Raw genomic sequence first — 269,680 nt, forward strand, 5'->3', positions numbered from 1 at the left:
CTAGGAACACAGAGGTCTCAGAACCTTCCCCAGGGAGGGGATGTACAGCTCTAGAGATAGACGGGTCTCGGACCTCTGTTTTCTTGTCTGCAAAACAAGGATCATGATGGTCTGCCCTCATGCAATTGTGAGGGTTTGTTGGGTTTATCCACATAAGACCCTAGAAGAATGCTTGTCTGACCGGGCCCGGTGGCTCATGCCTGTAATCCCAGCATTTTGGGAGGCTGAGGCGGGTGGATCACCTGAGGTCAGGAGTTCGAGACCAGCCTGGCCAATATGGTGAAACCCCGTTTCTACTAAAAATACAAAAATTAGCTGGGCGCGGTGGCGGGCGCCTGTAATCCCAGCTACTCAAGAGGCTAAGGCCGGAGAATCGCTTGAATCCAGGAAGTGGAGGTTGCAGTGAGTCAAGATTGTGCCACTACACTCCAGCCCGGACGACAAGAGCGAAACTCCATCTCAAAAAAAAGAAAGAAAGAAAAGAAATGCAAGAGATTGACTGGGGATGAGGTTGCTGAAGGATAAAGGAGGAGAAAGGCCAGGCGCAGTGGCTTAAGCCTGTAATCCCAGCACTTTGGGAGGCCGAGGCGGGTGGATCACGAGGTCAGGAGTTCAAGACCAGCCTGGCCAATATGGTGAAACCCCGTCTCTACTAAAAATACAAAAAAAAAAAAAAAAAAAAAAAAAGGAGGAGAAAAACCAGGAGTGACTGGGAGAGACTTCAGACTGCGACGTGAGTGGGTCTGGGTCTGACACTGGAGAAAGGAGATGGGGAGAGTGGAAGAATCACAGACCATGTGCAGTTCTGAGAACCCTGGTCAGGTCAGCTGGGAAATGTGGTGCAAAGATCACCCATACGCAAGTCCACGGAGACCGAAATCAAGTCAGTGGTTGCAAGGGATGGAAAGAGGGGAGGATGGGAAATGATTGCTTAATTGGAGTTTCCTTATGGGGGTTATGAAACTGTTTTGGAACTAAATAGAGACGGAGGTTGCGCAACATTGGGACTGTGCTAGACGACACCGATATTATACTTTAAAATGCTTAGAGTGGGCCGGGCGCGGTGGCTCACGCCTGTCATCCCAGCACTTTGGGAGGCCGAGGCGGGCGGATCACGAGGTCAGGAGATCAACACCATCCTGGCTAACATGGTGAAACCCCGTCTCTACTAAAAATACAAAAAAATTAGCCGGGCGTGGTGGCGGGCGCCTGTGGTCCCAGCTACCCGGGAGGTTGAGGCAGGAGAACGGCGGGAACCCGGGAGGCGGAGCTTGCAGTGAGCCGAGATCGCGTCGCCGCACTCCAGCCTGGGCGACAGAGCGAGACTCCGTCTCAAAAAAAAAAATAAATAAATAAATAAATAATTTAAAAATTAAATTTAACTTTTTTTTTTTTTGAGACGGAGTCTCGCTCTTTGGCCCAGGCTGGAGTGCAGTGACGCGATCTCGGCTCACTGCAAGCTCCACCTCCCGGGTTCAAATGATTCTCCTGCCTCAGCCTCCCGAGTAGCTGGGACTAAAGGCGCCCACCACCACGCCCGGCTAATTTTTTTTTTTTTTGTATGTTTAGTAGAGATGAGGTTCCACTGTGTTAGTCAGGATGGTCTTGATCTCCTGACCTCGTGATCCGCCCGCCTCGGCCTCCCAAAGTGTTGGGATTACAGGTGAGAGCCACCGCGCCTGGCCAAAAAGTTAAATTTAATAAATAAATAAATAAACACTTTAGCACATTGACTTTAGAGGTGTCCACATTGGGCAGAAATGGCCAGGCTCTGCTCCCCACCCCATGCTTAGTCATCGGTCAAGGCTGCATAAAAAGAATGTAATATCAATCCAAATCAAACACTGCTGAAGGTGCTACTGCTGGAGGCTGGAGACCAGCTGAAGTCCTCCCTGCTAACCAAGTTCTTTCAGGAAGGGAGAGCCACCTGGCTACCGTACTTGCCCAATGTCACTCAGCTGCTGAGTGGAGCAGCTTGGGTCTGTCTGGCTGTAAAGTTTGGTTCCTTCCTATGTGCCATGCAATGCCCTTGAATATCCCTCCCTGTCTTCACCCATCCAACCTTCTCCTGAAACATCCATTTATCTGTGCATATGTTCATGCCTTTGTGCATTCCTCCACCTAGATATTTCTCCACTCATCCACCCACCTGCCTATCCGGCCAGCCATTTGCTCATATGTTCTTTTTTTTTTTTTTTTTTGAGATGGACTTTTGCTCTTGTTGCCCAGGCTGGAGTGCAGTGGTGCGATCTCGGCTCACTACAACCTCTGCCTCCCGGGTTCTAGCAATTCTCCTGCCTCAGCCTCCCGAGTAGCTGGGGTTACAGGCACCTGCCACCATTCTACCTAGAAGTAGTATTACTGGGTCGTATAGTAACATTTTTAGGAACTGCTAAACTACTTTCCGCAATGTGTACACGATTTACACCATTTTACATTCCTGACAGCAGTGCATGAGGGTTTCAATCTCTCCACACCGGCAACAGTGCCTGCTATTATCGGTCTTTTTAAAATTACATTACAATCTTTTTTAGGGATGAGATCTGGCTTTGTTGCTGAGGCCAGAGTTCAGTGGCTATTCACAGGTAGCATCATAGCACACTACAGCCTCGAAATCCCGGCCTCAAGAGATCCCTTTGCCTGGCCGGGAGTCACGCCTGTAATCCCAGCACTTTGGGAGGCTGAGGCAGGCAGATCACTTGAGGTCAGGAGTTGGAGACTAGCCTGACCAACATGGCGAAACCCTGTCTGTACTAAAAAAAAAAAAAATTAGCTGGGCATGGTGGCACACACCTGTAATCCAAGCTACTCGGGAGGCTGAGGCAGGAGAATGGCTTGAACCCGTGAGGCGGAAGTTGCAGTGAGCCGAGACTGCGCCATTGCACTCCAGCCTGGGTGACAGAGCAACACTTCATCTCAAAAAAAAAAAAAGAGAGATCCTCTTGCCTCAGCCTCCTGGCCTCAAGAGATCCTCCTGCCTCAGCCTCCTGGCCTCAAGAGATCCTCCTGCCTCAGCCTCCTGGCCTCAAGAGATCCTCCTGCCTCAGCCTCCCAGGTAGCTGGAATTACAGGCCTGTGCCACCATCCCCCACTTGATGTGTCTTTCTGATGGTAATCATTCTGGAGGGTGTGAAGTGGTGTCTCCTTGTGGGTTGAATTTGTATTGCCCTACTGACTAATGATGTTGGACATTTTTCCATGCATTCATTGGCTATTTGCATATTTCTTTGGAGAAATGTCAGATCCTTTGTTCATTTTTGAAATTCGGTTGTCTGTCTTTTTATTATTGAGTCGTAAGAATTTTTTTTTTTTTTGAGGTGGAGTCTCACTGTGTCACACAGGCTGGAGTGCAGTGGCATGATCTCGGTTCACTGCCATCTCCACCTACCAGGTTCAAGTGATTCTCCTGCCTCAGCCTCCGGAGTAGCTGGGATTACAGGCGCCTGCCACCATACCAGGCTAATTTTTTTTTTTTTTTGTATTTTTAGTAGAGACAGGGTTTCACCATGTTGGCCAGGCTGATCTCGAACTCCTAACCCCAGGTGATCCACCCGCCTCAGCCTCCCAAAGTGCTGGGATTACAGGTGTGAGCCACCGTGCCCGGCTTAGGGATTCTTTGTGTTTTTTTTTAGATGGAGTCTTGCTCTGTCGCCCAGGCTGGAGTGCAGTGGCGCGATCTCGGCTCACTGCAAGCTCCACCTCCTGGGTTCACACCATTGTCCTGCCTCAGCCTCCCGAGTAGCTGGGACTACAGGCGCCTGCCACCATGCCCGGCTAATTTTTTTTTTGTTTGTTTAGTAGAGACAGGGTTTCACCATGTTAGCCAGGATGGTTTCGATCTCCTGACCGCGTGATCCGCCCGCCTCGGCCTCCCAAAGTGCTGGGATTGCAGACGTGAGCCACCATGCCTGGCCAAGGATTCTTTATATATTCTGGATTATAAGGCGATCATTATCAGATATAATGATTTCCAAATATTTTCTCCCATTCAATGGATAACAATCCTCTTTTGACCTAATATTCCCTCTTTTCTTCAGGATCTGACTTCTTGCATTGTTGTGGTTAGTCATTGACTCATTCAGCAATTTTTTTTTTTTTTTTTTTTTTTTGAGGCTGAGTCTTGCTCTGTCACCCAGGCTAGAATGCAGTGGCTCAATCTTGGCTCACTGCAACATCTGCCTCCTGGTTTCAAGCGATTCTCCTGCCTCAGCCTCCCTAGTAGCTGGGATTACAGGTGCCTGCCATCACACCTCGCTAATTTTTGTATTTTCAGTAGAGACAGGGTTTCACCATCTTGGCCAGGCTGGTCTCGAACTCCTGACCTCGTAATCCACCCGCCTCAGCCTCCCAAAGTGCTGGGATTACAGGCGTGAGCCACCGCGCCCAGCCTCATTCAGCAAATCTTTATCTCATGCCAGTGATATGCCAGGCACTGCTTTTTGATATTGAGACTCAACTCTGAACAGGACAAGGGTCCTGCCCTCCTGGCACTTATGTTCCAGCAATAAACGAATAAATAAAGAGATATGTAGTGGTAGCCAGGGGGAGGTAACCTGTGTAGCCACCAGGGGCCCCATTCTCAGAAGCGACTTGTGCTGACTTAAAGCTCTGCTACTGGCTGGGTGCAGTGGATCACACCTGTAATCCCAGCACTTTGGGAGGCCGAGGCGAGTGGATCACAAGGTCAGAAGATTGAGACCATCCTGGCCAACATGGTGAAACTCCATCTCTACTAAAATACAAAAAATTAGCCAGGCATGGTGGGACCTTACCAGGGTGAGTGGTGGGAAGAATAGTTCCAATCAGGTGAGAGAGGTAATGAGGCGACAAACTGGGCGGGGCCCGGGGGCCATTGTAAGAAAGTTAGATTTTTTTTTTTGAGAGGGAGTCTGGCTCTGTCATCCAGGCTGGAGCACAGTGGTGCGTTCTCGGCTTACTGCAACCTCTGTGTCCCGGGTTCAAGTGATTCTCCTGCCTTAGCCTCCCAACTAGCTGGGATTACAGGCACCCGCCACCATACCCGGCTAATTTTTGTATTTTTAGTAGAGACGGGGTTTCACCATGTTGGCCAGGCTGGTTTCGAACTCCTGACCTTGTGATCCGCCTGCCTTGGCCTCCCAAAGTGCTGGGATTACAGGCGTGAGCCACCGCGCCCGGCCTAGAAAGTTAGATTTTAATCTAGGCGTGTGCTAATTCAGCACAGCAACTCCAGAAAACGATAAACATTTACTTCACCTGGTTTTTATGGGTCATACATTTCAGAACGGCTTAGCTGAGCGATCCTGGTTTTGGGGTGCTTGGAAGGTTGCAGTAAGACATGGACCAGGGCTGCACAGCCACCTGAAGACTTGATGGACACCGGAGGATTATTGCCGGGGTGGCCCAAGCACGTGGCTGACGAGCTATCGGGAGGCCTCAGCTCCTCTCTGGCTGCTGGCTTGAGGCTTCAGTTCCTCGAAACATGGACCTCTCTGCAGGGCAGCTCCAATGTCCTCTCTCTCTCTCTCTCTCTCTCTCTCTCTCTCTCTCTCTATATATATATATATATATATATATTTTTTTTTTTTTTTTTGAGACAGGGTTTCGCTCTTTGGCCCAGGCTGGAGTGCAGTGGCGCAATCTTGGCTCACTGCAACCTCCGCCCACCGGGTTCAATGATTCTCCTGGCTCAGCCTCCCAAGTAGCTGGGATTACAGGCACCCGCCACCATGCCCGGCAATTTTTTTTTTTTTTTTTTTTTGTACTTTTAGTAGAGACAGGGTTTTGCCATGCTGGCCAGGCTGGTCTTGAACTCCTGACCTCAGGTGATCCACCCACCTCAGCCTCCCAAAGTGTTAGGATTACAGGTGTGAGCTACCGTGCCCGGCCTGCAACGTCCTCTTGACATGGGCATCCCAGAGAGAGCAAAGTGAAAGCCACAGAGTTTTTTTAGGATCTAACTTTTGACACACCATCATTTTTGCAATATCCTGTTGGTTACACAGCTCAGCACTGTTGGAGGTGGAAAGAGCCACACAAGGATATGAGTCCCAGAAGTGGAGGATGGGGGGCCGGGCGTGGTGGCTCACGCCTGTAATCCTAGCACTTCGGGAGGCTGAGGTGGGCGGATCACAAGGTCAGGAGTTCGAGACCAGCCTGACCAACATGGTGAAACCCTGTCTCTACCAAAAATTCAAGAATTAGCCGGGCTTGGTGGTGCGCGCCTGTAATCCCAGCTACTCAGGAGGCTGAAAGAGAGAAGAATCCTTTCAACCCAGGAGGCAGAGGTGGCAGTGAGCTGAGATCACACCATTGCACTCCAGCCTGGGCAACAGAGCGAGACTGTCTCAAGAAAAAAAAAAAAAAAGAAGTGGAGAATGGGGGGTCACTGAGGGCCGTTTTGGGAGCTGGCTACCACAAAATATCAATTCATTGCAAAATTTGAACAGGAGAATGATGAGGTGTGTGTGTGTTTATGCAATCATATATGTATATAGATATAGCTATATAGGTCCGTGTGTGTATATAAATTAATATATAGTATACAATAAGTATACTTATAGGGCCAGATACAGTAGCTCATGCCTGTAATCCCAGCACTTTGGGAGCCTGAGGCAGTAGGATTGCTTGAGCCCGGGAGTTCAAGACCAGCCTGGGCAACATGGCAAGACCTAATCTCTACAAAAAATAAGAAAGCCAGATGTGGTGGTGCATGTCTGTGGTCCCAGCCACTCAGAAGGCTGAGGCAGGAGGATGGCTTGAGCTCAGGAGGTCAAGGCTGCAGTGAGCTAGGATCACACCACTGTACTCGAGCCTGGGCGACAGCGTGAGACCCTATTTAAAACAAACAAGCAAAAATTATTGAATATTTGACCAGGTCCCCGCTGAGGCTGAGCCTTGGAATCTGTATTTTAATCACATTCCCAAGGTGACTTTGACTCCCCACACCCCACCTTTTTTTCTTTTTGTGTATGTAGTTCAACACAAAAAACATCAAATTCACCATTTTACAGCCAGATGCCGTGGCTCACATCTGTAATCCCCGTGTGTGGGAGGCTGAAACTGGAGGATTGCTTGAAGCCAGGAGTTCTGGACCAGCCTGGGCAGAATAGGGAAATCCCATCTCTACAAAAAATTTAAAAATTAGCCGGGTGTGGTGGCATGTGCTGGCAATCCCAGCTACTTGGGAGGCTGAGGTGGGAGAATTGCTTGAGCCCAGGAGAGCAAGGCTGCAGTGAGCTATGATTGTGTCACTCCAGCCTGGGTGACAGAGTGAAACGCTGTCTCAAAAATTAATTAATTGGTTAAAATTTTCATTTTAATTATTTTAAAGTGCAAAACTCGGTGGTAGGTATGTGAGCAATGTCGTGAGGCCATGCCATGAGTTATGATCACACCACTGCACTTCCACCTGGGTGACAGAGAGACACTTATATGTGTCTCTAAATATATATATACCATTTTAACTATCTTATTTTATTTACCATTTTATTATTTTTTGAGGCGGAGTCTCTTTCTGTCACCCAGGCTGGAGTGCAATGGTGCTATCTCGGCTCACTGCAACCTCCGCCTCTTGGGTTCAAGTGATTCTCCTGCCTCAGCCTCCCGAGTAGCTGAGATTACAGGTGCCTGCCACAGTGCCTGGCAAATTTTTTGTATTTTTAGTAGAGACAGGGTTTTGTCACGTTGGCCAGGCTGGTCTCAAACTCCTGACCCCAGGTGATCCAATCACCTCAGCCTCCCAAAGTGCTGGGATTACGGGCATGAGCCACCATGCCCGGCCCCATTTTAACTGTTTTAAAGTTCAGAGGTATTAGTTACAACCATCACCACTATCTACTTCCAGAACTTCTTCATCATCCCAAAAGGAAAGCCCATACCTGTTAGCAGTCACTTGCCCCAGCCTCTGCAACCGCGAATTTGCTTTGTGTCTCTATGGATTTACCTACTCTGGATATTTCATAGAAATGGCGTCGTACCGAATGTGGCCTTTCATCTCTGGCTCCCTTCACCTAGCATGATGTTTTCAGGGGCCATCCGTGTCCCAGCATGAGTCATTCCTTCTTTTTATTATGCCACCTGAAGTCTGAGACCCACCCCCCCAGCTTTCAGCAGCTGGTTTCTTTCTGGGCAGTGCGGCCAGGAGCTTGAGAGTGCAAAAGTGCACCAGACTCTGGAGTCCCATGACTTGGATGTTAATTCCGGGCCAGTTACATCATCTCTGTAAGCCTCACTTTGCTTATCCGTGAAATGAGCATTATAACAGCCCCTCCCTCACAGGGCTATTTGCAAAGTGGCTGCTGTGTGGTAAGAGTTCAGTAACAGCTTTCATGTTATTCCATGTTGTGAGAGATTGAGAGATGCTAGAATTGGTCCAACTATGTCCTATTGTTGGACATTCTTTTCTGTTGTTTTTTTTTTTTTTTTTTTTTTTTCCTGACATTTTGCTCTGTCTCCCAGGCTGGAGTGCAATGGTGTGATCTCGCCTCACTGCAAACTCCGCCTCCTGGGTTCAAATGATTCTCCTGCCTCAGCCTCCTGAGTAGGTGGGATTACAGGCGCCCACGACCACGCCCGGCTAATTTTTGTATTTTTAGTAGAGACAGCATTTCGTCATGTTGGCCAGGCTGGTCTTGAACTCCTGACCTCAGGTGATCTGCCCGCCTCGGCCTCCCAAAGTGTTGGGATTACAGGCGTGAGCCACCACGCCCGACCTACTTTTCTGTTTTTTAAACAATGCTGAGTGATATGATTTGGCTCTGTGTCCCTACCCAAATCTCACCTTGAATTTTAATCCCCATAACCCCTACTTGTCAAAGGGGGGACCAGGTGGAGGAAATTGAATCATGGTGAACCCCCATGCTGTTCTCATGATAATGAGTGAGTTCTCAGGAGGTCTGAAGGTTTTATTTTATTTATTTATTTATTTATTTATTTAAAGATGGAGTCTTGCTTGTTGTCACCCAGGCTGGAGTGCAATGGCACCATCTTGGCTTACCGGGACAACAGAATGAGACTCTGTCTCAAGAAAAAAAAAAAAAAAGAATAAAACCCTGGAAGTGGAATTGGTGGGTCAAAATTTTATTTGTATTATGAAATATTTCTGACTTACAGAAAAGAACAGACAGTAGCCAGGCGCGGTGGCTCATGCCTGTAATCCCAGCACTTTGGGAGGCCGAGGTGGGTAGATCATGAGGTCAGGAGTTCAAGACCAGCCTGGCCAAGATGGTGAAACCCCATCTCTACTAAAAATACAAAAAAAATGAGCCAGGCGTGGTGGTAGGCACCTATAATCCCTGCTACTTGGGAGGCTGAGGCAGAGAATTGGTTGAACCCGGGAGGCGGAGGTTGCAGTGAGCCGAGATCACGCCACTGCACTCTAGTCTGGGCGACAGAGTGAGACTCCGTCTCTAAGAAAACAAAAACAAACAAACACACAAACAAACAAAAACAGAAAAGAACAGACAGTAGGCTGGTTGCAGTGGCTCACACCTGTAATCCCAGCACTTTGGGAGGCCTAGGCAGGCGGATCACCAGGTCAGGAGATCGAGACCATCCTGGCCAACATGGTAAAACCCCGTCTCTACTGAAAAAAAAAAATACAAAAAAATTAGCCGGGCATGGTGGCGGGCGCCTGTAATCCCAGCTACTCGGGAGGCTGAGGCAGGAGAATGGCGTGAACCCGGGAGGCGGAGCTTGCAGTGAGCGGAGATTGCGCCACTGCACTCCAGCCCGGGCGACAGAGCGAGGCTCCATCTCAAAAAAAAAAAAAAAAAGAAAAAAGAAAAAAAAAGAACAGACAGTAAATGTAATGAACTGATGAACTCATGTCAGTGGGATTGAAAATCAAATAACTAAAAAAGAAAGAAAAGAGGCCGGGCGCGATGGCTCACGCCTGTAATCCCAGCACTTTGGGAGGCCAAGGTGGGTGGATCACAAGGTCAGGAGATCGAGACCATCCTGGCTGACAGAGTGAAACCCCGTTTCTACTAAAAATACAAAAAATTAGCCGGGCGTGGTGGTGGGCACCTGTAGTCCCAGCTACACGGGAGGCTGAGGCAGGAGAATGGCGGGAACCCGGGAGGCGGAGCTTGCAGTGAGCTGAGATCGCACTACTGCACTCCAGCCTGGGCGACAGAGCGAGATTTTGTCTCAAGATAAAAAAAAGAAAGAAAAAAGAAAGAAAAGAAAAAGAAAGAAGGAAGGAAGGAAAGAAAGGGAAAGAAATGGAAAGAAAGAAAGAAAAGAAAGAAAGAAATGCAGTTTTGTTACAGGTGTAGTTAAAAAAAAATAGAGATAAAAATGAACTCATGGATTCCACCGCAGGGCTTAAACAAAATTTCCAAATACCAATGTCCCGTGTAGCTTTCCCGATTGCATTCTTCCCTCCCCACCCTCAGGGGCGGCCGCTTCCCTCCCCATGCTGTGTTAGTCATGCCCTTCACTGTGTATCCTTTTGCCACATGTATCCACATGCAACCATTGTTTTGTTTTGCTTTGTTTTTTGAGATGGAATTTCGCTCTTGTCGTCCAAGCTGGAGTGTAGTGGTGCAATCTCGGCTCACTGCAACCTCTGCCTCCTGGGTTCAAGCAATTCTCCTGCCTCAGCCTCCTAAGTAGCTGGGATTACAGGTGCCCGCCACCATGTGCGGGTAAATTTTTGTATTTTTAGTAGAGACGGGGTTTCATCATGTTGGCCAGGCTGGTCTCGAACTTCCGACCTCAGGTGATCCACCGGCCTCGGCCTCCCAAGTGCTGGGATTACAGGCGTGAGCCGCTGTGCGCGGCCATTGTATGTGTTTTAAAACTTCGTGTCAATGGCATTGTAGACTTCTGCAACTACGGGTTGTCCCGGGTGATATATGGGACACTGGTGCATCTACTTTCACTGACATATGGTGTTCCCCTGTATCAATATACCAGGATCCATGTTTCCATTCTTCGGGTGATGGAAACCGTTTCCAGTTCCTCACCGTTACAAACACGATAGCGAGCATTCTTGCATTTATCTCTTTATTCCAAGTCGGAGAGTTTCTCTAGAGTGTACACCCATCCACTAGTAGAAGGACTGTACTTCATACAGACTGATACGACTTTTCCAGTTAGCTGAGTTTCTATGAAGTCCTTTATGCTTGCCATTTCCCCCTCCCTGGGTAAGGCTGCTTTTCTCTTCTGGAGCTGGTCACCTGTCCCTCCCCACTGATGACCAGGAGTTACAGTTGGCATCACCTTGCTCTGGTATGGCCACCTCTGTCCACCTCTGTCTCCTCTAGCTGCTCCATGACAAGTCCCCAGCCCCAGTTCCCTTCTGCCGGCATGGTCCTGGTCAAAGTGATGGTCCCGAGAAAGGTTTGGTCGACTTTAGCTGTAGTGGTGCCTGCCTGAGTTAGGGGGTATTTCAGAGCTCATGAAAGATTAGGGAGGTAAAGCATGGGGCTAGGGGATAGTCCCTGTTGGAGAAGAAATAGCATGAACAAAGGGTGGAAAGCTGGAAGCCAAACAAGTGTATGGTCTATGTTTTATAGATGGGAACCCAAAGCCCAGAGATGGCAAGTCACTTCCTCAAAGTCACAGAGCAATGCAGAGACTGTCAGCTTCATCCTTATTGGTTGGTCATTCATACATTCATTCAGTACATATTAACAAAGTGCCTAGGCCAGCCACGGTGGCTCATACCTGTAATCCCAGCACTTTAGGAGGCTGAGGTGGGTGGATCACCTGAGGTCAGGAGTTCAAGACCAGCTTGGCCAACATGGCAAAACCCCACCTCTACTAAAAATACAGAAACTAGCTGGGCGTGGTGGTGGGCACCTGTAATCCCAGCTACTCAGGAGGCTGAGGCAGGAGAATCACTTGAATTCGGGAGGCAGAGAGCCGAGATCGCACCACTGCACTCCAGCCTGGGCGACACAGCAAGACACTCTCTCGGAAAAAAAAAAAAAAAAAAGAGAGAGAGAAGGGAGCATCACTTGAATGAGCCCCTAGAGAGACCCTGTCTCTACAAAAATTAAAGGATTAGCTGAGCGTGGTGGCATGCGTCTGTGGTCCCAGCTACTCAGGAGGCTGAGGCTGGAGGATCGCTTGAACCCAGGAGGTCGAGGCTGCAGTGATCCATCCTTGCACCACTGCACTCCAGCCTGGGCAACAGAGGAAGACCCTGTCTCAAAACACAATACAGGCCAGGCACAGTGGCTCATGCCTGTAATCCCAGCACTTTGGGAGGCTGAGGTGGGCGGATCATCTGAGGTCAGGAGTTCGAGACCAGCCTGACCAACATGGTGAAACCCCGTATCTACTAAAAAAAAAAAAAAAAAAAAAAAAAAAATTAGCCGGGCATGGTAGTGCATGCCTGTAATCCCAAGTATTTGGGAGGTGAGGCAGGAAAATCGCTTGAACCTGGGCGGCGGAGGTTGCAGTGAGCCAAGATCGCACCATTCCACTCCAGCCTGGGCAACAAGAGGGAACTCTGTCTAAAAAAAAATTAGCCAGGGGTGGTAGTGCATGCCTGTAATCCCAGCTACTTGGGAGGCTGAGGCAGGAGAATCGTTTGAACCTGGGAAGCGGAGGCTGCAGTGAGCCGAGATCACTCCACTGCACTCTAGCCTGGGCGAGAGAGCGATACTCTTTCTCTCTCTCTCTCTCTCTCTCACACACACACACACAGACACCAAAACACCAGAAACAGCACACCAAAACAGCACCTACTCTGTGCCATGCATTGTTTTAAGTGCCCACGATCTATAGCTGTACAGTGGAGCACATGTCTGACAGTGATCCTATAAAATTATAATACCGAATTTTTACGGTACCTTTTCTATGTGTAGACACACAAGCGCCTACATTGTGTTACCGGACAGTAACATGCTGCACAGCTGTGTGGCCCAGGAGCCGCCGGCCACCTTACAGCCCAGGTGCCAGCAGCCCTGCCACGTAGGTGTGAGTGATGTTGCTCTAGGATGTTGGCAGGATGACGACATCGCCTGAGCACGCACTGCCCAGATGGTATCAGTGTCGTTAAGGGAAGAATGGCTGTGGCGAAACAAACAAACAAGCAAACAAAGACCGCCTGTTCTGAGTGTGGAGCTTATTATTCTCGGCGTAATTATGATGAATTGTTAGTTACGTTTGCCTCTAGGATTGAGGTAGGGGGGGTGATCCCAATTAGGGGGTGCCCCAGGGGAGCGCCCCAGGAGTCAGGGCTTGTCTCAAAAGTCCCCACTCCTCCCTCAGCCTCCCCTCCCTCCATCCGACCCCGTTCATATCGCGGGAAGGTCCCACAGAGTGCGTGTGGATACTCCCAAAACGCAACGGTGTAAACGGGGAGGGAGGGAGAGATACGGTGGTCTGGGAGGGAGAGAGACTGAGGAGCCCTTTGTAGCCAGGCAGAGCTGTCAATAAAGTTTCGTCGCCTCGGTAACCGCAGGCCTCGCGGGTCGGGAGGGGAGAAGGATGGCGGTGCGCGCGCATTCACCGCCTCCCTCCCGCCGGGTCTGGCTTTCTCCCTCCCGCCGGGTCTGGCTTTCTCCCTCCTGTGGCTGAAGCTTTCCTCGGAGAAATAGAATAGGGAGGCCGCGACTCTATGGTGATGGACGGAGGCCTTACCCAATGGAAAGAGGAGCTGTCCCAAGGCCAGGCAATCATATACGACTACTGGAGCTGGCAGAGCCCGCCCTCTTTCCACTTGGACCTGAATAACCCGACCCAAACCGAGTTTCGCCCGGAGAGACTGCGCTTTCGGCCAATGAGTGCGTCGATTTCGAGCCCCAGTGTGAGCGAAGGCGGGACAAGTCTCCATGGCAGCGACTAAAGGACAGCGATGTGAACCACTGACAACAGTTCGCGGCGTTTGACGGCGGCGGGGGCGTGGCGGGGTTTTATCTGTGTATTGACGAGAGCCGGGCGCGGAGGGAAAGAGTGGGGCTTGGCCAATGGGAGCGCCGAGAGCTTCGTAGCAACGGAGGAGTGGCGGTGGCTGTGGCCAATAGAAAGCCTCAGTGGCCTTGGCGGGGCTGGCCCGGAGAGCAGATGGGAGGTGCGGCGACAGTGTTTGACGAGAGCCGAAGGAGGCTGTGGGAGGTGTTGGCGGCGGCGGCGCGGGCGCCTGAGGAGGAGGAGGAGGAGGAGAAGCGGGTGAGGGGCGGCGCGGGGCCCGATCTCTGAGCCCCTTCACGGCCCCAGCCCCGCGCCGCCTTGGCTCCCCAGTCGCCCCCTGCCCCGACTGCCCCCCACCCCGCCCGGCCCCTCCTCGTGTCCAGGCGCCCACGTCTCCCGGCCCCTCGCCGGGCCTCGGGCTCCGCGGCACTGCAGCCTCCTTCCTGTGCTTCCTCACCCGGGCCCTGACCCCCTTCTTATGTCCACGGCCCTCCCTGCATCCTCAGGGCCTCTCCCTGACCTCTTGTCACTCTCCAGGCCTCTCCCTGCACCCCCAGGCCTCCTCCTGCACCCCCCAGGGCCTTTCCCTGACCTCACCCTCCAGGCCTCTCCCTGCACCCCCAGGTCTCTCCCTGCACCCTCAGGGCCTCTCCCTGACCCCTCTCTCACCCCCGGGACCTCCCTGCACTCCCAGGGCCAATCCCCGACCTCCTCTCACCCTCCAGGCCTCCTTCTGGACCCTCTAGGTCTTTCTGTGCCCTAGAACCTCTCCCTGACCCCTCTGTCCCTCTCCTGGCACTCCCTGGACCCTGAGGTCGGCCTCTGACCCTCCAGGTCCCTTGCCCTGGGCTCTCACCGCCTACCCAGGCGCCTCCCTGGGTCCCCAGGCCCTTCCCTAGGGTCTCCCTTTCCTGGATCCCCCAGGACCCCACCAAGCCCCGTCTGGATCCCTGGGCCCCTGTCCGCCCTCTCAGGCCTTTCACTCACTGGACACCCAGGATCTTCTCCGCCATCCCTGGACCGCCCCCCGACCCAGGTCTCCCGTCTGGCTCCTCCCTGAGTCCCTAGGCCTTTCCCCGCTCTCTGTCCTCCCTGGCACCCCCATCCCTTCCTCACACCCCTCTGAGCGCCCCCAGGCCCGGCTGCAGCCTTCTCCCTCCCACAGCCCCCTGCCGTGCCCACCGCTGTGCGTTTCTCTCCTTGCCCCCAGCCCCCTCTCCAGCTTCCCCGCTGTCCCTGGCGCCCTCCTGCAGCGCCCTCTCTTTCTCTCCCGCAGCCTCGCAGTCTGTCCCCGACCCCTGCACAGCTGCACAGCCGTCTCTGCAGCTCCCGCTCCTTGCCCTGCCCCATCTCCTCCTCTCCCGGGCGCAGATGAGCCTCGAGCGCCCTGGTGCGGGGACGAGGCTGGCCCTCCGTCCGGGTTAGGGGTTTGGGTGGTTTTCTTCATCTCTCCGTTCCCTCCTGGCTCCGCTTTAAAAAAATGTTTTTGTAAATATTGACCTGTGCTGCCTCCCCATAGTCTTACTTTGCTCCCCTCCCCACCCCCCGCTTTTGTCCTCTGAGCCCCCCTCCCCTGGAATCCTTGGAGAGGGAGCAGGTGCTGGGATCCCTCCCCTGCCCTCCCTCCCGTCACCCGCCTCCAGGCTGCCTGGGGCTTCACCCGGAGCCTCCAGACCACTCCCGAAGGCTGCCGGGGAGGCAGGGGGCGGAGACCGAGGCTGGGTCGAGGTGGGGGTGGAGGGCGGGACCTCGGGCTGGCGGGAAGCTTTGACTTTTCCTCCTTGAGGGCTAGAGGTGAAGCGGCGCCCCACGGTGCTAAGCCTTTAGGGTGATCCCGGCTGCCAATCAGTCAGCCTTCTCTGGGCCCACAGAGATGTGTGTGTGTAGGGGGTCTCTGTGCACATGGGCAGGGGCATCTGCGTGTGTCTGAGTGTGCATGGGTGTGCATGTGGGGGTTGTGTGTTTAGGGGGGGTCTGTGTCTGCGCTGCGGAGCAAGAGCAAGAGCTAAGGCGATGGCTGACATGGCTCTGGGCTTTCCCTACTCTCAGAAGTACTTGTTGCATTCCATCTTCGCCAGCGGCCTGGTGAAGTCAGCACTGCTTTTCTCCCCATTTTGCAGATGAGATCGTGGGGCTCACCAGCGTCCCCCATGGCTTCTGAGTAGCGTGGGAGTGGAGTCAGCACCAAGCCAGGCTCCCCGCGCCTGCCTTGGCCTCACCTGCTCCTGCTCTCTGCCAGAGGCAGCATGGTCCGCAGGGCACCATGGGGCCCGACAGAGTGACAGCACGAGAACTGTGCGAGAACGACGACCTGGCCACCAGCCTCGTCCTGGACCCCTACCTCGGTTTCCGCACCCATAAGATGAACGTCAGGTGAGGTGGCCTGGGGGCGAGGGTGGGCCTGAGGGGTCAGGACCCCTCCCCTTGCACCGCTGCCGCCCCTCGGCCCTCTCCTCAGCCTGGTCCTCCCCTCAGCTCCAAGTGGGGGTTGGGGCCGGGGCCCGGGAAGGCCCTGGGACCCAGGCATGCCCTCTCCCCCAGCCCTGTGCCCCCCCTGCGGCGACAGCAGCACCTGCGCTCAGCGCTGGAAACTTTCCTGAGGCAGCGGGACCTGGAGGCTGCGTACCGGGCCCTGACGCTGGGAGGCTGGACGGCCCGCTACTTCCAGAGCCGGGGCCCGCGGCAGGAGGCTGCCCTCAAGACCCACGTGAGGGCACCCTCCCCTCCCCCGCCCTCACCGCGTGTCCTCCCCGCTCACCGGGCCTGGTCCCGCCTGGCAGACGCTCTAGAGTCCCTCAGCGCAGCCCCTGGGGCCCCCTGACTTCCTAGCCCTTGGGACCATCTGAGGCAAGGCTCAGAGAATCCTAGGAGAGGAGAGTTGGGGGGCCCTCTGAGATGTAGTGCAACCTCTTCATTTGACGGATGAGGAAACTGAGGCCCCGAGAGGGAACATGAGGCCCCCAAGACCACACAGTGAGTCAGTGGCATGGCAGGCCTAGAGTCCTGGAGAGAGAGGGCCAAAGATGCCCCTGCCCCGCCTCCTCACCCCCACCCTCACCCTCACCAGGTCTATCGCTACCTCCGTGCCTTCCTGCCGGAAAGTGGCTTTACCATCCTGCCCTGCACGCGCTACTCCATGGAGACCAACGGGGCCAAGATCGTGTCCACTCGTGCTTGGTAAGAGGGCAGGACTCCCTGCGGGTATCCTTAGAGGAGACAGAGCTCAGAGGGGACAAGAGAGACCCTCTGTTCATGGACTGGCCAACCGGGGAAAAGCGAGGGGCCTGGTCCTCCGGGCATCCTAGGAAGGTGGTGGGGCTAATCCCGGAAGACCTTTGTGGCTACCGTGGTGCCGCTGGAGCAGGAGACCCCGGATGTGACCCCAGGGTTCCTGGGGCTTCCAGGAAAGAACTAGGCTTCTGCTCAGGGCTGTGCTGTCCTTACCTCCTTGTGACCTGAGCCCCCACCACATGTTAAACACCCCTGAGTGCAGTGAGGAGCCCCTGCCCCTGCCCCTGTCCCTGTCCCTGCCCCTGTCCCTGCCCCTGCCCCTGCCCCTGCCCCTGCCCCTGCCCCTGTCCCTGTCCCTGCCCCTGCCCCTGCGGGGTTCACAGTCTGGTGAGGAGGTGGGGGGCAGACAAGTCAACATGCAGTTACTGGTCCCAGCTGGTACATGCTGCAGGGGAGCTGTGAGGAATGAGCAAGTGCTCCCAGGGCGAGGCTCACACTGACAGGGGAAGCACCCGCCTGAGGGTCTGGTGGGGCGAGTAGGGGGTAGTCCAGGCAGGAGGGAACTGGGGGCAGGAGGTGCTATGAGAGCGAGGGGAGAGAATGGGGGCTGTATCTGCTGTGTGCGTGCTGTCCTGAAGGCTTTCAGTAGAAGGGTCCTGTGGGGCTGTGGGCTGGAGCAGGGAAGCCCACCCAGGCGGGAGGGGAAGAGGGAGATCTGGAAGATGGATCGCCAATAGCCAGCACCAGCGCCCAGGAGTCCCTCCTTCCTGGGTGCCTCTGTGCCGGAGGTCCGAGTCCCCTGAACACCTGCAGGAGGCCAGGCATCGCCCACAGCCCCGCCCCCTGGCCTCTTGGCAGGAAAAAGAATGAGAAGCTGGAGCTGCTGGTGGGCTGCATTGCAGAGCTGCGGGAGGCAGATGAGGGGCTGCTGAGGGCCGGTGAGAATGACTTCAGCATCATGTACTCAACCCGCAAGCGGAGTGCTCAGCTGTGGCTGGGCCCAGCCGCCTTCATCAACCATGGTGAGGGTCAGGCAGGTGGATGGGCAGGACGGGATAGAGCCAGGCAGGGCTGGAGGGGTGTAGTGGGAGGGTTCTGCGACTGAGCTGCCGAGCTCATCTACCTCTCTTCTCTCTCCTGCCCCAACTGGCTCCAGACTGCAAACCCAACTGCAAGGTAAGGCCTTGGGACTCGGGAGGAGAGGGCACGCAGGAAGAAAGGGTGCCTGTGGCCTGGGGAAAGGGTTTTTGGTCAGTAAAGAGCCAAACACTGGCCGGGCGCGGTGGCTCATGCCTGTAATCCCAGCACTTTGGGAGGCCGAGGTGGGCAGATCACGAGGTCAGGAGATGGAGACCACGGTGAAACCCCATCTCTACTAAAAACACAAAAAATTAGTCGGGCGCGGTGGCGGGTGCCTGTAGTCTCAGCTACTCGGGAGGCTGAGGCAAGAGAATGGTGTGAACCTGGGAGGCGGAGCTTGCAGTGAGCCGAGATCACGCCACTGCTCTCCAGCCTGGGCCACAGAGCGAGACTCCATCTCAAAAAAAAAAAAAAAAAAGAGCCAAATGCTGCCCCATGTCTCCATGGCTTCCCACGGGTCCTGGAAGGAGCAGAGTGGGTATTTGCTCACAAGGCTACCAGAAAGGAGGAAGGGGTTCCAGTTTGGCCAGCGTTGCCCGGCTGTTTGTGCAGTTGCACTGGAACCCTGGTTGCCAGCTGCTGGCCATCTTTCTTCTCTGAAAACCGAGCTGGGAGCTGTGCCAATTTGGGCAGGGAGTGTGGCAGGGAGGCAGGGCCCTGTGCTGGGAGCCCCCGGCCTTGCAGGGAACAACGCAGGCAGCTGTGGTGGCAGGAGCAGGGAGGCCAGAGAGCCCCAGGGGCCAGGACTCAGGACACTGTCCAGACATGCCCAGGAGAGGCCGCTGGTTGTCCTGTAGCCCGGAAGCAGAAGGAATCAGGAGGGTTGGCTCCAGGGCGGCATTGAGGGTGCACCCTCTGGAGCACAGACCTCGATGGGGCACCCCAGGAGGCATGACAAAGGGATCCAGATTTTTGGCTCCAGAGTCAGAACTGAGTTGGGTTCCTGGCGATGCCACCCCTGGCCTTTGGTTTTTCATCTCAGATGGGGTTGGTGAGGATCTCTGGAACTCTGCAGGCTGGTCAAGTGTGCCGGAGGGTTTTGGACAGCGAATGCGTGGCCCTGGTCTGACACCACACACAGACACTGGGGGGGATGGAAACAAAAGGCGGCATTCGGAGAGGCTCTGCAGGATGAGTGTGCTCCAGCCACCTTGAGCACACGAGAGGGCGGCCAGCTCTCCAGCGATCTAGAACCATCTGGCTTCACAGAAGCCATGCTGGGCATCGACGGAGGAGTAGAATTTCCCTAGGTGTTAAAGGAAATCAGGGGCAAAGGGGGGCGTCTAGCAGGACACGGCACACCAGAGGGCTGGGGGTGCCCAGCGATGGCTTTGATCGGGCAGCAAGGCCTTGGGGTCCGGGCCAGGGAGCCATGGAAGCTCCCCCCAGGGTGTATAATGGGAAGCTTGGTTTTTAGGTCACCCTGGAGGCCCATGTGCAGGAGGCTTGGCAGGAAGGGGAGAGGCTGTAGGCAGGGTGGCCACAAAGAGGTAATGAGGGGCTGACTCTAGTAGGGGTCTCAGGGAGGCGAGGAGGATGAGGATACGGGAGGTGGCACACTCAGAAGGCAGTGGCCAGTTGGTCTGGGGGCCGTCAGGCAGGCAGGTGGCGAGGGCTACTCCCAGGCAAATGTCAGGCTTGAGTGGATGGGTAGATGGACAGATGGGTGGACAGTGGTCATGCCCCCTCCTAGACGGGGAACAGGGAGGAAGGCGCAGCAGTGTGGGGCTTAGGAGGAGCCTGTGGGGCAGCTCCTGGGTGAATGATCCCAAAGGCAGGGCCAGAGCACACAGGGATTGGGCTGTGGAGTGAGGCAGGCCTCAGAGAAGCGGGCGCGGCCCGCAGCAGGCAGAGCTCGGACCTCAGCTGCCAAGGCACAGTCTGGCGGGGGGCAGGCAGCTCAGGAGGGGATGGGCTTGGGTGTGGCAGAGGAGGTGGGGCTTGGCACTGGGCCACAGAGGCTGGAGGGAGTGGTCACCACTGCTGGCACTACACGCTGCCAGAAGGTCAGGTTAGATCATCGTCCTGCAGGGAGGGGTGGAAACCAGCCAGTGGGTGGATTGTCCAGGGGCTACAGGCAAAGGACAGGCCCTCGGCAAGGCAGCCGCCTCGGAATGCCACTTTTAGGGGCTCAGCTGTTGCCCCATTCCAGGAGAGGACGCTCCGGGCCAGGGTGCCCGGCCAGGTGTGGGGAATGGGTGAGCCCTCCCCTGTGCCCTGGGCCAGGGCGCTGAGTGGGCTTGGCCCTCAGTTTGTGCCTGCAGATGGGAACGCAGCCTGCGTGAAGGTGCTCCGGGACATTGAGCCTGGGGACGAGGTGACATGCTTCTACGGCGAGGGCTTCTTCGGCGAGAAGAATGAGCACTGTGAATGCCACACCTGTGAGAGGTGGGACCGGGCGAGAGGCGGCTGGGTTCGGGGCGTCTGGGCTTCTTGAGCCCAGAAACGCACCCTCAGGACCCATCCCTGAGTGTGTCCAACCCCAGCCTCTCATCTCCCTTCCACCCGGCCTCATCTCCCCTTCACCCGGTCTCCCAGGAAAGGTGAAGGAGCTTTCCGAACCAGGCCTAGGGAGCCCACGTTGCCACCACGGCCCCTGGACAAGTACCAGCTGCGTGAGACCAAGCGGCGGCTGCAGCAAGGCCTGGACAGTGGCAGCCGACAGGGCCTGCTGGGCCCTCGGGCCTGCGTGCACCCATCCCCGCTGCGCCGGGACCCATTCTGCGGTGAGCCCTCCTCCCTGCCATCCCGGCAGCCCCTCCCCTGTCTGCTCCTGGTCATCTGTCTCCTTTCTTCTGAGCTCTCTGCCTAGCCTGGAACCCTCCCTCCCACCCTCAGTCGCTGGCAGGCCTCGCTGTTGAGCAGTTCTGCCGCATCATTCCTCTGGGGAGCGCAGGGCAGGGCTGCCTCCTTGTCCAGAGGAGGACCGGCCCAGCTTGCACTGACTTCACCTCTCCTTTGTTCCTCCTCTCCCTGCCACCTGGGCCTTCACAGCCGCCTGCCAGCCCCTGCGCCTGCCAGCCTGCAGCGCCCGCCCAGACACCTCACCCCTCTGGCTCCAGTGGCTGCCTCAGCCCCAGCCCCGAGTGCGGCCCCGGAAGCGCCGACGCCCCCGGCCCCGGAGGGCCCCAGTGCTCTCCACCCACCACGCTGCCCGCGTCTCCCTGCACCGATGGGGAGGCTGTGGCCCCCACTGCCGCCTGCAAGGAGAGGCCCTGGTGGCCCTGGGCCAGCCCCCCCACGCCCGCTGGGCCCCTCAGCAGGACTGGCACTGGGCCCGGCGCTATGGGCTGCCTTACGTGGTGCGTGTGGACCTTCGTCGCCTGGCCCCAGCCCCACCAGCCACCCCAGCCCCTGCTGGGACCCCAGGCCCCATCCTGATCCCGAAGCAGGCCCTCGCCTTTGCCCCCTTCTCCCCACCCAAGCGCCTACGGCTGGTGGTCAGCCACGGCTCCATCGACCTGGATGTCGGCGGTGGAGAGCTGTGACAGGCCGGACGGGGAGGCCCAGCAGGGAGAGAGGGTCTCTCTCCTAGCTGCTACCCAGGACCTCCAGAAGGAGCCCTTGGACCTCTGGAAGGGAGCTGACCCTTGACTCCAGCATAGCTCTGACCCTGGAATGGGGTTGGTTTGGACACCCCCAGGGATCTGAGCCCTGACCCTTTGTGACTGCTGACCCCTGAGCCACCCCCACTCCCACAGGGAGCCCCGGCCATTTGCTGCCCTCCCCACCCCTGCCCCAGCCTCAGGACTGCAGGAGCCATCCGCCCCCCTCAGCCCCTTCCTCCCCAGGGAGCAAAGCCATAAGGGGCAGGGGCCACCCCACGGCATCTCCCCAGAAGTACAGGCCTCAGGAGGAGGTGGAACTGATGTAGGGGGTGGCACTCCCCAGAGACTGCCCTCACGAGGGGACTGGGTTCGCTCTCAGCTCTGCAGCTGTCTGCGGTGGGGGGAAGGTTGGGGGGTGTCTGGAGGCATGTTCCCCTCACCACCCCCCGTGGGTCTCAGGGAGGCCGGGTGTGACCTCATCTTTCTCATGGTGCTATCCTGGTGCTATTGGGGTGGGGAGCTCCCTCCCCTCCCCCACACCAGAAAGGGGTATGTTGGGGGATTGGAAGCACTTGAACTTTTTATTTTATTAAAACCTTGTTATAAGCAGCACCCTTGGCGGTTTTTGGTTTTGGCTTATGTTTTGAAGGGATGTGAGGAGGGTGAGACCCTCAGCTGTGCTGGTGAGAGGGAGAGGAGGCAACCCAGGCCTTCGGCCCTGAGAGCTGTCGGGAGAGGGATTTGGGAGCGTGATGGACTAGGGGACTGAGGCTGGAGCCCCGTCCCCACTCAGGCTGTGCTTGTAAAAATGCCTTGAGACCCATACTCTCCTAGGAGTGGGTCCTCCCATTTTCCAGGCGAGGTCAACATCGTTTAGCAAGCAGAGTGACTTGCCAAGGCCACGTGGGGACTTGAGGGCCCTTCTCCCTTCTCGCGCTTCTCAATGAGATGCCCCTCCCACGTCTCACTCCAAACGGAGAGAGACTGCTGGGGGCCTGGCTGAGTGAGGGTGTGGGGGCTGCCCAGGACACCAGAGCCGGGCCTGGGGGAGGCGGCGCTGACAGGACCTTCCTCAGCTGTGGCATCTCGGGCTTTGCCGTGTGTGAGACCAGGAAGATGAATCTTGTTTCTTCAGGTCCGCTCCAGGATCTGGATTTTGCCAGGGCGTCTTAGCTCTGCCTGCTGCCTCGTTTTGCAAAAGGAAAAACAGCGGCTGACTGTGAGCAATCCCTGATCCCAGGTACCTCCAGCTTCTCCCAGACACTTTTCTCACTGGGCCACCTAGCCCGTCTCACTTGGGCAGCTACAGGTCACCTGCTGGCTCCAGGCCCCCCATGTGCGCCTCCGCATCTGCCAGCCTTGAACAAGCTTACTGTGGAGGTGGACGAGGCCAGGCTGCAGGTATCAGGAAGCTCTCCTTGGCCCTGGTGGAGAGGGAGCAACGGGAGCAGTGGCCACAGCGAGACCCATGTGAGCACCTCAGCGGTGGCCCTGGGAGGCGGGGACAAGGGGGCAGTTGAGAACGGGTCAAACCTTGTTTACTTTAAAACTCATTAGATACGTTGGATAATATGGCCTGTTCTATTTCTTTTGCAAGGAGAAAATTACTCTTATAATGCAAATCCTGCTAAGCCCTGTTTGTTTTCTTTCTCATGTTAAAAATAAGGACAGAGAGAGCTCCAGGCCATCAAACGGCAGAGAGATGGCTCCACTGCTAGTCCCCAAGGATTTGTCTCTGAGTGAACTGAAGCCATGCTGTTCGTTTCTTTCCTTTTTTTTTTTTTTTTTCTTTTTTGAGACAGGGTCTCGCTCTGTGGCCCAGGCTGGAGTGCAGTGGCGCCATCTCGGCTCACTGCAACCTCCACCTCCTGGATTGAAGCAATTCTCCTGCCTCAGCCTCCCGAGTAGCTGGGACCATAGGCACACGCCACCCCGTCAAACTAATTTTAAAATCTTTTTGTAGCAATTGTGTCTCACTGTGTTGCTAAGGCTAGTCTCGAACTCCTGAGCTCAAGCGATCCTCCTGCCTCCGCCTCCCAAAGTGCTAGGATGACAGGTGTGAGCCACCGCGCCCAGCCTTTTGTTTCTGAAATTCAGGTGCTGTTGCCACAGCTCTTAGACAAAGAGGGCAGCGGAGCAGGGAGTCTCAGCTGAGGACTCATGGGTGGACATTGGAATTTCCAGGAACCTTCTGAAATCTTTTAAATGTTGAGAGTATATATTTACATGCACATTTTTTATAGGGGGTTCAGAGCGTTCATCACATTCTCACAAGTTTCTGTATCCGCCTCTCCTCCGCCCCCACCCCACCCCCAACAAAAAGGGCTAAAAACTAGTGGCGAGCCGGGTGCAGTGGCTCATGCCTGTAATCCCAGCACTTTGGGAGGCTGAGGTGGGCAGATTGCCTGAGGTCAGGAGTTTGAGACTAGCCTGACCAACACGGAGAAACCCCGTCTCTACTAAAAATACAAAATCAGCTGGGTGTGGCGGCGCATGCCTGTAATCCCAGCTACTCGGGAGGCTGAGGCAGGAGAATCACTTGAACCCGGGAGGCAGAGGTTGCAGTGAGCTGAGATCGCATCATTGTACTCCAGCCTGGGTGACAGGAGCGAAACTCTGTCTCAAAAAAAAATAAAAATAAAAATAAAAATGGTGAGGGCGTTAGAAACTGGCGATCAGGGTTTCCTGGCCTCCGCACTGCTGCCATGCTGAGCTGGTGTTTCTAGGCAGGGCCTGTCCCATGCATTGCAGGATGTTGAGTGGCTTCCCTGGTCTCCACCCACTCGATGCCAGGAGCATGCCTCTGCCCCAACCAAAAATGTCTCCAGACCTTGCCTGATGTCCCCATGGGGGCCAAAGTCAGCTTCTGGCTTGAGCTGGGCAGCACTGGGTGGTGGGGGAGGGGAGACGCCAGGCCCATAGTGACCATTCCCTGTCCTTGTCGCAGCATGGAGGGTCAGGACAGCCTTAGGGACGTGGGCGCTCTCAGTCATCTTGCCCATACAGACAGGAGCTGGCTGGGGAGGGCAGGTGTGTCTGCTTGGCGTCCCTCAGCTGCAGGGGACCCTGGCTTCCACGAAGTTGGAGGCGTTCATGCTGGCACTTCCCAGCTGGCAGGACCTGGGGGACATCCTGGTGGAGCAGGGGCCTGGGGTCATGAGTTCACCAAGGTAGCTCAAGGACAGGAAGAAACGGTGGTGGCAGAGGGTCCTCTGGTCGAAGCCTGGGCCTGAGAACCCCATCATACACGTGGAGACCAGAGCAAGGGAAACAAGGAACTCGAAGGCTGGTGGCTGTAGGTGAAGGTGGAAAGAAGTTTAGTGAAACAGGAAATACAACCAGCGCTGACCTGGGTGTGTGGCACTAGAACTGCTCTCAGCCTTTGGCAGGCAGGCAGGGCCCTGGCCAAGGACTCCCCACCCTGACCCCGTGTCTCCCTGTGGGGGCACTCTGGCCCTTTATGCTGCAAGCTAGTAACCAGATGCCTCCAAGAGCTCCAGGACTGGTTTATGGGGTCATCCCTGGGCTGTCTGTCCGGTCAATCAGTCTCACTGTCCAGCACAATATGGGGCACCAGAACTGGGCCGACATGCTGATTCGAGTGACTCAGATTGTCTCTATGGCTAGAGACCCCACACACTGTGAAGAGCAGGGCCAGACACTGTTCTAACTGCTTTGTATGTTTTCACATCACCATACTCCCCACAACCCTAGGAAGTGAGGTGTCATTATTATGTCATTGTTACCATATTTCAGATGAAAAGGCCACAGCGCGGAGGGGCTAGGGAACTTGTCCCAGGCCACATGGTTAGTAGCTTCAGGGCCTAGACTGAACTCATTCTCAGAACCATTCGGGCTCTGCCACCTTCAGGATGGGAAAGGGGGAAACCCAGAGAGAGGAGGCGAAGGTGCGGTCCCTAGGAGCCGGGGGACAGTGAGCAGGGGAGGCGGCGCAGGTGGCCTTCAGGATCCGTGGTCTGGAGGCCGGGAGGACGGAGCAGGTTCTGAGGGAAGAACCGCAGAGGGAGGGGAAAGTGGATGATGGAAGGATTGAAGAGATGGGGCTGGAGGAAGAGAAAGAAGAGGAAAAGGAGTAGAGAAAGAAGGCAGGAGGAGGAGGTTGAGCGAACAAGGATGCAGGTGTTCTGGGTGGGGGCGGGAATAAGTAGAGTGGCCTTGGTTTTCTCTGACCTGGGAGGTTGCTGAGACTGTGAGGCTGGCATTAGGGGTCTCAGGAGGCGGCTACTGGACACCAGGGAAAGCCAGCCGGAGCACCTGGAGGAGGTGTTCGGAGTTTGCACAGGTGATGGTCCACCAGGCTGGAGGCCAGGCCGGGCAGGTCTGCCCCTGCCCCTGGCTCAGGCATCAGTGGGGCAGTGGCGGCTGCAGAGGGGGTCGGGAGTGTGAGAATGTGCTGAGATGAGGTCTGGAGGCAGTGAAGATAGGATGATGGGAGGAGGAGGAAGGAGGAAGCCTGGCCAACAGGGCAAAAATGGGTTCTAGACACGGCTCTGGGGAGGTCAGGAGGCTGCTGTAGCTGCACAGGTGTGGCACCCTGTGCTTGGGATGTTACCTGGGTGACCTCACCAACTTAGCTCCATTCTGTGACTCAGAGAGGGGTCCTGCCCCCGTGGTTCTGCCAGCGCCTCTGTGCATTCGTCAAGGCTCTGGGGACGTTGCATGAACAGGAAGCCCTCCTGTAGCTGAGTCCACACCCTGTGCCCTCACCCCATTCTTGGGTTGTGGTCAGAGACGGAGCCAGGAGGCCAAGATCTCAGAGGTGGCGTCATCCTGGGGGATGGCTCATCTAGGGTGTGTCCTGGGCAGCATGGAGGGCAGGTGATGGACAGGTCATCATGGGGCAGGGAGCAGGATGGAGTCAGCCCCCTGAGCTCACCCAGCCCCACCTCCTCTGATAATGGGGCCCTGAGCCATCTTGGTTTGCCTTGGGGAACCTCGGGCTCACACAGGTCAAGAAGCTTGTCTAGGGTCACCCTGCAAGTTGTCATGATTAGTTGTAGTCACCTTTGAACCCTGGGGTTGAACAGGGCCTCATAGGACCGCTTCAGTCAGAGGATGGGGCTTCCCCCTCCTAGGAGCCCCTCTGGGAGGCTGATAGCTCAGGGAGTACCCGTTGGGAAAACCAGCACCCCAGGCTGACTGGTCTCACGGCTCCCTCAGCAGGACCAGGCTGGAACCCTAGGGCTTTGTCAAGCGGCACTCCTTGGCCTGGGGAGACGCAAGACTTCAAAGGGCGTCTGGAACCAGAATGCGGTTCCGTGTTACTGCCGGGATGGGGAAGGAGTAAAGAATGATTCCGAGGGAGCTCTGAGCGTCCTCTGGGTGCTGGCAGTCTGGCGGGGGTCACAGGAGAAATTGCGGCGATGTGTGTGGTGGGAGAGACTGACAGCGGCCTCTGCGGGGTGGGGGTGCGGGGTGAACCTGATGCATTGGAGAACTGAGCAGGCTGCTACGCCTGGCTGTGGGTGCAGGTGCCGAAAGGGTGGACACCAGGGGATTCTGTTGGGAATAAGCTGGCTCACATGATGGGGATCTCGATGTTCTGGGAGGGGAAATGAGCCAGGTGGGACCGGGGTCATGATGGAGAGTGGTGGAGAGCCCAGAGAGTGGGGGAGGAAGGGATGGAGTCAGCGCTGGGTGGTAAAAAGAAGACCCGTCAGGACCCGAGATGGGATGGATCAGGGGTGGGATGGGGAAGGAGCCTGGGGAGATGGTCCAGGCAGGAGGGGAGTAGGGAAAGGACTGAGGTGAGAGGTAGGTGTGGTGATTGGAGGCAGGAGCACCTTGGAGCCATCTGGGTGGGACAGTGTTGAGAACTGGGGACCCTGGGCTGGCTCGTAGCTGTCAACGCGAGGCATCTACCTGCTGGAATGGAGAGGGAAAAGGGGGACGGGAGGCATTCGGCTTCCTGTCTTAGGGCCTTGACTGCCTGCTGCTACCTGATGGAGCAGCAGTCCCCCACCTGCCCCTTATCGGAAAAAGCAGCGTTAGCCCGGACACAGGCACACGGAGGATCCCCACCACCACCACGACGCATCGCTGGCTGGGCATTAAGAAGAAACATCAGTAACAGCATACCATTATTCGTGGCTCAGACACTGGGAGGTAGGGGTGGATAACCGAGACCCGGGGCTCCGCGAGACAAAAAGATGCAAGGTCACTGCATCTTCAGAGGAAGCCGCGCTGGGGCAGTCAGATTTTGCCGGCGAAAATCCCGTTCTTGATCTGCTCGTTCCAGCTCTCCACCTGGGAAGCAGAAAGGCAGGGAGCGGGACGCCGGCTCAGCCTCGGCCGAGCCCTGCGCACGCCTGGCCCGGCGCCCCCTCTGCCGACTCACCCAGCTGATGGGGCACAGCGAGTGGTACACGCGGAAATAGTACTCGCAGGGCTGCGTGCTCTTCCCGCGGCGGGTCCTGGTCTTGAGGCAGCGGTGGTAGTCTGTGGCGGGCGGGGGTCACGCGGCAAGCCACGCCCATTCCAGGACAGGACCCGCCCCTCCACTGCTCGGTCCCTCCCAGTTCTTCGCTGCTTCGTCCCGCCTCCCTCTCCCCTGGAGGCCTCCGTCCCGCCCCTCCCAGCCAGGCCCCGACCCCTACCTCCCTCACACTGCTCCTCCTACCCAGACCCTGCCCCTACCTACCTCGCCCCGCACCTTCACGACTCGGCCCCGCACCTTCCAGATCAGGCCTCGCCCCTACCAACCTCGCCCCGCCCCTCCAGGCTCAGCCCCGCCTTTTCTCGACCAGGCCCCGCCCCCACCAACCCGGCCCCGCCCCCACCAACCCAGACCCGCCCTGCCTCCCACCCTAACGGTCTCCGCGGGACTTAGGGTGGGAGTGCCCCTCCCTGCCTTCCCTTGTCACACCCTGCTCCTCCCATAACCTGGCTGAGCAGGTCTCACTCAGGAAGTTCTGGTAGCAGTTACGGATCTGGTTCTGGCTGGGGAAGCGCGGGTCGAAGGGCGGCGTCGACCATTTCCCCTTGGGGGGCTCCTGGGCTTCCACATCCAACATCCACGAAGGAGGCAACTCCTGCGAGACGGGACGGGACGGGTACTCCGTGGGGCCGAGGGGGCGCCCTCGCTCCGACCCTTCTCCCCATCCTGACCCCCGCCCCTGAACCCCACCCGTCGTGCCCTCACCAGCCTGACGTTGGCGGCCACTGGATCTGCTGTGGGATGGTCCCGGGGTGCCGCTCGCTTCTGAGTCCGCGGGGTGCGGTCCCACCCGGATCAGGAGAAACGCACCCCGCGGCCGGATTGGCTAGGACGCCCGAGCCCCAGCCAATGGGAGCCGTCGTGCACCGCGGGGCTGGCAGGGGCGCCCCCACCCCACCCCTTGCTCCCCCGACGCCCCCTCGGGGGCCTGCGCGTGCACACAGGCACCGAGGTGCGACTCGCTGAGTCTCAGGCTCAAGCTTTAATCTCTGCGAAGTTGGGCGGCTCCACGGGCTCGCCCCCGCCCCCCCGCCCCCCAATATATAAAGGCATATCCATAGTTCTGGTATCTACCAGAGGGGGCAAATCCCCCCAAGCGGCTTTCAACATTCCGCTTCCTACAGTCGGTGCGCACAGAACCCTCGGGGCCTGTGGGGTTAAGAGGAAAGAGCAGCGGTGGGGTCCGGGCTCCTGGGAACCCCCCCGCCCCCCTCGTCCTCCCCCCTCCGTTACCCGCCCCCCCCACCCTCCTCCCTCGCCCCCCTCCCCCCGCCCCCAGGTCTAAGGCAGATCTCCAGGGTCTTAAAGGGTACCTGGCAGCGCTGGGCTCCTCTGGACAGTTTCCAACTGAGGTTAAGCCCCCGCATCCGGCCACTCGGAGTGCTGGGAGTGCTGCAGGCTGCAGGGAGAAAGCAAGCCAGAGAGAGCTTTGGGGGACAGGGTAGGGAGAGAGGGGTACCCAGGGCTTTAAGAGCTGCAGATGCCTGGCTTAGGAGAGCGTCCCCCAGGGCGGGTCTTGCTGTGTGTTTGGCTCACTGTTGTATCTGCCTGGGGCAGAGTCTGGCAGTAGTAAATGCACAATAAATCCGAGGCGGAATCAATGAGTCTTGGCTCTAGGGGCAGACAAGTAACTGGAATCTGGGCAGGTGGTTTCACCTCTAGATCCCTGCTAAGCTTCTCTCCCTCCTGCCTGGTTAATATCAGGCCTGACTCAGGATTGTTCACACTGACAGCCAAATGTACGAATTAAGAATCCCGGCCAGGTGCGGTGGCTCATGCCTGTAATCCTAGCATTTTGTGGGGCAGAGGCGGGAGGATTGCTTGAGTCCAGGAGTCTGAGACTAGCCTGGACAACATGGTGAAACCCCATCTCTACAAAAAATACCAAAATTATCCAGGCGTGTTGGTGCGTGCCTGTGATTCCAGCTACTGAGGAGGCTGAGGCAGGAGAATCACCTGAGCCTGGGTAGCTTGAGGCTGCAGTGAGCTGTGATGGCATCACTGCACTTCAGTCTGGGCAACATGTGAGACCTCTTTTCTACAAAAAAAATCAAAAACTTGGCTGGGCTTTTGGAGGCTGAGGCAGGAGGATCACTTGAGCCCAGGAAGATAAAGGCTGCCATGAGCCACGATCACACCACTGCACTCTAGCCTGGCAATAGAGCTCACCCCTGTAATCCCAGCACTTTGGGAGGCCGGATGCATCACCTGAGGTCAGGAGTTTGAGACTAGCCTGGCCAACATGGCGAAACCCCATCTCTGAAAAAAAAAAAAAAAGAAAAGAAACAGGGTGTCACTCTATTGCCCAGGCTGCAGTGCAGTGGCATGATGGTGGGTCACTGCAGCCTCGACTTCCCAGCTCAACCAGTCCTCACACCTCAGCCTCCAGAGTAGCTGGGACCACAGGCACATGGCACCATGCCTAGTTAACTTTTTTTTTTTTTTTTTGAGACGGAGTCTCGCTCTGTTGCCCAGGCTGGAGTGCAGTGGCACGATCTCAGCTCACTGCAACCCGTCGCCATGCCCGGCTAATTTTTGTATATTTACTAGAGATGGGGTTTCACCATCTTGGCCAGGCTGGTCTTGAAATCCTGACCTCGTGATCCACCCTCCTCGGCCTCCCAAAGTGCTGGGATTACAGGCGTGAGCCACCAACTTTTTTTGTTTTCATATTTTGTAGAGATGAGGTCTCACTCTTTTGCCCAAACGTGTTACCATTTTTTAATGTACCCCTTAAAGTGGCATTTGGCACATTCACAATGTCATGCAACCACCTCTACCTAGTTCCAGGGCATTTGTATCACCCACAAAGAAACCTCCAACCTGGCTGGGCACGGTGGCTCACATCTGTAATCCCAACACTTTTGGGAGGCCGAGGTGGGCAGATCACCTGAGATCAGGAGTTTGAGACCAGCCTGGTCAACACGGTGAAACTCCATCTCCACTAAAAATACAAAAATCAGCTGGGCGTGGTGGTGCGTGCCTATAATCCCAGCTACTCGGCTCCTCAAGAGGCTGACAGGAGAATTGCTTGAACCCAGGAGGCAGAGGTTGCAGTGAGCTGAGATCGCACCACTGCACTCTAGCCTGGGCGACAGAGTAAGACTCTGTCAGAAAAGAGAAGAGGAGGGGAGGGGAGGGGACCTCCAACCCGTGAGTAGTCACTCCCGCTTCCTCCACACTAGACCCCTGGCCTACAACGATTCACTTTCTGTCTCTACGGGTCAGCCTGTTATGGACATTTCATGGAAATGGGGTCTTTGTGGCCTTTTCTGTCCTCCAGGTGCCCACTCTTGCCCCCCTACGTCCTCCATGCCCCAGCCAGAGGCAGCCTCTTCACACATAAATCAGTCTCCATCATTCTTCTGCTCCAAACCCTCCAGCTCGCTCAGAGTCAAAGCCAAAGTCCCTAAAATTGTCTGCAAAGTCCTCCATGATGGGCGCCCCCCTGCTGCACCTCTGACATCATTTCCCACCCCGGGATCCCCGTGGTCCAGCACATTACAAACACTCCTGCCTCAGGGACTGCAGTGGCTGTTCCTTCCGCTGGGATGCTTTCCCCCCAGATATCCTCATGGCTTCCTCCGTCCTCTCCTCCAGGTCTTCACACAAACAACCCCAGCTCAGTGAGGGCTCCCTAGAGCACCTGGGCTGTGGTGGGGGCTGTCCTGTGCACTGTGGGTTGCTGAGCAGCATCCCTGGTCTCTACCTGCTAGAAGCCAGGAGCACATCCCACCACCACCAGCCCCATGGTCGGACACTGTATCCCCACTGCCTAGAACAATGCCTGGCACAGAGTCGGCACTCACTATATATCAGAGTGAAAGGGGGCCAGGCGTGGTGGCTCACGCCTGTAATCCCAGCACTTTGGGAGGCCGAGGCGGGTGGATCACTTGAGGTCAGGAGTTCAAGACCAGCCTGGCCAACATGGTGAAACCCCATCTCTACTAAAAATACAAAAATTAGCTGGGCGTGGTGGCGCACGCCTGTAATCCCAGCTACTCAGGATGCTGAGGCAGGAGAATTGCTTGAACCCAGGAGGCGGAGGTTGCGGTGAGCCAAGATCATACCACCGCACTCCAGCCTGGGTGACAGAGTGAGACCCTGTCAAAAAAAAAAAAGTGAAAGGAAGGAGTGATCATCTCTGTCTCATAAACAGCAGAGCTCACAGTAAATGCTAGCTGCTAACCCCTGCTACCTGGGCAGAAGGTTCAAGACGCCCGATTCCTCCTGTATCTCCTCTGCCTTGGTGGCCGTGTTCCTCACAGTTTCAAGTTCTAAGAGTATGGGCAAAAGAATTTCTGAAGACGACCCCACAGTGGCCAGGGGGTGCTGGGCTGGCATCCTCACGGGCTCCTGCGACACCCTCTTGGGCTGCTGGGACGCCCTGGCTGTGGCCTCCATCTTTGAGATGGGGGTCTCCGAGAGGGGCGATGGCCGTAAGTCCTCCCACGGTGATGCGGTCAGGGGGATAGGCGCCTGGGAGATTCCTTCCCTCTTCAGACTGGCAGAGGTGGGCTTGGAGCGAAAGGGCACCTTGGGTGGCCCCTCGGGGTCCCAGGGTGGCTCCTTCATCTCGCCCCATGGCCGCTTGCCCTCCTTCACCCAGGTGTGCGACTCTGGCTGCTCTCTGACCACCACTGGCTTCCCCTCCAGTGAGGACAGCTGGCCGGGGCGGGAGGGCACGGAAGCCATCATGGACGTGGCCGACGCCTGCGGAGTCGCCAAGAGCCAGGAGGGAAGTGAGACCACAGCGGGTTTCGAGCGCTGCTCTTTGGAGTTGGCCGTGATCATGAGCTTGGCGAGGGTGAGCGCTTCCACAGAGAAGGGCCTGCTGTGCTCCTGGGAGGGGCCCTCGACGGCCAGCTCCTTCGCCTTGACCCATCTCTTCCGCTGCTCCATCTCCTTGGATCTCACGCCAGGCAGGTCCCGGGACCTCTCTTCAAGCTTCACCCAGTGGGCCCGGTCCTCCAACTTCCCCTGGCCCCTGAAGGCCTCCGGGGTCACCTCCTCGGTTTGGCTAATCAGGATGTCCTTGGACTCCTTCTGGGTCACGGTGAAGGGCGACTCCGGGGACTTGGCCTGAGTCGTCATCTCCACCACGTCTGTCTCCTGGGTGCGCACCGTCACCGCCGGCTCCGGTTTCCCTCCAGACTGGCTTCTCTCCAGCACGGCTCTTCCAGGAATTCCTGTTGGCAACACGTCAAAATCGCCAGGGAGCTTCCCCCGTGAGGCAGGCGGGCCCAGCGCCATCTGGTATTGGGTAGGTGAGGTTGGCAGAGCCTTCTGGGATGGGGCAGGGAGGAGCAGAGATTTCTTCTTTGGAGCAGTGGGGGACACAGCCTTCTGGGGAATGGTAGGTACAGATGGGGCCTTCTGAGATGGGGGTGGGGTCTTCTGGGGTGGGGCAGGTAGGGCTGAGGCCTTTCGGGGAGAAGCTGACGCAGCTGAGGCCTTCCAGGTTGGAGCAGGTATGGCTGGGGCCTTCTGGGATGGAGCAGGTACAGCTGGGGCCTTCCGGGGAGGAGCTGACGCAGCTGGGGCCTTCTGGGGAGGAGCCAATCCAGGTGGGGGTTTCCACGATGAAGCAGGTACAGCTGGGAGCTTCTGGGACTGGTCAACGAGGAATGGTGCCTTACAAGATGTGACAGGGCCAGATGGGGCCTTCTGGCAGGGTGGTGGCCCCGGCCCCTGGTGGGAGCCCATAGGCCTGGCCTTTTCCCTGCCCCTGGGGATGGAAGAGTAGGGTGTGGAGAGGCAGGCAGCCGGGGGATAGGGAGCCAGGCCGGAGGCAGCCGACGACAAAGTGCTGCCCTCAGAGTCCATGAGGTCTTCCGTGTCCTGATGCCACAGGCACGGGTCCAGGGAGCTGCAGGAGCCCAGAAAGAAGCCATCAGGGCGGTCAGCTGAGACACAGTGTGAAGGGCTCTCAACCACATGTCCCTGGCCTGTGGCCTCATCACATGCAGATGTGCAGGCCTGTAGGTGGACAGAGGGGAGAGGATACATGGTCAGGATGCATGGAGACCCCAGACCCGGGAGGGCAGACCCCTGCTCCCTCCTCCCTCAGACTCAGGAGTCCAGGCCCCAGCTCCTCCTCCCTCAGACTCAGGAGTCCAGGCCCCCAGTCCCTCCTCCCTCAGACCCAGGAGTCCAGGCCCCCAGCCCCTCCTCCCTCAGACTCAGGAGTCCAGGCCCCAGCTCCTCCTCCCTCAGACTCAGGAGTCCAGGCCCCAGTCTCTCCTCCCTCAGACTCAGGAGTCCAGGCCCCCAGCCTCTCCTCCCTCAGATCTAGGAGCCCAGGCCCCCCACCCCTCCTCCCTCAGACCCAGGAGTCCAGGTCCCAGCTTCTCCTCCCTCAGACCCAGGAGTCCAGGCATCCAGCCCCTCCTCCCTCAGCTCTGGGGCCTGGGCCCTGCCCCAGGTATAAGGCTGGCCTTTGGAGAGGACTGTGTCTGGTTGGCAGTGCTGGAAATGATGCTGAAGATGGTCCAGGTGGTGATGCTGGTCTTCTCTGGATGGGGGAGCCGTCTGAGCCCTTTGGGGCAGGAACCAGAGCCACACAGGGTGGCAGGGGGTGGGGTGGGTTGGTCTTACCAGGCAAGCGGATTTGGGTGTGAGTTCTGTCGGGGCGGGGGTCTGAGTGGGACCTGCAGGAGCAATACCGTGGGACTTTGGTGGCACCTGGGCTGGGGTCTCCCACCTTCTCCCACCCACCCACCGGCAACAAGACCCCACGCCCACTTCTTTTCTGCAGGTTTCTTCCTGACGTCGGCATGCTCCAGCTGCGACCAGATGAGGGGCACAGAGTCGCCCACGGCCTGAGACTTGAAACTGCGCTTGAGCGCCTGGAGTGGGTGAGGAAGGGATGGTTAGACGGGGCAGCCCTTCGGGCCCACACCGCCCCGCCGGCTCACCTTGGCCTTCCTCTGTCTCTGAGCGGCCACCGTCTTACGGGGAAAGTTGTGCTCAGCAACCCTGACTGGGAAGAGAGGAGACATCCTGGGTCAGGGACCCCAGGGGAGGGCACGAGGACCTACCCCAGGAGCTTGTGGAGGGCCCCACCAAGGAAGGGGGAAGAGCCAAAGGGTGCAGCTCTGTCCCTGCGAGGGGGAGAACCCAGAGGTCCTGATGAACAGCAGGGCCTGCTCACCTGCATGTCTGCTGATTGGCTGGTCCTGCAGAGATAGAGGGAGGCAGGAGGGGCCCGGGCTTCCACATCTCCATAACCTACCCAGCCAGAGGCCTAGGCCCCCTCCTGCTCCCAGGACCTGATGATCCAGCTCCTCCTGCCTCAGACCCAGGAATCCAGGCCCCCAGCCCCTCCTCCCTCAGACCCAGGAGTCCAGGGCCCCAGCCTCTCCTCCCTTGACTCAGGGGTCCAGGCCTCAGTTCCTCCTCCCTCAGACCCAGGAGTCCCCCAGCCCCTCCTCCCTCAGACCCAGGAGTTCAGACTGCCAGCCCTCCACCCTCAGACCCAGGAGTCCAGGGCCCCTAGCTCCTTCTCCCTCAGACCCAGGAGTCCAGACCCCACAGCCCCTCCTCCCTCAGACCCAGGAGTCCCCCAGCCCCTCCTCCCTCAGACCCAGGAGTCCAGACCCCCCCAGCCCCTCTTCCCTCAGACCCAGGAGTCCAAGGCCCCAGGCCCTCCCCCCTGACTCAGGGGTCCAGGCCTCCAGCCCCTCATCCCTCGACTCAGGAGTCCAGACCCCCAGGCCTTCCTCCCTCAGACCCAGGAGTCCACGCCTCCAGCCCCTCCTCCCCTGACTCAGGAGTCCAGGACCCCAGGCCCTTCTTCCCTCGACTCAGGGGTCCAGGCCCCCAGCTCCTCCTCCCTCAGACCCAGGAGTCCAGGCCCCCAGCATCTCCTCCCTCGACTCAGGGATCCAGGCCCCCAGCCCCTCCTCCCTCTACTGAGGGGTCCAGGCCCCCGGCCTAGACTTTGGGCTCTTGGTCCCAGTCCCCTCTGGATCTGGCCGGAGGGTTCCTGGGGCCTGCCATGCCCTGGTCTGTGGAGCTGGGATCCCACCTGCAGGTGCCAGGTGGAGGCAGGCGCTTCGGCCAGCGGCATATCCAGGGGGGCCGTGCGCGTGGCCCTGGGGGTGCAGGTGGGAGCCGGCTCCTGAAGCAGGTTGATGAGGCGGACCCAGCAGTGGAAGAGGAAGCCCACCTCGTTGTCGGGGGCGTCCAGGGCCAGGTAGTACTGGCGGCCCGAGACCAGGCGCAGCTTCAGGCGCCAGGCAGAGAGGTCATGGACGCAGAGGTGGACGAGATCCAGGGGGATCATCCTGGGAGAGGGAGAGGGGAGCGTCTAGAGCAGGAGGGGTGGAGGGGGCGGCCGAGGGGTTGGGGGATGCGGCACCTGGTCAGCACGAGGCCCGAGCAGTCCCTGTCCTCGGCGGGCTGGCCGATCAGCAAGATGTCAGGCAACACCAGGCCTGGCAGGGAGGCGGCCACGCCCATGGCCAGCCGGTTGGTTCTGTGATTCACGAACACCGGGCCCCCTTGATGGGTCACCTGGGGCAGCCAGGGAGAGGGGGCTGGGACCACTCCTTCCTCCAGCAGCCACAGCCTGAGCCTCCCTCCTGATCGTCCCCCACACAGGGACTGCTAAATCCCATTCCCTCTCAAGATCCCCCAGCACGGGGGGCCTTGCTTCCCCTCTGTCCCTCTCAGCCCCGGGGCACTGGGAACTGGAGACCTGAACAAAGTTACTCTCGAACATGGGCAGCGGACGGAGGGGCAGGTACTCGCCCTTCTGGAGGGTCTTTTGCAGCTCCCCCAGAACGGGGACCCACTTCGGGGTGCCCTGGAGCGGCTCAAGGCACCTCCTGTTTCTAAGCCAGATCATGGTGGCTGTGGTGGTTGGGTACTGGTTTAGGGACCCAGAACCCAGGCGTGCAGGCCTCCCAGCCCCGGCCCACCAGCCTTGACCCCTGGGGCTTCACGGGTGCCTGGAGCTCAGCGTTACAGAGCGTGGAGATGCCCCAGGCTGGGAGACTCGGGCCTCCGCCATGGCCCTGCCAGGGTGGACAGCAGGGGTCTGGGGGAGGAGCCTCTGGTGGAGGGGCTTTGTGACCTCATCGGACACACAGGGGCCTCTTCCAGGAACTCTCCGGGGACTGTGGGCTCCCTTCTCCTCCAGGGATACAGCCTGGAGTTTTTTGTTTGTTTGTTTGTTTTTTGTTTTTTGAGATGGAATTTCACTCTTGTTGCCCAGGCAGTGAGCTTAGATTGCCACACTGCACTCCAGCCTAGGCAACAGAGCGAGACTCCATCTCAGAAACAAACAAACAGCCCTATGCAGTGTGGGGCTCCAGGCAAGGCTCAGACCCTGCCTCCACGGAGGCACGATCACCCAGACAGCTCTGTGGAGGCAGGGTCTGAGCCTCGCCTGGTGCCCCGCACTGCACAGGGCTGTTTGTGGCGTGATCTCGGCTCACCGCAACCCCCGTCTCCTGGGTTCGAGCGATTCTCCTGCCTCAGCCTTCCGAGTAGCTGGATTGTATTTTTAGTAGAGACAGGGTTTCTCCATGTTGGTCAGGCTGGCCTTGAACTCCTGACCTCAAGTGATCCACCCGCTTCGGCCTCCCAAAGTGCTGGGATTACAGGCGTGAGCCACCGCGCCCGGCCAGCCTGGAGTCTTGAGGGCTATGATGGGTGAATCAAAACTCCGGGCCCAGGATGGGCACCTCCAACCCCAGACTCAAACTAGTGACAACATGGGGCCCCTGGAAGTCTGTCTGGGTTATGGTAAAGGGAAAAGTAACTAAAGCATTTGAATTATCGTCCCTACTCTGCCATTGACCCTTCTCTAGGCCCTGGGTAAGACCCAAATCCTTACTGAACCTGTTTCTCCATATCTCATGTGTGTGCCTGTGGCGAGGATTCCTCAACACCGACTTGCAAAGAGAGCTTTGGGAAAGAGCCAGACGCGGCGCAGAATCCCACTTCCACCTCTCCCTAGCTGTGTGACTTTGTGCAACAGAGTCCCCACTCCTTGTCTGAGACTCAGTTTCCCTCGCCTGTAAAACAGGGCGTATTCAAGAGTCCAGGAGGATTGTGTAAGTAAAATGCCCACACTTAGTGCACAGCCCTGAGAGGCTCAATCAGCGGTCAACTTTGTCCCCTCCTGAGGGCTTATTTTTGGAGGGGAGGAGGCTGATATTCTGTTATTCTAAAAATAGTGTTTATTATTTTTAAAATGTGTCATGCAAAATACACAGTCATGGCAGAAATTCTGTAAAATACAGACAATCATACACATTAAAAGTCACCCACAATCCCACCTCTCTCCTTTGACCTGGAGACAGTCATTGTCAACATTTTGGCGTATTTCCCTTTAGGATTTTTGTTTTAATCCATATATAGAAAGAAAAACACAAAATTGGGATCACAGCATGCAGTGGTTTTGTAGCCTGCTGTTTCATGTCAGGACATCATTCTTTCTTTTTTGAGACAGGGTTTTGCCATGTCTCCCAGGCTGGTCTCGAACTCTTGGACTTCAGTGATCCACTCGCTTCGTCCTCCCAAAGTGCCAGGATTACAGGTGTGAGCCACCATGCCTGGCCAATGTCAGGATATCTTTCTATATCCAAAGCAAGCCTCTCTCCTTAGCCTCCCTGAATGACAGTCCATGCTCTGGGCGGCTGGGTGGCGTTCTATCCACAGATGCACCATGTTGCTTAACCCTCACTGTTGGATATCTAGATTGTTTCCAGTTTGCTATGGTGAACACAGCCATAATGAACCATCTTGACCTTGCAGCTTTGTCCCATATGGGTACTGTTGATCACAGGGTGACTTCTGGAACCTTCCATTAAATATTTATTGAAGACCTATGGGTCAGGTGTGGTGGCTCACACCTGTAATCCCAGCACTTTGGGAGGCCGAGGCAGGAGGATCACCTGAGGTCAGGAGTTCGAAACCAGCCTGACCAACATGGTGAAACCCTGTCTCTACTAAAAATACAAAAGAAATAAATAATTAGCTGGGCATGGTGGTGCACACCTGTGATCCCAGCTAATCGGGAGGCTGAGGCAGGAGAATTGCTTGAACCCGGGAGGTGGAGGTTGCAGTGAGCTTAGATTGCCGCACTGCACTCCAGCCTACGCAACAGAGCGAGACTCCATCTCAAAAAACAAACGGCCCTATGCAGTGCGGGGCCCCAGGCAAGGCTCAGACCCTGCCTCCACAGAGCTGTCTGGGTGACCGACCCGTCTCCCAGTCACTGCCCTGCCCACTCGGGACTTCCACCTGAATGGAGGTCTCCCCTCCACCTGCCCTGCCCCAGTTACCCGAGCATCCAGCCCCAGCTCTCAGACAAATCGCCCTCAAGTGGATATGTATGACACATTTAATTCCCTGTTCTCTGTCTCACAAAGGTTTCTCACATTTTTGTACAAAAACCCAGGCTTCCCTTTCCCCTCCCTCCCCACCCCAACATGAAAAGTAATTGCTTAAATAAATAATATATGTTCCTGCCCAGGCCTAGATGGGGAGGAGCCAGGGCAGAAGTCTGTGGACAGACTTCTTGGAGACAAGAATCCGGGACCCCAGTCCCCTCCTCCTCGGGGACCTAGGAGTCCACCTGCCTCCCACCCCTGCTCCTGAAATAAATAAGTATAAATAAGGCACAGATGCCCCCCAGGCCTCACGGAAGGACTGTCTCTAACTAGGGGGAGATAATGGCGGGGGGATCACCTGGCTGTTTCGCCCCCAGTACTGAAATAAATAAATAAATAAGATCTGGCTTTGGAAGGACGGTGGTGGCTTTGGGCCCCAGGTCACAGCCGAGTCTTCAGCAGCAGCAGTCCCCTCACGGCCCAGTCAAGTGTCAGGTGCAGCCCCCCCAGGATGGCGTGGGCGGCCCTGATGCCCCCCCAGGCTGAGGAGGGGGGCGCCAGCGGGGGCGCCGGCGGGTCCGGGGGTGGCTGGGGCAGGGCCAGGCGGGACATCTGTGGGGAGAGGAGAGAGGTGAGTCACAGGTAGGGGGTGCAGCGGGGGTGCAGGGCAGGGGTGATGTGGAGCTGCGGCTGAATCGGGGCTGCATATTCACAGGAGGACTGTGGCACGTGGGGTGAAGTGTTTAGGCCGGGAGCTCTTCAGGCTGTGGGGTTCCGAAAATGGAGGCTGGAGTCAGGACGGGCTTCCAGAGCTGAGTGTGGGGGTTGGGGGTGAAGTCTGTGGAGTCAGGGCTGGCATCTCGGTTCTAGGTGAGGGTTCGGGCCTGGGACTGTTAGAGTCGCCGGGGCTAGAATCTCAGAGCTGGGTTTTTGTTGTTGTTGCTGCTGTTAGAACAATTAAGAAGCCGGGCGTGGGGGCTCACGCCTGTAATCCCAGCGCTTTGGGAGGCTGAGGCGGGTGGATGGCCTGAGCTCAGGAGCTTGTGACCAGCCTGGGCAACACGGTGAAACCCCTTCTCTACTAAAATACAAAAAAATTATCCGGGTGTGGCAGTGTGCGCCTGAAGTCCCAGCTACTCAGGAGGCTGAGGCAGGAGAATCGCTTGAGCCCAGGAGGCGGAGGTTCCAGCAAGCCGAAATGGCACCATTGCACTCCAGCCTGGGCAACAGAGCGCGAGACTCTGTCTCCAAAAAATAATAATAATAATTAAGAGACAGAGTCTTGCTATGCTGCCCAGGCTGTCTCAAACTCATGGCCTCAAGAGGTCCTTCTGCCTTGGCCTCCCCTGCCTTGGGATTACAGGAATGAGCCACTGCGCCCCACCAGAGCTGGGGTTTTACAGACAGTATCTGAGGTCTGTGGGCTCGAGTCTGGGGTCAGGCCCTGGATCTCAAGGCTGAAGTCTTAGAGGTGGGGTCTCTGGGTTCAAGTTCAGGAACTCTTGGGTGAGGGCTGGAGTCTCAGAGCTAGAAGTTGGAATTTGAGATCCAGGGTCTTTGGACTTAGGCCCAGGAACCAGGGTTTGAAGTCTTCTGGTCTCAGGGCTTTGGGCCTGGCTTTGGAAGTGAGGGTCTTGGAGTCGTACAGGCGCAGGCTCAGGATCTGAGGTGTCAGGGTTTTCGATGTTGGGAGTGAGACATAGGGCCTCAGGGCTCGGGGTCTAGGTCCTGGAGGTCTTGGGTTTGTACAGCCAGGGTCCCAAGACTGGCTTTGGGTCAAGGTCTTGTATCTTAGGGCCTGGGATCTTTAAGATGTCAGGATCTCAGGGCTGGGGCCTGGGGTCTCAGGGTCTGGAGGTCCATGGTTTTCTTTTCCTTCTTTTTTGTTTTTTTTTTTTTTTTGAGAGAGGGAGTTTTGCTCTTGTTGCCCAGGCTGGAGTGTAATGGTGCGATCTCGGCTCACTGCAACCTCCGCCTCCCAGGTTCAAGCGATTCTCCTGCCTCAGCCTCCCAAGTAGCTGGGATTACAGGCATTCACCACCACGCCTGGCTAATTTTGTATTTTTAGTAGAGACGGGGTTTCACCATGTTGGTCTGGCTGGTCTTGAACTCCCGACCTCAGGTGATCCACTTGCCTCGGCCTCCCAAAGTGCTGGGATTACAGGCGTGAGCCACCACGCCTGGCCAGGTCCATGGTTTTCAATGTCATGGGGCCAGGGTCTCCAAGTCTTGAGGTGAGGATTTGAATTCTCAAGGCTTTGGGCTTCAGGATGGGGTCTTGGGTCTTAGGGGCTGGGATCTGGGGACTTTGAGGCCATGGATGATGGAGTCTCAGGGTCTTGGGTGAGAATTTGAAGTTTCTGGGCAGGATTTGGGGGTCTAGGGCCTCAGGGTTTCAGGGCCACAGGATCTTGGGACTGCAGGGTCAGGGTCTCAGAGCGGGGCTGTTAGGGTGTCAGGGTCTCAGAGCGGGACTGTTAGGGTGTCAGGGTCTCAGAGCGGAGCTGTTAGGGTGTCAGGGTCTCAGAGCGGGGCTGTTAGGGTGTCAGGGTCTCAGAGTGGGGCTGTTGCACTCGGGTCTGGGGTCTCAGGCTTCAAGGACTCAGGCCACAGGATTTTGGGGCCAGGGGTGGGGGTCTGGGGTGTCAGGTCTTGGGGCCAGGACATACCAGGAGCTGCAGCCGGCGCAGCAGCCGGTCCAGCCGGGCCTGCAGGGTGCCCAGCTCGGGCTCCAGGGTCTTCAGGGAAGAGCCACCTGCCCGGCGCAGCCACTGCACGTGCCGCAGGTAGGACAGTAGGTCCGCTCGCAGCCTTGTCAGCACACCCGGGAGCTGGGGATAGAGCCGGGACATCAGAGAACACCCTGCCAGTGCTCCTCATCCTCCTCGCCCCCTTCACTGCCTGCCTCCCACCTTGTCCCCAGCCCACTCCCTTGCCCTTACCTGTAGAGCTCCCAGTGCCCCCGCACTCATGGCCAGGGTGGGCAGGGAATCCAGGTTGTGGTCCCCGTCAGCTGGGAATTTGTCCCTCTGGCAGGGAAAAAAGGCTGTGAGGTGGCCCCTGCCCAGCCTCGGGGCTCCCTCCATCCCCCACGCCAGGCCCCCAACTCTTCCCCTCCCTCACTCTGCCACCTGAGAGCCCAGAACCCCTCCAAGTGGCTGCCCGCAGACTCCTCTCAGTTCCTCTCTGCCTCTCACTCCTGTGCTGGCCCCAGCCCAGTCTCTCCTACCAGCTGTGCAGCCAGCTGCCGCGTGTCCGCCAGGAGGGAGCGGGTCAGGAGCACGGTGCTGTCCAGCTCGGCCCGAGGGTCTGGGGAAACTCGAGGGGGGCCAGGTGGTGGCCCAGGGGCGACAGCTGTATCTGGCCACAGGCTCAGCACGACCAGGACCAGGCGGCAAACACCTGGGGGCAGGATAAGGCAGAGAGCTCAGGCTGGACTCCGGGTCTGAGAGAGGAGGGCCTGGGCCTGGACTCCCGGGTCTGAGGGAGGAGGAACTGGGGCCTGGACTCCTCCTGGGTCTGAGGGAGGAGAGGCTGGAGGCCTGGACTCCTAGGTCTGAGGGAGGAAGGACTGGGGTCTGGACTCCTGGGTCTCGGGGAGGAGGGTCTGGGGCCTGGACTCCCGGCCTTAGGGAGGATGGAGCTGGAGGTCTTAAGTCCCAGGGTGGAACGCCCGCGGGCAGGTCGCAGGGCCAGGCGGGCTTCCCTCTCCCTCCCTGGCTCTGGGTGCCCCGCCCGTCGGAGCAGACGCGGCCCGGGGCGGGTAGACGGGCCGGGCGTCTCCCGTCCGCCCCCGGACGCCGGAATCTGGGCCCCGGGGCGGGGCATGGTGGGGGAGGCACAGGCCAGAACCTGCCCCCTCCCCGGGCCGCGGGAGCCCGAGCTGGCTGGGAGCAGGGGAAGGAGCCAGAAGCCAGGACGGAGCCCCGGAGACACGGACCTCTCCCACGGGAGACCCCTTAGACGCCCTCCCAGGAGCCCCGCCGGGTGGGCGGCAGAAGCCCGGGCCGCAGCGCACCTGGGCGGAGAGGGGCAGAGCCACGGGCCCGGCCGGGCCGCGGGAGCGGGAGAGCTGGCGGCGGGGGGCGTGGGGGGCGCGGGGGTCCGGAGCTCGCTCCCCGCAGCCCACCCCGGCCGCCCCGCCCACCCGGCCACCCGCCAGCCAATCAGCGCTCCCCGGCCGCCCGCGCCTCGCACACCCCCAGCCCGCCCCCCGGCCCCGCCAGCCGTCGGTCTGTCCGCGCGTCCGTCGGCCGCATCTGCCCGGCTCTCCCCGCTTTCCTCCCGCGCCCAGTCTCTCTCCTCCCCCCGGCTGGGGTCGCTACTCCCTGGCTTGCTCCGCTCTCCGCGGACCCTGCCTCAGTTTCCCTCCGGAGCCTCTCTGCCGGAATCCCAGGGAGTCTCCCGGTCCCCGCGGGCTCCCTGGGGCCTGGGCCGATGGGGGTCACCTCCCTCCCGGCACCAGACCCTGCGTCCCTGCCCCTGCTCGGTCTCCGCGTCTCGCTCCCTCTCGGGGCCCTGTCTGGCCCGTCCCTCCTGCGGCGCCTCTGATTGGCTGCCTCCATCCGCTCCTGTCTGTGTCTCTCTCTGCCCATCTCCTCCGCCGCCTCCTGTCTCCGAAGCTGCTCTCCTCCCCGGCTGCCTGTCTCCGGGTCCCTCTCTGTGCGACTCAGCGGGGTCTGCTCCCACCCCCGCCGTGGGTCCCTCTCCTCCCTGCCTCCCTGTCCCCTCCACCCTCCCCATGAACCAACTTACAGTTCATGTCCCCACAGGGCCAGGGGTTCCCCAGGGCAGGGGGCAGGGAGCCGGGGGCCTTTAACCCTTCCCTGTCCGCTGCCGGGGGAGCCCCGAGGGTCAGCTGGGCCGCGGCCTGGGGAGGGGAGGCATGTGCCCTGAGCAGCAGGGCCGCGGCAGTGAGGGAGTGTGGACGCCTGGGGGGTTATATAGGGGGCTGGGGCGGGCGGGCGGGGGGCAGGCGGCAGGGGAGGGCGGCCTGACACATCCTGACTCACCCTCCCTGCCTGCCTTTTCCATTCAGACGGAGCGGCTGCCTTGCAGGGCTCACGCCGCCGCGCTCGGAGGAGGGCACGGAAGGAAAAGTTGGAAAAGTTGAAAAGGGAAAGGGGGGGGTGGTCGGAGAGGGGCTGGTGAGGTCATTGGCGTCCCCTCCCTCCACCTCCACGGGCCGGAGCAGACACTCAGGCTCAAGCGCTGGGGCCCGACTGTGGGTGGGGGTCCGGCTGGACCAGGACTAGCAGAGAGAGATGGGGAGGCAGGAGGACGGAAAGGCAGAGAAAGGCCGGACGGAGGGACAAGACAGGGGCCTGGAGAGGTGGAGGCAGGAGGAAGAGGGAGTGGAAGGGAAGGAGAGAGAGACACACACACACACACACACACACACACAGAGTGAAGGAGAGACTGAGACAGAGACGGAGACGGAGATCCACAGAGATGGAGGCAGCCAGAGAGACACACCAGAGAAGCAGAGAGGATCAGAGGGGCAGCCCTGGAGACAGAGGGAGAGGTTCTGGGAGTCAGAGATCAGAGAGCGGGAGGAAGACAGCAGGAGGGACTTGGGGAGACCCAGGGAGACCCCGAGGGGAAAGGAACAGAGACACCAAGACTCTGAGACAGAGGACGCAGCAGCTGAAGAAAGGCACCAGGCAAACAGAGACACGGGGCAGAGTGACAGGGACGGAGAGGCCCCAGGGACAGAAATGGGGAGACAGAGATATTAGAAAGACAGAGACGCTGAGATGTTGGGGACTCAGCAATGGGGGCAGAGAGTAAAAGCCTTTCTCATTTTTTGTTTGTTTGTTTTTTGGTACTGAGTCTCACTCTGTCACCCAGGCTGGAGTGCAATGGCGCGATCAATGGCACAATCTCGGCTCACTGCAACCTCCACCTCCCGGGTTCAAGCGATTCTCCTGCCTCAGCCTCCCAAGTAGCTGGGATTACAGGTGTGCGCCACCACACCCGGCTAATTTTGTATTTTTAGTAGAGACGGGGTCTTACCATGTTGGCCAGGCTGGTCTCGAACTCCTGACTTCGTGATCCACCTGCCTCGGCCTCCCAAAGTGCTGGGATGACAGGTGTGAGCTACCGTGCCTGGCCTCGTTTTTGGTTTTTTTGAGACAGAGTCTCGCTGTGTCACCCAGGCTGGGGTGCAGTGGTGTGATCTCAGCTCACTGTAACCTCCGCCTCCCAGGTTCAAGTGATTCTCATGCCTCAGCCTCCTGAGTAGCTGGGATTACAGGCACCCGCCACCATGCCTGGCTATTTTTTGTATTTTTAGTAGACATAGGGTTTTGCCATGTTGCCCAGGCTGGTCTCAAACTCCTGAGCTCAGGTCATCCTCCCGCCTCAGCCTCCCAAAGTGGTGGGCATACAGGTGTGAACCACCACGCCTGGCCTTTTGAAAAGCCTTTCTCAAAGAGGCAGGTGGAGACAGGAAGGAGGAGGAGAGACGGAGACTGAGGACCAAGAGGCGCTGAGACACTCCATAGAGGCAAGACCTCCATGTGCGACTCTCCCCCTCTGTGCCTCAGTTTCCTCATCTGTGAAGGGGGGTTAATGATGCACCCTCATCCGCCTAAATGCCACGATGAGGATAAAGCGAGCTCATTCACGTGAAGCACAAAGTCAGTGCTGACCATCCTTATTCCCCTCGTTAACTTTTCTGAACACATCAGGGACACAGAGAAAAAGATGTTGCCTTCGAGAGAGATGGGGCAGGAGCAAGATGGGGTGAAGACGGGACAGTGGGGACACGGAGACAGTGGCCAGAACCGGGGCCAGAGCCCTGGACGTCACCGCACAGAGGTGGAGGCAGGAGAGGAGTGCAGGGGGGAGGGGACCCGCAGGCCAGGGTGGAGGCAGCGACGCCTACCCAGGCGCACAGTGGACCAGTCCCAGGCAAGGGGGCAGAGGAGACCCGGGATTCACCACAGAGCAAGCGAGGGGCAGAGGTACCAAGCCATGTCCCCGAGAGCTCCCAGACCTAGACGGCAGGGAAGGACAGGATGGGACTGAGAGCGCGGAGGTGGTGGGGGCTCTGAGGCTCTGTGCAGACCCCCTTGTGTCAGCCTCCGAGACTGCCGGGCTGGTTGGAGGCTTCCCCTTCCCAATCCAGCACCACTAGAAGGGCAACTGCTCAGGTCCCCAAGGAGGTGAGGTCACAGCCCCCCCACGGTGGGACATGACCTCATCGCCTCAGGTAAGAGCTCTCTCTCCCTCTCTCTGGTCTGTCACAGCCACCCCTTTCAGGGCCCCCCAGGGGCCCTCCCCAGCACCGGCTCCTGCTGGGACCCAGGCCTCTGACCACTGGGTCTCCGCCCCTCAGGGGGCCTGCTTCCGGCTGAGTCAGTGTGGGGGGCCCAAGGCTGCGTCAGTGAGGGGAGAGCTGACGTAGCCCCCCCCCAGACCGGCGGGACCAGCCAAGGTGACTCAGGCCACCAGCTTGGGGGATGGACTAGCCCGAGGGTATGGGGGACTGGCCTGGGGCCAGCTGGGGAGCAAGAAAAGGGTTCTGGTAATGCCAGCCCCGTCCACCTACAGGGACCAGAGCCCAATCCCCCTGCCCCTCCTCCCTCAGACCCGGGAGTCCAGGCCCCCAACCCCTCCCCCTTCAGACCTAGGAGTCCAGGTCTCCAGCTCCTCCTCCCTCAGACCCAGGAGTCCAGGCCCCAGCCCTTCCTCCCTCAGATTCAGGAGTCCAGGCCCCCAGGCCCTCCTCCTTCAGACCCAGGAGTCTAGACCCCCAGCTCCTCCTCCCTCAGACCCAAGAGTCTAGGCCCAGCCCCTCCTCCCTCAGACCCAGGAGTCCAGGCCCCCAGCCCCTCCTCCCGCAGACCCAGGAGTCCAGGCCCCCAGCCCCTCCTCCCTCAGACCTGGGAGTCCAGGCCCCCAGCCCCTCCTCCCTCAGACCCAGCACTCCAGACCCCCAGCCCCTCCTCCCTCAGACCCGGGAGTCTAGGCCCAGCCCCTCCTCCCTCAGACCCGGGAGTCCAGGTCCCCAACCCCTCCTCCCTCACACCCAGGAGTCCAGGCCCAGCCCCTCCTCCTTCAGACACAAGAGTTCAGGCCCAGCCCCTCCTCCCTCACACCCAGGAGTCCAGGCCCGCAACCCCTCCTCCCTCAGACCCAGGAGTCCAGGCCCCCAGGCCTTCCTCCCTCAGACCCAGGAGTCCAGGCCCTAAATTCTAGTTCAAGAAAGGTGGAGGAGGATCTTGGGGCCCTTCTGCACTTTGGGGAGCATGTGTGGGGAAGGTCATGGGTCTGGGACAAATCTGGGGTCCCAGCCGCTGCCAGTTTCCTGTCTCGTCTGGGTCCCCAGCCCTGGGTTGTGGGCTCAGACTCCGTCCCCGCAGTGTGGCTGCAGGAGGTACAGGTAGATGGGGCGGGTGCAGAGTGACGGGGCTGGGAGTGACTGGCAACTCCTGGGTCTGCCCAGGCCAGGGTGGGACACATTGGGCTACTTCTGTGCAAACAAGAGAAAGAGAAAGAGAGAGACAGAGCAAGAGATGAAGATCAGAAAAGAGACCCAGAGGCAGGACTGGGGAGTCCCAAGAAAATGACAGATGACAGAGACAAACAGAGCTGGAGAGACAGGGGCAGCAAAGGCCCCAGGAGGCAGCCAGCGCCACGGAACCCAGTGGAAGCTAGAGACCAGCTTGGAGGCTCGGAAACAGACTGGGCAGCCGGGGCCCAGGCCCTGGGGTGGTCACAGACACTGGGGAGAAGCCACGGGGACATGGGGGATGGCCAGGGAGTCCTGGCTCCCGTGCGGCCCCGGGGGGAAGCCGAGCCGGCAGGGTGTGAGGTCAGCAGGTCCCAGGCTGTGTGTGTGTCCGTCTGTCAGTCCCTGGGGGGTCCTGTCTGGCCTCTGGGGGGTGACGGGGCAGGCCGGCCACAGAGGCAGCCCAAACCTGTCATTAGCGGTGAGGGCCGTGACGGCGGGGCCCCCCCAGTCCCAAGCCGCGGTCCAAGGCCAGGCGGCCCCGCCCCCCACCCCCTCCTTGATCCCTAAGGAATCCCGGGAATTGGGAAGTGGGTCCAGATGATGTTGACACAGGAAACGGTCAGCAGCTGCCCGGCCTCAGCCCCACAACCCCTCTGACCCCCACCCCCGGCCCCCTGCAGAGCCCCCTCTAACCTGTGTCATCTCTGACGAAGGCAGCCCGGGGCCCACTCAGTACCCACCAGGATGTTTACAGGAGAGATGGGTAACACGGGGAGTCACCCCACGGGGCTTCCTGAGAAATGGGGTCTGGCTCCTAGACCATCCTCCCAGACTCACAAGTTCAGGCCCCCAGCCCCTCCTCCCTCAGACCCAGGAGTCCGGGACCCCCCAGCCCCATCCTTCAGACCTGGGAGTCCAGCCCTCAGCCCCTCCTCCCTCAGACCTAGGAGTCCGGGACCCCCCAGCCCCTCCTCCCTCAGACCCAGGAGTCCAGGCCCCCAGCCCCTCCTCCCTCAGACCCAGGAGTCCAGGCCCCAGCCCCTCCTCCCTCAGACCCAGGAGTCCAGGCCCCCAGCCCCTCCTCCCTCAGACCCAGGAGTCCGGGACCCCCCAGCCCCTCCTCCCTCAGACCTAGGAGTCCGGGACCCCCCAGCCCCTCCTCCCTCAGACCCAGGAGTCCAGGCCCCCAGCCCCTCCTCCCTCAGACCCAGGAGTCCAGGCCCCAGCCCCTCCTCCCTCAGACCCAGGAGTCCAGGCCCCCAGCCCCTCCTCCCTCAGACCCAGGAGTCCGGGACCCCCCAGCTCCTCTTCCCTCAGACCCAGGAGTCCGGGACCCCCCAGCCCCTCCTCCCTCAGACCCAGGAGTCCGGGACCCCCCAGCCCCTCCTCCCTCAGACCCAGGAGTCCGGGACCCCCCAGCCCCTCCTCCCTCAGACCCAGGAGTCCGGGACCCCCCAGCCCCTCCTCCCTCAGACCCAGGAGTCCGGGACCCCCCAGCCCCTCCTCCCTCAGACCCAGGAGTCCGGGACCCCCCAGCCCCTCCTCCCTCAGACCCAGGAGTCCGGGACCCCCCAGCCCCTCCTCCCTCAGACCCAGGAGTCCGGGACCCCCCAGCCCCTCCTCCCTCAGACCCAGGAGTCCGGGACCCCCCAGCCCCTCCTCCCTCAGACCCAGGAGTCCGGGACCCCCCAGCCCCTCCTCCCTCAGACCCAGGAGTCCGGGACCCCCCAGCCCCTCCTCCCTCAGACCCAGGAGTCCGGGACCCCCCAGCCCCTCCTCCCTCAGACCCAGGAGTCCGGGACCCCCCAGCCCCTCCTCCCTCAGACCCAGGAGTCCGGGACCCCCCAGCCCCTCCTCCCTCAGACCCAGGAGTCCGGGACCCCCCAGCCCCTCCTCCCTCAGACCCAGGAGTCCGGGACCCCCCAGCCCCTCCTCCCTCAGACCCAGGAGTCCAGGCTCCAGCCCCTTCTCCCTCTAATGCAGGTGTCTGAGTTTACAACCCCCTTTTCCTTCAGATGCAGGATTTCTAGCCCAGAGACTGTCCCAGGGAGCTGAGACTCCCTCCTCACTGTGCTGCAAAGCTGAATGGATGAGTTGGGGTGCACTAGGGATTATGGTTCCAACCCAGCCCCCCATTCCGGTTTCCTCTTCTTGGAAGCCAAGTTTTCTCTCAGTCACTGGGGAGTGGTGGGGGGAATCAATGTGGAAGCTTCAGGATCTCCGTTTGGCCGACTCCCTCCCACCACTCTCTAACCTCTGTTCACAGATGGGGAAACAAATCCAGGAGGGAAATGTGGGCTCCCTGTCCAGGAGCCACCATTACAGTCTCCGAGCAGCTCTGGCCCACCAGGCCCTCAAACTCAGCAGGGGCCCACATGGCTTGTCCCCTTCCCGGTTTGTTTTTTTTTTTCTTTTTTCTTTTTTTTTTTTTGACACAGAGTCTCACTCCTTCACCCAGGCTGGAGTGCAGTGGCACGATCTCGACTCACTGTAACCTCCACCTTCTGGGTTCAAGCAACCTCCACCTCCTGGGTTCAAGCAATTCTCCTGCCTCAGCCTCCCGAGTAGCTGGGATTACAGGCAAGTAATCACCACGCCCAGCTGCTTTTTGTATTTTTAGTAGGGACGGGGCTTCCCCATGTTGGCCAGGCTGGTCTCGAACTCCTGACCTCAAGTGATCCGCCTGCCTTGGCTTCCCAAAGTGCTGGGGTTATAGGCGTGAGCCACCGCGCCCAGCCCTATCACCTTCCCTGCTCAACATTCCCTAGACAGCAGGCCTGGCAGGGCTGAGATGAAAAGCCTTTCTCAAGACCCCTGGACCAGGAGACCCCCGGACTTAGGCTCCGGCCCCTTGTCTCATCCCCCTCCCAGGTCTTCTCATTGCGGGGGGGACCTTCCCTAACAATGGGGCTCAGTGAGGCCTCTGTGTCTCACAGCTCCCCTTCCCCTGGTTGTTAAGGCAAAAAACTCCCTAGCAACGGGGTTTCCTGAACCTTCGGGCCACCCAAATCCACCTTCTCAGGTATCAGTTTCCTTAGGAAAGAAACTCCCTAGCAAAGCCTCCCAGTTCCCCACCCCTCAGGGCGCCCCGGGTGATATGGAGACACGCCCCAGACTCCCACGCCCTTCCAGACTTCTCTTTCCCGCCATAAGTGGCCAAAGAGGCTCTTCTAAACCTGAGACGCCCCCACTCTTCTACCAGGTCCCTAAAGAATCAACACCCTAGACCAGGCATGGCCAGGCTGGTGTGAAGCCCTTCCACCTCCCTAGCACAACCCTGACTCCCTAGCAACAGAACTCACAATCCTGGGGCCTGGCGGGCAGGCGGGCGGGGCCGGTTGCTGGGGTGATGTCCTGTAAGGCCTCTTCCCACAGTGGCCCCAGGGGTCTGGGGAGGTGACATGTTGGGCTGTGGGATCCCAGCGCTGGGCCTGCTCCTGCTGCTGCAGGGCTCGGCAGGTGAGGGGCTGGTGAGGCGGGGGAGCTGAGGAGGGACGCCCGGCTCCACACAGCCCTAACACTGCCCTTTCTCTCGCAGACGGAAATGGAATCCAGGGATTCTTCTACCCATGGAGTGAGCAGCCGCTGAAATACTGGGTCACCCAGGGAGGGGAGCCCAGATCAGACCCCTGAATCTGAGGGAGGAGGAGCTGGGGCCTGGACTCCTGGATCTGAGGGAGGACGGGGGGGTCTGGACTCCTGGGTCTGAGGGAGGAGGGCTGGGCCTGGACCCCTGGGTCTGAGGGAGGAGGGGCTGGGGCCTGGACTCCTGGGTCTGAGGGAGGAGGGCTGGGCCTGGACACCTGGGTCTGAGGGAGGAGGGGCTGGGGCCTGGATTCCTCGGTCTGAGGGAGGAGGGGCTGGGCCTGGACTCCTGGGTCTGAAGGAGGGGGCTGGGGCCTGGACTCCTGGGTCTGAGGGAGGAGGGGCTGGGGCCTGGACCCCTGGGTCTGAGGGAGGAGGGCTGGGCCTGGAGCCCTGGGTCTGAGGGAGGAGGGGCTGGGGCCTGGATTCCTGGGTCTGAGGGAGGAGGGGCTGGGGCCTGGACTCCTGGGTCTGAGGGAGGAGGGGCTGGGGTCCTGGACTCCTGGGTCTGAGGGAGGAGGGGCTGGGGCCTGGACTCCTGGGTCTGAGGGAGGAGGGGCTGGGGTCCTGGACTCCTGGGTCTGAGGGAGGAGGGGCTGGGGTCCTGGACTCCTGGGTCTGAGGGAGGAGGGCTGGGCCTGGACATCTGGGTCTGAGGGAGGAGGGGCTGGGGGCCTGGATCCCTGGATCTGAGGGAGGAGGGGCTGGGGTCCTGGATTCTTCGGTCTGAGGGAGGAGGGGCTGGGCCTGGACTCCTGGGTCTGAAGGAGGGGGCTGGGGCCTGGACTCCTGGGTCTGAGGGAGGAGGGGATGGAGTCTGGACCCCTGGGGCCCTGCACAGAGTAAGCACCAGGAAGGCAGCCTGGGAGCATGGCCTTGGAATCCCGTGTATGAGGCCTTCGGAGCGGGGCGCTGTGATGAAGCAAGCCACTGGTGGTTGGTCCCCAGGCTGTGAGGGTGACATATGGGACCGGGAGAGCTGTGGGGGCCAGGCGGCCATCGATAGCCCCAACCTCTGCCTGCGTCTCCGGTGCTGCTACCGCAATGGGGTCTGCTACCACCAGCGTCCAGACGGTGAGGGCTCCTGGCCCCAGGTCCCTGGGGCATGGGTCTGGCGGTCGGGAGCCCCGGGTCTTAACCCTGCCTCCCTTGTCCAGAAAACGTGCGGAGGAAGCACATGTGGGCGCTGGTCTGGACGTGCAGCGGCCTCCTCCTCCTGAGCTGCAGCATCTGCTTGTTCTGGCGAGTGGGCCTGGGATAGGGCGGGCGCCTGCACCCCCAGGGGGAGGGTCCGGCGGAGGGCGGGGGCTGAGCCGTCCGCTCCCTGCAGGTGGGCCAAGCGCCGGGACGTGCTGCATATGCCTGGTTTCCTGGCGGGTCCGTGTGACATGTCCAAGTCCGTCTCGCTGCTCTCCAAGCACCGAGGGACCAAGAAGACGCCGTCCACGGGCAGCGTGCCAGTCGCCCTGTCCAAAGAGTCCAGGGATGTGGAGGGGGGCACCGAGGGGGAAGGGATGGAGGAGGGTGAGGAGACAGAGGGCGAGGAAGAGGAGGATTAGGGGAGTCCCTGGGAGACTGCTCAATACAGATACGGTGGACGGACGTGTGTTCTCTTCTCTGAAAGCCGTGGGGAGCAGGGGGCATGGTGCACACAGAGGCTGGGGTAACAGGTGGGGGCTGGAGGGGGCTTAGGGATGGAGGCTTAGGGGGCCCCAGGCTGTGGCCGTGGGGGTGTGAGCTGAGGGGGACCCTGGAATAAGAGAGATCTGGGAGGTAAGTGGGGAGGATCTGAGCTGAGGGGAATCTGCGCTCATGGGGGTGTCCTGGGCTGTGATCATGGGGGCCCTGGACTGAGGGGATAGAGGTGTACGAGTGCTGGAGTGCGGGTCTGAAATGAGGGAGTTGGGGGTATGTGGGGGTGGCAGGGTCTGAGGGGTGCCTGGACTGGGCGGGGAGAGGGGCACGCCACAGCTGTGGAAACGTGCCCCTCAGTCTCCTACATGGAGTGCCAGTGACTGACAGTGCCCCTCGCCCCCACCCCAGATGCACCTAGATTACCATGGGTTGCTCTCCACCAATAACTGAGCATGGCGAGGCAAGGGGTGGGGGTTCCGGGTACAGGTGCCTTCTCGAAGGGCAGGGGCCTCTCTCATGGACGGTGACTTCAGCTCCCAGCTCCCCAGGGGCCAGTGGCAATTTTCTTGGAGGTGCGGTACAGTCTAAGACTAGTCCTACCCATCCCTCCCTCCCTCTCCCTGCACCAAGCTACCCTACAAAAGTGTTTCCCCCAAGACATATCTTGCAAGTCCAGTTTGTCTCCGTGTCTGCTTCTCAGTGAACCCAAACTCACACAGGGATGTTGGGGCTTAGAGTGGACGGTCTGGGCTAAGATCCTTATCCCCCGCCCCCTCTCTGGTCCCCTCTGAGAAGGGGCCAGCATAAGGCTAGGCTCCTATATCCCCAGGGCTCCTGGTCTCCCCAGGGCAGGGGCAGCCTCACCTCAGGTGTGGCCAGGCCCACCTGGGTGCTAGAAGGAAGCAAGCCACCTCGTCTCCATTCCCACCCCAGCAGGGTCCCTCTCCCAGACAGACATGCAGCACTAAGGCAAATCTGCTTTTTATCCAAGTGAGGAGGGAGGGGGTACAGGGAGCGTCCGTCTGGCCACGGATGTAGGGGCAGCTGCACATCTCAGTCCGGTCCTGACAGCTGGAGCCGAGGGGTTGTCTGCAGGAGGGAGGGTGGAGTGAGCAACTGCTCAGGAACCCCTCCCATCCCTGTTCCGGGCTCTCTGCCTGGGGGGGCAGAGGCAGGGAGCCCCATCCACCCGCCCTTGCCGCTCACATGGACTCACACACTTGCTCCTTCATCCCTGCATGCCCCCATTTGCTGAGTGTGTGCATGCGTGTGTACCTTTAACGCCCTGAAATCCAAGGGTAGAAGACAGGGAATGCGAGCCAGGGAGAGGCAGAAAGGGGGAGATGAAGACATGCAGAAGGGGAAAGGCAGAAGCACAGGGACAAAGAAAGAGACCTGGGAGACAGAGACACAGAGACAAAGAGTGAGAGAGAGGGAGACAGGCAGACACAGAGAAGACAGAAGGAGGCCGGGCATGGTGATCCTCATCTCAGACCCTCACCCCAGCATTTTGGCTGCAGGCAGGAGGATCACTTGAGCCCAGGAGTTTGACACCAGCCTGGGTAACATAGGAAGACCCCGTCTCTGGTATCTGTAGTCCCAGTTCCTTGGGAGGCTGAGGTGGGAGGATTGCTTGAGCCCAGGAGGTGGAGGCTGCAGTGAGCTGTGATTGCACCCCTGCACCCCAGCCTGAACAACAGAGTGATGGGGGTGGCTCTGCCCGGCTACTCATGGTGGTCTCGGAGGTTGTGGGGGCTACCAGAGCCAGAACCTGTGGGTCCCTCTGCTAAAATTCAGGTTCTCTGTCTTTCATGTGCTGGAAGCTGCTCACTCTCCCCAGTAAACAAGAGTCCTGGGTTTGAACAGGCCCATTTTCCTCGTAAGTGGGGCCTACGTTCGAGTCAGTGTGGTCTGAGTCGTTGGTGGAGGCTCCAAGAGTGGAGGCCTGTGCAGCTGTGTTAGACGTTTAAGCTACATAAAGGATTCTCCTCTCCTCCCCTCCCCTCCCCTCCCCCCTCCCCTTCCCTCTCCTCCTCCCCTCCCCTCTCCCCCTTCCCCCCTCCCCTCTCCCTCTTCCCCCTCCCCCCTTGCCCCTCCCCTCCCCCTTGCCCCTCCCCTCCCCCTTCCCCTCCTCTCCCCCTGCCCCTCCCCCTGCCCCTCCCCTCCCCTTGCCCCTCCCCTCCCCCTGCCCCTCCCCTTCCCTCCCCCTGCCCCCCTCTCCTCCCCCTGCCCCCTCCCCTCCCCTTCCCCCTCCCCTCCCCCTCCCCCTCCCCTCCCCCTTCCCTCCCTGCTTCCCCCTCCCCTCCCCCTTCCCCCCTCCTCCCCTCCCCTCCCCTCCTCTCCTCTCCTCTCCTTTTCTTTTTTTGAGATGGAGTCTTGCTCTGTTGCCCAAGCTGGAGTGCAGTGGCACGATCTTGGTTCACTGCAACCTCCGCCTCCCAGAATCAAGTGATACTCCTGCCTCAGCCTCCCTAGTAGCTGGGATTACAGGCGTCCGCCACCATGCCTGGCTAATTTTTGTATTTTTAGTAGAGACAGGGTTTCACCATGGTTGCCAGGTTGGTCTCGAACTCCTGACCTCAGGTGATCCACCCACCTCGGCCTCCCAAAGTGCTGGGATTACAGGCATGAGCCACCATGCCCAACCTCATAAAGGATGTTCTTTTCTTTCTTTTTTTGAGACGGGGTCTCACTCTGTCACTCAGGCTGGAGTGCAGTGGCGTGATCTTGGCTCACTGCAGCCTTTGCCTCCCAGGTTCAAGCAAGCAATTCTCCCACCTCGGCCTCCCAAAGTGCTGGGATTACAGGCGTGGGCCACTGGGCTCAGCCAGGGTTTCCAAAGGTAACAGTAACTACAGGTGCTTATGTTTGCATTCTATGCCAAGCTTCATGTTAGCTTACGCTTCACCCGTGCAAGCAGATGTTCATGCTTTCTTACCCCAGTTCCTTCACTGAATCACGGCACGTAGCACATGATTGGGGTGACTATTTCCCCAAATCTCACAAAGAATAATATATAACTGGTAGCATTCTGGATGCATAGGAGAAAAGTTAATTCCAGCCGGGCATGGTGGTTCACGCCTGTAATCCCAGCACTTTGGGTGGCCGAGGTGGGCGGATCACCTGAGATTGGGAGTTTGAGACCAGCCTGACCAACATGGAGAAACCCCGTCTCTACTAAAAATACAAAATTAGCCAGGTGTGGGGGTGCATGCCTGTAATCCCAGCTACTCGGGAGGCTGAGGCAAGATAATTGCTTGAACGTGGGAGGCAGAGGTTGCAGTGAGCCGAGATTGTGCCACTGCACTCCAGCCTGGACAACAAGAGTGAAACTCCGTCTCAAAAAAAAAAAAAAAAAAAAGTTAATTATTTACCTACATAGAATGTCCTAGGATAATAGGATTTAATTCTTTTACCAAAACCCTATTTGAGAGATGAATTCAGTCACCCAACCATCCATGTGCCATTAAATGCATTCATCCACTCATCTGTGTACTTATCATTCAGCCCCAACCATCTATTCAACTACCCATTCACCCATCTACCTATCTATCCAGAGAGCACACAGAGGCTGGGCAAACCCTGACTGTCCTATGGATAGTCCTATGGACCAGCCGAGGCCCCTGCCCCAAGGAGTTCCCAGGTGTAACTGCAAGTTAAGGTGCCCTGGGGAGGTGACACAGGCACCCTCATTTCTTTTGTTCAGTAGGAGTCTCTGAGGCCTCCCCAGTACCATGCTGCATGGGTGAGGCCGAGGACACAGAGAAGTATCAGGAAAAGCTCTTGCCCCTTTATCAGGCAGGGCTCCCTCTCCAACCATATCCATTCATGGTTCATTCCCCAATTCACCACCTACCCATATCTACCCATTAAACAACCCATCCATCCATCAATCCAACCACATCCCTGCATCAACCAACCCATGCATTCACCCATCCACCCACCCACCCATCTGTCCATTCACCCATCCATCCACCCATCCATCTACCCATCCACCTATCCAACCACCCACCCATCTATGCATTCACCCATCCATCCATCAAAAAACTCATCCATCCACCCACCCATCGATCTACCCATCCACCCACCCACCCATCTATCATCCATTCACCCATGCATCCATCAACCAACTCATCCATCCAACCACCCATCCATCTACCCATCCACCCATCCAGCCATCCGTTCTTCCATCCATCCTTCCACTTCCCTACCCAACCATCAACCTTTCCTGATTTCACACTTTTTGCTGGGCAATGCTAGGAACAAGGATGCTAGGGACCTAGGTCTTACCCTCAAGGCACTCCCTGTCAGGTGGGAGAGACAGTAACAACATAGACACAGCACATGGCCATATAAGCAGCAAGAGGGGTCGCTCAGACAATATGAAGACCCAGAGAAGACCCAGAGAAATTAAGTTAAATCTTAAACATGTGAGAAGTTTTCTGGGTGGAGTGGAGACAGCCAAGGGCACTCCTGGTATAGAGAAGAGCAGGAACAGGGACCAACTGGCTATCTGTGGACTGAGAGACACCATTAGTGCAGAGAGGCAGGAGAAATGGGGCCAAAATATGGGGGGTCCACAGGCCAGTGAGTGCTTCAGTTTAACCAAAGGTGAAGAGGGAGCCACAGCAGGTCTTTGAGCAGAGGCAGGCTAGCTGGAAAGGTGTGTTTAGGAAAGAGATAGAAGGTAGAGGGGAAAGGGGAGTGAATGTGTGGTGGCTTCATTTCTCCTGCTGTTGGTCCTTCTTACTCCTCCTTTCCTAGGCCTACAGGTCAGGAAAATCCCAGCTCCTCCTTTCCTAGGCCTACAGGTCAGGAGAATCCCAGCTCCTCTTTTCCTAGGCCTACAGGTCAGGAGAATCCCAGCTCCTCCACCTACGTGTTGTGTGGCCTTGGGCAAATGTGGCGCCTTTCTGCGCTTCAGTTTCCTCCACTGCAGAATGGGGATGGTAATAGTAGTGACCTCGGAGACCAGTTACATGGAGAGGATTAAATGGGGCCTGGTCTGGGCTCAGTGGCTCACGCCTGTAATCCCAGCACTTTGGGAGGCTGAGGAGAGCAAATCGCATGAGCTCAGGAGGTGGGGACCAACCTGGCCCACATGGCAAAACCCCGTCTCTACTAAATATACAAAAATTAGCCTGGCAAGGTGGGGCGCACCTGTATTCTCAGCTACTTGGGAGGCTCAGGTGGGAGGACTGCTTGAGCCTAGGAGGTCGAGGCTGCTGTGAGCTGAGATCACGCCACTGCACTCCAGCCTGGGTGACAGTGAGAGATCCTGTCTCAAAACAACCCCAAACGACAACAAAACAAAACAAAACAAAAAATGGGGCCTGGTGTACCTGGAGGCTGGGGCTCTCCCCGTGCGGGGGGCCTAACTGTGTGACTCGACCCCCACACTTCCCATCGCCAGGGGCAGGGTCTCACAGCCTCCCCCACGTATGCACCTGTGCTTGCTGTGTCTGCGGTTCTCCGCCAGAGTCTTCCCGTCCCTGTCTCCACCCCTCCCTGGGACTCTACCTCCCCATGGCCGCTCTCTGTCTCCATCTGTCCATCGCTCCCCCGTCTGTCTCCATTCCCGTCCCTCCCTCGGTCCCTCCGTCTCCCCGCCCTGCCCCGCCCGCCCCTCACCTGGGCCTCACTCGCTGCCCGCGCCCGCCGCCCCGGGCCCGGCCTCGAGCGTGGCGAGCTGCAGGCGCACGCGGCGGGAGCCGGCGGCGGGCGGCGGGGGCGCGCGGGCGGCTCGGCGCGCTCTCCGGGAGCCGGGCGCGGGGCGCTGGCCCGCGGCGGCGGGCGCCGACCAGCGGCGGGAGAGCTTGCGCGCCAGGCGGGCGAGCGCCGAGGGCCGCAGGCCGTAGTCGCGCTCCAGCTCCTGGCGCGAGATCTCGATGTTGCCGGTGTACCAGAGGATCCAGCCCAGCAGGCTCAGGAACACCAGCAGCGCGCCCGAGTAGATGAGCAGGTCCCCGAAGTCGCGGCCGCGCACCTGCAGCTGCGCGAACACGCCAGTCAGCAGCGCCGCCATGCCCGCCACATCCAGCGCCACGGCCAGCAGCAGCGCCATCCGGCAGCGGCCCAGGCCTGCCGCGGGTGCTGGCGAGGCCGCCGGCGCGGACGGTGCACCCGGCGGGGTCCCCTGCGAGGTGCACACCGCTGGCGCCGCCGCCATGGCCCTGCACCGCCGCCGCTGGCGCCCAGAGAGAGCGTTCCGGGGTGCGGCCCGGTCCGGGGCGGGGTCAGGGGACGGCGCCAGGTGTGCCAAGCTCCCGCCTGGTCACCTGAACCGGGCTGGGCGCGAACCGGCCCGGCCGGGGTTACCCTGGCCGTGGTTTCCGTGCAGGGCCTATTGCTCAGAGGCCTGGGCTGGTGGTAGCCAGGCGCACAGCCACGGGTGCCTAGGGCCCGTGCCACCCAGGGAGGTCACATATGGCCAAAAATCAGGGCATTTTAGTGGTGGCAGCATGGGACACTCGGAGCCGGGCGTGGCGTTGTTTCTGCTCAGTGTCCGCCTCCCGAAGCCTGTGCAGATCAGACAGTGCAGATCAGACAAGGCCTTTAGACACCAAGGAGCTCTGGGACGCGAGAACCAGTAGTCGGGGTGATCTAAGAGGGGAAGCTCCGGGCTCCGCGGAAGCTGAGTTTCCTTCACTCAGCGCGTGTCTTCTGGGGTCTCCTGTGTTCAGCGAATGAAGCCACGGGCACAAGGACGGACGAGACCCATCAGGTCCAGAGCGCACCCGTGGAGGAAGCTGGGCGAACCCCGACTGTCCTATGGAGGATAGTCCTATGGACCAGACGAAGCCCCTGCCCCAAGGAGTGCCCAGGTGTAACCGCAAGTTAAGGAGCCCTGGGGAGGTGACACAGGCACCCTCATTCCTTTTGTTCAGTAGGAGTCTCTGAGGCCTCCCCAGCACCATGCCGCGTGGGTGAGGCCGAGGACACAGAGAAATATCAGGCAAGGCTCCTGCCCCTTTAGGGTGGCCCTGACAACGGATCATAACCTCCCAGGGAGCTGATGGGGTGTGACAGGCACACCATAGGCTGGAGGCACAGGTGGAGGGCAGGGAAGAGGACCGGCAAATCTATAGAATCCTAAAGGGAGCCAAGAGAAGCCACATGCAAATCTCCCTCCCTCCAAACAACTCTCCCTTAGAGGGCATCCGCGCTCCCCTGGGGTGTCAGTCAGCGAGAAGTTTCCGTGTAGGTTCTCCCCAGGCTTAAACAGTTAAAGAGTTTTATTTCAAGAAAACCCTGGGGAGGGCGAACTGCAAGAGGGCTGCCGGGATTAGCCGAGGGATTCCGAATGAAGACGGAGTATTTCCGAACATACACACCTCTCCCAAGAGCGTTTCCGGAGGGTTCCGAAAATACCCGAGCGGGCCTCGGCGCCCTCATTGGCCATCACCGCGAGGGCTTACGAAGACCGGAAATATCCAAAGGTGCCGGGGCTAGGCTTATATAGTTCACGCATTCACCAGTTCATTCATAAAACAAATGTCTGTTGAGCGCCCATCATATGCCAATCACAGTGACAAGTGCTGGGTGAGCAATACCGGAGAGACAACGCTGAGGTATGGGTCCCAGGACCTCTCGAATTGGAGCCACTCGGAAATCCAGCGGTAGAGTTCCGAAAACTTCCGAACGGTTCCCGGAATACGCTCTCGGCCCTCTAACCGAAGAGTTCCGAATATTCCCGAGCGTTGAGCGATTGGTCGGCGGAAGTAGCCGAACATCATCGAGCCGCCTCGGAGGTGGGGACCGACAACTCCCGTCACGCCCGCCCGGAGAGGAAGCGGAAATGCGTGTACGGTATTAAAGGCGTCGCCCCGCCCCCCGCCTTCCTCTTTCCGTTTCAGGTCGCAGCTGCGAAAGGAGGTGAGTGTCCGTCCTCCTCGCGTGGTCGCCATCTCGTGCCCGCCGCGCACTCCCTCTCAGTCCTCTGCCTGCCTTCTCCCCTTGCGCCTCAAGGGTCATTGGCGGACTCCAACCCCTCCCCGTGAAGTCGTTGTGAATTTTCAAGTTATTTTCCCCTCACTCTCATTCGCCGCAGTTAGTCTCGGCTGCCTGAATTCGGTCCCGCCGCCTTAGGTCACTCAGTCCCGCCTGACAAGAGTTCTAGGTCGCTCTCTGCCCTCAGGGGTCTCCCATTCACCCACGTTCCCAGTCGCTCTCTTCCTCTGCTGTCCGAGCGTGGCCCGTGGCCTAACGCTGCTTTAGTTCTCTGTGTCTGACGTTTTCCATGTGCCCGTTTCCCCGCAGCCGCCGCCATGTCTGCGCATCTGCAATGGATGGTCGTGCGGAACTGCTCCAGTTTCCTGATCAAGAGGAATAAGCAGACCTACAGCACTGTAAGTGGGGCCCGGATGCGTGGCTCCTGCGGGAGGAGGGTCCTGAGTCTCTTGACTCTGGGTCAGAGGGCGGGACCTTCGCATGTCTCCGGGTCCCTTCTTCACGATGCCTTGTGCCGCCTCCTTCCCAGGAGCCCAATAACTTGAAGGCCCGCAATTCCTTCCGCTACAACGGACTGATTCACCGCAAGACTGTGGGCGTGGAGCCGGCAGCCGACGGCAAAGGTGTCGTGGTGGTCATTAAGCGGAGATCCGGTGAGTTTTGTCTGGTTTGGGCCAAAGAGCGGCCCCTTTCCCGGGTCAGGGAGCTGTGATTTTTTACTCTCAGGCAGGAAGAGCGGTAACTGCCATCGCGGCGGGCATCCCTGGCGCCAGGGTGTTGGTCTGGGAACCGGCTTCCCTCTCGGCCGACTTGTCAGCTCTGTGAGCCGCGCGCGTCTGAGCCCGTGTCCTCACCTGTAAAGTGGAGAAACGAAAAAGGACCTGAACTTCCTCGGTGGTGGTTGAGAGTTACGGCACGGGGTTGATGTTTTCAGATGAAATTCTCAAAGCAAGTCAGGGTGGGGATGGATGGTTTCATCCCACAGGTGGGAAAATTGAGGCACAACAGGGGAGGGGCCCTCGCTACCACACTTAGGAGGGGACAGGCTGGGTTGGTTGCAGCCATTTGATTCCCATTTTGCCTGTGTAGGTTGGAGAAGAGGTCTTGAGGACCCCACTCCATACATTGTGCTGTCAGGTGCAGGCCTTTTTGGGGATTCCCTGAATGTTCGTGTGAGTCGGGGGTCTCTAATGAAGGAGTCCAGCTTCACATGTGTTCTTGACAGGGCTGTATTTTCTTTTTAGAGTGAGTTTTTCGCAGGTCCTTGATTGGAACTGCCTCAGAGCCAAGGGTCCTTTTATTCAGTGGCAGCAACAAACGCAGTCTGTTGGCTAGTGATCCTCCTGTCTCAGGGACACGTAGTCCAGGGAGCAGCCAATTGCTTGGCACTTGGGGACCCCGTTCTGGGGAGTCCTGAAAGCTTTCCCCTCTTGGATTGCCGAATACTTGGGTGGCCCTTCCTAGACTAAGGGACTGGCCTGAGTGAGGCTGGGCCTCTCAGCCAAGCTGATGTTGAACCACTGCTGTGGGGATGGGCCTGGGGTTCCTGGGAAGCTGTTCATACCCATTGCCAGGAGCGTGGGCTCTGGCCGGACCTGGATCAGATCCTAACTGAAGCAGCAGCTTTCTGGCATGAGAAAGGAGTGTTTTCATGGTGGACAGAATTGGGCTATGAGTGTGGTAGAAGCTGTGTCCTCAGTACTCCGTGATGACGAGTGAGCCTCTGTGAAACGGACAGGTGTGAAAACAGCCACCTGCTGGCCTGCCCAGGCACCCGCCACGGGCCCGGGGTGCTCAGCTTCTCAGTGTGAGACTGTCCACACCTGCGAGGTGCGCTAAAGGTGCAGGTTAGGTGGACTGACCCCAGGACCTCCCTGACGCCCAACCAGGCCAGCGGAAGCCTGCCACCTCCTATGTGCGGACCACCATCAACAAGAATGCTCGCGCCACACTCAGCAGCATCAGACACATGATCCGCAAGAACAAGTACCGCCCCGACCTGCGCATGGTGAGCTGGGGTTTGGGGATCAGGCTTGGGGAGACTGGCCAGTGCTGTGGGGAAGGGCCTCCCACTACTGGTTGCAATATGGGCTGGAGAGGGATGGATTCTTGCTTTCAGCCTACTCCCCACACCCAGCATGGGCCTAGGGGGCGGCTTGTGGAGTGTATGGGCTGAGCCTTGCTCTGCTCCCCCGCCCCCAGGCAGCCATCCGCAGGGCCAGCGCCATCCTGCGCAGCCAGAAGCCTGTGATGGTGAAGAGGAAGCGGACCCGCCCCACCAAGAGCTCCTGAGCCCCCTGCCCCCAGAGCAATAAAGTCAGCTGGCTTTCTCACCTGCCTCGACTGGGCCTCCCTTTTTGAAACGCTCTGGGGAGCTCTGGCCCTGTGTGTTGTCATTCAGGCCATGTCATCAAAACTCTGCATGTCACCTTGTCCATCTGGAGGTGATGTCAGTGGCTGGCCATGCAGGAGGGGTGGGGTAGCTGCCTTGGCCCTGGTGAGGGCAAGGGTCACTGTCTTCACAGAAAAAGCTTGCTGACTTGTGATCGAGACCTACTGTCCCATTGTGAGGTGGCCTGAAGAATCCCAGCTGGGGCAGTGGCTTCCATTCAGAAGAAAGGCCTTTTCTAGCCCAGAAGGGTGCAGGCTGAGGGCTGGGCCCTGGGCCCTGGTGCTGTAGCACGGTTTGGGGACTTGGGGTGTTCCCAAGACCTGGGGGATGACAGACATCACGGTCAAGATGAGATGACTTTGCATCCAGGGAGTGGGTGCAGCCACATTTGGAGGGGATGGGCTTTACTTGATGCAACCTCGTCTCTGAGATGGGCAACTTGGTGGGTGGTGGCTTATACCCGTAAGGGAGATGGCGGCCCCAGGGTACAGCCAGCAGGCATTGAGCGGCCTTAGCATTGTCCCCCTACTCCCGTCCTCCAGGTGTCCCCATCCCTCCCCTGTCCCTTTGAGCTGGCTCTTGTCACTCAGGTCTCATCTCAATGGCCGCTCCTGGGCCACCCTGTCACCCAAGCTTTCCTGATTGCCTAGCCCTCTTGTTTCCTTTGGCCTGTTTGGTCCCTAGTGTTTATTACAGCTTGTGAGGCCAGGAGTTTGAGACCATCCTAGGCAACATAATGAGACACCGTCTCTAAAATAAAATTAGCTGGGTGTGGTGGTGCACCGCCTGTGGTCCCAGCTCCTCAGAGGTTGAGTAGAGGCTGAGGTGAGCGGGGCACTTGAGCCAAGAGTATGAGGCTGCAGTGAGCCCATGAGCCCCACCACTGCACTCCAGCCTGGAAGACATCTTGACATGCAGTGAGGCCTGGATGGGGAAAGAGTCCTGCTGTTGATCCTCACGTGTTTCCTGGGCACCTCTGTCAGCCACTGCCAGGGACCAAGGATCCAGCATCCATGGCACCCCTAGTTCCTGCCATCCTGGGATACCCGATTCAAAGAAGGACTCTGCTCCCTGTCTGAGACCACCCACGGCTCTGACTGAGGGTAAGGGGACTGTCAGGGCCTTGATCTGCCATTGGTTGGGGTCATACAGGGCTGGGAGCCCTGCGTTTTGAGGCAGACCTACTGCCCTTCCGACCTCAGTCCTGTCTGCTCCAGTCTTGCCCAGCTTGAAGGAAAGCAAATCTGACCACTTGCCAGCCCGTCTGCTGTGAATTACCATTTCCTTTGTCCTTCCCTTAGTTGGGTCTGTTAGCTCAGATTGAGAGGTGTTGCCTTAAAACTGAGTTGGGTGACTTGGTACCTGCTCAGGACCCCTCGCACTGTCCCAGTCCCACTCAGGCCCATCTCTGGCTGGCCTCACTCCGCTGGGACTCCGCCTTCATAAGGAGAGCTCACTGCTCACGTTAGTAGATGGCCCCTTCTCGTGAGGCCTCTCCCCTGGCACCTGCTTCAGTTGTCCTCCACAGCACTGATTTGCAGCCAACAAGCTGGCAGGTTTATCTGTGTCATGTTTGTCTTGTGCTGGTGGGCAAGGGGTTTGTCTAGCACACCAGCATATAATAAGATGCTTAATGAATGGTGCATATTGAATGTATAAAGCCCACCGGTCCTGAGAGTTTGCTCACTGGAGACTTTCTGGAGATGGAGTCTCGCTCTGTTGCCCAGGCTGGCGAGTGCAATGGTGTGATCTTGGCTCACTGCAACCTCCACCTCCTGGGTTCAAGCGATTCTCCTGCCTCAGCCTCCTGAGTAGCTGGGATTACAGGTGGGTGTCACCACACCCAGCTCAGTATTGTGTTTTTAGCAGAGATGGGGTTTCACCATTTTGCCCAGGCTGGTTTGGAACTCCTGACTTCAAATTACCCACCTGCCTCAGCCTCCCAAAGTGCTGGCATTACAGGCGCTCGAGGCTTTCTGATGTGGCTGCTGCTGCTCAGAAGGCCTTGTCCTTAACCGCCTCCTTGCCTGCCCTGGAGGCTTGCGCGTCTAGGCCCCACCCCCTGTGGAGTCCTGCTGGCTTCCTCCATCCCTATCTGAATCCTCCCTGCTGTGTGGCCTCCCCTGGTCTCATCCGTAACACAGCCCAGCTTAGTGGGCCTCTGTTCCTGCGGGTGGCCAGCCTGTCTGTGTGGCTGGGCTGGGGAGGCCACGTCAGGTATCTGAATGCTATCGGTGGGTTGGGGTGGAGGAACCAGGAGAGGGCTGGAGGGAGGGAGATGGTCTCAGCCCCAGAGAGTTTGGAGTCCCCAGTGTGCTGAGCAAATGTGGATACACCATTTCCCTCCTCTAGACCTCATCTTGGAGAGGGAGATGTTGGATGGGGCCATCTATGCCAGCTTTATTCACACAAGTCATGTCTGTTGGCCTGGAAATTGGAAAACCAGTTAAACCAAAAACATGATATTAAAAAAACAGGCAGGCTCACCATAGTAAAAATGCTGAAAGCCAAAGACAAAATTCGGAGAACAAAAGAAAAGCGTCTTGTCACATACAGAAGGTCCCTGATAAAGTTAGTAGCTGCCCTCATCAGAAACCAGGCCCAGGCAGTGGGGACACATCCAGAGTGCTGAAAGAACCTCCCCCAGGTCATCCTATCCCCAAGAGTGATGCCCGGCAGCATTCCCAGCTCAGGGCTAATGGTTCACAGAAGCCAGGAATCAAACTGCCTGGGTTCTAGTCCCAGCTCTGCCAGTTATGCCGAGCTGTGGGGACTTGGGCAGCTCATTTAGTAGCACCGTGCCTCAGTTTCCCATATGTAAAAGGCCATTTTGAGTGCCTTTCACAGCCCTGCATAAGGCAGGTGTCTCAGTGTTCACTGCTGTCTCTCCAGCTCTTAGTCCAGTAGCTGCATGGTGAGTGAGCGTAGGGCGCACCCTGGAAGGCTGCCAAGCCCAAAGTTGTGCAGAGCCCTGGGGACTCCAGACTCCCCACAGCAGCAGAGACTCGGGACTGAGGCATGCTCTGTTCACAGGACATGCTGGCATCTACTGGGTCAGGGCTCTGCTGCTCTGTGGCTGTGCAACCTTGGGCAAGTTCCTCAACCTCTCTGTGTCTTCGTACCCTCATCTGTAACATGCGTGTCAATAGACCCTACTACTCAGGGTTGATGAGAAGATTAAATGTGCAAAACCTGCTTGACTGTGCCCACAAATCCTGATTGTAGGAATAAATTAATGACTTTTTATAAATATTTTGATCAGATGGACTCAGATGATCACAGATGTCTTCACATGCCTATGACTAATTTGTACACAAACTAATGCTCATGTTTCCCAAGCACCTGGAAGACATGCCAGATCCATGTGCAGTAATGCCTGGTGGCTCCAGGTCTGCCCCGCCGTCCTGTGGGGCTGTGAGCTTTCCCAGCCTCCTGCCCGTGTTTGTGAATATCATTCTGTCCTCAGCTGCATTTCCAGCCCAGGCTGTTTGGCGCTGCCCAGGAATGGTATCGATTCCCCTGTTTCTCTTGTAGCCAGTTACTGGAATAAAATCGTCTACTCTAAAATCTTTCATCATGAAATATGCATGTGGTCTTGAAAAACTGCAAATGAAAGAAGAGTATGCAGGGGAAGAAAATCTCAGAATCCCAGTCCCTAAGTTAGCCACCTGTGCTTCTCCTTTTTGGAAACTTCACACATATGCATGCAAATCTCCTCTTTTTGTTTGTTTAAGAGACGGGGTCTCACTGTTGCCTGGGTTGGAGTGCAGTGGCGCAATCACGGCTCACTGCAGCCTCTAACTCCTGGGCTCTCTCAGTTGTCCCGCCTTAGCCCCTTGTGTAGCTGGGACTAAGGTGTGCAGCACCACGCCTGGCTAATTTAAAAAGGTATTTTGTAGAGACGGTCTCACTGTGTTGCCCAGGCTGGTCTTGAAGTCCTGGGCACAAGCAGTCCTCCTGCCTTCGTCCCCCAAAGTGTGGGGATTACAAGCGTGAGCCACTGCACCCAGCCTCATCTTTTTTTTTTTTTTTTTTTTTGAGGCAGAGTCACGCTTTGTTACCCAGGCTGGAGTGCAGTGGCGCGACCTCGGCTCACTGCAAGCTCCGCCTCCCAGGTTCACACAATTCTCCTGCCCCAGCCTCCCCAGGAGCTGGGACTACAGGCACCCACCACCGCGCCCAGCTAAATGTTTTTTGTATTTTTAGTAGAGACGGGGTTTCACCGTGTTAGCCAGGATGGTCTCGATCTCCTGACCTCGTGATCCGTCCGCCTCGGTCCCCCAAAGTGCTGGGATTACAGGCGTGAGCCACCGCGTCCGGCCCCAGCCTCATCTTTTAATGTCTTACACAGATTGGATCATGGCAACAGGAACCTCCCCCTTGCTCCTTTTCCCTAATGCACTGGGCTGTCTCTCCATCAGCACACACAGGCTGCGGGCCCCTTTCGATGGCCATCAGTGCTGCATTGATGAAGCCACTCATTTAAACACACCCCTCAATGGCTAATCCCCCAGAGGCTCCCCAGCACCCCTCTCCTCTGTTCCTCTTGAACACCTGGCCCTCCCCCAGGCCCAGCCATCCCTAGCATGTCTGAATCACACCTCCAGCGGCCCCAGCTCCCAAGGGCTTCCCACACCCGCCCGCTCCCCTGCTGTCCCTCCAGGCTGTTCTCTACACAGTAGCAAATTGATCTTTACAAATGATAAATGAGACCTGTCATCCTCCCTTGGCCGACGCACCCCCCACCGACCCCCATGAGGAATAAAAGCCCAAACTTTTCTCTAGGGCCAGCAAGGCCCGGGATCTGGCCCTGTCCAGTCTCCCCAGCCTCCTTAGGCTGTAATCTCTGAGGCCTCTCTCCTCCCTGAAGCTCCTAGCTGGTCCCTAGGCTCAGATGAAGACTGTCTCCAAAAAAAGAAAAAGGTATAATTCACATAACATAAAGTCCACGCTTTTAGAGTGCACAATTCAGTGATTTTTAGTCTTCACAAAGCTTTGCAACCACAACCCCTATCTTATTCCAGAACATTTCATCATCCCGAATGGACACCCAGTATCCATGAAGCAGCCACTCCCACTCATGTCCCCTCTAGCCCCTGCCCTGCCAATCACCAGTTTGTTTGTTTGTTTTTTTGTTTTTTTGAGATGGAGTCTTGCTCTGTCGCCCAGGCTGGAGTGCAATGGCATGACCTTGGCTCACTGCGACCTCAGCTCACTGCAACCTCCACCTCCTGGGTTCAAGCGATTCTCCTGCCTCAGCCCCTCAAGTAGCTGGGATTACAGGGGCCCGCCACCACGCCTGGCTAATTTTTGTATTTTTAGTAGAGACGGGGTGTCACCATGTTGGCCAGGCTGGTCTCGAACTCCTGACCTCAGGTGATCTGCCTGTGTTGGCCTCCCAAAGTGCTGGGATTACAGGTGTGAGCCACTGCACCCAGCTACAAGTCTTTTTTTAAAAGGGACAGGGTCTCAGCTGGGTGCGGTGGCTCACTCCTGTAATCCCAGCACTTTGGGAGGCCCAGGCAGGCGGATCACAAGGTCAGGAGATCAAGACCATCTAGGCTAACACAGTGAAACCCCATCTATACTAAAAATACTAAAAACTGGCCAGGTGTGGTGGTGTGCGCCTGTAGTCCCAGCTACTTGGGAGGCTGAGGCAGGAGAATCACTTGAATCCAGGAGGCAGAGGTAGCAGTGAGCCAAGATCACGCCACTGCACTCCAGCCTGTGTGACAGAGCGAGACTCCGTCTCAAAAACAAACAAACAAAAAGATAAAGGTCTGTTGCTCAGGCTGGAGTGCTGTGGCACAATCTCGGCTCACTGCAGCCTCGAACTCCTGGGCTCAAACAATCCTCCCACCTCAGTCTCCGAAGTAGCTGGCACCACCGGTGTGCTCCACCACACCCAGCTAAGTTTTAAATATTTTTGTAGAGACAAGGTCTCACTGTGTTACCCAGGTTGGGCTTGAATTCCTAACCTCAAGTGATCCTCCTGCCTTGGCCTCTAAAAGTGCTGGGATTATAGGTGTGAGCCACTGCACCTAGCCCAGAATTTCATTTATTTATATATATTTTTAAAAAGAATCTCACTCTGTCTCCCAGTCTGGAGTGCAGTGGCGCCATCTCGGCTCACTGCAAGCTCCGCCTCCTGGGTTCACGCCATTCTCCTGCCTCAGCCTCCTGAGTAGCTGGGACTACAGGCACCCACCACCACACCCGGCTAATTTTTTGTATTTTTAGTAGACATGGGGTTTCACTGTGTTAGCCAGGATGGTCTCGATCTCCTGACCTTGTGAGCTGCCCGCCTTGGCCTCCCAAAGTGCTGGGATTACAGGCATGAGCCACCGCACCCAGCCTCTTTTTCTCATTTTAAAGATAAAAATTTCTATAATGAAATGGCTCCCTTTCATTCTTGTATCTGGGACAACCAGTTCCCTTGATCAGGGACAACCAATGTTACCAGGTTCTCGTGTATTTTTCTGGAGAAATTCTATGCAAATGCAAGGAAATTTATATATGTATTCTTTTGCCCCCCGCTTCCTTACATGACTGGTAGTGTCCCATACAAGGCATATTGCACCTTGCTTTTTTGACTTAACAGTAACCTTTGTCTGAGCGCGGTGGCACACGCCTGTTATCCTTGCACTTTGGGAGGCTGAGATGCGAGGATCCCTTGAGCCCAGGAGTTTGAGACCAGCCTGGTCAACACAGTGAGATTCCATCTGTACAAAAAAATTAGCTGGGCGTGGTAGTGTGTACCCGTAGTTCCAGTTCCTTGGGAGGCTGAGATTGGAGGATCACTTGAGCCCAGGAGTTTGAAGTTGCAGTGAGCTATGTTGGCACCACTGCACTCCAGCCTGAGCAACAAGAATGTAAACTTGTAAAAAAAAAAAAAAAAAAAAAAAACTTTAAAATTAAAAATTCTGAAATACAGCATACACGCAGAAAAGTGCATAAAATGTATTTATACACTTAAAAAATCATAAAACACCTATGTAACCAATACCTAGGTCAGGAAATGGAAGACTACCAGACCCTCAAAACCACCCAAGTATTCAACCCTGGCTGGAGGTAAACAGTATTCTCACTTTTAGGAAAGTTCTCCCCTCCCCTCCCCTCCTCCCCCCCCCCTTTTTTTTTTGAGACGAGTCTCACTCTGTCACCCAGGCTGGAGTGCAGTGGCCCACTGCAAGTTCCGCCTCCCAGGTTCACGCCATTCTCCTGCCTCAGCCTCCCAAGTAGCTGGGACTACAGGCGCCCACCACCACGCCCGGCCAATTATTTTGATTTTTAGTAGAGACAGGGTTTCACCGTGTTAGCCAGGATGGTCTCGATCTCCTGACCTTGTGATCCCCCCGCCTCGGCCTCCCAAAGTGCTGGGATTACAGGTGTGAGCCACGGCGCCTGGCCTCCCTTCCCTTTCTTTCTGAGGCAAGGTTTGGCTCTGTCGTCCAGGCTAGAGTGCAGTGGCACAATCTTGGCTCACTGCAACCTCTGCCTGCCAGGCTCAAGCCATCTTCCCACCTCAGCCTCCTGAGTAGCTGGGACTACAGGTGCAGACCACAGCGTCCAGAAAATTTTTGTGTTTTTTGTACAGACAGGGTTTCGCCATGTTGCCCAGTCTGGTCTCAAACTTGTGAGCTCAAGCCATCTGCCTGCCTCAGCCTCCCAAAGTGTTAGGATTACAGGCGTGAGCCACTACATCCGGCCTCCTTGTTTTCTTTTATAGTTTACCACCACCATATGTATGTTTAGCAGGAGAATTTATTTTTGCCTATTTTTGAATTGTGTATGAAGGCATTCAAGCTGTAGTATCTTTTGTGACTTGCTTAGTTTTGATTATGTTTGTGTTGTATGGTATTGTTTCTTGAATATACAAGCATGTTTATACTGTTTGTAATCGGGACAAATGTTTTTGTTTTTGTTTTGAGATGGAGTCTCGCTCTGTCTCCCAGGCTGGAGTGCAGTGGCGCGATTTTGGCTCACTGCAAGCTCCGCCTCCCGGGTTCACGCCATTCTCCTGCCTCAGCCTCCTGAGTAGCTGGGACTACAGGCGCCCGCCACCATGCCCAGCTAATTTTTTTGTATTTTTAGTAGAGACAGGGTTTCACCGTGTTAGCCAGGATAGTCTCGATCTCCTGATCTTGTGATCCACCCGCCTTGACCTCCCAAAGTGCTGGGATTATAGGTGAGCCACCGCGCCCGGCCAGGACAAATGTTTTAAACCTGTTGTGTATGTCCAAGTACATGAGAGCTGGGCATGGTGGTGCGTGCTTATAGTCCCAGCTACTAGGGAGGCTGAGGTGGGAGGTGGGAGGTGGGAGGATCAGTTGAGCCCGGGAGTTTGAGTCCATCTTGGACAACATAGTGATACCGCATCTTCTTAAAGAAAACAACCTGTGTCCTATAGAGTCAGAAACGGGAATGTGAGGTTGGGCGTGGTGGCTCATGCCTGTAATCCCAGCACTTTGGGAGGCTGAGGCAGGCGGATCACTTGAGGCCAGGAGTTCAAGACCAGCCTGGCCAACATGGTGAAACCCTGTCTGTACTAAAAATACAAAAATTAGCCCAGCTTGGTGGCACACGCCTGTAATCCCAGCTACTCGGGAGTCTGAGGCATGAAATCGCTTGAAACCTGTGAGGCAGAGGTTGCAATGAGCTGAGATTGTGCCACTGCACCCCAGGCTGGGTGACACAGCGAAACTCTGTCTCAAAAAAACAAAAAGAAAGAAATGGGAATGTGAATTTCTAGAGTGGGATTTGGGCTTGAGATGCAGGAAGGAGTTACCCCGGCATGGATGGTTGTGAAGAAATAGAAACAAAGGGAACCTCCATGTAAATGAAAACCAAACCGAAACAAAAAAGGTTGTTGAGTAATAAGTTGAGTTCTTTTGACTTTACTACAAAGTTTCAAAACGGGCTTTACCATCTCACTGTTCCAACTGGAGTCTATAGGAGTTCCTAGTGCTCCGCCACCTTGCCAACACTTGCTATTCTTAGATTTGTTGTTTTTCTAGGAGTATAATGGCATCAATCTTGGTTTACATTTGCATTTTTCCAGTTACTAATGATGTTGAGTACCTTTACATGTGTTGAGTAACCATTTGGATTTCCTGTGTTGTGAAGTGCTTGTTCAAGTGTTTTTTGCCAATTTTTCATGTTTTTTTCTTATTCGTTTGTAGGAACTCTTTATACATTTTGTTGCGTGTGTTGGGGGGAGTGGTGGGGGTGTTGAGACAGTCTCTCACTCTGTTGCCCAGACTGGAGTGCGGTGGTGCAATCTCGGCTCACTGCAATCTCTGCCTCCTGGGTTGAAGCAATTCTCCTGCCTCAGCCTCCTGAATAGCTGAGGCTACGGGCATGCACCACAATGCCTGGCTGATTTTTATATTTTTAGTTGAGATGAGGTTTCGCCACGTTGGGCAGGCTGCTCTTGAACTCCCAACGTGAAGTGGTCCACCAGCCTCGGCCTCCCAAAATGCTGGGATTACAGGTGAACCACCGTGCCCGGTTTGTTTTGAGGAAGGGTCTCCCTCTGTCACCCAGGCTGGAGTGCAGTGGTACGATCATAGCTCACTGCAGCGTCAACCTGCCCATCTCAAGTGACCCTCACACTTCCGCCTCCGAAGAGCTGAGATTACAGGCGCACACTACCATGCCTGGCTAATTTTTTTTTCTTTTCTTTTCTTTTCTTTTCTTTGAGACGGAGTCTCGCTCTGTCACCCAGGCTGGAGTGCAGTGGCACGATCTCAGCTCACTGAAACCTCTGTGCCCCAGGTTCAAGAGATTCTCCTGCCTCAGCCTTCCAAGTAGCTGGGATTACAGACATGCACCACCACGTCCAGCTAATTTTTGTATTTTTAGTAGAGACAGGGTTTCACCATGTTGGCCAGGCTGGTCTTGAACTCCTGACCCCAGGTGACCTGCCCACCTTGGCCTCCCAAAGTGCTAGGCTTACAGGCGTGAGCCACCGCACCCAACCTTGTTTAGTGTTTTAATGGAGGTTTCATTACATGGGCATATTAGACAAATCATTGACCATTGGTCATTGACCTCAACCTTCAGCCCCTCTCTTCCCAGAGGTTGGTAGGTATGGGTGGGGCTGAAATTCCCAACTGTCTGTCTTGGTATTTCTAGTGACCAACCCCCTTCCTGAAGCTACGCAGGGGCCCATCACAGATGACTTCATTAGGACAAAGACTGCTCCTATTAATACCCAGGAGATTCCAAGGGATTTAGGAACTCTGTCAGGGCTAAGGGCAAATATTATTTTTATTATGCACTTCGCTAAATTATTTCAGTGGGTTCCGAGGCCCAGGATGCAGGCACCTTCCTTCAGCAAGGACTGTTTGCTTCTCTCATGCAGAAATGGTTGACGATAAATGCAGAGCTTAAGATTTCTTGGATGGCCAGTGATGTGAATTTGATCTGAAAATCTGAAGGGTTTCTTCCCTTGTCTTTCCTTCGCTCCCTGCACTGCTAGAGGTAGAGAGGAGTGCAGACTTTTGGTTCCTTTTCTCCCTTAGCTTGGGAGACTGTCACTGGAGGCAAGGGCTCAAGGAAGGGTCAGACCCCTTTCAGAGGCTGAGCCGTTTCAACCTCAGCTGTTTTATTAGAATAGGCAAATTCTTTCAGGACAAAAGCAGCCTTTGAGTTTTCCACTCTCCTATGGGTCAGAACTTTTAGATTTTTATTGTAAACGTATTTTACTTTTTGTAGAGATGGGATCTCACTGTGTTGCCCACGCTCGTCTTTAACTCCTGGCCTCAAGTGATCCTTTCACCTCCTAAAGTTGGGATTACAGGCGTGAGCCATTGCGCCTGGCCTATTTTTAATTTTTTTTAAATTAATGAGACATTGGTCTAAATAACCTAAACGCATTAATAGAATGGGAAGTTTCCCCACCCCCTGGTGTGCACACCCAGGTTAATCCCTTCCCCTTGAGGGCAGAAACTAAGACTAAGCTGGGATCTTACCCCTGTGATTTAGTCATTATCACTTAAGTATCTGGATGGGCCTGACCTAATCGGGTGAGCACTTCAAAGGGAATGGGCCCTTAAATCAGACCTGCCAGGGCCCAAGGAGGGGCAGCTTCTTGGAGCTAAGACCCTAGTTCTACGAGGACTGAAATCAGCCAACAACCATGAGCATGGAAGAGGACCCAGACTAAGGAACACCAACAACCAATACCTCAATTTTAGCCTGCAAAGCACTGAGCAGAGACTAGCTCAGCCGTGTCCAGACTTCCAACACAAAGTCTGAAGTGGGTGTTGTTTTAAGCCACTGGCTTTGTGATCTGTTGTGCAGAAATACATGTGGGAACAGGCTTTGCTGCCCACAAGGGAAAAACCAATCTTTAGCACAAAGCGGGATCAGATGATTCAAGGGGACCGAACCTTGGCCCAGTCCAGAACCAGACAGACGAGGCGAGCCTCATGCCAGACTGCTGGCACCTGGCCGTCCTGAGCAGGAATACCACTGCCACACCAACGTGGCCATTATTCTAGAGGGAGAAGTGTAGGGCAGTGCTGCTCAGGCCACCAGGAGCAGCTCCAGGTCCTCGCCCCATTTTAGATTGGAAATCTGACTCCAAAGAGGGGTTGTGACTGCTCTACCCCCACAGAACAAAGAGGTGGACCCAAACCTCAAACAGCAAGGCTGGTGAGCTAGATGGACCCACTGCTGCAGTCCATGAGGCTTTACAAGGACCCAGGGCCTGTGCAGGGGAGCCAAACTCCCAGAGCCACATGGCACCATGCAGCGGTCCTGGGGCATCTGTGAGACACAGAAGCTGCTTTTCCAACTTTATTTAGAAAAACAAATCCAGGTCCCAGTGCCCCCTGTACCCTCCCCGACCCCAGCCATAATTTAAATAACTTAGAGACAGAGTTGGAGGGAGGGGACAGGAGAGGTTGGGGGTCACGGTGGAAGGAGGAAGAGAGCCCACTACAGCCGCCGCAGCGCCCGCTTCTTGTCCGTCTTTTTCTTGGCCGCCAGCTTCTTATCGCGCTCGCCAGCATGCTTCTTGGCCATGGGACCCTCAGCCCCTCCCGGGCCCCCTGGGGCCCCAGGGTCGGTGGAGGAAGCTGCAGTGCCACTGGCCAGGGCCCGACCGGCTTCGGCCCTGCCGCTGGGCCCGCCGGCGCCCCCGTGGATCTCTGTGAGCAGACGGGCCCGAGCCGCATACTCCTCGTAGTTCTCCAAGAGCAGGCGGCCCGCCTCCTCGTTGAGTGCAGACTCGGGGTTAGGGTGGATCAGCAGGCACTTGATGGTCTGTGGGAAGAGGCTCAGGGTCACAGTGGGTCGGGCAACCTACAGGGACCCCCAGGCCTCCACAAGAGGGTGGCCTCCGCAATGGCTGTTCCTTCTGCTCCCAACTCAGCTGCAGATCCAGGCCCCACCTATGCTGCATCCTCCCTCATCTTTGCTCCCTGTCTCCCTCAGAGGCCACCTTCATGTGACCTGCCTCACAGCAGATGTTCCCAAAAGGACACGATGCCATAGGCCCAACGGTTTAAAATGTCCCTGGTCCTCCGTGGAACTTGCTGGGTGACGGGGGAAACGCCAAGGCCCCCTCTCAGGAGTCCATTACTTGCCTGAGCCCCAGACTTGAGTCCTATTATGGTTTTGAATTTGCCTCCATGCAGTTCAGCATGACCTTAGAGGCCCTCCGGTTCAATGAGTGAGGCCTGCAGCCTGGACAGAGAGAAGAGACTTCCCCAGGGCCTCAGGATTTGAGGAAATCACACCTGCGTGTTGGACTCTAAAGCTCCCCATCTTTCCAGATACAGCATAAATCCTGACCTCTGTCTTTTATCAGAAATCCGAAGTTCACAGCCTAAGACTCTAGCTGGGTTGGACCACACACAAGAGGGCAAGACACCAGGACTGCTGGCTGAGGTGCACTTCGAGGGTGGTCCAGAGATTCCTCTCAACCCCCTTCACAGCCTGTCCTGAGGGGTAAATTGGAGTGCAGAGGTGTGACCTGCAGCCAGGCCTCCAGCAGCCCCAGCTGGATCCTCTGAAGTGGGTCTGGGCAAACTGGCCACAGCAGTTTGCTCCCTGGGGCCACTATGACACACACACAGTACCTGGCTCAGCAGATGCTCAGCAGATATCACTGATGGTGACCAGGACGCAGGTTCCCACCCTAATTCTCATCACGGCACCCAAACTGCAGGTCTGGCTGCTCTTCTTGCTGGCTGAGCCCCTGACAGGCCCAGATGCTGACCTAGCAGCAAGTAGGCCTGGAGCTCGGTGCCAATGTCCCCAGCAGCCTCCAATGACACCCCAGGGGAAGGGAGGCGGTACATGTGGGAGGGAAGGGTTTGGGGTCTGTTTACCTCGGAGCTCAATCCTCTCCCTCCCCATGGCAGGAAACCCCAATTCCCCACCCTCTCTGCCACGTGCCCCAGGGACTCATTAGAAATTTGGTTAACTTTTTTTTTTTCAGCTTGTGGGAAGGGTGGGGAGGCAGCAGGCTGTAAGCAGCCTGGAGCACCAGCCTAGACCAGGACACCTCCACCTCGGCAACACCGCAGCCAGGTCATTCTGTGTCATGGAGCCATCTCCTACACTGCAGGATTTGGGCAGCACCCTTGGCCTCCACCCACTAGATGCTAGTGGCACCCCCGAGTTGTGACAACCCTTTTTGGTCTCCTGACAATGCATAATACCCCTTGGGGGGCAAAATCACCTCTGGCTGAGAAACACTGGTTTATGAACCCTATCGCTATTAAAAAACCACTGAACTGTATACTTTGGAACTGAGTTTTACGGCATGTAAGCTCAGCTTTAGCAAAAAAGCCTCTAATGAGACCCCATCTCTGCAAACCATAAAAATATAAAAACTAGCTGGGTATGGTGGTGCACGTGTGTAATACCAGCCATTCAGGAAGCTGAGGCAGGAAGATCACCTGAGCCCAGGAGTTCAAGGCTACAGTGAGCTATGACTGCGCCACTGCACTCCAGCCTGGGCAACAAAGAGCCAGTATCTTTAAAACAAAAAGAAAGAAAGGAAAGAAAGGGAAGAAAGAAAAAGGAAAGAAAGAAGAAAGAAAAGAGCTTCTAACTAGACCCTTGACCTCCACCTGTCAGAAAACTGTCCTACAGGGCAGGCGCAGTGGCTGGCTCCTATAAGCCCAGCACTTTGGGAGGCCGAGGTGGGAGGATCACTTGAGTTCAGGAGTTCGACACCAGCCTGGGCAACAAATGAGACCCCATTCCTGTTTTATTTTTTATCTTATTTTATTTTTTTTGAGATAGAGTCTCACTCTGTCACCCAGGCTGGAGTGCAGTGGCGCGATCTCGGCTCACTGCAACCTCCGCCTCCCAGGCTCAAGCGATTCTCCTGCCTCAGCCTCCCAAGTAGCTGGGATTACAGGCATGTGCCACCATGCCCGGCTAATTTTTGCATTTTTAGTAGAGACAGGGTTTCACCATGTTGGCCAGGCTGGTCTCGAACTCCTGAGCTCAAGTGATCCACCACACCTGGCCTACCCTATCCTTGTTTTTTAAAAAAAAGGGAGAAGAGAAAAACCATCCTACAATACAAACTCACCACTCGTTACATAGTAAGGTGCTCCTGGGCACTTCTCAACAGTACTTGGGTGTCCTGGGTCTGGCACTGTTTGTCTTTCCAGGAAAGCTAGCAACATGGATTTTTATGTGGAAACCTTCAACCACTTCAGAGTTGATTCAGAAAAACTAAACAAAGCGCTATGGCTCAGACACCAGCAGACCTCCAGAGGCAGGAGGCAGGAGGCCCAGCCCCAGCCCAGAACTCACCAGCAGTACGTGTCGGATGCCCAGCTCAGCCGTCCAGTCCCTCTTGAGCACGTTGACGCAGATCTCGCCATTGGCGCCCACGTTCGGGTGAAAGATCTTGGTCAGGAAGTAGCCCTTGGGTGGGGAGGCAGGGAAGTCCTTCCCCAGCAGGAGTTTCATGCGGAACAGACCTCCAGCGTATGGGGTCCCCTCTGGAGTGGAGGGAGGGGTACAGGGTCAGGGCACTCAGGAGTCCCAAGGCACCTCAACACCCCAAAGTCCAGTCTCCACGGTCTGATTGTGATGCAGGTGGGTGCCCCGCCAACTCTGCCAACAGACTGGAGGATTCTTTTTTTCTTTTTTTGAAATAAGGTCTCTTGTGTCACCCAGGCTGGAGTGCAGTGGCACAATCTCAGTTCACTGCAGCCTGCAATTCCTGGGCTCAGGTGATCCTCCCATCTCAGCCTGCCAAGTAGCTGGGATTACGGGCATGCCACCAGGTCTGGCTACTTTTTTATTTTAAGAGATAGGGTCTCACTATGTTGCCCAAGCTGGTCTTGCATTCCTAGGCTCAAGCAATTTGTTCACCTCAGCCTCCCAAAGTGCTGGGATTACAGGCGTGAACCACCATGCCCAGTTAGGCTGTAGAATTCTTAAGAGCAAGAGGCCAGGTGTGGTGGCTCACGCCTGTAATCCCAGCACTTTGGGAGGCTAAGGCGGGTGGATCACCTGAGGTCAGGAGTTCACGACCAGCCAGACCAACATGGAGAAACCCCGTCTCTACAAAAAATACAATATTAGCCAGGCGTGGTGGTGCATGCCTGTAATCCCAGCTACTCGGAAGGCTGAGGCAGAAGAATCCCTTGAACCCGGGATGGGGAGGTTGCAGTGTGCGGAGATCGCGCCATTGCACTCCAGCCTGGGCAACAAGAGCGAAACTCTGTTTCCAAAAAAAAAAAAAAAAAAGCCAAGCGCGGTGGCTCACACCTGTAATCCCAGCACTTTGGGAGGCTGAGGCAGGCGGATCACAAGGTCAGGAGTTCGAGACCAGCCTGGCCAACATGGTGAAACCCCATCTCTACTAAAAATACAAAAAATTAGCTGGGCATGGTGGTGCACGTCTGTAATCCCAGCTACTTGGAAGGCTGAGGCAGGAGAACTGCTTGAACCCAGGAGGCAGAGGTTGCAGTGAGCAGAGATTGTGCCATTGCACTCCAGCCTAGGCGACAGAGCAAGACTCCGTTTAGAGAGAAAAAAAAAAAAGAGCAAGAATGGCTGGGTTCCTAGGGGGCCACAGGACCTCCCCCAGAACCTCAGAGATGATGCCCATCTTGCAGCCCCCACCTGTGTCACTATCAAGCTCGTCTGCACCCTCCTGGATCCCCTGTCTCAGCCCAAGTGACCAGTCCAGTCACAGGCCCTTCCCAGGTGGCAGGGACCCAAGTACGCACTTTCCTATAAGATGCCCATTTATATGCCTTTCAGATCAAGGATCCAACTGTCTGTCAACTCCACAGCCTCCCAACCCAGTGAACGCCTCTCCCACTCACCCACTTGCTTGGGTCAAAATACTGTCCCTCCCCTAGCCCATCAGCAGCCTGAGCACCGGCCTGCTAGGTCCTCCCCCGAATCTCATCCCATCTCCAAGGCTAGCTTCCTGGCTGGCCTCTGGGTTCTTCCCCCTGCCAGGCCGGCTCTCCTCACTACAGTCAATAGGAACTTTGGAGGGATTTGTCACACCCCTGCTTTAAACCTTCCACCAGCTTCCTCTACAAACTCCTTGAAGAGGCCTAGAAGCCCTAAAAGAGCTTGGCAGCTTCATCATCAACTTTCTTCATGTGTTTTTACCAAGCGCCCAGCTCCACCTGCCCAAGGGCCTTTCTGGAGCCTTCCCATTGTCATGATCCCGCGCCCTCTGCAGCAAGGCATGAAGGACCTCAACTGTCACCGCTGCCAGGTCTTTCCTGACCACCTACCACCATCACCACCGTGGACTAGACCATTCCTTCACAGGCTCTGCTCAAATCCTGACTTTGTAGGAATTCTGGTGATAACAGAAATGTAGCCTGCATGAAACAGTATTCTAAATCACTCCGCAAATCATGTGACCCGCAAATCATTCATGACCCGTCTCCCCACGATCTGCACCTGGCTTGTTTCCTCATCCCTGACACTCACAGAAGGATGGAGTTTGAGATCACCTGGCCCACCCTCCCAGGCCCTTGCTGACACCATTCCCACCACCTGGAACTCTCTTCCCATTCCTACTTAATTCCTACCCACCCTCAGGTCCAGGGAAGCCATGTCTGAAAGCCTTGCTTCAAATCTAGAGTACCGTCCCATGATATACTAACTCAATGACCAGGTATTTCTCAACCCTTATGGGAAAAGAGTACATAATTGTCATTTGTGGCGTCCTGCCCTGTCCACCAATGCATCCCAACACCTGACACGAGGCCAGCCTGTAATGGGTACTTCCCGCTAGGGTGATCTAGAGCAGGGTGATGGAGGATCTAAGCAGCAGCCCCTTCTCTCTTTCCTTCCAAACTCACCAGGGCCCTCGATGGTGACCTGGAGGTCGGTGAGGTCCTCCTCGTTGGGAAAGACCTTGATGCCATCGGGTGGGTCTGCGGTCAGTGTCGTCACCTCCTTGTACACCAGGCGGATGATGTGCGGGGGTAGGTTCTCCACGTTGGAGTTCTGGGCACGGATGGGAGAGCAGGGTGAGCGAGTGTTAAGAGCTGGGCTTCCCGCAGGGCCTAAAGATGCTGAGACTGCCCAAGTCTTGACTCAGTGGCCCCAGGCTGTCAATCACCCTTGAACTCCCAGACCCTCACCCAGGATGCTTCAGGCCATCAGCCCAGGCAGAGTTTCCAACACAAATGGGGGCGGGTTCACGGGGGGGCTTGCAGATAACTCCACCCACCCCAGAACCCCCCCCACCCCCAAAGCCCGCTCCTAACCCTGCTTGGTCCCCAGTGGTTCCACGTAGGCCAGAGATCTACTCTCTCCTCCTTCTCCACTAATTTTTGGTTAGAGCATCCTTGAAACCCCGGCTCAGGTCTGGAGATGGCGGCGGGGCGTCCTTGCTCCTGGTAACACCCATGGGCGGGCCGCAAAGCGCCCGGAGCCCTCGCCGCCAGGGAGACTGCGGGCCGCCCGAGCTCCTGCTCCGCCTGCGGGAAGGCCCTCGGGCCCATCCCGGGTCAGGGACCCCCAGGCTGGCCCTCAAACCCCTCAAGGCCGCCCGTCGGAGGCCCCTGAGACTCCAACTCCTCCCTCAGGGACACCCCCGACCACCTTCTTGGGCCTCATCGCCCGTGCTCACCATGGCTGCGGCCGGCCGGGGGCGGGTCCCCCCGGCCCCCTTCCTGCGTTCTTCGGTCCGCCGGCCGGGGCGGGGGGCCCAACTGCTGCCGCTGCGGCCCTGGAGAGGCCCCGGCGGCCCCGCTCCGCTCCCCGCTGCCTCCGACGTCCGCCGCGCACAGCGTAGACCAACCCGCCGCCCCGGTGCCCGGCAGCACTGAGCCGGCCGCGCGCGCACCACGGCCTCTTTATAACCGCCCGCAGGCCACGCCCTCCGCGGCCCCTCAGCTCCGAGCCTCAACCGTGACGTCAGCGCGCACGTTCCTTGGTTTTCGACGCGCTCGCTCCCTTCCCCGCAAACTATGGTCAGAAGCGAGGGAAGTGGCGGAGAGGGCTGGGTAGCGGGCCGGCCAATGGGGGCCCGCGGGGGTCGGGAGGGTTCTCAAAGAACGGAGGGGCTGAAAAGGGGAAGAAGAGAGGAACGGGGACGGGGAAGGCGACGCGGCCGCTGATTGGACCGTTTGAATGAGACGCCGCCACGGCCCGGCATACGCGCGGGCGCGCCCTGACGCTGAGGAAGTCGCGCACGCGACTAACGGTCTTCCTGGGGGCTGGAGCGTGGCGAGGGGAGGCGGGACTCGGGGTTTTAAACGCGTGATGGAAGGCGCTCGGGCCAATAGGGATGCGCTTTAGTGACTGGTGGGTCACGAGACTCGCTTGGGCCAATGGCTGACAGAGACCGGTCAGAGGGCGACCCAGTTTCGTGCAGATCAAACCGCTGCCAGCCAACGAAATTCGTTGATTTTTGTATATGCAAATGAAGTGTGCGCTGCCGCCCGCGCCCCCTCCTTTGAGCCGTGGTGGAGGTGGGCGCTGGAACTCCGGCTACATTTTTCTATGAGGCGCCATTTTGTGCTGGAAATGCTCTTGGACCCACGTCCTGTATTGCTAAGGCTCAAAGATCAGTCAGAATGACCTTGAAGGCTTGGACAGCCTTGCACTCCGTGTGTGACCCCCACCCCTGCCAGGCTTCATCGAAGACGCCAGCCTCAGTTTCCTTATGTGACAAATGGGCACTGGGATCCGTTGTGTTGCCAGGGAAAGAAGTCAGAGAGTGCCAAGACGTTTATTCACGGCATGGTTATGCCTATGACTGACCCATGGCCTCCAGCCACACCCGCCTTCTCTGGGACTCAGTTTCCCTCTCTAGGAAATGGACACATAGCTGCCTGGAAAAGGGACCGTCTCCAGCCCTCAGTGTCAGTAAAAACGTCAGGCAATTGCTTGAGAACGGTGGCCAGAGCTCCCTGAGCAGGCCTTTTGGAGGGGCCTAGAGAGGAGGAGGGAATGCTGAAGTTGGCCTTCCTTTGCTCATCTGTGCAGTGCGGTCGCAGTGCCCTCTCGGTGTCTCTGCCAGTCTGTGCGTCCACAGCTCTTCTTAGTTTCTTGGCCTTTTTCAGCCATGGATGAGAGCATTAACATCTGGGCCTAATTTGGCCACAGGTACCTGAAAAGACCCCTGGCTACCAGCTTCCCGTCATGGGGCCTCAGCTTCTGAAGAAGGAATAAGGAAGGTGTGAAAGAAATCTACATGGCCAAGGCCAGGCGTGGTAGCTCACGCCTGTAATCCCAGCACTTTGGGAGGCTGAAGCTGGCAGATCACCTGAGGTCAGGAGTTTGAGACCAGCCTGGCCAACATGGTGAAACCCCATCTGTACTAAAAATACAAAAATTAGCCGGGTGTGTTGATGCAGCCCTGTAATCCCAGCTACTCGTGAGGCTGAGATGGGAGAATCGGTTAAAGCCGGGATGTGGAGGTTGCAGTGAACTGAGATCTCGCCACTGCACCCCAGCCTGGGCAACAGAGCAAGACCCTGTCTCAAAAAACAAAAAAGCAAAAAAAAAAAAAAAACAAAAAACAAAACCTACATGGTCAGGTACAGTGACTACGCCCATAATCCCAGCACTTTGGGAGGCCAAGGTAGGTCGATCACTTAGCCCAGGAGTTCAAGACCAGCCTGGGCAACATAGTGAGAGACCCCCACCAATATGTACAAAACAAACAAACCCAAAACAACTGAAGGAACAGCTACAGCATAAAAAGTCATCATCATAACTAGTTTGTGGAGAAATGGCTACAGGTGATCCCTTCCTGCTCCCTCACCCCAGGTCCAATCTATACCAGTTCCTGTTGACGTCATCTACTGAATCTCATCACTTCCCCCCATCTGCTATGCCACCAGTCCTGCTTAGAGTCAACGTCATCCCATTTTGCCGATAAGCATTTTGCTGATCTTCAATTTTAGCCTGCTGGGTGTGGAGGATTCCAACCCAATTAACAGACAAGGAAGCTGAAGGAGCAGGAGGTAAAGTGACTTGCTCGGGGTTCCCCAGCTGGGACAAGGCAAAGCTAGTGGCTAAATTCGTCTTGATCTTAAAAATCCACCCAAAAGACATAACAATAATGATGATAATACTAATGGTTATTATGTATTATTTGCTGTGTGCCAGACCCTGTTCTAGTTTCTTTACATGCTTGATGTCATTTAATCCTTGTAACAACCATAATGGGTGGATATTATTAATTATTATGATCCCTTCTGGATACCTGCATTTATTCAATACATTTGTTCTTCTTTATTAGCGTCTACACTCTAGCTGTCAGGATGCTATGGGATACAGCAGAGAATAAAAGGGACAAAGCCTCGACTTTCATGGATCTTACATCCTGGTGCGGGAGCCAGATAGCAAGTAAGTCTATACCATCATGTCAGCAAGTGATAAAGACTGAAGAACAATCAGCAAGTGATAAAGACAGGAACAATTAATGGGAGGGGGAGGTTTGAGAGGGAGGGATGGGGCTGCCATTTTACCTTGGCTGGGCAGGGAGAATCTGTCTGAGGAAAGGTCATTTGGGCTGTTGGAAGGTCTATGGGAAAAGCATTTTGAGCAAAGGGAACAGCAGGTGTCGAGAAGATTGTGCTTGGTGCTTTTAGGGAACATTAGGAGGCCAGCGAGCCTGGGTTGGAGTGAGGCCGAGCAAGTAGAGGGCTCTGAGGTGGGAGAGGTGAGGGGGTGCTGGTGGGCCTCCTAGGCCATGGTGAAAAGTATGTCTGTTTTTTGAGCAATGGGGAGGCATTGGTGGCTTTGAGCAGAGAATGACTCCTTCAGACTTATGAACAGAAACAGGGAGGCCAATGAGGAGGTGATTACCTTTGTTCAGGTGGGATGATGGTGGCTCCAAGCAGGATTGGTGGCATTAGGAATGGGGGAAGTGATGAGATGGTGTCAACAGCAACTGGTATAGATTGGACTTGGGGTGAGGGAGCGGGAGGGATCACCTGTACCCTGAATAATCACCTGAAAACCGGGAAGGCAGACCTTTTCCAAAAAGGTTTTCCAATGCTGTGGTCCACTGGTCTCTGGTCCAACTCACTAAACTCTGCCCTTGTAGCTCCTAAGAAAACTAATGGGTGTGTTTCCAAAAACAGGCAGTGGCCAAAGTAGGCCCCTGAGCTATAGTTTGCTCCCTGCTTTACACATATCCCACATGCCCCACCCCAGCTGAAAACTCAAGAGTCCTCCTCCCCACTACATTTTGCATAAACCCCAGACTCCCCAAAAACCCATAAGCCCTTGCACCATCTCCTGAGGCTCCCTTGCCTTTTTCTGTTTGTTCCTGGAATACGCCAAGCTTTTTACCCTGAGGACAGTTGGACAGGCTGTTCCCTGTGCCGGTCGTGCTTTTCCCCTTTCCTTCTTCTCATCTCCTAGGTTTACCCTAACTCGTCACCCCTTCACGGCAGCTTCTCTCCTCTTTCCTCCCCTCCCATGCTCTCTTTGCTTCATCCTCTTTGAACTTCATGATCTATCAGGATTTGCAGTTATTTGCCTGATTGTGTGTTTGACTCTTCCCAACTAGAAGATTAGCCCCAGCAGAGCAGGGATCTTGTCCTCTGTCCCTAGCAGGGCGCCTGACAGACTGAAGATGTTATACATTCAACCAATATTTATTGAGCACCTACTATGTGCCAGGCACCAATCTGGGTGCTTGGGATTTATCAGAGATCAGATAGACAAAGATCTTTGTCCTTGGGATGCATCAGAGAACAGATAGACAAAGGGCTTACTGTAGTTGAGGAAGACAGAACCAAAAATGAAACATAATAAATAAGGAAAACGTGGTATTTTAGAAGGAACTACATGTTGTGGTAGGTAGGGAATACTCTCTGTTAACCATGTTTTTCCTCTGCTCTCATGCCACAATAATCAACTGATCTTCAACAAAGCATACAAAAACATAAAATGGGGAAAGGACACCCTACCCGATAAATGGTGCTGGGAAAACTGGCAAGCCACATGTAGAAAAATGAAACTGGATCCTCATCGCTCACCTTATATTAAGGTTGGTGCAAAATAAATCGAGGTTTTTGCCATTATTTTAATATTTGCAAGCTATACATCTGACAAAGGACTAATATCCAGAATTTACAAGGAGCTCAAACAAATCAGCAAGAAAAAAAATGATCCAATGAAAAAGTAGGCAAAGGACATGAATGGACAATTCTTTCAAAAGAAGATATTGCAAACAGCCAACAAACATATGAAAACTGCTCAGCATCACTCATTATCAGGGAAATGCAAATTAAAACCACAATGAGATAATACCTTACTCCTGCAAGAATGGCCATAATTTAAAAAAAAAAAATAGATGTTGGCATGGATGTGGTATAAAGGGAACACTTTTACACTGTTGGTGGGAATGTAAACTAGTGCAACCACTGTGGAAACCAGTGTGGAGATTCCTTAAAGAACTGAAAGTAGATCTACCATTTGATCCAGCAATCCCAATACTGGGTATCTACCTAGAGGAAAAGAAGTCATATGCAAAAGACACATACACATGCATGTTTATAGAAGCACAATTTGCAATTGCAAAAATACGGAACCAACCTAAATGCCCATCATCACCCAATGAGTGGATACCGAAAATATGGTATATATACACCATGGAATACTACTCAGCCGTAAAACAGAAAACAGAATGAAATAATGGCATTCGCAGCAACTTGGATGGCCATTATTATTATTATTATTATTTTCAGACTGAATCTCGCACTGTCACCTGGGCTGGAGTGCAGTGGTGTGATCTCAGCTCACTGCAACCTCCGCCTCCTGGGTTCAAGCGATTCTCCTGCCTCAGCCTCCCGAGTAGCTGGGATTACAGGCGCCCAACACCACGCCCAGCTAATTTTTTGCATTTTTAGTAGAGACGGGGTTTCACCATGTTCGCCAGGCTGGTCTCGAACTCCTGACCTCGTGATTCGCCCGCCTCGGCCTCCCAAAGTGCTGGGATTACAGGCGTGAGCCACTGCGCCCAGTCCTGAAGGCCATTATTTTAAGTGAATTAACTCAGGAATGGAAAACCAAATACCCTATGTTCTCACTTATAAGTGGGAGCTAAGCTATGAGGATGGAAAGACATAAGAATGGTACAATGGGGCCAGCCATTGTGGCTCATGTCTGTAGTAATCCCAACACTTTGGGAGGCCAAGGCAGGCAGATCACTTGTGGTCAAGAGTTTGAGACTGGCCTGGCCAACATGGTGAAACCCCATCTCTACTAAAAATACAAAAATTAGCCATACATGTTGGTGGGCACCTGTAATCCCAGCTACTCAGGAGGCTGAGGCAGGAGAATTGCCTTAACTCGAGAGATGGAGGTTGCAGTGAGCCGAGATTGTGCCACTGCACTCCAGCCTGGGCCACAGAGCAAGATTCCATCTCAAAAAAAAAAAAAAAAAAAGATACAATGGACTTTGGGGACTGGAGGGTAAGATTGGGAGGGGGTGAGGGATAAAAGGCTACATACTGGATACGGTGTACACTGCTCAGGTGATGGATGCACCAGAATGTCAAAAATCACCACCAAAGAACTTATCCATGTAACCAAACACCACCTGTACCCCCAAAACTATTGAAATATAAACAATTAAAATTGTAATGATGGTCGCAAAACTTTGTGGATATATACTAAAAACCATTGATTTATGTAGTTTATATGGGTGAATTCTATGATACATGAATTACATCTCAATTAAGCGTTTTCTTTATCTTTTTTTTTTTTTTTTTTTTTTTTGGAGACAGGATCTTACTCTGTCATCCAGGCTGTAGTGCAGTGGTGTGATCTCATCTCACTGCAGCCTCCACCTCCCAGGCTCAAGCAATCCTCACACCTCAGCCTCCCGAGTAGCTGGGACTACAAGGGTGCACCAACACACCAGGCTAATTTTTGTGCTTTTTGTAGAGATTGGTTTTCTCCCTGCTGCCCACTCTGGTCTCAAACTCCTGGCCTCAAGCAGTCCATCTGCCTCAGCCTCCCAAAGTGCTGGGATTACAGGTATGAGCCACTGCACCTGGCCTAAGCATTTTTTTTTTTTTTTTTTTTTGGTAAGAATTTAAAAAGTTACTGTGCTGGGGGAAACTCAAAGAAAGTCATAGGGATGGGAGAAAGAGAGAGAGATCTGAGGGACAGTGTTCCAAGTTGGGAGAGGTGGCCGGGAAGGGCTAGGCTCTGCAGACTCCAGAAGACCACCGTGAAGAGTGTGCGTGAGCTCTAGGGAGCTATTGAAGAGGTTTTTTTTTTTTCTTTTTTTTTTTCCTTTTTTTTTTGAGATGGAGTCTCGCTCTGTCGCCCAGGCTAGAGTGCAGTGGCGTGATCTCGGCTCACTGCCAGCTCTGCCTCCCGGGTTCACGCCATTCTCCTGCCTCAGCCTCCTGAGTAGCTGGGACTACAGGCACATGCCACCACGCCCGGCTAATTTTTTGTATTTTTAGTAGAGACGCGGTTTCACCATGTTAGCCAGGATGGTCTCAATCTCCTGACCTCGTGATCCGCCTGCCTCAGTCTCCCAAAGTACTGGGATTACAGGCATGAGCCACCGCGCCTGGCCTATTGAAGAGTTTTGGGCAGAGGGGTGACTGGATTTGGTGCTCATATTGGGACTGTAGCTCAGGGCTGCTGGTAGAGACTGGACTGGAGGGTCCAGATTGGACCAGAAAATCCAGCAGCAAGTGGACTGTGGCTTGGCGAGGGTGGCGACCATCTGGGAAAGGGGTGGAGGGAAGGGAGCAGATGTGAGAACTAATCAGAAGGTGGTCTAGTGATGGGCAGCCTTCCAAATCCTTTGGGAGACAGGAATTGTCAGAGGATGGGATTGGGAAAGGGCACCCTTTCTTTGCTAAGTACTAGTAACCCATGAACTCGCTTTTGTTCAGGGCCGGGTGTGGTGGCTCCTGCCTGTAATCCCAGCACTTTGGGAGGCCTAGGTGGGTGGATCACCTGAGGTTAGGAGTTCAAGACCAGCCTGGCCAACAAGGTGAAAACGCATTTCTACTAAAAATACAAAAATTGGCCGGGCACGGTGGTGCATGCCTGTGATCCCAGCTATTCAGGAGGCTGAGGCAGGAGACTTGCTTAATCTGGGAGGCGGAGGTTGCAGTGAGCTGAGATCGTGCCACTGCACTCCAGCCTGGGCAGCAGAGTGAGACTCTATCTCAAAAGAATTTACTTTTGTTCAGTGAAACCTAAATTGTCCCTTTGGCTTGAATTCTGGCTTCAGAAATTAATCTTCATTTCTGTCCATCTGTATTAAATTACAAAAGAAATATGTGTTTGGAGGGAAATCCACAGTTACTGAGGCATGGGAAATGAAGGCTGGAGGTGCTGCTCTAGCCCTCCTTCCCTTCCTCCCCTCCACATCCACACTTCTCTCCACAGCCCTTCCCATCCACATTGATCAGTAGCCTTCAATTAAACTGCTGCACAGCAAGTGTCACTCAATACAATCACAGTATAGAGCAGGTGCAGTGGCTCATGCTTGTAATCCTAGTACTTTGGGAGGCCTCAGAGAGAAGATCATTTGAACCCAAGAGTTCAAGACCAGCCTGGGCAACATAGGGCAACCCTGTCTCTATAAAAAAATAAGAAATTAATTTTTTTTTGAGAGAGAGAGTCTCACCCTGTTGCCCAGGCTGGAGGGCAATGGCGTGATCTCGGTTCACTGCAACCTCCACCTCCCAGGTTCAAGCACTTCTCCTGCCTCAGCCTCCCAAGTAACAGGGATTATAGGCATGCGCCACCACGCCCAGCTAATTTTTGTATTTTTAGTAGAGACAGTGTTTCACCATGTTGGCCAGGCTGGTCTCAAACTCCTGACCTCAGATGGTCCGCCTGCCTCGGCCTCCCAAAGTGCTGGGATTATAAGCGTGAGCCACCGCACCCAGCCAAAATAAAAATAATAATAAAAAAAAGTTAGCCAGGCATGGTGGTGTATACCTGTAGTCCCAGCTCCTCGGGAGGCTGAGGTGGGAGAAACACTTGAGCTGAGGAGGTTGAGGCTGCAGTGAGCTGTGTTCACACCACTGCACTCCAACCTGGGTGACATAGGAAGACCCTGTCGCAAAACAAAAACAAAAACTCTCAAAAAACAACAAAAAAGGTCAAAGATCCCACTGTAGTTTCATCGTACTCTCTGACTGATGGGCATCAAGGCTGAGCCCAGCGCATGGCTAGACACTGCCGTGAGCATCCTCCTTCATCTGTTCATCTTTGGGTACAGCCGTGAGCATTTCCGAAGGACAAAGTCTTAGAGGAACTTTCAGGATCAAAGAGTATGCGTGCTTGCCATTCTGCCCAGTGGCCCTCGGCAGGGTTCTCCTTATTTGGATTCCCAAGATGTGACTTGCTCCTTTAACCCGTATTTCTTTAGCACCAGATATACACCGGGCACTGTTCTGGGTGCTTGGGACACATCCGAGAACAAGATAGGAAACAAAATCCCTGCCCTCCTGGGGCTTCCGTTCCAGCGGGGAGACTAAAAGTCTTCCTGGGACTGAGTGGCAGCCCAGGATGCAGGCCTTTGCCTGCTCACACTGGGGAAGTCCTGGGCTAATAGGTAAGTCAAGTTGGTAGTATTAAAAGATATTGGCAATGCACAGTGGCTCATGCCTGCAGTCCTAGCACTTTGCGAGGCTAAGGCAGGAGGATCACTTGAGCTCAAGAGTTTGAGATCAGCCTGGGCAACATAGTGGGACCATGTCTCTACAAAAAAATTAAAAATTAGCCAGGAGTGGTGGCACATGCCTATAGTCCTAGCTACTTAGGAGGGTTGAGGCAGAAGGATTGCTTGAGCCCAGGAGGTTGAGGCTGCAGTGAGCCATGATCATGCCATGGCACTCCAGCCTGGGTAGCATAGTTAGACCCTGTCTGAAAAACAGAATAAAGATATTAATTGCTGTAAATATTAGTGTAGGCTAAGGAGGTTCAGGAATGTTGTGAGGGGGACAGTTTTTTTTTTTTTTTTTTTTGACGGAGTCTTGCTCTGTTGCCCAGGCTGGAGTGCAGTGGCGCCATCTCGGCTCACTGCAACCTCTGCTTCCCAGGCAGAGATTCTCCCAGGAGAATCAAGCAGTTCTCCTGTCTCAGCCTCCCAAGTAGCTGGGACTACAGGTGCGCACCACCATGCCCAGCTAATTTCTGTATTTTTAGTAGAGATGGGGTTTTACTATGTTGGCCAGGCTGGTCTTGACCTCCTGACCCCGAGATCCTCCCACCTCGGCCTCCCAAAGTGTTGGGATTACAGGCGTGAGCCACCATACCTGGTGTGGGGGTACAGTTTTCTTTTTTTGAGACGGAGTCTCACCCTGTTGCCCAGGCTGGGGTGCAATGGCGTGATCTCGGCTCACTGCAACCTCTGCCTCCCAGGTTCAAGCAATTCTCCTGCCTCGGCCTCCCGAGTAGCTGGGATTACAGGCGTACGCCACCACACCTGGCTAATTTTTTGTATGGTTAGTAGAGACGGGCTTTCACCATCTTGTCCAGGCTGGTCTCGAACTCCTGACCTCGTGATCCGCCTGCCTTGGCCTCCCAAAGTACTGGGATTACAGGTGTGAGCCACTGCGCCTGGCCAAGGGGGACAGTTTTAAATATGGTAGAACTAATTGAGAAGGTAACATCTGAATAAAGATTCAAATGAAGCGGCCGGGCAAAGTGACTCATGCCTGTAAACCCAGATCCCAGCACTTTGGGGAGCTGAAGTGGGTGGATCACTTGAAGTCAGGAGTTTGAGACCAGCCTGGCCAACATGGTGAAACCTCGTCTTTAATAAAAATACAAAAATCAGTAGGGTGTGGTGATTCGTGCCTGTAGTCCCAGCTACTTGGGAGGCTGAGGCAGGAGAATCACTTGAACCCAGGAAGCGGAGGTGGAGGTGGTGGTGAGCTGAGATCATGACACTGCACTTTAGCCTGGGTGACAGAGCGAGACTTTGTTTAAAAAAAAATTGAAGTAAGAGAGCAAGTTTCGTGGGAATCCAGAGAAAGGCCATTCCAGGCAGAGGAAACTGCCAGTGTCAAAGTCCCCTCACAGGAGTGAGCCTGACGATGAGCAGTCTTCAAAAGATTCCACATCATGGGCAAGTCAAGGTGTCCCGTCTTTTATTTGTATCTCCTTTCTTCCCAGTGAGGTTGAGCATCCTTTCCTGAGTTTCTGTGTCTGCTAGTCTGTGGTTGGTAGCAGGTTCTCTGCTCCTTAGTTCCTGAGTACTTCTGAGCAGACACTTGTGACCTTCCCAGCTTGAGGGGTCTGCACACGCTGGGGTAGGTAATTGACAAAAACTACTTTCCTCTGTGCCTCTGGAGCTGAACTTGGAACTCTCCTGGGTGGGAGAGGCCCTGATCAATGCAAAAATAGGCCCTTAAGTGGATCGGGTGCTCCCTCTAGTGACAGACACAGCAGTAATTAAATGCATTACCCGGGGGCCAATCCTGCTTCGCAAATCCCTGAGCACAAGGCAGAGACTTCTTGAGTGCACTAGGAATTTCTTGTAATGACTGTACAACCAACATTGGTGACGCACACCAAGCTTAAACAGAAAAATGCCCAGTTCTGGGGAGGGTGGGAGCACACGGACATTTTCACATACATGGACTTGGCACAGGCCCTCTGAGTCGTAGTTGGCATTGTCTAGCAAAAGTCTTCAAAATACACCTGCCACTCATCTCCTGAGAGCTCATCCTAAAGAAAATGGAGGGAGCGGCCGGGCGCGGTGGCTCACACCTGTAATCCCAGCACTGTGGGAGGCCAAGGCGGGTTGAGGGAGTGGCCAGGCACGGTGGCTCACACCTGTAATCTCAGCACTTCAGGAGGCCAAGGCGGATTGAGGGAGTGGCCAGGCGCGGTGGCTCACACCTGTAATCTCAGCACTCTGGGAGGCCAAGGCGGACTGAGGGAGTGGCCAGGCACAGTGGCTCACACCTGTAATCCCAGCACTTCGGGAGGCCAAGGCGGGCAGATCACGAGGTCAGGGGATTGAGAGCAGCCTGGCCAACATGGCGAAACCCTGTCTCTACCAAAAGTACAAAAATTAGCTGGATGTGGTGGCAGTGCCTGTAATCCCAGCTACTTGGGAGGCTGAGGCAGGAGAATCGCTTGAACCAGGGAGTCGGAGGTTGCAGTGAGCCAAGATTGCGCCACTGCACTCCAGCCTGGGTGACAGAGCAAGACTCCGTCTCAAAAAAAAAAAAAAAAGAAAAAAGAAAAAATTAAGGGAATGCACCAAGTGGTGTGAAAAAAGATGTTCCTCAAGTATTGTTTAGAGTAGTAAAAACTAGGGAAAACCCAAACATCTATTGGTAGTGATGGCAGGGGCTGCTGCTATCATGCTGGCTGCAGCAGGGAGGTGCAGCTGGGGCTGCACGTTTCATGGAGCCGGTGGAGCCCCGCCCCTTCTGAGTTGGGGCAGAGCTCCCCAGGTGTCACTGCAGTCACCCAAACTGTGGCTGTGGATCTGAGCCTCCCTGTGCTCTTGGGGGTGAGGGGGTCGGTGCCAGGAACGGGCAGGATCTGTCCTCCTGGGTGCCGCTGCAGCCACCAGACCCGGTACTGCAAATCTGGGCCTCCAGCTCCACAGAGCAGGCAGGAGCTGGGACAAGTGGGAGCCCTGCCCCTTCTGAATTGGTGGGGTGGGAGCTTCTGGGTGCAGTGGCAACTGCCCTCCCAGGCACGGGACTCAAGAGTCTCTGCAGCCTGCACCCTTGGGGGCCCCAGGAAGGGCCCCCCATCCCTTCAGTCTCAGGAGTGCCTGTTCCCACTGCCTGGCTTCTCACCGCTCCTGGCTCCTGCTCCCATCTCAGATCAGTGGTTAGGGCAGAGCCCTGGGGCTGTGAATGGCAGTAGGAGGCCTGGGCAGAAGGGGGCAGTCCTAAGGAGGGCCTGAAGGCTGGGGGCTGGGCTATCAGTCCTGAGGACCAGAGTGGGGACACGCGGTGCCTCTTCTGGGCTGCCCATGGCCACCCATGGACCAATCAGCATGGACTTCCTCCTCTCTGAGGCCCATAAAAGCTCTGGGCTCAGCCAGAGCAGGGCAGGGGACAGCCAGAGAAGGAAGAGGGAGGAGAGACGACTGGACTACCAGTGGCAGAGAAGAGCTACCTGCAGAGACCACCTGCTGGCAGAGAGGAGCCACCCCCACCAGGGCCTCCTCTCTGCTAAGAATTGCAGACATTAGGATGACCAGTTGTAGGGAGGAGCTACCCTCTCCAGAACCTCCTGTCTGCTGAGAACTGAACACTCAACAGATGACCTGCCTACAGAGAGGAGCTACCCACTGTGGGTCCTCTGAGCTGTTGTAACACTAAATCAAGCTCATCCTTGTCTTCTTCACCCTTCACTTGTCTGCGTACCTCATTCTTCCTGGACTCAGGACAAGAACTCAGGCAAAGGCATCATTGGCAACAGAGGTTTCCAGCGGGGAAGAAAATCTACACCCCAAAGATCCTGTAGCAGTAGGAACTGGGAAAAAATTATGCTGCATCCATACAACAGAATATGCTATAGCCACTGAAAATGAGGGAGAGTTTGTTGTTTTTTGAATCACTGGTGTCTCGAAGAATCTGATGAAAGTACTGGATCCATTTTCCTGAAAAAAGCAAGTACAAATGCTAACTAATACATGTGAGAAGAATAATGAGTTTGGAAAATTATCATCTGAAGATTGCTGTTCAACTTTTGGAGAGTGATATTCAGATGCTTTGAAGACTTCCAATATTCAAACATCATTGTAATGCCTGATTCAGCCAAGGCCGGGCATGGTGGCTCACACCTGTAATCCTAGCACTTTGGGAGGCCGAAGTGGGCAGATCATGAGGCCAGGAGTTTGAGAGCAGCCTGACTAACATGGTGAAACCCCGTCTCTACTAAAAATACAAAAATTAGCTGGGCATGGTGGCACATAATCCCAGCTACTCAGGAGGCTGAGGCAGGAGAATTGCTTGACTCCGCAAGGTAGAGGTTGCAGTGAGCCGAGATCACCCCGCTGCACTCCAGGCTGAATGACAGAGCAAGACTCCATCTCGAAAAAAAAATAAAAAAAAATTGATTCAGCCAAGAGAATCATCAGTGGAGGCCAAAGCAGCATGTGAAAGTTTGAGGAGAAAAAAGATAACTACATAGCATCAGGCTAAGTGTGGTGGCTCATGTCTGTAATCCAAGCACTTTGGGTAGTTGACACCTTGATCTTGGACTTCCAGCCTCCAGAACTGTGAAGAAATAGACTTCTGTTGTTGGCCAGGTGCAGTGGCTCACACCTGTAATCCCAGCACTTTGGGAGGCTGAGGCAGGAGGATGGCTTGAGCCCAGGAGTTTAAGACCAGCCTGGGCAACACAATGAGACCCCCATCTCTATAAAAAAAAAAAAAAGCTTAAAAATTAGCCGGGCATGTTGGTGTGCACCTGTAATCCCAGCTATTCAGGAGGCTGAGGTGAGAGGATCGCTTGTGCTCAGAAGGCCGAGGCTGCAGTGAGTCTCATTTGTGCCACCGCACTCCAGCCTTGGTGGAGTGCACTCAGAGCATATGAGCTCTGAGCACGTGAACTTCAGGAAGCATGAGAGCATGGGCTTCCTTCAGCCAAAGTGCTGAGACTCTGGCGTCCCTTCTGTGGTTTTCCTGTCTCACACATGTAACCCAGATCTAATCATGAGGAAACATCAGATGCGCCTAAATGCAAGGGACATTCTATAAAATGGCCTACATGGATTCTTTAAAAAATCAGCATTAAAAAAGGCAAAGACTGGGCTGGGCGTGGTGGCTGCCACCTGTAATACCAGCACTTTGGGAGGCTGAGGCAGGAGGATCACTTGAGCCCAGGAGTTCTAGCCTGGGCAACATAGTGAGACCCCTTCTCTTAAAAAAAAGTCTCTAATCTCTGCGTGAATTGTGTGCAATAATAAAAAATAAAAATAGAAAAGAAAGACAAAGACTGAGTAACTGTTTCAGATTGAAGCCACCTCAGCCGGGCTCAGTGGCTCATGCCTGTAATCCCAGCACTTTGGGAGGCCGAGGCGGGCGGATCACAAGGTCAGGAGATCGAGACCATCCTGGCTAACATGGGGAAACCCCATCTCTACTGAAAATAGAAAAAAATCAGCCGGGCTTGGTGGCGGGCACGTGTAGTCCCAGCTACTTGGAAGGCTGAGGCAGGAGAATGGCGTGAACCCGGGAGGCAGAGCTTGCAGTGAGCTGAGATTGCACCACTGCACTCCAGCCTGGGCAACAGAGCGAGACTCTGTCTCAAAAAAAAAAAAAAAAAAAAAAAAAAGAAGCCACCTCAAGAAGCACAATAGCTGCATGCAACACCCAATCCTGGAGTGTCACAAACTGAAAGCTGCTCTGAAAGACAGTAGCAGGACGCTTGATGCAATTCAGACATGGACTTGGTCAATGCTAAATTCTTGAGTGTGATAATTATGCTGTGGATGTGTAAGAGAGTGGCCTTGTTCTTCAGAATGGCCTCTAGGGGTAAAGGGATGTGATGGGTGCAACTTACTCCCAAATATCTCCAAAAAAAAAAAAAAAAAAAAACCACGATTTTTTTTTTTTTTTTTTTTAGATGGTGTCTTGCTCTGTAACCCAGGCTGGAGTGCAATGGCACGATCTCGGCTCACTGCAACTTCTGCCTCCCGGGTTCAAGCGATTCTCCCGCCTCAGCCTCCTGAGTAGCTGGGATTACAGGCACCCACCACCACGCCTGGCTAATTTTTGTATTTTTAGTAGAGACAGGGTTTCACCATGTTAACCGGGATGGTCTTGATCTCCTGACCTCGTGATCTGCCCGTCTCGGCCTCCCAAAATGCTGGGATTACAGGGGTGAGCCACTGCGCCTGGCTTTTTTTTTTTTTTTTTTCTTTTTTTTGATGGAGTTTTGCTCTTGTTGCCCAGGCTGAGGTGCAATGGCACGATCTTGGCTCACTGCAACCTCTGCCTCCTGGGTTCAAGCAAGTCTCCTGCCTCAGCCTACTGAGTAGCTGGGATTACAGGCGCCTGCCACCACGCCCAGCTAATTTTTTGTATTTTTAGTGGAGATGGGGTTTCATTATGTTAGCCAGGCTGGTCTCAAACTCCTGACCTCAGGTGATCCACCTGCCTCAGCCTCCCAAAGTGCTGGGATTACAGGCATGAGCCACCATGTCCGGCATTTTTTTTTTTTTTTTTTTTTTTATGAGACAGGTTCTGGCTTTGTGGCCCAGGCTGGAGTGCAGTGGTGTGATCTTGGCTGACTGCAGCCTCTACCTCCTGGGCTCAAGCGATCCTCCCGCCTCAGCCTCCTGAGTAGCTGGAACTACAGGTGTGTGCCAGTATGCCCGGCTAATTTTTTGTGTGCATGTATATATATATATATTTTGTTGTTGTTGTTGTTGTTTTGGTAGAGATGAGGTTTCACCATGTTGCCCAGGCTGATCTCAAACCCCTGAGCTTAAGCAATCCACCCATCTCGGCCTCTCAAAGTGTTGGGATTACAGGTATGAGCCACCATGCCCAGCCGAGATGAATATTTATATGGAAAGAAAACCATACAATGATGTCATATAATGGTAACAAATGGTGAGTTGGTGAAAATGACACAGAAGTTCTTTGACTTATTCTTGTAACTGTTCTGTACATTTGAAATTATTTCGAAATATAAAGTCAAGAAAAGTGAAATGAAAAAGCATGCACACAACATCTGGCATAGATTTGAGATGTTCACAAGCCCACCCGTCAAATGCGGGTTCAGAATAGCTGCTGAGAGGCTGCATTTATTGGCACAGTCGGGTTGCCAGTTGAGCGAGTGTTAGGTGACAAAGGCGAACACTGAAGGCAGAATGCTCATGTCAGATCTTATCCTTGACTTGCCCGCCCTGCACACAGTGGGTGTGGAGCAGATTGCTCTTCTCTTGTTGAACGCAAATGAATCCGTTGGCTGGCATGTGGCATCCATGAGGAATGAAAATACATACACTGAAGCACTGGAGTTCCGATTCAGAGTGGGAAGCTAATCACCCTCTGAGGGAGAGGAATGAGACTCCAGTCGCCCATCTCTCTCACGTGTCTTGGCATATGCTTAGTGAGGGGAATGGCAGGCAAAGTCTGCACCATTTGCATTTAAATCTACGCTGTGGGAGGCTGAGGTGGGAGGATCGCTCGAGGTCAGGAGTTCAAGACTAGCCTGGTCAGCATAGCCAGATTCCCATCTCTACATTTATATTTTTTTAAATTCTTTTTTCTTTCTTTTCTGTTAATTAATTAATTAATTTATTTATTAGGCAGAGTCTCACTCTGCCAGCCAGGCTGGAGTGCAGTGGCACGATCTCGGCGATCTCAGCGATCTTGGCTCACTGCAACCTCCTCCTCCTGAGTTCAAGCGATTCTCCTGCTGCAGAATTTAAAAATTCTATTAAAAAAAAAAAGTAGGGCCAGGCATGGTGGCTCATGCCTGTAATCCCAGCACTTTGGGAGGCCGAGGTGGGCAGATTATCTGAGGTCAGGAGTTCGAGACCAGCCTGGCCAATGTGGCGAAACCCCGTCTCTAGTAAAAATACAAAAATTAGCTGGGGGCCTGGTGGTGGGCACCTGTAATCCCAGCTAGTCAGGAGGCTGAGGATCGCTTGGGGAATCAAGGCTGCAGTGAGCTGAGATTGCACCACTGCACTCCAGCCTCTGCAATAGAGCAACACCCTGTCTAAAAAACAAAACAGTAGAGAGTACACTTGCCGATACAAAAATCCAGAAGTGCAAAAGGGCATTTAGAAGTAAAAAGCCCCAGCCATCCAGTTCCCCTCTCCATAAGCAACCCTGTCAGCCAGAATGGGCTATGCTAGGCTGCAGTAACAAGTAGCCCCAAAGCCCTGGTTGTTAAAGCAACAAGAGTTTATTTCTCATTCGTGCTACATGTGCATGTGCGGCTGGTGGAGCCCCTATTTGGCATCATCCTTACTCTGGGGCCCTGGCTGATCTGCCTGGGACTCAGGCCAGCAGAGCAGCTATGACCTGAAATATGCCAGTGCCCATGGAGGAGGGAAAAGACAGAGCATGGGAGAACCACACCCTGTCTCTCACAAGCTTCTGCCTGGAAAGATACTTCTGCCCGCACTTCATAGGCCAAGGCAAGTCGCACGGGCACAGCTAACTTCGGGGGGCAGGGAAACAGAATCCTACCATGTGCCCAGGAGGAGAATTGGAAATATTTGGTGCAGCAAATTTATATACAGATTCTGTCCCCCGCTCCTTTTACACAAATGGTAGCATTCATGCACACTATTCTATATCTTGCTTTCTTACTTAACAATAAGCCTTGGAGACTATTTCACACTGGGTGATGTGGGCAACATCCAAGGCATCCTCATTCTCTTTTATACAGCTTACTTGCACTATTAAATTTCTGTTTCTCTTTCTATATATACAGTTGGGTGCAGATAAGTTAACTATACTTATGGCATGATGTCCTTCTATTATTAGATGAAAAAAGCAGGGGCCAGGCGCGCTGGCTGATGCCTATAATCCCAGTACTTCGGGAGGCCAAGGCAGGAGAATTACCTGAAGTCAGGAGTTCGAGACCAGCCTGGTGAACGTGATGAAACCTGGTCTCTACTAAAAATTCAAAAATTAGCTGGGCGTGGTGGCGCATGCCTGTAGTTCCAGCTACTCAGGAGGCTGAGGCACGAGAATTGCTTGAACCCGAGAGGCAGAGGTGGCAGTGAGCAGAGATCGCGCCATTGCATTCCAGCCTGGGAGACAGGGTGAGACTTTATCTCAAAAAAAAAAAAATGGGCCAGGCACGGTGGCTCACGCCTGTAATCCCAGCACTTTGGGAGGCTGAGGCGGGTGGATCACAAGGTCAGGAGTTCGAGACCAGCCTGGTCAGTATGGTGAAACCCCATCTCTACTAAAAATACAAAAATTAGCAAGGCATGGTGGTGCGCGCCTGTAGTACCAGCTACTAGGGAGGCTGAGGCAGGAGAATCGCTTGAACCTGGGAGGCGGGGGTTGCAGTGAGCCGAGATTGTGCCACTGCACTCCCGCCTGGGTGGCAGAGCAAGACTCCATCTCAAAAAACAAAACAAAATAAAAAAAGAAATAAAAGAAAAAAGAAGTTACAGAGCAGTCTATATATAGGAAGGCTGATTTGTAAAAAAAAAAAAAAAATTGTTTTCATGTGGAAATTTCTAGAAGAAAACATAGCTAATGTAAACAGCATTTGACTCTAAGCAGTGAGAAATCAGGAGATCTCCATTTTGTTATCTCCTTCTCTGGATTTTCTAATTTTTTTTTCCTCTATAACAATCACTGTCATTGTCAGAGTGCACTTGGTTGCCAGGAACAGAAGCCAAGAGAGGTTTGTGGGAGAACTGAGGGACTTCCATGGGTTCACTTGTTCCTCAAGAACAAGGACCTTGTTTGTGCCGTTCACTGTATTTTGTTGACTGAATTAGTGAACTGGCATAGCAGAAAATAAAATTCAACCGTGCCCCTTGGAGTCTCAAACTGGGGATGGGTAGTTGCTGCCTCATGGTATTTTTCTGCCTCTCTTTTATCTGTGTCTCTCCAGTTCTCTTTCCAGAGTGATGCGCAAACAAACCCTCAGATGCAAGGTGAAAGCCTGAAGCTTAGAGACAAACATTTAGTTGCATCTAGGGAGAATTTTCCTGAAGTTCATAAAATTGGTACATAGAGGAACCTTCCCTCCTGGCCAGAGTCTGCATCTGAGCACTAAGGCAAGGAGGCAACTCTCGTCAGCACTGTGCAAATGTTTTAATGCACTGGGTGGGAAAGGGAAGCAGGCAGGGAGAATGCTTCCTTTTTGTATTTTTTATGTTTGAGACAAAGTCTTGCTCTGTTGCCCAGGCTGGAATGCAGTGGTGCGATCTCAGCTCACTGCAACCTCTGCCTCCTGGGTTCAAGTGATTCTCCTGCCTCAGCCTCCCGAGTAGCTGGGACTACAGGTGCGCACCACCACGTCCAGCTGATTTTTGTGTTTTTAGTAGAGACATGGTTTTACCACATTGGCCAGGCTCGTCTCAAACTCCTGACCTCAAGTAATCCTCCCACCTCAGCCTCCCATAGTGCTGGGATTACAGGCGTGAGCCACCACACCTGGCTATTTTTTACTTTTGAGATGGTCTCACTCTGCCCAGGCTGGAGTGTAGTGATGCAGTGATAGCTCACTGTAGCCTCGAACTCCTGACCTCAGGCGATCCACCTGCCTCGACCTCCCAAAGTGCTGGAATTACAGGCATGAGCCACCACACCTGGCCTATTTTTAAATTTTTAGTAGAGATGAGGCCTTGCTATGTTGCCCAGGCTGGTCTTGAACTCCTGGCCTCAAGCAATCCTCATACCTCAGCCTCCCAAAGTGCTAGGATTATGGTTGTGGGCCACCATGTCCAGTTGGAAAATGCTTCCTAATTGTCATAAAAATGGACACTTCAGTGGACATCGCCATGCCTCCTCTTATGGGTCAAATTATGTCTCTCAAAAAAGACGTTTGAGTCCTAACTACCCAGTCCCTGTGACTGTGACCTTATTTGGAGAGAGGGTCTTTGCAGACGAGCAAGTTAAAATGACGTTATCTGGGAGGCTCCGAATCTAACGTCGTCGGTGTCATCATAAAAGGGGGGAGTTTGGGCTGGGTGTGGTGGCTCACGCCTGTAATCCCAGCACTTTGGGAGGCCGCTGAGGGCAGATCACGAGGTCAGGAGTTCAAGACCAGCCTGACCAATATGGTGAATCCCTGTCTCTACTAAAAATACAAAAATTAGCTGGGCGTGGTGGTGCACGCCTGTAGTCCCAGCTACTTGGGAGGCTGAGGCAGGAGACTCGCTTGAACCCGGGAGGCGGAGGTTGCAGTGAGCTGAGATCACGCCACTGCACTCCAGCCTGAGTGACAGAGAGAGACTCTGTCTCAAAAAAATTAAAAAAACGTGTGGGGCGGCATTTGGATACAGAGACAGACAGACACAGAGGGAAGACTATGTGAAGACAGGGAGAACCGCAGCTACAAACCAAGGAATGCCTAAGATACCAACCAAGCACCAGGCCTGAGAGAGGCCTGAGCAGATCCCCTCTTGAGAAAGAATAAACCAGCCCTGCCACCTCCTTTTTACCTTTTTTTTTCTTTTGAGGCAGAGTCTCACTCTGTTGCCCAGGCTGGAGTGCAGTGGTAGGATTTCGGCTCACTGCAACCTCCGCTTCCCAAGCTCAAGCAATTCTCCTGCTTCAGCCTCCTGGTTAGCTGGAATTACAGGTGTCTGCCACCACATCCGGCTAATTTTTTTTTTTTTTTTTTTTGTATTTTTAGTCGAGACAGGGTTTCAACATGTTGGCCAGGCTGATCTCAAACTCTTGACCTCAGGTGATCCTCCTGCCTTGGCCTCCCAAAGTGCTGGGATTATAGGCATGAGCCCCTGCACCTGGCCGGCCTGCCACCTCCTTGATCTTGGACTTCCAGCCTCCGGAACCGTGAGCCATGAAGTTTTGCAAAACTAGTACACCCCACCCACACCCCTACGCTTTAATGCTATTCAGCCAAATAATTTGAATATAAGGAGGTGACCTCTAGAATCTACAAACAAATGCTCACATGCTCAGAGGACAGAGGGCTTTCTTAGGACAAAACCCAGAACTTAGAAGCACCCTACAGTGCACCCCCACATCCATCCCCTGACCCCTCAGCTAGGTGGTGGGCCCTGGCCTGGGAACAAATGCTTCAAGCCCAACCTTTGGCAAATTGCCCACCTACTACACCCAGCTACACGTTTGAGGCCAGGGGGCCTCCCCTGTGACCCATAAACGTGGGTGGAAATCCATCCTTTCTCCACAGTAAGCCTTGAGACCTTCGATCAGGAAAATGTCTATTTATTCCAAAAAATACCAAGTCGCAGCTCCTCTGGCTGTCCTCACCAGGGAATTAATTAGGGGAAGGGGCCAGTGTTGGAGAGGGGGTGGAGAGAGGAAGTGATGAGGAGGGAGGCAGAAGCTGTTGGAGGGTCTTCAGGTGTGGAACTATTTATCTTCTCCCTGTGAAGTGCCCCCTCCCATGCTCCCCCAACCAGACGGGGAGATGCTTGTGTGTGTGCTTGTGTATGCATGGGTTTGTGTGCATTTGCATTTGTTGGGGCATGGGGAAGTCTCAGATGACGAGGTCCCAGCTCAAGACGTGGAGGGGAATTGTCAGTACACACCTGCTCCCACCCCTCAAGACCTCTCTCCTCTATGGCTTATTTGAGATCAAATCAAGGCCCCAGGGTCAGGCAGCCTGTGCCGACTGAATAGGGACAGGGCTAGGGGTGGGATCCCTGGAATCCAGGCTGGGCTAGAGCTAGTGGAGGGGGGTTAAAAAAGCTGAAAGGCCCAGACCCCCAAATCCCGGCAGCTGGAGAAAGCTGAGTGTTCCGCGGAGGTGTTGAGCAGAGGGGAGGGGGCTGGGAGGGGGCGGGTGCTCAAGCTGGCTCCTTTCTGGGGAAGTCACAGTCGGCCTGAGCGGTGCGGGGCTGGGGAGGCCCTGGAAGGGATGGGAGGAGCCCCTCAGAGCAGCTAGAAGCCATGGGGTTGAAAAACTGGCACCAGGGCCCAGGTGGATTTGGGTAACCCCCATTTCCTCAGTGTGGTGGGAACCAAGGGCCAGTTGTCTGCCCCAAGCTCCTGACAAGAAGGATTGTGAGGTGCCAGTGTTTGCGGGGAGACATAAGAGGGAGGGGGACGGCCCAGGGGAGGAAGAAGAGGCCCCCCCCACCTCGCCCTAGGGGCTGGGGGAGGGGCGTGTAGCCCTTTAAGAGTGGGGGAATGGCCGCCCCCGCAACATGGCTATGTACAAAGAGAATCGAGGGAAGATTGTGCATTGGGTGCTGGGGACTTCCTGCCACCCCCGGAGGCTCCCCGGGTGTTAGGGTGTTAGGGAGGGAGGTGAAGGAGCACCCCTGGTCCCCGCAGATGTGCTGGCAGGGACCATTGCTCTCCAGTGTCCCTGCTGCAGGATGAGGCCAGCAGAAGACAGCACTGAAGGCCCCAGGTCGGTCACCAGCTTTGACCCATCCCGTGGGGGTCAGGGATCTCTGAGGAGAATTTGGCCGAGGCCAGTGGAGTGCTGATCCTGGTAGGGGCCCAAGTGACAGGGATTGGGCAGGGGGCAGTGGCGTCACCTGAGGGTTGAAATGCTTCCCCTCTGGTGATAATGAGAGGTTGCTGGGTTGACCCTGTCACCAATCAGATGGCTGGGTGAGGGGCAGCGCTGCTGTCAGGAGGGGCCTGGGTGCCTCACCGGGGGGTAAGGTGAGGTTGGCTGAGGCCACATCTGTGGTGGGATTGATGCAGGCATCATCCTCGGTCAGGAGTGAGGCAATGACATAAGGAGGGCCAGAGTAGGGGTGAAGTCTTCAGAAGGGGACAGCTGGCCCCACCCCTGTCCTTTTAGTGGAAACGGGAATATGGCCTGTTGTGCTGGTTCCCCTTAAGTGAACAACTGTAAGTACCATGTGGCCCCAGAGGACAACTGAAATACAGCCCGTCACGGTACTTGGCTCCTAAGATGATGGCTCTTGGGGGATGATGGCACATGGTTGCAGTGGACTCTGGGATGACACCAGGGTTATGGTGGATACTAGTGGATGGTGACAGCACTGGACCTCATGGATCCTGGGAGATGATAACACCAGGGTCATGGTGGATCCTAGTAGATGGTGACAACACTGGACCTCATGGATCCTGGGAGATGATAACACCAGGGTCATGGTGGATCCTAGTAGATGGTGACAACACTGGACCTCATGGATCCTGGGAGATGATGACACCAGGGTTATGGTGGATCCTAGTGGATAGTGACGGCACTGGACCTCATGGATCACGGATGATGACACCAGGGTTATGGCGGATCCTAGTGGATGGTGACAGCACTGGACCTCATGGATCCTGGGAGAAGATGACACCAGGGTTATGGTGGATACTAATGGATGGTGACAGACAGCACTGGACCTCATGGATCCTGGGAGATGATGACACCAGGGTTATGGTGGATCCTAGTAGATGGTGACAACACTGGACCTCATGGATCACGGATGATGACACCAGGGTTATGGCGGATCCTAGTGGATGGTGACAGCACTGGACCTCATGGATCCTGGGAGAAGATGACACCAGGGTTATGGTGGATACTAATGGATGGTGACAGACAGCACTGGACCTCATGGATCCTGGGAGATGATGACACCAGGGTTATGGTGGATCCTAGTGGATGGTGACAGCACTGGACCTCATGGATCCTGGGAGATGATGACACCAGGGTTATGGTGGATCCTAGTAGATGGTGACAACACTGGACCTCATGGATCACGGATGATGACACCAGGGTTATGGCGGATCCTAGTGGATGGTGACAGCACTGGACCTCATGGATCCTGGGAGAAGATGACACCAGGGTTATGGTGGATACTAATGGATGGTGACAGACAGCACTGGACCTCATGGATCCTGGGAGATGATGACACCAGGGTTATGGTGGATCCTAGTAGATGGTGACAACACTGGACCTCATGGATCACGGATGATGACACCAGGGTTATGGTGGATCCTAGTGGATGGTGACAACACTGGACCTCATGGATCACGGATGATGACACCAGGGTTATGGTGGATCCTAGTAGATGGTGACAACACTGGACCTCATGGATCCTGGGAGATGATGACACCAGGGTTATGGTGGATCCTAGTGGATGGTGACAACACTGGACCTCATGGATCACGGATGATGACACCAGGGTTATGGTGGATCCTAGTAGATGGTGACAACACTGGACCTCATGGATCCTGGGAGATGATGACACCAGGGTTATGGTGGATCCTAGTGGATAGTGACGGCACTGGACCTCATGGATCACGGATGATGACACCAGGGTTATGGTGGATCCTAGTAGATGGTGACAACACTGGACCTCATGGATCCTGGGAGATGATGACACCAGGGTTATGGTGGATCCTAGTGGATGGTGACAACACTGGACCTCATGGATCACGGATGATGACACCAGGGTTATGGTGGATCCTAGTAGATGGTGACAACACTGGACCTCATGGATCCTGGGAGATGATGACACCAGGGTTATGGTGGATCCTAGTGGATAGTGACGGCACTGGACCTCATGGATCACGGATGATGACACCAGGGTTATGGCGGATCCTAGTGGATGGTGACAGCACTGGACCTCATGGATCCTGGGAGATGATGACACCAGGGTTATGGTGGATCCTAGTGGATGGTGACAGCACTGGACCTCATGGATCACGGATGATGACACCAGGGTTATGGCGGATCCTAGTGGATGGTGACAACACTGGACCTCATGGATCCTGGGAGATGATGACACCAGGGTTATGGTGGATACTAATGGATGGTGACAGACAGCACTGGACCTCATGGATCCTGGGAGATGATGACACCAGGGTTATGGCGGATCCTAGTGGATGGTGACAGCACTGGACCTCATGGATCCTGGGAGAAGATGACACCAGGGTTATGGTGGATACTAGTGGATGGTGACAGACAGCACTGGACCTCATGGATCCTGGGAAATGATGACACCAGGGTTATGGTGGATCCTAGTGGATGGTGACAGCACTGGACCTCATGGATCACAGGAGATGATGACACCAGGGTCATGGTGGATCCTAGTGGATGGTGACAGCACTGGACCTCATGGATCACAGGAGATGATGACACCAGGGTTATGGTGGATCCTAGTGGATGGTGACAGCATTGGCTCTCGTGGATCCTGGCAGGTGATAACACCATAGTTGAAGTGGATACTGGGAGGTAGTGGCACATGTTTGAATGAAATCCTGGGAGGTGGTGGCACATGGTTGAAGTGGATCCCTGGAGATGATGACACCATGGATCCCTGCAAATGATGATGACACTATTGGGCATCATGGGTCTTGGGAGGTGATGACACCAAAATCATGAGGGATTATGGGAAATGGTGGCATCATCAGTCCTAGTGGATTTCAGTAGAGGATGTCTCTGTCAGGCGTAGTGGATTCTGGAAGGTAATGTCATCATTGGTCATGGTGGAATCTAGGAGATGATGACACCGTCAGCTGTGGTGGCTCCTGAAAGATGATGACACCATGGTTGTGAGGAATCATGGAGGATGGTGACACCATTGGCTATGGGGAGTCTTGCAGATGGTGACACCATTAGTCATGGTAAATCCTGGAAGAAGATGATACCATAGTTGTGGGTCATAGGGAATCCTGGGGAAGGATTCCATCCTCAGACATGGGTAACACTTGACCCTGGGTGCGGTGCCATCATGAGTGGCAGGTGTTGTGTGATGCTGACAGTGTCAGTGAGGGCAAGAGTAGGTGTACCCCAAGCACCTCCCCCCAGTAGAAGGCTAGGACTTTGTTGACAGAGGTGATTGTCTCTAGATATGGCAGAAAGAAAAGTGAGGCCAGGCCATGGGACACCTATGAGTGCCAGAACTCCAGGATCCTGGTGATCCAGAGTGGCCTCCTGGGAGCAGAAGGCCATCTGGAGGTCCTGTCTCCCAGGAGTCATGGCACAGATGTGGGATCCAAGGCCCCATTTCCCCTCAGAGGGTCTGGCAGAGATCCTGCTGGACATGTCCCTGGAGTCTGGGGAGGGGGCAACCAAGCTAAGTCATGGTGGGACAAGGCAGTAACTCTGGTGACACCACCAATACCGATGGCCTTCCAGAGTGGGCAGTGCCTCTGAGGAGGAAGCTCTGGTGATGCCATCACAGCATTGGGGGTAGGGGTGTCACTGCCAACAGCCTACACAGACCATCATCTCTGGAGGAGGCCCTCCACATGGGCGGCTCCCCAGCGATGCTTCCTTCAGACAACATCTCAGGACAGGGCCCCTCTCTGCTCTCTGGCATCTTCCCTGGGGTGGTCCTGGACTCTGGGCCTGCCCTGCCTTCTACAACATGGTGGCAGCAGTGGAGGCATCTCTTTGTGCCATCTCAGAGCACGTAGCATCTGGGCGACATCACAGAAGGGACCTCCTCCTGGAGAGGTCCCAGAGTGGGTGGTCATCTCTGGTGATGACATCACAGGAAGAGGCACGGTCCCTCTGATGACGTCATAGGGCAAGGCACCTTCTCTGGTGATGACATCACAGGAAGAGGCACGGTCCCTCTGATGACGTCATAGGGCAAGGCACCTTCTCTGGTGATGACATCACAGGAAGAGGCACGGTCCCTCTGATGACGTCATAGGGCAAGGCACCTTCTCTGGTGATGACATCACAGGAAGAGGCACGGTCCCTCTGATGACGTCATAGGGCAAGGCACCTTCTCTGGTGATGGCATCACAGGAAGGAGGCAGGGTCCCTGTGATGATGTTGTGAAAAGGGGACCTTATGTCTAGTGAGGACACAATCGGTGAGGCATTTTCCCCTGCGACGTGTCCCAGGAAGATGGCTTTGTCTGTAATGATGACATCATAGGACAGAGGCAACTTCTCTGCTGCAAAGACACAGGGAGAAAATATCTTCCCCATGGCGATGATGCCAAAAGAGGCCTTGGAGTTAGAGATGACATCATCCAGGTGAGATTGTCTCTGCAGTGACACCACAGGAAGGAATGTCATGGAACAAGGCGTCGTCTCTGTTATTACACCACAAGAAGGAAGCCTCTGAGGACACCATAGAACATGGACATGGCCTCCAGCGATGACCTCACGGGCCGGCCTCTTCCTCTGTGATGACCTCATGGGAACGAGGCTTTGTCCCTGTGATGACGTCACAGAACACAGACATTTTTGCTAGTGATGACCTCATGGGCCGGCCTCTTCCTCTGGGATGACATCATGGGAAGGAGGCCTTGGCTCAAGCAGTGAAGTAATAGGAGGAGGAATCTTGTCTGCCAGGACATCCCAGAAGGAGGCTTTCACTCCTGTCCAAGGGCCGATCTGGGCCCCAGGCCCCTGGCATGTGTGCGCCTGTGTCGGGGGATCCAGGCTGGGACGGGGGGCCCCGGAGGCCGCAGCCCCCCAAGACCCGGCCCTGGCCTCAGACAGTCACCTCGTTCTTGCTGGCTGTGCGCAGGTGCTGGGGCAGGTGGTGGCCCGGGATGAACTGCAGCTGCTCCAGCGTGCCCTGGCGCTGGAAGGGCGGCCTGCGGGCCAGTGTGCCCCCGCCCCCGCCGGCGTCGGACATCCAGGCGGGCTGCGGCGAGCCGTGCAGGGCGTGGTGGTGGTGGGCGTGCAGGCTGGACGGTGGCGGCAGCCCGCGCAGCGGTGTTGGGGGCCCCCCGGGCCCCAGCAGCAGGTTGGAGTGCGAGGCGGCCAGGCTGGCCCGGGCGGTGGGGTCGGGGGGCAGCGCGGGGCTGCGCGGGGGCGACAGCAGGTGCTCGCGACTCTGGCGCAGAGCCTCGGGCGAGGACAGCAGCAGGTGCTCCTGCGACACCAGGCGCGCGCGCGGCAGCGTGAACTCGTAGCGCGAACGGCCACCATCGCCCAGCAGGTGCTCCTGGGACATGACCCGCCGGGGGTTGGGCGCGGGCGCCAGGCCCAGCTCCTCTGGGCCGCCCCAGGCCTCCATGCGATAGCCGCCCCCCGTGCCCGGCCGCCGCAGCGCGTGCAGGGGCAGCGTGCCGCGGGGCAACTCCAGGGGCCGGCGCTTCAGGTAGGCCTCGTCCAGATCCTTCTCGGCTGCGGGGAGAGGGGGAAAAGCCACAGCCGTGAGTCCCCTGCGCATCCAGAGCCCTCCCCCTCCCACCTCGTCACATCCCGCTCCTATGCTCCTTGTGCCCCCACAAGGATCCTGGGCATCAGGCTAGCTGTGAGGCCAAAATGCAGATTCCCAGGCCCAGCCCACAATGCTGGGTCAGTAGATGTGGAGGACTTCCTGTTCTTTCCCGCCCCCTCCCCCGCCTCTGCCTATCCCTTCTTTTGGGAGTAGAACCCAACTCTTGCTTTTGGGGAACCACTGACCCCCTCTCATCCTGTAGCAATGTGATTGACACTTGGAGTTGTGACCTGTTAGGTTGTGAAGTTGATTTTGCGGGTAGTGAGCAGCGTTTTGAAAAATGAAATCAAATAGAACAGAAGAGAAAACTATCAGAAAGTGTTTATGTAATAAGGGAATCAGGGGTTAAGTGTTGGTTCATAAAATTCTTACTGCAGACGCGCGTGTGTGTGTGTGTGGTGGGTGTGTGTGGTGTATATGTGGTGTGTGTGTGGTGTGTGTGTGTGGTGTGTGGTGTGTGTGCGTGTGTGGTGTATATGTGGTGTGTGTGTGGTGTGTGTGTGGGTGTGTGGGTGTGTGTGTGGTGTGCGTGCGTGTGTGTGCGTGTGTGTGGGTGTGTGGTGTGTGTGTATGCTGTGTGTGTGGTGTATATGTGGTGTATATGTGGTGTGTGTGTGGTTGTGTGGTGTGTGGTTGTGTGTATGGTGTGTGTGTGGTGTGTGTGTATGGTGTGTGTGTGTGGTGTGTGTATGGTGTGTGGTGTGTGTGTATGGTGTGGGTGTGTGGTTGTATGGTGTGTGTGTGGTTGTGTGGTGTGTGTGGTTGTGTGTGGTTGTGTGGTGTGTGTGGTTGTGTATGGTGTGTGTGGTGTGTGTGTATGGTGTGTGCGGTGTGTGTGTGGTGTGTGTGTATGGTGTGTGTGTGTGGTGTGGATGTGTGGTTGTGTGGTGTGTGGGGTGTGTATGTGGTGTGTGTGTGTGGTGTGTGTGTGGTGTGTGTAGTGTGTGTGGTGTGTGTGTGGTGTGTGTATGGTGTGTGTATGGTGTGTGTGTGCGTGTGTGCGTGGTATGTGTGTGGTGTGTGTGTGGTGTGTGTGTGCGTGTATGTATATGTGGTGTGTGGTGTGTGCGTATATGTGGTGTGTGTGGTGTGTGTGTGTATATGTGGTGTGTGTATGGTGTGTGGTGTGTGGGTGTGTGTGTGGTGTGTGTGTGGATGGTGTGTATGGTGTGTGTGTGGTGTATATGTGGTGTGTGTGTGGGTGTGTGGTTGTGTGGTGTGTGTGTGGTGTGTGTGTGTAGTATGTATGGTGTGTGTGGTGTGTATGTGTGTGTGGTGTGTGTATGGTGTGTGTGTGTATGGTGTGTGTGGTGTGTGTGGTGTATGTGTATGGTGTGTGTGTGTGGTGTGTGTATGGTGTGTGTATGTGTGTGTGCGTGTGTGTGTGTATGATTGAAATATTAAAGGATGAGATTTAGTTTAAAAGAATCCATCAAGGTCAGATGAGGTGGCTCACTCCTGTAATCCCAGCACTTTGGGTGATTGAACAGGAGGGTCCCTTGAGCCCAGGAGTTCAAGACCGACCTGGGCAATATAGTGAGACTCCATCTCTACAAAAAAAAAAAAAAAAAATTTTAGCTAAGCATGGTGGCTCATGCTTGTAGTCCCAGTTACTCGGGAGGCTGACGTCGGAGGATTGCTTGAGTCCAGAAAGTTGAGCCTGCAGTGAGCCATGATTACACCACTGCACTCCAGCCTGGGCAGAAGAGTGAGACCTTGTCTCGTTAAAAAAAAAAAAAAAAAAAAAAGGATCCACCAAAAAGTGGGGTGGAGGGAGGATAGATTAACAAAATGTGGCTAATTATTAAGGCTGAGTGATGGGAACATGGGACTCATTTTATAATTTTCTCTACTCGCATGTATGTTTGCAAATGTCCGTAATAAAAAGTTTCAAAGCTTTCCTGTAATTAAAAATATACACATATGTGTGTGTGTGTGTCTCACGGGTCACAATATGAAAATCGTTTCTGGGCCGAGCACGGTGGCTCACGCCTGTAATCCCAGCACTTTGGGAGGCCGAGGCAGGTGAGTCATCTGAGGTCAGGAGTTCGAGACCAGCGTGACCAACATGGTGAAACCCCGTCTCTATTAAAAATACAAAAATTAGCCAGGAGTGGTGGCATGTGCCTGTAATCCCAGCTACTCTGGAGACTGAGGCAGGAGAATCGCTTGAGCCCAGGAGGCAGAGGTTGCAGTGAGCCGAGATGGTGCCATTGCACTCCAGCCTGGGCAACAACAGTGAAACTCTGTCTCAAAAAAACAAAAAACAAAATGAAACAAAACAAAAAACGCCGGGCATAGTGGCTCACGCCTTAATCCCAGCACTTTGGGAGGCCGATGTGGGCGGATCACAAGGTCAGGAGTTTGAGACCAGCCTTACCAACATGGTGAAACCCCGTCTCTACTAAAAATACAAAAATTAGCCAGGTGTGGTGGCATGCGCCTGTAATCCCAGCTACTCAGGAGGCTAAGGCAGGAGAATCACTTGAACTCGGCAGGCGGAGATTGCAGTGAGCCAAGATCATGCCACTGCTCTCCAGCCTGAGCGACAAGAGTGAGACTCTGTCTCAAAAAAAAAAAAAAAAAAAATGTTTCTGGCTGGGTATGGTGGGTCACTCCTGTAATCTCAGCACTTTGAGAGGACGAGGTGGGTAGCTTGCTTGAGCCCAGGAGTTTGAGGCCAGCCTGGGCAACACAGTGAAACCCCGTCTCTACAAAAAATACAAAAATTAGCCAGGCATGGCAGCACGAGCTCTTAGTTCCAGCTAGCCAGGAGGCTGACGTGGGAGGATCATGCTTGAGCCTGGGGAGGTAGAGGCTGCAGTGAATGATGATCATGCCACTACATCCCAGCCTGGGTGACAGAATGAGACCCTGTCTTGAAAACATAGTGGTAATAAAGAAGAAAAAGTGTTTCCTAGTGAAGCTCTCAGTTTAAGATGTTTGAAGGCTGCTCCACTGTCAGCAATGGGCCACGGACTGCAAAATGTCCAATGAGAGTCACAGGAATGGGTTCAGGGATGGGCATGTGACCCAGCTTGCACCAATGGCATCCAGGCCTGGGATTTTTTGCCGGAATTGTTGGGAGAGACTCTTTTCTGCCAGGGTCCCTGAGCTGGTAGAATGGCAGCCTGAACATCTGCAGGGTGATCGTTGCCACCACGAGGGGAGACTCTCTGAAAATGAGGCCCGCCGGTGGCGTAGAGAGCTAAGAGACAGCTCTTGAGCCCCCAAAACAGCCACATCGCAATCTGGTGACCTGTAGATTTTCCATGATCAAGTCAACATATTTTTTTCCTTTAGCTTAAGTAGTATTTCTATTAATTGCAAGTCCAAGTCCTGATGAACACCATAATATGTCCTGGGAGGGGAGACCAGAAGGTTGCATTAAAAAAAAAATCAGAAGTGATTCTGATACAAAAGTACCACAGGTAATTCCAGAACGAACTTGGAGTAAAACCTGGGAGAGAAGCTAAACCATTGGAAGGCTCTTGGGCCACTGTCCACGGTCCTGAACCCAGGCTCTGGCCCCGCCCCCTCCCCTTCACCGCCGCGCTGCCCTTGCTAGGACTCACCCAGCCTCTTGAGGGAAGAGTAGCGGTTCAGCTCGGATTTCACGGCAGCCTCGTAGGACGGGGGCAGATGCGAGAGGTTGTGGAAGGACCGAGAGCAGGACAGCGTGGAGTAGTGCAAGGAGGGGCTGGGCGGCGGCAAGGCTCGCCAGTCTGGGTTAGAGGGGGCAGGGCCAGGGTCAGTCAGCTTCCTCCCTCAGACCCAGGAGTCCAGGCCCCCAGCCCCTGCTCCATCAGACCCAGGAGTCCAGAAACCCAGCCCCTCTTCCTTCAGACCCAGGAGTGCAGGCCCCCAGCCCCTCCACCTCAGACCCAGGAATTCAGGCCTCAGCCCCTCCTCCCTCAGACCCAGGAGTCCAGGCCCCCAGACCCTCCTCCCTCAGACCCAGGCGTCCAGGCCTGCAGCCCCTCCTCCCTCAGACCCAGGCGTCCAGGCCCCCAGACCCTCCTCCCTCAGACCCAGGCGTCCAGGCCCCCAGCCCCTCCTCCCTCAGACCCAGGCGTCCAGGCCCCCAGCCCCTCCTCCCTCAGACCCAGGAGTCCAGGCCCCCAGCCCCTCCTCCCTCAGACCCAGGAGTCCAGGCCCCCAGCCCCTCCACCCTCAGACCCAGGATCCAGGCTCAGCCCTCCTCCCTCAGACCCAGGAGTCCAGGCCCCCAGCCCCTCCTCCCTCAGACCCAGGAGTCCAGGCCCCCAGCCCCTCCACCCTCAGACCCAGGATCCAGGCTCAGCCCTCCTCCCTCAGACCCAGGCGTCCAGGCCCGCAGCCCCTCCTCCCTCAGACCCAGCAGTTCTTTGGGGAGTTAGAAATCTGAGATTGTAGCCCATCAATTCCAGCAGTTCAGGCTCCCTCTTCTCACCCCAGCCCCTCTGCTCAGGAGACGGGCTTGATGCTGGGGAAGAGGGCCCCAAGAGGGGGGTACTGGGCATTTGTCAGCACCCACTGAGTGCCTGGCCCCAGGCTCCATGCGCCCTCTCCTCAACAATGTGGGAGAGAGATGACCACTTTCGGCATCCACACGAGGAAACAGGCTCACTTGGTGACCTGGCCAGACCATGAGCGCCATGAGGACTGGGCTCACAGGGGTCTCACTCCTGCTCTATACTGGGCACCTGGCATGGCTGGCCCAACACAAAGGGGGAAGGGAAGGAGGCCTGCTCTTTCCCGCAGCCGGGCCCTCTTCCGCACCCAGTGTGGCGGCGTGGTGCTTGGGGCTGTTGACGTTGAGGTGCAGGTAGCTGTGGTGCAGATTATCTGGGGGGACCGAGAAGGGAGGTGATGTCACTGCCATCACTGACTCCCAGCTGGCACCGTGGCCCTGATCTCTGGGAAGGACTCTGGCCCCAAGGTCGGCCCCACATGCAGGACCTCGTTAGAGCTCCACAGATCAACCCATGCCATTGGCCACGTGGGGAAAACTGAGGCTGGGGGTCTTGAAGGTGGAAAGTGTGGGCACAGGCTCAGGGCTGGGTAAGTGGTCTGTCCCAAGTTCCTAGCACCCCTCTCCCTGGTGCCCAGGCTAGAGATCTGAGGGGGTCACCTTGCTACCTCCCTCCACCTCCCACTCATGTCCACTTGGTTCCTTCTGACATCTGAATCTCTGCCCTGATGTGTCCTCTCCCTCCTGGATCACCAAAGCAGCCTCTGGCCATCCAGCCCATCCATCTCCACGATCAGCCTCACCGAAGTAACTGCCCTTCCACTGCTCAACAGCCTTCCCATTGGCTTGCCATCACCCACGGGACAAAGGTGAACCCAGGAATGGTGTTTGAGGCTTCAAAACCTGGACCCACTGGATGTCTGCAGCCCCATCTCCCATCCCTTCCCTCAAGCTGCACTGCTCTCTCCAGTGAGCCCAGCGTGGTCCTGCCACAGGGTCTTTGCACATGCCACCATGCTGTTCTCACTGCCTTGAAGCCCTTCTTCCCATCTGCCTCAAGATCCAGCTCAGATATCTCTTCTCCTCTCCACCCCTGATCCCAGCTCCGTCCTTGTCCTCTTGCTGCCTGGACCATCATCCCAGCCTCCTCCTGGGCCTCTTTCCTCTCATCTCTGCCCTTTGCATGGGTTCCAGAGGACCGGTTCTCCCACCCACTGCTGGCTGTGTTGCTCCTCTGCTGGAACTCCTCCGCAGCTCTCCATCACCCTCAGGACGGAGGCGGAGTTCCTCAGCCCAGCCTGGCGCTCAAGGCCCTCTCTGAGGTCACCAACCACCCTCTCCCTGGCCTCAAGTCTGGTCACCTCACAAGCTCTGCCACCCGGCGCTTCCCAGCCCCAGTAACTCCTCTCCTCCTCCAGGCCTTTGCTCAAATACCTCTCCCTCGGAGAAGCCCTTCTGACGCCTCTCCTCCTCCAGCCCTTTGCTCAAATACCTCTCCCTCGGAGAAGCCCTTCTGACGCCTCTCCTCCTCCAGCCCTTTGCTCAAATACCTCTCCCTCGGAGAAGCCCTTCTGACGCCTCTCCTCCTCCAGCCCTTTGCTCAAATACCTCTCCCTCGGAGAAGCCCTTCTGACGCCTCTCCTCCTCCAGGCCTTTGCTCAAATACCTCTTCCTCGGAGAAGCCCTTCTGACGCCTCTCCTCCTCCAGGCCTTTGCTCAAATACCTCTTCTTCCTCGGAGAAGCCCTTCTGACGCCTCTCCTCCTCCAGCCCTTTGCTCAAATACCTCTCCCTCGGAGAAGCCCTTCTGACGCCTCTCCTCCTCCAGCCCTTTGCTCAAATACCTCTCCCTCGGAGAAGCCCTTCTGCCCCCAAACCAGACCACATCTTCTCAGTTCCCCTGACAGCTCCTTGGACCTCTCCACTGATGCATTCATCATAAATTATAATAATATAGATCATATTTAAATGATATACAATATTAAATGATATATCATATTTTAAATATATAATTATATATATTTAACAATAGCAACAGCCCACACTTACATAGTATTTTTTTCTGTGTTACACATTATTCTAAACACCTGCCTCGCCAATTCATTTGCTCTTTACTATAACCCTATGAAGTGAGTATTGTTATGTTTCTTATTTTACGGATGGAGAAACTGAGGCCCAGAGAGGTGAAGTCACTTGCCCCAGGTCACACAGTGGCAGAGTCAGGATTCAAACTCAGTCGGTCTGGCTCCTGACAAATTCGAATTTGGTAGTTGTGCCCTTGTGTGTAGTTGGCTGTTGGGTGGTCTGACACCGAGCGCAGGGGCTTGAGAATGTCTAAACCTACATCACCAAGGTGCCCATGGAGCCCACCCAGGGGGGTCCACAGGAGGGCAAGGAGAGGGTCTGGCTCTCTACGGAGTTCCTAGCCCCGGTCCGCCTTTCGCAGGGCAGGACCTGGCAGTGCAAGGCGGGCGTAGGGGGTGAGGGCGGGTCCTGGGCGATGGGGGTGGAGCCGCCATGGAGGGCGGGGCTACATGATGAAGGGGCGTGGCCAGAGACGGAGGCTGCGCCGGATCCCACGTTCCACTCACCGAGGTTGGGGGTCTTCACGGTGTTGTAGAGGTTCTTGGGCGTCCTGGGGGGCATGCTGTCGGGACCGCCGATCCCCGGGGTCAGGGAGCTGCTTCGGGCCCGGTCCGGGCGGGTCCCAGGCCCCGCCTGATGTCTCAGAATGTCCACCAGAGCTCTAAAGGTGGCAGAGAGGTGGTCAAAGGCCTGGGGGCTGAGGGTGGCAGGGGTACCACGAAGGCTCCTTTCCGCTCCCTGCTCTCGCCCTTGGGTAATCTGTCACTCAGCCTGCTTTTTTCGCCATTGGCCACGCCCCTTTCTCGTTGGCCACACCCCCTAGAATGACCCCCTTTCTCAGGCCACACTTCCTGCTTGAAGCGCTGCTGCCTTAACTCATGTGGAAGCCATCGCTTCTGTAGTCCCTCTCACTTCCCTGTGGGCTCGCCCCACCCTGAATCTGGGACCCCATTCCCGTTCCTTTTGCAGCCTTCCGCATGGCAACAAAGGGTGCTCCATTTACCCAGTGATGCGGACCTCAAACATTAAATCACCTTGACTCTTCTTTCCCCCACCTTCATACCTTTCAGCAATCCTACGGATCGAACCTCCAAAACATATCCCAAATCAGACCACTACTCACCACCTCTGCAATCTCTCACCTGGATCATTGCAACAGCCCCCTCACGGGTCTCCCCACTCCCACCCTAGCCCCGTACAATCCAGTCTCACGCGCAGCCCGCATAATTAAAAAAATGGACAGATGGCATCACGCCCGAGCTCAGGACCCTGCAGTGGCCCCATCACACTTAGGATAAACCCGGGCCCGCCTGCTTCTCCTCACCTCCTGCTGCCCACCGCCGCCAGCTGCACGGGCGCTTCCCTGCCCTACAGGCCACCGAGGGCCTTTGCACGCGGTTCCCCTGCCCAAAACCTCTCGCCCACAGATCTCTGCGTGGTTCGCTCCCTCCCTTCGGGTCTCCGTTCAGAGGCCTTTTCGGATCACTTCGTTTAATCCAGCGCCCTCTCTCTCAACACTTTCCGCTGATTTTCTTCACAGCAGTCATCTAAAATTACACTGCACATGCTTACGGACTGGGCCACTGATAGTTAATGAGCCCTTACCGTGTGCCAGGACTCTGCACGAATCAACTCAGTTAATTACAATCCGAATAGGTGGGGACGATGATTAGTCTCATTGTGCGGACAGGAAACTGAGGAACAGAGACGTTAAGCAACTCATCCACTGTCACATAGCCTGTAGGCTGTGAACTTGGATTTGGAAGTCAGGCTTTTCCACCAGGGCAGAGACCTTGTTTTGTTCACTGGTGTATCCCCAGCTCCTGGCCCACAGAAGGTGCTCAAGAAATATGTGTCGAATGAATGAGAGTCTGAGCTTCTCCCTCTCCCTGCATCACTCCGCAACAGCCGGGCCGGCTCTGGCTCGACTTTCTCAGCCCCTGCCCACCTTCAGCTACGCCGGCGGCCGCCACCTGGGTCTCTGACCACGCCCTATCCCTGCAGCCCCTCCTCCTCGGATGGCTCCACCTCCCTTGCTGGGCCCCGCCCCAGGCTCGCAGTCCTCCCGCCCGAGAGCACACGCACCTGGGCACGTTGATATCCCGGTGCGCCCGGGGCGCACGGGACGCCTTGCTGAAGGCCACTTTGGCGCCGACGCCCACGGCCAGGGCGAAGCTGATGACCCCGCACACGACGTAGGCTGTGCTGCCCCCGGGGCCCTCGCCCCCGCGGCCCCCGGCACCCCCAGTCCGGCCCCCTTCCAACCACCCGGCCTGGCCGGGCCCTGGCCCCCCGCCCGCACCCCCAGCGCCCCCGGCGCCCCCAGCTAGCGGCGGCGGCGTGGTGGCCCAGCGCGGCGTGTCGTAGTTGGAGCAGGAGGCCTGCGCCAGGCGCATGTGACGGTGCTCACAGCAGAAGCGGTAGTGGCAGGTGCCACAGCAGAAGCGGTAGGAGCCGGTGCTGCAGTTGAAGGTGGCGTCGTACTGGCCCATGACATCGTAGTAGCCGTGGCAGAGCTCGGCGGGAGGGGGCGCCCGGGCCGCCGCGCCCGCCCCGCCCGCGGGGCCGGTCCTGGTGCCGTTGGCGCCTGGGCTCGCCGCGCCCCCGCCGCCCGTCAGCGCCCCGGTCAGGCGCCGCAGGTGCGCCAGCAGGGCGGGCAGCGGGCCCGCGGGCTCGGCGCTCGTGGCGTTGGACGGGCGCGCCCTGGCCTGGCCGGCGCTAGAGGCCAGGAGTACGAGGAGCAGGAGGGCCGGCATGGGGCTTGCAGGGGGTCGCACTGGGCCGCCAGGCTGCGGGGAGAACGAGAGCAGAGGTTGGAGCGCTGGGCGGGAGAGAAACGGTCAGAGGGTGAGAAACGTAGAGATGGGTGGGCAGAGAGGCTGGGGAGGGCGGGCGGGGGGCGGCAGAGTGTGGGGAGCAACAGGCGCCAGGAGGCAGGAAGGGCGGAGGGAGCTGAGCTGCGTGGGCCCAAGTTGGCCGCCCCACGCGCGGTGGGCGACGATGGGAGAGTAATGGAAACGCGCCCGGGCACGGCTGGGGGAGAGAAATGAGCATGGGCGGACAGAACCGGGATCAGGCGAGAGATGAATGCGGGAGAAGCGATTGGGAGGGTCGACAGACACCAGAGGGGTGTGCAGACATTAGGACGAGAAGCGAGGCGAGGCGCGATGTAAGGAGAAGAAACGGGGGCGGCGAAGAGGAGAGGGCAGGGGAAGCAGCTGGAGGGAGGCGCGCGAAGGGGAGGGGAGGGTGGCGAGGGGAGGGGAGGGTGGCGAGGGGAGTGGGGACCACGGAGGGAGGGAAGGAAGCGAGACAGATGAGGGGTGGGTGGGAAAGGAGGAGTCAGGGAGACGGGGAAGGAGGGAGAAAAGAAGGGGAGGAGGAGGAGGGGGAGGAGAGGGAGGGAGGAGGAGAGAGAGAAGTTGAGAATTTGAGTTTATAGACCAGGCAGGTGGGAAGAGGCAGTGCACGGTTTTTCAGCACTGACATTCGGGGAGCGATGCTGCTTTGTGGTGAGCGCCTGTCCTGAGCGCTGCAGGATGCTTAGCAGCGCCCTCTCCGTGCCAGCAGCACCACATTCCCCCGAGTTGTGACAATGTAAGATGTTTCCAGGCATTGCCAAATGTTCCCCTGGTGGGAGGAGGCCACAGCTGCCCCCGTGGAGAACCACTGACTTACACCCCTATGGTCCTCAGTGCCCCGAAATGCCAATTTCTCTCCTTTATTTAGATCTGATAATCAAGGGATCTTAGGTGCCCTCCCTCCCTCCGTCTCTCTCCCTCTCTGTCTCTCTCTCTCTCTCCCTGGCATGCACACGCACACACACACCACTCTTACGGCGTCTCTGCCCACAGCTGAACCACAACCACAGCAGGGTGGTTCCTCTGCCGACTGGACCTCCTGCCAGCTGCCTGACACTGACAGGCTCTTATCTAAGCTCCCTGTGCCCCAAGTCCCCCATCTGTAAAATGGGGATAAGGATGGTTATCTCTGAGTGGTCAGGAGGATGAACTGAGGGAATATGTGTAAAGAGCTTAGAACAGTGCCTGGCATATTGCAGGTGAAATATGAAAGTGTTTGCTGCTGCTGCTATTTCAGAAGGGAGATACAGGCTGAGAAAGGGTCGTCCGGGTGCGGCGGCTCACGCCTCTAAATCCCAGCACTCCGGGAGGCCAAGGTGGGCAAATCGCTCAAGCAGGAGACCAGCCAGCCTCGCCAACACAGCAAAACCCTGTCTTTACAAAATAATAATAATAATAATAATTAGCCCGGCGTGGTCGTGCGCACCTATAGTCCCAGGTACTCAGGAGGCTGAGGTGGGAGGATAACTTGAGTCCCAGAGATCAAGGCTGCAGGGAGCTGTGATTTCACCACCGCACTCCAGCCTGGGTTGACAGAGTGAGACCCTGTCTCAAAAGAGAGAGAAAAGGTGATGCAGAAGAGAGGTGGGAGTTGGTGGTGGTGGTGGGCAGGTCTTCCAGCTGTTTCTATGGCAACAGTCCAGCCAAGTCCCAGACACGCCCACCCCCGTGGACCTAGAGGGATGATAGAGGTGGGAAGGATGCCTGGCCTTGGGTTCCGGGAGAAGGAAACGTCTGAGCTCTACCTGCAGGAGGAACCCCCCAGGGGTCTGGGGTGACTGCCCACGGAGTCTTACATTTCCTCTCTGCAAGAACCTGATCTGAACAGCCCCCGCCCTGAGCTAGCTGCCGAGAGGCTGCCATAGAGCTTCCCAGGAGCAGGCATGATGCGCGGGGTGTGCATTCGTTCTGCAAATCTTCATTCAATAAATGTCTCCTGAGCAGCCTCCCTGGGCTGAGGATGCAGCAGTGAGTAAGCCCACAGGGTTCCTGCCTTTACGGGGGTTTACGTGCTAGTGAGGGGGGACAGTCAGCAGATGGACACAAATGAATGGGACACATGTTGACGCCAATTGTGAAGAAATAAAAAGGAATGATGAAGGAAGCCGTGAAGAAATGAAAGCAGCATAAAGGGATGGAGGGGGTGGATGGGATTGAGTCAATAAATATCACTCGGTGTTATTTTCTATTATATGCCACCATCCATCGTGTGTGTGTCTAGGGACCACACCACTGTCAACAACATTGCTGCTGGTGGGGATGGGCAGAGGGTTGGAAGGTGAACCTTCCAGAGCCTCAGTGAGCTCCATCGCCCTCCTGCTTGGGGCCTCACCTTTCCTTTTCAGCTCCAGCTTGGACCCCTCCCCTGACTCGGTGCTAGAATACCCCACTGCCCACTGGACACTTCCTCCTGGGTGTTTAATGGGAGTCTTAGAAGTGGCTTGACCCCACACTGTGGAAGAGAGTTTGGCGGTTCCTTAAAAAGTTAACTAGAATTGGTCCAGGCGTGGTGGCTCACGCCTGTAATCCCAGCACTTTCGGAGGCCAAGGTGGGCGGATCACTTGCGGTCAGCCTGGCCAATATGATCACTTGCAAGACCAGCTTGGCCAATATGACGAAACCTCGTCTCTACTAAAAATACAAAAATAACTAGCCGGGCATGGTGGCGTGCGCCTGTAGTCCCAGCTACTCAGGAGGCTGAAGCAGGAGAATCGCTTGAACTCCGGAAGTGGAGGTTGCAGTGAGCCGAGATTATGCCATTGCACTCACTGTACTCCAGCCTGGGCAACAGAGTGAGACTCCGTCTCAAAAAATAAAAAAAAAGTTGGCCGGGTGCAGTGGCTCATGCCTGTAATCCCAGCACTTTGGGAAGCTGAGGCGGGTGGATCACGAGGTCAGGAGATCGAGACCATCCTGGCTAACACGGTGAAACCCCGTCTCTACTAAAATTACAAAAAATTAGCCGGGTGTGGTGGCAGGCACCTGTAGTCTCAGCTACTCGGGAGGCTGAGTCAGAAGAGTGGCGTGAACCCGGGAGGTGGAGCTTGCAGTGAGCAGAGATCGTGCCATTGCACTCCAGCCTGGGCTGACAGAGTGAGACGTCATCTCAAAAAAAAAAATAAGAAGTTAACTAGGATTACCATGCACTTCCACTCTGCAGTGTCTACCCCAAAGAATTCAAAACGTGTGTCCACACAAAACCTTATCCTTGAATGTTCATAACAGCACCTTGCACAACAGCCAAATACTGCAAACAATGCAATCACCCATTATGGAGGAACGGACAAACCAACGACGGCCTACCCATGCCACAGAATATTACTCAACCGTGACAGGTACCAAGGGCTGAGATGCAAGCCACAGCATGCACGAACCTTGAAGACATGACGTTCAGTGGAAAAGTCCAGCCATAAATCTCATGTAGTGTATGATTTCATTAATATGAAATATCACAATAGTCAAATCCACAGAGACTGAAAGCCGATTAATAATTGCCCGGAGCTGGGGACAGGAGGATGGGGAGTGACCGCTAAAGGGTGGCCAGGCTTCCTTGTGTGGTGAGGAAAATACCCTGGAACTAAACAGTGGTGATGGCTCCACAACCTGATGGATACGCTGATGCCACCGAATCAAACACTTTGAGAATGGTTAAATGGTGTATTTCCCCACAATTAAAAAGGTAACAGGGACTGGCACGGTTGCTCACGCCTGTAATCTCAGCACTTTGGGAGGCCGAGGCAGGCGGATCACTTGAGGTCAGGAGTTTGAGACCAGCCTGGCAAACATGGTGAAACACTGTCACTACTAAAAGTACAAAAATGAGCCCGGCGCAGTGGCGGGCGCCTTTAATTCCAGCTACTCAGGAAGCTGAGGAAGGAGAATCGCTTGAACCCCGGAGGCTCAGGTTGCAGTGAGCTGAGATCACACCACTGCACTCCAGCCAGGGTGACAGCGTGAGACTCCATCTCAAAAAAAAAAAAAAAAAAAAAAAAAAAAGGAAACAGGTCAAATGGCATCAACCACTCCCCTGTCCACATTCTGGTTCCCTGTCACACCTGGAATAAAACCCCAACTCTGCCAGTAGCTCCTCTTCTCATCCTTTCCTTTTCCCTTCATACCTTCCAAGTTCATGCTCAAGACGCTCCACCTTCCTGCCTGTGCACGTGCTGTTTCCTTCGTCTGGGAGCCCCTTCCTTTCCACAGATCCTGCTCTGACCTGCCTCCTTTCTCCCTTCCTTCAGGGTGTCCCTAGCATGTCATTTCAGCCAGCCTTCCTGTCCTAGCGGTAACAGCAGCCCCAGACATGCTCCCAATTCCTCACTTGCTTTGCAACTTTCATAGCTGTCATCTCTGCTGGCCACATGTGTGTGTACTGACACACTCATTTCAGATGAGGACGCTGAGGTTCCGAGAGGTCACATCATTTGCCTGAGACCCAAGGTGCCCAAAGAGTGGGGCTGGGCTTTGAACTCAGGTCTCTGAGCACTGTGACCTGTACAGCATGGATGCCTTTTTCCCCCACACAGAGACACATCCCTTCCAGAAGTGGCACATGCATGCAGCACTGCAGATTCCTTCATTCATTGAGGGCTACCATGTAGGGTTGGGCAGGTCGTGCACTGCACAAGGGGGTCTGGCTGAGAGGCTGAAATCCTTCTGGGCTCTGCTTCCCAGGGCGTGTGCCAGTGGGGCTGCATCCATTTGGGGTAAGGAGTGCCCCTTCCAAGCTCACACAAGGGTGCCATCTGCGTGCCAAACCACAGACCTGGGAGAGCGGATTGGGCAAGGTGGGGGGTGCCTTTGTCTCATCTGCACAGAGGCTGCTGTATGGGCTGGCAGTTCTGCTCACTCCGCATTCCGTGCCAAAACTCCGCCAGGCTCCATGGACACAATTTCTCCCTCTGCTGACAGAGTCCCACTGGCTGCTCCAACTGCACGCACGTGGTGCACACACCCAAGGAGACACAGCTCTAGGCCATTGACAACTCCAGCAGGGGGACAGGGAGGGAGAGCAGGAGCAGTGGCGCACCTCCCCTCAAACTCAGCGATACACGCGGACGCACCACACACAGACCACACATACACACACACACCACACACACACACACACCACACATACACACACACCACACACTGACCCTCCACACCACACACACGCCGCACAGACCACACATACACACACACCACACACACACACCACACATACACACACACCACACACTGACCCTCCACACCACACACACGCCGCACAGACCACACATACACACACACACCACACACACACACCACACATACACACACACCACACACTGACCCTCCACACCACACACACGCCGCACAGACCACACACACACACACCACACACACACACCACACATACACACACACCACACATACACACACACCACACACTGACCCTCCACACCACACACACGCCGCACAGACCACACATACACACACACACCACACACACACACCACACATACACACACACCACACACTGACCCTCCACACCACACACACGCCGCACAGACCACACATACACACACACACCACACACACACACACCACACATACACACACCACACACTGACCCTCCACACCACACACATGCCGCACAGACCACACATACACACACACACCACACACACACACCACACATACACACACACCACACACTGACCCTCCACACCACACACACGCCACACAGACCACACATACACACACCACACACACACACCACACACACACCACACATACACACACACCACACACTGACCACACCACACACTGACCCTCCACACCACACACTGACCCTCCACACCACACACACGCCACACAGACCACACATACACACACACCACACACACACCACACATACACACACACACCACACACACACCACACATACACACACACCACACACTGACCCTCCACACCACACACACGCCACACAGACCACACACACACACACCACACACTGACCCCCCCACACCACACACACGCCACACAGACCACACATACACACACACCACACACAGACCACACACACACCACACACACACACCACACTGACCCCCCACACCACACACACGCCACACAGACCACACATACACACACACGCCACACACACACCACACACTGACACACGCCACACAGGCCACACATACACACACACCACACACACACCACACATACACACACCACACACTGACCCTCCACACCACACACACGCCACACAGACCACACACACACACACCACACACTGACCCCCCCCACACCACACACACGCCACACAGGCCACACATACACACACACACCACACACAGGCCACACACACACCACACACACACACACCACACTGACCCCCCACACCACACACATGCCACACAGACCACACACCACACACACCACACACATACACCACACATGCACCACACACACACCACACACACACCATAGACGCACACACCTACACACACCACACACACCACACACACACCACACACCACACACCACACACACCTCACACACATCACACACAGCCCACACACCACACACTGCACACACCGCACACACACACCAACATACCACACACCACACACACCACACACAGACCACACACACCACACACACACCCCACACACCACAAACACCCCACACACTCCACACACTGCACACACTGCACACGCCGCACATGCCACACACACCACACACCACACACACACCACACACTGCACACACTGCACACACCACACACCCCACATACCACACTCACACACCACACACCACACATACCACACTCACACACCACACACCACACATACCACACTCACACACCACACACCACACATACCACACACATCACACACACCACACACACCCCAGACACTGCACACACTGTACACACCACACACCACACACACCCCACACACCACACACAGTGCATAAACCACACACCACACACACACCACACCCCACACCCCACACACACACCATACACAGACCACACATACACCACACACACACCACACACCACACATACCACACACACCAGATACACACACACCACATACCACACACACACAACACACACACACACACACACCACACACACACACCACACGCACACACACCACACATAGCTTCTCTACCCCTCCTGGTCAGGGCAGCACCTATAGGTGGGTGGAGAGAGGACGTGCACCTGCAGACACAGCGGCCCCATCCAGACACTGGATGAATTCTTCCCTGACCTCACACAAAGCTGCGCAGAGACACTGCCGAACACGCTGACACAGAGCACAGGGCACCCAGATAGTCCCAGACACAACACGAAAGGACCTGGTGGCACTCCTGTGGCCTCCTCCCGGCACACGGACGCACATGCACACCACTCCACGTGGACACACAACACAAACATGGGCTTCTGCACATTTCAACCCCTACACACTGGGACCACTTACAGCTCTGGGACAGGACCAGGGACCTGCCCCACCTGGCTCCACGTGGGCCCGCGACCACACACATCACAGCTCACAGCCACGCAACCTCAGGGGTGCACACACGTGTGCAAATACACCCTCACCAGCAATGGAGAGTGTGGAAGGCGCCATGTGACACCTCCGCCCCACACCCGCCCCCACCTCGGCTCTCACGCACACAACGGCGCTCTCCTCCTCCACAGCTGAGGGGGAAGGGGCCCGGGACCCCAGGCTTCACGTCTGCATCTTGCATGCCCCGCTGAACCCCAGCTCAGGACCTGACAGACACAGATGTGGGGACACAGGTCAGAGAGCCAGCCTGGGCAGGGTCCCTGGGCTTCTGGGAGCTCCTCCCCCACCCCCCACCAGCCCCCTGCCCAGCTCTGTGCTGCACACTCCACCTGCTGCGTCCCCTCCCAACCCTCTTGGCTGGGGGCTGGGGGCCAGGATGCCCAGAAGCTCAGAGAAAGGGACAGGGATACTGAAGGGGAAACAGAGGTCCTGGGAGAGGGGACAGAGAGCCAAAGGCAGGGCAGATTGTGTGTGTTTGAGAGAGAAGGGGGTACAGAGACCCAGAGAGAGGGGGACAGAGACCCAGATAGACAGAGGGACAGGGACCCAGAGAGATGGGGGACAGAGACCCAGAGAGAGGGGGACAGAGACCCAGAGACGGGGACAGAGACCCAGAGAGAGGGGACAGAGACTCAGAGAGACAGGGGGACAGGGACCCAGAGAGATGGGGGACAGAGACCCAGAGACGGGGACAGAGACCCAGAAAGACAGGAGACAGAGACCCAGAGAGAGAGGGGACAGAGACCCAGAGAGAGAGGGGGACAGAGACCCAGAGAGAGAGGGGGACAGACCCAGAGACAGGGGGACAGAGACCCAGAAAGACAGGGGGACAGAGACTCAGAGAGAGAGGGAACAGAGACCCAGAGAGAGAGGGTACAGAGACCCAGAGAGAGAGGGGGACAGAGACCCAGAGAGAGAAGGGGACAGAGACCCAGAGAGGGGACAGAGACCCAGAGAGAGAGGGGGACAGAGACCCAGAGACAGGGGGACAAAGACCCAGAGAGAGAGAGGGACACAGACCCAGAGACAGGGGGACAGAGACCCAGAGACAGGGGGACAGAGACCCAGAGAGGGGACAGAGACCCAGAGACAAGGGGACAGAGACCCAGAGACGGGGGGACAGAGACCCAGAGAGAGAGAGGGACACAGACCCAGAGACAGGGGGACAGAGACCCAGAGACAGGGGGACAGAGACCCAGAGAGGGGACAGAGACCCAGAGACAAAGGGGACAGAGACCCAGAGAGAGACGCAAAAGAGACGGGCGGGGGGCGGGAGACAAATGCTCAGAGGGGATGCAGCGTCCTAGAGAAGTGGGGTTCAGAGACCCTGAGAGGAGAGAGAGCCAGAGAGGGGAGGACCTGACCTACCGAGGGGACAGACGCCCGAGAGAGTCGGCGCCTCTGGGGTCTCGGGAGCTGGGCTGGAGTGGGGTCCGCAGGGGGTGGGTGGGGGGCTGAGGGGCGCAGTGGGTATGGAGAGAGAGGCCAGGGCTGGGCCGGGCGGGCGCCGGTCCGAGTGCGAACGGTGGAGCTCCTCTGGGATTGACAGGTCGGTTTGGGGTAGGGGTGTGCGTTCAAGAGGAGGCGGGCCCGGGCGGGTGGGGAAAGCCCAGAGAGAAGGGGCGGGCTCTTGCTGGAGGGCGCGGGGACCCCAGTTCCGGGCGCCAGGGGCGGCGGGGCGGGGAGACCCTGGGGGCTGCACGGGGGCGCCGTGCCTCGCGGGCCGCGGGGAAGGCAGGGACCGAGCGAGGAAGGAGGACCCTCCCCCGACCCGCAGCCCAGGCGGCGGCGGGTCCCGGCGCCCCCGCCCAGATCCCTGCGCCGCCCGGCCCGCGTGCTTGTCTCTGGGTCTCTGCATCTTCGCGTCCCGGGGCGCCCCGTCCACGCCTCCTCCCGGACCCCCGCCTCCCCCGCCCGTCTCTGTCTCTAGCGGGGGTCTCAGCCCTCGTCTGTCGCTGCGGGTCTCCTCGCATCTCGGCGTCTCTCTCCGCGTCTCTCTCCGTCCCGGCGCCTCTGTCCCGGGCTATCCCCAGCTCCGAGCCTCAGTTCCCTGCGCGCCTCCATTTCCCTCCTTCCCCCGCCCGGTCTCCGTCACCCCTCTGTCTCCACATCCCGCTTGTCTCTCCTTCCTGGCTCCACGTCTCTATCTCTGTCCCAGGTTTGCTGTCGTCTGATCTCTGTCTGAGTGTCTGTGTCTCCACTCGCCCCCGACCCGGACCCCCGAGCCCCCTCCCGGGTCCCCCACTCCCATTCAGGCCCGGGTTGGTGGGGTGGGGGGGGGGGCGCTGCGGCGGGAGCTGTGTGTTCCCAGCGCAAAATAGACTCTCGTTGCCATGGCGACGCGCGCGGGGCCCCGGAGACGCGAGGCTTCGGGCTTGGGGGGTGAGGAGGGGGGACACCTGGATCCGGAAGGCGGGGGCCGGGGGCGCCGCCGCCCGGTCCCAGGGGCTCCTCCTAGATCCCTGGGGAGAGGGATGCTGGGCGCTCCGACGCTGGGGGCCAGGGGACCGGACCTTCTGGGAGGGGTCTGGGCTCCCAGGGTCGGCGGTGGGGGCTCCGATTGCCCAACGCGGGGCGGGCTGACTGACAGCTCTGACGCCGGTGTCTCTGAGGACTCAGGGGTGGCCTCTCAGGTCTCCAAGGTTGGGGAAGAGGCAAGGGCTGCAAATCTGGAACGGAGGAGCTCTCCCTGGGGGTCTGCAGAGTTCCAACTCCTAGATCTGCAGAATTCTGGGAGCCCCCATGTGGGTCCCGGAACTCCTGCGTCTGGGGGAGCCGGGACTACAAGGCTTTCAGCCCTTCCTTCCATCCGTCCATCCATCCTTCCATCCATCCATCCACCCATCCACATGGCTGTGTCTTCCTTCCTCCCGTCTCCATGTCCCCTTGCCTCAGTTTCCCTTCCGCACCTGGGTGCGGTCTCGCTCACCTCGCTTTCCGGATGCGGGACCCTTGGGGAGCCGGGGGTGGCGGCGTGGGGGGCGGCCGGAGGCGGCGGCGGAGCGCGTGTCTGCCGGCAGCTGGGCTGGGCGTGCGCGCGCCGGCTGGGGGCGACCCCGGCCGCAGTTCTCCTCCGAGCAGATGCGCCGCGTCCGTGCAGATGTGTCAGCCGCCAGCCCTCGCCTTTGCCTCGCGCCGGCTTCGAGCCGAGAAGAGGCACCTCCCCCTCCCCACCTGCTGGGGACCCCGGTTTCTCCCTCCTGCAGCCCCCAGTCGCCCCCGGGATCCCCCCCCAACCCAAGAATGGTTTGGTCCACAGCCACATATATGTTTATTCTGCGAGTCCGTGTCCCACAGTCTGAGACTCTTCTTCCCCTCCCCTTCCCGCCCCGTGAAGTGGCCCGGGGCCGAGCCCCGCCTCCATCTCGGCTCAGCCAATTCCCACCCAGTTTCCAGGAGTCTCATTTGCATTTCCGGGAGCAGCTGTCCAATGGGAAGGCAGCACCCTGCCCCCCCCACAAGGGGGCGGCACTCCTGGTGGATCGCACCACTCTTGGGATCCAGGGATGGGGGGAACGCGCTTCCACTGAGGTCCGGGTGACAGGAGGGTGGTCTTCCCTCAAGGCAGGGTTGGAGTTCAGTGGAGGAGGGAGTTCTGGCCTTGGAAGAGGCCCAGCAGTCCGCTGTCTGGGGCGGGCTCCTTGATGAGCTTCTGGATCTGTAAGGGCAGGGGGCGATGGGTCAGGAAGCGTCTAGGGTCCCGATCTCCATGGATGACAAATCTGAGGGACACCTCTCCGTCTTCATCTCTCGGACCTTCTGGCTAGCAGCTGCCCAAGACAACACTCCCTCTTCTCAAGACTTTTCCTGGGGCCTCCCTTTCATTACACGTGACTGGTTGAGCTCCTCACTGCCCGCCATCTTGGTGTGCTTTGCGGGCTTGGACCACTAAGGGTGGACAGCTCTGTGCTGGGGCTTCCTGTCTACACCTTCCTCTTCTTAAGTAACCTCATTTCTCCCATCCCTCTTCTGGGCCCTCGGCTCACAAATCCAGCCTGGACTTTGCCCCTGAACTTGACTCATCTATCTAACTGCCTCTTAGATAGACATGAGCAACCAACCGCATTTCATCCATCAGCAAGTCCCAGCAAGTTTATCTCCAGAAAATAAAATAAAGAAAGAAAGAAAGAAACAACAACAACAACAAAAAAGCCTGCATCCCCACTGCCTCATCACCGCTTGCCTTGGCGCCCAAATTAACCTCCTTACTGACAGGTCTCCCTCCTCCCCTCTATGCCACACTCCCTAATCCACTGGTCACACAGGGCCAGAAAGAACTTTGTAAACTGCCGATCTGATATGGCCAGCTCCCCTGCATCAAACCCTGATGGCTGCCCGTGGCTGAAATCCCAAACCTCTGGGCTCTGACTCCTGCGCGAAGACAGGCTGCTGGCTCCTCCCGCGTGGTGCTCACCCTGGCCTGCTACAGCTCCTCAAAGAAAGCTCAGTCCCCCTCGAACACTGTGAGTGCCTGATGCCCCCTTCCCCGGCAGCTCAGAATTCAGGGCCACCTCTGCCACGCTTGCTCATCCCTCTGCAACTCCTGCCCCAGCTGGGGGTCACAATGTGTCACTGAACATGGATTGCTGCAGACTCCAGGGCTCACCACAGTGGCTGGCACAGAGTGGGTGCTCGGTGAATGTCCCACAGAGCTGAACTAGAAGGAAGGCAAGGAGCAGACCTGGGAGGGCCTGGGAATGTCAAGGTCTGGGGCCTCTCCAGCATCCTGAGGGCCAACGGCTTGAAGCAGGGGGGCCCAGTACCTGGCTGACCCCGGTAGCAGGGTGGCCAGTGGAGTCTGAGAAACTGGAGGAGGGGCACCCGGGCCGGAAGGGGCAGAGGCGGAGGAGATGGAGAGTTGGAGATGGGTGTGGACGGGTCAAGGGGCTTCTATCTAGAGGGTCTCTGCTGACCTGTTCTTCCCCAGTGTCCGCCTGGTCACTCCCTCCTTCAGTTCATTCTAAAGTCACCTGCTCCAGGATGCCCCCCAGACCCTCCAATACAAACCCCCTCCTCTGTGCCCTGACCCTCTGGATCGCCTCCCCCATTTTATTGTTCTCTGTGGCCCTTGTGGTCCATCTGTGGGCTCCTTTCATGGATTTATGGCAGTGACAGTGACCAGCAGCCTCCCCTCCAAGAACCTGGCTCCCCCTGGAGGCGGCAGCCTGCTGGTGCCGAGATGTATTCTCAGAGCCCAAAGACAAGACCTTTGACAGATGCAGGGGAGGTGGGGGCGGCCAGGCGGGCATTACCTCCTTGAACTGGGGGTGGGCGGCATCGCCCACAAGCTGCAGAATGAGCCCTTCGCTGGTGGAGAGGAAGGCACCACTCTGTCTCATGCGGGCCAGAGCCACCAGCCGGTCCACCTGGCTGTGAGTGGGAGGGAGGGAGGGAAGGTTGGTGTGGACGCCGCAGTCTGGACACCCAGACACGCAGGCACCCTGGTGGGAATGCCGCCTGTGGCCCTTCCTGGGAGCCCCTGATGGCCCCCACGTGCACCCACCCAGGCAGGGGCCCTCTCACCTGCGTGAGGAGCAGGCGTCCACCACCACGTGGACCTGCAGCCCCCGGTCTAGGAGGTCCAGGGTCGTGTTCTGTGGGTAGAGAGAGGTCAGGGCCAACCCCGGATAAGAACGGGGGTCCTGGGTAAGGAATTGGGGATGGTGAGTCAGAATTAGGGGCCCAGAATGGGGAGGAGGGAGGCTCGGATCAGAGGAGGGGGCCCCCAGGTCAGGAGGGGATCCAAGATAGGATGGGGCCCACAGGTGAGGAGAGAGGGCCCAGGTCAGGATGGGGGTCCTGCAGGGAAGTGGAGGTTTCTGGTCAGGGAAGGAGGTTCTATTTAGGATGGGGGTCCCAGGTTAGAACGAGGGACCCCTGGGGTCAGTCAGCATCTCACCAGGATGCAGGCCTGTGCCTCAATGCCACAGAGCAGCACAGAGCGCAGCTGGGGCCGACTGTCCAGCTCCTGCTGCAGGGCAGGCACCATGCTGAAGCAGGTCTTGGCCAGCGGCCGAAGGCCCTCAGTCCCCAGCTCGGGCACCGTGGGGCCCAGGCCTTGTGGGTACTGCTCCGTCAGCATGACTGGCACCTCAAGCAGCCGGGCCACCTGTGCCAGTGACGGGGAAGAAAGGTCAGGGTCTGAGGGAAGAAGAGCTGGGCCTGGACTCCTGGGTCTAAGGGAGGAGGGGCTGGGCCTGGACTCCTGGGTCTGAGGGAGGAGGGGCTGGGCCTGGACTCCTGCGTCTGAGGGAGGAGGGGCTGGGCCTGGACTCCTGGGTCTGAGGGAGGAGGGGCTGGGCCTGGACTCCTGGGTCTGAGGGAGGAGGGGCTGGGCCTGGACTCCTGGGTCTGAGGGAGGAGGGGCTGGGCCTGGACTCCTGGGTCTGAGGGAGGAGGGGCTGGGCCACTCCTGGGTCTGAGCGAGGAGGAGCTGGGCCTGGACTTCTGGGTCTGAGGGAGGAGGGGCTGGGCCTGGACTCCTGCGTCTGAGGGAGGAAGGGCTGGGCCACTCCTGGGTCTGAGGGAGGAGGGGCTGGGCCTGGACTTCTGGGTCTGAGGGAAGAGGGGCTGGGGGTCTGGACTCCTGGGTGTGAGGGAGGAGGGGCTATGCCTGGACTCCTGAGTCTGAGGGAGGAGGAGCTGGGCCTGGACTCCTGGGTCTGAGGGAAGAGGAAGTGGGCCTGGATCCCTGGGTCTGAAGGAAGAGGAGTTGGGCCTGGATGCCTGGGTCTGAGGGTGGAGGGCTGAGCCTGGATCCTGGGTCTGAGGGTGGAGGGCTGAGCCTGGATCCTGGGTCTGAGGGTGGAGGGCTGAGCCTGGATCCTGGGTCTGAGGGTGGAGGGCTGAGCCTGGATCCTGGGTCTGAGGGTGGAGGGCTGAGCCTGGATCCTGGGTCTGAGGGTGGAGGGCTGAGCCTGGATCCTGGGTCTGAGGGTGGAGGGCTGAGCCTGGATCCTGGGTCTGAGGGTGGAGGGCTGAGCCTGGATCCTGGATCTGAGGGTGGAGGGCTGAGCCTGGATCCTGGGTCTGAGGGTGGGGGGCTGAGGTCATACCTTGAGCATGCGGGCAGCCACTGAGATGATCTGTGGGAAGTAGGCGACGTTGTGGCGGAACTTCTCCTGCATGTCACACAGGAACAGGATAGAGGATCCTGGGAGGACTCGGCCCAGGCTGGGCCTGGCAGCCGCCATTTTCTGGGGGTGGGCAGAGGGACGGTGGGTCAGGCCCGAGGGCTCCTCTCAGTGTCTCCAGCTGGCGTCCCGGTCCTCACACTCAGAGCCTGGCAGGGCCCAGGGCACCTTGCCAACCTTCTTCCCACCTCAAGGTCTCTGTGTCTGCTGTTCCCCGGGCCTGGAATGGGCTTCTTTCTTATTTCTGTCCTATTCGGCAGGGAGGTGACTTCCTTGGGAAGCCTTCTGGGCCACATCCACACGTGGCTCCGGGTGTCCCTCTCCTGGTCCCTGCGTTCTCCTTGCTGAGGACTGTGCACAACATCAAGGAGTGCTTCATGATCCCGGTTACCATCCGCCCCGGTTACCATCCACCCCAGTTACTATCAGTCCCGGTTACCATCTGCCCCGGTTACCATCCACCCCAGTTACTATCAGTCCCGGTTACCATCCGCCCCGGTTACCATCCGCCCCAGTTACCATCCGCCCTGGTCACCATCTGCCCCGGTTACCATCCGCCCCAGTTACTATCAGATCCCAGTTACCATCAGTCCTGGTTACCATCAGCCCCAGTTACTATCAGATCCTGGTTACCAATAGATCCGGGTTACCAACAGCCCCAGTTACCATCAGTCCCGGTTACCATCAGATCCTGGTTACCATCAGCCCCGGTTACCATCAACCCTGGTTACCATCAACCCCAGTTACCATCAGATCTCGGTTACCACCAGCCCTCGTTACTATCAGATCCTGGTTACCATCAGATCCTGGTTATATCAGTCCTGGTTGCTGTCAGCCCCAGTTACTATCAGATCCCGGTTACATCAGTCCCAGTTACCGTCAGCCCCGGTTACTATCAGATCCCGGTTACATCAGCCCCAGTTACTGTCAGCCCTGGTTACCATCAGCCCCAAAACGGAGGCTCTGCTGGGAGTCCTCCTGTGTTGGGCCAGCCCACTCCCCAGGGCCTCCTGAATGAAGGGTCCACCCTGATCCTCACCCCGCTCCAAGAGGAAACTGAGGCCATATTCTTCAGCCATAGGAAAGAAGGGGGACCCTGCACAGGCCACAACCTGGATAGACCTCAACACAAAGGCCACGGAGTGTGTGATCCCGTTTTCCTGAAATGCCCAGAACAGGCAAATCCACAGACAGAAAGCAGATGGGGCCGGGCGCAGTGGCTCACGCCTATAATCCCAGCACTTTGGGAGGCTGAGGTGGGCGGATCACCTGAGGTCAGTTCAAGACCAGCCTGGCTAACATGGCGAAACCCTGTCTCTACTAAAAATACAAAAATTAGCCAGGCAGTGGCGGGTGCCTGTAACCCAGCTGCTCGGGAGGCTGAGGCAGGAGAATCGCTTGAAACCCAGGAGGCAGAGGTTGTAGTGAGCCGAGATCACACCACTGCACTCCAGCCTGGGTGACTGAGCAAGACTCTGTCTCAAAAAAAAAAAGAGACTGGGCTTGGTGGCACACGCCTGTAATCCCAGGACTTTGGGAGGCCGAGGCGGGCGGATCATCTGAGGCCAGGGGTTTGAGACCAGCCTGGCCAACACGGTGAAACCCCATATCTACTAAAAATACAAAAAATCAGCCAGGCACAGTGGCACGCACCTGTTGTCCCAGCTACTTGGGAGGCTGAGGCAGGAGAATCACTTGAACCTGGGAGGCGGAGGTTGCAGTGAGCAGAGATAGCACCACTGCCAGTCCAGCCTGGACAATAAGAGCAAAACTCCATCTCAAAAAAAAAAAAAAAAAAAGAGAAAGAAAGCAGATGGTTGGCTGCCAGGGGCTGTGGCCGGGAGGAATTCAGGTTGACTGCTGGGGGGTGTAGTTTTCAGTTTGGGATGGTGAAAATGCTCTGGGACTTGGTGGTGACGGCTGCAGAACAGCATGACTATGAATGCCGCTCCACTGCATTTTCAAATGGCTGAAAGGGTAAGTTTTATGTTAAGTGCATTTTACCACAATTAAAAAAAAAAAAGAAAAGAAAGAAAAGAAAAGAAAGAAAAAAAGGACAGGCTGGTGAAGCCACCTGGCCAGCAATTCTTTTGCAGGGGAGGAAACCTCGACCCAGAGGGCCCGTTAACCTGCCCTAAGTCCTGCAGCCATACAGGGCACACCTGACTTCCACTCGGTCAGAGCGTCTACGCTGTCAGAGCGTCTACACCGCAGGGGCCCTGAATCAGCACGTCTTGGCCTACGTCCCTGGGACGTAGCTTTTGGGTCTCCGAGTTTGCTGCACAAGTGAGGGTTTGGGCTGGGCTTTTGTCTGCAGCTCTCTCCCCGTCTGTGTGTACAATTTGTTTGTACTTAACTCATTTATTCATTAATTCACCAGGGAAATGGGAGACCCTGGAGGCTCACTGGAGGCAAGACAGAAGGTGTTCTGGGAAGCTGAGGGAGGCAGGGCACTCAACAAGAGGCTGCTATTTTCTTTTCTTTTCTTTTTTTTTTTTTTGAGATGGAGTCTTGCTCTGTCACCCAGGCTGGAGTGTAGTGGCGTGATCTTGGCTCACTGCAAGCTCTGCCTCCCAGGTTCAAGGATTCTCCTGCCTCAGTCTCCCAAGTAGCTGGGATTACAGGCTTGTGCCACCACGCCTGGCTAATTTTTGTATTTTTAGTAGAGATGGGGTTTCACCATGTTGGCCAGGCTGGTCTTGAACTCCTGACCTCGTGATCCACCCGCCTCAGCCTCCCAAAGTGCTGGTGATTACAGGTGTGAGCCACCGCACCTGGCCTTGAGCTGCTATTTTCAAAGCTGGGTAGTGAGGACACTGTTGTTCCTTATCTTTCTTTCTCTCTCTCGTCCTGGCCTCAAGCAACCCTCCTGCCTTGGCCTCCCTGTACTATTTTTTCTTTTTGAGACAGGGTCTCATAGTGTCACCCAGGTTGGAGTACAGTGGCGCAATCATAGCTCACTGCATCCTTAACCTCCTGGGCTCAAGTGATCATCCCACCTCAGCCTCCCAAGTAGCTAGAGCTCCAGGTGTATGCCACCACACCTGGCTAATTTTTGTATTTTTATATTTTTAGAGACAGGGTCTTCCTATGTTGCCCAGGCTGGTCTCGAACTCCTGGGTTCAAGTGAACCTCCCGCCTCAGCCTTGCAACATGCTGGGATTACAAGCGTGAGTCACCGCGCCTGGCCTATTATTCTTTGAACATAATCCATCTACCATAGCAAATGTTTTCTATGTGTGCCATATCTCAAGTTTAAAAACGAATAAATGGTTAAAATGGTCAATTTTATGTTGTGCAAATTTTATCTCATTAAATAAAATTGAATGGAAACTCCCTCTGAAACAAAACCACAGTGAATTAATCCCATAATTACAACTGTGATAAGTGGGATTTGGAGGGAGTCAGATACAGCTTGGCAGGGGCTGCAGTGTTCTCCTAGAGAAACTGAAGACACAAAAATGATCTTTTCACAAAACACAAAGCTGACTATTACTCCCCTGTCTCAAACTGTCCCCTGACCCCCGTGGATTCTCTCTGTCCTCAGGACTAAGATGCAGACGCCCCTTTCCCCCCCGCCCCGCACTGCTCTGAAGACCCTCCAGCCTCAGCCCAGCCACTCCCTCCTCTCAAACAGCCCTTGCGGTTTCCTCCCCATGGAGTGACCCTCTCACGCCCACTCATGTGCTAACTCTTCCTCCCCTGTGCAGGAGGCGGGACCTGGGACACCCGGGCCCCACGGGATGGTTCTGAGGGAACCAGGAGCTGGAGAGCTGACAGATGGGTCACAAGGGCCCTGGAGTCTCTCTGCTGAGGGCAGTGAAGAGCCATGGAGGGGCAGATCTGGGGGCCAGCATGTCCAAAAGCCTAGGACAGGCATGTGGAGCACCCAGGAACTCCCCTCTGGCCTGGTAGGAGTGTGGGTCACAACAACTCCTAGGGACAGCCGAGCAGCTGCATTTCTCAAAATGATGGATACACAAACCCTCTGACCTCAAAAGCTGCTCCTAAGCATTTATCCTACAGACATTCATGTGAAACGACACAGGATTATTCATTACAGGACTCTTCCCCAGGGCAAAGGAGCAGAAGTAAGTATCAATGTCCACAATGAGGGTACTGGTTACGTAAGTCATGCCATCACTATACTCTGTTATTTCTCGCAGCCAGAAAAAATTACGAGGAAGCTCTTTAAGTAACAATACGAAAACATGTTTGAGAGAAGTGAAAAAGAAGCAGAACAGTGTGTATGGAATGCTCCTTTTTGTGCCAAAGAAAAAAGGGAGAGGAAAATGTGTCTGTGTTGCCTATATCTATATCTGCTATCTCTGGCAAACAAGCAAGAAACGGGAGACTCAGGCGGGTGAACCAGGCACCGGGGAAGTGTGTAGGAGCCTTTTCACTGGGTCCTATTCTGTTTCTTCTGAATTCTGGACAATGTGCAACAAGTTGTCTAGTCAATACTATATACAATAAAGGGTTGACATAAAGCCAAAACCCGGCAAAACTGACCTATGGCGTCAGAAGCCAGGACAGTGACTGCCCTTGGACCACAGTGATGGAAACGACGACGGCGGGAGATCCTGGGATGTGGCGCATGTTTGACTTTTTTATTTGGATACTTGTTTACACCAGCGTGCTCCCTTTATAAATATTTATTTAAGCTGTGTATTTGCAAACCGTTCGATTTTCTGCGTATGTGGTATTATTCCAGAAAAAGTGTTCAAAATGCAAAATACAAAGATGGCTTCAGGCCCCCGCCGTGCGGTTGAACTGGAGGCAAAGGCCAGAGAGCAGGAGGTCGGCGCTGGGGCCCAGTGGGACAGGGGACAGTCAGGAAGGGGCAGCTGGGACGGTGGGGAAAGTCGGGGAGAAAGGCCCCCAGTTTCTGGTCGAGCGAGGGGCATGATCTGAAGATTCATAGGGGATCCCGGGGAGGGGAACTGGTTTTTGGGAGATGAAAAATTGGGGTGAGGGTGGGTGTGTGAGAGAGAGAGATGTGAAGGGGAGGTCTGGGCTGGAGAGGGTTGGGCGTGTCCTGCGGAACGAGGAGCGATTCAGCCTGGGTGGAGGGTACCCAAGGCCAAAGGGGGCGTGGCTGGAGGTGGGCGGCAACAGGGGGCGGGGTAGGGCCGTTGATTTCCCCACCCGGTCTCGGAAACCCGGCCTTGGAGCCCGGACTTCCCGGCTGTGTGACCTTGGGCAAGTTTCTCTTTGTCTTAGCCTCAGTTTTCTCGTCGGAGAAATGGGGATTAAACCTGCCCACCCCCCAGCGCTGTTACAGAGGCGGCAGGCGCGACCCGGGGACGCTTCCAATCTCTGGCCAGCCAATTCTGGCGGGGCCAGGTGGAGTCCTCCTTCTGGTCCTGTGACCTTGGCCCGGGACGCCCAGGCAGAGCCTCAGTTTCCCCATCTGCTAGGCGGTAAGGTCGGTCTCCAAATAGCGCCAGCAGCGAGAGAGGACTTACCCGGAAGGTGCCGGGTTCGAGCCCGGAACGGCCCCTCTGCAGGTGAGGCGGGGGCACCCTCACCTCTCGGCGCTCGGATGGCCACCGCTGAGGCCCCTTGCGGGCTTCCCAGGGCTGGTTACCGTTTCGTTAGGGCTGGACACGTGGCCCACCCCCTGCACCGTCCGTTTTCCGCCCACTTGGGCCCAGCCGTCCAATCGACACTCATCATGCTCTGCCTCGCCCCTCTCTCCGGCCAATCCGCATGTGCCGCTGCCTCTGCCCGCAATCGGCGCTCACCAACTCACCCCGCCCCCTGCCTCTCAACCAATCCGCATATGCCGCTGCTTTGCTCCCGCCCCAGGGGGGGGCGGTGCCGGCAAGGCTGTCAGTCTCAAGAAAATGATTAGCTCGCAAAGGCGCCGTGGGGGCGGGGCAGCAGGTCGTTCTGCCAATGGAGAGCCGTAGAGGGCGTGAGTGGCGGCCGACGGGGCGGAGTCGCGCGGTGGTCTCCGAAGGCTCAGACTCTGGCTGGAGAGAGGGCGTCTCGGCCGGCCCCATTGCACAGAGCAGACCGCCGAGGCCGGGAGAGAGAGAGGCGTCTTACCTAGAGTAGAGGCATGTCTGCGGTTCGAACCCTGGCCCTCTCTCAAGAAACGGAGGCTTACAAAGATACCCAAGCACTTTCCAGGAAGGGGCTGGCTGAGGGAGCGATCAAGTGAGGAATTTGACACCCCCCTGTCCTTTGCGCTCTGTGGTGCCTCAGTTTCCCCATCTGTACAGCACCTGCCTCCTCGGGTGGTGTTTAGAATAATTTAGACTCTGTGCTTGGAAATGGAGGTTGAGAGAAAGAGAGAATTTCCTATCTGTCTTGGAATAAATCCAAACTCCTCCCAATTCACGGTCGGCCTTCCTGGTCCGTGCAGACCTCGCCTCTCACCACTCCCCCTGCTCACTCCGCTCCAGCCACAGGGGTCCCCTCTTGCTGTTCCCTCAATGTCCCACCGCAGGGCCTTTGCACGTGTGCTGCCTCAGCCTGGAATCTTAGGACTCCCCATGGCCCAACCTTCCAGGCTTTCAAAGCCTTTCCTGACCACCTGGTGTCAGGTAGCCCTTCCATCAGGTCGCTGTTTTTAATTTTTTTGAAACATCAAAAAAAAAAAAGAAAAAAATTGCTCTATCACCCAGGCTGGAGTACCATGGTACGATCACAGCTTGCTGCAGCCTCAACCTCCCGGGCTCAAGCGATCCTCCCACCTCAGCCTCCTGAGTAGCTGGGACCACAGGTATGCGCCACCACACCTGACTAATTTTTTAATTTTTTTGTAAAGATGGAGGTCTCACTCTGTTGCCCAGGCTGGTCTTGAACTCCTGGGCTCAAGTGATCCGCCTGCCTTGGCCTCCCAGAGTGCTGCGATTACAGGTGTGAGCCGCCGCACCCGGCCTTGTGTTTTATTTTCTTTTCAGCACTAACTCCAATCTGAATTGGAAATGAATCTTGCTTTTTGAAAAATGCATGGATATACTCTTTTATTGTCTGTTCCCCGCCAAAACACACACATGCACACAGAACAGGGAGCTCCCTGAGGCAGGGGTCCCTCTGCCTCGTTCACAGCTGAATCCTCAAGTCCTAGACCTGGGCCTGGCCCATAGTAGGCGCTCGATACATCTTTGGGAATAAATGACAGGAGAGCAGACATTAGGCAGAGGTGAGCCTGGGTGAGAGTGAGGGGTGGATGCCGAGCTGGGGCTAGGCAGAAGGAAGGGGGAAGGCAGGAAAGCAAGAAGAGGTGGAGGTGGGGCCCCTGGGCCCAGAAGGAGACCCCTGAGGCAGTGGTCTGAAGTGGGGGTCTAGGTTGGTTTATTTTCCCAGGGGCTGCCAGGAAGGGAGCGGACAGGTTGGGGGCTCCTGGAGAGGGCTGTAGAGCCGTCGTGGAGGGGCCCCTGGCTTGTCCTGGGTTCTAGGCTGGGTTGTGATTGGCCTCATGGGGAGCTGGTCCCCCAACCCTCGGGGATCCCCTGAGAATCCCAGGCACGAGGCACCTCCCAGCAGTCCACCCAACCCCAGTCGGGAGCCACGAGATCAGCCTCTTCCCCCAGGGCATGCTGGGGAAGGGGCAGGGGGCCGCAGAAATGTGGGACCTGCCTCAGGTCCAGCTGGCCCAGGTCGCGATGGGACAGACCCGGCGCTGGCAGGGGAGCATCAGGACCAGAGGAGGGGTCCCATGGCATTGAGGCACACTCTGGGGTGAGCGCAATGTTGTCAAAGAGGTCGAGGGTAGAGGTGTCCAGGGCAGCGAGACTCAGGCTGGCGCTGGCATGGGGAGCCTCAGTGGGGGCCACAGCACAGGCCACTCCCAGGAAGGGGGATGGAGGCGGCGGGGGTGGCTTTTGGAGCGAGGGTCTCTGGGGAGGTGCCTCCTGGGACAGGATGGAGAGGGCCAGGCGCTGGGTGGCGGCCTCAATCTTGGTGAACTGCCTGTAAAGACAGATGTGAGCAGGCTGGTCTCTAACGCCTGAACTCAAGCGATCCTCCTGCCTCGGCCTTTCAAGGTGCTGGGATTGCAGGCTTGAGCCACCACCCCCGGCCAGCATATTTGCAAGGGTCACCTATGTGGTTGCATCACACCATGCTAGTTATTTATTTTGGTGATTCCTGACCGTCCGCCACCCCCATGAAAACACAACCTTCACGACAGCAAGGAACTTTATCTGCTTTGCTAACTGGCCTGGCACACAGTAGGCACTCAATAAATGCACGTTGACTGTTGCTGGCATCCAGCCCTGGGGGCTGCTCCTCTCTGTCTGTACCTGGTCTCCCCAAGCCAAGGGTGCTGGTTCCTCCTTCCCCTCTTCCCCGTCCCGTGCCCACCTTCCCCACCAGCCCCCTCACCTGCAGATCTGGTTGTGCAGAAACCTTCTGTGGTTGGGCCGCCTCTTGGGGGGCCGGGTGCGCCGGGGCTGCAGGGCCCGCAGCATGTGGGCGGCCGCCCCGCTCACAAAGGCACACAGCTCCCGGGGGCCGGGCTCGGAGACCCCAGGGCCTTCGGGGACCCCGGGGTGCATGGCCAGGGTGGTCTGGAGTAACTCCCCACAATATTGCTGACCAAAGCACCCCCCAAATCTGTGAGCAGGGAGGGGCAGGGGACTCTGGAGGCCCAGGCACCCCGGGCTGGGGAGGAGGCAGGGCTGGGAATTGGGCCAAGGCCTCCCCACTGTGCCCTAACCCTGTCCCCACCTCCCAGGAGCCCGACCTGAAGTCTGAGGGAGCGGCAGGTGGGGGCTAATATAGGAAGGCAGGGAACAGGGAGGGGAGGGGGCTTTCTGGGACCCTCTAAGTGCCCAATTAGCGCATAGTTGGACCTGGGATATGGAACCCGCGTGCGTCGGCGGGGGGACAGAGAATGGTGCCTGGAGATGGCCAATTAAGGGAACAAAGGCCTCGTTTGGGAGGCGAGGCCGCCAGTAAGTCAAATGCAGCGATTGAGCGTGGAGGACCCTTAATTGGAGCCGTGGGGAGGGGGCTGGGAGGGAGGGGAGCTGGGCTGCACCTGCCCACCCACCCTCAGACACACCTGTGCCTCCCTCCCTCTGCTCAGCCCGGCACCTTAGGAGGGGAAACCGAGGCTCCCAAAGGGGCTGGTGCGGGCCGAGGTCTCCAGCCAGCAGGAGGGGTTGGCTCCTGGAGGGTCACCCCCGAAATCCTGGGGCTCATAGAATCCTGAGCAGCAGAGTGAGGGAGGAGAGGGGAAGGGTGTGGCAGGACGGGAGGGGACGGGAGAACAGGGCGCAGTCTCCCCCAGGGTGTTTTATGGAGGCACTGGGACCCCTGGTGTCTGTGGGAGGCAGAGGATGGGCCGGGTCCCCTTGTTTCTGGAAGGGTGTTGGCCGGAGCGGGGACACTGGGTCTCAGGTTGGGTAGGGGAGCACCGGGTGTGACAGCCTCAGTCTCTGCTTGGACCCCCACTCTCGGGGGTCTGCTCTGGGAAGCCAGGATGTTTCCCGAAATTGGTGTAACAAATGACCACGGCTCAGTACCTAGAACCGCACGCGCTGATTCTCCTGCCTGAAGCAGGGATTTAAACCTGACATCACGAGTTTGCTTCCCAGGCCCGCTCACTGGCCAGCAGTACTATGGGCAAGGTCAGCAGTTGAGGTCCTACCAGGCCTAGGGTGGGGGCCAGCAGGCAGGTGGGGGCATATTGGGAGCTGGGGCTGAGTGCAGCCAGTGATGTTGCCAGAGGTCCAGTTTCCTGTCAGCAGGACATGGTGAGACCAGCTGCAGTAGGACAGACAGACACCCAGTGCCCTCACCAGCCATGGCATGTACACGTTGACTGCTACCCCTGCCATGCTCAACACTACCACTGTGCTGAACCACTGCACAGGTGGGGCTGCTGGGCCTGGTGTGGCCGGTGTCTGTGTTGGGGACATCATTGGCCTCCCATGTTTCTCTCGGGTGTCTCCAAGGGTCTCCAGCCTCCTAGACAGCCCCTTGTACTCTGCCCCTTGGTCCCTCTGCCTGCCAGCTGTCTGTGACTCACACTAGCCCCATTGCTATCTCTCCATCTCGCCCACCCTTGCTCGTTCCTCTTCTGCTCCTCCTGGCTTTCTGTCCATCCCTGGGTTATCCACAATTCTCTCAACTATCATCTATGTATCACCTGCCTATCTATGGATCTATCATCTATGTATGTGTGTATGTATGTATATATCTATTTTTAGAGACAGAGTCTGGTTCTGCCACCCAGGATGCACTGCAGTGTTGTGATCCTGGCTCACTGCAGCCTTGACCTCTTGGGCTCAAGGGGTCCTTCCACCTCAGCCTCCTGAGAAGCTAGGACTACAGGCACCTGCCACCATGCTTGGCTAATTTTTTTCTTTTGTAGAGATGGGGTCTCACTATGTTGCCCAGGCTGGTCTCAAACTTCTGGGTTCAAGTGATTCTCCTGCCTTGACCTCCCAAAGTGCTGGGGTCACAGGCGAGAGCCACTGTGCCCAGCCTCTCTCCTCTGTATTGTCTCTCTGACTTCATCTCTCCCATTTGTGTTCCGGTTCCTCTCCCTGTCTCTGTCTCTTTCACCGTCTCTGGAGTTTCTCTCAGTGTTTATGTTTTAGACTCTGAATGCTCTTCACTGCCTGTCTCTCAGCTTTTCTGTTTCTGTCTCTCTGTCTTCCCCAGGGCATGGTGTGTGTGTGTGTGTGTGTGTGTGTGTGCACGTGTGTGATTGTTACTGGATGGTACTGTGCAGTTCCAGTCTCCTGGTGTCCAAAACAAAGAATTGGATGAGACGCGCACAGACAGCAAAGGAAAGGAGCAAACGTTTATGAAGCACAGTATTCCACTCTCAGAGGGGAGAGCGGACTGAGCTCTCCGAGATGAGATCAGCCCCAGTTTGTTACATTTCATGGCCTTTTTTTTTTTTAAGGACTCTTTTTAAATTTATTTTTTATTTTTGAGATGGAGTCTTGCTCTGTCGCCCAGGCTGGAGTGCAGTGGTGCGATCTCAGCTCACTACAACCTCCGTCTCCCGGGTTCAAGTGATTCTCCTGCTTCTACCTCTAGAGTAGCTGGGATCACAGGCGTGTACCACCATGCCCAGCGAACTTTTGTGTGTTTTTAGTAGAGATGGGGTTTCACCATGTTGGCCAGGCTGGTCTCGAACTCCTGACCTCAAATGATCCGCCCGCCTCGGCCTCCCAAAGTGCCGGGATTACAGGCGTGAGCCACCGCGCCCGGCCGTACATTTCATGGTCTTTTATATGTTTTTCATCACTTGCTTAACCTCACTTTATCTCTTGTAAGTTAGTTGCTCATCCTTGCCTAATCTTACTTTATCTCTTTTGACCAAATTGCTCATCTTCAGCTTTATTTTTCGTGGCCAAACTGCTACTGCAAGTCCTTCTGGCTTATTTTCCTTATCCTGCATGTTCCAACTCACTGCTTCCTCCCTTATTTCGCATGTCCTGCTTCTGCCATCTGGCACGTTTTGCTTCTGCTTAAGCTAACCTATGTCCAACGGTCCCCTTCGCCCCCCGAATTCCTCTGCTATTCTCCTGCCTCAAGATGTCCGTGAGTCTGGTTCACACCTGTGGTATTGGGGGTGGCCTGAAGGTGAAGGTTTTCCTGTCCTGTTCCGCTCCAGGTCTCAGACACAGAGGGAAGGGTCCAGGGTCCCTTGGCAAGAGGCCGAAGGGAGCAGATCCCTGGGTCTCTGGAGGATGGGAAGGGAAGGATTGGCTCTGAGGGCCGGGAAGGGGCCGCCGCCACGTGGCTGGGGTATGACCTTTGCTACCTTGATACACACTTTATCGTGTGTATTCACATCTGGTAGCTCTTATTTCAAAATTTGCATTCCACAGTCCAGGGGCCAAGAGCAACATCCGCCGGCCAGCTCTGTCCCACTCAGGCCGGCCAGGAATGCACAGGGCGGCCGCCTGCAGGCTGCGGCCTCGGGACTGTCCACCAGGGGGCACCCACCCGGCCGGTGCTGGGCGGCCCGGCTCAAGGGGTGCGGCCCGAGAACTTGGAGCCCTCTCCTGTCTCCTGTCATTGAGAACAATCAACCACAGCAGGGAGCTGGCTTCATGGGGTCTTTGTTGAGGACCTGCACTTCCAGGTGCTGGAAGGTCTTCCCCAGCCTCCTCTCCCCTATCCCAGCCCTTGAAATTCTGTGTGTGTTGGGGGTGGATTTAGTCATTCAACAAACATTTATTGAGCATCTTGCTTTACTGAGCAATGGAGGAGGTGAAGTCAGAGAAGCCGAGGGGGCGCGGGGAGCAGACCTGCCGGGCTTTGTGAGCCAGGCAAGGGTTGGGCTATGAGGGTAAGCATGATGGAGAACCATAGAGGGTTTGGGGCAGGGTCTAACCCAACCTTCTTTGCAGGCCTTGCTACAGCTGGAATGTGGAGACCCCACCCTCCAATCCCCCTACAATCTGGATGGGGGTGTCAGGGCCAGGCCAGGAAGCCAGGGACAACCCAGGGTGTGTCCTTCCCTGTCCCCACCTGCTCATCTGCTATCTGCTTCCTCTCATCCAGTCATTGTGGGACCTTGTTTCCCTTAATTTTTTTTTTTTTTTCTGAGATGGAGTTTTGCTCTGTCACCCAGGCCGGAGTGCAGTGGTGCGATCTCGGCTCACTGCAAGCTCCGCCTCCCAGGTTCATGCCATTCTCCTGCCTCAGCCTCCCAAGTAGCTGGGACTACAGGTGCCCGCCACCACGCCCGGCTAATTTTTTGTATTTTTAGTAGAGATGGGGTTTCACCGTGTTAGCCAGGATGGTCTCAATCTCCTGACCTCTTGATCCACCCACCTTGGCCTCCCAAAGTGCTGGGATTACAGGCGTGAGCCACTGCATGCCTAGTCTTTTTTTTTTTTTTTTTTTTTTGAGACAGAGTCTCTCTCTGTCGCCCAGGCTGGAGTGCAGTGGTGCAATCCTGGCTCACTGCAACTTCTGCCTCCTGGGTTCAAGAGAGTCTCCTGCCTCAGCCTCCCAAGTAGCTGGAATTACGGGTGTGCACCACCACGCCCAGCTAACTTTTGAATTTTTAGTAGAGACGGGGTTTCACCATGTTGGCCAGGCTGGTCTCGAACTCCTGACCTCAGGTGATCTGCCTGCCTTGGCATCCCAAAGTGCTGGGATTACAGGCATGAGCCACCGCCCCCGGCCCCCTTAAAATTTATTATAAAAATGTACAGATGGCAGAGTCACAGTGTATCACCCTGGTGTTCCCAACCCAGACGCAGAGGGGCCAACCCTGTCGTATTTGGTTCACAACTCTTCTTCTGAGAGAAGGCAGGCCTTGGCTGCATGTGTCCCCCCAGATTCAGATGTTGAAGTTGTAACCCCCATGCTCCAGAGTGAGACAGTATTAGGAGAAAGTCTTTAAAGAGGCAATTAATCTGAGTCTCAGTGGCTCACGCCTGTAATCCCAGCACTTTGGGAGGCCGAGGCAGGTGGATCATCTGAGGTCGGGAGTTCGAGACCAGCCTGACCAACATGGAGAAACCCCGTCTCTACTAAAAATACAAAATTAGCCGGATGTGGTGGTTCATGCCTGTAATCCCAGCTTCTCCGGAAGCTGAGGCAGGAGAATCACTTGAACCTGGGAGATGGAGGTTTCAGTGAGCCGAGATCACACCATTGCACTCCAGCCTGAGCAACAAAAGTGAAACTCCGTCTCGATGAAAGAAAAGAAAAGGGGCCGGACACGGTGGCTCAGCCTGTAATCCCAGCACTTTGGGAGGCCGAGGCGGGCAGATCACGAGGTCAGGAGATCGAGACCATCCTGGCTAACACGGTGAAACCCCGTCTCTACTAAAAACACAAAAAATTAGCCGGGCGTGGTGGCACGCGCCTGTAGTCCCAGCTACTTGGGAGGCTGAGGCAGGAGAATGGCGTGAACCCGGGAGGCGGAGCTTGCAGTGAGCCGAGATCGGGCCACTGCACTCCAGCCTGGGTGACAGAGCGAGACTCCGTCCCAAAAAAAAAAAAAAAGAAAGAAAAGAAAAGAGAGGAGAGGAGAGGGGAGGGGAGGGGAGGCAATTAAGTTAAACAAGGCCATTAGGGTGGGCCCTAATGCAATCTGACTGGTGTCCTTATAGAAGACATTAGGACACAGACACACACAGAGGGGCCACCATGGAGGCCCCACAAGGAAGACAAGCGTCTGCAAGCCAAGGGCAGAGGCCTCGGGGGAAAGCAGCCCTCCCGACACCTTGACCGTGGACTTCTGTACCCAGAACCGGGAGAAAATAAGTTTCCGTTGTTGGGGCCACTCAGTGTGGGACTTTGCTATGGGGGTCCCAGCAGACTCGTATATATAATGAGTGTATTCGCTCTCTACGCTGTGTAAGAAATAGCCACTGATGCAATGGCTTTAAACAACGTACATTCATTATCTCACAGTTCCGTGGCCAGGAGTCCAGCGCCGTGGTTTATCTTGGTCCTCTGGTCAGGATCGCTGCAATCCTCGAGTGACCCAGGGCTATGGTCTCATCTGAGGTTGGGGTCCGCTCCCAAGTTTACATAGCAGCATCCATTTCCGTGCTTCTTTTTTTTTTTTTTGAGACGGAGTCTCGCTCTGTTGCCCAGGCTGGAGTGTGGTGGCGTGATCTCGGCTCACCGCAAGCTCCGCCTCCCGGGTTCACGCCATTCTCCTGCCTCAGCCTCCCCAGTAGCTGGGACTACAGGCGCCCGCCACCACGCCCGGCTAATTTTTTGTATTTTTAGTAGAGACGGGGTTTCACCGTGTTAGCCAGGATGGTCTCGATCTCCTGACCTCATGATCCGCCCGCCTCAGCCTCCCAAAGTGCTAGGATTACAGGCGTGAGCCACCGCGCCTGGCCTCATTTCCGTGCTTCTGAGGAAGGCATGGAGCCCTGGGTTCACGGCCAGCAGGAGAACCTCAGTGCTTCCCATCTTTGATCTCTAGGCCCAGTTTTAAAGAGCTCCACTGACTCGGTCAGATCCACCCAGGGTAATTTTCCTGTATTAGTCAGGGTTCTCCAGAGAAACAGAATCAATAGGCTATGTCTGTCTATCCACCCATCAATCAACCTATAAATCCATCTATTTATCCATAGATGGATCTGTGAGGATAGCAATAGATATGAATAGCTACAACAATATAGATACATCTCTCCAGAAAGAGAGTGATTAGAAGGTATTGGTTCATGTGATTATGGAGGCCAAGAAGCCCCATGTTTGCTGTCTGCAAACTGGAGAACCAGAAAAGCCAGTGGTGTAGTTGGAGGGCCTGAGAACCAGGAGCTGATGGAGTAGATTCCAGCGTGAGTCTGAAGGCTGGAGGACCAGGAGGCCCGAGGGCAGGAGAAGATTGATGCTACAGCTCAAGCCTGAGGGCAGGGATGGAGTTCCACCTTCCCCTGAGGCTGAGGCCCACCCACCCTGCGGGAGGCTGCCTGCTTGGCTCACGCTACCAATTAATCTCTTCCGGAAACACTGTCACGGACACACCCAGAATCACGTTTAACCAGGTACCCGCGCATCCCGCGGCCCAGTTCAGTACATGCATAAAATTTAACCGTCACTTTTCCCCTTGATGAACTCAAAGTCCACTAATCAGGATCCTATTTTTTTTTTTTTTTTAATGAGACAGAGTTTCGCTCTTGTTGCCCAGCCTGGAGTGCAGTGGTGCGATCTCAGCTCATTGCAACCTCCGCCTCCTGGGTTCAAGCGATTCTCTTGCCTCAGCCTCCCAAGTAGCTGGGATTACAGGTGCCCCGCCACCATGCCCTGCTGATTTTTTGTATTTTTAGTAGAAATGGGGTTTCACCATGTTGGCCAGGCTGGTCTCAAACTCCTGACCTCAGGTCATCCACCCGCCTTGGCCTCCCAAAGTGCTGGGATTACAGATGTAAGCCACCGCGCCTGGCCTCAGGATCCTTGATCGCATCTGCCAAGACCCCCCTTGCCTTCACCATATCACATAACCATCACATCCACATGATGCAAAGGCACTCACACAAGGGCACAGGTCCCTGGGGGTCATCGTAGAAGGTAGCAGCCACTCTTAGGAAGGAAATTTAGCATGTATCTGTCCCTGTCCGTTTTTGCACTTAAAATGGAGGAATGTTTTACCTGTACAGATGGAACCCTGTATATTGTTGCTTCCTCCAGGGAGTCTGCCCTGGTTTCCCCCAGGCTGCGTGAGGAAGGTTTTACCTGTACAGATGGAACCCTGTATATTGTTGCTTCCTCCAGGGAGTCTGCCCTGGTTTCCCCCAGGCTGCACGAGGAGTCTCCCCTGGCTCCCATGTCCTGGGCAGCCTCCATGAGTGCCTGACCGTGCATGTGAGACCTGCTCGACAGGCCTTGGAAGTGGGTGGACTCTGGGGTTGGGCACATTCCTGGTCCAACCACTTCTGGGCTGTAGGAATTCCTTCCTGGTTACAGGACACTACATCACTTCCTGGTTCTGTGGCTTGGCCATGAGACTTCAGAGGGCCTTGCCTTACCCCACTGTGAAATGGGGATCACACCCCTTCTGAGTGGAGAGGCCCGTTAGCTTGGGGCCGGCTGGGGCTGCCACGGGGGCCTTAAGAGATGTCAGAAGGGAGCATCCTGGCCAGGTGCGGTGGATCGCGCCTGTAATCTGAACACTTTGGGAGGCCGAGGCGGGTGGATCATCTGAGGTCAGGAGTTCAAGACCAGCCAAATTAGCTGGGCATAGTGGCAAATGCCTGTAATCTCAGCTACTCAGGAGGCTGAGGCAGGAGAATCATTTGAACCTGGGAGGCCGAGGTTGCAGTGAGCCAAGATTGTGCCATTGTACTCCAGCCTGGGCAATAGAATGGGACTCTGTTTCAAAAAAAAAAGAAGGAAGCATCCTGAGTCTGTGGGAGGCATGGGCCTGCCCCCTGGGTCCCCTGTTCCGGGGGATGGCCGGCAACCGGTGACTCCCTTTGCCCGTCCCCTCCGCCTTCAACCTAAAATGCATCTCTGGTTCCTTACCCGACTTGTTTGGAAAAGGACGTTTTATTTTTCATCGCTGGCCCTGGGAATCCAGTCATTACTCCAGATCCCTCCTTCACTCCCTGACCCCACTTTCTGGAGAGGGAGGGAAAGGGAGTGGCAGGTCCCTTCTAAAGCCTTCGGCTGATCCTCCTGGGATCGGGGTGGATGGAGAAGAATCTCCCAAGTGCGTGCAGGGCCTCTGGGCGGAAGTGACAGCGCAGTCCCCAGGAAAGGGTGGGTACCTAGAGGGGCTGAATGGTTTACCTGTCTGGCAGGGGGCAGGGCTCAGAGTCTGAGGCTGGGCAAGGAGGCTGATCTAGTTGGGGTGGGGGGAACCGTGCCCCCAAAACACCTGGTGCGGGGTGTTGTTGGCCAGAAACAGAAACGTCTGGGGCCTGCAGGGGTGCAGGGGTGCGCATCCGGGCGTCTGCTTGGTCCTGCGTTTGAGGCTCTGGAGGTCCCCTTGCTGCCCTGGAGCTTTATCCCCCGCTGGGCTTTTCCCTGCAGCACTGAGCAGCGGGTAGTCTGTCTTCTTTGTTACCACTGCATGCCCTGTTTTGTGAGCTCACTGGGATGGTGAGTTTTTTATTGGTTTTCCCCCTCCACATTGCTATGACCCAGCTCCCAGGGCAGGACCTGGGGTGGAGCCCTGGTCTGGACTGTGGGTGGGAGCGCTGCTGGGCCTGGAACAGCTGCAGCTGAGGATTCTGTGTGATCTTATCCATGTTTTTGGCTATTTGATTCTGTTTTTGTCTGTTTGTTTGTTTGAGATGGAGTCTTGCTCTGTCGCCCAGGCTGGAGTGCTGTGGCACGATCTCGGCTCACTGCAAACCTCTGCCTCCTGGGTTCAAGCAATTCTCCTGCCTCAGCCTCCTGAGTAGCTGGGACTACAGGCACGCGCCACCATGCCCGGCTGATTTTTGTATTTTTAGTAGAGTCGGGGGGTTTCACCACGCTGGCCAAGCTGGTCTCGAACTCCTGACCTTGTGATCCGCCTGCTTCAGCCTCCCAAAGGCCTGGGATTACAGGCGTGAGCCACTGCACCCAGCTGATTCTGTTTACTTGTCAGCATGAGGGACCTGACAACATCCCTTGAAGGGCTACACAGATGTTCCGGGGGGTTAGGAGACAACCCCACCTCCCCATCTGGGTCCCTGAGACTCCTCCTTGGCCTGGAAAGTGCTGGACACAAGGCTGGCCTGAGTTTCCTCCCGTCACTGTCTCCAAGGGGCTGCGAGGCTGTTCTGAAAACAAACCTGTTGAATCCACACCACCTTTTCAGAGACAGCAGGTTGCCCAAGGTCATTGACTTCAAAACCTTTGTTCACCTTCTGGCTGCAAAGTGGGGAATGTTAAGGAGAGTAAGAGCCAGTCTTAGCCATGCCAATCTCTCTTTTTTTTTTTGAGAGGGTCTCGCTCTCTTGTCCAGGCTGGAGTGCAGTGGTACAATCTCGGTTCACTGCAGACTTAACCTCCCAGGCTCAAGCGATCCCCTCACCTCAGCTTCCTGAGTAGCTGGGACTACAGGCATGTACACCACAGGAAGCTTATTTTTTGTAGAAATGAGGTCTTGCTGTACTGCCCAGGCTGGGTGTCCCATCCCTTTTGTAATGCCTCTGCGTGGGCAGGTAAATGAGGGGGGCTGAGCTGAGGGCCCCTTTCACTACTGCAGAGACCAAAATGGCCCGAGGCAAGGGGGACGGAAGTGGGATCCGCACCTCTGGGCTTTCCTAGCCTGGCAGCCAGCTGGGCAGTGCATTCCCATCCACGTCCCCACCCTGCATGGCAGCCGCTTTGTGTGGTTAATGCTGACGTGAAAGGAATGTTGGGCTGAGCTGGATGCCAAGGGTTTTTACACGCACGAATGCACGGAGACATCAGCACCAAGACCCTGTAAGGTAGGGGTGGGTCCACACCACCGCAGATCAGCCCTGAGTTCCAGCCTGCTTGTGGACTTGGGAAATGGTGTGGGAGGCTGGAAAAATCCACTCATTCAACAAACAAGTACCGTCTGCTTCTCCATCAGGGCCCATGCTGGTTGTTTGGAATACCTGGGCAGCAAAGACACGAAAGGTCCTCGCTGTCATGGGACATAGATAAATGTCGCTGAGCATGTAAGAGGGACACCACCTAGCACAGGAGGCTTTCCAGTGGGCTCTTGCTGGGCAGGGATGGGTTAAGGGCAGAAGGGCCTGCTGGCCTGAGAAACAGCATGCAGAATGGTCTTCAGGCTGAGGGTACTGCCTTTGAGCAGTGGCTCTCAACTAGTGAACATGTGGCAATGTCTGGAGATATTCTTTTTGTTGTTGTTGCTGTTGTTGTTTTTTAACACAGAGTCTCACTCTGTCACCCTGGCTGGAGTGCAGTGGCACGATCTTGGCTCACTGCAACCTCCGACTCCTGGGCTCAAGCGATCCTCTTGCCTCAGCCTCCTGAGTAGCTGGGGTTACAGGTGCCTGCCACCACGCCCGGCTAATTTTTGTATTTTTAGTAGAGACGGGGTTTCACCATGTTGGCCAGGCTGGTCTTGAACTCTTGACCTCAAGTGATCTGCCTGCCTCAGCCTCCCAAAGTGCTGGGATTACAGATGTGAGCCACCGCGAAAATCTCTATCTGGAGATGTTCTGAGCTCTCCTACGGGGTGTGTGGAGCGGGGCTGGGGATGCTACCTGCATCTAGTGAGTGGGGGCCCTAGAGTGTGTAGGACAGTCCCCGCTGCAATGAATCCATCCCAAATGGCACTAGTGCTCTGGTTGAGAAACTGCGTTTAATGACCCTCAGAAAAGCCAGTGTGGCTGGAACGCTGGGTTGGGCGGGGGTTGAGCGTGGAAAGGGGCTCTGGAGCAGCTGGGTCTCCCACTAAAACCCTAGGCCCCACAAGGAGTCTGTGGATTCCAGCCTCCCTGAACGGACCTTTGCCCAGCAGGAACCAGGTTTCTGCAGCGTCTGGATGAGCGTGCACGAAGCACACGCCCGAAAATCCTGAGCAAGTGGCTCTACCGAGGGACTGGAAGCGCTCCAGGCCTCGGTTTCCCGCTGGAGCGATTACACCCTGGGGGCGGGGCCCGCTTCACGGGAGGAATTTTTGTACAACCGTGGTGCATGGAAGGATTTTTTTGCAGATGAGAGGGAATCGGGATTAATAAGGGGAACTTGCGACCCCGCGTCTCGAGCTGGCTGTCCCTGGCCTTGGGCTCACCGGGGCCTCGGCCCCCAAGACCTGACAGCTGGAGTCCGCGACCACAACTGGGAGAACTACAACTCCCAGGATGCCGCGCACCGCCTGCGCCCGAGCTCGACGAGGCCTCGGACAGCCAATGGGAGGGTCCGGGGGCGGGAACTCGGAGTACGTGCGTTGTGACGTACCGACGGCGACGTCGGGGTTTGTGTGCGCGAGAGGCCGCCGATAAAGGTTGGGTGCCTCGCGCCGGGGGCCGTTGGGAGGGAGTGCGCCCCTGCCCCGACTCCCCGGCCCCCACAGCTGCACCGCCGCTGCCGGGGCCCCACCTTCCCGTCGACCCCCGCGGGAAGGTCCTGGGGCTGCCACCCTCGTTCCCCCGATTGGGGCCGCAGGTGAGAGACCGGAGGGGGTGGGGGTGGGGGGGAGGGACCGGAGGGCGGAGACGTTGCAGGGGGTGGGGCGGGGGGGGGGGGGTCGTGAAACCGGAAGGGGTACCTTAAAGGGGAGTCACTATTTCACCTCCGACTTTTGCCAGCTAGGCCGGGTCCGCCCTCTTAAAGGGCAAGGGGCTGCATTGAGAGGGCGGGTCAGGCTTTGCATTTTTACAGAAGCTTTCTGATTTAAAGCAATGTTTTTCCCTTAAAAGGCGGTTATCTCATTAAAGGCCAGTGACCGTTTCCCAGACATTGAAGCAAAAACTCCTGAGTCCTGGTTGCTTCAAAGCGATCCCTAGTTTAGCTCAACAAAAGTGGAGATGGGTCTCCAGTGGCAGCATCCCCTTAAAGGGGAGGTCCAGCCGGCTGAAAGGGTGTGGCGCGGCCTTTTAAAGGGGATGTCTTCTTGTTAAATGGGACCCCGCTCTTTCAGGGCACGGATATCTCTTTTAAGGAGATGCTGGGCCTTCTCAAAGGCACGTGCAGCGTCTTAGCATCAGTAGGTTTTTTTTTTTTTTTTTTTTCTGGAGACGGAGTCTTGCTACGTTGCCCAGGCTGTAGTGCAGTGGCGCGGTCTAACCTGCTTACATATTAAAGGGTACACTTATCTTTTAAAAAGGAAGTTCTTGGCTAGGCGCGGTGGCTCACGCCTGTAATCCCAGCACTTTGGGAGGCCGAGGCGGGCGGATCACTTGAGGCCAGGAGTTCAAGACCAGCCCAGGCAATATGGTGAAACCCCGTCTCTACTAAAAATACAAAAATTAGCCGGGCGCGGTGGCGTGCACCTGTAATCCCAGCTACTCGGGAGGCCGAGGCAGGCGAATCGATTGAACCCGGGAGGCGAAGGTTGCAGTGAGCCGAGATCGCGCCACTGCACTCCAGCCTCGGTGACAGAGTGAGACCCTGTCTCCAAAAACAAAAACAAAAACAAAACACACAAGTTCTTGTAGCTTGTCCGAAGGGGATGCCTAGCCTTCATTCATTTAAAACTTGTTTACTGCGCACACACTCTGCCAGACATTATTGTAGGCACTGGGATGGCATACAACAGTGAACCAGACAGAAGCCCCTATTTTCCCGGCGTTGACATTCTAGCATGGGGAGACAGAATAAAACAGAAAGCACACTGGTTATATAGTAGCGGTTCTCATCTGGGGGCAGCGGTGCTCCCCAGGGGCGACACTGCGGCGCTCCCCAGGGGCGACACTGCGGCTAAGACTTGGAGGTGCAGGAGTGAGCTTTGTGGACCGTGTGGAGGAGGGCTTCATAGGCCAGTGTCAGGCGTCCAGTGGGTCGAGGCCAGGGGCCAGGGCCGCTGCTGAGCACCCTCCAGTGCACAGGACAGCCCTCAACAGGGAATGGTCTGGCCCCACATCTCAGCACTGCTGAGGCTGAGAATCCTAGTACATTAGAAGGTGATAATTGCTGTGGGGGAAAAAATAAGGCAGGAAAAGGGAATGGGGAGTTGGAAGGGATTGTAGATTTAAATAGGGCTGTCAGGGAAGCTCTTGCAGAGGGGATTTCAGCGAAGACTTGGAGGTGAAGAGCGAGTGGCGGGCACAGGTGGAAAGGAAGGGGGTGGTTGTAGGCAGGTGCCCTGAGGTGGGAGCAGGCGTGCCTGGCCATCCTGGGTGACCAGAGTGACCAGGGGCAGGTGGCCAGTGAGGATAGCAGTAGGACAAGTCAGGGAGGGGACAGGCTGCAGGAAGTCGGCAGGCTCGAAGACCAGAACTGTGGCAGATTTCTGAGTACAGGAATGCAATGCTCAGCCCTCCCTGTTGACGGGTTCGCTTCAGTTGCTGTATTGGGAACAGACGGGTGGGCAGGGCACGGGTGGAAACACGGAGATCCGTGGGGAGGCTGTTGCAGCTGCCTAGGAGAGAGACAGTGGTGCCTCAGATCAAGGTGGAGGCCTGTGAGAAGCGGCCAGATCTCGGATATGTTCCGGCTGGAAGGGGAATCTGCGGACAGGGGTGATCGAGAGGAGGCGAGGAGCCTTTGGCCTGAGGAAGAAGACGGCTGCCATTTTCAGAGATGGAGAAGCTATGGGTGGAGTAGAAGTTGGGGGCGAGGAGCAGAAGACCATAGTTAGATTTTGGGCATGTTAAGTTTGAGGTGTCTAATGAGGCATCCAGGTGGAACAGTCTAGCAGGTGGTGTGGCATTCAGAGGGTAGGTCTTATAGAGCTGGAGGCCTGGAGTCGTTGTTCATAGACAGTGGAGTCCTGAGAGTGGGTGGGGGCTCCCAGGGAGAGAGGACAGACAGAGGACAAAGTGGTGCCGGAGCCCCGGGCGCTCCCACATCTAGAGGTCAGGGAGGTGAGAAGGAACCAAGCTGGGGACTGAGATGGGGTGACAGGTGACGGAGGGCGAGGGAGCGAGGCATCCCGGAGGCCAGGGGGAGGCGGGCCACGGACCCAGTGACAAGTGGGCCATTGCGGGCCACGCGCCGCCGAGGCCATGGAGTGGGGGCACCCGCGTGGGACTGAAGGGGTTTGCGCTGGGAAAGAGCGGGCCGACACTTGAGCTGCTCTGCTGTGAAGGAATGGAGAAACGAGTCTGCAGCTGGACAGGGAAGTGGAGTGAAGAGCTTTTTGGTTTTTAAAGATGGGAGACATAGATTGTTGCTTCTGCAGATGGGAACGTCCAGGAGAGGAGGAAAAGTGGAGGATGTGGGTGGGAAGGCAGGGTCCATGGGCACTGGGTCAGGCCTGTGGGGAAGGATTGCGCAGGGTTTCTGGACCTCGCACTGCTGACATTGTGGATGGGATTGTTCTCGGCTGTGGGGCCGTCCTGTGAATTGTAGGGTGTTGAGCAGCATCCCTGGCCTCCACCCACTAGATGCTAGGAGCACTTGCCTCTCTAGTTAACAGATAACCCAAAATGCCTCCAGGCATCGCGGGATGTCCCCTGGGTCGAAGGCACAATTTGTCCCAGTTGAGAACCACTAGTATCGTGGTCAGAATGTGAGAACCTTCGCGTCTGATTGCTTTTATTTTCACAGAGGCATGATCAAGGACAGGGTTGCCTGCCCAGAACAGGAGGCGAGAGGAGGGGCTGGAGGTTTCAGGAGAAAGAAGCATGTCAGGTAGTCACCTGGGGAGTGCATGGGCCAGAGACATGTAGTGTGAGCCAGGGAGGGTGATGGTGAGGGGGCCGCAGATTTCGTGGGCTTGAAGGAAAAGTGAGACTGAGGCCAGGCAAGGCAAGGCCAGGCAAGGGGGTGCCTGTCATGGCCACCTGCAGCGTTTGTGCAGGGTCGGGCAGGAGTGAGGATGTGGGTTGGCTGGAGGTGAAAGGGCGCACTGGATGGTAGATGGGCTGGAGTCTAAGGATTTGGGGAGTTGGAGCACCAAGCTGGAGTGACCTAGAAGGCTTTGTGGTGTTGGGAAGTAGGTTGTTCCAGGCTCAACCATGAGGACACTTTTTTTTTCCTTTTTTTGAGATGGAGTCTCTCTCTATGGCCCAGGCTGGAGTGCAGTGGTGTGATCTCGGCTCACTGCGGCCTCCACCTCCCGTGTTCAAGCAATTCTCCCGCCTCAGCCTCCTGAGTAGCTGGGATTACAGGCGCCCACCACCATGCCGGGCTAATTTTTGTATTTTTAATAGAGACAGGGTTTCACCATGTTGGCCAGGCTGGTCTCAAATTCCTGATTGCAGGTGATCTGCCTGCCTCAGCCTCTCAAAGTGCTGGGATTACAGGCGTGAGCCACAGTGCCTGGCCCCATGAGGAGACTTTAGTTAGCATGAAAAGGCTTAAGGTATGGCAGTGGGAGGAGTGTTGAGGCCGAGATGGAGGATAAGGTCTTAGAGGGAGAGCAGCAAGGAGGAGCCAGGAGAGCCTCTCTGCGTGTGGTCTTCAGGGACCCTGCCTGTCTGGAGAGGGAGGGAGCAGACTCCTACAGGCAGTGCTTGCTCTCTTGAAGGCGGGCCCCAGCCTTCTCAGACCTGGCTAGCCTCCTAAGGAGGGTGGCCACAGTTTGCTGGGGAGTTTCCATTTCAGCACTGAAAGTCCAGTATCGCTGGCATCTGCTCAAGTCCCAAGCAAACTGGGACCATTGGAGACCCTCATCCTAAGGAAGGTACCCTGCAAAGTGGGTGACCTGGGGAGGTAGTCCCTGTCCCTTAAAGAGCCCGTGTGTGGGTTTGGGGTTGAGATGATCCAGTGCGGGGGTGAGCCGCTGACCCAGAATCCCTCCCCCAGGTGTGATGGTCGGCTCCCACGCGGACATGGCGCCGGCCTCTACTGCGGAGGGGGCCGGGGAGAAGCCAGGCCCTGCGGCCCCTGCCCCGGCGGCCCAGTACGAATGTGGGGAGTGTGGCAAGTCATTCCGGTGGTCGTCCCGGCTCCTGCACCACCAGCGCACGCACACAGGCGAGCGGCCCTACAAGTGCCCAGACTGCCCCAAGGCTTTCAAAGGCTCCTCGGCCCTGCTCTACCACCAGCGAGGCCACACGGGCGAGCGGCCCTACCAGTGCCCCGACTGCCCCAAGGCCTTCAAGCGCTCCTCTCTGCTGCAGATCCACCGTAGCGTGCACACCGGCCTGCGGGCCTTCATCTGCGGCCAGTGCGGCCTGGCCTTCAAGTGGTCGTCCCACTACCAGTACCACCTAAGGCAGCACACAGGCGAGCGCCCCTACCCGTGCCCGGACTGCCCCAAGGCCTTCAAGAACTCGTCCAGCCTGCGGCGCCACCGCCACGTGCACACCGGCGAGCGGCCCTACACCTGTGGAGTCTGCGGGAAGAGCTTCACGCAGAGCACCAACCTGCGGCAGCACCAGCGCGTGCACACGGGCGAGCGGCCCTTCCGCTGCGCGCTCTGCCCCAAGACCTTCACCCACTCCTCCAACCTGCTGCTGCACCAGCGCACGCACGGCCCCGCCCCCGCCCCGGGTGCCGCCCCCGCGGCCCCGCCCCCCCAGCCCCGGGAGCCCGGCAAGGTCTTCGTGTGCGACGCCTACCTGCAGCGGCACCTCCAGCCCCACAGCCCGCCCGCGCCTCCCGCCCCGCCGCCCCCGCCCGTGGTGCCTGAGCTCTTTTTGGCGGCGGCGGAGACCACGGTGGAGCTGGTGTACCGCTGCGATGGCTGCGAGCAGGGATTCAGCAGCGAGGAGCTGCTCCTGGAGCACCAGCCGTGCCCCGGGCCCGATGCGGCGCCCCAGCCCCAGGAGGCACCCGCCGAGGCGCCCAAGGCCGACCAGCCGCCGTCCCCTCTGCCGCAGCCCCCTCCTCCCGCCGCCGCCCCCGCGCCTGGCTTTGCCTGTCTGCCCTGCGGCAAGTCCTTCCGGACGGTGGCTGGGCTCTCCCGCCACCAGCACAGCCACGGGGCTGCCGGCGGGCAAGCGTTCCGCTGCGGCAGCTGCGACGGCTCCTTCCCGCAGCTGGCCAGCCTCCTGGCGCATCAGCAGTGCCACGTGGAAGAGGCCGCGGCCGGGCGCCCGCCCCCGCAGGCTGAGGCTGCGGAGGTGACCTGCCCCCAGGAACCGCTGGCGCCTGCCGCCCCCGCCCCGCCGCCACCCCCGTCCGCCCCCGCTTCTGCGGAGCGGCCCTACAAATGTGCCGAGTGCGGCAAGTCCTTCAAGGGCTCTTCCGGGCTGCGCTACCACCTGCGGGACCACACGGGCGAGCGGCCCTACCAGTGTGGCGAGTGCGGCAAGGCCTTCAAGCGCTCCTCCCTGCTGGCCATCCACCAGCGGGTGCACACGGGCCTGCGGGCCTTCACTTGTGGCCAGTGCGGCCTCACCTTCAAGTGGTCGTCCCACTACCAGTACCACCTGCGGCTGCACTCTGGCGAGCGGCCCTACGCCTGCGGGGAGTGTGGCAAGGCCTTCCGCAACACGTCGTGCCTGCGTCGCCACCGCCACGTGCACACTGGCGAGAGGCCCCACGCCTGCGGTGTCTGCGGCAAGAGCTTCGCGCAGACCTCCAACCTGCGGCAGCACCAGCGCGTGCACACGGGCGAGCGGCCCTTCCGCTGCCCGCTCTGCCCCAAGACCTTCACCCACTCCTCCAACCTGCTGCTGCACCAGCGCACGCACTCGGCCGAGCGCCCCTTCACCTGCCCCATCTGCGGTCGCGGCTTCGTTATGGCCGCCTATCTGCAGCGGCACCTGAGGACGCACGCCCCGGCCAACACGCCTCCCAGCACCACAGCCCCTGCCGCCGGCCCCCAGCCCCCTGCTCCACTGGCTGCTGCCCGGGCCCCGCCAGCCACCCAAGATGTCCACGTCCTGCCCCACCTCCAGGCCACGCTCTCCCTCGAGGTGGCGGGGGGCACGGCCCAGGCCCCGAGCTTGGGGCCAGCAGCGCCCAACTCTCAGACGTTCCTCCTGGTGCAAACTGCCCAGGGCCTCCAGCTGATCCCCAGCAGCGTGCAGCCCCCTACACCTCCGCCCCCTCCCGCACCTCCCAAGCTCATCCTGCTGCCCTCCTCCAGCGCTGGGGCTGGGGGCGGCCGTGCAAGGCAGGGCCCGCGGGCAGTGGGGAAAGCGGGCCAGGGGGCGGGAGTGGTCTGGCTGCCAGGCCCTGGGGGTCTAGGGGTGCAGGGAGCGGCCAGCGCTGGGGCCAGCGGGGCAGGGCAGAGCCTCATCGTTCTGCAGAATGTGGGGGGTGGGGAGGCAGGGCCACAGGAAATGAGTGGGGTGCAGCTCCAGCCCCTCCGACCAGCCCCAGAAGTAACCACGGTCCAGCTCCAGCCAGCGCAGGAGGTGACCACAGTCCAGCTCCAGCCAGCACAGGAAGTAACCACGGTCCAGCTCCAGCCAGCACAGGAGGTGACCACGGTCCAGCTCCAGCCCGTGGCCGGCCAGCTCTCCAATTCCAGTGGGGGAGCTGTGGCTACTGAGGCACCCAACCTGCTGGTTGTTCAGAGCGGGGCAGCTGAGGAGTTGCTCACTGGCCCGGGCCCCGGGGAGGCGGGGGATGGTGAGGCCAGCACTGGTGTGGTCCAGGATGTCCTCTTTGAGACACTCCAGACGGACGAGGGCTTGCAGAGCGTGCTGGTGCTGAGCGGGGCCGATGGCGAACAGACTCGACTCTGCGTACAGGAGGTAGAAACACTTCCTCCTGGGCTGACCGAGCCGCCTGCCACCGGCCCACCCGGACAGAAACTCCTCATCATCCGCAGCGCCCCAGCCACTGAGCTGCTGGACAGCAGCAACACTGGAGGAGGCACCGCCACGCTGCAGCTCCTGGCCCCACCGCCGTCAGGCCCAGCCTCGGGCCCCGCGGGGCTCCCCGGGGCTCCAGCCTCCCAGATGGTGCAAGTGGTCCCCGCAGGAGCTGGGCCTGGTGTTATGACCCCTCAGGGCCTGCCCTCCATCCAGATTGTCCAGACTCTACCCGCGGTCCAGCTGGTGCACACGTTTTGAGGAGAGGCAGTGATTCCCCTCCCGCCCAGCACAGAGACCCCGACTCACTCCCAGCCGGGGCGGGGCAGCGTGCCGCAGGCTGGGCTTGCTAATAAAGACCCGAGTCTCCCCGCCTGTGTTTTGTTTTCCTGAGGGGAGGGAAGGGGGCAAAGTCATGGTCCTAGCCCCCGCCTGGGAGCGTGGAGTCTTAAGTCTTGCGTCCTGGGTCGCAGATGGCTTGTTCTGCATCCTGGGGCCAGCCACTACGTAGGGCTCAGTCCCCCTGTCCTGAAACCAAAAAAGGACGCAGGGGTCATTATAGTGGGGAGGTGGTGACATCAGACTCCAGGGAGTGCTACTTGTTCACTGTAGGTCGCCCCGATGCCCCCCTCGTGTGAGAAATAGGGGGATCCTTAAGCGGAAGGGTTCTGCGACCCCGGGCGCCCCGTGGGTGGAATGCGGTCCCTGGGGATGGGGGAGTCGGGCGCCAGGATGCTGAGCGTGGCCGGCTTCTCCCGCGAAGGCCCCGGCACGGATGAAAATCCACGCGCTGGCGTCGCCGCCCGGCGCTCAGGTTGCTCAGCAACGAGGGAACGTGGGGCGGGAGCTCGCGCTGGTCCCCAGCCCGCCGCCCGTCTCCTGCCGGCTTCCGCTCCCGTTCTTCCCCAGGTCCCCTTTCCCCGTTGCTCCTTCTCTAGGAATAGGAGAGGTCGCTTCCCGGCCCTCCGCAGGGTCACAGCTCGGTTCCTCCCAGCCCGCCCTCCGGGGAGCTTAGCAACGGTTGCTACGGCCCGGAGCGGGCGCCGCCCCGCCCCACCGCGCGCTGTCTGACGTCACTTCCGCCCGCGACCCTCTTCCAGACCCGCTCCCGAAACCTTGCCGAAGGACCAAAGGCGACCGGTGCAGGTGCTTGCTGGTCCTTGTTCTTGTGGCGCGGGACGGGGACGACTGTGGGGGAGGGGGCGCTGGGGACCGGGGTGGAGCGAGCGTGGTCCGTTCTCTGGCATGTGGGGAGGGTGTTCGTGGACCCCAGTGCCTGGGAGGGAGCCCCGTGCTGCAGTGTTGGCGTCCGCAGCGCGTTTGGGAGTGTAGATCGCTGAATAATACGGGAGAGGGGGGATCCCGGGAGACTTTAGCAAGGTCGCTGAGTATTGTGGGGGGCGCCTGTCCTGCCGAGATCCTCGCTTGGGGGCCCCGAGGGTTCTCAGTGTCCTGATCTAGGAAGTGCCGTTGCTGCTCCCTACCCCTCGGGGGAGCTTTGGGGACAGAGGTGCCCCCCTGACGCTGACCTAATTATGTTCTCACCAGGTGCACGACGCCAGCTCCCTTCTGGGGGGCGGGGGCCTGGGGGCTGCCATGGCCCCCAGCCACCTGTCAGTGCGGGAGATGAGGGAAGATGAGAAGCCCCTGGTGCTGGAGATGCTGAAGGTGAGAGGCAGGGGCCCCAGGGGGCCTGGGAGTGGCTGCAGTGGGGGAATTGCAAGTGGATTCAGCCACCCCCTCCCACCCACCTGAGCCAGCCTGGACCCCTGGAGCGGGATCTTTTCCTCCTGAGCCTCAGCCGCCCTGCTGCTGAAAACCACAGCAGGTGTGGCAGGTGGGGGCTTACCCCCCCAGCCCTACTGGGACCCCAGCACCAACGCCCTCCCTGGTCTCCCATCTCCAGTCGGCTGTGCACGCCAGCGCAACAGCCAGCTCTGTGCCTCGGACCCCAACTCTTCAAAGCACAGCCCAGCACCCCAACCTAGCCCAGCAGCCTCCCTCCAGCCTCCACTCCAGCCTGAGGCACCCTCCCTGTCCTTACTTCCCTGGGGCCTCACTGCGGCATTGCTACTGAATTGAGTGCCCCCACAGCTCCTAATTCACTCATCCATCCATCATTCGCTCTCGTTCATTCATTCACTCCATACCCAGTGTGCCACACTGAACATCGTACCGTGCTGCCTTCCCTTCCCATTTGGGAGCCCTCACCCCGCCCCGGGCAGGGTCTACCTCCTCTCTTTGTCCAGGAGGCCCTAGCGTTTTGGATGGCTGAGCCACCCCTCCTGCCCACAGGCCGGCGTGAAGGACACGGAAAACCGCGTGGCCCTCCATGCCTTGACACGGCCGCCGGCCCTGCTCCTCCTGGCGGCGGCCAGCAGCGGCCTGCGCTTTGTCCTGGCTTCCTTCGCCCTGGCCCTCCTCCTGCCGGTGTTCCTGGCTGTGGCCGCCGTGAAGCTGGGCCTGCGGGCCCGATGGGGCTCGCTGCCTCCGCCGGGTGGCCTGGGGGGCCCCTGGGTGGCCGTGCGGGGCTCCGGTGACGTGTGTGGGGTCCTGGCTCTGGCCCCTGGCACAAATGCAGGGGACGGGGCCCGGGTCACCCGCCTGTCTGTCTCTCGCTGGCACCGCCGCCGGGGCGTGGGCAGGAGGCTGCTGGCCTTCGCGGAGGCCCGGGCTCGGGCCTGGGCTGGGGGCATGGGGGAGCCCCGGGCCCGGCTCGTGGTCCCCGTGGCTGTGGCCGCCTGGGGGGTGGCAGGGATGCTGGAGGGCTGTGGCTACCAGGCCGAGGGGGGCTGGGGCTGCCTGGGCTACACGCTGGTGAGGGAATTCAGCAAAGACCTGTGAAGCTACAGACTGACAGCCAGGGCAGGGGAGGAGGGAGGGGCGCCAGCACCTGATGAGCGCCTACTGTATGCGGGTTCTTTTACCTGCTCTCCCTCAGTGAGTCCTCAACCACCCTGGGCCCAGAAACAGAGGCCTGCCGAGGGCAGGAGCCTGGCCTCTGTCCACCCGTCAGCAGTGTGAAGTCTGTAGTGTTTGAGCTTCTCAGAGTGGAATGACTCCTTTTCCTTCCTGGCCCTCGGGGGCCTCTCGAGGTCAGCCTCTCCAACCCCTACCTCAGCTCCTGTCTGCACTGAGAAACCTCCCCGGGTGATGTCTGCAAAGTCTGTGCTGTCCGTGCCCCAGGCTGGGAGAGCTATTTGGGGAGGGGGAGAGGAGGCCGAGCAGAATACACCCCAGAGTTAGGGTTTGCGACTCCGCCTCCCTGGGACCTGGATTGGGTCAGATGCCTGTCCTTGGAGGGGACAAGGTTGACTGCTTAGGGGGCGCGGCGCACAGGGCTGCCAGGCCTGGCCCCTCTCTGGGAAGGTTGAGAGCTGAGACGGGCAGCCCTGTCCCTTCCTCCAGATCCGTCTGGTTTTTTACACCGTTTGTTAATAAAGCCTGAAACCGCTGTGTGCCTGTCTCTTCTCTGATGGCTTTCCCAGTCTGTCTCCGGACACCCCCAGCCCATTTCTGTCTGGCTTCTCCTTTCCCCAGTTAACATTAATTGTTGGGGGACGGTGCTGGACTGGGAGAAGGGGAGGCTGTGAGCTCAGGGGCAGCCCGAGGCCCTGCCAGCCCTTCTGAGTCACGCTCCCCATTACCGAATTTTTTCCGCCTCACAGCTGCGTGGTGTGCAGGCAGTGGGGTGTGTGTGTGTGTGTGTGTGAGTGTGTGGAAGAGTGTGTGGAGCCCCTCCCCTTCCCAAGCCTTGACCCTTGTGCTGCTTATCCCCCGACCCCAGCTCCCTCTGGGACAGTGAAGTTCAACCTCTCCTCTCTCAGCTGGGGACTGGGGGCTTCACACTCAGATCCACCAGTGAGTGGGAGGACTGGAGGGCCGGGTCTTTCAGTCTCTTTTCCTAACCCAGGAAGTCCCTCCTGGTGTCTGGCTGCAAATCTTCTTGCTGCTGCACCAAGAGCCCCAGGTCTGCCCAGCCCCCAACCCTAGCAGTGGTCTCACTGGATTTCCCTGACCAGACAAGAGAGGAGACAGCAGGTGGGCGCCCCTCCCGCTTATGCTGCGCCCCCCCGCACACGTCCCCCAACCCCTGTCCTTTGCCTTCCTGCAGCCGGCCACCCCCTAAGCATCTCTGGGCACAGCACTTTGCTGGCTGGAGCCTGCCTGGCCGTTGTCTCCGTCTCCCGTGTGGGTGTCTGCAGTTGGACACCCTCCCTCCCGCCCGCCACCCCCCTCCCCCCCATGCCTCAGCAGACGGCCAGCCCCCTCCCGCCCCCCCTCCCCCCCACCGTCCCCTGCCGCCTCCCTGCAGCCTCTTTCTTCCTCCTGGCAAAGCGTCCAGCCCTGCCTGCTCCTCCTCGGGCCTGGGCGCCTCCAGCAGGCACTTCCCTCCCTCCCTCTCTCCCCAGCTGCCTCCTCCTCTTCTCTCCCCGCTCTCCTTCCCCTTTCACCCCATCCCCTGCCCTGGCTGCAACCATGAGGGTCTTGGCCTGCCTCCTTGGTGAGTGATCCGTTCTCCTTGGGGACTCAGGGGGCCTAGGCCCCCACCTCTGACCCCTTAGCTTGTCCAGTTTAGGGACTCAAACTTCCGGGACTGGTCGCTGGTGCTTCTGCATACCCTGACATCCCTTCTGAGGATCCCTGCTCGATCTGCCCAGCCTTCTGCCAGCCCAGAAGCCCAAGGGACCTGCCCCCTGCCCGCCCCCCAGCCCTGACCCTGCGGGGGATCTCCCAGACATCTGACCTTTAGCCAAGCCCATGTGGGAGCACCAAAGCCGTGGTCCCCAGCCCTGACTTCAGGGGCCAGACATCTGCAGCCCCACCCGCCTCAGAGACCTGCGTCTCAGCCAGCCCCTCTGTCCAGAGTCCTTCCTCCCAGCAGTGGGGGTTTCTGGTTCAGAGGTGTGAGGACCGTGTGTGTGTGTGTGTGTGTGTGTGTGTGTGTGTGTGTGTGTGTTGGGGTATTCAAGATGAGGGGCCTGCGCTGGAGAAAGGGCCACCCTCGGCCTGCCCCTCACTCTGCCCCACCCTCCGCCCTCCCTTCCAGCGGCCCTGGTGGGGATCCAGGCTGTTGGTAAGTGCCCAGACTCCTCCCATCTGCCCCCCTCCCCGCACCAGGCCTCCCCCTTCTGCCCATCCAGGCCTGGCCTCACCCACACTGGGTCCCCGGCCCATCCAAATTCCACTGTGACCTTGGCCCCAGCTCCACGAGGGAATCCCCCAGGTGTCTGGCCGCATCTCTCTGAGCACCCAGGAGTCTGGGCCCAGGGGCCAGTGAGCAGGGCCACTGGCCTACAGACAGTACCTGCAGGACAGCCACCTGCCCCTACAGTTGCCCTGGCCTTAGGGCCCCCAGGATGCCCCTCCCCAGTCACAGCCATTCCTCCAACCCTCAGAGCGCCTGCGCCTGGCCGATGGCCCCCATGGGTGCGCTGGCCGCCTGGAGGTCTGGCATGGCGGGCGCTGGGGCACCGTGTGTGATGACGGCTGGGACCTGCGTGATGCCGCCGTGGCCTGCCGGCAGCTGGGCTGCGGAGGGGCACTGGCCGCCCCGGGAGGCGCCTTCTTCGGGGAGGGGGCAGGGCCTGTGTGGCTCAGCGAGCTGGCTTGCCGGGGCAACGAGGGGCAGCTGGGCCTCTGCCACCACCGGGGCTGGAAGGCCCACATCTGCTCCCATGAGGAAGACGCGGGCGTCGTCTGCGCAGGTGAGGACACCCTGGCTGCTCCTTCAGGGGGAGCTCCTTTGGAGATGACCCAGGAACCCCAAGTCCTTAGCCCCAGCAAGTCTGAGTGTTCAGCAGTTCAGAGACACCCAACCTCCCATCCGCTCCAAAGCCAGGTGGCTAACTCCCTCTTCCAGGGACCCAAATGGCCTGGATTCCCCTCCTCTCCTCATAGCTTCTGTCCCTGCCCCCCCGCCGCAGGTCAGCGCGTGGCTAACTCCAGGGATGACTCAACATCTCCCCTGGATGGGGCTCCCTGGCCAGGGCTGTTGCTGGAGCTGAGCCCCAGCACGGAGGAGCCCCTGGTGACACATGGTGAGCCCAGGGGACTGCCCTGCCAACCCCCACCCAGCGTGCCCTCCTGCTCCCCCCGAGGGGAGAGGGACCTCTGCAGTATGAACTCCCAGGGGACACACAGCCCGCCCCCTGCCCCACCCCGTCTCCTTCATAGCCTAGGGAGTCCTCCATCACTTCAGACCCTCAGAGACGGAGGCCTGGGCCCCCAGGTGGGAGGCAGGATGAGGGGCTCAGCTCCTGACCCCTGGCTGTCTCCACTCCCAGCCCCCCGCCCAGCTGGGAACCCCCAGAACGCCTCCCGGAAGAAGAGCCCCCGGCCCAAGCAGGCCAAGTCCACCCGGGCCCCTCTGCTGACGACAGGAGCCCCCCGCCAAGGTAAGCTCCCTGCAGGCTCCCCCGACCCCAAGGCTGGTTGCTGTGAGGCCCAGGGCCCAGAAAAACTGAGGACCTGCGGGCACCCTCTCCTTAGCCAGAGCAGTGTGGACATTACCTGCCCTCCACTGAGTCTTCTCTGTCCTTTTGAATACGAGGACAGGGGCAGGTCTAGGCTTGTCTTGTGGCCCTTGATTTATTTATTATTTATAATAAATAAATCCCTGGAGGGATCCCAGTGTTCCCCGCGTCCCTCCCCCGGGGATTTACACGGCCAGGCCTGGTCTCCCCTCTTCTTCCTGCCCTGTCAGGAGGCCCAGGTGTCCTGGCCCGCTCAGGTCGTGGACTCACCTCTTCACGGGCTGCCGGCGGACAGATCTCAGGCCACCGCTCCCTCAGGCCTGTTTCCCCAGGTGGAAATCGAGGAAGGGGTGTTTGAATCATTTCTCACTGGCCACACCGTCCCCTCCCTGCTCACCCCACAGAGCGGCTGCGCCTGGTCTCTGGCCCCCACAGGTGCGCCGGACGCCTGGAGGTCTGGCACGGCGGGCGCTGGGGCACCGTATGTGACGACGGCTGGGACCTACGCGACGCTGCTGTAGCCTGCCGGGAACTGGGCTGTGGGGGGGCGCTGGCTGCCCCCGGCGGTGCCAGATTCGGGCCTGGTGCAGGGCCCGTGTGGATGGACGATGTGGGGTGTGGAGGAGGAGAACAGGCCCTCCGAGACTGCCCCCGAAGCCCCTGGGGCCGGAGCAACTGTGACCACAGCGAGGATGCGGGGCTGGTCTGCACCGGTACGTCGGGCTGGGGCCTGGCCCCCTCCTGTCTTCCTCAGACCCCAGCTTCCTCTTGCCCCTCCAGGAAGCTGCAGCGGGCCTGCTCCCAGCTCTGCCTCCTGCCCGCCTGCTCTCTGCATGCCCAGCGCCCACTCACCACGCTCTCCAGCCCCTCCTTCCACAGCTCCTGCCGTTCTCCTTGCCAGGAATGGGAGGAGCAGGCTTGAGCCTTGGGCTAGTACTCAGCCCTGTCCCGGGGCCTAGGCCAGTGACCGTTTGTTTAAGCCTCAGTTTTCCTGAAGGAGCGATGGAGCTAAGAATGCCTGCCTCAGGCTTGAACCAAGTCCTGGAACGCAAGAAGCCCTGCCTGCCCTCTGCCACTGGGCTGGCCACGGCAGGGGACCCTCTCGGAGACCCCTTGTCTCTGTGGCCAACCTCTGCTCCTTCCCCATCCTCAAGGGAGCTGGTGGGAAGGAGGGAGGGAGGGCGGTGACTTGGGGGCATGGAGGGAGACTGAGGCAGGGTGGGGACACCCACGGGTGAGCCTCCATCTCCCCTCATTCACGCCCCCTCAGCACGGGGTCTCCTCCCCTCATGTCTCCCAGGGGGGTCCCTCCCCTCTCCTGTCCCCCCTTGGACCTGGGATAGAACCCAGCAAACAGCTGTTGGGGGGTGTTAGGTGAGAGCTCAGGGGCTCCCTCCCTCCTTCTTTCCTTCCTTCCTCCCTCCCTCTTTCCCTTTCTCTTTCCTTTCTTTCCTTCCACAAATCTTTACACACCACCACGGCAGGGCCTGGAAACCACAGGAGAAAGGCCAGGCCCCACCCTGCTGGACTGCCCGATCCATTGACTGTAGGAGGCCGGCAGGCAGAGGGCACCCACCTGGCATTTCATCGGCGTTGGGGTGGGGACAGTACAGGGGCTGCAGGCAAAGCTGGGTGCCTGCCCAGGACGGGTAGGAAATGCTGACATCAGTGGGTATCCAGGGGGAAGAGAAGAGAGAAAGAGGCTGACCCTAGTCTCTGCTGTATGCTGGGCCCTGCGCTGTGCACGTTACCTGGGGCCGCTCTGAGCCTCCCGCAGCCCGGACGGGGTGGATCCTCATCCCTCTCTTCACAGATGTGGGGCCGAGGCTCAGAGAGGTGACGTAAATGGCCCAAGACCCAGGTGCCTAGCAAGCCCCAGCCCCAGCCGCTGACCCTTCTGGGTCTGTATAGACCCACGCTCCATGCCTGTCCCACTGCACAGTCGGCCATAGGGACGTGGTGGGGACACGGAGGTCAGAGTGGGAGTGAGCAGCAGAGAAGGCTTGTATGGGGTGGGGGTGGTGCCTTCGTGTGCCTAGTGTACAAGCTGTGGGGGAAGAAGTGGGACCTTCAGAGCAGAGTTCATTGGAGGGAAGTTGAGGCTCTGGAGAGGAGAGGGTGAAGGTGCCAAGAAAGGAAACAAATGAACTAAGGCGCCCGGTGAAGCTGGGAGCTTCGCCAGCATCTGATTTAATTCTCATGGCAACCCTGGGAGGGAGACGCTCCCCTCCCCTGTCTGCAGATGAGGAAAAGCAGACAGGTGTGTTAGACTCCTCCCTAGTTCTGTGCTCTTCTCTAGAACAGTGACTGGGGGCAATTCTGCACCTGCCTCGTTGGGGGACAGAGAGAGGGACTCCAGAGTCCTCCAATGATGACTCAACTCTTACCCCAACAGAAATGTACCCGAAGAGCCAGGCATGGTTACAGGCTCACACCTGTAGCCCACGTGCTTTGGGAGGATTTCTTGAGGCCGGGAGTTCAAGACCAGTCTGGGCAACATAGTGAGACCCTTTCCCTACAAAATATAAAATAAAAAAAAATAGCAGGGCATGGTGGTGCATGCCTGTAGTCCCAGCTACTTGGGAGAGGCTGAGGCGGGGAGGATTCCTTGGGTCCAGGAGTTCGAGACTGCAGTGAGCCAAGATTGCACCATTGCACTCCAGCCTGGGTGACATAGTGAGATCCCCTCCCCCCAAAAATAAAAAAAATGAAATATACCCTATGTATCCTAAGGCCAGCGAGAGGTTAATATCTAGACTAGTGGCTCTCAGCTGGCAAGGGAGTGAGGGCTTTCTCATCCCCTTCCTCCCCAAAGGACATCAGGCAATGTCTGGAGACGTTTTTGGTTGTCGCAGCTAGGGGGAGGGGTTGCCACTGGCATGTGGTGGGTAGAGGATGCAGTGCAGGACAGTTGCCACGATAAAGGAGGATGCCCAATGCCAGTGGTGCTGAGACTTGGAAATCCGGCTCTCTAGGATCCGAGGGGCCAGGCATGGGAGGTGGATCCAGGGGACCACAGCCAGAGCTCCCAGCGTCCCCAGCCCCCACCGCCCCAAGGCAAGGGATATGGGGGATGCACCAGAGTTGGACTCCGGGCCAGTGACTTCCTGTCTTGGAACCTTTTCCTCATTTGGATAGTGAAGATGGAATATTTGCTTCCCAGAGTCATCTTGGGGTTGCAGCCTGCCTGAGCATAACAGTCCCCGCTCATCCACCCTCGTTTCCTGGCCCTGTGCTCCCTCTCCCACTATCCAGGCCCAGCACCCCGGCTGCGCCTGGCCGATGGCCCCCACGGGTGCGCCGGCCGCCTGGAGGTCTGGCACGGGGGTCGCTGGGGGTCGGTGTGTGACGACGCCTGGGACCTGCGAGACGCCGCTGTGGCCTGCCGGGAGCTGGGCTGCGGAGGGGCGCTGGCCGCCCCCGGGGGCGCCTTCTTTGGGGAGGGGTCTGGACCCATCATCCTGGACGACCTTCGGTGTCGGGGAAACGAGACGGCCTTACGATTCTGCCCAGCTCGGCCCTGGGGCCAGCATGACTGTCACCACCGCGAGGACGCCGGGGCCGTGTGTGACGGTGAGGGGGCTGTGGTGGAGGACCGGGAGGTGGGCGTGGTGGTGCTTGGAGAGGAGGGGCAAGTTCGGTGGGGGGGGTCCCTACGCGCCCTTCCTGCCCTCTCTCCGGACTTTCCACTCCCCCATCTTATTCCCCTCTGAATCCTCACCCTGCGTCACTGGTTCTCAGCTGGGGGTAGCTTTGCCCCCAAGGGGACATTGGACAGTGTTTGGAAACATTTTTGATGGTCACAGCTGGGGGTGGGGGTGCTCCTGGCACCCAGGGGTTAGAGGCCAGGGGTGTTGCTTAGGATCCTGCAGTGCACAGGCCGCCCCCACAGCTGAGAACAATCCAGCTCCAAATGGAAACAGAGGCGAGGATGAGCCTCAGCCCCGTGGCTGCCCTGGCTGGCCCTGCTTCCTGGCCCCCGGCGGAAGCCAGCCTTCTCCTCTGCATAAGGTCCCCCCCCGCTTCTCTGTCACCCCTAAGCTACCATGCCCTCTGCTCTCTCTGTTCCCGTGCTCCGCATTCACACCCGCTCTCCCCAGGTCAGGGATGTGGAAAGCGTGGGCTGTGTCTAGGGAGGAGGTTCGGCAGGAAGAGATCTCTGCATGCAGCCGAGAGGACTGAGGAAGGATGACGCAGGAGGTGGGGGTGCCGGCTCCGGGATGGAGGGTGTGTGTGGGTGGCAATCACTTACCCCCTGCTCCACAGGCATGCCCCTGGGCTACGTCCCTCCCACGGCCCCCACGGACAGCAACAACTCCACGCCCAGGGAGGCTGCCTCCAGGCCCCCGTCCACCATGACGAGCCAGGCTCCAGGGACGGCAGGCGTTTCACCTCCTCCAGCCTCCCCTACTGTCCTTTGGGAGCCTGGACCGGAAGCCGGTGAGTCCCTCCATGCTCCCCAAGAAAACAGGGTCCTTCCTTCTGTTTCCTTCCCTCAGCTCTGAGACTGTCTCATGGGGGGCCTCTTGCAAAGAGAAAGGTGGAGAAGAGGAGCACAGGGGCCTCGCCCAGGACATTGAGCTGGGTTCAATGCTCTGCTGTTGCGTCTGGGAGCGTGTGATAATTCTTGAACAAGGGGTCCTAACTTTCGTCATTTACCAAGCCCCCAAAATTCTGTAGCCAGTCCTGGATAAGAGAAAGGATGCTGGGCTGAGAGTCTGCTCTATTCCCGAGCTGCACGGTGTGGCTGTAGGATCCATCATGGGGTACTCAGGCCAGCTTCAAGGAACAGCCCTGCTCAAACATTACCTTTACTTTCCAGAGTCTCTGGTTCTTTAGCAAATGTGATCAATGGTTCTGCCTGCCTCCTTTCCTATATATATATATATATATATATTTTTTTTTTTTTTTTTTTGAGAGTGGATTTAATTCTGTCACTCAGGCTGGAGTGCAGTGGTGTGATCATGGCTCACTGAAGCCTCAACCTCTCAACCTGCAGGCTCAAGTGATCCTCCCACCTCAGCTTCCCAAGTAGCTGGGACTACTAATTTTTTGTATTTTTTTTTGCAGAGATGGGGTTTGCCATGTTGCCTAGGCTGGTCTTGAACTCCTGATCCCAAACCATCTGCCTGCCTCGGCCTCCCAAAGTGCTGGGATTAGAGGCGTGAGCCCCCATGCCTGGTCTCTTTCATGACTATTGAAAGGACTGTTGTTTTAAAATATAGGTGTTATTATTACCGAGGTATGGTGAGGCCAGGAGCTCAGGAGATGACAGCCACTAAAAAGATTGTGACTGACGGTTCTCAAGAGGATGGCGTGCCACACGGGGCCACACAGGGAAGCACCAGGGCCAGGCAGGAGGTACAGGGAGTGAGGGGGAAGCATGGCAGGAATCTTTTATACATTTATTTAGAGACAGGGTCTCACTTGGTTGCCCAGGCTGGAGTGCAGTGGTGTAATCACAGCTCCCTGCAGTCTCAAACTGCTGGGCTCAAGTGATCCTCCCACCTCCGCCTCCTGGGTAACACAGCTGCATGCCACCGAGCCTGGCTATTTTTTTTTTTTGTAGAGACAGGGCCTCACTATTGTCCAGGTTGGTCTCAAACTCCTGGCCTCAGGTGATCCTCCTGTCCTGGCCTCCCTAAGTGCTGGGATTATAGGCGTGAGCCACCCGGCCAGGTGCAGGGGTCTTTCTTGTGTTTTTTGCAGGAAGGAATAGGTGAGACAGGTTGAGCAGGCTTAGAATTGGTTGGTTTGAAGAATTTCAGCGGGGCCGGTGGGGAGGGTGGCGACTCAGAGGGTTGTCCTTAGTCATCTGGTACTTGGCCCTGGGGCAATGAGGACAGGTGCAGAATGGCCCAGGGTGTGAGAGCCCAATGGAGAGGGTGGTTTGCACACAAAAGGCATGCTCAAGCCATTTACCATCTCTAGGAATTAGCTAACCCTGGGAGGGGCAGTCCCTCAGGATCAGGAATGCTCCAAGATGTCAAAGCATCAGAAATACAGAAAATAAAAAGGCGTGGTTAACACAGCTGTCTCCTCAAGATGGGAAAAGGCCGAACAAAAGCAGCAACTTATTTTCACCATGATCACCATTCCCAGAGGCCTCGTTCCCCTTTTCCTGAATAATAATATCAGCTAACACTGAACGAGCATGCACTGGCTCCTGGTGACTGATGCTGTTCCCAGTTCTCTCCGTGTCTCAGTCCAGGTGATGCTTACAGCCACTGTGGTGTGGGTACTGACAGGTCTCCATGTTACAGATGAGGCAGCACCGCTGAGAAATGGGAGAGCCAGGATTCAAGCAAAAACACTTGTTCCAGGGCGCACGTTCTTTAAAAAACAATTGTGATAAAACATACATGACATAAAGTTTACCATTTTTACCAGTCTTTTTTTTTTTTTTTTTTAAACAGGGTCTCGCTCTGTCACCCAGGCTGGAGTGCAGTGGCACGATCTTGGCTCACTGCAACCTCCGCCTCCCGGTTCAAGCGATTCTCCTGCCTCAGCCTCCCGAGTAGCTGGGATTACAGGCTGAGCCACCACACCTGGCCCATGCCTGGCTAATTTTTGTATTTTTAGTAGAGACAGAGTTTCTCCACGTTGGCCAGGCTGGTCTCGAACTCCTGACCTCAGGTGATCTGCCCGCCTGGGCCTCCCACAGTGCTGGGATTAACAGGTGGGAGCCACCGGGCCGGGCCTGCTGCTCCCTGTCTTTTAAAGGACTTCCTCTGAGAAGCCTTCTCCAGCTTCCTCAGGCAGAATTTTTCTCACCTTCTCCTCGTTGTGTGTCTGCCTTGCCTTTTGGGTACTTCCACTACTCCCTTCAGCTCGCTGAGCTGTAATGAAGTGTGTGCATGCTACTTTCCCTAAAGACCGAGAGCTTTTCAAAGCAGAGGCTGTGCCTGACTCATAAACAACAACAAAACACCTTATTATCCCTGGTGGTCTAGTGGTTAGGAAAATAAAATCTAAGAAAGAAGAAAAAAACCCTTATCAAACCAATAATAATGAGAGAAAATTAAGGGTGGTGAACAACTGCATGGAAAAAGACTTATTTTAATTGAGGTGAAATTCATGTAACATAAAGTTAACCAGTTTAAGTATACAACTTAAGTGGTATTTATACATTCAAAATGCTGTACGACCACTACTATTTGGCTACTGTGAATGGTGCTGCTATGAACATTCACATACTGGTATCTGTGTGAATACCTGTTTTCAGTTTATTCTGGGTATATCCCTAGTAGCAGACTTTCTAGATTATATGGTAATTTGATGTGTAGCTTTTTGAGGATCCTCCAAACTCTGCCTGACTCATTATCCCTCATGCCTAATGCAGAAAATGGCACAAAAAAGGCCTCATGAAATACTTGCTGCCTGGAGGAAAGGATGGATGAATGGAGGGAAGGCCTAGATGGATGAGTGGAAAGGAAGATGGGGGGAGGGAAAGGTGGATGAAGAGTCAGGAGGCTGGGCGGCTTCCCCGACTCTAATTCTTTGGGTCTCTTCTACCCCAGGGTCCCCCCAGCTGCGCCTGGTGGCTGGGCCCAGCAAGTGCTCAGGTCGACTGGAGGTGTGGCATGACCAGCGCTGGGGGACCGTGTGTGACGATAGCTGGGACATGCGGGATTCAGCTGTGGTCTGCCGGGAGCTGGGCTGTGGTGGACCTCGGCAGCCAGACCCTGCTGCTGGCCGCTTTGGCTGGGGTGCGGGCCCCATCTGGCTAGATGATGTGGGCTGTGTGGGGACCGAGGCTTCACTGTCCGACTGCCCTGCTGCTCCCTGGGGAAAGCACAACTGCGCTCACAATGAGGATGTTGGGGTCACCTGCACTGGTAAGGAGGCCCTAGCTATCTGTTGACTCCAGGAGGGCTTCCTGGAGGGGAACAGTAACTAACATGGGCACTAACATTGATTGAGTGCTTCCTAAGCCCCAGCCCTGTGCTGGGTGTTTTTGCACATATAACCACATTGAAATCACATAATAAGTCTAGGGTGGTGTGTGTTATGCCCATTTTACTGATAAAGAAGCTGAGGCACAGAGAGGTTGGGTAACTTGCTCAAGATCACACAGTAACAACTAACTGGCAGATCTGGGATTCCCACTCAGAGAAGCTTCTGCTTCCTCTTCCTTCCAGGAATCAAGGAAATCTCCCACTAAGAAAGGAGCTTTAGCTTTCCTAAGATGAAAGGAAGCAGGCAGGGCACTGGGAGATGGAAAGAAGCCAAAGTGAGAGCCAGTTAACATAAACTCAGGCAATGCCTGTTATTAAATTGCAGAGGCTGAGCCAGGTGCAGGGTCCTCATGCTGGGCTCATGAATGGAATGAACATGGTCTTGGTCTTTGAATAGCTCACAGCTCATGAAGAGAAATACTCTAACAAATCATTGCAAACCTGTGTGACTCGTTATAGTTTGAGGTTACCAAGACCACTGTCAGACTCAATAATTTGCTAGAAGAACTCTTAGAATCAAAGAATCTGTTACACTCAGCGTTATCGTTTATCACAGTGAAAGGATACAGATTAAAATCAGCCAAGGGAAGAGGCGCCTGAGGCAGGGCTCAGGAGACAGTAGGTGTGAGCTTCCAACTGTCCTGTCCCAGTGGAGTTATGCAGACAGCACTTCATTATCCCGGCAACGAAGTGGGACAACACACATGAGGAACTGCCAACTAGGGAAGTTCCCCCGAGCCTTGGCGTCCAGAGTGTTCGTGGGGACTTGGCCACGTACATGTGGCTGACCATAAATCACACTGTTAGCACAGGCGATCTGGCATGGCCCAAGTGCCCCAGGGAAAAAAATCTCTTATCAGGCAAGGTGTTCCAAAGGCTTCGAAGTCATCTCCCAGGAGCCGGGGAAAAGGCTAAACCTTTCTTTGGGCAAGGTTAATCCTTTACTGCACACGTGTGCTAATCAGAAAGATGGAAGATGGAGAGTGGTGTCTCAAAGGATGGAGGCATCACCTCTGCTGGAAGCTACGGCTCTTCCCTCTGTCCCCGTCTTCCTGAGGGCCACGGGGGCACCACAGAAGGATTCTGAGTTCGGGAGTGGCCTGTCGGACCTGGGTACCCCACTGGTGGTCAGTAAGAATTGACAGGGAGGTAGGGAGACCTGTCAGAAGGTATAGGAAATGAGGCCCTGACTCAGAGCAGAAGCTGAGGAGATGGAGAGGAGAGGTCAGGTGTGAAAGGGTGAGGGGGTCAGTTATGTCCAGATTGTAAATGCCAAGAAGGCGGGGGCAGTGTTGGGTTTGGCTTGCCATAGGCTACCCGAGGGTCTAATATGGTGTGTGGCTCATAGGAGGTGCTCAATAAATATTTGTGACAATAAATGAATGAATGATGAATGAATGGGAACTGGGTGAGTGACTGGAGAGAAGGAGGGGCCTGGGTAGATGATCTTGTCATCATGGTGTCTCCATCTTCTCTTCCTGCCCCACTCACCTTCCAGAGCCCCCAGGCCTGGACTCCATCTCAGACCCCTTCAGCTGGAGCTGGATTCCTGGACTGGGGAGAGATCGGGATGCCTGGCTCCCGGGAGAGCTGGCCACCAAGCCCTCTGCAAGTGTGACTGCCAGTGTTCTGGAGAAAACAACCACGAAGGCCCCAGGGAAAATGCCTAAGAGTACTAAGAAGTGGGTGACAAAAAATGCAAAGAGACCAACCACTCAACCCCCAGTGATGCCAACCACGAAACACTCCAGGGCCCAAAGCCCCCCAGACCTAACCTCACAGACCACTACAGCACTGACCACTGAGGCCTCCCGAAGATGTACCTCTGAGTTTACCAGAAGGCCGACCGTGGAGGCCCCCCAGAGATGGACCTCTCACACCACTGCCACGCTGACCCCTCAGGCCCCCCGAGAACGGACCACTAAGACCATGGCAATGCTGACCACTCAAGGCCCCCAAGAAATGACCTCTGAGTCCACTATCAAGAGTATCCCTCAGGCCTCCCTGGAGCCATCTGCTGAGATCCCAGAAGGGTCTCCAGAGTCACCCAAAGACCCGGCCCCCTCTCCCAGTGTTAGCACCACTGGGGAATCAGGTGAGTGGCCGTGAGGGGTGTGGGGAGAGAATGGGAGAGGCTGACCCTCCCTCCTGACCTAAGGGCCTTCCACGCAGGCCTGTTCCGGGTTCGTCTGGCCGATGGGCCCAACCGCTGTGCTGGCCGGCTGGAAGTGTGGCATGCTGGACGCTGGGGAACAGTGTGTGATGACAACTGGGACCTTCGGGACGCCACTGTGGCCTGCTGGGAACTGGGCTGTGGAAAGGTCCGGCCTCGAGTAGGCAAAACCCATTACGGCCCTGGGACTGGGCCCATCTGGCTGGATGACATGGGCTGTAAGGGAAGCGAGGCCTCACTGAGCGACTGCCCCTCGGGGGCTTGGGGGAAGCACAACTGTGACCACGAGGAAGACGTGGGGCTCACCTGCACTGGTACCAGGGCATGGCGGCGGTGGTGGGGTTGTCGGGGGTGGCCAGGAGAATGGAGTCAGGGTGGGGCCAGGTGACGGCACCATGGTCGACTCTAAAGAACTGGGTATGAGGGGTCGGGGTGGGGAGATCCCAGAGTTGCTCCAGAAGATTCCAAAAGGGGAGGGAAGAGCAGCAGCAAGGACCTCTGAGAAAGAGGATGGGGTCAACCATTACCCCAATTTCTCCAAAGGCTACACAGACTATGACGATTATCCCCCCTGGACCTGGGACCCCACCTCAACAGAGGACCTGGCCAAGGGGACTACCACAGCGGGGGTACCTGGACACACTCTCCCCTGGAGGACCACCCGGCGCCCGGGTAGCTCCTCCCCAGCAACAAGGCGCCTGCCGGACACAGGTGAGAGGCCTGATTGGGGTGGCCATGGGGGGCCTCCATAAACCTCCATTCGCTTCCCTGCAGGGTTTCCAGAAAGACCCTTCTCAATGAGCTGGCTGAGGCCTCGGGGCACCCTGGAAAGGTTTTCCTTGGCTCCTAAGACCCGAAACGCATTACCTCCTTGGGCTCAATGGTGACACTTCTTCAGAGCCAAGGACACCATCTAAGAGATCAGGCTAAGCTCAGCAATCCTGAGCCCATGGCCCTCCTGTAAGCCACACAATATGCAAGCCTGGGGCCCTCAGTCAAACCCACAACCAAGGGCCATTCTGTCATCACATCATCGTCCCCACCCCAGCTCCCCCAGAGCAAGCGAAACCTCACCCATTCCTGAAGCTCACGCTCTGGTCCGGGCCTGGTGTGGCTCAGAGGTGGGGACTCCTGGAGTGCAGCTTCTCTCCTTACCCTGGCCATCCCCTCCCTCTGGCCAGCAGAATCAGCCTCCAGGGCCACAGCTCCATCCCCCTCTGCTCTGTGGCCTCTGTCTTGCTGCTGCAGCTCCTTCCACACCTGGGACCACGCCCCGCTCTGGCCCCCACATCACTGCCACCACATTCTTCTGCCTTTTTCTTTGCCTGTCTTCCTTGTATCCCCATCTCTCAGGATCCCTGTGAATCCATCTCTGCTCCTGTTTCTCACTTGCTGTTGGTCTCTTTTTTTCATTATCCATTTCTCACCCTCATCATCTCTATCTCTGTATTGACCAGGATGGAGTGCAGTGGTGTGATCTCAGCTCACTGCAGCCTTGACTGCCCGGGCCCAAGCGATCCTCCTGCCTCAGCTTCCTGAGAAGGTGGGACTACAGATGTGCGCCACCACACCTGGCTCATTTTCAATTTTTGTAGAGACGGGCTCACTATGTTGCCCAGGCTGGTCTCAAACTCCTGAGCTCAGGCGATCCTCCTGTCTCACTCTCTCAAAGTGCTGGGCTTATGTCTGGGTTTATAAGTGTGAGCCACCATGCCTGGCCTCACTTCATTTTCCATGATCAAATTCTCTATCTTTTCTTCTCTGTGCCAATCTCTTTTTGCCTTTCATTTTCAATTTCTCACACTCGTCTTTATGCCGTATTTTTTTCATGGTAATTTCTTTTGCTCTCTCTCACCATCTTTCTCATTTTTTTTCTTTCGTTGTCAGTTTCATATTCCCATCATTTCTTTTTCCCTGTCTTTCTTTTTCAATTTCTCACCCTCATTACCTCTATTTCTCACTCCAGTTTTCGTGGTCAGTTTCTCTTTATTTTTTTCTCCCTTGTCCTTCTGTCTTTTTGTTTCATTATCAGTGTCACACTCTCATCTCTGTTTCTCACCTAGTTTTTCCTGGTCAATTTATCTGTCTTTCCCCCTCAGTCTTTCACTTTTCTTTCAGATCTCACCTTCACCACCTCTGTTTCTCACTCCATTTTTCATGGTAAATTTCTCTCTCTCTTTTTTGAGACAGGATCTTGCTCTGTTGCCCAGGCTGAAGTGCAGTGGTGCGATCTCAGCTCACTGCAGCCTTGAACTCCCAGGCTCAGGTGATCCTCCCACCTCAGCCTCCTGAATAGCTGGGATTACAGATGCACACCAGCATGCCTGGCTAATTTTTTTTTTGAGACAGAGTCTTGCTGTGTTGCCCAGGCTGGAGTGCAGTGGCGTGGTCTCGGCTCACTGCAACCTCCGCCTCCCGGGTTCAAGTGATTCTCCTGCCTCAGCCTCCTGAATAGCTGGGATTACAGGCGTGTGCCACCACTCCCGGCTAATTTTTGTATTTTTAGTAGAGACGGGTTTCACCATGTTGGCCAGGCTGGTCTCAAATTCCTGACCTCGTGATCCGCCTGCCTCGGCCTCCCAAAGTGCTGGGATTACAGGGGTGAGCCACCGCTCCCGGCCTGATTTTTTGTCGAGATGGGTTCTCACTATGTTGCCCAGGCTGGTCTCAAACTCTTGGGCTCAAGTCATCGGCTCGCTGCGGCCTCCCAAAGTGCTGGAATTGCAGGCGGGAGCCACTGGGCCCAAACTGTTTCTGTATCTTCCGTCCTCTTGTCTTTCACTTTCAGTTCTCAGCTTCGCCACCTGCTTCTCACTCCATTTTTCACGGTCGGTTTTGCTATATCACCTCATACTCTCATCGTCTCCATTTCTCACTGCGTTCCCTCCCCAGGCCCAGGGCTGTGGTATCTTTTCCTTTGTCTCTTACGGTTGTTTTCTGAGTCTCCATCTCCCGCGCCTTCCCTGCAGTCTCCCGCGTGCTCTCTTCTCTCTCCCCCTCGTTTCTCTCATGGTCAGCCCCCTTCCCTCCGTTTCTGTCTCCCGCGGGCTCCTCTGGCCGTTTCTCACCGTCCCCGCCGCCCTCGCCGCTCCCTCACGGGAGGTTTCACTCCCCACCTAAGGGGCAGCGTTTCTGTCCTCCCTCTGTGCCCGTCGCAGTCGCTGTTTCTCCGTCTTCTCCCTCCCTTCCACTCTCCCGCCCTGCTCGCCGTCTGGGACTGCCTGGGTTTCTGCCTCTGTCGCCCCGCGCCCCGAACCTGTGCCCTCCTGAGAGGCGCAAGCCTCCCGCTCCCGCAGGAGAGTCTCGCCGCAAGCGTCCTTTCCCGCCCTTTTTTTTTTCTGGCGCTCAGCACGCATGCGCAAGCGCAAGCGCCGTGGGCCCGGGAATGGAGGGACGGGATGGGGCAGGCGTTCATCTGCCTCGCACCTCGTGACGTCACAGGCGCGTTGCGCCTCCTGATTGGCCAGCCGGCGCATCGCCCGCGGTAATAATAGCTGGGCGAAGGGCAACCAGGCCCCAAGAAGCGGGCCTTGAGGTGGGGAAAGGGAGGGAGGAAGCAGGCCCTAGAGGCGCCGTGACTTGGGGGTGGGTGGGCTCCAGCTGTGAGTTAGAGCTATCATTCCGTTTCCAGAGCCGGAAGCGGGAGCTCCGAGAGGTGATGCTCCTGGTTCAAGGACTGCCAGGGTTGCAGCGCCTCCCTAGCCCATGGCGCCCCCTCGTGGTGGAGGCGGGCACGTGCCGGGCACAGCGGCTGCGGAGACAGCGGGTCCGGCCTCGGGACCCCTCCCGTAGGGTAGGGAGGCAGCCAATGAGCAGAAATAAATGCAGAATTACAAACTGCGCCGGTGAAATGAAAAGACAGCCATGTGTGCCACCTTATCAATAGGAAGACTTGGAGGCGTATGCGGGGTGGGGTGGGAGACGAGGCAGGCATGCATTCTTAGCTTCAGGAGCAACGTAACCTTGAAAAAGTGACTTGGTCTCTTTGAGTCCCCGTTTCTTATTTATATTGTTTTATTTATTTATTTATTGAGACGGAGTCTCGCTCTGTCACCCACGCTGGAGTGCAGTGGCGCTATCTCAGCTCACTGCAACCTCTGCCTCCCAGGTTTAAACGATTCTCCTGCTGCAGCCTCCTGTGTAGCTGGGATTACAGGCGCACGCCACCACACCCGGCTAATTTTTGTATTTTTAGTAGAGACGGGGTTTCACCATGTTGGCCAGGCTGGTCTCAAACCCAACCTCGTGATCCACTCGCCTTGGCCTCCCAAAGTGCTGAGATTACAGGTGTGAGCCACCACGCCCGGCCACCTGTTTCTTTCTCTGGAAAAAAAAATGGGGCGCCAGGGTTGTTGGAAAAGTGGAACGAGAGCTCACCTAGTCTGTGCTGGGCATGCATGACCCCAACTGCAGGCCATAGAAACTGTTGCTACACCTGTGTTTCAGATGGGGTAAAAAGTGAGGCTCAGAGAAGTTTAACTTAGGAGCCACGATTATAACCTGTTTTAAGTGATTTCACACGTTTTGCTCCTTGGATTGGGAACCATATGCTAAAATAGAAGCACGAGTCTGGAGTCCGACTCTCCTACTAGGTTCCAATCGTGGTTCCAACCCGGATTAGAACTAGTTGGGTGACTGCAGGCCCCAATTCAATGAATAAAATGTGTGTGAAATCGTTTAAAACCGCAGAATATTGTTTGTTAGGGTTATTTGCTGAAAACGAACAACAGCTGCAGGATTTCAGGGAAGGAGCGATTATTTGTAGTAGAGAAATCAAGGAAACCTCACAGGGGAGATGATATTATTTCATCAGCAGGCCACAAGGAGAAATGAATTCTCAGAGAAGCAAAGGGTGGGAGAAATTTGCATTGCCAGAAATTTTCATCGGTGTTATCCATCTCTGCTAGACTTTAAGCTCTGTGAAAGATCTGTATCTATTTCAATTGCTGCCATAATACATCGCCACAAATTTAGTGGTTTAAAACAACGCAGACTTATTATTTTGCAGTTTTGTAGGTCAGAAGTCAGACTCGCTTAGTGGGCTAAGATCAAGGCGCCAGCAGGGTGGTTCCCTTTGGAAGGCTCTAGGGGAGAATCCATTTCCCTGCCTTTTCCAGCTTCTAGAGGCCACCTGCATTCCTTGGCTTGTGGCTCCATCCCCCATCATCAAAGCCAGCAACATTGCATCTCTCTGACCTTTCCTCTGCCTTCGTATTTTTCTCTCTCACTGTGGCTTGAAAGGTTCTCTGATTTTATTTATTTATTTATGAGACAGAGTCTCACTCTGTCGCCCAGGCTGGAGTGCAGTGGTATGATCTCGGCTCACTGCAGCCTCTGCTGCCCAGGTTCAAGCAATTCTTATGCCTCAGCCTCCTGAGTAGCTGGGATTACAGGCGTGTGCCACCACTCCCGGCTAATTTTTGTATTTTTAGTAGAGATGGGGTTTCACCATGTTGGCCAGGCTGGTCTTGAACTCCTGACCTCAGGTGATCCACCCGCCTTGGTCACCCAAAGTGGTGGGATTACAGGCGTGAGCCACGGCACCCAGCCAGTTCTCTGAGTTTAAGGACTTAGATTGGGGCCACTTGGCTAATCAGGATAATTTCTCCATTTCAAGGTCTGGACCCTTAATTACATCCACAAGTCCCCTTTTGCCACGTAAAGTAACATATTCACAGTTTCTGTGGATTGGGGCACACACATCTTTGGGCGAGGGGCATATTATCTTGTCTATCATGGATCTATCTGGAATCCCTAGTGTCTAGGGCAGTGCTTGAAACTCAGTAGTTAATTTTTATGTTATTTGTTAAACAAATGAATGAACAAATGAGAGATGACATTGTAAGTCTAGAGAGACACTGGAGATGAGATTGGAGGCCTGTGGAATTTGGATTTTTTTTTTTTTTTTGAGACGGAGTCTCGCTCTGTTGCCCAGGCTGGAGTGCAGTGGCGTGATCTTGGCTCACTGCCAGCTCTGCCTCCCGGGTTCACACCATTCTCCTGCCTCAGCTTCCCGAGTAGCTGGGACTACAGGCGCCCACCACCATGCCCGGCTAATTTTTTGTATTTTTAGTAGAGACGGGGTTTCACTGTGTTAGCCAGGATGGTCTCGATCTCCTGACCTCGTGATCTGCCTGCCTCGGCCTCCCAAAGTGCTGGGATTACAGGCATGAGCCACTGCGCCTGGCCGGAGTTTGGATTTTTATGAAGCAGCATTTCTTCAGGCTTCCTGGATGATGGAGTTTGGAGATACAAACGTCAGTTCGTGTGTCAAATGCCTACTGTGTGACAGAGCATGTACTAACTACTGGGAGGTAGTGTTAGGGAGCAAAGCAGGGGAAGGGGCAGGGGAGACTGAGGATTGCAGTTTAAAATAGGATGGCCAGGTGTGGTGGCTCATGTCTGTAATCCCAGCACTTAGGGAGGCTGAGGCAGAGGGATCGCTTGAACCCAGGAGCTCAAGACCAGCCTGGCCAACATGGCGAAACCCTGTCTCTACTAAAAATACAAAAAAATTAGCCTGGTGTGGTGGTGCATGCCTATAATCCCAGCTCCTCGGGAGGCTGAGGCAGGAGAATCGCTTGAACCTGGGAGGCGGAGGCCACAGCGAGCCAAGATTGTGCCACTGTACTCCAGCCTGGGTGACAGAGACTGTCTCGAAAAAAATAAATAAATAAAAATAAAATAAAAAATTCACCAAGCAGAGGCGTGCTCCTGTAGTCCCAGCTACCCGGGAGGTTGAGGCAGAAGAATCACTTGGGCCCTGGAGGTTGAGGCTGTAGTAAGCCATGGTCAAGCCACTGCACTGCAGCCTGGATGAGTGAGACCCCGTCTCAAAAAAAAAAAAAAAAAAAAAAGAGACATCTTACTAAGAAGGTGCCATTTAAGTGAGAAGGCCCTGAGGCCCTGAGGTGGGTGCATGCTCTGCTGGTTCAAGAAATAGCAACAAGGTGGATGGGACTAGAGCGGAGTGTTGGGTGGAAACGGTGGCAGCGGGGGAGATGGGGAATGGACTGTAGGGGCCAGCGTGGATGCAGGGAGCCCGGGAGGTCCAGGGGAGAGTGACAATGGCTCTGATCAGGGTGGCAGTGGAGACCAAGGGAGATGTGGATGTATTCAAGCCATATTCTGGGGTTTGAGCTGATGGAGTTGAGTGATGGGTTGGGGACAGTGAGGAGAGGGAGGCAGGGAACGGGTACCTTTTACCAGGTCGGGGAGCTCTGTGAGGTGGGGGCACAGCAGCCAGAGTGGGGATATCAGGAGATATTAGCTGTGCATCCTGGAGGTCCAGGGAGCGCCTGGGCTGAGGATATAACTTAGCGAGATGGAATTTGAAGCTGTGGGAGTGGATGTGACTGCACAGATAGACAGCTGTGTCTAATGTAGTTCCCGCCACTGCCAGCTGGGAAGCCGGGGAGACCCGTGCTTGGGGTATCACCGGAGGTTTATCACCCTATGAGGTCGTGCAGGGAGAAGAGGATCCAGGACTAAATATGAGATTAACTTTAGAGGTTGGAAGTTGATGAGGATAATGGTAGCTGCTATTTTATCGCGTGCTCTCCATGGGCCAGGTGCTGTTCAAAGTGCATCCTGGGGTTAAACTCCCTTCCTCCCCATGCAGCCTTGTGAGGTGAGTCCTATCCTCAGCTTGATTTTACAGATAAGGAAACTGAGGTAGGGAGAGGTCAGGATTGCAAAAGGCTGAACTTGGATTCAGACTCCAGATTCCACACCCTTACTGGCTCTAGCCTTGGAGAGTGGGAAGGACAGAATTAGGTCTGTAGAATCCAGGGCGCATACAGCAGGGATGGCCTCATCCACAGGGGATGGGGGAGGCCTCCTGAGGGCGTGGCCTGTGGACTAACTCCTATACAGCAGGGATGGCCTCATCCACAGGGGATGGGGGAGGCCTCCTGAGGGCGTGGCCTGTGGACTAACTCCTATACAGCAGGGATGGCCTCATCCACAGGGGATGGGGGAGGCCTCCTGAGGGCGTGGCCTGTGGACTAACTCCTATACAGCAGGGATGGCCTCATCCACAGGGGATGGGGGAGGCCTCCTGAGGGCATGGCCTGTGGACTAACTCCTAAAGGATGAATAAAGGCTTGCCAAGGAAGGAAGGGGTGAGACTTGGGAGATATGTACCCAGAGGGAAAGAGAACCATTTAGAACCAGGTAGATCTGCTGGGGTCTGGAGCTGGATGCTGTCCCTTAGCTGTGTTACCCCAAGAAAGTTTCTTGCCCTCTCTGGGCATCAGTTTGGCCATCTGTGTGAATCAGCAGCCTCCCCAGCCACCCTCTCCCCATAAGACCAGCAAAAATGACACCGTCTGACAGCATGAAGGCTGTAGGATAAAGGTGTGAGTGAGGATCCCCATGCACTTAGCGGGGCAGGTTCGCAGTATCTAAGGAGATACATCTGCTTCCATACAGCAATTCCACAACGAGGCGTTGAGAAATTCTCGCTCATGAGCCTAAGGACATGGGCACAAAGAGTTCACTGAAGCCATATTTGTGACAGCAAAACACTGGGAGTAACCTAAATGCCCATCAACAGGAGCATAGATTAATACCCAGCTGTATATCCATGCAATCGAGTAGTACGTAGAGGTTCACAGAATGAGCCAGAGTTATGTGTATCTTTTTATTCTTTTTTTTTTTCCAAGACGGAGTCTCACGCCTGTAATCCCAGCACTTTGAGAGGCTGAGGCAGGCAGATCACCTGAAGCCAGGAGTTCGAGACCAGCCTGGCCAACATGGTTAAGCACTGTCTCTACTTAAAATACAAAAAAATTAGCTGGGCATGGTGGCAGGCGCCTGTAATCCCAGCTACTAGGGAGGCCGAGGCAGGAGAATGGCTTGAAACTGGGAGGCGGAGGCTGCAGTGAGCCGAGATCTTGCCATTGCACTGGGCAACAAGAGCGAAACTCTGTCTCAAAAAAAAAAAAAAAAAAAAAAAAAAGAGAAAAAGAAAAAAAAGAAAGAAATACGCGTATGAGAATGAGAAACCAGATTTCCGACAGTGCATTCTGAGAGTGCACAGGAGGCTGCCATTTTAAAAGGAAGACGGCTTCAATTTGTGTTCTTTTTGTTTTGTTTTTTTGTGACAGGGTCTTGCTCTGTCACCCAGGCTGGGGTGCAGTGGCATGATCACAGCTCACTGCAACCTCCGCCTCCAAGGCTCAAGTGATTCTCATGCCTCAGCCCCCCAGTTAACTGGGACTACTGGTGTGCCCCACCACACCTGGCTAATTTTTGTAATTTTTAGTAGAGACGGGGTTTCAACATGTTGGCCAGGCTGGTTCTGAACTCCTGGGCTCAAGTGATCCACCTGCCTTGGCCTTCCAAAGTGCTGGGATTACAGGCGTGAGCCGCCGTGCCCAGCTTGATTTGTGTTCTTCATGGAGTCTTCCTAAAACCCAACATCTTGAAAATACATCTTTTTGGTTTTTTTAGATGGAATTTTGCTCTTGTTGCCCAGGCTTGAGTGCAGTGACATGATCTTGGCTCACTGCAACTTCCGCCTCCCAGGTTCAAGTGATTTTCCTGCCTCAGCTTCCTGAGTAGCTGGGATTACAGGCACGTTCCACCACGCCTGGCTAATTTTTGTATTTTTAGTAGAGATGGGGTTTCACCATGTTGGTCAGGCTAGTCTCAAACTCCTGACCTCGTGATCCGCCCACCTCAGCCTCCTAAAATGCTGGGATTACAGGCGTGAGCCACCATGCCCAGCTGAAAATACATCTTTAGTGATTCACTGCTATGGGTTTTTTTCCCTGGACTATTTTTTCTTTTTTCTTTTTTAATTAATAGTACCACTAATGGTGGTGTTTTTGTTTTTGTTTCTTGGTTTGCTTTTATGTTTGTTTGATTGTTTGTTTTTGAGAAGGAGTCTCACTCTATGGTCCAGGCTGGAGTACAGTGGTGTGAGCTCAGCTCACTGCAACCTCTCCTTCATGGGTTCAGGCGATTCTCCCGCCTCAGCCTCCTGAGTAGCTGGGATTACAGGTGCCCGCCACCATGCCCAGCTAATTTTTGTATTTTTCGTAGAGACAGGGTTTCACCATGTTGGCCAGGCTGGTCTTGAACTCCTGACCTCAGGTGATCTGCCTGCCTCGGCCTCTCAAAGTGCTGGGATTACAGGCGTGAGCCACCACACCCAGCCATTACCACTAATGGTTTTTCAGGTTTCCTAATGGGTATGGATATCTGGTAGGATTTTATAGCTACCCTTTTAAGGTGTCTAATAGAAATGGAAATGTATTTGATTAAGAATGGTTAATAATACGAAGGCATGACGGAGGTGTCTGCTGTGCCTGGCATCAGGGTGAAATTTGACCCTTGTTCTATCAGCGTGCAGTGTCTTAGCAGGTAACGGAGCAAGGGATTTCTGTAATTGGGACCACTAGCCACAGAGCTCAAGGCGACATCGGTCAACTTGCCCAAGGTCTTGGACACTGCCCTTCTGCCTGGTTTTGCATTTGGAATGAGAAAACATCCTAACGGGCTCAGTTGGGTAGGAAATGAAGAGGAAGGGAATTCGGGGTGGGGGCAGCAGCGTGGGCAGAGGCTGGGAGGTGTGAAAAGCCTGCGCATTGTGGTTGTTCCCAGTGTTTTGCTGTCACAAATATGGCTGCCGTGAACTCCTTGTACCCATGAATCCCTGGGCTCATGGGTAAGGGTTTCTCAGCACCTCCTTGTGGAATTGCTTGTGGAAGCAGGCACGTCTCCCTAAACACTGCAAACCTGCCCTCCTAACTCAAGGTCAGGGTCCACCGTGAGCAGAGCATCGTGTGGGACGAGACGATGCTGGAGAAGCTGGCAGGGGCTGGTTATGAAGGAAGATGGTGTCTGTGGGCCGTGGGGACTCATGGAAGGGTTTAGGGTGGAAAGGGGCAGGTGTCTGCCAGTTTTTAAGAGGCCTCCAGGATCAGTGTGGGGGGCCAGGGTCTCAGGGGAAGTTGGTTTGATGATTCGGATAGGCAATGAGTATGGAGTGTTTTGTTCGGGTGATGAACGTGTTCTCAATTTTGATTGTGGCGATGGTCACGCAACCTTGTGAGTGGGTAAACCCCCTCAGTTGCAATTTCAAGCTGATGAATTGCATGATACGTGACCTGTATCTCAAGGAAGCTGTTGTTGAGGCCGGGCACGGTGGCTCACACCTGTAGCTCACTTTGGGAGGCTGAGGCAGGAGAATCACTTGACCCCGGGAGGCAGAGCTTGCAGTGAGCCGATATTGCGCCACTGTACTCCATCCTGGGCAGCAGAGTGAGACTTGGTCTCAAAAAAAAAAAAAAAGAAAAGAAAAGAAAGCTGTTGTTCGTATAAAGCTAGGATTGAATTATCATTCTATTCTCCCTAAATAAAATGGCATATATATATGTATATATATTATACATTTATATGTTATATAAAATTGCTATTATATAGAGATTAAGTGCATTTGGCCAAAAAAAAAAAAAAGGAAAAATAGTATTATAGAGATGTTCCAGGCAGTGAATTAATAAAGATGTTATGGTTTTTCCACCGCTAGGGCAGGAGCCTTGAGGAATTAAAATAACAAATTCCTTTTTTTTTTTTTTTGAGGCGGTGTCTCGCTCTGTCACCCAGGCTGGAGTGCAGTGGCACAGTCTTGGCTCACTGCAACCTCTGTCTCCCGGGTTCAAGTGATTCTCCTGTCTCAGCCTCCCGAGTAGCTGGGATTACAGGCGTGTGCCACCATGCCCAGCTAATTTTTTGTATATTTAGTGCAGATGGGGTTTCTCCATGTTGGCCAGGCTGGTCTTGAGCTCCTGACCCCAAGTGATCTGCCTGCCTCAGCCTCCCAAAGTGCTGGGATTACAAGCTTGAGCCACGGCGCCAGGCCCAAATGCCCTTCATTTTATGTGCTAGTTTAGTGACCGTTTCCGTCGTTGGTAGCCAAAAACATCCCAGCTGAATGGAGAAGGTCTCCACGAGGTCAGGGAGGGCTGCAGTGGCGGTGCAGTTGAGACGGGATGATGCCTGAACTGGGGCTGGCCCAGTAGGAGAGAGACGGGGAGTCAAACTCAAAGGGAAGTTGGAAGACTCAATCCTCTTCCCCATATCTCTCTAGGCAGCAAAGATGGTTACAAGCTTCCCTGGACGTGGGACACACCATCAGGAGGGGGCCTGGCTGAGGGGACCCCTACCGCAGGCAAACTAGGACCAACTCTTGGGGCTGGCACCACCAGGAGCCCAGGCAGTCCTCCAACTCCGAGAGTCCATGGAGACACAGGTGAGACACGTGGCTGGGGTGAGGAGACTGGGACGGTATTTGTCCTGGGGTAAAGAGACGGATTCCAGACTCCCCACTGGAACCCTTACCCCAGAAAGCCTCAGCAGAAATATACCCTAAAACAAAGGGTTATCGGCTGAGCATGGTGGCTCATGCCTGTAATCACAGCACTTTGGGAGGCCGAGTTGGGAGGATTGCTTAAGCTCGGGAGTTTGAGAGCAGCCTGGGCAACATGGTGAGCCCCCCAAGATATGAACATTAGCTGGGTGTGGTGGTACGCACCTGTGGTCCCAGCTGCTTGGGAGGCTGAGGCAGGAGGATCCCTTGAGCCTGGGTGCTCGAGGCTGTGGTTGTGCCACTGTATTCCAGCCTGGGTGCCAGAGCGAGACCTTGTCTCAAATAAAGATAAAAACAGAACCAAGAAGTTATTATCTAGACCACTGGTCATCAACTAGGGTCGATTTTGCCCCCAAGGGGAATTTGGCAATATCTGAAGATATTTTGGATTGTCATGGCAGGAAGTGAGAGGCTACCCATTGGCACCTGATCTGCAGAGGCCGGGGTGGTGATAAGCATTCACAATGCACACGACATTCCCCATAACAAAGAACCATCCAGCCCTAAATTACAATAGTACCAAGGTTGAGAAACCCCAGCCTAGATGGCATAAGTCACTGTGACAAATAGGAAAATGATAGGAAACCCTAGATGAGAAAGAGGAAAACAGGTGATTCCCAGAAAAGGAAGCCCAAATGGCTGAGTGTATTTAGAAATGCCCACGCTCATCAGGAACCAGAAAATACAAATTAAAACAATGGCAAGTACAGAGGAGAATGAGAAAGGTGGGTATTATCAAGTGTGAGTGAGGATGTGGGAAGACGGGCAACCCCACTGGACAGAGCTGTTTGATAAAGACAATCCAGCAGTATTTAGTAAAGTTAAGCATGATTAGGCCGGGTGCAATGGCTGACGCCTGTAATCCCAGCACTTTGGGAGGCTGAGGCGGGCATATCACGAGGTCAGGAGATCGAGACCATCCTGGCTAACACGGTGAAACCCCGTCTTTACTAACAATACAAAAAATTAGCCAGGCGTGGTGGCAGGCACCTATGGTCCCAGCTACTCGGGAGGCTGAGGCAGGAGAATGGCGTGAACCCAGGAGGCAGAGCTTGCAGTGAGCCGAGATTGCGCCACTGCACTCCAGCCTGGGCAACAGAGTGAGACTCCGTCTCAAAATAATAATAATAATAATAATAATAATAATAATAGTCAGGTGTGGTGGCAGGTGCCTGTAATCCCAGCTACTCGGGAGGCTGAGGCAGGAGAACTGCTTGAACCTGGGAGGCGGAGGTTGCAGTGAGCTGAGATCGCACCACTGCACTCCAGCCTGGGCAACAGAGAAAGACTCTGTTAAAAAAAAAAAAAGAGAGAGAGAGAGAAGAAGGGAGGAAGGGAGAAAGGAGGGAAGGAAATCTGCATGAGCTCCATGATGTAGATCTATAATTTTGCCCATTTCTCAGATGAGTGAAATTGAGGCACAGACATCAGTGACTCTGACATCAATAATTATTAGAGTGCTTATTCCATGCTAGACATTACGCTAAGTGCTTTGCACAACCACGGTCTCCCTGAGTCCTTTTGACAGCTCTGCAAGGGAGATACACTGATCATCCACAGTCTATAGCTGAGGAAGAAACTGAGATTCAAGCAGTGAAGTAACTTGGCCATGGTCACCCCGCTAGGAAGCCATGCAGCTGGGGTTTAAACTCGGACAGCCTGCCTTGAGCACAAGCCCTTTACTTAACCGCTTCTCCAATCCTGCAAACAAAGGACAAGGTGGGGAAGGGATGCGCCTGAAAGGCCCTGCCCTGCAGGAACAAGTGAAAATCTGTAGATCTGTGTGGTTCAATATGGTAGCTAAGAGCACCGGGCATGGTGGCTCACGCCTGTAATCCCAGCACTTTGGGAGGCTGAGGCAGGCAGATCACCTGAGGTCGGGGGTTCAAGACCAGCCTGAACAACATAGTGAAACCCCATCTCTACTAAAAATACAAAAAAATTAGCTGGGCATGGTGGCACATGCCTGTCATCCCAGCTACTCAGGAAGCTGAGACAGGAGAATCACTTGAACCCAGGAGGCGGAGATTGCAGCGAACCAAGATCGCGCCACTGCACTCCAGCCTGGGCAACAGGAGTGAAACTCCGTCTCAAAAAAAGAAAAAAAAAAAAAGTTAAATGAATTAACACTTTGAAAATGAAACATTTGCCGGGCGCAGTGGCCACGCCTGTAATCCTAGCACTTTGGGAGGCCGAAGCGGGCGGATCACGAGGTCAGGAGATCGAGACCATCCTGGCTAACACAGTGAAACCCCATCTCTACTAAAAATACAAAAAATTAGCAGGACGTGGTGGCGAGCGCCTGTAGTCCCAGCTTCTCGGGAGGCTGAGGCAGGAGAATGGCATGAACCTGGGAGGCAAAGCTGGCAGTGAGCCGAGATCGTGCCACTGCACTCTAGCCTGGGCGACAGAGTGAGACTCCGTCTCAAAAAAAAAAAAAAAAAAAGAAAATGAAACATTCAGTTTCTCATTACACTGGCCGCATTTCAAGGGCTTGGTAGCCACATGTGGCCAGTGGCTACTGTATTGGCACTGTAGATCACAGCGGATTCCCATCACTGCAGATGTGAGATTTCATTGCCTAGACTCTATGTGCAAACAACTTGGGTTCAAGTCTTAGCCCTGCAACTTGCAAACTATGTCTGTGTGACCTTGGGCGAGTCACCTGCCCTCTTGCCCTAATTTCCTCCTTCTGTAAAATGGGGATAAAATTGGCACTCACTTGGAAGACAGCCCCAGAAGAGGGTCAGGCTCCTCCTGCTACTCAGGCCCAAAATTTAAGGGGGTGCCCAAAACGCCAAAATCAAGATACATAATATCATAATACAGTATTTTTTAAAATGAAAATTAATGCCAAAAAAAAAAAAAAACCCATGATGAACTCGGTATCAAAAATGTAACTGAAGGCCGGGCGCGGTGGCTCATGCCTGTAATCCCAGCACTTTGGGAGGCCCAGGCGGGCGGATCACGAGGTCAGGAGATCGAGACCATCCTGGCCAACACGGTGAAACCCCGTCTCTACTAAAAATACAAAAAATTAGCCTGGTGTGGTGGCGGGCGCCTGTAGTCCCAGCTACTCGGGAGGCTGAGGCAGGAGAATGGCGTGAACCCGGGAGGCGGAGCTTGCAGTGAGCCAAGATCGCGCCACTGCACTTCAGCCTGGGCGACAGAGCGAGACTCCATCTCAAAAAAAAAAAAAAAGTCACTGAAGACAGGATCCTATCCGCCTCGCTGGGCTCCCCCTAATCCTGGCCCTGTTGGATCCCGTCTTTAGTTAAAATGTTAACTTTGGTTAACTGTGGATCTTTTGGATTAATTTTGATTGTTTAAAAATATTGCATAAAAACGCTTGAGCCCAGGAGTTCGAGGTTACAGTGAGCTATGATCTTGCCACCGCACTCCAGCTTGGGCGACACAGCCAGACTTTATCTTAAAAAATAAAAAAATCCATAAAAGTATTTATTTTGATTACTAACATTACCCTTCGGAGCCCTCTTTGGTCTCCCTGCCTCCCCCGGCTCCGCACATCTCCCAGTCCCCCGCTGTCTCAGAATCCTCCCGTATGCTGCACGCTTCTGAGCACTCCCGCCCCCTCCCGCACCCCAGCACCCCACGCATCCCTCCCTCACCCTCCTGCACCCGCTCCCGCAACCCGCGTGCCCCTCGGCATCCCCGAGTCCGCAGCATCCCCGCATCCTCCCGCAGCGGAGGACGCCAGGTGGCGCCTGGAGCCATCGGAGGACGTAGGGAGGAGGTGCCCTAGGGCCGGGTGAAGTCTGCCGGTGACCCATGACGTCTCGAGGCTCTGTGCCTTTCCATTGGTCGGCTCCTCGAGGGGCGGGGCGGGACGCGTGGTGGGCGGAGCCGGCTGACCTCAGACCGTCCGTCTGTCTTTCCTCCTCCTCCAGGTTCCCCGAGGAAACCGTGGCCCGAGCGCCGGCCACCGCGGCCCGCTGCGACCAGGACAGCGCCCCCAACCCCGTCCCCTGGTCCCTCCGCCTCTCCGGGACCCCCAGGCCCAGCGCTGACCTCTGACTCCAGTCCAGAGCTCACTCCCCACTCAGCCTTGACGTCCGAGGCGACCTCTGACGCTCCGGACACTTCACCACCCACCCCAGACCCGGCCTCCCGGACGAACCCCGACCTCATCTTGACAAGCCCTGACTTTGCTTTGTCCACCCCTGACTCCAGTGTGGTTCCCGCGTTGACCCCGGAGCTCTCACCCACGCCCTTACCCACCTTGCCCAAAGAGCTGACCTCTGACCCTTCTACACCGTCGGAGGTGACCAGCCTTTCCCCTACCTCAGAGCAGGTCCCAGAATCTGACACAACCCCAGATTTGGACACAACTCCATACTCCAGTACAGTCTCAGAATATTCTAGATCCCCAGACCCCTCCCCAAGCCCTCACCCCACTACTACCCCTGATCCCACCATGGCCCCTGACCGCATCACAACCCCTAACCCTACTGTGACCCCTCACTTCCCTACCACCCCTCACCCCACCACGACCCCTCAACCCACCACCATCACTCACTCCACCATGATTCCTGACCCCACCACGACCCCTCAACCCTTCACCACCATGCAGCCCACCACGATCCCTCATCCCACCACGACCCCTCACCCCACCATGACTCCTGACCCCACCACGATCCCTCATCCCACCACGACCCCTCACCCCACCACGACTCCTCACCCCACCACGACCCCTCACCCCACGACGACTCCTCACCCCACCACGACCCCTCACCCCACCACGACTCCTGACCCTACCACGACCCCTTACCCCACCACTACTCCTGATCCCACCACGACCCCTCACCCCACCACAACTCCTGACCCTTCCTCAAACCCTGTCATCACTACTATGTCCCTTCCAACCTCCTTGGGGACAGAACTCTCCTCTCCCACTCTAGCACCAACAGTCAAGCCCAGTCTGCACCCCCAGTTGACCTTCACAGCACCTGCCCCTCACACCTCCACATCCCAGATACCCACCTTAGAGCCCTCTCCAGCCTTGGAGTCCAGCCCCTCCAGGTCCTCCACAGCCACAAGCATGGACCCACTGTCCACTGAGGACTTCAAGCCACCCAGAAGCCAGAGCCCCAGCCTAACCCCTCCACCCACCCATACCCCACACTCAGCCTCTGACCTCACTGTGTCCCCTGACCCCCTCCTTTCCCCCACAGCCCACCCCTTGGATCATCCTCCCCTTGACCCCCTCACCCTAGGGCCAACTCCTGGTCAGAGCCCAGGCCCCCATGGTCCATGTGTGGCCCCAACACCACCTGTAAGGGTCATGGCTTGTGAGCCACCTGCCCTGGTGGAGCTGGTGGCTGCTGTGAGGGATGTGGGTGGTCAGCTGCAGAGACTGACCCAGGTCGTGGAACAGGAGCGGCAGGAGCGCCAAGCCCTGCTGCTGGGGCTGACGCAGCTGGTAGAAGCTGCCCGGGGTCTGGGGCAGCTGAGTGAGGCCGTGAAGAGACTGGCAGAGATGGCCTGGACCACCAGCATGCCTGCACCAACCACCACTACCCCAGAGGAAGAAGAAAGACCCCTGAGGGGAGACGTGTGACCCTCTCCAGGATTTGAGGGGCTTAAGACACCCCCAACCAAAAAAAACAAAAACAAACAAAAAAACCCCCAAAGTATCTAATTAAAAACAAGGTGTGAATGGTATTTTTGGGGAATCCTAGAAAGACAGAATCACAAGACTGATTTTGATATGTGAATAGCCCAGGAGCCATGCCAGGCAGTGTTGATGATGGAGATGATTATGAGGGTGGTGATGGTGATGATCATGACGGTGATGGCGACGGAGATCATGATAGGATGATGATCACTGTGGTGAGGATCATGGTGATAATGGTAAGATGGTGGTGGTGATGAAGATGGTGAAATAATGCTGATGATCATGAGGGAATGGTCATGGTGATGAGGCGGTGGACATGATGATGATGATTATGATGATGATGGTCCTGGTCATGAGGGAATGGTCATGATGATGAGGCGGTGGACATGATGATGATGATGGTGGTGGTGATGATGATGATTATCATGATGATGATGATGGTCCTGGTCATGAGGGAATGGTCATGGTGATGAGGCAATGACCATCATGATGATAGTGGTGGTGGTGATGGTGGTAATTATGATGATGATGAAGATGGTGAAATGAAGGTGATGGTGATAGTGATGATCATGAGGGAATGGTCATGGTGATGAGGCAGTGACCATCACGATGATGGTGGTGGTGGTGATGGTGATGATGGTGGTGCTGGTCATGAGGGAGTGGTCATGGTGATGAGGGAATGATGGTAATGATGATGATGATGGTGGTGCCAGTGGTGATCATGGTGATGATGGTCACATTGATGGTGACGGTGATGGTGGTAGTGGAGGTGATAATGATGGTGTGAAAGGTGATCATGGTGGTGATGACTGTGAAGGAACAGTCTTGGTGATGAGGCAATGATGGTAATGATGGTGATGGTGATGGTGATGATGTTGGTGATTATGGTGGTAAAGATGATCTTGGTGGTGACGATCATGGTGATGGTCGTGACAATGATGAAGCTTCGTGTGAGCAAAAACGGCCTTGTTCATGGATGTAAGCCCAGTTTCTAGGACAGAAGCTGATGCAGAGTACACACTCAGTAATAAATATCTTTTGAATGAAAGAGTGCATCATCATTGTCATCATCATGACTAATATTTGTTGGGCGCTTCCTATGTGTCAGGCTCTGTTTTAAGAGCTTTGCATGGATGATGATGTCATTTTGTCTTAACGAGTGCCTGCTGAGGAAGGTAGTGTTACCACAGCTCAGCAGATGAGGAGGTGAGCTTTGCAGCCTGGATTCCTGAGTTTGAGTCCTTGCTGGGAGTAAACATAAGCCAGTTACTTAACCTCTGGGTCTGAGCTTCTCCAACTTTAAAACAGGGATAATAATAGTACACATACCTCATGGGGTTGCTATAATGATTGAATAAGTTAATACCTAGGAGAGTGCTTATGATGGCTCTTGATAAGCGCCCGTCATGTGAGAGCAATTATTGTATTTATCCTCATTCTGCAGATCTGGGCTTCGAGGCACAGAGAGGTTTGGTCGTGCACCCCAGATCACTCAGGGAACACGTGGTGGGCCATGCTTGGCACTCAGGGCCCTTGCTCTTAAAATAATATTTTGGCTGGCCATAGTGGCTCATGTCTGTAATCCCAGCACTTTGGGAGGCCGAGATGGGAGGATGGCTTGAGGCCTGGAGTTCCAGACCAGAAATATAGTGAGACCCCCATCTTTATTAAAAAAGAAAGAAAGAAAGAAAATATTCCACGGCTGTGTCAGACTGACCTGGGTTCAAGTCCTGGATTAACCATGTCCCAGCTGTGGAACTCTGGCAGTTTCCCTCCCTTCTCTGAGCCTCAGTTTTTTCACCTGTAAAATGGGTAGAGCAATAGCACCTGCCTCATGGGGTTGTGAGGATTAAATGTGGCAGTGCAGATAAGGACAACGTGGCATGTAGGATGTGCTCAGTTAATGACAGTGCTTACGACCACGCCTGCCTGTACTTTTCTGTGCTAATGCTGCATGGACTGTTAATCCACGTACATCCAGTCCTCACCACAGCCCTTTGAGGGAGAAACTTTGATCCCCGTTTCAGAAAGGACTCTGAGGCTCAGATAGGGCAGGCCCGTTGCCAAAGGGCACACAGCAGAGCCAGGGACTCAAACCCTGAATACTGTGATGTGAATTTCCGTGCTTTGACCATGGCCTGCGTTTCCAGATTGGGGATTCCATGACTGCCCCACTCCAAGCGACCGTGGGTGGGCTCCTTCCCATCTCTGTGCCTCAGCTTGCTGGTTTGTAAATTGGGGGCCGTCTCGGAAGACCCCACTACTCTGATTCTGGGTCCTGCAGCCTCAGGCAGGAAACCATTTCCTCCTCCTCCTCCTCTCTCGGCTTAGAGGTCGTGGAAGGTGATGAAGGCTGGCGCCCCCGCAGTCCTGCAAAGGCCAACAGGGTCCAGTTACTTGGGCGGGGGGGTGGCGGAGTGCGGATAACGTCTGGGGGTCCTGATAGATGGACGGTCTGCTCCTGCCAGCCGGCGAAGGAGCATGCTGAGAATTCTGTTCCCCAGATCTCATTAAGCCCTGAGACTTAAATAACTTGCTGACTGGTTCCCTGGAGAGGCTGAGGGGAGAGCTTCTGCCCTGGGGAGATGGGGGGTCACAGGGCAGCACCCCAACATGGAAGAAAACGGCTCCTTTTCCAGGTCCAGGTGGGAGCAGATGAACGCTGGTTCTGGGTCACCCCCCACCAAAAGTAACAGAGGGCCCAGCCTGGGGTTCGGGCTCCCGGCCCCTCTCTGCAGGCCAGAGGTGGAGGGGGGTGCTGTTGGGCACTCTGGCCTTAGGCCCCTCCGCCCCCTGCCACCTTCTGCCAGCTCTGTAGAAGGGAGTGCTTAATTACCCAGTCACTCTATCCCTGCTTGGCCAGGCAGTTAAGCCCAAACATCTGGCCCCAGGGCCCACGGCCAGAATGGGTGGCCAGCCCCCGCCCAGTGCTGGCCCTGGCTCTGGACACCTCCCACGGGACAGCTGAGCTCGATCCTCTGCCTGCCAGCTTGCAACTAGCCCAAAACAGTAGCTGCATAGGCCCAGCAAGCTCAATTGACGCAGAAAAAAACATTTGATGAAATTCAACAGCCATTATGGTACACACACACACACACACACACACACACACACAGAACAAAGTTGGAGCAGAGAGGACTTCCTTCATCAGATAAGGGGTACGAAGGAAGACACGTATCTTTGATTTTCCCTGGGCAATGGATGTGATCTCCTATGAGCGCTGACACAGGAGGCCCCGAAGAACGCAGCAGGTAAGCGGTTTGCGTGAGTGAGAGCTGGGCCCGATGCTGGATCCATACTCTAAAGTCATCTCACATTCCTTGCACCTCAAAATGTGACCCACGGGCCTGCAGCATTGGCCTCATGTGGAAGCTGTTTACAAACACGGAATCTCATGCTCTGCCTACAGCCACCAAAGCAAATTCTGCCTTTTTTTTTCTTAACTTTTTTTTTTTTTGAGACAAAGTCTGGCTCTGTCGCCCAGGCTGCAGTGCAGTGGTGCGATCTCAGCTCACTACAACCTCCCCCTCCCAGGTTCAAGTGATTCTCCTGCCTCAGACTCCCGAGTAGCTGGGATTACAGGCGTACACCACCATGCCCGGCTAATTTTTGTTTTTGTTTTTGTTTTCTTTTTTTTGAGATGGAGTCTCGCTCTGTTGCCCAGGCTGGAGTGCAGTGGCGCGATCTCGGCTCACTGCAAGCTCCGCCTCCCGGGTTCACGCCATTCTCCTGCCTCAGCCTCCGGAGTAGCAGGGACTACAGGTGCCTGCCACCACGCCCGGCTAATTTTTTGTATTTTTTTAGTAGAGACGGGGTTTCACCATGTTGACCAGGCTGATCTTGAACTCCTGACCTCAAATGATCCACCCACCTCCACCTCCCAAAGTGCTGGGATTACAGGTGTGAGCCACCACGCCTGGCCTTCTTCTTTTCTTTTGTTTTGTTTTTGAGACAGGGTCTCACTATGTTGCCCAGCCTGGAGTGCAGTGGTATAATCACAGCTGACTGCAGGCTTGACCTCCTGGGCTCAAGCGATCCTCCCACCTCAGCCTCCTGAGTAGCTGGGACTACAGATGCACACCACCACACCCGGCTACTTTTTGTAATTTTGTAGAGATGGGGTTTCACCATGTTGGCTAGGCTGGTCTCAAATTCCCCACCTCAGGTGATCTGCCTGCCTCGGCTTCCCAAGGTCCTGGGATTACAGGCATAAGCCACAGCCCCAGCCCATATGGTAGACTATTCAGTGTACAATAGCATCATGTCTAAAAAAAAGTATTTAATCTGGGCATGGTGGCACGTGCCTGTAATCCCAGATACTTGGGAGGCTGAGGCAGGAGAATCGCTTGAACCCAGGAGGCAGAGGTTGCAGTGAGCCGAGCTCATGCCATTGCACTCCAGCCTGTGTGACAGGGCGAGACTCTATCTAGAAAAGAAAGAGGTATTTAATTACATACTTTAATTAAAAATACTTTATTGCTAAACATGCTAATGACCACCGGAGTCTTCAGCGAGTCATAGTCGTTTTGCTGGTGGAGGATCTTGCCTCGACGTTGATGGCTGCTGACTGATCAGAGTGATGGTTACTGAAGCCTGGGGAGGCTGTGGCAATGTCTTAAAATAAGACAGTAATGAAGTTTGCTGCGTCAATTGACTCTTTCTTTCATGAAAGATTTCTCTGTAGCATGCAATGCTATTTGATAGTATTTACTCCACAGTAAAAATTTCTTTCAAAATTGGAGTAAGGTTGGGCATAGTGGCTCACGCCTGTAATCCCAGCATTTTGGGAGGCTGAGGCAGGAGGATTACTTGAGCCCAGGAGTTTGAGACCAGTCTGGGCAACATAGAAAGACCCTGTCTGTACGAAGAAAATAAAAATTAGCCGGCCGGGCGCGGTGGCTCACGCCTGTAATCCCAGCACTTTGGGAGGCCGAGGTGGGTGGATCACGAGGTCAGGAGATCGAGACCATCCTGGTTAACGCGGTGAAACCCCGTCTCTACTAAAAATACAACAAAATTAGTCAGGCGTGGTGGCAGGTGTCTGTAGTCCCAGCTACTCGGGAGGCTGAGGCAGGAGAATGGCGTGAACCCAGAAGGTGGAGCTCGCAGTGAGCCGACATCACACCACTGCACTCCAGCCTGGGTGACAGAGCGAGACTTCGTCTAACAACAACAACAAAAAAATTAACCAGGTGTGGTGGTGTGCACCTGTAGTCCCACCTACTTGGGAAGCTGAGATGGAAGGATCACTTAGCCCAGGAGATGGAGGCAGCAGTGAGCTATGATTGTGCCACTGCACTCCAGCCTGGGTGACAGCGAGACCCTGACTCTAAAAAATTTTTAAAAATTGAGTTAATCTTCTCCAACCCGGCTGCTACTTTATTAACTAAGTTTATTAACATTCTAAATCATTTATTGTCGTTTCAACAACATTCACGGTATCTTCACCAGAAGTACTTTCCATCTCAAGAAACCACTTTTTTTGGTGCTCATTCGTAAGAAGGAACTCGTCTGTTCAAGTGTTATCATGAGATGGCAGCAATTTAATCACATCTTCAGGCTCCGCTTCTAATTCTAGTTTCATTGCTATTTGTACCACATCCGCGGTGACTTCCTCCACTGAAGTCTTGAACCCCTCAAAGTCATCCATAAGGGTTGAAATCAACTTCTTCCAAACTCCTGTTAATGTTGACATGTTGACTTCCTTCTCTGAGTCACGAATGTCCTTAGTGACATCTAGAATGGTGAATCCTTTCCAGGAGGTTTTCAATTGACTTTGTCCAGGTCCATCAGAGGAATCACTATATATGACAGCTATAGCCTTACAAAATGTATTTCTTAAATAATGATACTTGAAAGCAAAATTACTAAGGCCAGGTACGGTGGCTCACACCTGTAATACCAGCACTTTGGGAGGCCGAGGAAGGAGGATCACTTGACGTCAGGAGTTTGAGACCAGCCTGGCCAACATGGTGAAACCCTGTCTCTACTAAAAATGCAAAAATTAGCCAGGCGTGGTAGCGGGCGCCTGTAGTCCCAGTTACTCTGGAGGCTGAGGCAGGAGAATCACTTGAACCCGGGAGGCAGAGGTTGAAGTGAGCCGAGATCGTGCCACTGCACTCCAGCCGGGGTGATGAAAACAAAACTCTGTCTCAAAAAACAAACAAACAAAAAACAAAAACAAAACAAAACAAGAAAGAAAGAAAGAAGAAAAAAAGATAATACAAACTCTCAATAAACTAGTTGCCCAGGCTAGTCTCAAACTCCTGGCCTCAAGTGATCTTCCCACCTCAGCCTCCCAAAGTGCTGGGATTCAAGGCGTGAGCCACCGCGCCCGCCCATGCTTTTATATTCTTTCACACACGTGCATGCTTTCTCATACAGTGTCTTGATCTCTCACACATAGTCTCACAATCTCACACTCATCCTTACACTCACATCTACACCTGTACTCAATCTGAAACATTTATGTTCACCCCCACACATACAGCTCGCTCACGCTCACAAGCTTACTCCCTCATGCTCACACACTCACAATCACCCGCACACACACCCTCACCCCCACCCGCCCACTCACCCACACCCCCGTGCCCCCAAGCCCCTCCTCCCGCTGAGCACGGCAGGACATCCCTGCAGGTTAACAGCAGGGACCATGTGCAGGAACCCAGCCGGGTTCGACTCCAGGCTTTGCCCCCCGGCCCGGTGTGTGGGCGCGGCGGGAACCTGGCTGCCCCGTGCGTGAGATGGGCAGAGCCCAGGGACCCCCGCCACCATCTTGGGGACAGGTCGGGCAGCAGACGTGGCCTCTGAGATCCCTGGTTGGGGTTCAGCCTCTGGCCAGCACTAAGCATTACTTAATTAGTGTCGTCCCTGCCTGCCTGCCGGGGTCAGGCCATTCCTGGGAAGTTTATGTCCTCCCCTGTGCTTCACCCATGACAGGCTGGTCATTATCACCTTCCAGATAATCCTCAGCTGCCGCCAGCAATCAACACCTCATGCCCCCCTGCCCCCTGCCCAGTCTCCACTCCCACCCAGCATGCCGCATCCCAGCCACGTCCAGCTTTTTGGGACACATTCTTGGCCTAACAGCTCAGGCTATTTCAGATTCACAGATAAAGGGGCAGGAAGTCTTGATATATTCCACCCCCACCCCCCACGCCCCGCGTTGTTGACTCCCCTCTTCTCCCCAATGATCCCTACTCCAGGAAGCTCACCCGGATTGTCCAGGTCAGAGGCCCCAACGCTATGGCTTGAACCTGGATTCGAAGGCTCCTTGGGGTCACTCCACAGGAGCACACCTGCTGTCAGCCCCGCTCCAGGCAACACCTCGGTGGCCACAGCAGGCGCCCTGAGGGGTATGCAGGGGCCAGGGAGTGCGTGACACACGATCCAGCTCCGAGTTGTAGCCTTGCTCTGGGCCTGAGGCCAAGGAGGGCGCGGAGAGGAAGAGACAGTGTTTGCAAACAGGGCAGCTGCCAAGCAGGGGCGGGGGAGAGAGGAGGAAGGTGCGAAGGAGAGAGGGCGCAGGCGGCGCCCGCCGGCGGCGCCTGCGTGACCTTCCCACCCTGGCTACACATTGACAGGCATATGCGCACACACACACGGATCCGATGTCCACACATAGCGAGTCACATTCACTCCCCATACACACAAGTACGTCAGCACACACAAGCTCGGATGCTCATGCAGACACAACAGGCACAAAGCTGTATTGTCATCCACGTGCAGTGAGACAACGCCATCCTCCCTCCTTTCCATGCATATGCACTCACACACGTGCACACACATGCTCTCACATGCACACTCACACTGGCGTACACACTCATGCTCACCCACGAATTTACATGTGCACACATGTGCACACTCATACATGCACACACATTTACACTTGCGCACACATGCACACACATACTCGTGGACACACATGAACATTCACTGGCACACACACTCATGGTCACGTATGACATTCACACTTGCACACATGTGCACACTTGTACTCACATGCATATGCATACACTCAATCGCACACACACACTCATGCACACGACATTCACACTTGAACATATGTGCACACTTGTACTCACGCACGCACATACACACTTGCACACACATCCACACTTACACACATGTGCACACTCACGCACACACGCATGCACACTCATGGACACACATGCACACTCACACTGGCACACATACTCATGCTCACACATGACACACTTGCACACATTTGCACACACATGCACACGCTCACAATTGCACACACATTCACACTTGCACAATATGCACACTCCATGCATGCACACTCACACTCACAGACACACGTGCACACTCACTGGTGCACACATACTCATGCTAACGACATTCACACTTGCACACATGTGCACACTCTCATATGCACACGCATACACTCACATGCACACTCACACTCATGCACACATGCATATAGAGTTCCTTGATGGAAGCTTTGAGGACCATATCTTTCATTCCATTGTTAGCACACAAACTTTGGTTTGGTAAAGGAAAGGGATTCTTAGAAGCAGGTGGCTCACTCCCTCCTGCCCACAGCTCTGCCATCAGGACCCCCTGCAGGACAGCAGGGAGGCTCAGGCAGCTCATCCTCACCCCTCTGTCTCTCTCTCTCCCTTCCTCTCTGTCTCTTTTCTCTGTCTGTGTCTCTCTTCCTGTGTTTGTCTCTCTCCATCTCTGTTTCTCTCTCTGTCTCTGTCTCTGTTTCTCTTTCTCTCTATCTCTGTATGTGTCTGTGTCTCTCTCTCTCTCTTCCTCCACCTGTTTCTTTTTCTGTGTGTCTGTTTCTCTATCTGCATCTCTCCTTCTTTTTCTCTCCCCCGTCTCTGTTTCTCTGTGTGTGTCTCTGTCTCTCTCCATCTCTCCCTGCTCTCTGTTTCTCTGTGTCTCTGTCTCTCTACCTCTGCACCCCCCTCCCTCTTCCACACGTCCTCTGATGCACACTCCCCTTCTCGTTCCCGAGCAGACAGACTCGCAGCAGCACTGGGATCTGAGTGCCAGATGGAGTTTATTTGCAGAGTGGCTGGGGCGAGAGAAGGCAAAACACATCACAGAGAGGGTGGTGCCAGGTGGGAGGGAGACCCGGCCGGAGAGAAGGAGAGAGGACGGCGGGAGGACAGGGACGGAGGGGAGGCTGCGCCACACCAGACAGGCTAATTTATTTAACAGACATTTCCTGACCCCTGCTGCAGGCCATCGCTGAGTACATGGGGTCTGTCAGCAGAAGGAAGGCGGCAAAGACCCCCGACTCCAGGAGCTCACAAAATAACCACAAAAAAATAAGCCATGCAGGTAGAAGAGGATACACGTCCTAGAGCAACAGTAGAGTGAGGGGATGAGGAGGCAGACAGTAAGCATTTACAACGCGCAGCTGTAATCCCAGCACTGCGGGAGGCCGAGGTGGGAGACTCGCTCGAGGCCAGGAATTTGAGACTAGCCTGAGCAACATAGCAAGACCCGCCCCCAACCATCTCTTTAAAAAGTTAAAAATTAGCCTAGCGTGGTGGCGCATGCCTGTAGTCCCAGCTACTCAGGAGGCTGAGGCAGGAAGATGGCTTGAGCTGTGGATTTTGAGACTGCAGTGAGCAGAGATAGCACCACTGCACTCCAGCCTGGGAGACAGAGCGAGACCCTGTCTCAAAAAAAATAAAAATGCAGGGGGTGAGGGAATGAGCCTAAAGTGTCCTGAGCAAAGAGCAAGTGCAGAGGTCCTGGGGAAGGTGGCGGCAGCTCCCGAGAGCCACGCGGAGGTCTGAGACCCTGGGGAAGGTGGCGGCAGGTATGGAGGGACATGCAGAGGTCTGAGGCCCTCATGGACCAAGGGAGGAATGCAGCCTGCAGAGAGGAGAGAGGAGGAGGACGCAGAGGGGAATCCCAAGCCCCATGGATGTAAACACACTGAGGAGAAACCAAAAGCCGTCGGCCTTGGAGGCCTCGGGTGGGGCGGCTTCCCTTTCTGCATCCCCCGGGGCCTCCTCACTGCCCAGCCTCCTCTTCCGCCGCTCCCACTGCCTCAGCCTCGCCCTCCCGCCGCCTCCAGGGGCGCCCCAGGTGCTCCCTGATGGAGATCACAGCGCTCCTCCTTCGGGGGTGAGGGTCCAGCAGCCCCCACAGAAGCGCGTCGGCCGCGGGGGCCAGGCCGAACCAGGGCTGAGGGCGGTCCCGGGGCTGGCCCGACGCCTGCCAGATGAGGAAGTCCTCGTAGAAGGGGTCGGCCTCGGCCAAGGGCCGGTCCCAGGGGAAGTAGCCGGTGAGGAGGCAGAAGAGCAGGACGCCCAGCGCCCAGGCGTCCAGGGCGGGCTGAATGGGCAGGCCCTCGGGGAGCGGCGGGGGCGCGCAGAGCTCGGGGGCCGTGTAGGGGATGGGCGGCCCGGCCAGGCGCAGCAGCGTCCCGCGGGGCCTCGTGTGGCCGAAGTCGGTCAGCTTGAAGCGCCGGCAGTCCGGGTCGCACACCAGGACGTTCTCCGGCTTCAGGTCCCGGTACACCAGGCCGCGGGCGTGGATGTACTCCAGGGCGGAGGCCAGCTGGGCGGCGCAGCGGTGCACCGCGGGCTGCGGGAGGCCCACCTGCGGGGAGAGGGGTCAGGGCCCAGTGCCCCGGGGCCACGGAAGGCAACCGAGACCGCGGGGCCTCTCCTCCGCCCGGGAAGCAGGCCCAGGACACTGAGGCCGGTAAGGAAGACGGTGAATAGTTGGCCCTGTGAGGCCTAGTGTGACCTGTGAGGCCTGTGGGTTTAGGGGCCTAGGGTGACCCCATAAGGCCTAGTGTGACCCTATGGGGCCTGTGGGTTTAGTGTGGCCTAGTGTGACCTGTGAGGCCTGTGGGTTTAGGGGCCTAGGGTGACCTGTGAGGCCTGCGGGTTTAGTGTGACCTAGGGTGACCTGTGAGGCCTGCGGGTTTAGGAGGCCTAGGGTGACCCCATAAGGCCTAGTGTGACCTGTGAGGCCTGTGGGTTTAGGGGCCTAGGGTGACCTGTGAGGCCTGCGGGTTTAGTGTGGCCTAGGGTGACCCTGTGAGGCCTAGTGTGACCCTATGGGGCCTGTGGGTTTAGTGGGGCCTAGGGTGACCCTGTAAGGCCTGCGGGTTTAGTGTGGCCTAGTGTGACCTGTGAGGCCTGTGGGTTTAGTGTGGCCTAGTGTGACCTGTGAGGCCTGCGGGTTTAGGAGGCCTAGGGTGACCCCATAAGGCCTAGTGTGACCTGTGAGGCCTGTGGGTTTAGGGGCCTAGGGTGACCTGTGAGGCCTGCGGGTTTAGTGTGGCCTAGGGTGACCCTGTGAGGCCTAGTGTGACCCTATGGGGCCTGTGGGTTTAGTGGGGCCTAGGGTGACCCTGTAAGGCCTAGTGTGACCTGTGAGGCCTGTGGGTTTAGTGTGGCCTAGTGTGACCTGTGAGGCCTGTGGGTTTAGTGTGGCCTAGTGTGACCTGTGAGGCCTGTGGGTTTAGTGTGGCCTAGTGTGACCTGTGAGGCCTGTGGGTTTAGTGTGACCTAGTGTGACCTGTGAGGCCTGTGGGTTTAGTGTGGCCTAGGGTGACCCTGTGAGACCTAGTGTGACCTGTGAGGCCTGTGGGTTTAGTGGGGCCTGGGGTGACCCTGTGAGGCCTAGTGTGACCTGTGAGGCCTGCGGGTTTAGTGGGGTCTGGGGTGACCCTGTAGGACCTGTAGGTTAAGCGGGGCCTAGGGTGACCCTGTAGGGCCTGTGACTTGATTGGGGTCCAGTGTGACCTGGGGCTGCCTGGTGGTGAGTCTCCATGGTGTATTGCGTGAGTTCTGTGATGTCTATGAACTCCAAAGAGGCCTAACAACTCCACGAGTCCTGTGGGCCCCACGAGGGGCCTCCGGGGGGTAGGGGAGGCCCAGGGAGGCCCAACGCAGTGGCTGTGGCTCCTGCGGCCCAGGCTGCTCAGGACATTCCTGGGAGGCCGCTGAGGCACTCGGAGGCGGCTTGGGGTCTGCCTACGCACCTTGGGCTGGATGAAGGCCATGAGGTCCCCGTGCAGGACGGGCTCCGTCAGGAAGCTGTAGGAGTGTGCCGACTCGATGCCAATGCCGTAGGCCGTCACGATGGCTGAGTGCGCGCCCAGCGAGAGCCCCACACAGAACTCGTACAGGAAGCCACGGAGGGACGTGCGGGGTTTCGGGAGCTGCTTCAGTGCCAGGGGTGTGCCTGGGGAAGCAGGGACAGGTATGGGAGGCGTGCAGCAGCCAAGGGCCACCTGGGCCAGCTGCTGTGTTCCCCTGTGGTACCCCCGATGGCCCCTCAGCTTGGACTCTTTCCCATAGACCATCTCCACCTCCTCCAACTCCCACCTCCCTCCCGAGCCCATCCTAACAGCATGGCCACCCAAGCATCACCAGTGGTACCAATAGTTATAGCACGCTGGGGACCAGCTGGGGGCTCAGGCCTGCGATCCCAGTGCTTTCGGAGACCGAGGCAGGAGGATCCGTTGAGGCCAGGAGTTTGAGACCAGCTCGGACAACACAGTGAGACCCTACCTCTAAAAAAAGTTTTAAAAAGGCCGGGCACTGTGGCTCACGCCTGTAATCCCAGTACTTTGGGAGACCAAGGCGGGTGGATTGCTTGATGTCAGGAGTTCGAGACCAGCCTGGTCAATATGGTGAAACCTCTTCTCTACTAAAAACATAAAAATCTAGTTGGGTGTGGTGGCGCATGCCTGTAATCCCAGCCACTTGGCCGGCTGAGGCAGGAGAATTGCTTGAACCCAGGAGGCAGAGGTTGCAGTGAGCCGAGATTGCGCCACTGCACTCCAGCCTGGGGGACAGAGTGAAAAAAAAAATTAAAAAAATAATTAGCTGGGCATGGTGGCATCTGTAAAAAATTAAATAAAATAATAACAGTACGTGGTGAATTTCTACCTTGCTTTCTTACAAGCCTATAGCCATGGAGATGGAGGGATACCATGAAATTTCTCCAATGACCTCGTTTGGCTTCTCATGACAGCAAACTCGTGTTTGAGGCAAAAAGGTATTTTTGAGACACCTGGGGAAAAGGTAACCCACACTGGGTAAGAAAGCCAATTAGGAATTGTGGATTTTGTCACGTGTGGAAACGACTTCCTAGAAGCTAAACTCCCCGAAGGAACTTCTGATGTCTTCCTTTTTTTTTTTTGAGATGCAGTTTCACACTTGTTGTCCAGACTGGAGTGCAGTGGCATCATCTCGGCTCACTGCAACCTCTGCCTCCCGGGTTCAAGCGATTCTCCTGCCTCAGCCTCCCGAGTAGCTGGGATTACGGGCACCTGCCACCATACCCAGCTAATTTTTGTATTTTTAGTACAGATGGGGTTTCACCATGTTGGTCAGGCTAGTCTTGAACTCCTGGCCTCAGGTGATGACCCACCTCAGCCTCCTGAAGCATTGGGATTACAGGTGTGAGCCACTACACCCGCCCTTTTTTTTTTTTTTTTTTTTTTTTTTTAAAGACAGGGTCTTTCTCTGTCGTCCAGGCTGGAGTGCGGCAGCACAATCATGGCTCACTGCAACCTCCGCCTCCCAGGCTCAAGCGATTCTCCTGTCCAAGCTCCCTGAGTAGCTGGGACTACAGTTGTGCACCACCATGGGGCTAATTGCACACCAAGCTGATTTTTTTTCCCTGACACCAGAAATTCCTGCTAACTGGCTAAGTTTTTTAAAAAAAATTTGTAGAGACAGTCTCGCTATGTTGCCCAGGCTGGTCTCAAACTCCTAGGCTCTAAGCAATCCTCCTGCCTTGGCCTCCCAAAGTGCTGGGATTACAGGTGTGAGCCACCATGCCCGGCTTGGTTTCTTTGATTTCTGAGCCATCAGCTGCCAGGGTGCAACCTTCCCCATCACAAGGCCGTGTGTAACTGGGATAAATTCTCTCCTTATCGGCCCAGCGCAGTGGCTGATGCCTATAATCCCAGCACTTTGGGAAGCCAAGGTGGGCGGATCACTTGAGGTCAGGAGTTCGAGATCAGCCTGGCAAACATGGCGAAACCCCATCTCTACTAAAAAATACAAAAATTAGCCAGTGTGGTTGCACATGCCTGTAATCCCAGCTACTCGGAAGGCTGAGGCAGGAGAATCGCTTGAACCCAGGAGGCGGAGGTTGTAGCGAGCCAAGATTGTACCACTCCACTCACTGCAGCCTGGGTGACAGAGCAAGACTCCATCTTCAAAAAAGAAAAAAAAAAAAAAAGAAAGGCCGAGTGCAGTGGCTCACACCTGTAATCCCAGCACTTTGGGAGGCCCAGGTGGGTGGATCACTTGAGGTCAGGAGTTCAAGACCAGCGTGGCCAAAATGGTGAAATCCCATCTCTAGTAAAAATACAAAAATCAGCCAGGTGTGGTGGTGCATGCCTTGCCTGTAGTCCCAGCTATTCGGGAGGCTGAGGCAGGAGGATTGCTTGAACCCGGGAGGTGTAGGTTGCAGTGAGCCAAGATTGTGCCACTGTACTCCAGCCTGGGTGACAGAGTGAGACTCTGTCTCAAAAAAAAAAAAGAAAAAGTTCCTTCCTTATCAAAAACACCAGCCATCCCCGCCCACTCCGCAGCCAGATGCAGTGGGGTCTCTTCCGCGTGTTCACAGCGCTCCTGATCACTGCCGCCATGGCCACGCCACCCGGTGTTGGCGATCCCTGCCCATCTATGCTCCCCACGGTGCCCTGAGCTTCTTAACGACAGTGACATGCTCAGGGCCCCAGCATCATGCAGCCCAGGGGCAGGTGTGCTGGAGGCCTCCAGATACAGGTTCAGTGAAACGGCCATGGAGGGGCCTCATTGGCAATCCCCCGCCTGTTACTGCTCATGCCTCCGGCTTTGTGAGCACCCAGGGCTGGATCTCTGCCTGTGCAGCTCTTCCTGAGGTGTGCTGTTGTGTGGCTGTGTTATTGCCCTCTGTGTTATTACTGAATTGTGTATCCCCAAAACTCGTATGTGGGAGTCCTAACCCCCCCATTGCTGCATGTGGCTGTATTTGGAGATGGGGTCTTTAAAGAGGTAAAATGAGGTCACTAGAGTGGGCAGGCCCTCATCCAATGTGACTGGTGTCCTTATAAGAAGAGGAGATCAGGACACAGACACACACAGAGGGACGACCATGTGAGGACACAGGGAGAAGACGGCCAAATGCAAGCCAAGGAGAGAGGCCTCAGGAGAACCAACCCTGCTGACATCTTGATCTCGGCCTTCCAGCCTCCAAAGCTGTGAGGAAACAGAGCTCTGTTGTTGGCCAGGCACGGTGGTGCACACCTGTAATCCCAGCACTTTGGGAGGCTGAGGCAGGAGGACCACTTGAGGCCAGTTTGAGACCAGCCTGGGCAACACAGTGAGACCCCATCTTAAAAAAAAATTTAAAAATTAGCCGGGCATGGTGGCATGCGCCTGTAGTCTCAGCTACTTGCAGAGCTGAGGTGGGAGGATCCCTTGAGCCCAGGAGGTCAAAGCTGCAGTGAGCTATGATTGTGCCACTGCACTCCAGCCTGGACAACAGCGAGACCCTGTCTCAAAAAAAGAAAAGAAAAGAAAAGAAAAAAGGCCAGGCACAGTGGCTCACACCTGTAATCCCAGCATTTTGGGAGGCTGAGGCAGGAGGATCACTTGAAATAAGGAGTTCAAGACTAGCCTGGCTAACATGGTGAAACCCCGTCTCTACTAAAAATACAAAAATGAGCCGGGCATGGTGGCATGCACCTGTAATCCCAGCTACTCGGGGGGCTGAGGCACAAGAATCACTTGAACTTGGAAAGCGGAGGTTGCAGTGAGCTGAGATTGTGCTACTGCACTCCAGCCTGGGCAACAGAGCGAGACTCCATTTCAAAAAAAAAAAGAAAAAAGTCAAAAGTTCTGTTGTGGAAGCGCCTGCCTTTGTTATGGCAGCCCCAGCAGATGAATGCACACTTTTTCTGCATTCATGCTAGGAGATTTTTGAAGGCAGAGACTGGCTCTGGTTCAATTCTGGGTCCACTGCCCGCCCAACCCCCCCAGCACAGGGCTGGCCTCAGAAGGCGTGCCCTGAACTGACTGACCTCAGGTTGCCTCCCTATTTTCCGTTTCATGGAAGGACACAGTGCTTGGCAGAAAGGCCCAGGGTAGTGGGGAGCTGTCCTGCGCACCCACTGTGTGCCGGCCTTGCTAAGTGCTTAGCAGACAGCCTCACTCTGCATCATCCCATGGTGACCACTACAGCCGCCACAGGAGGCTCCTGAGCTGGGAGCTCTGTCTTACCCAGCATTATACACCCCCAGCAACTAGAGCAATCCACATTCACTCAGAGGATCCACCATTCTTCCAAGTAGAAATCATCACCCACATTTTTCAAAGGAGGAAGCTGAGACTCAGAGAGGGCAAGGGAGTTCCTCAAAACACACAGTTTTTGGCAGGGCACCGTGGCTCATGCCTGTAATCCCAGCAATTTGGGAGGCTGAGGCAGGCGGATCACTGGAGGCCAGGAGTACAAGACCACCCTGGCCAACAGAGCGAAACCTCATCTCTACTAAAAAAGAAAAATACACACACACACAAATGTAGCTGGGTGTGGTAGTGCATGCCTACAGTTCTAGCTACATGGGAGGCTGAGGCAGGAGGATCACTTGAACCTGGGAGGTGGAAGTTGCAGTGAGATTGCGCCACTGCACTCCAGCCTGGGCGACAGAGCCAGACTGTCTCAAAAACAACCAACCAACCAAAAGAACAAAAAACAAAAAACACACAGCTTTGGAGGGCAGAGGTAAGACTTGATTCAGGCCTGCCAGCCTCCCAGCCTGGGCTACCCCAGGCCCGTGCCCCGCCCCCAGCTGAACCCTGCCACCTCTGGCCCCACAGCCTCGTACCTTTCTGACGATGGGTGACCAGAAGGACGCGGCCATAGCGACCCTGGCCCAGGGGACGCACTTCCTCGTAGAGCTCGTCCACCTCGGCTCGGACCAGGGTCTGAGCACTCAGCGTCATCATGTCCTCCAGCGCGCGGGCAGCCTCCTGGCCGTGCTGCAGCTCCTCTAACGTCAGGCCGCCCAGACCCTCCTCCTCGCTGTCCTCCGAAGCCCCTGCCTCCGCCGGCCCTGCCTCAGACTGTTTGCCGGGCATCTCTGCGAGAACAGAGAGGGGTGCCCAGGCTCAGGTCCCAGGCCCAAGGGAGGAGGGGACTGGGGGCTGGACCCCTGGGTCTGAGGGAGGAGGGGCCGGGGGTCTGGACTCCTGGGTCTGAGGGAGGAGGGGCTGGGGGCCAGGACTCCTGGGTCTGAGGGAGGAGAGGCTGGGGGTCTGGACTCCTGGGTCTGAAGGAGGAGGGGCCGGGGGCCAGGACTCCTGGGTCTGAGGGAGGAGGGGCCGGGGGTCTGGACTCCTGGGTCTGAGGGAGGAGGGGCCGGGGGTCTGGACTCCTGGGTCTGAGGGAGGAGGGGCCGGGGGTCTGGACTCCTGGGTCTGAGGGAGGAGGGGCCGGGGGCCTGGACTCCTGGGTCTGAGGGAGGAGGGGCCGGGGGCCTGGACTCCTGGGTCTGAGGGAGGAGGGGCCGGGGGTCTGGACTCCTGGGTCTGAGGGAGGAGGGGCCGGGGGCCAGGACTCCTGGGTCTGAGGGAGGAGGGGCCGGGGGTCTGGACTCCTGGGTCTGAGGGAGGAGGGGCCGGGGGTCTGGACTCCTGGGTCTGAGGGAGGAGGGGCCGGGGGTCTGGACTCCTGGGTCTGAGGGAGGAGGGGCCGGGGGTCTGGACTCCTGGGCCTGAGGGAGGAGGGGCTGGGGTCTGGACTCCTGGGTCTGAGGGAGGAGGGGCTGGGGGTCTGGACTCCTGGGTCTGAGGGAGGAGGGGCCGGGGGCCAGGACTCCTGGGTCTGAGGGAGGAGGGGCTGGGGGCTCATCGCGCTTCTCATTGTGACTCAGTCTCCCTCTTGGTGAGAGGTGGGGAGACAAGTCTGGTGTGAGTTCAAGCCCCAGGTCACAGATGTCCCTGCCCCCACATCCCTGCGTGCCGCGGCCGCCACCCGCCACCCGCCACCCTGAGGTTGAAAGATGAACCAGATAACTGAGACTCCCCCATCTTGTTTCCAAAGCAAACAGACTTGGGCCCTGGGGGTGGATGAGTAGACTCTGTCTCCTGAGAACAAACAGGTGCTCTTGGGCTCAGGGCTGGGAGGACGGGCTGTGCAGAGGGCCTGGGACGCCTGGGTCCTGCATGGGACCGAGCACTTGGGATCAGTCCCCAAGCTCCTGACAGGCCTGGGGTCCCACTTTCACAGCCCAGCCACCTCCCTCAGACCCAGCCCCCCAGCCCCTCCTCCGCCAGACCCAGGGGTCCAGGCCCCCAGCCCACCTCTCTCCCGGAACCTCATACAATTCACACAACTGGGGACCCCCTGATTCTGTTTCCCTCACCCTCCACCGCTCTACAGCCTCCAGGTGCAGCCCAGGCTCCCCTGAGGGACCGAGGACTCGGGCCACCTGGTACAGTCACCCTCAGGTGCTGCCCACCTCAGGCCAGGGCACCTTGCCCACCTCCCAACCTGGGCTCAGACCTCCAGACCTCACCTCCTCCAAGGCCCTCCTGACCCTTCGGCCGCCGGCTGTGGTCAGTGCCCGGCACTTAGGGCCCATGCCAGCAGAGGCCTGCCTAGGAGCAAGACCCCGCCCCGACTTTGGGGGTCGTAAGGCCCCGCCCCTGGGCCCGCCCCTTCTGCCCCCACTGGGAGCAGAGCGACATCGTGCGATGACTCCTGGAACTGGCTGTGGTCAGGTGAATACCCTGACCCAAGAGTTGAGCCCTCCTCCTTCAGACCCAGGAGTCCAGGCCCCAGCCCCTCCTCCTCCCTCAGACTCAGGAGTCCAGGCCCCCAGCGCCTCCTCCCTCAGACCCAGGAATCCAGTCCCCCAGTGCCTCCTCCCTCAGACCCAGGAGTCCAGGCCCCAGCCCCTCCTCCCTCAGACCCAGGAGTCCAGGCCCCCAGCTCTTCTTCCCTCAGACCCAGGAATCCAGGCCCCCAGCTTTCCCTCCCTCAGACCCAGGAATCCAGTCCCCCAGTGCCTCCTCCCTCAGACCCAGGAGTCTAGGCCCCAGCCCCTCCTCCCTCAGACCCAGGAGTCCAGGCCCCAGTCCCTCCTCCCTCAGACCCAGGAGTCCAGGCCCCAGTCCCTCCTCCCTCAGACCCAGGAGTCCAGACTCCCAGCCCCTCCTCCCTCAGACCCAGGAGTCCAGGCCCCAGTCCCTCCTCCCTCAGACCCAGGAGTCCAGGCCTCAGCCTCCCCCACCCATCTGAAGTTTTCCGGCAGAACTGAGGCCTCCCCACCCCCTCAAGGCCTCTCTTCCCAGTTGCTCCAGCACCTGCTTCCTGCCCCTCTGAGTCTGAGGTCATCCCACACTGCATCGTTCTGGAATCTCATTGTCTCATTCTTTCCCCAAACTAGACCCCAGCATCTGATCCCCTGGACACCCCTCTCCAAGCACTTGTGTCTGACCTGTCAATGGGGCATTGATGGGGCAGCTGGGTGGGGTCAAGGCAGGGGTGGGTTCCAGAAATGATTTCATTTTCTACACGGCACCCAGACTCCTGGGCCTGATGGAGGAGGGGGTTGAGGACCTGGACTCCTGGGTCTGAGGGAGGAGGGGGTTGAGGACCCGGACTCCTGGGCCTGAGGGTGGAGGGGGTTGAGGACCTGGACTCCTGGGTCTGAGGGAGGAGGGCCTGAGGGCTCCTGATTCCAAAGAGAGGAATAACAATAAAAATAGTTTGAAAGCACACAACAGGAATACAGGCCAGTGAGTGCCTCCCTGCTGTAAGCACAGGGAGATTAAGCCCCACTAGGAAGTCCCCAAGCCTTGGGCCACAGTGGGACTTCAGACCCCTGTTTTTTTCTGGGACGGTTGCACCCACCCTTCAGGGTTTTTTATTTCTTTTTTTTTTTTTTTTTTGCTTTTTGAGACGGAATCTCGCTCTGTCACCCAGGCTGGAGTGCAGTGACGTGATCTCGGCTCACTGCAACCTCCAACTCTCTGGTTCGAGTGATTCTCTTGCCTCAGCCTCCCGAGTAGCTGGAATTACAGGCATTTGCCACCACGCCTGGCTAATTTTTGTATGTTTTAGTAGAGACAGGGTTTCACCATGTTGGCCAGGATGGTCTTGATCTCCTGACCTGGTGATCCACCTGCCTCAGCCTCCCAAAGTGCTGGGATTACAGAGGTGAGCCACTGTGCCTGTGCTATTTTTATTTTTTTGAGACAGGGTCTTGCTCTGTTGCCCAGGCTGAGTGCAGTGGCCCAATCTCAGCTCACTGCAATCTCCACCTCCCAGGTTCAAGTGATTCTCATGCCTTGGCCTCCAGAGTAGCTGGGACTACAGGTGCCTGCCACCACTCCTGGATAATTCTTATATTTTTAGTAGAGACAGGGTTTTACCATGTTGGTCAGGCTGGCCTCGAACTCCTGACCTCAGGTGATCCACCCGCCTCAGCCTCCCAAAGTGCTGGGATTACAGCCATAAGCCACCGTGTCTGGCCCACCCTTCAGGTTTATACTGCCATGACTGATGTGAAGTCACTTCATTTTTTTAAATAAACTTTTTATTTTGGAATCATTTTAGGTTTATAAAATGGTTGCCAAGATCCTGCGGAGAGTTCCCATGCACCCTCCCCCAGCCTCCCCCGGTGTCGGCATCGCGATGCAAACCGTGAGACATTCGTCAAAACTACGAGGCTCACAGTTGGGCCAACACCAGACTGTTATTTCAGCAGCGCTTCCACGATGGATCGAGCCCAGGATGCCGTGTCCGTATGTAGTGAGCTCACTTCCCAGCCTGGAAGCATACCTTCCTGCTTAGGAAACACAGTTTCCAGTTCTGGACCCTCCGCTGGGTGCTGGGGTCTTGGATTTGGATCTAGTTCGTCCTCGTCCTGCAGGCGTGAACCTCCACAAGCCAGGCTCCGTGTCCTGTCTGGGAGGTGCCGTGGGACTGCGGGGCGCGGGCTGGCCTTGGTGAGGAAGGAGACCCATGGGTACCAGGCCTGGCTCTTAGGATTGACGGGTCTGAGAAAGGGGGATGGAGCTGGGACAATCACAGTCCATGGTGCTCTGTGGGAGCAGAACTGGGAAGGATCTAAATACGGAGAAGACCAGGTCCAGCCTGGACAGTCAGAAAGAGACACGGATTGTTCTAATACAAGTTCCCCAGGAGGCCAGAGAGGGCTGGGGGTGGGGGCCGCTTTCTGGAGCCATGGGACAGGGGGAAGATGCTCTCGGAGGCCACACAGTGCGCCAATGTCTGGCAGCAGCTGTGCGTGCATGCGTGTGTGTGTGCACGCATGTGCATATGCGTGTGCGTGTGCGCGTGTGTGTGCGTGTGTGCGCATGCACGTGTATGTGCGTGTGTGTGTGTGTGTTCTCACATGTGTAGATTTAGGTCCAGAACAGATGAGTGGCGCCCATGACATCACCCACAGCCCAGAGAAATGGGAGAGGTGGAGGGTGAGGTTTATATGGTGTCGGATCCTAAAGTTCAGATCTTGTGACATGGACAGCGGGAGCCACGGAAGGTCTTAGAGGAGAGGAGTGATCCCATCAGAACTCCATGATGGCCAGGCGTGGTGGCTCATGCCTGTCATCCCAGCACTTTGGGAGGCCAAGACGGGTGGATCATCTGAGGTCAGGAGTTCGAGACCAGCCTGGCCAACATGGTGAAACCCCACCTCTACTAAAAATACAAAATTAGCCAGGTGTGGTGGTGCGGGTGTAATCCCAGCTACTTGGGAGGTTGAAGCAGGAGAATCACTTGAACCTGGGAGGGGGAGGTTGCAGTGAGCCGAGATCGCACCACTGCACTCCAGCCTGGGTGACAGAGCGAGACTCCTCGAAAAAAGAAAAAGAAAAAGAGGTCCATGATGAGCATTCAGCATGTCCTCAGAGCACAGAAACACACAAGGCAGGGTGTGGGTGGTGATGGGGGACCAGTGCCTTCCTTCAAGAAGACACACTCTGGGTTGGGCGCGGTGGCTCACGCCTGTAATTCCAGCACTTTGGGAGGCTGAGGCGGGTGGATCACGAGGTCAGGAGATCGAGACAATCCTGGATAACAAGGTTAAATGCTGTCTCTACTAAAAATACAAAAAATTAGCTGGGCGTGGTGGCGGGTGCTTGTAGTCCCAGCTACTCGGGAGGCTGAGGCAGGAGAATGGCGTGAACCCGGGAGGCAGAGCTTGCAGTGAGCTGAGATGGCGCCACTGCACTCCAGCCTGGGTCACAGACCGAGATTCTGTCTAAAAAAAATAAAAATAAAAAAGAAGACACTCTGGACGGAGGGAAGAGGAAAGGTCCTTGAGGGAGGAAGGGCTGGGAGCCTGGATCCTGCGTCTGAGAGAGGAGGGGCAGGAGCTGGGCTCTTGGGTCCTCAGTTGGAAGAGGAATGCGCGTCCAAGCCCAGCGTTCCGTAGGGAGAGTGCAATGTGTTCCCTCTCTGTCCTCCCGGGTGCAGCTGTCTCTCCATCCAGGTGGCCCTGGGGGCTGGGGGAAGGGCCTCTGGCCCAGGCTCTGGCCACCTGTCTCCGTCACCTGGTCAGGGAGCTCCCCCATCTGTCCCCGTCCTCCCACCACTTTTGCCGTCATCACCCTCATCTGTCCACTCCTCCAGGCTTGAGCCTCCCTCCTCCCCGTCCTCATAGGACACGCCGCTCCCCAAAACCCCAGGTCCCTCTCTGTTCCCTTGCAACCCCCAGTCGTCCCCCAGGAAGTCCAGGACAGCCAGTGGGGGGCTCCTAGTCTCGGGATCCAGGTCGAGAAGCCCCTGGAGCAAGGCCAGGGCTGGGGGCGCAAACTGGTCCCAGGGTGGTGGTGGCTGAGGTGGCTGAGGCTTGGTGGTCACCCAGCCAGCGAAGGCCTCGAACTCAGGGTTGGGGGCCAGTGCCACGTCCCAAGGGAAACAGGCAGTGGCAGCACAGAAGAGAAGCACCCCCAGGCCCCAGGAGTCCACGGCTGGCCGCAGAGGCAGGGTGTCGGGCGGTAGCAGGAGGCAGAGCTCAGGCGGTGCCGTGGGCAGAGGCACTGGTGGGGCAGGGGTCGGGCTGCCCTCTGGCCGGGTCAGACCCAGGTCTCCCAGGGCCACACGGCTGCAGACCGGGTCGAAGACCAGCACGTTGTCAGGTTTGACATCTGCGTGGACCAGCCCCCGGCTGTGGAGGAAGTCCAGAGCTCCTGCCAGCTGGGCCACCACCCGCTTCACCAGCAGTTCTGGGAGGCCCTGAGGTCAAGAAGACAGGAGGAGGGTCAGAATGTCTTGGTTTTGTCTTTTTTATGTTGTCCTGGCTGGTCTCAAACTCCTGGCCTCAAGTGATCCTCCTGCCTTGGCCTCCCAAAGTGCTGGGATTATAGGCATGAGGCACTGCACCAGTTGGTTCCTTCTGAATAATTTTTGAAAGAGGCTCTAGATTCCTAAGTCCTAAAAGTTTGACTCTTGGGGTTTGAGAATCTAGAACCCCAGACTAGTGGCTACCTCCAGTGTTCCCACCACATGCTCCCAAAGACTTTCTCTCCATCATCCTCAACCTCAACCTGCAGCCATATCTGCACTCCTGTAGACCAACTCCCAGCTGGTCTCCCAGTTTTCCCCACTGGAACCCCAGTTAAAACCAGTAGCTCCTTCTTTTAGCTTCTTTCAAAGATTCTCCTAACTCAAACACTCAGGCCCACTGTGAACATTTCTTATATATCTTTTGTAAACTGACCATCCAGATCTTCTCCAGTGAGAACTCAAATTTCATTCTTAACCCTAATCTTAGTCTTATATGAGTCTAGACCCCATCTCTAACTCAGAGGCTTTTCTAAAATTCCCCAGTTTATTTCATCAATTGATTATCTATCCGTCTAGCCAGCCAGCTGGCCAGGCAGCAATTCATCCATGAAGCCATCTATTCTTCCAACAGTATTGAACAGTGTGTCCATCCAACATCCATTCCACCAACCAGTCAGCAATCCAATAAGTTATTCTGTTATTTAATATCCAACATTCATATATTCATCCTCCCTTGCTTCCTTTCACCCATCCACTCACCATCCATTAATCACCCATCCACCAATCCTTCCATCCACCCACCCACCCATCCACTCATCCATCCACCACTCACTCACCCACCAAACCTTTCATCCATCCATCCATCCATCCATCCACCCACCCACCAATCCTTCCTTCCATCCATCCATCCATCCGCCCACCAATCCTTTCATCCATCCATCCATGCATCCATCCACCCACCCATCCATCCACCAATTCTTCCATCCACCCACCCACCCATCCACTCAACCAATCCTTTCATCCACCCACCCACCTACCCATCCACTCATCCATCCATTCACTCACCCACAAAACCTTTCATCCATCCATCCACCCATCCATCCACCCACCAATCCTTCCTTCTATCGATCCATCCACCCATCCATCCATCCGTCCATCCACCCACCAATCCTTCCTTCCATCCATCCATCCACCCACCAATCCTTTCATCCATCCACCCACCCCTCCATCTACCCACCCACCCACCCATCCACCCACCCATCCATCCATCCATCCACCCACGGATCCTTCCATCCACCCACCCACCCATCCACTCAACCAATCCTTTCATCCACCCACCCACCCACCCACCCATCCACTCATCCATCCATCCACTCACCCACCAAACCTTTCATCCATCCATCCACTCACCTACCAAACCTTTCATCCATCCATCCATCCACCCACCAATCCTTTCATCCACCCATCCACCCACCCATCCATCCACCCACCCATCCATCCATCCACCCACCCATCCATCCATCCACCATCCATCCATCCACCCACCCATCCATCCACCCATGGATCCTTCCATCCACCCACCCACCCACTCATCCATCCATCCATCCACTCACCCACCAATCCTTTCATCCATCCATCCATCCATCCATCCACCCACCCATCCATCTACCAGTCCTTCCTTCCACCCATCTATTCACCCACCCATCTGTCCACTCACCCATCCTTCCATCCTTCTAATTCTCAATGAGACTCATTCCTCCACATGTACCTTCCTCATCCCCTTCCTTCTTTTATTCCTTCCATTTATCCCTAACTTTATCTCAAATCCAAAATCTATTCCTGAAACTATCCCTACCCCTAATCTCCAAACTCGAGAGACCCTAGAATATCATGGGTTCTGTCCTGACCTGGTCTCCTTTCTAGAAGAAACCCCATTACAGCCCATCTCCAACTCAGTCTATATACACATCCTCAACCGTCTCTGCTTCTCTCTGCAGCCCCATTCATGCTTTTCTCCATACTCACGATGAATCTATAATCAACTCTAAACTCAACCCACCCAACTCCACCCATGCCCACACCCTAACCTCAGAGTCAACTAAAATCCCAACCCTGTCTCCCTCCCCACCCCCTTCATTGACTCCAGTCCATCCTCAATCCCACCCCCAGCTCCCTGCCTTTCCACGATTGTGTTTGGGTGATTGGATGGATTAGGGTTGAGGTCAGGCATGGAACCTCGTTGAGAATTAGAAAGGGGGAGGTCATGTGGGGGCTCAGGGTGGAGATGGGTTGGGCGGGCCCTGATTTGGGGGTCAGAGTTGGAGATAGAGACGGGGCTTGGGACAGAGTTGGACCTGGGATAAGCGCTCCCAACCTTTGTCCCTCGTGGCCTCACCCTTTCTTGCAGCATCCCGCTGAGGTCCCCACAGGGCGCGTACTCCTGGGCGAAGGCAAAATAGCGGGGGGTCTGTAGGGGTCCTGCCAGGGTCTGCAGCAGGCCTGGGTGTGCAGAGACGCAGCGGCCCACACAGAACTCCCTCAGGAAGGTGCTTCTCAGGACCAAATCCCGACGCAGGAGCTTCAGAGCCACAGCTGGACCTGCCGGGGAGATGGGTTGGAGGGACACTCAGGCGGCTCCAGTCCTGCTATGGGGCCTGAGGGAAGCCATGTAAACTCTCTGAGCCTCACACTTCTCATGGGCAGCACGGGCTCCTCTGTCTGTGAAGTGTGGGTGGGAGGAGACCTTCTTTGAAGACCCTCCCTGGTCTGCCTCGGACTGCGGCGTGGGCTTGCACAGCCGCCTCACCCTCTCCGGGCCTCAGTTTCCCCTGGCATCAAGTAAGAGACACGGTGGTGACTTGGGTTCCAACTTGAGTTGCATACCTGTCTTGCTGTGGGACCGTAGGCAGCCCCTCGCCCTCTCTGGGGTGGGGCCTGTGTTTCTCAGAAGATCCCAGAGCTCTTAACTTTCAGAGTACCCCCACCGAGAAGGGTCCCCATCAGCTCCTCCTGGGAATGGCCCCTGTCTGGGTGGCTTCCGAGAATGCTTATTGTGGGGCAGTTGGGGAGGCTGCCCTTGGGTGGCTGAACTCACCCCCCTGGTGAGGCTGGGCGAGGAGCACGCGGCCGTAGGAGCCGGAGCCCAGCTTCCGGATGAGGTGGTACTGGTCCCGAAGGCTCCTCACCGGGGTCACCCTGCTGGTCGTCAGCTCCACCAGCCGTTGGAGGGCTGTGGCTGTGTCCTCCTATGGGAGAGGGGCAGGGTGAGGAGGGGGCGCGTCTGGGGTCCACTGAGAGTGGTGGGGGAGGAGGTCACGGCGCAGCCCCGGGATGGAGGGTGGGGCAGGGGACGGGGGTCACTGTCCCCAGAGAGGAGGATGAGTCACAGTGACTCACCCGGACTCGGGCCACCTGTTTTTGTGTCCTGGCGAGGTTAGGGGTCACTGCCACAGAGGCCCCGCCTGCCCCTGTCTGTGGGAGCGGGCCAGGAGCCCCCAGCCCCGAGTGGGGGTGCATCCTCAGCCCACACAGTCCCCCCGCCCACCCTGGTCTCTCTCTCCACCGTCCTCTTCCCCTGCGCATCCCGCTGTGTGTTTCTGAGTCAATTTCTCTGGGGGCCTCGGTCTCGCTGTGTGTCCTTGGATCTCTGTCATCCTCTCTCCCTGGGTCTGGGTCTCTGAGGTCTTTGCGTTTCCCTGTTTTCTGTTTCTCTTTCTCTCTCTCCCTGTGTTGCCTCCTGCCTCTCTCTCCTTCTTTTCTCTCTCTGTCTTCCTCCCCTGGCTCCCGTCTCTCACCTCTGGGTCCCCATCCTCAGGGGTCTCGGAGGCCCTGCGCTCCATCTCAGGGCTTCCTGATGTGGGGTGGCCCTTGGGCGGGACCCCCCCCCCCGTCAGGGCTCCCCAGAGAGCAACCAGCCCCCTGCACCCCACAGGTTCTCGTGCAGAGCCAAGGGATGGAAGCTCGTCTGCAAGGTCAGCCTCAGTCGCCCCTTGTCTGTCCGGGTCTGTCTAGCTGGAGGAGTGTCTCTGCCTCTCTGTGCCCTCCTGCCACCCTCTGGGTGTATTCCCTGCTGTGCTTCCCAGGTGATAGCCCTTACTCCCCGCACCCTCTCTTCCCCTCTCTTTAGCCAACCCCAGTCTCTCCTTCCTTCTACAAGAACACCTTTCTGTCAGCCTCTCTCTTGCTCCGTCTATCCTCTCTCTTTGTGCGTCTTTGTCTCCTTCTCTCCCCGTCTCTCTCTCTCCACCCTCCCTGTCTCTGTCTTGCACTTGGGTCTCTGGGGTGGGACTCCCCCTCCCTGTCCCGTCTCTGTGGGTCGCCGGCCCCTCTCCCCTGCCCGCACACTCTCTCCACTCTTTCTCCACCAACTCTGGGGGTGTCTCCACGCTCTGCTCCCTGCCTGCTCCCCTCTCTCTGTCTGTCTGTTTCCCGTCTCTCCCGGCCCCTCTGGGCATCTCCGTCCGCTCTCCCCAGTGTCTCTGCGTCTCTCTCCTCCCCTTTGTTCCTGACTCTCTCTCAAAGCCTTTGTCCCTCCCTTTCTCTGGGCCTGGGACAGGGGTGTGTGTGACAGCTCAGAGACAGAGACATCCTGTCCCCCCACACCCCTCCCTCACCCCCTCTGACCGCTGCCCCCTCCCTCTCCCTTCCAAACTTAGACCAGCTTGGACTCTGGGCTCCAGTCCCAGGACAGACGGGACAAAACATATTGTGAACCCCCAACAAGGCCCAGGCCTGAGGGCAGAGGAAAGGGTGGGACAGACCCCTCCACACACCTGAGCTGGGATGACAGGCCCAGAGCTGAGTGCCTCTGTCTTGCCCCAGAGGCCAGGAGCGCTGGTGTCCAGGGACCAGGGAACAGTTCCCAAAGCCCTCCTCCTTCACACCAGGAGTGCTGGCCCCAGCCCCTCCTCCCTCAGATCCAGGAGTCCAGGCCCCCAGCCCCTCCTCCCTCAGACCCAGGAGTCCAGGCCCCAGCTCCTCCTCCCTCAGACCCAGGAGTCCAGGTCCCCAGTTCCTCCATCCTCAGACCCAGGAGTCCAGGACCCCAGCCCTTCCTCCCTCAGACCCAGGAGTCCAGGACCCCAGCCCCTCCTCCCTCAGATCCAGGAGTCAAGGACCCCAGCCCCTCCTCCCTCAGACCCAGGAGTCCAGGACCCCAGCCCTTCCTCCCTCAGACCCAGGAGTCCAGGCCTCCAGCACCTCCTCCCTCACACCCAGGGGTCCAGGCCCAGCCCTCCTCCCTCAGACCCAGGAGTCCAGCCCCCAGCCCCTCCTCCCTCAGACCCAGGAGTCCAGGACCCCAGCCCCTCCTCCCTCAGACCCAGGAATCCAGGTCTCCAGCACCTCCTCCCTCACACCCAGGAGTCCAGGTCCCCAGTTTCTCCATTCTCAGACCCAGGAGTCCAGACCCCAGCCCCTCCTCCCTCAGACCCAGGAGTCCAGGCCCCCAGCCCTTCCGCCCTCAGACCCAGGAGTCCAGGCCTCCAGCCCCTCCTCTCTCATACCCAGGAGGAGTCAAGGACCCCAGCCCCTCCTCCCTCAGACCCAGGAGTCCAGGTCTCCAGCCCCTCCTCCCTCACACCCAGGGGTCCAGGCCCAGCCCTCCTCCCTCAGACCCAGGAGTCCAGACCCCCAGCCCCTCCTCCCTCAGACCCAGGAGTCCAGACCCCCAGCTCCTCCTCCCTCAGACTCAGGAGTCCAGCCCCCAGCCCCTCCTCCCTCAGACCCAGCACTCCAGACCCCCAGCCCCTCCTCCCTCAGACTCAGGAGTCCAGACCCCCAGCCCCTCCTCCCTCAGACCCAGGAGTCCAGGTCTCCAGCACCTCCTCCCTCACACCCAGGGGTCCAGGCCCAGCCCTCCTCCCTCAGACCCAGGAGTCCAGACCCCCAGCCCCTCCTCCCTCAGACCCAGGAGTCCAGACCCCCAGCCCCTCCTCCCTCAGACCCAGGAGTCCAGCCCCCAGCTCCTCCTCCCTCAGACTCAGGAGTCCAGCCCCCAGCCCCTCCTCCCTCAGACCCAGCACTCCAGACCCCCAGCCCCTCCTCCCTCAGACTCAGGAGTCCAGACCCCCAGCCCCTCCTCCCTCAGACCCAGGAGTCCAGGCCCCAGCTCCTCCTCCCTCAGACCCAGGAGTCCAGGCCCCCAGCCCTTCCTCCCTCAGACCCAGGAGTCCAGGTCTCCAGCACCTCCTCCCTCAGCCCAGGAGTCCAGGCCCAGGAGTCCAGGCCCCCAGTTTCTCCACCCTCAGACCCAGGAGTCCAGGCCCCAGCTCCTCCTCCCTCAGACCCAGGAGTCCAGGCCCCAGCCCCTCCTCCCTCAGACCCAGGAGTCCAGGCTCCCAGCCCCTTCTCCCTCAGACCCAGGAGTATAGACTCCCAGCCTCTCCTTCCTCAGACCCAGGTCCCCAGCCCCTCCTCCCTCAGACCCAGGAGTCCAGGCCCAGCCCCTCCTCCTGCAGGACTCAGGAGCTGAAGTAGCTGTGGGAAGCGCCAGGGACAGAGGTGCTCTCATGTTCTCAGCACCTGTTCCGCGCCTAGCCCTGTGCGGGGCTTTACACTGGAGCCTCCCAGCTGCCCAAAGGGTCGGTATTTATCCCCAGTTTACGGAGCAGGAAACTGAGGTTCCAAGAAGCGATCGTGTTACACAAGGTCAGAAGGGGAGCGGGCCCCGGGCCAGGCCTGTGTGACTCAGAGGCCTGCTGCCTGCCCCACTCGTGTTTCCACTACTACTACAGCCCTGCTATTAATAAAGACACAGCAACGGCAGCGATGCGTAGGCTCTGGAAGGATCTGCAGGAAACCGGCTGCGGCGCTGGCCTCTGGGGAGCTGGAAGGGACCCAAGGAGGGGCAGAGGTAGAACTTCCTTTGCTGTTCGGAGGTTAGATTGGGGAAAGTCGCAAACCTACAGAAAAGCAGAAAAAGTGCTGTCCGTGCCTGTAGTCCCAGCTACTGGGCAGGCTGAGGCAGGAGAATTGCTTGAACCCCGGGAGGCGGAGGTTGTGGTGAGCCGAGATCACACCACTGCACTCCAGCCTGGGCAACAGAGCGGGACTCCGTCTCAAAAACAAACAACAAACAAACAAACAAACAGAAATAATAACAACAAAACAAAAAAGCGCTGTCATGAACACCCATTGGCTAAACTTCACAGATGTGGCCACTTGGCCATACTTTCTTGATCTTTATTTCTTTGTCGACGGGGCATACAAACTAGTTTCAAGTAAATGATAAATACTGAAGTCTTTTGGAAGTGGAAATGCTGAGATGCCTGGTGTGTTTGCTTTAAAATCATCTGGCCGGCTGGGCGCGGTGACTCACGCCTCTAATCCCAGCACTTTGGGAGGCCGAGGCGGGCGGATCACCTGAGGTCGGGAGTTCGAGACTAGCCTCAACAACATGGAGAAACCCCGTCTCTACTAAAAATACAAAATTAGCCGGGCATGGTGGTGTATGCTTGTAATCCCAGCTACTTGGGAGGCTGAGGCAGGAGAATCACTTGAACCCGGGAGGAAGAGGTTGCGGTGGGCCAAGATGGCACGATTGCACTCCAGCCTGGGTAACAAGAGCAAAACTCGATCTCAAAAACAAACAAAAAAACAGTCTGGCAAAAGAAAATAAAATGTGTGTGTGTGTGTGTGTGTGTGTGTGTATATGGGGGGGGTGGGTGGGTGGTGAGACAAGTGAGATGGAAGGGACTCATTTTATTCCTCTGTTTTGGGTTATGCTGGAAATTTTCCTTCATGAAAAGCTATAAGTTATAAACTAAACTACAGGCATTGTGATGAATTGTGCCCAAACATTTGAGAGTACCTATCTATAAAAGTAAGGAAAATTTCTAGCTCAACTACTGTAAAATTGTCATAATGACTTTTTTAACAAAATTGAAGATGAGGCCAGGTGTGATGGCTCACGCCTGTAATCCCAGCACTTTGGGAGGCTGAGGCGGGCAAAATTGCCTGAGGTCGGGAGTTCAAGACCAGCCTGGCCAACATGGTGAAACCCCATCTCTACTACAGATACAAAAATTACCCAGTCGTGGTGGCATGCGTCTGTAATCCCAGCTACTCAAGAGGCTGAGGCAGAAGAATCGCTTGAACCCGGGAGGCAGAGGTTGCAGGGAGCCGAGATGGCGCCACTGCACCCCAGCCTGGGCGACAGAGCAAGAGTCTGTCTCAAAAAAATAAAATTAAATTAAAAAAATAAAATTAAATTAAATAAAAAATTTAAGATAGGGTCTTGCTGTGTTGCCCAGGCTGGTCTCAAACTCCTAGGCTCAAGTGATCTTCCTACCTCGGTCTACCAAAGTGCTGAGAATACAGGTGTGAGCCACAGTATCCAGCCCAACAATTTCTTGAAATCAGATAATAACAAGTCTGTCTTCAATTTCTCACATTTATTTTTTTTTAAATGCCTTGGCTGGGCGCGGTGGCTCATGCCTATAATCCCAGCACTTTGGGAGGCAGGTGGATCACCTGAGGTCAAGAATTCGAGACCGGCCTGACCAACAAGGTGAAACCCCCCCTCTCTACTAAAAATACAAAAATTAGCTGGGTATGGTGGCAGGTGCCTGTAATCCCAGCTACTCGGGAGGCTGAGGCAGGAGAATTGCTTGAACCTGGGAGGTAGAGGTTGCAGTGAGCCGAGATGGACCACTGAACTCCAGCCTGGCGGCAGAGTAAGACTCTGTCTCAAAAAAAAGAAAAAAAGAAAAAAAAGAAAAAAAATGCCTTATTTGCTTTATGAGTCAGGAATCAACGTCAACATCCCGTATGACTTTCAGGGAACTTTTTACCACTGTGCCTTTTACATTATTTGAATTTTTCCTGTGAGTATGTGTTACTTATTCAAAAATTTTTAATGAAATAATACAGTGATGATGATACAGTAATATAGTAACACTCGGTGCTTGCTTGGTGCCAGGCCCTGGTCACGCTCTCTCGGTCTCTCTTTTTCACTTAAGACTTTGTGGAGTCCTCCCAACAAGCCCTGGGTCGGTAGAATGATGGTTTCCAATTTCTTGATGGGGACAGTGAGGCATGAAGCGGCAGAGTCATGGGCCGCAGAGCCGCAGCCAGCGAGAGGCAGAGCTGGGATGCCTTGAGGTCTGGTGACTCCAGGCTCCTCTGTGCCCCCTGCCCACGCAGCTCCTGTGAGGCCGACCTCAGGTGCCCGGCCCGGCTCGAGCTGAGCTCCTCCACTGGAGACCCGGGGCTGGCTGAGCTCCTCCACTGGAGACCCGGGGCTGGCTGTGCGCCGACAGGCAAGCGCATCTGCTACTCTAGAGCCGGCCACCTGGGTCCCCCGGGAGGAGAGTGAGAGGGGACGCTGCGGGCCTCCAGCCCTCCCCCAGACGCTCGCTGGTGATCCGAAGAGCTTTGCACCTCCCCATTTAGTAACGCCGCTCTGCGGGGTCACCCGGAGTGACCTCGGCACGCAGGTGTGGTGGGGGAGGTTGCAGTCCTGCAGCCCCAGGGTACACACACACCCCTCATTAAAGCTGGGCGGTGTGCCTCTCTCCTCCCCTCCGTCCTGCCCACCAGCCTCCGAGGCCTCCTTTCGTGACCGTTTCCTGGCTTTGTCCCCTCCTGGCCGAACGAGGGCACACAAGTTAAGTGTGTTAACAACAACAGCAATAATAATAGTGTCCAACACTCATACTGTACTCGGTGCTGTGGCTTGTGTTTTCATCTATTATTGTCATTGTTGCGCAGAGTTTTTGCAGGGACGGGGTCTCACTATGCGGCCTCTACCCTCTCACTATGTTGGAATTCGAGGCTGGTCTTGAATTCCCGGGATGCCTCTGCGCTTCAGTTTTCTCCTGTCTGAAATGCAGGTCATCCCCAGCTCCTACCCACAGCGCTGTTGATAAGAAAATTGATATGTATAATGCATATACTAATGTACATTATAATATATCTAAGATAATTATTTTAGATATGATATATACTATCCTATATTATATATTAAGTGATATATGTAGTATATATCTTATGTATAATATATATACTTATATATTATTTTTAAAGTAAATTCAATTAAGAAAATATATACTGAAAGAACATATAAAAATTAATTTACACTTCAAAGATTGTTCAGTTGACAGTGTAACCCACCCACCATCCCACTCCATCCTTGGGCCAAAAAAGGTGAAAAGAAAAACAGAAGGAAAAAAGTGTTAACATTAAACTGATTTGCTTTATCTGGAACGAGTTAGATTATAAACTAGTAGACCAAAATCTCAGCCTTTAATAGTCATCCTGATGAGTTAACCAACCTTCGCAGGAAAGGTGGAAATGTTTTCACTCCTGATTTTTATTTATTTTTTGTTGTTTGTTTGTTTGTTTGTTTGAGACGGAGTCTCACTTTGTCACCCAGGCTGGAGTGCAGTGGCCCGATCTCGGCTCACTGCAACCTCCACCTCCCAGGTTCAAGTAATTCTCCTGCCTCAGCTTCCTGAGTAAAGTGCTGATTACAGGTGTGAACCACCGCACCCAGCCCACTCCTGTTTTTTTTTTAATTTTGTTTTTAAGACAGGGTCTCACTCTGACATGCAGGCTGGAGTGCAATGACACAGTCACAGCTCACTGCAGCCTTGACTTCCTGGGTTCAAGAGATCCTCCCACCTCAGCCTTCCAAGTAGCTGGGATCACAGGTGCATGCCACTGGGCTGACTACCTTTTAAGTTTTTTGTAGAGATGGGATCTCACTATGTTGCCCAGGTTGGTCTCAAACTTCTCGCCTCAAGCTATCCTCTTGGCCTCGGCCTCCCAGCGTGCTGGGTGGGATTACAGGTGTGAGCCAGCTAGCCCTTTGCTCCTGTTTTAAGACAGTAATGCTATGTTCTTTCTATTGCACCATGTATACATTGAACAAATATTGTTAAATAAAAGAATGGATGAAAACACAAGCCATACCACCAAGCATAGTGAATGCTTAACAATTATTATTGTTGTTGACAAATGCGCTTACAGCAGTTAATATGGGCCAGGTACCATTCTGGGGCTTTGTATACCCTTGCAGTAATCTCATTAAATCCTTATGTTCTACCTATGACATAGGAACTATTATTTCCCGAGGCACAGACAGGCCACACGTGCTAAGTCTTATCGCCGTCTCTGACCTGCTCACATGCAGCACAAAACCTTGCTGGGATTCTCTGTGACATGAAATATTTCACGCATATCCCCCAAATATAATGAGTATTCATGTCTCCACCATTCTGTTTAAGAAATATAATCCTCAGCCAGGCGCGGTGGCTACGCCTGTAATCCCAGCACTTTGGGAGGCTGAGGCGGGCAGATCACGAGGTCAGGAGATCAAGACCATCCTGGCTAACCCGGTGAAACCCTGTCTCTACTAAAAATACAAAAAATTAGCTGGGTGTCGTGGCGAGCACCTGTGGTCCCAGCTACTCAGAAGGCTGAGGCGGGAGAATCACTTGAACCTGGGAGGCGGAAGTTGCAGTGAGCTGAGATGGCGCCACTGCTCTCCGGGGCTCTCCAGCCTGGGTGACAGAGGGAGACTCTGTCTCAAAAAAAAAAAAAAAGAATTCTCACTGCAAAAAAAAAAAAAAAAAAAGCACGTGAGGTAATGCATATGTTAATTATACAGCTTGATGTAGCTATTTTCCAATCTGTGTGTGTATGTGTATATCTATATAAACATCATGTGAGCCAGACATGGTGGGACACGTCTAGTCTAGGAGGCTCTCATGTCATGTCTGTCTAGGAGGCTGAGGCATTTCTCGAGGCCAGGAATTCAAGAGCTGGAGATGCACTGGTGAAAAACATGCATGGCACTCCAGCCTGGGCAACGTGGCGGGACCCTGTCTTTAAAAACAATAGAAAAATCATGTTGTACACAACAATTGTATACATTCTTTATTTGTCAAGGTGGAACAAAAAAAATAATAATAAGAGCGGAAAGAACAACAACAATAACAAAAGAGCGCTTTTGCAGGTGTGCCCAGAGCTGTGAAAAAAGTGAGTTGCCAATGCACACATCCCCAGCTGAGGCTGAAGAAAGCGATGCTCCGCCTTTTCGTGTCAGCCGCTCCTACAAACAAGCGTCTCTTTTTTTTATGTTGGTGCCGCGATTTTCACATTTTTGTGGTTTTTGTTGGTGATTCTGCAGGTTTGTGCTTTTTGTTGGTGATTCTACACTTCGGCTCCCACGCACAGCGCTGAACAGGGTCCCCTTCAGTGCTTAGGAATGTTCTGCGGTGCCTCACGTAGGAAATCTGGCCTGGCACGGGGGCTCATGCTTGTAATCCCAGCACTTTGGGAGGCCGAGGCAGGCAGAGCACTTGAGGTCAGGCATTTGAGACCAGCCTGGCCAACATGATGAAACCCCATCTCTACTAAAAGTACAAAAATTAGCTGGGCGTGGTGGTGCACGCCTGTAATCCCAGATACGCGGGAGGCTGAGGCAGGAGAATTGCCGGAACCCAGGACGCAGAGGTTGCAGTGAGCCAGGATCGTGCTACTGCACTCCAGCCTGGGCGACAGAGCGAGACTCCGTGAGAAAGAAAGAAAAGAAAGAAAGAAGGAAGGAGGGAGGGAGGGAGGGAGAGAGGGAAAGAAAGAAAAAGAAAGAAAGAAAGAGTCCATGTGTGTCAGATGAACTTCATTCAGGTATGAGCTGTACTCCTGCTGGCGGTGAGTTCAATGACAATGAATCAACAACGTGTCTGTAAAAGATGTCTTTAAACAGAAAGGCAAAGTCAGTGAGGTATTGATTGTTTGATGAAGATGTAACCAGCGGCCTGCAGGAATCTAACCCTGTATTTCCCCCAGTGGCAATGGCTTGGTATTTGCCCGTTTGGTGTTCTCAGCAACTTCAAGGAAGATGGCCACCATGAATAAGGAGAATCGAGTGTGTCGAGTGAAATGAAACATATCATCAGGACTATTTTCACCTTGTTTGCATTTACTTTTGTAAAAATAGAAACACACAGTTTGGCAGACAACATCGGGGATTACAGATGCCACCGAATCAGCTATGGATCTCTCTAGAAGTCTGCAGGTCACAGGATGAGAGTTATTACATTCTCCATGCCCTGAAGCTGTTCCCCAGACCTCACCCTCTCCTGTGTGGATCACCATCCCAGCTTCTCAGCTTCTTCCTGGCCTCCCCTCTCGCCTCTGGACTGCCCCGTCTGACACACAAAGGTTCTCCCTCCTTCCCTCCCCCCTCCTCCTTCCCTCCTTTCTTTCTCTTTCTTTCTTTTCCTTCCTTCTTCCCTTTCTTCCTTTCTGTCTTTCTTCTTTCTTTCTCTCTCTCTTTCTCCTGTCCTGTCCTGTCCTCCTTCCTTCCCTCCCTCCCTCCCTTCCTTCCTTCTTTCTGTCCCTCCCTTCCCTTTCTTTTTTGAGGCAGGGTCTCACTCCATCACCCAGGTTGGAATGCAGTGGTGCAATCACAGCTCTCTGCAGCCTTGACCTCCCATACTTAAGTGATCCTCTTGCCTCAGCCTCCCAAGTAACTGGGACTACAGGTGTGCACCATCCTCCCCAGCTAATTTTAGAATTTTCTATAGATACAGGCTCTCACTATGTTGCCCAGGCTAGTTTCAAATTCCTGGGTTCAAGTGATCCTCCTGCCTCAGCTTCCAAAAATTCTGGTATTACAGGCATGAGCCACCACACCGGCCATCATTCTAACACTCACTTCTAGCCCAGGCCCTCTCTCCTGGCCCAGGCCCTCTCTTCCTCAGTAGCCTCCCATGGCTCCCTATTGCTCTTGGCATAGAGTTCACACTCCCCCGCCTGGCCTCCGAGCCCTTCTGGAGCTGCACCTGTTGCAACTTATTTCCACCCGGCTCATCTCACCCAACACCCAGGCACATGGAAGAACTCGGAATGTCCGAGCACACTGGACTCTCTCTCTGTTTCTCAGGAAACGTGTGTGGAATGAGGAGACGGATGGATGGCCGAACATGGCAGGTTTGTAATGGCTTCAGAAACCCCATGTGATTAACAATAATTATAGCCAGCATTTACTGAACGTATTACCAGCCCCAGTGCTAATCCTCACAGCACCCTGGGGAGGTCGTCGTATTATTAGCTCGGCTTCATCATTGAGGAAAGTGAGACTCACAAAGACTAAGCCTCCTGCCCGGTGTCTCACTATAGATCAGCAGCAGGAGGGACTCAAACGCCAATCAACCCTGCAGTGCACACCCTCGGCCTCTCTGCTATTCGTAGATGTTTGTGGGCCGGGAGCCAGGGGCAGGTGTAGGCCAAGGTTGCTGACTTCTCTTCTTTCCATTCAAACACAACACACATTTCCTGGGGACTTTGTATGCAGAGCCCTGAGCTGAGGCTGGGTGCTGGGAGACCACAGACAGACTCTGTCCCTGCTCCGGAGGTGCCCAGAAGGTTCTGTGAACCAGGATACAGCCGCCAAGAAGCAAGGTGTGCCTCTTCCAAAGGCGACCAAGAGGGGCCTAGAAGTGGCTCTGAGCCAACCTGACAGGAAAGTTGGCAGGTGAGGAAGGGGTTCAGAGACCTGGCGGATAAGTAAATTAACAGTAGCAAGAGAGGCCAGGCCAGTGGTGACTGGGATTCAAATTAAAACAAGATCGATTAAATAATGATTGAGGGCCAGGTGTGGTGGCTCATGCCTGTCATCCCAGCACTTTGGGAGCCTGAGGCGGGTGGATCACCTGAGGTCAGGAGTTCTAGATCAGTCTGGCCAATATGGCGAAAACCTGTCTCTACTAAAGATACAAAAACTATCCGGGCGTGCTGGTACGCACCTGAAGTCCCAGCTACTCGGGAGGCTGAGGCAGGAGAATCGCTTGAAACCAGGAGGCAGAGGTTGCAGTGAGCCGAGATCATGCCACTGCACTCCAGCATGGGCAACAGAGCGAGCCGCCGTCTCAAAATAAATAAATAAATTTAATTTAATTAAAAATAATAAATAACAATGGATACCTACCTGCTACCACGCCGGACTCAAGCATTGCTGCAGCATCTGGGACACACCTCAAAGCGAAGCCGACTCCAGCCCTCGGGAGGATCTGCAGAGACAGGAAGCAGATCTGCGCCTGCCTAGGACATGGGGGGCAGGAGGCAAGTATTGGGGGGCTAAGGCTAAGGGGTGCAATGTTTCTTTTGGGGGTGATGAAAAATGTTTTAAAATTGTGTTAGGCCAGGCACAGTGGCTCACGCCTGTAATCCCAGAACTTTGGCAGTTCGAAGTGGGCGGATCACGAGGTCAGGAGTTCGAGACCAGCCTGTCCAATATGGTAAAACCCCGTCTCTACTAAAACTACATAAAATTAGCTCGGTGTGGTGGCAGGTGCCTATAATCCCAGCTACTTGGGAAGCTGAGGCAGGAGAATCGCTTGAACCCGGGAGGCGGAGGTTGCAGTGAGCCAAGACTGTGCCACAGCATTCCAGCCTGGGCAACAGAGTGAGACTCCATCTCAAAAAAAAAAAAAAAGAAAGAAAAGAAAAATTAGCCAGGTGTGGCCGTGCACACCTGTAATCCCAGCTACTCAGGAGGTTGAGGCGGGAAAAACGCTTGAACCTGGGAAGCGGAGGTTGCAGTGAGCCAAGATCACACCAGTGAACTCCAGCTGGGGCAACATAGTAAGACCCTGTCCAAAAGAAAAAAGAGTATGTTGATGTTTGCACAAACTCTAGGACTATACCAGAAACCATTGATTTGTCTACTTTACACGGTGAATTTTATGGCATATGAATTACATCTCAATAATGCCAGTAAAAAAAATTTGGCCTATAGCCAGGCATGGTGGCCAGTGCCTGTAATCCCAGCTACTCGAGAGGCTGAGGCAGGAGAATCACTTGAGACCAGGAGTTGGAGGCTGCAGTGAGACCAGACTGTGCCACTGCACTCCAGCCTGGGCAACACAGAGAAACTCTGTCTCAAAAAAAAAAAAAAAAAAAATTGCAACCTGCATTTTAGTGAGTGAGGGACCAGAGCAAACACAGCCCGTGAGATGCCCAGATCATTTTAAATTTTATTTATCTTTTTGAAGCAGGATCTCACTCTGTCACCCAGGCTGGAGTGCGGTGGCATGATCAGAGCTCACTGCAGCCCTGACCTCCCAGGCTTAAGTGATCTTCCTACCTCAGCCTCCTGAGTAGCTGGGACTACACATACATGCCACCATGCTCGGCTGATTTTTTTTTTGGTAAAGACAGGCCGACTCTCACTGTGTTGCCCAGGCTGGTCTTGACCTCCTGTGCTCAAGCGATCCTCCTGCCTTGGCCTCGCAATGTGTGCTGGGATTACAGGTGTGAGCTACCACATCAGGCCTGTTTTTAACTTTTAACACCCCCTCCTGTATAGAAGAACTATTTTCAATAACCATCATGTAATAATCACCTGCATCTTTTTCTTGACTGCTGGGGGGGGTTTCTTCCTTTTTTTTTTTTTTTTAATTAATAGACTTTATTTTTTAGAGCAGTTTTAGGTTCACAGCAATATTGAGCAGAAGGTACAAAGATCTTTTGTTTGAGACAGAGTCTCGCTCTGTCACCCAGTCTGGAGTGCAATGGCGCGATCTCGGCTCACTGCAGCCTCCGCCTCCCCGGTTCAAGTGATTCTTGTGCCTCAGCCTCCCGAGTAGCTGGGATTACAGGCATGTGCCACCATGCCTGGCTAATTTTTGTATTTTTAGTAGAGACAGGGTTTTGTCATGTTGGCCAGGCTAGTCTCGAACTCCTGACCTCAGGTGATCTGCCTACCTCAGCCTCCCAATGTGCTAGAATTACAGGCATGAGCCACCGCGCCCGGCCAGAAGGTACAAAGTTCTTCTATACTCCCTGCCCTGCCCCCACTGCCTCCCCTACTATCAACATCCCCACCAGGGTGGTGCATGGGACACACCATCGTCACCCACAGTCCACAGTGTACATGAGGGCTCGCTCCCGGTTCATGACGTTGTATGTTCTGTGGCTTTAGACGAATGTATAATGACACGTCCCCACCACTATAGTATCAGACGGAGTATCATAGTTTCACTGCCCTGAATATCCCCTGGGCTGCACCTCCTCACCCCTCTCTCCCTCCTAGCTCCTGGCAACCACCGATCTTTTTCCTGTCTCTGTAGTTTCCTCTTTTCCAGAACCTCGTATTGTTGGAATCAAACAGTACAGCCTTTTCAGATTAGCTTCTTTCACTTAGAAACATGCGTTTAAGTTCTCGCCATGTCTTTTTATGGCTTGGTAGCTTTTTTTTTTTCTTTCAGTAAAACCTTTCATTGTCATCTCATTTCTTTTTATTGCTTAATAATATTCCATTGTATGGATGGACCACGGCTTATCCATTCACATATTGAAGGACATCTTGGTTGCTTTCTTTCTTTTTTTTTCTTTTTGAGACGGAGTCTCAGTCTATCGCCCAGACTGGAGTGCAGTGGTGCGATCTCAGCTCACTGCAACCTCCACCTCCCAGATTCAAGTGATTCTCCTGCCTCCCGAGTAGCTGGGATTACAGCCATGCACCGCTATGCCCGGCTGATTTTTGTATTTTTAGTAGAGATGGAGTTTCACCAGGCTGGCCAGGCTGGTCTCGAACTCCTGACCTCAGGTGATCCGCCCGCCTCGGCCTCCCAAAGTGCTGGGATTACAGGCGTGAGCCACGGCGCCCGGTCGGTTACTTTCAAGTTTTAGCAATTATGAATAAAGTTGCTGTAGACATTCACATGTGGGTTTTTGTGTGGACATAGGTTTTCAACTCATTTGAGTCAATACCAATAAGAGTGCTGAATTCTGGTTTATTTATTTATGTATTTTTTTTTGACATGGAGTCTTGCTCTGTCACCCAGGCTGGAGTGCAGTGGCGCGGTCTCAGGTCACTGCAGCATCTGCCTCCTGGATTCAAGCAATTCTCCTGCCTCAGCCTCTAGAGTAGCTGGGATTGCAGCACATGCCACCACACCGGGTTAACTTCTGTATTTTTAGTAGAGGCGGTTTTGCCATGTTGGCCAGGCTGGTCTCCAACTCTCGACCTCAGGTGATCTGCCCACCTTGGCCTCTCAAAGTGCTGGGATTACAGGCGTGAGCCACTGTGCCCAGCCTGCATTGTGTTTTAAGAATATGTTTAGTTTCGGCCGGGTGCAGTGGCTCACGCCTGTAATCCCAGCACTTTGGGAGGCCGAGGCGGGTGGATCACCTGAGGTCAGGAGTTCGAGACCAGCCTGACCAACATGGAGAAACCCCGTCTCTACTAAAAATAGAAAAAATTAGCCAGGCGTGGTGGCGCATGCCTGTAATCCCAGCTACTAGGGAGGCTGAGGCAGGAGAATCGCTTGAGCCCAGGAGGCAGAGGTTGTGGTGAGCTGAGATCGCACCATTGCACTGCAGCCTGGGCGACAAGAGTAAGACTCCATCTCAAAAATAATTATATATATATATAATTTTTGTATATTATATATAATTTTTGTATATTATATATATGTATAGTGTTTTTGAGGGAGACATATTTAATCATTGACCTTGTTTACAATTGCTGCACTTGGTGACACTGAAAAGCAGACCAAGCTGGGCACAGCGGCTCACACCTGTAATCCCAGCACTTTGGGAGGCTAAGACAAGAGGATCACTTGAACCCAGGAGTTCGAGACCAGCCTGGGCAATATAGTGAGTACCCATCTCTATGAAAAAAAAAATCATAATAAAATTTAGAAATTAGAAAAGCAGACCAAACTTTTGGTTGGTCATTTTATTGTTTTCACCTCCTCTATAGCCAAAACCTCCCTTATTGCCTGCGTCTGGAGCAGGCCAGTTCTGCTACCCGTCCACCACCTGGTAAGCCCCTATAGGGAGACCCCATTCACACCCATCAGAGAGGCAGAAATTGGGAAGTGGTTGAGGACGTGGGGAAGCAGGGAGCTGGAGGCATTGCTGGTCAAGGGAAGGGGGTAGACTGGTGGGGGAGATGGAGGCTGTAGCGGGGAAATGGGTCTGAGGCGTCCTCTTCTGGGTGTACACCCCTGAGAGATCTTCCCACATGTCGTTTGCCACATCATGTGTGTGATGGGAACGGAAGGCAGTCGGAAAGCGCCGGACAGCTTCTGTTTGTCTATCTAAGTCTCCTCTCTATTGGGGTGACCCCCTCTGACTGGAAGGCGTGCAGCCAACTGGACTCCACCTGGCTTCTTTTTGGGTTCAGTCAACGGGAGACTTCAGCAGATGATGCAAAGGTGTGAGGACAGGTGCTATGCTGTCCAGCTCTCTCTCCACTGGGCTGCAGCGTGGCGGGGCGAGGGCTAATGACGGCCATGCTATGAGTCAGCTGGTGCCGTCCATGCCACTCTCTGCAACTGAAATTTGAAAATTATAAGTAATTCTAAGAAAACAAAGATATATCATCACATTGAGTGATGATGGAGACTAGACACATGTGGAGAAATTGCAAAGGATATGCCTTTGACGAATGTCAGCCTTTATTTATTTATTTATTTATTTGAGACAGGGTCTTGCTCTGTTGCTCCGGCAGGAGTACAGTGGTGCAATTAGAGCTCACTGCAGCTTTGACCTCGGGTGTTCAAGTAATCCTCCCACCTCAGCCTCCCGAGTAGCTGGGACTACAGGTGCATACCACCAACAACCACACCTACCTACCTTCCTTCCTTCCTTCCTTCCTTCCTTCCTTCCTTCCTTCCTTTCTCTCTCTCTCTCTCTCTCTTTTTCTTTCTTTCTTTCTTTCTCTTTCTTGTTTTAGAGACGGAGTCTCACTATGTTGCTCAGGCTGGTCTCAAACTTCTGGCCTCAAGCAATCCTCTTGCCTTTTCCTCGCAAAATGCTGGTATTATAGGCATGAGCCACTACACCTGACTGCCAGTTATTATTATTTAACAGTGAAACAACAATCGGGGGGTGGCTAAAAGTATAAACTCTAGAGCCAGGCTATCTGGCTTTACCCCCCATCCCTGCCACTTACTGGCCTTGGGCAAACATCTCTGCCTCTCGGTGTCTCCATTTCCTCATCTGTAAAATGGGGATAATAACAGTATATATCACCTAGGCTTGTTATAGAAATTAAGTGGGTTAATACATGTGGATTAGCTTCTACTGCTGAAGTTACCTTCAAAACTTGGCTGCTCAAAACAACACCCATTTCTCATCATTTCTCTGGGTTAGGAGGCTGGACCCAGCTCAGCCAGGTCCTCTGTTTCAGGGACTCTCATAAGCCTGCCATCAAGGCGTCAGCTAGGCTGAGGTCTCATCTGAAGGCTCAACTGGAAAGATCTGCTTCCGGACTCACTCCTGTCTTGGCTAGAGTTGGTTTCTCACAGGCTATTGGACTGGGGGTCTCTGTTCCTCACAGGCTGTTGGATAGAGATCACTCTCAGTTCCTTACCCCGTGGGCTGCTCTATAGGGCAATTCCCAGCATGGCAGCTGGCCCCATCAAAGCCAGGAAGCCAAGCCAAAAAGAGAAAGTGGGGGTGATGGTGGGAAGAGAAAGAGAAACAAGACAGGAATCATAGTCTTTTGTAACCTAATCTTGAGAGTGACATCCCATCACTGTTCCCCTATTCTATTAAAAGTCACTATGTCCAGCTCACATTCAGAGGGAGGGGATTACTCAAAAGTGTGAGCACTGGGAGGCAGGGACCACTGGGGGCATTTTCAGAAGCTGCCCACTGCTACATATAAAAGACTTAGGGCCAGGTATGGTGGCTCATGCCTGCAATCCCAGAACTTTGGGATGCCAAGGTTGGAGGACTGCTTGAATCCAGGAGTTCAAGACCAGCCTGAGCAACATAGTGAGACATTGTCTCTACTAAAAAAATTTTTAAATTAGCTGGGTATGGTGGTACATGCCTGTAGTCCCAGTTACTTGGGAGGCTAAGGTGGGAGGATTGCTTGAGCCCAGAAGTTTGAGGCTGTAGTGAGCTGTGATCTGTGATCGCATCACTGCACTCCAGCCTGGGCAACAGAGTGAGATTCCGTCTCTGGAAAAAAAAAATTATATATATATATATATATATATATATATATATATATATATATTTATGTGTGTATATATATTTATATATATTTATGTATTTATATATGTATTTGTATATATTTATGTATTTATATATTTATATATTTATGTATATTTATATATATTTATATTTATTTTTATATATATTTATATATTTATATATATTTATATATATTTGTATATATTTATATATATTTATATATATAGAAATATATATATATATATGTTGAAGTCCTAACCCTCAGTACCACAGAATGTGGCCTTATTTGGAAATCGGGTCGTTTTGATGAAATTAGTTAAGATGAGGCTGTGCTGGAGAGGAGGAGTCCTACCCCAATATGACTGCTATTCATATACACAAGGGAGATTTGGACACAGATTCCCACATAGGGAGGATGCCTGTGCCGATGAAGGCCGAGGCTGAGGTGATGCAGCCACAGGCCAAGGGATGCCAAGGGTGGCTGGTGACACCCCGGGCAACAAAGTGAGACCCCGTCTCTACAAAACATCGAAAAATTAGCCAGGTGTGGTGGTATCTGCCCATAGTCTCAGCTACTCAGGAGGCTGAAGTGGGAGGATCACTTGAGCCCAGGAGGTTGAGGTCGCAGTGAGCCAAGATCGCCGTGCTGCACTCCAACCTGGGTGACAGAGCTAGACCCTGTCTCAAACAAACAAACAAACAGATTGCTGGCAACCACTGGAAGCTAGGGAGAGGCAAGGAAGCACTCCCACAGCAAGGCTGTTCAACCTGCAGCCTGCAGGCCACATGCGGCCCAGGACAATTTTGAACGTGGCCCAACACAAATTCGTAAACTTTCTTAAAACATTATGAGATTTTTCTTTTTGCATTTTTGCATTTATTTATTTATTAGTTCATCCGTAATTGTTGGTGTTAATGTATTTCATGTATGGCCCAAGACAATTCTTTCAATGTGGCCCAAGGAAGCCGCAATCTTGGACACCCCTCCCATACAGGCTTCAGACGGAGTATGGTCTTGCTGACCTCTTGATCTCAGACTTCCAGAGCCCTGGGACAGCACCCTTCTGTGGTTTTTTTTGTTTGTTTGTTTGTTTTTGTTGTTGTTTTTGTACAAAGTTTCACTCTTGTTGTCCAGGCTGGAGTACAATGGCACGATCTTGGCTCACTGTAACCTCCGCCTCCTGGGGTCAAGTGATTCTCCTGCCTGAGCCTCCCGAGTAGCTGAGACTACAGGCGCCCGCCACCACACCCAGCTACTTTTTTGTATTTTTACTACAGATGGGGTTTCACCATGTTAGTCAGGATGGTCTCGATCTCCTGACCTCGTGATCCGCCCGCCTTGGCCTCCCAAAGTGCTGGGATTACAGGCGTGAGCTGCCATGCCTGGCCTGAGCATCTCCCTATTTTCAAGTCAGCTGATTTGGAATCTTATTTATTATTATTATTATTTTAGAGATGGCAGGGTCTCACTTTGTTGCCTAGGCTGGTCTCAAACTCTAGGCTCAAGCGATCCTCTTGTCTCAGCCTCCCAAAGCGCTGGGATTCCAGGCCTGAGCCACCGCTCCCCGCCTGAACTTGGAACATTAATTCTACCTGGGGTAAATCTGCACCTAGAGCAGCGTCTGACTGAAGGGCTGGGAGCGGGGATGTGAGCACCCGGGGAACAGGGGTCTTGAGGACCCTCTTAGAATTGTGCCCACAGCAGGGATTGATAGAGAGAGAGATGGTTGTGGGAGGGGTAGGGAAGGTCGTGGGGGTGTATGTAAAGGGAGGCCTGAAACCAAGGGTGGGAGGTCATTCCAGGCAAAGAGAGTTGTCCGTGAGAGGCCGCAGAGGAGAGCGCGTGGCCTGTGCTAGGAACCGACAGAGTGGTGGAGATGAAAGGAGTGAATGATGTGTGTGGAGTGGCTGGCACTGGTGAGCGGGTGAGGTAATAAATAGCAGCAGGGTTATTATCCCACTGTCAGAAGGCTGGAGGCTGCCCAACCGCTTCACTCCCGCGCTCCGGGTCTCTGTCTGCCCAGGGCTTTCTCTCCCTCTCTCTCTGTCTCTGTCTCTCCCTCTCTATCTCCTCTGTCTTTCTGTCTCTCTTCCCATCTCTCTGTCTCTCCCTCCCTTTCTCTCCCTCTCTCCCACTGTCTCTCTGTGTGTCTCTTCCTCTCTCTCTCTCCCTCTCTGCCCCCTCTCTCTCTCCCTCTCTGCCCCCTCTGTCTCCCCCTCTCTGCCCCCTCTCTCTCTTCCTCTCTGCCCCCTCTGTCTCTCCCTCTCTGCCCCCTCTGTCTCTCCCTCTCTGCCCCCTCTGTCTCCCCTCCTCTGCCCCTTCTGTTTCCCCTTCTCTGCCCCCTCTGTCTCCCCCTCTCTGCCCCCTCTCTCTCCCCTTTACTGCCCCCTCTCTCTCTTCCTCTCTGCCCCCTCTGTCTCTCCCTCTCTGCCCCCTCTGTCTCTCCCTCTCTGCCCCCTCTGTCTCCCCTCCTCTGCCCCTTCTGTTTCCCCTTCTCTGCCCCCTCTGTCTCTCCCTCTCTGCCCCCTCTGTCTCCCCCTCTCTGCCCCCTCTCTCTCTTCCTCTCTGCCCCCTCTGTCTCTCCCTCTCTGCCCCCTCTGTCTCTCCCTCTCTGCCCCCTCTGTCTCCCCCTCTCTGCCCCCTCTCTCTCTTCCTCTCTGCCCCCTCTGTCTCTCCCTCTCTGCCCCCTCTGTCTCTCCCTCTCTGCCCCCTCTGTCTCCCCCTCTCTGCCCCCTCTGTCTCCCCTCCTCTGCCCCTTCTGTTTCCCCTTCTCTGCCCCCTCTGTCTCCCCCTCTCTGCCCCCTCTCTCTCCCCTTTACTGCCCCCTCTCTCTCTTCCTCTCTGCCCCCTCTGTCTCTCCCACTCTGCCCCCTCTGTCTCTCCCTCTCTGCCCCCTCTGTCTCCCCTCCTCTGCCCCTTCTGTTTCCCCTTCTCTGCCCCCTCTGTCTCTCCCTCTCTGCCCCCTCTGTCTCCCCCTCTCTGCCCCCTCTCTCTCTTCCTCTCTGCCCCCTCTGTCTCTCCCTCTCTGCCCCCTCTGTCTCTCCCTCTCTGCCCCCTCTGTCTCCCCCTCTCTGCCCCCTCTCTCTCTTCCTCTCTGCCCCCTCTGTCTCTCCCTCTCTGCCCCCTCTGTCTCTCCCTCTCTGCCCCCTCTGTCTCCCCTCCTCTGACCCTTCTGTTTCCCCTTCTCTGCCCCCTCTGTCTCCCCCTCTCTGCCCCCTCTCTCTCCCCTTTACTGCCCCCTCTCTCTCTTCCTCTCTGCCCCCTCTGTCTCTCCCTCTCTGCCCCCTCTCTCTCTCCCTCTCTACCCCCTCTGTCTCCCCTCTGTGCCCCCTCTCTCTCCCCCTCTCTGCCCCCTTTCTCTCTCCGTCTCTGCCCCCTCTCTCTCTCCCTCTCTGCCCCCTCTCTCTCTCCCTCTCTGCCCCCTCTGTCTCTCCCACTCTCTGCCCCCTTTCTCTCTCCGTCTCTGCTCCCTCTCTCTCTCCCTCTCTGCCCCCTCTGTCTCTCCCTCTCTGCCCCTCTGTCTCTCCCTCTCTGCCCCTCTGTCTCTCCCTCTCTGACCCCTCTGTCTCTCTCTCTCTGCCCCTCTGTCTCTCTCTCTCTGCCCCTCTGTCTCTCCCTCTCTGCCCCTGTCTCTCCCTCTCTGCCCCCTCTGTCTCTCGTGATCTGCCCTCTGACCTCGTGATCCCCCTGACCTTGGGATCTCTCGTGATCCCCCTCTGACCTCTCTGCCCCCTCTGTCTCTCCCTCTCTGCCCCCTCTGTCTCTCCCTCTCTGCCCCTCTGTCTCTCCCTCTCTGCCCCCTCTGTCTCTCCCTCTCTGCCCCCTCTGTCTCTCCCTCTCTGCCCCTCTGTCTCTCTCTCTCTGCCCCCTCTGTCTCTCTCTCTCTGCCCCTCTGTCTCTCCCTCTCTGCCCCTCTGTCTCTCCCTCTCTGCCCCTCTGTCTCTCCCTCTCTGCCCCCTCTGTCTCTCCCTCTCTGCCCCTCTGTCTCTCCCTCTCTGCCCCCTCTGTCTCTCCCTCTCTGCCCCCTCTGTCTCTCCCTCTCTGCCCCTCTGTCTCTCCCTCTCTGCCCCTCTGTCTCTCTCCCTCCCACTGTATGTGACTTTGGGTGGGTCCCTCTCCTCTCCCTGGTTCCTCATCTGCTTCCAAGACTGCCCCCTCCCTCCCTGAGCCCAAAGAGCCGATGCCTGGGGAGGGCCCAGCCTGGACTAAGGCCCAGCGGCGGGAGGAGCCTGGGTTGGGAGGCCGGGAGCAGCAGGGCGAACGGCAGCAAATATTTATGGAGCCGGGTCTGTGCCAGGCTCAGGGCTAGGTGTGGCGAGATAAGGGGGCCGGGGGAGGCGCCCGGACTTGGCCTCCAACCCGCTCGCCCCAGGGAGGCCGGGAGCCGGGCAGGGGGAGGTGCCCGGGAAGGAGGGCTGGGCGCTGGGGTCGTGCAGGCAGGGGTCCCCGTGGAGCCTCGGGCCCCTCTGGAGAGTGGTTCACACTTCGCAGGTCAGCTCCACCCTGGTTGGTATGAAGCCTTCTCCCACCCAGAAGCCCCGAGCGCTCTCGCTGCGGTGGCACCTCCCGGCTGTCCCCGGCTTCCCCTTGGGCACCAGTCTGTGTTTTGTTGATAGCACCTGAGGTGGAAACAGATGGGCTTCAAGGAAGCAAGTCACATGGAATTGGACCCGAATGCAGATTATCAAATAAGTATCTGTGTGTCTACACTGATACAAAGAAATATGAGGATGAGGCCGGGAGTGTTGGCTCACGCCTGTAATCCCAGCACTTTGAGAGGCCGAGGCGGGAGCATCACCTGAGGTCAGGAGTTCGAGACCAGCCTGGCCAACATAGTGAGACCCCTGTCTCTACTAAAAGTACAAAAATTAGCCGGGCGTGGTGTCGTGCGCCTGTAATCCCAGCTACTTGGGAAGCTGAGGCAAGAGAATCACTTGAATCCAGGAGGCGGAGGTTGCAATGAGCCGAGATCGCACCACTGCACTCCAACCTGGGCGACAGAGCGAGACTTGAAAGAACGAAAGAAAGAAGGAAGGGAGGAAGGGAGGGAGGGAGGGAGGGGGGAAGGGAAAGAAAGAGGCAGATGAGCGAGTTAGCAGGGAAAGGTGAAGGAACACATCTCTCTTACAGAATAAATCTTTTTTTTTTTTTTTTGAGACAGAGTCCTGCTCTATCCCCCAGGCTGGAGGGCAGTGGCACGATCACTGCAACCACTGCCTCCTGGGTTCAAGCGATTCTCCTGCCTCAGCCTCCCGAGTAGCTGGGATAACAGGTATGCGCCAATGTGCCCAGCTAATTTTTTTTTTTTTTTGACACAGAGTCTCGCTCTGTTGCCCAGGCTGGAGTGCAGTGGCGCGATCTCGGCTCACTGCAAGCTCCACCTCCAGGGTTCAAGTGATTCTCCTGCCTCAGCCTCCCCAGTAGCTGGGACTACAGGTGCCCGCCACCACACCTGGGTAATTGTTTGTATTTTTAGTAGAGACAGGATTTCACCGTGTTAGCCAGGATGGTCTCAATCTCCTGACCTCGTGATCCGCCCGCCTTGGCCTCCCACAGTGCTGGGATTACAGGCGTGAGCCACCGCGCCCAGCTGTATTCTTAAGAACTATCTATCTACTCCCCCATTCTGAAGAAGGGAGCTTAATTCCCCCACAGCCCAAATGCCCCGTGGGCTGCACTCAGTGGCTTGTTTACAAAGACTGGATGAATGGAAAGGAAGGGGGGTCACATACAGTGGGGAGAGCTGGCAAACACCACCCCTGCCAGGTGACCAGGGTTACTAGCAGTATGGGTGAGAAGACATGAGAACACGCACCTCCTGATAGGAGGCGAAGAGAAGGGATTTTTTTTTTCATACTAAAAAAAATTTTTTGGCTGGGCATGGTGGCTCATACCTGTAATCCCAGCACTTTGGGAGGCCAAGGTGGGTGGATCACCTGAGGTCAAGAGTTCAAAACCACCCTGGTCAACATGGTGAAACCCCATCTCTACTAAAAATACAAAATTAGCTGGGCATGGTGGCACACGCCTGTAATCCCAGCTACTTGGGAGGCTGAGGCAGGAGAATTGCTTGAACCCGGGAGGCGGAGGTCGCAGTGAGCTGAGATCATGCTACTGCACTGCAGCCTGGGCAACAAGAGTGAAACTCCATCTCAATTAAAAAAAAAAATGTTTTTTGAAGAGAAATGTTTTGGGTCTCACTGTGTTGCCCAGAATGGTTCTCTAACTCCTGGGTTCAAGTGATCCTCCCTCCTCAGCTTACCAGATAGCTGGAACTATAGGTGTATGCCACCAGGCCTGGCTAATTTTTAATTTTTAATTTTTTCTGTAGAGGTGGTGTCTTGCTATGTTGCCCAGGCTGGTCTCAAACTCCTGGCCTCAAGCAATCCACCCACCTCAGCCTCCCAAAGTGCTGGGATTACAGGTGTGAGCCACCATGCTTGGCCCAGAGGGGCATTTTGTGTGTGTAACTGTCGTCCTAGCTACACGGGAGGCTGAGGCAGGAGAATCACTTGAGCCCAAGGGTTGGAGATTACAGTGAGCCGGGATCACACCACTGCACTCCTGCCTGGGCAACAGAGTGAGACTCCATCTCAAAAAAAAGAGGTTTTTTTTTTTGCGTTTTTGTTATTTATTGATTGATTTATGTATTAGTTCATCAGCTGTTAGTGTATTTTATGTGTGACCTGTGACAATTCTTCTTCCAATGTGGCCCAGGGAAGCCACAAGATTGGACACCCCTGCCCTGCAGGCTTCAGAGGCAGTGTGGCCCTGCCGACACCTTGACCCCAGACTTGCAGCCCCAGATCCCTGGGACAGCACACTTCTGTGGTCTGCTTTGCCGGGACTGCTCAAAACTGTCAAAGTCATCAGAACGAGGCAAGTCTGAGAAACAGTGGCAGACAGTAAGAGATTAAGGAGGCATGACAGTGAGACGCCATGTGGTATCCCGGGTGGGATCCTGAATGGAAAAAGGACATTCGTGACATCTGAGTAAAGGGAAGAGTTTTGTGCTGTACTAGTGTTTGCTTCTTGGTTTTGGCAGACGTGCCATGGTAATGGGAGACGAGAACATTTGGGGAAATTGGGTGAGGGGTCTGTAGCAAGTCTACTATCACTCACTGCAGCTCTACTATCCCGTCTTAAATGTTTCTAAACAAAAAAGTTTATGTAAGAAAGAAAACCAGGTGGGCTTATGGGTACTTTTGCCACACTCCCCACCAGGCTATTCACACAGAAGCCAGGGAGAATCTGTTACACCAGGAGAGGGGAGTTTGTGCTATTCAGGTGTATGTCTTTGTCCAAATGTATCAAAAGGTAACTTGGGAAATGTGGCATTTCACTGTATTTTAATTTTACTAATGGCAAGCAGCTTAAATATTTGATATCTTGTTATGTTATGCATGCTAATAAAACATCAAACAAAAAAGAAAAAATTTTTAAAAAACCAACAAAAAAATGTTACGCATGCTGAAGTGTTTAGGAGTGAAGTGAACTGATATGTTGCTTTGAGAATTGCAAGTTGCATAGAGAAAGATGAATATATGAGAACTCTCTGTGCTTTCTGTTCAATTTTGCTATGAACCTACAACTTCTCTAAAAAATAAAATGTATTAATTTTATAAAGATGGTTGATGGATGAAGCAATGATGGATAGATGGATGGATGATGCATGAATGGATAGGTGAATGGATGGATGGATGATGGATGGATGAATGGATGGTTGGATGAATGGGTGAATGGATGGATGGATGATGGATGGATGAATGGATGGTTGGATGAATGGGTGAATGGATGGATGGATGATGGATGGATGAATGGATGAATGGGTGAATCAATGGATGAATGAATAGATGGATGGATGGAAAGATGGACAGATGGATAAATGAATGAATGAATGGATGGGTGAATGGATAGATGGATAGGTGAATGGATGATGGATGAATAGATAATGGATGATGGATGAATGGGTGGATGGATGGATGGATGGATGGATGAATGGGTGGCTAAATGGATAGATGCATATATGGATGGATGATGGATGGATAGGTGAATGGATGGTGGATGAATGGGTGGATGGGTGAATGAATGGATGGATGGTTGGGTAAATGGTTGGATGAGTGAGTAGATGGATGGATGGATGATGGATGGATGAGTGAATGGATAAATAGATGGGTAAATGATGGATGGATGGGTGGATGAATAGATGAATAGATGGATGGATTATGGATGGATGTATAGATGGATGGCTGATGGATAAATGGGTGAATGGATGAATGGATAATGGATGGATGGATGGGTGTATGGAAGGATGGATGGATGTGGGAATGGATGGGTTCATGGATGGATGGATGAATGTAGAGAATGGGTACATAGACATTCGCTGCACAATTATTTTTATTTCCTTATGTTTTTATATTTTTATAATAACACACTAAAAGGAAAAAGGAACGTCGAATCCTGTCAGCCTCTGCATGAATTCCTCCAAGATTTCCATCTCATTTTGATCAGAAATTGGGTTCTCATGACTCTCTACCCAATCTGGTACCCCATCACCTCCTCGACCTCCTCTCCCATTGCTCCCTCCTTTGCTCACTCCTCTCCAGCCACATTGGCCCCTCTGCTCCTTGAACACTCCAGCTATGTCCCCTCCTCAGAACTTTTGCATCAGATGTGCCCTTCCTCTGGGACACATCCCAGTTATCTGCACTGCTCTCTCGTTCAGCTCTTGGCCTACACAACTGAAGTTCCTACATGCCCTGTCTTGCATTGTCTTTCTCCATAGCATTTCTCTTTCTCTAAGACGTTTTATAATTTACTTTCCTGCTATGTTTTCTTGCCTGACTTCCCTCACTAGAATGGAAGCCCCACCTAAAGAGGGATTCATCTATTTTGTTAACCAATGAATAAGCTGCACCTCGGACAGTGCCTGGCACATAGTAGAGGCTCAGTAATGAGTTTTAGGATGAGTGAATGGAAGACTGAATGAGGCCGGGCGCAGTGGCTCACGCCTTTAATCCCAGCACTTTTGGAGGCTGAGGCGGACAGATCACCTGAGGTCAGGAGTTCGAGAACAGCCTGGCCAAGATGCTGAAACCTCGTCTCTACTAAAAATAAAAAAATTAGCCGGGAGTGGTGGCACATGCCTGTAATCTTAGCTACTCGGGAAGCTGAGGCATGAGAATCGCTTGAAGCCAGGAGGCAGAGGTTGCAGTGAGCTGAGATCGTGCCGCTGTACTCCAGCCTGGGTGACAGAGTGAGACTCTGTCTCCAAAAAAAAAAAAAAAAAAAAAAACTTAATGAATGAGGTAAGGATGAAGCATTGTGTAAAGTTTCAAAGCCCAGGCTTTGCAGTCACAATGCCTGGGATCAAATCTGGCGTGGTACTTACTAGCCGTGTGGCCCTGGCTAATTCATTTCACCTTTCTGTACTTGAGTTTTCTCAGGAAAGCAGGGCCTGCTGGGAACCTCATAATCGCTAGTGGGCTGTAAATGGTACAGCCACTTTGGGAAACAGTCTGGCACTTTCTTAAAAAGTGAATCACACACTTCCCACACAGCCTAGCAATTCTGCTCCTAGAAATCTGCCCCAAAGAAATGAAAACATATGCCCACACAAAGACCTGTTGCTGGGCGCAGTGGCTCAGGCCTATAATCCCAGCACTTTGGGAGGCTGAGGCAGGTGGATCACCAGAGGTCAGGAGTTTGAGACTAGCGTGGCCAACATGGTGAAACCCCGTCTCCACTAAAAATGCAAAAATTAGCTGGGTGTGGTGGTGTGCCCCTGTAATCCCTGCTACTCGGGAGGCTGAGGTGGGAGAGTTGCTTGAACCTCAGAGGCAGAGGCTGCAGTGAGCCGAGACTGCACACCACTGCACTCCAGCCTGGGCAACAGAGCAAGATCCCGTCAAAAAAAAAAAAAAAAAAAGGCCGGGCATGGTGGCTCATGCCTGTAATCCCAGCACTTTTTGGAGGAAGAGGCAGGCAGATCATGAGGTCAAGAGATTGAGACCATCCTGGCTGACAGGGTGAAACGCTGTCTCTACTAAAAATACAAAAATTAGCTGGGTGTGGTGGCTGGCGCCTGCAGTCCCAGCTACTCAGGAGGCTGAGGCAGGAGAATGGCATGAACCCGGGAGGCGGAGCTTGCAGTGAGCAGAGATCATGCCACTGCACTCCAGCCTGGGCGACAGAGCGAGACTCTGTCTCTAAACAAAAAAAAAAAGACTTGTACATGCATGTTCACAGCAGCATTACTTAAACAGCCAAAGAGTAGAAACAACACAAACACCCATCAACGGATGAGAGGATAAACAATGTGTGGTGTATCCATACAGTGGAATATTATTCAGCTGTAAAAAAGGAATGAAGAGGGTGGGTGCAATGGGTCATGCCTTTGATCCCAGCAGTTTGGGAGATCAAGGTGGGAGGATTGCTTGAGCCTAGGAGTTGAAGATCAGCTCGGGCAACATAGTGAGACCCCCATCTCTACAAGAAATAAAAATATTATCCAGGTGTTGTGATGCACCCTGTGGTCCCAGCTGCTCAGGAAACTGGGGAGAGGTGGATCACTTGAGGTTGAGGCTGCAGTGAGCCATGATAGCACCACTGGACTCTAGCCTGGGCAACAGAGTGAGGCCTTCTCTCAATAACAGCAACAACAACAACTAAAAAGCAATTAAGTACTGAACTGACACAATTTACAATGTGAATAGACCTTGAAGACATTATGCTAAGAGGAGGAAGGCAGTCACCAAAGCTACATATGGCATATTCCATTTATATGAAATGTCTAGAATAGGTTCATCCATAGAGACAAAATAGATTCGTGGTTGCCCAGAGCTGAGGGTGGGAATGGAAAATGACCATTAACAGGCACAGGATGTCTTTTTGAGGTGATCAAAATATTCTTTTTAAAATTTTTAATTAATTCATCAATTTATGAATTATTATTATTATTTTTTAGAGACAGGATCTTGTTCTGTGGCCTTGGCTGGAGTTCAGTGGTGTGATCATAGCTCACTGCAGCCTTCAACTCATATAGCTCACTGCAGCCTTCAACTCCTGGACTCAAGACACCCTCCCACCTCCGTCTCCCAAGTAGCTGGGATTACAGGCACTTGCCACCACACCCAGCTAATTTTTGTTCAATGTTTTGTAGCGACAGGGTCTTGCTTTGTTGTCCAGGCTGGTCTCAAACTCTTGGCTCCAAGTGCTCCTGCCACCTCAGCTTCCCAAAGTGCTGGGATTACAGACCTGAGCCACCACACCCAGCCTGGAAATATTCTAAAATTGGATTGTGGTGATAGAGGCACAACTCTGTACATTTATTAAAAATTATCAAATTACGCCTGTAATCCCAGCACTTTGGGAGGCCGAGGTGGGTAGATCATGAGGTCAGGTGTTCAAGAGCAGCCTGGCCAACATGGTAAAACCCTGTTCATACTAAAAATACAAAAAAAAATTAGTGAGGCGTAGTGGCAGGCACCTGTAATCCCAGCTACTTGGGTGGCTAAGGCAGAGAATTGCTTGAACCCAGGAGGCGGAGGTTGCAGTGAACCGAGATCAAGCCACTGCACTTGAGCCTGGGCAACAGAGTGAGACTCTGTCTAAAAAAAAAAAAAAAAAATTATCGAATTGTACGACCAAATGGATGAAGTCTATATGTAAATGGTACCTCAGTAAAGCTGTTTATGAAAAGGCAAAACGAAAACAGAGCCAATAATAGTATCTATTTTATGTGGCTGTTGTGAGGATTAAATGGGCTAATCTACGTAGTACCCTTGAAGCAGACATAGGGTGAATACTCAAAAAGTGGGTTCCTATTATTAACAAATGTGGTTGCAGGCTGGGCACGGTGGCTCACGCCTGTAATCCCAGCACTTTGGGAGGCCAAGGCGGGTGGATCACCTGAGGTCGGGAGTTCGAGACCAGCCTGACCAATATGGAGAAACCCTGTCTCTACTAAAAATACAAAATTAGCCGGGCATGGTGGCGCATGCCTGTAACCCCAGCTACTCGGGAGGCTGAGGCTGGAGAAGCACTTGAACCCAGGAGGCGGAGGTTGCGGTGAGCCGAGATCGTGCCATTGCACTCCAGCCTGGGCAACAAGAGTGAACTCCGTCTCAAAAAACAAACAAACAAACAAAAACAAACAAATGTGGTTGCGATCGTACGTGTAAAGTGTTCAGCAAGTGAAAGACAAATGGCAGGTCGTGTTCCCTACATAACCGCAACTCCTTCAATAATCACCATCATTTGGTGTCTTTATCATTCTCTGCGTCTGTCCCACGCATCTGGCCTCAGTTTTCCACCTGCGCAATGAAAAAACTGGGCTCTATCTCCAAGGCCGTCTTCTCTTTGTCAATTCTGTATTTGGTTCTGAAAATGTTTCTCTTCGAGGCGGCAGATCTGCAATGAGAAGGGTGGGCAAACCCATAGAGCCGAGGTGGGGCCCGCGGGTCCTGGAGACCAACATGTGTGTAGGAAGGGGCCTGAAAGTGGACTGTGTGGTGGGAGCTGACGGGGAGGGTAAGATTGGCCTGGGTAAGGGTTCGAGGACCAGGTCTGCCAATTTGTAACCGTGATATCTTGGACAAGGAACTTCCTCTCTGCATCCAGAAAATGGGGAGGGTGTTTCCTGCCTCCCCGTGGAGCGGTGAGGATTCATTGAGATCATGTATATACCAGCCAGGGAGAATAATAGCTAAAAGTACCAACAGCAACAACCAACGGCAACAACTTTTTCTCTCCATTTTTTTTTTTTTTTTTTTTTTTAGCTCTGTCACCCAGGCTGGAGCGCAGTGGCACGATCTTGACTCACTGCAACCTCCACCTCCCAGGTTCAAGCAATTCTCCTGCCTCAGCCTCCCCAGTAGCTGGGATTACAGGCACATGCCACCATGCTTGGCTTATTTTTGTATTTTTAGTAGAGATGGGGTTTTACCACGTTGGCTAGGCTGGCCTCGAACTCCTGACCTCAGATGATCCACCCACATCAGCCTCCCAAAGTGCTGGGATTACAGGTGTGAGCCACTGTGCCCGGCCAACAGCAACAACTACTTGCCAGGCCCAAGCACTGTCTTCAGCCCTTTCCACTAAGTAACCCATTTAATACGCAAGGCTCATTTCATAGTAGTGATTACTGAAGCAGGACAAATGGCTTCTTTGCTTTAAGCCCCAATCTGGCCCTTCTATAAGTGGAGCTATGTAATTCCCTCGTTTGATGGGTTTTGTCCATGACATTGTATAGATAAGGTGTCTGGCCATGGTAGGCTCTCACTAAATAGGAGCCCCCATTAAGATATGGTAATAGGGAGCCACTGATGGTTCCTGAGGAGGGAGTAGCTTTGATGTAATAAAAGCAGACTTCAACCTCCCATCTCCCCAACACTTGACGCTTGGTTATAGTTTCTCATAGGATCTAGTTCTTTGGGGAACCAGTCTCATTTGGTAACCCTAATCTATTCGTGCCAATATTGGGTTATTGTTCATCTCCTGAGCTGGACGGTTGGTGTCAAAAGAGTGCCTAAGGGGTGTCATCAAATACTAGCCCCAACATCCAGCACTGGGCTTAAACTCAGTGATAAACAGTTGGGACAGGCCAGGTACAGTAGCTCATGACTGTAATGCCAGCACTTTGGGAGGCTGAGTGGGGAGGATCGCTTGAGGCCGGGAGTTGGAAACCAGCCTGGGCAACATAGTGAGACCTCGTCTCTACAAAAGAAAAAAGTAGGCCAGGTGCGGTGGCTCACACCTGTAATCCCAGCACTTTGGGAGGCCGAGGGGGGTGGATCACGAGGTCAGGAGTTCAAGATCAGCCTGGCCAAGATGGTGAAACCTCATCTCTACTAAAAATACAAAAAATTAGCTGGGCATGGTGGCGGGTGCCTGTAATCCCAGCTACTCGGGAGGCTGAGGCAGAGAATTGCTTGAACCCAGGAAGCAGAGGTTGCAGTGAGCTGAGATCACACCACTGCACTCCAGCCTGGCGACAGAGCGAGACTGTCTCAAAATAAAATAATAAAATAAAATAAAATAAAAAAAATATTAGCCAGGCATGGTGATACAAATTTGTAGTCCCAGCTACTCCAGAGGCTGAGGCAGGAGGATCACTTGAGCCCAAGAGATGGAGGCTGCAGTGAGCTATGATTGTGCCACTGCACTCCAGCCTGGGCAAAAAAGTGAGACCGTTTCAAAAAACAAACAAACAAACAAACAAACAAACAAACAAACTAATCCATACAAGCCGGCACAGTGCTAAGGGCTCAGCCAAGATGTGTGAAATCATTGAAGGTGGAATTATTTGAAGCTTTCGGTGTCATCCTCTCCCACCTTGACCCTCAATCACCATCTTTCTCGCTTCTCTGCCTCCTTTGATCCATCTAGCATCGTTGACGCACTGGGGAAACAGCTTCCCTCTCAGAGCTTCAGTTTGTTGTCCTGGAAAATGGGGAGGCTCTGCCCCTTTCTTGCTGTTTCTTGTGGGTGTGCAGGTACCTAAGTAGTCAACGTCTTTTTTTTTTTTTTTTTGAGATGGAGTCTCGCTCTGTCGCCCAGGCTGCAGTGCAGTGTTGCAATCTCAGCTCACTGGAACCTCCACCTCCCGGGTTCAAGCAATTCTCCTGTCTCAGCCTCCTGAGTAGCTGGGACTACAGGCGCCCGCTGCCAAACCTGGCTAATTTTTGTATTTTTAGTAGAGACGGGGTTTCACCTTGTTGGTGAGGCTGGTCTCGAACTCCTGACCTCAAGTGATCCACCCTCCTCGGCCTCCCAAAGTGCTGGGATTATAGGCATAAGCCACTGCACCCCGCCCGTCATTATTTGCATAGGGCAAGAGAGAATCATCGAAGGTGCTGGGGGAAAGCAGGATGTCAAGAGAAGGAAAGAGAAAGGTGTTTAAGGAAGTTTAGCTGAGAGATACCCCTCTTCCTTCCACTCCTGGAACCTAAATAAATGGGTAAAAAAGAAAACAACTGGGCCAGGTGCGGTGGCTCATGCCTGTAATCCCAGCACTTTGGGAGGCTGAGGCGGGTGGATCATGAGGTCAGGTGGTCACGAGATCAGGAGTTCAAGACCAGCCTGGCCAATATGGTGAAACCCCATCTCTACTAAAAACACAAAAATTAGCTGGGTGCAGTGGCAGGTGCTTGTAATCCCAGCTACTCGGGAGGCTAAGGCAGGAGAATTGCTTGAACCTGGGAGGCGGAGGTTGCAGTGAGCTGAGATCATGCCACTGCACTCCAGCCTGGGTGACAGTGCAAGACTCCATCTCAAAAAAAAAAAAAAAAAAACAAAAAAAACAAAAAACCAAAAAAACCCAACAACTTGAAGATGTGTAGAAATTGAAACTTCCCACCTCACCTCCAATTACCTGCAGTTTCTAAAATATGTAGTAATGGCCAGGTGCAGTGGCTCATGCTGGTAATCCCAGCACTTTGGGAGGCTGTGGCAGGAGGCTTCCTTGATCCCAGGAGTCCAAGACCAGCCTGGGTAACATAGGGAGACACCATCTCCACAAAAAATTTAAAAATTAGTCAAGCATGGCCGGGCACAGTGGCTCACTCCTGTAATCCCAGCACTTTGGGAGGCTGAAGCAGGAGGATCACGAGGTCAGGAGATCGAGACTATCCTGGCTAACACGGTGAAACCCAGTCTCTACTAAAAATACAAAAAATCAGCCGGGTGTGGTGGCGGGTGCCTGTAGTCCCAGCTACTCGGGAGGCTGAGGCAGGAGAATGGCGTGAACCTGGGAGGTGGAGCTTGCAGTGAGAGGAGATCACGCCACCGCACTCTAGCCTGGGTGACAGAGCGAGACTCCGTCTCAAAAGAATAAATAAATAAATAAATAAAATAAAAATTAGTCAAGCATGATGGTGCACACCTGTAGTCCCAGCTACTTGGGAGGCTGAGAAGAGAGAATCCCTTGAGCCAGGAGGTCGAGGCTGCAGTGAGCTGTGATCGCACCACTGCACTCCAGCCTGGGCAATAGAGCAAGATCCTGTGTCCAAAAAAAAAAAAAATCCTGTAGTACCCACCTCCTAGCCTTTGCCCCTGTTTTTTCTTTGTCTGGTGTTGTCTTCTCACAGATGTTTCTTTCTCATACCCGGTTCCCTCCATCTTCATTCAAATCAAACATCGCCTGGCCAGAGAAGCCCCAACCCCCAGTCCTGCTCTGCCATCATACTGTCTGGTGGTTTACTCTTGGTAGCCCTTATACCTGGTGCTATATTGCATCCTGCTAGGACTTTTTTCAATGATGTAATGTTCTAGATCTGTGCTGTCCAATATGGCAGCCACCAGCCACATGGGGCTCTTTGGCCCTTGAAATAGTGAGACTGAGGCCGGGTGCGGTGGCTCACGCCTGTAATCCCAGCACTTTGGGAGGCTGAGGCGGGCGGATCACCTGAGGTCAGGAGTTCGAGACCAGCCTGGCCAACGTGGTGAAACCCCGTCTCTACTAAAAATACAAAAAGTTAGTTGGTTGTGGTAGCAGGCTCCTGTAATCCCAGCTACTCAGGAGGCTGAGGCAGGAGAATCCCTTGAACCTGGGAGGTGGAGGTTGCAGTGAGCCAAGGTCGTGCCATTGTACTCCAGCCTGGGCGACAAGAGTGAAACTCTCTCTCTCTCAAAAAAAAAAAAAAAAGAGTGAAGAGTGTGACTGAGGAACCGAACTTTTACATTTATTTCATCTTAATGTCTTTACATTTCCATATTCTAAATTTAAACGGAAATAGCCACGTGTGTCTGCTGGATATCATATTGGACAGTGAAGATGTAGAATATCCCATCATCACAAAAAGTTCTCCCAGACTGGGCAATATAGCAAGACTCTGTCTCTGCAAGAAATGAAACAATCAGCTGGGTGTGGTGGCATGCACCTGTAGTCCTAGCTCCTTGAGAGGCTGAGGCAAGAGGATTGCTTGGGTCTGGGAGTTTGAGACTGCAGTGAGCTATGACTGCACCACGGCACTGCAGCTTGGGCAACAGAGTGAGGGAAGAAAGGTTATGGAAACTTTTCTGAGAAAAAAAAAAGTTATGTTGGACAACGCAGGGCTAGAATTCCAGCTCTTTCAGAGGAAGGTATTGGACTCCTCCTCAGTGCCTAGCACCACCGCTGACACAGAGTAAGGGTGTGGTAGAGATTGACTGAGTAAGGCGCGGAGCTTCCACAGGGCAGCGGTGACGATGATCTATCTTCTCACATTCCTGTTTCTTCTCAACCCAGCCTTCACCGGCTTCTTGCTTGGTTGAGGGCCACATATTTTCTGATGTATCTGTGTCCTTCCTGCTCTGAACCCAAGTTCAGAGTTGGCTGGACAAATCCTGACTCGCCCCAGCGCCCCCGGCCTGCCCCACCTCCACAGAACACCTCGCTCTCTTGGATTTCACGAACTCACATTTATTCACAGACAGACAAAGGGACAAGGACAGACCTTTGCTCACTGGGGACCCCCAGGGTCTGGCAGTTCCAAAGAGGTGATGGTGTCCAGTGTGTGAAACGGGGGACAGGCAGGCGGGGGCGTCCCCACCAGTCTCCATCCCTCTGGCCAACTGTCCGCCGCCTTTTTTTCCAAGTCGTCCTGCCTTAAGACACATGTTGGGGTGAGCGGTTCCTAACCAGCATCAGGGGTTCTGGGGGCGGGCGATGGGGGAGGAAGGGGCAGTCCAGGGCCCCCCACTCCTTAGTGTCAAGGGCGTCAAGGGGACGGGTGGGTAGACAGAGGAGGTGGCTCCTTCAACTTCCCTCCTCCATTCTGCAAACCGGGGAGCTCAGGCGGAGCGGCGGAGGGCAGGGCGGCGAAGGTCAGGAGGCCAGGCCCCCCAGCCCGCGCAGGTGAGCCTTGCTGTCTACCTCTTCCTCCTCCATCTCGAAGGCTGAGTGGTCTTGGCTGTCGAAACAGGAGGCGCTGAGGAAGACAGGGGGAGCCGGCGGGGACTGGGGTGGGGTCCCCGGAGAGGGCGGCTCTTCCTTAATGTTTGCGAGGGGCAGCGGGAGCCCTTCTTCCTCCTGTTCGGCCTTCAGGGGCGGCGGGGGCGGTGGCGGCGACGTCGGGGCCTGGGCCTGCAGTGCCTGCAGCGCGGCGGCCCTCTCCAGCTCTGCGCGGTGGCAGCGCTGGTGGCGCAGGAGGCTGTAGGCGCGCGAGAAGCGGCGCGGGCAGCGCGGGCACGGGTGCGGGGCTGGGCCCCCCGCGTGCACCTGTGCGTGGCGCGCCAGGTCGGCCAGGCGCTTGAACTCCCGCTGGCAGCGCACGCACTGGAAGGGGCGCGCTCCCGAGTGGGTCACCCCGTGCTGCCGCAGGTGCGCCCGGCGCCTGAAACCTTTGCCGCACTCTGGGCACCAGAAGCGGGGCTCCCCGGCGGGGGGCCGAGCCGGGGCAGCGTCGCCTCCGTTCTGCCCGCCTTCTCCCCCTTCCGAGGCACCCCCGCACTCCGCCCCCTCGCCCCCCTCCGGCCCCTTGGCTGAGTTCCGTGCACCCGAGGCCTTGTCGTCCTTCTTGCCCGCCGCGGGCAGCGGGGCCAGCAGGCTGAGGGGGCCGTGGACGCGGCGGTGCTGGCGGAGGTAGGAGGCGAGGCGGAAGGCCAGGCCGCAGTCTGGGCACACGAAAGGGCGGTCGGTGGAGTGGACCAGCCGGTGGCGCGACAGGGACCAGGGCCTGGCGAAGGCCTTGAGGCAGATGGAGCACTGGTGTCGCTTGGGGCGTGGCGGGGGCCCCCCTTCCCCTTCCTGTTCGCCCTCGGGGCGCAGACACGGGTGCGCCTTAAGCTCGCCCTTGGTGGCGAAGGCTTCGCGGCAGCGCAGGCACAGCAGCGTCCAGTCTGCCTGGAGCAGGACCTGTTTCTCCTCCTGCCGCCCGGCCGCCAGCGCCAGCTCGGCCCTCAGCTCTGCTGCCCCGGCCTCGGCCTCCTCCGACTCCGACTCCCGGGGCTCCGCGGCGCTGGTGGGCGCAGCCAGCGTGGAAGGCTCCCCCGCAGGCCACGTCTCAGGCCACGCTGCGACCGCCTCCTCCTCCGTGGCCCCCGCTGCAGCGGTGGTGGGCGGCTCCGAGCCCTCGTCCTGCGGGCCCCAGCTGGGCTCGGCCGTCTCCTTGGCCACCCTCTCGATGGCCAGCTCGACCTCGCCGCCCGCGTGCTCCTGAGCCAGGTGGCGCCTGAGCTGGGCCGGTTCTGGGAAGGTGCGGGGGCAGGCGGCGCAGCGCAGCGGGGGCTGGGGCCCGTGGCCGCGCAGGTGGCGGGAAAGGTGGGCCGGCCGGCGGAAGGCCTTGGGGCACAGCGGGCAGGCGTGGGGCCGGAGCCCCGAGTGGCTCAGCCGGTGCCGGGAGAGGTAGTAGGGGAAACGGAAGAGGCGGCCGCAGGTGGGGCAGGGCAGGGGCGCCCTAGGGGCTCCAGCGCCCCCCCTGCCACGGCCACGGCCTCGACCACGGCCTCGGCCACGGCCCCGGCCTCGGCCACGGTGAGGTGGGCTGCCCTGGGCGGGTGGAGGAGGCTGCGGATCCATGCCTGTGGGGAGAGAGGGGAGAGATGGGAAGCGGGGCAGAGGTAAAAAGAGGTGCGTGGGGTGTGGCAGAAAGAGAAGCAGAGACAGAGATGGAGAGGCAGAGAGGGTCAGGTATTTAGCCAGGAGAGAGATATGAGACAGACAAAGATGAGAGACACCGAGGGGAGGCCAGAGATGGAGAGACAGGAGGAGAGAGATCAGAGACAGAGCGACAGAGCAGGGAATAGAGACAGGAGAAGGCAGAGATGGGAGACACGGAGAAGTGGGGATGGACAGACAGAGACCAGGAGTCGCAGAAAGACAGGATGGTGAAAGGCAGAGCATAGAAGAGACAGAGGAGAGTGAGGAACACCCAGCAGAGAGACAGAGACACAGAGAAGAGGAAACAAAGAGACTTGGAGAACCAGAGGCAGAGATAGTGCAAGCGCAGAGATCAGAAGAGCAGTGGCGGTTTGGGGGCCGGGGAGACAGGGAGACAGACACACAGAGGGAGTGAACTGGGCAGAGGCACGGAGGGGGACAAAGTCAGCGAACCGCTTCTGCTCCAGGTCCCCCGGCCAGGCTGAACGTTTTGGGAGGGGCTGGGACACAGCCCATGGGGCCTGACTGGAGGGGGTGGGATTCGAAGCCGGTAGGCCCCGGAAATAGAGTGTGTTCTCAGACGCCAGGGGCTGGGAGAGGTCGGGGAGTAGGAGGGTTCAGACTTCTGGTCTGAGTTGGGAGGGGGCTAGGGGCCCAGACTCTTGGGACCGATGGGGATGGGAGCTGGGGATTGAGACTCCTGGGTCCAGGTCATGACGGATTGGGGAATCTGGACTCTGGTATGGAGGAGGTGTGGATTCCTGGGTCCCGGTGGAGGAGGGGCTGGGGAGGGGGCTGGGCTCCCAGGACAAGGGGGAGGCGGGGGCTGGGGACCCAGCTGCCGGGAATCCCCAGGGAGGACGCGACTGAGGGCCGGACCTCTGGACTCGGGAGGGAGGCTGGTGGGGGTCGGGGGTCCCAGGTCCTAGAGGGGGGCCGATCTCCTCCGGGCCAAGCCTGCAGCTCCCCGAAGGCATGATCAGCAGAACTGGGGCCGGGTCGAGGCCTTGAGGATTTCTCAGCCCTGGGCCTGGGGCTTGGTCCTGGTCGCTGGGGCTGGGTTCTTACCTCGCCTCCTTGGCTCCTTTCTTCCTTCCCCACGGCCGGCCAAACGCGGACGGTGGTGGCGGGGAGGGAGGGGGGCCTGAGCGTGGTGGGGGGTGGAGGAGGAGGCTGGGCTCGGTGTCACTGCCTAAGCCTTCCCCCCGGAAACCTGGCCTTTCCTCGGAGCCTGAAAGAGGAAAGACTGGCTGGGAAGCCGGAAGCGGGAGGACGGGGGACCTGGAGAGGGGAGGGAAGGCAGCTTGCACTACAGGGTCCTGTGAGGGGAGGGGGCTGGGGGCCTGTCCCCCGGGCTCCCAGAGGGCGGAGGGTGCTGAGGGCCTGGAACACTGGGTCCAGCTACTCCCGGCTCCCCAACATGCACACACACATATTCATTCATTCCTTCAACAAATACACATTTATCAGGTCCTGTCTGTGCCAGGCACTGTGTCAGGCCAGGGGAGTGGCTGGGGGAGGAAGATGAATGAATCAGTGACAGAGGCTTCAGAAAGTACTGGCACTCTGGATCAGAACCTGGCTCCAGCCTTCCCTTGGCTGTCTGGGTGAAGGAGTCTCCCACTTTGAGCCTCGGTTTCCCCCTTTGTGAAAGCCCCTGCATATACTCATTCAACTCTAAGCGACCAATATTTACTGAATATCTACTACGGGCCAGCCTGCATATATTTGTCTACATATACGCATATTCACTGGGACCTTAGCAGCCAATGTTTACTGAGCACCTACTATGGGCTGGTGCTGTCCTTGGTGCTGGAGTCACAGTGGCAAAAACTGGAGCTCACTGTCTGATGGGGAAGGCAGATAGACACGGATCAATCACGCTGCAGTGCATGTGGGGGAACGTGTGCTCCGAGGCAGGGAACTGCTATGAGAATGCAGAGAACAGAAGGCACTGAGCTGAGCTCACACTGGAAGGAGGTGATTCCTGAGGTCTTCCTGGAGGCAGCAATGTTTCAGCTGAAATTGGCAGAATGAAACCAACCTGGCGACATCTCAGAAACCTATTCTGGAGCAGAAAAGGCATTTTGCAGGAGTATACCCACAGCTTGACGCTGTTTGTTTAAGGTTACATTCCTGCCAAACAGTGCTAATGACAGTGCGAGCAAACAGGTCCTTTCATACACGGCTGGGGCAAGTAGAACCTGGAACATTCTTACCGAGCCAGCAATTCCAGGAATTTATTCTTCAGAGGCATCTACTCGGAACTGCACAAAATAATGTCTGCACCAGGTTAATCATTGCAGTCCTGCACATCACTGCAAACAGCTGAAACCAATCTAAACACCCATCTGTAGGAGAGCTGAGTAATAAATCATGACTGATCCACCCAGTGGAATACCAGGTGTCCATAGAAAAGAACAAAGAAGCTCACCGTGTGCATATATGGTAAGTCTCCAAGTGATAACCTGTAGAAGAGAAAAATGGAAGGTCAAGTACAGCCTGCAGCCTGTTCTGGGTTTGTGTGTGTTCTGGGATTGTGTCCAGATGAACTGGAACAAGAGAGAAGAAACTGAAACTGGCAACATAGTCTAACTTCCAGGACAGAAATTTACTACACTCTATCCTTGTTTTTTTGTTTTTTTGTTTTGTTTTGTTTTCTTTTCTTTTGAGATGAGATCTCCTTCTGTTGCCCAGGCGGCTGGAGGAAGTGCAGTGGTGTGATCTCGGCTCACTGCTCGACCTCCCAGGCTCAAGCAATCCTCCCACCTCAGCCTCCTGAGTAGGTGGGGCTACAGGAGTGTGCCACCATGTCTGGCTAATTTTTGTATGTTTTGTAGAGATGGGGTCTCCCTATGTTGCCCAGGCTGGGCTTGAACTCCTGGGCTCAAGCGATCCACCTGCCTCGGCCTCCCAAAGTGCTGGAATTACAGACATTAGCCAGTGTGCCCAGCCTTTTGTACTTTTTGAATTCAAAACCGTGTGAATGTGCTATATACTTAAGAAAGTAAAGGAGGCCAAGCATGGTGGCTCACGCCTGTAATCTCAGCACTTTGGGAGGCCCAGGTGGGCAGATCACCTGAGGCCAGGAGTTCAAGACCAGCCTGGCCCACATGGTGAAACCCCATCTCTACAAAAAGTACAAAAATTAGCCAGGCATAATGGCACATGCCTATAATCCCAGCTACTCAGGAGGCTGAGGCAGGAGAATGGCTTGAACCTGGGAGGCAGAGGTTGCAGTGCGCTGAGATCGTGCCATTGCACTCCAGCCTGGGCGACAGAGCAAAACTCCACCTCAAAAAAAAAAAAAAAAAAAAAAAAAAGAAAATAGTAAAGGAAAAAGAAATACATGGGGATTATAAAAATAAATGAAATGAAAAATAATAGCTTACTCTTGTGAGCGTATTACAAATGTGAACCCATTTACTCCTTGCTTTATGAAGTAGGTACCATTATTTTTCCCTTTTACAGAGGATGAAAGTGAGATACTAGAAGTTTCCAAACCTAGCGAGTCTCAGTAAGAAGTTTCACTTCACAAACAGATAGGAGAAATGATAGTGGATCAGAAGCATGATTTAAAAAAAATAATAAAAGGCCGGGCGTGATGGCTCATGCCTGTAATCCCAGCACTTTGGGAGGCCGAGGGTGGCAGATCACTTGAGATCAGGAGTTCGAGACCAGCCTGGCCAACACGGTGAAACCGTCTCTACTAATAATACAAAAATTAGCTGGGCATGGTGGTGCGCGCCTGCAATCCCAGCTAGTCCGGAGGCTGAGGCAGGAGAATCGCTTGATCCCGGGAGGCGGAAGTTGCAGTGAGCCGAGATCGTGCCACTGTACTCCAGCCTGCGACAGGGCAAGACTCCGTCTCAAATAAATAAATAAATAAATAAATAAATAAATAAATAAATAAAATAGGAATGGGGTCTCACTCTGTTGCCCAAGCTAGTCTTGAATTCCTGAGCTCAAGCAATCCTTCCACCTCAGCATCCGAAAGTGCTGGGATTACAGGCATTAACTACTGTGCCCAGACTAGGAGCATGCTTTTTAAAAGCACCTTGTCCATAATACTATATTTTAAAGAATATATACCATGGAATAAAAGTCTAAAAATGTCTGTGGTAATAATAGGCACCAAATTCAAGATATAAGTTATGTTTGAGATAGGAGAGGCAATCAGATCTGGTAGTCAGAATATGGGTGTGTGTATTTTAACATGTTTTTTGTAAAATACACTTAAAATTTATAATTGTAACCATTTTAAATCACACAGCTCAATGGCACTAAGTAAATGTTGCACAACTATCCACGCTGTCTAGTTCCAGAACTCTTTTTTTTTTTGAGACAGACTTTCGCTCTTGTTGCCTAGGCTGGAGTGCAATGGCATGATCTCAGCTCACCGCAATCTCCGCCTCCTGGGTTCAAGCGATTCTCCTGCCTCAGTCTCCCAAATAGTTGGGATTACAGGCATGTGCCACCACGCCCAGCTTATTTTGTATTTTTAGTAGAGACAGGGTTTCTCCATGTTGGTCAGGCTGGTCTCAAACTCCCAACCTCAGGTGATCCACCTGCCTCGGCCTCCCAAAGTGCTGGGATTACAGGCGTGAGTCTCTTTCTTTCTTTCCTTCTTTCTTTTTTTGTAGATATGGGGTTTTGCTTTGTTCCCTAGCCTGGTCCGAACTCCTGGTCTCAAGCAATCCTCCCACCTGAGCCTCCTAAAGTGCTAGGATTACAGGCGTATGCCACCGTGTCCAGCCTAGTTCCAGAACCTTTTCATCAGCCCAAACAAACCCTAAGCCCATTAGCAGTCATTCCCACACTTCCTTCTATCCCCAGCCCCTGTCAACTAATAATCAGTTTTCTGTCTCTATGAATTTGCCTATTCTGGACATTTCATATCAATGGAATCATACCATATGTGTTCCTTTGTGACTAGCTTCTTTCACTTTGCATAAAAGTTTCTCCTCCTCCTCCACAAAGGACATTGCACCCCCTCTTTTTAAAAATTGAGACAGGGTCTTTCTCTGTTGCCCAGGCAGGAGTGCATTGGTGCAATCACGGCTCACTGCAACCTCCACCGCCAGGGCTCAAGCGATTCTCCCACCTCAGCCTCCCAGATAGCTGAGACTACAGGCATGCACCACCACGCCTGGCTAATTTTTGTTTTTGGTAGAGATGGGATCTCGCCATGTTGCCCAGTGTGGTCTTGAACTCCTGGGCTCAGATGACCAGCCCACCTCGGCCTCCTGAAGCACTGGGATTACAGGCGTGAGCCACCGCACCCGGCCAGCATAATGTTTCTAAGCTTCATGCGTGCCATGGCATGAGTTGGTTCTTCACTCCTTTTTGTGGCTGAATAGTATTCCTCTGCGTGAGTGCAGTCATCCCTCGGTGTCCAAGGGATTGGTTCCAGGACTCTCCTCAGATTCCAAATCCCTGGGTGATCGAGTCCCTTACAGCCTCCTATCTTAGGGTGCAGAACCCACAGATGTGGAGGGCCGCTGTCACCTACATTTTGTTTATCCATTCATTTGTTGATGGATATTTGGGTTGCATCTATCTTTGGGCTATTGTGAATAGTGCTGTTATAAACATTGGTGTATAAGTTTTTGTTTGAACAGCTGTTTTTAATTCTTTTGGGTATATACCAAGGATGTGTGTACTATTTTATCATCTATATTTTGAAGGCTTGAAAGATGGATGAGGAGGAGGAGGAGGAGAAATAATAATGAATTCAGGAATGGAGGTGATAGAAAAGAAAACTTTAAGCAGAGAGCACAGCACATGGAAGGGGGTTTGTGCTCTGCTTCCCCAGCACATGGCGGGGGATGGGGTTGGGGGTCTTGCATTAGGGCATAAAGGAGGCCAGTGTGGCGGAGAGAGGCCAGAGCTGCACCCAGCGACCGTGCCGGGCCTCCGAGTCCAGGCTGAGCTTGGACTCATTCCGAGTGCACTGAGAAGCCATTGAAAAGGTTTTAAGCAGGAGAGTCACATGATCCGATTAGTGTTTTAGAGAAATTCCTGTGGGACCCGCGTGGAGGCCGGGCCGGATGCTGGGGAGACCGAGGCGGGGAGCTGGGAGAAGGAGGGGCGCGGGCCCAGGTGCTAGAGGGGGTCCTGGGCCCCTCGACCTCCGGCTGGGAAGGCGGCTCCCTGGGCAGGGGGCGGGGCTTGTCGCTGACTGGCTCAGGGCTGGACTCCCCGATGCCAGGCCCACCGTCTCCCCCTCCTCATTGGCTCTCCTGCTTCCAGCCCCCCTCCCTCCCGTGCAGCCTCCAGCACCCAGAAATCATATCACCTCACTCCTGAGCCCAACACCCTCCCGTCCATGGCTCCCCATCTCCCTCGGAATAACACCCAGAGCTTCCCTAATGACCCCCACGTGCACCTCCGTCCTCAAGGCCCTGCTTGCCTTCCTACCTTCCTCTCCGCGTTACACCGCCCTCTCCGCTCTGTCCCGAGTTAGGGCCTTTGCACTTGCGGTTGCCCCGGCCTGGAAAGCCCTCCCGAGGTTTCCATCCAGCTTCGCTTACGTCCCTCACTCCTACAGCTTCCTGGAGACACCTGTCTTGTCCACCCAGGCTAAAATAGCCTCTCGTCACCCTCTGGCCTTCACCTTGCCTTAATTTTCTTTTTTTCTTTTTTCTTTCTTTCTTTTTTTTTTTTTTTCAGTCAGGGTCTCGCTCTGTCGCCCAGGCTGGCGTGCAGTGGTGCAATCCCAGCTCACTGCAACCTCCGCCTCTTGGGTTCAAGCGATTCTCCTGCCTCAGCCTCCCGAGTAGCTGGGATTACAGGCGCCTGCTACCACGCACAGCTAATTCTTTTTTGTATTTTTAGTAGAGACGGGGTTTCGCCATGTTGGTCAGGCTGGTCTCGAACTCCCGACCTCAGGTGATCCTCCCGTCTCGGCCTCCCTAAGTGCTGGGATTACAGACGTGAGCCACGGCGCCGGCCTTTAATTTTCAACATGGTACTTATCACGAACACACACTAGGCAACGTGTGAATGTCCCATGGATTCCCTATCTCCCCTGCCACTAGAATAAAAACTCCACAAGGGAAGGGGCTTGTTTTGCCTGTTTGCTTAACGGCTCTGCCCACAGGTGGCTGCCCGGGACAGACAAGGGGCTTAACAAGCATTTGTGGATGAATAAAAAGGGATGAAGGGTGGGAGGAGTGAGGCTGTTCCTGAAAGGAAGAAGGCTCGGGGGCCCGGGGGAGACTCCCGCTCAGGCAAGCGTGCAGGACGCTGGCTGGCTCCAAGGTCTGCACGCAGGAATCAGCTCGCCAAACACAGGCGTGTGAGTCGCCGGCGTCTGGCTGGTAATTAATGTTTTGCAACGGTTGAGAGCGTCCTCAGGGTAAAATTCCCGCTCCTGTCCTCTCCTCGCTTCCCACCCCCCCTCCAACCTCAATCAGCGTATCTATAAAATGGGGCCGCTATGTGACGCGTTGGGTGCAGTGTCCAGCCCAGCACCGGGCGCTTGTGAGACTCGGAGGAAACGGGATGGGTCCTTCTCGTTACCGCCCCAGAAGAGAAAGGACTGTGGTGCAGGTGAGGTGGGTGGGAACCTCAGCCTCGCGAGGTCCCTATTCATTACTCCCTGGCCGGCGGCCATCTCCATGGCAACGCTGGCGCCTTTCCAGTGCGCAGCTCCGGGGCCGAGCCTGTCTCTAAGCCGGTCTCGGAGTGGGCGGGTCTTGTCCCTGGGGGCGGTGCCTGCTTCGAAGTGGGCGGGCCTTGTTTCTCGAAAGAAGATACTTTTTTTCTCAAACCAGAAAGCATGTCTGGTTTTTGAGTGGCGGTTGCAGAGTGGAGAGGAATATCTCTAAGATTTAGCTGATTTTATTCCCAAAGGTTGAGCTTTTTCAAACAGGCAACAGTGGATCTCCATTCAAAAAGTCTCCCTTGAGTGCTAAACTCTTACTTGTTTTCTCCTCCCAGAAATTTAAATTCCTCCTTTAAATTTTCCTTTCTTTTTCTTTCTTTTTTAATTTATATTTTAAATTTTAATTAATTAATTTATTTTTTCAGACGGACGTCTCGCTCTGTCACCCGGGCTGGAGTGCAGTGGCATGTTCTTGGGTCACTGCAACCTCTGCCTTCTAGTTCAAGCGATTCTCCCGCCTCAGTCTCCCGAGTAGCTGGGATTACAGGCGTGCACCACCATGCCCACCTAATTTTCGTATTTTTAGTAGAGACGGCATTTCACCATATTGCCCAGGGTGGTCCTGAACTCAAGTGATCCGCCTGCCTCAGCCTCCAAAAGTGCTGGGATTACAGGCGTGAGCCACCACGTTCGGAATTATTTTTTATTTTTGAGACGGGGTCGCACTCTGTCGCCCAGGCTGGAGTGCAGTGGTGCGATCATAGCTCACTGCAACCTCGACCTCCTGAGCTCAAGTGATCCTCTCAGCTCAGCCTCCCAAGTAACTGGGACTACAGGCGTGCACCACCATGCCGGTTTTTTGTTTGTTTGTTTGTTTTGTTTTTGGTAGAGACAGGATCTCACTATGTTGCCTAGGCTGGTCTCGAACTCCTGAGCTCAAGCCATCCTCCTGCCTCAGCCTCTGAAATTGCTGGGATTACAGACATGAGTCAACTCGCCCAGCCTAAAATATCTTCTTTGTGAAATATAAGACACACAGACAAAAAATGCACAATACAAACACACAATTGAATAAATAATTATAAAATGATCATCCGATTAAGAACTAGAACTTTGTCGGCTATCAGCAACCGTGGAAACTTCCAGGATATCCCCTCCCGCTTAACTTGTCCAGTCCACTATTCTGAGTTTTATAGAACATTGTTGTCCTTGCTTTTTTATATGGTTTACTACTGACAATGTATCCTTAACAATATTACAGTTTAGTTTTATGTGCATTATAATGGGTTTGCTTTTTTTTTTGGAGACAGGGTCTCCCTCTGTTGGCCAGGCTGGAATGCAGTGGAATGATCTTAGCTCACTGCAACCTCCGTCCCCCTACCCCAGGCTCCAGCGATCCTCCTGTCTCAGCCCCCCGAGTAGCTGGGCCTACAGGCACACGCCATCACACCTGGCTATTTTTTGTATTTTTACTCGAGATGGGGTCTTGCCATGTTGCCCAGGCTGATCTCGAACTCCTGGACTCAAGCAATCCTCCTGCCTTGGCCTTCCAAAGTGCTGGGACTATAGGCGTGAGCCACTGCACCTGGCCTCAATGTTATGTAAATGAAATCATGCTCTGTTTCTGGCTTTTTGGGTCCTGTATCTTTGTAACTTTCATTCATGATACTGTGTTTATCTGCAGCTCATTCATTCTTGTTGCTGTATAGTATTCCACTGCATAATATGCCATCGCTAATTATCCACTGTATTGCTGATGGGCGTTTTGGTTGTCCTGAGTTTGGGGTTGAAAGTATTGCTACTATGAATGTTTTTGTATGTCTCTGGGTGCAGGGGGACTTGAGTTAGCATTTACGCCTAGCAGTAGAATTCCTGCATCACAGGATATATGTATGTTCAATATTTGAGAATGGCAACCTATGGGGCATTTAATTTAAGAAACTCAGCAGGGTGCAGTGGCTCACACCTGTAATCCCAGCACTTTGGGAGGCCGAGGCGGGCAGATCGATCACCTGAGGTCAGGAGTTCGAGACCAATCTGACCAACATGGTGAAATCCCGTCTCTACTAAAAATACAAAAATTAGCTAGGTGTAGTGGTGCACATCTGTAATCC

At 55.4% G+C, this 269,680-nt stretch overlaps 19 protein-coding genes and 2 long non-coding RNA genes across 46 annotated transcripts; 7 read left to right on the plus strand and 14 right to left on the minus strand.

Annotated features, from left to right (window-relative positions):
* The first annotated feature begins 13,929 nt into the window (after positions 1–13,929).
* Positions 13,930–22,382, plus strand: KMT5C (lysine methyltransferase 5C). Of its 2 annotated transcripts, none has more exons than XM_016936875.4 (9): positions 13,930–14,109; positions 15,972–16,224; positions 16,393–16,558; positions 16,919–17,028; positions 17,941–18,104; positions 18,239–18,258; positions 20,474–20,610; positions 20,761–20,948; positions 21,217–22,382. In XM_016936875.4, the coding sequence occupies exons 2-9, from the start codon at positions 16,115–16,117 to the stop codon at positions 21,708–21,710; spliced, it is 1,389 nt and encodes a 462-aa protein (XP_016792364.1). In that variant the 5' UTR covers positions 13,930–14,109; positions 15,972–16,114; the 3' UTR covers positions 21,711–22,382. The 2 variants fall into 2 exon arrangements, with proteins under 2 accessions (XP_016792364.1, XP_016792365.1); XM_016936876.4 differs by having other exon boundaries at positions 14,022–14,887.
* LOC134809054 (uncharacterized) lies at positions 22,333–23,657 on the minus strand. Its single transcript, XR_010153631.1, has 2 exons — positions 23,144–23,657; positions 22,333–22,956 (listed from the first exon to the last, which is right to left on the minus strand). It is a non-coding gene; the product is annotated as an uncharacterized LOC134809054 (long non-coding RNA).
* Positions 23,658–23,969: 312 nt separating this feature from the next.
* COX6B2 (cytochrome c oxidase subunit 6B2) lies at positions 23,970–29,018 on the minus strand. 7 transcript variants are annotated; one of them, XM_063800323.1, is made up of 10 exons: positions 28,933–29,014; positions 28,674–28,822; positions 28,129–28,229; positions 27,870–28,037; positions 27,575–27,656; positions 26,796–27,028; positions 26,344–26,589; positions 25,962–26,153; positions 25,517–25,774; positions 23,970–25,063 (listed from the first exon to the last, which is right to left on the minus strand). In XM_063800323.1, the coding sequence occupies exons 2-4, from the start codon at positions 28,802–28,804 to the stop codon at positions 27,949–27,951; spliced, it is 321 nt and encodes a 106-aa protein (XP_063656393.1). In that variant the 5' UTR covers positions 28,805–28,822; positions 28,933–29,014; the 3' UTR covers positions 23,970–25,063; positions 25,517–25,774; positions 25,962–26,153; positions 26,344–26,589; positions 26,796–27,028; positions 27,575–27,656; positions 27,870–27,948. The 7 variants fall into 7 exon arrangements, with proteins under 7 accessions (XP_063656393.1, XP_063656396.1, XP_063656392.1 ...); XM_063800326.1 differs by lacking the exon at positions 25,517–25,774 and having other exon boundaries at positions 26,344–26,437; positions 28,693–28,822; XM_063800322.1 differs by lacking the exon at positions 25,517–25,774.
* Positions 29,019–29,181: 163 nt separating this feature from the next.
* GARIN5B (golgi associated RAB2 interactor family member 5B) lies at positions 29,182–37,367 on the minus strand. 2 transcript variants are annotated; one of them, XM_024351670.3, is made up of 11 exons: positions 36,929–37,367; positions 36,590–36,744; positions 36,257–36,515; positions 35,381–35,405; positions 35,145–35,209; positions 34,972–35,075; positions 34,825–34,877; positions 34,665–34,741; positions 32,426–34,206; positions 29,541–29,626; positions 29,182–29,376 (listed from the first exon to the last, which is right to left on the minus strand). In XM_024351670.3, the coding sequence occupies exons 1-10, from the start codon at positions 37,076–37,078 to the stop codon at positions 29,581–29,583; spliced, it is 2,715 nt and encodes a 904-aa protein (XP_024207438.1). In that variant the 5' UTR covers positions 37,079–37,367; the 3' UTR covers positions 29,182–29,376; positions 29,541–29,580. The 2 variants fall into 2 exon arrangements, with proteins under 2 accessions (XP_024207438.1, XP_063656931.1); XM_063800861.1 differs by having other exon boundaries at positions 37,156–37,272.
* Positions 37,368–38,393: 1,026 nt separating this feature from the next.
* Positions 38,394–44,487, minus strand: IL11 (interleukin 11). The gene is made up of 5 exons (XM_001136017.6): positions 44,328–44,487; positions 42,802–42,974; positions 42,515–42,601; positions 42,242–42,403; positions 38,394–40,184 (listed from the first exon to the last, which is right to left on the minus strand). The coding sequence occupies exons 1-5, from the start codon at positions 44,332–44,334 to the stop codon at positions 40,014–40,016; spliced, it is 600 nt and encodes a 199-aa protein (XP_001136017.2). The 5' UTR covers positions 44,335–44,487; the 3' UTR covers positions 38,394–40,013.
* Positions 44,488–51,349: 6,862 nt separating this feature from the next.
* TMEM190 (transmembrane protein 190) lies at positions 51,350–53,220 on the plus strand. Its single transcript, XM_001135374.6, has 5 exons — positions 51,350–51,492; positions 51,572–51,607; positions 52,567–52,692; positions 52,776–52,860; positions 52,949–53,220. The coding sequence occupies exons 1-5, from the start codon at positions 51,435–51,437 to the stop codon at positions 53,175–53,177; spliced, it is 534 nt and encodes a 177-aa protein (XP_001135374.1). The 5' UTR covers positions 51,350–51,434; the 3' UTR covers positions 53,178–53,220.
* Positions 53,221–54,218: 998 nt separating this feature from the next.
* Positions 54,219–59,422, minus strand: TMEM238 (transmembrane protein 238). The gene is made up of 2 exons (XM_009436424.5): positions 58,885–59,422; positions 54,219–54,342 (listed from the first exon to the last, which is right to left on the minus strand). The coding sequence occupies exon 1, from the start codon at positions 59,420–59,422 to the stop codon at positions 58,892–58,894; it is 531 nt and encodes a 176-aa protein (XP_009434699.3). The 3' UTR covers positions 54,219–54,342; positions 58,885–58,891.
* Positions 59,423–61,120: 1,698 nt separating this feature from the next.
* Positions 61,121–67,162, plus strand: RPL28 (ribosomal protein L28). 3 transcript variants are annotated; one of them, XM_009436423.5, is made up of 5 exons: positions 61,121–61,372; positions 61,513–61,601; positions 61,733–61,856; positions 63,093–63,211; positions 63,406–63,536. In XM_009436423.5, exons 2-5 carry the CDS (start codon positions 61,521–61,523, stop codon positions 63,493–63,495), a joined length of 414 nt encoding a protein of 137 aa, XP_009434698.1. In that variant the 5' UTR covers positions 61,121–61,372; positions 61,513–61,520; the 3' UTR covers positions 63,496–63,536. The 3 variants fall into 3 exon arrangements, with proteins under 3 accessions (XP_009434698.1, XP_063656935.1, XP_054529530.1); XM_063800865.1 differs by having other exon boundaries at positions 63,093–63,432; XM_054673555.2 differs by lacking the exons at positions 61,121–61,372; positions 63,406–63,536 and adding an exon at positions 66,629–67,162 and having other exon boundaries at positions 61,519–61,601.
* Positions 67,163–75,387: 8,225 nt separating this feature from the next.
* Positions 75,388–81,892, minus strand: UBE2S (ubiquitin conjugating enzyme E2 S). Of its 2 annotated transcripts, none has more exons than XM_016936881.4 (4): positions 81,690–81,892; positions 80,914–81,061; positions 78,383–78,573; positions 75,388–75,868 (listed from the first exon to the last, which is right to left on the minus strand). In XM_016936881.4, the coding sequence occupies exons 1-4, from the start codon at positions 81,690–81,692 to the stop codon at positions 75,542–75,544; spliced, it is 669 nt and encodes a 222-aa protein (XP_016792370.1). In that variant the 5' UTR covers positions 81,693–81,892; the 3' UTR covers positions 75,388–75,541. The 2 variants fall into 2 exon arrangements, with proteins under 2 accessions (XP_016792370.1, XP_016792369.1); XM_016936880.4 differs by lacking the exon at positions 81,690–81,892 and adding an exon at positions 81,325–81,576.
* Positions 81,893–81,995: 103 nt separating this feature from the next.
* Positions 81,996–87,670, plus strand: LOC129138090 (uncharacterized). Its single transcript, XR_008541044.1, has 2 exons — positions 81,996–84,033; positions 84,312–87,670. It is a non-coding gene; the product is annotated as an uncharacterized LOC129138090 (long non-coding RNA).
* Positions 87,671–105,326: 17,656 nt separating this feature from the next.
* LOC112206412 (uncharacterized) lies at positions 105,327–106,682 on the minus strand. 2 transcript variants are annotated; one of them, XM_054673552.2, is made up of 2 exons: positions 106,444–106,682; positions 105,327–106,304 (listed from the first exon to the last, which is right to left on the minus strand). In XM_054673552.2, the coding sequence occupies exons 1-2, from the start codon at positions 106,588–106,590 to the stop codon at positions 105,423–105,425; spliced, it is 1,029 nt and encodes a 342-aa protein (XP_054529527.1). In that variant the 5' UTR covers positions 106,591–106,682; the 3' UTR covers positions 105,327–105,422. The 2 variants fall into 2 exon arrangements, with proteins under 2 accessions (XP_054529527.1, XP_054529528.1); XM_054673553.2 differs by having other exon boundaries at positions 106,371–106,537.
* A 273-nt stretch (positions 106,683–106,955) lies between these two features.
* On the minus strand, positions 106,956–108,988 carry LOC107972940 (uncharacterized). Its single transcript, XM_024351179.2, has 3 exons — positions 108,980–108,988; positions 108,348–108,819; positions 106,956–108,152 (listed from the first exon to the last, which is right to left on the minus strand). The coding sequence occupies exons 1-3, from the start codon at positions 108,986–108,988 to the stop codon at positions 107,902–107,904; spliced, it is 732 nt and encodes a 243-aa protein (XP_024206947.1). The 3' UTR covers positions 106,956–107,901.
* SHISA7 (shisa family member 7) lies at positions 108,816–129,939 on the minus strand. Of its 3 annotated transcripts, none has more exons than XM_024351672.3 (5): positions 129,686–129,939; positions 118,427–119,130; positions 116,848–117,002; positions 113,380–113,529; positions 108,816–109,707 (listed from the first exon to the last, which is right to left on the minus strand). In XM_024351672.3, the coding sequence occupies exons 2-5, from the start codon at positions 119,095–119,097 to the stop codon at positions 109,067–109,069; spliced, it is 1,617 nt and encodes a 538-aa protein (XP_024207440.2). In that variant the 5' UTR covers positions 119,098–119,130; positions 129,686–129,939; the 3' UTR covers positions 108,816–109,066. The 3 variants fall into 3 exon arrangements, with proteins under 3 accessions (XP_024207440.2, XP_024207441.1, XP_054529526.1); XM_024351673.3 differs by having other exon boundaries at positions 118,427–119,559; XM_054673551.1 differs by lacking the exon at positions 129,686–129,939 and adding an exon at positions 120,629–123,166.
* A 69-nt stretch (positions 129,940–130,008) lies between these two features.
* On the minus strand, positions 130,009–139,616 carry ISOC2 (isochorismatase domain containing 2). Of its 7 annotated transcripts, none has more exons than XM_016936882.3 (7): positions 139,358–139,517; positions 134,078–134,240; positions 133,812–133,952; positions 132,656–132,865; positions 132,280–132,398; positions 132,009–132,126; positions 130,009–130,414 (listed from the first exon to the last, which is right to left on the minus strand). In XM_016936882.3, the coding sequence occupies exons 2-7, from the start codon at positions 134,183–134,185 to the stop codon at positions 130,334–130,336; spliced, it is 777 nt and encodes a 258-aa protein (XP_016792371.1). In that variant the 5' UTR covers positions 134,186–134,240; positions 139,358–139,517; the 3' UTR covers positions 130,009–130,333. The 7 variants fall into 7 exon arrangements, with proteins under 7 accessions (XP_016792371.1, XP_016792372.1, XP_016792374.1 ...); XM_016936883.3 differs by having other exon boundaries at positions 132,280–132,350; positions 139,358–139,515; XM_016936885.3 differs by lacking the exon at positions 134,078–134,240 and having other exon boundaries at positions 132,280–132,350; positions 139,358–139,616.
* A 1,233-nt stretch (positions 139,617–140,849) lies between these two features.
* C20H19orf85 (chromosome 20 C19orf85 homolog) lies at positions 140,850–142,763 on the minus strand. Its single transcript, XM_054673556.1, has 2 exons — positions 142,230–142,763; positions 140,850–141,815 (listed from the first exon to the last, which is right to left on the minus strand). Exons 1-2 carry the CDS (start codon positions 142,400–142,402, stop codon positions 141,320–141,322), a joined length of 669 nt encoding a protein of 222 aa, XP_054529531.1. The 5' UTR covers positions 142,403–142,763; the 3' UTR covers positions 140,850–141,319.
* An 11,422-nt stretch (positions 142,764–154,185) lies between these two features.
* ZNF628 (zinc finger protein 628) lies at positions 154,186–161,913 on the plus strand. Of its 2 annotated transcripts, XM_016936892.4 has the most exons (3): positions 154,186–154,391; positions 157,437–157,520; positions 158,637–161,913. In XM_016936892.4, the coding sequence occupies exons 2-3, from the start codon at positions 157,514–157,516 to the stop codon at positions 161,801–161,803; spliced, it is 3,174 nt and encodes a 1,057-aa protein (XP_016792381.3). In that variant the 5' UTR covers positions 154,186–154,391; positions 157,437–157,513; the 3' UTR covers positions 161,804–161,913. The 2 variants fall into 2 exon arrangements, with proteins under 2 accessions (XP_016792381.3, XP_063656936.1); XM_063800866.1 differs by lacking the exon at positions 157,437–157,520.
* Positions 161,914–162,001: 88 nt separating this feature from the next.
* On the plus strand, positions 162,002–164,998 carry NAT14 (N-acetyltransferase 14 (putative)). The gene is made up of 3 exons (XM_001135806.8): positions 162,002–162,688; positions 163,091–163,210; positions 163,838–164,998. Exons 2-3 carry the CDS (start codon positions 163,139–163,141, stop codon positions 164,384–164,386), a joined length of 621 nt encoding a protein of 206 aa, XP_001135806.1. The 5' UTR covers positions 162,002–162,688; positions 163,091–163,138; the 3' UTR covers positions 164,387–164,998.
* An 869-nt stretch (positions 164,999–165,867) lies between these two features.
* SSC5D (scavenger receptor cysteine rich family member with 5 domains) lies at positions 165,868–196,207 on the plus strand. Of its 2 annotated transcripts, XM_016936890.4 has the most exons (14): positions 165,872–166,046; positions 166,593–166,619; positions 166,942–167,250; positions 167,470–167,583; positions 167,830–167,940; positions 168,423–168,731; positions 171,274–171,591; positions 172,285–172,458; positions 175,539–175,856; positions 177,475–178,071; positions 178,149–178,463; positions 178,693–178,860; positions 190,247–190,408; positions 194,434–196,207. In XM_016936890.4, exons 1-14 carry the CDS (start codon positions 166,022–166,024, stop codon positions 196,101–196,103), a joined length of 4,617 nt encoding a protein of 1,538 aa, XP_016792379.3. In that variant the 5' UTR covers positions 165,872–166,021; the 3' UTR covers positions 196,104–196,207. The 2 variants fall into 2 exon arrangements, with proteins under 2 accessions (XP_054530160.1, XP_016792379.3); XM_054674185.2 differs by lacking the exons at positions 190,247–190,408; positions 194,434–196,207 and adding an exon at positions 181,781–181,866 and having other exon boundaries at positions 165,868–166,046.
* An 8,968-nt stretch (positions 196,208–205,175) lies between these two features.
* SBK2 (SH3 domain binding kinase family member 2) lies at positions 205,176–214,791 on the minus strand. Of its 2 annotated transcripts, none has more exons than XM_024351675.2 (4): positions 214,690–214,791; positions 212,998–213,252; positions 208,150–208,352; positions 205,176–206,753 (listed from the first exon to the last, which is right to left on the minus strand). In XM_024351675.2, the coding sequence occupies exons 2-4, from the start codon at positions 213,248–213,250 to the stop codon at positions 206,163–206,165; spliced, it is 1,047 nt and encodes a 348-aa protein (XP_024207443.1). In that variant the 5' UTR covers positions 213,251–213,252; positions 214,690–214,791; the 3' UTR covers positions 205,176–206,162. The 2 variants fall into 2 exon arrangements, with proteins under 2 accessions (XP_024207443.1, XP_024207444.1); XM_024351676.2 differs by lacking the exon at positions 214,690–214,791 and adding an exon at positions 214,224–214,321.
* A 1,949-nt stretch (positions 214,792–216,740) lies between these two features.
* On the minus strand, positions 216,741–223,905 carry SBK3 (SH3 domain binding kinase family member 3). The gene is made up of 4 exons (XM_024351677.2): positions 223,226–223,905; positions 222,526–222,676; positions 221,827–222,029; positions 216,741–219,380 (listed from the first exon to the last, which is right to left on the minus strand). The coding sequence occupies exons 1-4, from the start codon at positions 223,268–223,270 to the stop codon at positions 218,700–218,702; spliced, it is 1,080 nt and encodes a 359-aa protein (XP_024207445.1). The 5' UTR covers positions 223,271–223,905; the 3' UTR covers positions 216,741–218,699.
* A 33,196-nt stretch (positions 223,906–257,101) lies between these two features.
* ZNF579 (zinc finger protein 579) lies at positions 257,102–261,150 on the minus strand. Of its 3 annotated transcripts, none has more exons than XM_063800867.1 (3): positions 261,026–261,129; positions 258,233–260,373; positions 257,102–257,964 (listed from the first exon to the last, which is right to left on the minus strand). In XM_063800867.1, the coding sequence occupies exons 2-3, from the start codon at positions 260,198–260,200 to the stop codon at positions 257,683–257,685; spliced, it is 2,250 nt and encodes a 749-aa protein (XP_063656937.1). In that variant the 5' UTR covers positions 260,201–260,373; positions 261,026–261,129; the 3' UTR covers positions 257,102–257,682. The 3 variants fall into 3 exon arrangements, with proteins under 3 accessions (XP_063656937.1, XP_063656938.1, XP_024207446.1); XM_063800868.1 differs by having other exon boundaries at positions 257,103–257,964; positions 258,233–259,878; positions 261,026–261,150; XM_024351678.2 differs by having other exon boundaries at positions 257,759–260,373; positions 261,026–261,128.
* Between the last annotated feature and the right edge of the window lie 8,530 nt (positions 261,151–269,680).

The sequence above is a fragment of the Pan troglodytes genome, chromosome 20 (assembly GCF_028858775.2).
Source record: "Pan troglodytes isolate AG18354 chromosome 20, NHGRI_mPanTro3-v2.0_pri, whole genome shotgun sequence".
Taxonomy (NCBI): Eukaryota; Metazoa; Chordata; class Mammalia; order Primates; family Hominidae; genus Pan; species Pan troglodytes.

Excerpts from the sequence above, each read along its gene's own strand:
- SHISA7 (XM_024351672.3), bottom strand. The coding sequence starts at position 119,097 with ATGCCGGCCCTCCTGCTCCTCGTACTCCTGGCCTCTAGCGCCGGCCAG. Across the intron at positions 117,003-118,426 it reads CGGGATATCAACGTGCCCAG|AGCTCTGGTGGACATTCTGA; the intron begins GTGCGTGTGCTC and ends TGCCACCTTTAG. Across the intron at positions 113,530-116,847 it reads CGTGAAGACCCCCAACCTCG|ACTGGCGAGCCTTGCCGCCG; the intron begins GTGAGTGGAACG and ends CCTCTAACCCAG.
- SBK3 (XM_024351677.2), bottom strand. The coding sequence starts at position 223,270 with ATGGAGCGCAGGGCCTCCGAGACCCCTGAGGATGGGGACCCAGAG. Across the intron at positions 222,677-223,225 it reads CTGAGGATGGGGACCCAGAG|GAGGACACAGCCACAGCCCT; the intron begins GTGAGAGACGGG and ends CCTCTCCCATAG. Across the intron at positions 222,030-222,525 it reads CGCCCAGCCTCACCAGGGGG|GTCCAGCTGTGGCTCTGAAG; the intron begins GTGAGTTCAGCC and ends TCTCCCCGGCAG.
- LOC112206412 (XM_054673552.2), bottom strand. The coding sequence starts at position 106,590 with ATGAGGTCCAGTGCTGTCTGTCACCATCCACTAGTATCCACCATAACC. Across the intron at positions 106,305-106,443 it reads CATCTCCCAGGATCCATGAG|GTCCAGTGCTGTCACCATCC; the intron begins GTCCAGTGCTGT and ends GTGATCCATGAG.
- C20H19orf85 (XM_054673556.1), bottom strand. The coding sequence starts at position 142,402 with ATGCACCCCGGGGTCCCCGAAGGCCCTGGGGTCTCCGAGCCCGGCCCC. Across the intron at positions 141,816-142,229 it reads CTGCACAACCAGATCTGCAG|GCAGTTCACCAAGATTGAGG; the intron begins GTGAGGGGGCTG and ends CTGTCTTTACAG.
- LOC107972940 (XM_024351179.2), bottom strand. Across the intron at positions 108,153-108,347 it reads TGATGCCATCACCAGAGAAG|GTGCCTTGCCCTATGACGTC; the intron begins GTGCCTTGCCCT and ends TCACCAGAGAAG.
- TMEM190 (XM_001135374.6), top strand. The coding sequence starts at position 51,435 with ATGTTGGGCTGTGGGATCCCAGCGCTGGGCCTGCTCCTGCTGCTGCAG. Across the intron at positions 51,493-51,571 it reads GCTGCTGCAGGGCTCGGCAG|ACGGAAATGGAATCCAGGGA; the intron begins GTGAGGGGCTGG and ends TTTCTCTCGCAG. Across the intron at positions 51,608-52,566 it reads GGGATTCTTCTACCCATGGA|GCTGTGAGGGTGACATATGG; the intron begins GTGAGCAGCCGC and ends GTTGGTCCCCAG.
- UBE2S (XM_016936880.4), bottom strand. The coding sequence starts at position 81,561 with ATGGGCCCGAGGGCCTTCCCGCAGGCGGAGCAGGAGCTCGGGCGGCCC. Across the intron at positions 81,062-81,324 it reads ACCACTGGGGACCAAGCAGG|AACTCCAACGTGGAGAACCT; the intron begins GTTAGGAGCGGG and ends ATCCGTGCCCAG. Across the intron at positions 75,869-78,382 it reads GCATCCGACACGTACTGCTG|ACCATCAAGTGCCTGCTGAT; the intron begins GTGAGTTCTGGG and ends CTCTTCCCACAG.
- RPL28 (XM_054673555.2), top strand. The coding sequence starts at position 61,521 with ATGTCTGCGCATCTGCAATGGATGGTCGTGCGGAACTGCTCCAGTTTC. Across the intron at positions 61,602-61,732 it reads ATAAGCAGACCTACAGCACT|GAGCCCAATAACTTGAAGGC; the intron begins GTAAGTGGGGCC and ends CCTCCTTCCCAG. Across the intron at positions 63,212-66,628 it reads ACCGCCCCGACCTGCGCATG|GACATGCTGGCATCTACTGG; the intron begins GTGAGCTGGGGT and ends CTCTGTTCACAG.
- ZNF579 (XM_063800867.1), bottom strand. The coding sequence starts at position 260,200 with ATGCTCTGCCTTTCACCATCCTGTCTTTCTGCGACTCCTGGTCTCTGT. Across the intron at positions 257,965-258,232 it reads TCGAGATGGAGGAGGAAGAG|GCAGGACGACTTGGAAAAAA; the intron begins GTAGACAGCAAG and ends ATGTGTCTTAAG.
- NAT14 (XM_001135806.8), top strand. The coding sequence starts at position 163,139 with ATGGCCCCCAGCCACCTGTCAGTGCGGGAGATGAGGGAAGATGAGAAG. Across the intron at positions 163,211-163,837 it reads TGGTGCTGGAGATGCTGAAG|GCCGGCGTGAAGGACACGGA; the intron begins GTGAGAGGCAGG and ends TCCTGCCCACAG.
- IL11 (XM_001136017.6), bottom strand. Across the intron at positions 42,404-42,514 it reads GGGCACTGGGAGCTCTACAG|CTCCCGGGTGTGCTGACAAG; the intron begins GTAAGGGCAAGG and ends CTCTATCCCCAG. Across the intron at positions 40,185-42,241 it reads TGCGCCGGCTGCAGCTCCTG|ATGTCCCGCCTGGCCCTGCC; the intron begins GTATGTCCTGGC and ends CTCTCCCCACAG.
- GARIN5B (XM_024351670.3), bottom strand. The coding sequence starts at position 37,078 with ATGATCTGGCTTAGAAACAGGAGGTGCCTTGAGCCGCTCCAGGGCACC. Across the intron at positions 35,076-35,144 it reads AGAGACAGAGGAAGGCCAAG|GCGCTCAAGCGCAGTTTCAA; the intron begins GTGAGCCGGCGG and ends CACCCACTCCAG. Across the intron at positions 29,627-32,425 it reads GTCTTGAACCTTCTGCCCAG|CCTGCAGCACTCCCAGCACT; the intron begins GTAGCAGGGGTT and ends TTCTCCCTGCAG.
- COX6B2 (XM_063800325.1), bottom strand. The coding sequence starts at position 28,804 with ATGTTGGATGTGGAAGCCCAGGAGCCCCCCAAGGGGAAATGGTCGACG. Across the intron at positions 28,230-28,673 it reads AGTGAGACCTGCTCAGCCAG|ACTACCACCGCTGCCTCAAG; the intron begins GTTATGGGAGGA and ends CGCCCGCCACAG. Across the intron at positions 28,038-28,128 it reads CGCTGTGCCCCATCAGCTGG|GTGGAGAGCTGGAACGAGCA; the intron begins GTGAGTCGGCAG and ends TCTGCTTCCCAG.
- TMEM238 (XM_009436424.5), bottom strand. The coding sequence starts at position 59,422 with ATGGCGGCGGCGCCAGCGGTGTGCACCTCGCAGGGGACCCCGCCGGGT.
- SSC5D (XM_016936890.4), top strand. The coding sequence starts at position 166,022 with ATGAGGGTCTTGGCCTGCCTCCTTG. Across the intron at positions 172,459-175,538 it reads GGAGCCTGGACCGGAAGCCG|GGTCCCCCCAGCTGCGCCTG; the intron begins GTGAGTCCCTCC and ends CTTCTACCCCAG. Across the intron at positions 190,409-194,433 it reads GAGAGTCCATGGAGACACAG|GTTCCCCGAGGAAACCGTGG; the intron begins GTGAGACACGTG and ends CTCCTCCTCCAG.
- KMT5C (XM_016936875.4), top strand. The coding sequence starts at position 16,115 with ATGGGGCCCGACAGAGTGACAGCACGAGAACTGTGCGAGAACGACGAC. Across the intron at positions 18,105-18,238 it reads AGCCGCCTTCATCAACCATG|ACTGCAAACCCAACTGCAAG; the intron begins GTGAGGGTCAGG and ends AACTGGCTCCAG. Across the intron at positions 20,949-21,216 it reads GCGCCGGGACCCATTCTGCG|CCGCCTGCCAGCCCCTGCGC; the intron begins GTGAGCCCTCCT and ends GGGCCTTCACAG.
- SBK2 (XM_024351675.2), bottom strand. The coding sequence starts at position 213,250 with ATGCCCGGCAAACAGTCTGAGGCAGGGCCGGCGGAGGCAGGGGCTTCG. Across the intron at positions 208,353-212,997 it reads GGTCACCCATCGTCAGAAAG|GCACACCCCTGGCACTGAAG; the intron begins GTACGAGGCTGT and ends CTGCTTCCCCAG. Across the intron at positions 206,754-208,149 it reads TGGCCTTCATCCAGCCCAAG|GTGGGCCTCCCGCAGCCCGC; the intron begins GTGCGTAGGCAG and ends CTCTCCCCGCAG.
- ISOC2 (XM_016936882.3), bottom strand. The coding sequence starts at position 134,185 with ATGTGGCCCAGAAGGCTTCCCAAGGAAGTCACCTCCCTGCCGAATAGG. Across the intron at positions 132,399-132,655 it reads AGGCACAGGCCTGCATCCTG|GACCCCCGTTCTTATCCGGG; the intron begins GTGAGATGCTGA and ends TTCCTTACCCAG. Across the intron at positions 132,127-132,279 it reads GACGCCTGCTCCTCACGCAG|CCAGGTGGACCGGCTGGTGG; the intron begins GTGAGAGGGCCC and ends TCCCACTCACAG.